The following is a 288,358-nucleotide window of genomic DNA, read 5'->3' as shown; positions in this document are numbered from 1 at the left end:
ACTTCCCATGCCCTCTAACTCCAATGATTTCTTTATGAGTTTTTTCATGGAGGCCCGGGGCTTTTTCTTTTTCCTGGGGAACCAACGGAAGTATGAAACTCAATGCTATAAACTCACACAGATCATTTGGCCATTGTTCAGAAGTATAGACAAGAGCCACTCTTTCTATACAGCAAAGTGTACATAAAGTATCTCAAACTATTTTATTGTTAAAAACACCAAATATGTTTAAAACATAATCCATTATAAGTAACCCCTGAGGTGTAAATGTAACTGTTCTATGAAAGCATATGGAAGCTGCCTGATTTAAGGCATTTAGCACTTTCCACATATATAAATATGAGACATCTGCATAGAGAGAATAGAAATACCCTTATAACAGTTTTTTTTTTTTTTATCTAATTTGAGGCGTACGTACTTTTTAGGAGTTCTGGGCAATGTCTTCTGTTCCTTCTCTTGTGGCAATGTCTTCTGTTCATTCTCTTGTGGCAATTTCATCTGTTCCATTACTTGCGGCATTTTCTTCTGCTCGATCACTTGTGGCAAGAGCTCCTTCATTGGTGGCAATGTCTTCTGTTCTGCTGTTTGTGCTTCTATGTCAAAAACCCATTTAGCCTTTTTCTGCTTGGCAAAGAGATACCTGCAAAATAACAAAACAAAAGTAAAATTCTGCAAATGTGCTAAGGCCTAAGTCTGGAAACTTGAGACAGCCTGAATAGTGGCAATTGTAAATGTTTCTGTCCATAAAAAGAACATAGTTGCAGAAATGACTTACCATCCAAGCCCTCCCATCAGTACAACTGGGAGCAAAACACCCATTGCAATGATATATATAATGTATCCACTGTCATTTTCTTCCAATGTCATTATGTCCGTATCGTTTGTTTTCACATCTGCAAAAAAAAAAATACATTGTTATGTAACTTTGTGCAACAATCATATGGAAGAGCTGTAACGCTGTCATAAACAGATGCACTGGGGGCCCATACGGTCACAAAATGTGTTTATGTGACGAATTATATTATACTCATTCTGCGGGGCAATATAGAAAGGAGAGAAGGCAAACATACTGATGGCAATACAGCAACATTCCATTATATCGTATGATATTTACACTTCAGGCCTGATTTATTAAGCCACAACTTTTTTGAATCTGGTGTTTTGACGCCCAAAATCCAAAATAAGTTGTGGGAGGAGAAAAGTGCGACTTTGTTGGAATTTTTTACTGTGACAATTCCAAATTTATAAATACTCCAGCTGTTGAAAACATGTAGAAGTCAAAGGCATATATCCCTTTTACAACTGGAAGATCTTTCTTTGATACGTGGTTTTAGAGGTTTTCAGGTGTTTTTGACACTGACTTTTGTGTGACAATACAAAAAGGTTGTTTGTTTTCGCAACTTTTCCAGTTTGGATTTTTTAATACATTTTATGACATCCGTGCTTTTAGAGAGAGTGAGTTTTTAGTCGTGGTTTCAAAAACATCTAAACCACAAATCATAAATATGCCTACAAATTTTCTTTATAAAGTATTTACTGTAAGTGCCTTAAACGTTGAAATAGGAATGAAGGCATTCTCCGTGCAGAGTGATTGCCAAAAAAAAATAACATATTGGTCTTATCTCTGCAGCAAAAAAAAGAAAACATGATTTCCCAACTAAAATAAAATTACTAGTCAGTTAACCATTGTTTTATATTTACCTGATATGGCATCTGTATAAATAATAATTCCAAATACTATCCATAAAATATAACTGAAATACATTCTTTTCATGTTCAAAATTGTTTTCTGTCAAAAGAAAAGAGAGAATGTTAGAATATTCGTTAAAATAATTGTACTTTTATAATTATCAACCTATCTAGTACTATTGTTATATAAAGCAAAATGCAGTATTGCAATCCTTATCTAGAAACCCATGATGATGGATCCTATAACTGTACTATTTAGTCATGACGAAATTAAACAAGACATGATGCAAGACAAATGAATAAATAACATGTTGCAAGCAGCAAGAGCTGTGGTGCCTTTGAATTGGACATACAATTCTCCTAGCAAAGTGGGAATGGATACAATCGATGGAATATGAAAAATGGAGGAATTAATTTAAAACAAAAATATGGTCTGTGTGGTTTAAACATCTTACTAAAGTCATAATCATCACCTATTTCCATCCAATGATATCACAATCTCCTGCTAAAAAGCTGAGATAGCATATTTCCTAACAGCCCAGGACTGTGTATGATATCATTGCAACTGTCCACTCACATATTTATCAAAAAACAAGAAAAATAAAATATTAAATGCCATATGCATTGCTAGCCAGAAGTTTAGAGGAACATACACGTTTCCTTACCGTTACTATTAATCGAATTGAAGTTTTTATGTAAGATTGTTTTGTTTAGGAGATGTTAACTGAAGCCAGTGTAACACCTCAAATAAACAAACTCTAGATGTGCTGCCTGTATGTACCAATTTGAACCGGTTTGTGCCAGTTAAGTCTGATGGCCTAATGACATCATAATGATCACTTCCCATTTCTATCCAATGATGTCACAGTGCCCAAACAACTAGCCATAAAGACAGATCTTCATATGATCGCAACACCATTTTCCAACTATCCCCTCTCATTTTCATAAAAACAACAAATATTTTGCATATAACAAAATATATTCATTATCTAATTGAGATTTTTGAAATGGTGAAATCTTTCACTCGTTGATAAATCTATTTTTAAAAATCCCATAAGAATGAATGGAAAGTGGGAGTTTTTCTCTGGTGAACTCTTAGGGGCCTATTTATCAAAAGTCAGATTGTAGTGGTTTTAGAGTTTTGTAAAACCACGACTAACCTCGCAAACTCTAAAACCACGAATGTCATGACATGATAAAAATCCTGATAAAAATTACAAACATTAAATTACACTGAACGATGCCCTAAAAAACACGAATACCTTAACCTCTAAAAACTCTAGTTTTTCTGACCATTCCTAGCAGGAAAGAAAATTATAAAACCTTTTAAAAGTCCGAATTGATTTAAAATTGCCCAATAAGATCAGCGCAGTTCCCATTGACTTTTTTACAAGACCTCAACAATATTTACCTGGCAAAGTGTTGTATTAGAGGTTTTCAAGGTTTTTACACTTAATTCCTCTCAAATTTTTTTTTTTTTTTTTTTTTTTTAAAGAGAAAAACACAAATTTTAGATATTCGTGGAAAAAATGAAAATTCGATTGTTAATAAATGGGCCTCTAGGTCTCACATTTTGATAAATCTGCCCCAACTGTTAACTCACATATTTATAAATAAAAATAAACTACATTTCTCAGCCCAAGATAAATGCTGCAAATTGTATTCCATCTCCAGAAATATTCCCAAATAAAATATTAAATGCCAAATGCATTACTAGCATTGAATTTATAAGCATATAAAAGTTTCCTTACCGTTACTATTAATGTAATTTAAGTTTTATGTAAGATTGTTGTTTTCTTTGGTTTAGTAGATGTTAACTGAAGCCAGTGTAACACCTGCAATGAACAAACTCTAGAAGTGCTAGCAGTTTATACCAGTTAATTGTGATGTCATAATGACATCATAATAACCTCCCTTTTCTATCCAACCAGTAAACCCCCGATTCTCTAAAGAATCGTTAATGAAAGAATGGTAACAACAGTGAGGCAGCAAAATGCGATGGGTGCTGATTCACTCGGCATCCCCAGGCAGCAACTGGCGACGCTAATTTGTGGGGATGTAGAGTGAATCTGTGCCTATTGCTTGTTATTACCTATCTGCTATTAGAATTCTTAAATTTTGAGTTTATTGGTAGTAAAGTGTTACTGAAAAATTTCTTTATAAACAACATTTTTTGTGAAAATGTTCTCCTGTCCTTGAATGAGTTCTCCCTGGTGAGCTGTACTTAAAATCTTGACTTTAACATCAGATGAACGCTGCACTCTTGAAAATGCAACATAAAGTTGACCATGACCAAACACAGGCTCAGATAGGTAAATGCCGACTTTATCCAATGTTTGTCCTTGTGATTTGTTGATTGTCATGGCAAATGCAGCCTTAATGGGGAATTGTCGTTGTTTAAGTTTAAAAGGTAATTCCTGGTCAGAACTGGTAAGGTCAATTCTGGGAATCAAAACAGTATCACCGCTATGGGATCCTGTAAGCACTTCTGCCTTGATAACATTTTGTCTCATGCTCTTCACAACCAACCGTGTACCGTTACATAAACCTTGCTTAGTGTTGGGGTAGGGGCACACGGCGCGATTTCGCCGCGATTCTGCGCTGGGCGAGTTGTCGCTGCGTTTTTTAAGCCAAAATAGCTTTGCTAACTTTGGCGCTGGCGTCAATGCAAATCGCGGCGAAATCGCTGCGCTAATTCACACGCGGCGATTCTTTTTCTACTGTCGCCCGGAAACGCTCAGCGAGGCAACTTCGGACGACAATAGAAAACGAATCGCCGCGTGTGAATTAGCGCAGCGATTTCGCCGCGATTTGCATTGACGCCAGCGCCAAAGTTAGCAAAGCTATTTCGGCTTAAAAAACGCAGCGACAACTCGCTTAGCGCAGAATCGCGGCGAAATCGCGCCGTGTGCCCCTACCCTTAAGGTTTCTTAACAGCATGACTATTGTTCCTACTTTGAGTATAAGATTGTGTTGTGGTAATCCAGCATTGTTGATAGTGTTTAAATATTCTAATGGGAAGTTAAGTTTCTCACTTTCGTCTTCAGAATCAATACAGTCAGTACTCAGAAAGACACAGCTTTGTCCAGGAAGTAATGCAATCACTTGGTTGTTTATCATGTCAACATCAATATTTTTTGGAGATAATATAGCCCGTTTTGCTAAAAATGGCCACCCACGCAGGTACGCAACCGGTTCCCCTCCTAGAGTGACGCTAGCGCCGCCATTAGACAAACTTGCAAAGGAGTAGCAAGATGGCCGACGCTTATACAGACTTTAGTGGGCGGATGACAAACTCGCAGAGGAGTAGCAAGATGGCCGACGCTTATACAGACTTTAGTGGGCGGATTTGGCAGTGGGCGGATGACAAAGTCGCAGAGGAGTAGCAAGATGGCCGACGCTTATACAGACTTTCGTGCAGGTACGCAACCGGTTCCCCTCCTAGAGTGACGCTAGCGCCGCCATTAGACAAACTTGCAAAGGAGTAGCAAGATGGCCGATGCTTATACAGACTTTAGTGGGCGGATGACAAACTCGCAGAGAAGTAGCAAGATGGCCGACGCTTATACAGACTTTAGTGGGCGGATTTGGCAGTGGGCGGATGACAAAGTCGCAGAGGAGTAGCAAGATGGCCGACGCTTATACAGACTTTCGTGCAGGTACGCAACCGGTTCCCCTAGTGTGACGGTGAGCGCATCTGCCTCCCTAGATCCTAACCTTCCAGCGGTCGCCGCCTGAGTGAGCAGGAAAGAAGAGGCGGCGGGAGGCAGAAGGAGACGGTGAGCGCATCTGCCTCCCTAGATCCTAACCTTCCAGCGCATCTGCCTCCCCAATCCTAACCTGTTCTGATCCTAACCTTCCAGCACATCTGCTAATCGAAGGCCGCATCTATGTCTTTCGGCTGAAGTTGCGCGCGCATCTCATAGATCCTAACCGAAGTTGCGTGCGCATCTGCCTCCCCTCCACTCGGGACATAGATAGGCCTTCGGTTAGTATATAGGATAATGTCACAATGCCCTACCAACTAGCCATGAAAAAGTCTTAAAGGGACAGTAACACAAAAAATGAGCATTTTAAAGTAGGTCATTTATGAAGTACTACTGCACTGGTAAAAATTGTCTGCTTCAGAAAGACTACTATAGTTTATAGTCCCCTGTGCTTTTTTCAGACTGAATGGCTGCTCCCATGGATACACAGCAGCTTGTTTATATACACTATAGTAGAATTTCTGAAGCAAACACATTAGTTTTACCAGTCCAGAATATAATATTTTAATTATATGAAAAAAAATTAATTACTGTTAAGGTTACAGTTCCATTTTCATAAAACACTGAACGGTGCATACAAAAATATACAACTACCTCGATAACCTCTACAAAATTAGTTTACTTGTTTTTTCTAATATTTTTCCTGCTATGAATTGTCTGAAAAACTCAATATCTCAGGCCATGATAAATGTTGCAAATTGTATTCCATCTCCAAAAATATTCCCAAATAAAATATTAAATGCTATATGCATTACTAGCATAAAGTTTAGAGGCACATAAAAGTTTCCTTACCGTTACTGGTAATCTAATTGAAGTTTTATGTAAGTTTGTTGTTTTCTTTGGTTTTGTAGATGTTAACTGAAGCCAGTGTAACACCTGAATAAACAAACCAGTTAATTGTGATGTCATAATGACATCATAATGATAACCTCTCTTTTCTGTCCAATGATGTCACAATGCCCTAACTAGCCACAAACACATCTTAAAGGAACAGTAACACAAAAAAAGCATCGCACTGCACAGGTAAAAGTTGTGTGTCTGCTTCAGATAGACTACTATGGTTTATAGTCACCTGTGCCTTTTCTCCTTTTTTCAGACTGAATGTCTGCCTCTATATCAACAAAGCAGCTAGTTTATATAAACTATAGTAGAGTTTCTGAAGCAAACACATCAGTGTTACTAGTCTGGTACATCTTATTTCATTTGTTAAAATAAATTGGTGTTACTGTTCCATTTATAAAAAAATTATTGCAATTCCATTGGCCAACTGTCAACTCACATTTTCAGAAACATAAATAAACGCTCAAAATATATTGCATACTGCAAATTATTACCTTTTCTGATATACCAAAATACATTATTTAGTGGATTATTTACTAAAATTCACATGTATCACAAATATTAAAAAAAAAAAAAAAAGACCAAACACCCAATTTTAGCTAATTTTTTATTTAAAAAAAATTGCTTGAGAAGTTAAAATGTAGGGATGGGCGAATTTTTTTCGCCTAGTTTCGCCGAAAAAATGACGCCCATAGACTCGTATGGCAGCGTGCGTTCAAAAAAAAAGACGCGCGTCAAAACAGTTTCGCCGTGCGACAAAATTTTTTTGACGCCCATAGACTTTAATGGGCGTCTGCGACAATTCGCCGGCGGCGAATTTTTGGCGAAACGGGTCAAATTCGCCCATCCCTATTAAAATGCTTTTAAAAGTTTTTTCCTGAAACATTACACATTCTATGGAAGGGGTTAATTTAACAACAAAATTAGTATGATACAAAATGTCTCCCTTAAAATGAAAGAATGTTGTCTACAAAACGGTGGTCCTTAGTACACCATAAGGTCCCAAGCACCATAAATTGTATGGCATGTGGCTCTTCCCATTACAGAGGTGATTGTTTTCTCTTAGGGACAAATGAAGGGCATTATTTTTGTACCCCCAGCTGCGCCAGAAACACCATCGGTTGTGTAACTAAAAAAACACAGATCTGTTTACCTATAAATGTGCATGCAGTTTGATATGTGGTACTACATCCATATAAACTTAACCTTACAGAACCAAAATACTGTAGAGCCACGTCCGCTGACCTGTTATCCAGAAAGCTCTGAAATATGAAAACGCCATCTTCCCTAAAGTCCATTTTAAACAAATAATTCTAATTTAAAAAAAATAATTTTCTTTTTCTCTGTAATAATAATTTAGTATCTTGAAAATGAAGCTCAAATATGGCAGCCTCCTCATAGAGGAACATGGGGGGATGGGTAATGTAAATGCGTCTGCAAATACCTTTATGGCAAAATTAGAGATAGCATTCAATGTTATGATTATCTCAGGCCATGATAAATGTTGCAAATTGTATTCCCATCTCCAAACAAATAAAATATTAAATGCTAAATGCATTACTAGCATAAAACTTAGAGGCACATAAAAGTTTCCTTACCGTTACTGGTAATCTAATTGAAGTATTTATGTAAGTTTGTTGTTTTCTTTGGTTTTGTAGATGTTACACTGGTTTCAGTTAACACCTAACAAACCAGTTAATGTCATTATGACATCACAATGATAACCTCCCTTTTCTGTCCAATGATGTCATAATGCCCTAACCAGCCACAAACACATCTTAAAGGAACAGTAACACAAAAAAGCATCGCACTGCACAGGTAAAAATTGTGTCTGCTTCAGATAGACTACTATGGTTTATAGTCACCTGTGCCTTTTCTCCTTTTTCAGACTGAATGTCTGCCTCTATATCAACAAAGCAGCTAGTTTATATAAACTATAGGAGAGTTTCTGAAACAAACACTTCACTTTTACTAGTCTGGAACATCTTATTTCAATTGTTAAAAGAAATTGGTGTTACTGTTCCATTTATAATAAAGATTGCAATTCCATTGGCCAACTATCCACTCACATTTTCAGAAAAGTAAATAAACACTCAAAATATATTGCATACTGCAAATTATTACCTTTTCTGATATACCAAAATAAATTATTTAGTGGATTATTTACTAAAATACAAATTTATCACATTATTTAAATAAAAAAACGACCAAGCACCCAATTTTATCTTATTTTTTATTTTAAAAAAATCGCTTGAGAAGGTAAAATTCTTTTAAAACTTTTTTTATGAAACATTACACATTCTATGGAAGGGGTTAATTTTACAACAAAATTAGTATGATACAAAATGTCTCCCTTAAAATGAAATGTTGTCTACAAAACGGAGGTCCTAAGTACACCATTACGTCCCAAGTACCATAAATCGTATGGCATGTGGCTCTGCCCATTACAGAGGTGATTGTTTGCTCTTAGGGACAACTGAAGGGCATTATTTTTGTACCCCCCAGCTGCGCCAGATACACCATCGGCTGTGTAACTAAAGAAAAAACACAGATCTGTTTACCTATAAATGTGCATGCAGTTTGATATGTGGTACTACATCCATATAAATTAACCTTACAGAACCAAAATACTGCAGAGCCACATCCGCTGACCTGTTATCCAGAAAGCTCTGAAATATGAAAACGCCATCTTCCCTAAAGTCCATTTTAAACAAATAATTCTAATTTTATAAAATAATTTTCTTTTTCTCTGTAATAATAATTCAGTATCTTGAAAATGAAGCTCAAATATGGCAGCCTCCTCATAGAGGAACATGGGAGATGGGTAATGTAAATGCATCTGCAAATACCTTTATGGCAAAATTAGAGAGCGCATTCAATGTTATGATGTTACAAGTATTTCACTATATCAAATTGGAACTCCCTACATATTCGTCCTCCTTGTTTTCCATTTCCACAATAATAGCTCCCTGCACCCCCACAGCAGATGATTTGTCTGTAAGACCCCCATCCTGATTTATAACTGGCAGTGGACAGGGATAACTGAAATCTTATTGTTTGTAAGCATAGCTTTGCAGTTGGAGTAGAAAAATGTGTTTTTACATTGGCCCCTGTTATCCAGAATGCTCGGGACCTGGAGTTTTCCAGATAAACTGATCTTTCTGTAATTTGGATCTTCATTCTTTAAGTCTACCCAAATTGTTTTGCCTCCAATAAGGATTACTTCTATTTTTGTTTGGATCAAGTACAAGCCACTTTTTTTTATTATTATTATTACAGAGAAAAATAAACTTTTGAAAATTTCAATTATTTGGATAAAATAGAGTCTATTTCCTTAATTTGGAGCATTTTGGATAGCAGGTTTCCGGATAACAGATCCCATAGTGGTACTATGCAAAAAAAACAAAAAACAGTGGGAAGTATGTTGATTGCTACAAAAGGTGATGGAAAAGAGACCTGCAGGGAGAATAAAGTGCTATCAGATTATTGATAACAGCTGTAGAACTAGTTTAATAAAAATACACTTATTGGTTTTAATGTAAATATTTATTGGGAATTTAAACATATAAGTACACATACATATATACAAATTTTAAGGTTTTGCCTATAAATATATGTGGTCTGACTTATTGCTTGATTCCTTTCTTGCACTGTTCTCTACTCAGTGATTTGTCTTTCTTTTTAGTTTGCTTCCTTTCTCGGGGTCTTTTACTTGTTCATTCTCTTTACTTTCTTTCCAGCCTTTGCTTTCTTCTTTGAGCTTTCTTCCTCCGGGGCCTTTTCCTTTGCTGTTTCTGGGCATATTTTCTCTAAGGCCTCTGTCTGTTCCTTTTCTAAGCTTCTTTTTGCTTGTTTTGTTGACTTTTTCTTTTTAACAGGGCTAAGTATTCAAAACAGTAGTATGTTATACACCCTAAATGTTATTTTAAAATATAAAGTACAGCGGTACATCTACTAAAAAAAAATATTTTGACACAGACATGGATTTACTCTAGCTGTGTTACCATCACGTATTTAGTAAACTCACCTTTTATGTTTCACATGCGTTTCTTTTGATTCTTCATTATCATCAGGGACTTCATGTATCCACTGCATGTGCCTTACTCTGCATAATTGAAAATATATAGAGATCACACAAATTAATTAGATTGCTTTTTGTGTCAAATGTAACCTAATTTATACACTGAGCGTAGGATCAAAAAATTTAAGGAATTGAATTTAAAGCAAAACTAAATAAAGGAGAAGGGGAAATCAGTAGACCCAAAAAGCTTGAGATCACAGGAAAAAGTGCATCATGTACTCGTACTTGAATGGGTAATAAAATACAGGTATGAAACTGGTATGAAACCTGTTATCCAGAATGCTCACAACCTGGGTTTTTTTTTTTATTTAGTATGGGGTCTTTCTGTAATTTGGATATTCATACCTTAAGTCTACTAGAAAATCATTTAAACATTAAGTAAACCCAATTGGATTGTTTCGCCTCCAGTAAGGATTAATTATATCTTGGTTGGGGTGATGTACATAGTACAGAGAAAAAGGAAATAATGTTTAAAAATAAAAATGATTTGCTTAAAATGGAGTTTATGGGAGCTGACTTTCCCAGAATCTGTTGCTTTCTGGATAAGGGGTTGCCTTACCTGTAATTTCTTTAAATTGCATATCATGTATTGGTAGAAATGTATGTTTGTAAGAAGTACAATATTATTACAATGATATGTTAAGCAAACTTACATAGTATATGCCGGGCTCATATCATCCTTATCCTGCTCTGTGAAGCTTGCAGGAGGAGTTGGCTCTGTTCCAATCTCTTGTGCCCACTCATAAATTTCATACCTGCAAAATGAACACAAATATATACAGACCATCAAAAGCAGTTCATTATTTGAAGAAAATGTAATGCATGTAGAGAATGCTTGTATTCTGTGTCCCTCCCACAGAACACAAGAAAAGAGATGAATGATGCTTCATATCCGTATACTCACCTCCTATGCACAGGCCTATCTGGGGGGTTTCTATTTTTAATGTACTCGGTCAAAAATGGCAGGAAATAGTCTATGCCCAAGTCGTCTTGCTTATCTGAAAGCTGGTCTTCCTCTATACTGATATGACACCTGTAGAAAAAAAAAATCCCCACATATAAGGAAATATAATTTGAATCAATTTTAGATTTATGTGTATACATATCTGGTTTAAAAAGGAGAAAACAATAGAGGTTTTTTTTTTTTTTTGAAGCATTTTCTCATAGTTTTCTAGAACATGTAAATCTGCTCAGTGTAATGTGTTTTATATAGTCAAATACAAAATCTTAGCTGATAGGCTTACTCTGTCTTTTTAATAGCGGACTTGGGAGTTTTGTCGCTTTCTGATTCCTGATCTTCCACATCCTCTGGTTCTGCTTCTTTCACAGAGGCTTTAATTTTTTCTTTTTTCTTGTGCCTGCCAAAATTGGAAGGATAATGATTCTAAACATTTCTTTCATCTTTAATGGTGTGGAGTAAGTAATTAATTGAATAAAAAGCGTTGTTTAAGCTCAGAAACTCACCTTGCCTGTTTTTGACTAGGAATTATTCTTGACTCTGATTCCTGTTCCTCATCTTCTCCCATGCCCTCTTCCTCCAATGATTTCTTTATATTTGTTTTCATGGAGACCCGGGGCTTTTTCTTTTTCCTGGAGAACAAACGGAAGTATGAAAAACTCAATGCTATAAACTCACACAGATCATTTGGCCATTGGTGAGAAGTAAGTATAGACAAGAGCCACTCTTTCTATACAGCAAGGTGTACAGAAAGTATCTCAAAAAAGTATTTTATTGTTAAAAACACCATATATGTTTAAAACATAATCCATTATAAGTAACCCCTGAGGTGTAAATGTAACTGTTCTATGAAAGCGTATGGAAGCTGCCTGATTTAAGCCATTCAGCACTTTCCACATATACAAATATGAGACTTCTGCATAGAGAGAACAGAAATACCCATATAACAGATTTTTTTGTTTTTTTTTATCTAATTTGAGGCGTACGTACTTTTTAGGAGTACTGGGCAATGTCTTCTGTTCCTTCTCTTGTGGCAATATCTTCTGTTCATTCTCTTGTGGCAATTTCTTCTGTTCCATTACTTGTGGCATTTTCTTCTGCTCGATCACTTGTGGCAAAAGCTCCTTCATTGGTGGCAATGTCTTCTGTTCTGCTGTTTGTGCTTCTATGTCAAAAACCCATTTAGCCTTTTTCTGCTTGGCAAAGAGATACCTGCAAAATAACAAAACAAATGTAAAATTCTGCAAATGTGCTAAGGCCTAAGTCTGGAAACTTGAGACAGCCTGAATAGTGGCAATTGTAAATGTTTCTGTCCATAAAAAGAACATAGTTGCAGAAATGACTTACCATCCAAGCCCTCCCATCAGTACAACTGGGAGCAAAATACCCATTGCAATGATATATATAACATATCCACTGTCATTTTCTTCCAATGTTATTATGTTCGTGTCGTTTGTTTTCAGATCTGGAAAAAAAAATACATTGTTATGTAACTGTGCAACAATCATATGGAAGAGCTGTAATGCTGTCGTAAACAGATGCACTGGGGAACCCATACAGTCACAAAATGTGTTTATGTGATGAATTTTATTATATTCATTCTGCAGAGCAATATAGAAAGGAGAGAAGGCAAACATACTGATGGCAATACAGCAACATTCCATTGGATTGTATGATATTTACACTACAGGCCTGGTTTATTAAGCCACAACTTTTTTGGATCGGGTGTTTTGACACCCAAAATCCAAAATTAATTTATGGGAGGAGAAAAGTGCGACTTTGTTGGGATTTATTACTGTGACCATTCCAATTTTAAAAATATTCCAGCTGTTGAAAACATGTAGAACTGGAAGATCTTTCTTTGATTCGTGGTTTTAGAGGTTTTCAGGTGTTTTTGACACTGACTTTTGTGCGACAATCAAAAAAGTTGTTTGTTTTGGCGACTTTTCCCTTTCCTGCTTTTTCCAGTTTGGATTTTTTAATACATTTCATGACATTCGTGGTTTTAGAGAGAGTGAGTTTTTAGTCGTGGTTTCAAAAACATCTAAACCACAAATCATGAATATGTCTACAAATTTTCTTTATAAAATATTTACTGTAAGTGCCTTAAACGTTGAAATAGGAATGAAGGCATTCTCCGTGCAGAGTGATTGCCAAAAAAAAAATATATATTGGTTTTAGCTCTGCAGCAAAAAAAAAACATGATTTCCCAACTAAAATAAAATTACTAGTCAGTTAACCATGGTTTTATATTTACCTGATATGGCATCTGTATAAATAATAATTCCAAATACTATCCATAAAATATAACTGAAATACATTCTTTTCATGTTCAAAATTGTTTTCTGTCAAAAGAAAAGAGAGAATGTTAGAATATTTGTTAAAATAATTGTACTTTTATAATTATCAACCTATCTAGTACTATTGTTATATAAAGCAAAATGCAGTATGGCAATCCTTATCTAGAAACCCATGATGATAGATCCTATAACTGTACTATTTAGTTATGACGAAATTAAACAAGACATGATGCAAGACAAATGAATAAATAACATGTTGCAAGCAGCAAGAGCTCTGGTGCCTTAGAATTTGACATACAATTCACCTAGCAAAATGGGGATGGATACAATCGATGGAATATGAAAAATGGAGGAATGAATTTAAAAAATATGGTCTGTGTGGTTTAAACATCTTACTAAAGTCATGGTCATCATCTATTTCCATCCAATGATATCACAATCTCCTGCTAAATAACTGAAATAGCATATTTCCTAACAGCTAGGGACTGTGTACGATATCATTGCAACTATCCACTCACATATTTATCAAGAAACAAGTAAAATATTAAATGCCATATGCATTGCTAGCCAGAAGTTTAGAGGAACATACAAGTTTCCTTACCGTTACTATTAATCAAATTGAAGTTTTTATGTAAGATTGTTTTGTTTAGGAGATGTTCACTGAAGCCAGTGTAACACCTCAAATAAACAAACTCTAGATGTGCTGCCTGTATGTACCAATTTGAACCGGTTTGTGCCAGTTAAGTCTGATGGCCTGATGACATCATAATGATCACTTCCCATTTCTATCCAATGATGTCACAGTGCCCAAACAACTAGCCATGAAGACACGTCTTCATATGATTGCAACACCATTTTCATAAAAACAACAAATATTTTGCATATAGCAAATCATATTCCTTATCAAAGATATTCCAAAATAAATGTGTATGGCAGATTTATCAAAATGTGAGCGATTTTGAACTCATCCGCCAAAAAAACTCACCCACTTTCTATTCATTCCTATAGGATTTTTAAAAGTGGATTTATGAAATGGTGAAATCTTTCACTCGTTGATCAATACATTTTTAAAAATCACATAAGAATGAATAGAAAGTGGGAGTTTTTCCTCTGGTGAACTCTAAGGGGCCTATTTATCAAAAGTCAGATTGTAGTGGTTTTAGAGTTTTGTGAAACCGCGACTAAACTCAAACTCTAAGGGGCACATTTACTTAGCTCAAGTGAAGGAATAGAATAAAAAATACTTCGAATTTTGATGTATTTTTTTGGCTACTTCGAATCGAACTAAAAATCGTTCGACCATTCGATAGTCGAAGTACTGTCTCTTTAAAAAAAAACTTCGACACCTATTTCGCCACCTAAAACCTACCGAGTATCAATGTTAGCCTATGGGGAAGGCCCCATAGGCTTTCTAGCCAATTTGGGATCGAAGGAAAATCGTTCTATCGATGGAATAAAATCCTTCGAATCGTTCGATCACAGGAAATGCAGTTAAAGTCAAAGGATTTTACTTCGACGGTCGGCTATCGAGGGTTAAATAACTAGTAAATGTGCCCCTTAAACCACGAATGTTAATGTTGCAAACATTAAATTACACTGAACGATGCGCTAAAAAACACTAATACCTTAACAACCTCTAAAAACTCGAGTTTTTCTGACCATTCCTAGCAGGAAAAAAAAAAAAAAACCTTTTAAAAGTCCGAATTGATTTAAAATTGCCCTATAAGACCAGCGCAGCTCCCATTGACTTTTTTTGTTTATAAGATCTCAACAGTATTTACCTGGCAAAGTGTTGTTTTAGAGGTTTTCGTGGTTTTTACACTTAATAAAAAAAGTTGTTTTGTTTTTAAAGAGAAAACCACAAATTTTTTAGATATTCGTGGAAAAAATGTAAATTTGAGTTTTTCAGACAATTCATAGCAGGAAAAATATTAGAAAAAACAAGTAAACTAATTATCTCAGGCCATGATAAATGTTGCAAATTGTATTCCATCTCCAAACATATTCCCAAATAAAATACTAAATGCTATATACATTATTAGCATAAAGCTTAGAGGCACATAAAAGTTTCCTTACCGTTACTGGTAATCTAATTGAAGTATTTAAGTTTGTTGTTTTCTGTTTTCTTTGGTTTTGTAGATGTAAGTTTGTTGTTTTCTTTGGTTTTGTAGTTGTTACACTGGTTTCAGTTAACACCTAACAAACCAGTTAATGTCATTATGACATCACAATGATAACCTCCCTTTTCTGTCCAATGATGTCATAATGCCCTAACCAGCCACAAACACATCTTAAAGGAACAGTAACACAAAAAAGCATCGCACTGCACAGGTAAAAATTGTGTGTCTGCTTCAGATAGACTACTATGGTTTATAGTCACCTGTGCCTTTTCTCCTTTTTTTCAGACTGAATGTCTGCCTCCATATCAACAAAGCAGCTAGTTTATATAAACTATAGTAGAGTTTCTGAAGCAAACACATCAGTTTTACCAGTCTAGTGCATCGTATTTGAATTGTTAAAAAAAATTGGTGTTACTGTTCCATTTATAAAAAAGTTATTGCAATTCCATTGGCCAACTATCCAATCACATTTTCATAAAAGCAAATAAACGCTCAAAATATTTTGCATACTGCAAATTATTACCTTTTGTAATTTACCAAAATAAATTATTTAGTGTATTGTTTACTAAAATACAAATTTATCACATTATTTAAATTAAAAAAACGACCAAACACCCAATTTTACCTATTTTTTATCAAAAAAATCGCTTGAAAAGGTATCATACTTTTAAAACTTTTTTCCTGGAACATTACACATTCTATGGAAGTGGTTAAATTTACAACAAAATTATTATGATACAAAATGTTTCCCTTAAAATGAAAGAATGTTGTCTACAAAACGGAGGTCCTAAGTGCACCATATTAGGTCACAAGCACCATAAATTGTATGGCATGTGGCTTTGCCCATTACAGAGGTGATTGTTTGCTCTTAGGGACAAATGAAGGGCATTATTTTTGTACCCCCAGCTGCCCTAGATACCCCATCAGTTGCGTAACTAAAAAAAACACCGATCTGTTTACCTATAAATGTGCATGCAGTTTGATATGTGGTACTATATCCATATAAACTTAATCTTACAGAACCAAAATACTGCAGAGCCACATCCGCTGACCTGTTATCCAGAAAGCTCTGAAATATGAAAAGGCCATCTTCCCTAAAGTCCATTTTAAACAAATAATTCTAATTTTAAAAAAATTTCTTTTTCTCTGTGATAATAAATCAGTATCTTTAAATTGATGGTTACTAAACTGCATGGATCTGTATTAGTTGCAAAATAATCCCTTTGGGATTATTTCATGTTAAAATGATTTTTAATAGCCTTAAATTTGGTGATTCAAATTATGGAAAGATCCTGTATCCCAAAAACTCCAGGTCCGCCAGGATTCTGGATATAGATTCCATACCGGCATTACAAAGAAAGAAAAAACATATAGCAATACAGGCAGTCCTTGAGTTATATACTTTTGAACAATATAACAGGATGACTGGGGAACTGGCAGCTATGCTCTCAATCTCAGCGAAGCACCCCCGCTCCAGGTGTAGGATATATGCAAATCACAGAGAGAGCTGAGAGAAAGCAAACGAAGAGGCAGAACTTGCTGCTAAGTGCTCTTTATTGCACACAACATGTTTCGGGCCCAAAGCCCTTTATCAAGTGTACAAATCATTATGTGAACAGACTTTTTAAGGTGTAAAACAGGAAGTGAGATCATCAAACATCATATGTCAATCAAAAGTGGCATGGTATTCATGTCGTCATAATTTATGTTAATAAAAATATATAAAATACCTTTGTTATAGTTCAACCGTGATACAGTGCTTATGTCATCACAATACGTGCTCATAAAATCGATAAAATATAAAAATAGTACAAAAATAGTCCAAATGGTCTTTTGACTTCATTCCAAGGTTACGAAATTTATATAAGTATTGCACAAAGGTTGTATCTACATAGTGTTTCACTAAAGTGCTGGTATGCTAATGAACACAAAAGGAACTGCCCATTTCTAGGCCTACCACTAATACAACAAGATCACATGTCTATTTTACATAGAAGGATTACCCAATATTCTTACCACTAGTGTAACTATCTTGGGCTCAGTAATTCTGTTATCTGCAAGGAAAAATAGAATATAAGTTTTAAGGGAGAATACATTACAAATGTATCAAAAAGGACGTCTCAATGGGCTGTAAAAAAGTTAAAAAGTTATCAGTCATCGTATACACAAAATAGAGATAAGGGATGTTACAATGTAGTTATAAGAAACATTTGACACTCCAGCTATCATTCATGCCTTTTGGATAGAGAGTATCCAGTTTTTTAATCCAGTATGCCTCCCTCTGTGACAATTTTTTCCTCTGATTGCCTCCTCTTTGCATTGGGTTAACAACTTCAAGTATAGCCCATCTTAGCTGGGACTGATTATGGTTGGCAGTATTAAAATGTCTAGATACTGTTGTGTCGGTGGCTGCTCCTTTTTTAAAATTCCTTATATTCCCTTTATGTTCCTTTATGCGTGTCTTAACTGCTCTTATGGTTTGACCAATGTATGCAAGCCCACAGGGACATTTTAGCATATAGATCACATAGCTTGTGTCACATGTGGCAAAGTGATTTAGCTTAACAGGAGTGCCGTTTGCTGGATGTCGCAAGGTTTCTCCTTTAATGATAGCGGAGCAACAATTGCAATTTAGACAGGCAAATGTTCCCACTTTAGGCTGACCCAGAAACCTCTGGGTACCCAGTATACGGGGCGGGTTAACTTCCGATGGGCATAATATATCTCGAAGACACCTTCCTTTGTTGTAGCTAAATATTGGGGGTTTTGTCAGGGAACTCCTTAATGTTTTTTCCTGTAATACCAATGGCCAGTATTTGTGGATTATACGTTCTATATCTTTGCTTTTGGTACTGTATTGGCTTACAAATGGGAAGACATCCCTTCTGTCTCTAACTTTATATGTAAGAAGTTCTTTCCTAGGTATTGTGCCTACTTCCCTGGCGCAGTTCTCAATATTTTTAGGTTTATAACCACGTTCAATAAATCTATGTTTAAGAGTATTTACTGCAAGGGAATAGTTGGTCTCTTCAGAAGTGATCCTACGTGCCCTTATAAACTGGCCCTTAGGGATTGCTCTCATTACTTTAGGGGCATGGAAACTAGAAGCATGTAAGATATTATTTTTCTCAGTGGGTTTACGGTACAGATTTGTACTGATGTTACCCTCATTTACAGTTATGGTAACATCAAGGAAGTTAATGCTCTGCCCCCCCTGCTCAGTGGTGAATTTTATGGTAGGGTGTGCCTCATTTGCTTTGTTAACCATTTCCATAAAGGCAGAGTCTGAACCTTCCCACAATATGAGGATATCATCCACAAATCTATAATATCCCAGTATGTACTTTAGATATGGTGCTGTCAGGAATAATTGCTTCTCGATTCTGTGGACAAAAATATTGGCAAATGATGGAGCGACGGCTGCACCCATCGACGTCCCCTGTCTTTGCCAATAGAATTCCCCAGAGAATCTAAAATAATTCCTCTTTAAGACAACCGACAAACAATCAATGATAAAATACACTAGTTGATGGGAGACATTTGTTTCTAATAAAGCTTCCTCTACATATCGTATACCCTCTTCTTGCGGGATAGATGTGTAGAGGCTCTGTATGTCAATACTATACAGTTTAACATTGGTACTCATTTTCCCAAGATCCCTTAATTTACAAAGTAAATCTGTGGTGTCAGTGAGGCAGGTAGGAATATTGGCAACCAAGGGCTGTAGAAACTTATCCACAAACTTGGAAAGAGGTTCTAGTACAGAATCTATTCCAGAAACTATAGGCCTGCCTGGCGGATTCTCTAAGGACTTGTGGATCTTAGGTAGCAGGTATAGCACAGGTATGCGCGGATGTTCTTTACAAAGGAAATCTTTTACATGGTTTGGAATAAGGCCATTCTCGGCTGCTTGCGAGACCATCAATTCAACCTCTTTTTTTATATTGAGAGTGGGATCAATCTCTATTTTCTCATAATGGCCTGGCATATTGAGTTGTTTATAGGCCTCCTGTAGGTAAGAGTCCTTATTCAATAATACAATTGCCCCACCTTTATCAGCTTTACGTATAACAATTGACTCATTCGTTTTGAGTTTTTGAAGTGCCGATTTCTCCTTATAAGTAAGATTTGTCCTGCACCCCTTGGTTGCATTCTTTTCCCAAACCTGTTTCACCTCATGTGTAACGATTTTTTCAAAGGCAGACAAAAATTCATTATTTACTTCAGGTACAAAAGTGCTAGTATTTTTTAACCCATTAAACACTTCAACTGGGTTAGTAGTTTTAATACTACTAGCAGCCCCAGGTGTGCCAAAATGTAATTTTAATTTAATATTCCTTAGAAACTTTTGAAAGTCAATTTCCCAGGTCACAAATTCAGGGTTATGTGTTGGTACAAAGCCTAGACCCTTATTAAGTACTTGTATTTCATACTTGTCTAGTTCATAGGAGGATAAGTTCACCACAAGGTGATTTACCTTGTTGCCTTGCGATTCCTCGTTGGGTATTGCTCCCTGGTGTTCTGTGGCTTTTGATTGCGTGGTATACCCATCGTGTCCTGGGGTGCCGCAGCTCCTAAAAAAGGCACAGAGGATTGGGAAGATGAGGCAGAGCATTCTTCGCTGCTGGATGTTAGCTCCGTCGGTGCGCGTGATGTGCCCTGTCGTGGGGTTCTATAACGCTGTTTGCGCCGATACTGGGGCTGTGCGGTGTCAGTTGAAGCCCAAGGTCTTCTTTCCGCTCGATCCGTTCGTCTGTAGCGCGGACTATACTGGCCTGGCTGTGTACGCTGGCTGTTCCTGTCTTCTCGCCACGTGTATTCGCGGCCCTCTCTGTAGTCACGCGCGTCTCTTTCGAACTTGTTGCGCTTTCGGAGGATGATAGTCTCGCGTAATTTGGCCAGTGCACGCTCCTGTTCGCTGATCACTTTCTCCGCTTGATCCTTGCCTTTCTCTAATAGTAGCTGTTCTTTGTATTTCTGGACTTCAGTGCGGATATCCACCAGTTTTTCAGTAAGTGTTTCAACGGTTAAAAGCATCAAATCCTGGCTACATTTATTGCATATTTCATGCCAGCGTTGTTGCAGGAGATTATTTTCTGCACATAAATTAGGTTTGATGTCAAGTCTTAGACCTCGGGGAATTCTTTTAACTTTGATATATTCAGCCAGAGAACTTACATGCAGACTGGTGTGTATTTCCTTTCGTCGTAGGTTGAACAGATCCTTCTCTGTATCTGTAGTAACGATGTCTTGCGTTGAAAGCAGATTTACTGCATCAATTTTACTTAAAATCCTTCCAATATCTGCTTCATCATATGCAAACGTAGTCGCAGTTGAAGGGATAGAATCCTCAGACATATTAAACTGCTGTCCTTCACCCACAGTCTAGCGGTACTCACTTTTGAACAATATAACAGGATGACTGGGGAACTGGCAGCTATGCTCTCAATCTCAGCGAAGCACCCCCGCTCCAGGTGTAGGATATATGCAAATCACAGAGAGAGCTGAGAGAAGGCAAACGAAGAGGCAGAACTTGCTGCTAAGTGCTCTTTATTGCACACAACATGTTTCGGGCCCAAAGCCCTTTATCAAGTGTACAAATCATTATGTGAACAGACTTTTTAAGGTGTAAAACAGGAAGTGAGATCATCAAACATCATATGTCAATCAAAAGTGGCATGGTATTCATGTCGTCATAATATTGTGATGACATAAGCACTGTATCACGGTTGAACTATAACAAAGGTATTTTATATATTTTAATTATGACGACATGAATACCATGCCACTTTTGATTGACATATGATGTTTGATGATCTCACTTCCTGTTTTACACCTTAAAAAGTCTGTTCACATAATGATTTGTACACTTGATAAAGGGCTTTGGGCCCGAAACATGTTGTGTGCAATAAAGAGCACTTAGCAGCAAGTTCTGCCTCTTCGTTTGCTTTCTCTCAGCTCTCTCTGTGATTTGCATATATCCTACACCTGGAGCGGGGGTGCTTCGCTGAGATTGAGAGCATAGCTGCCAGTTCCCCAGTCATCCTGTTATATTGTTCAAAAGTGAGTACCGCTAGACTGTGGGTGAAGGACAGCAGTTTAATATGTCTGAGGATTCTATCCCTTCAACTGCGACTACGTTTGCATATGATGAAGCAGATATTGGAAGGATTTTAAGTAAAATTGATGCAGTAAATCTGCTTTCAACGCAAGACATCGTTACTACAGATACAGAGAAGGATCTGTTCAACCTACGACGAAAGGAAATACACACCAGTCTGCATGTAAGTTCTCTGGCTGAATATATCAAAGTTAAAAGAATTCCCCGAGGTCTAAGACTTGACATCAAACCTAATTTATGTGCAGAAAATAATCTCCTGCAACAACGCTGGCATGAAATATGCAATAAATGTAGCCAGGATTTGATGCTTTTAACCGTTGAAACACTTACTGAAAAACTGGTGGATATCCGCACTGAAGTCCAGAAATACAAAGAACAGCTACTATTAGAGAAAGGCAAGGATCAAGCGGAGAAAGTGATCAGCGAACAGGAGCGTGCACTGGCCAAATTACGCGAGACTATCATCCTCCGAAAGCGCAACAAGTTCGAAAGAGACGCGCGTGACTACAGAGAGGGCCGCGAATACACGTGGCGAGAAGACAGGAACAGCCAGCGTACACAGCCAGGCCAGTATAGTCCGCGCTACAGACGAACGGATCGAGCGGAAAGAAGACCTTGGGCTTCAACTGACACCGCACAGCCCCAGTATCGGCGCAAACAGCGTTATAGAACCCCACGACAGGGCACATCACGCGCACCGACGGAGCTAACATCCAGCAGCGAAGAATGCTCTGCCTCATCTTCCCAATCCTCTGTGCCTTTTTTAGGAGCTGCGGCACCCCAGGACACGATGGGTATACCACGCAATCAAAAGCCACAGAACACCAGGGAGCAATACCCAACGAGGAATCGCAAGGCAACAAGGTAAATCACCTTGTGGTGAACTTATCCTCCTATGAACTAGACAAGTATGAAATACAAGTACTTAATAAGGGTCTAGGCTTTGTACCAACACATAACCCTGAATTTGTGACCTGGGAAATTGACTTTCAAAAGTTTCTAAGGAATATTAAATTAAAATTACATTTTGGCACACCTGGGGCTGCTAGTAGTATTAAAACTACTAACCCAGTTGAAGTGTTTAATGGGTTAAAAAATACTAGCACTTTTGTACCTGAAGTAAATAATGAATTTTTGTCTGCCTTTGAAAAAATCGTTACACATGAGGTGAAACAGGTTTGGGAAAAGAATGCAACCAAGGGGTGCAGGACAAATCTTACTTATAAGGAGAAATCGGCACTTCAAAAACTCAAAACGAATGAGTCAATTGTTATACGTAAAGCTGATAAAGGTGGGGCAATTGTATTATTGAATAAGGACTCTTACCTACAGGAGGCCTATAAACAACTCAATATGCCAGGCCATTATGAGAAAATAGAGATTGATCCCACTCTCAATATAAAAAAAGAGGTTGAATTGATGGTCTCGCAAGCAGCCGAGAATGGCCTTATTCCAAACCATGTAAAAGATTTCCTTTGTAAAGAACATCCGCGCATACCTGTGCTATACCTGCTACCTAAGATCCACAAGTCCTTAGAGAATCCGCCAGGCAGGCCTATAGTTTCTGGAATAGATTCTGTACTAGAACCTCTTTCCAAGTTTGTGGATAAGTTTCTACAGCCCTTGGTTGCCAATATTCCTACCTGCCTCACTGACACCACAGATTTACTTTGTAAATTAAGGGATCTTGGGAAAATGAGTACCAATGTTAAACTGTATAGTATTGACATACAGAGCCTCTACACATCTATCCCGCAAGAAGAGGGTATACGATATGTAGAGGAAGCTTTATTAGAAACAAATGTCTCCCATCAACTAGTGTATTTTATCATTGATTGTTTGTCGGTTGTCTTAAAGAGGAATTATTTTAGATTCTCTGGGGAATTCTATTGGCAAAGACAGGGGACGTCGATGGGTGCAGCCGTCGCTCCATCATTTGCCAATATTTTTGTCCACAGAATCGAGAAGCAATTATTCCTGACAGCACCATATCTAAAGTACATACTGGGATATTATAGATTTGTGGATGATATCCTCATATTGTGGGAAGGTTCAGACTCTGCCTTTATGGAAATGGTTAACAAAGCAAATGAGGCACACCCTACCATAAAATTCACCACTGAGCAGGGGGGGCAGAGCATTAACTTCCTTGATGTTACCATAACTGTAAATGAGGGTAACATCAGTACAAATCTGTACCGTAAACCCACTGAGAAAAATAATATCTTACATGCTTCTAGTTTCCATGCCCCTAAAGTAATGAGAGCAATCCCTAAGGGCCAGTTTATAAGGGCACGTAGGATCACTTCTGAAGAGACCAACTATTCCCTTGCAGTAAATACTCTTAAACATAGATTTATTGAACGTGGTTATAAACCTAAAAATATTGAGAACTGCGCCAGGGAAGTAGGCACAATACCTAGGAAAGAACTTCTTACATATAAAGTTAGAGACAGAAGGGATGTCTTCCCATTTGTAAGCCAATACAGTACCAAAAGCAAAGATATAGAACGTATAATCCACAAATACTGGCCATTGGTATTACAGGAAAAAACATTAAGGAGTTCCCTGACAAAACCCCCAATATTTAGCTACAACAAAGGAAGGTGTCTTCGAGATATATTATGCCCATCGGAAGTTAACCCGCCCCGTATACTGGGTACCCAGAGGTTTCTGGGTCAGCCTAAAGTGGGAACATTTGCCTGTCTAAATTGCAATTGTTGCTCCGCTATCATTAAAGGAGAAACCTTGCGACATCCAGCAAACGGCACTCCTGTTAAGCTAAATCACTTTGCCACATGTGACACAAGCTATGTGATCTATATGCTAAAATGTCCCTGTGGGCTTGCATACATTGGTCAAACCATAAGAGCAGTTAAGACACGCATAAAGGAACATAAAGGGAATATAAGGAATTTTAAAAAAGGAGCAGCCACCGACACAACAGTATCTAGACATTTTAATACTGCCAACCATAATCAGTCCCAGCTAAGATGGGCTATACTTGAAGTTGTTAACCCAATGCAAAGAGGAGGCAATCAGAGGAAAAAATTGTCACAGAGGGAGGCATACTGGATTAAAAAACTGGATACTCTCTATCCAAAAGGCATGAATGATAGCTGGAGTGTCAAATGTTTCTTATAACTACATTGTAACATCCCTTATCTCTATTTTGTGTATACGATGACTGATAACTTTTTAACTTTTTTACAGCCCATTGAGACGTCCTTTTTGATACATTTGTAATGTATTCTCCCTTAAAACTTATATTCTATTTTTCCTTGCAGATAACAGAATTACTGAGCCCAAGATAGTTACACTAGTGGTAAGAATATTGGGTAATCCTTCTATGTAAAATAGACATGTGATCTTGTTGTATTAGTGGTAGGCCTAGAAATGGGCAGTTCCTTTTGTGTTCATTAGCATACCAGCACTTTAGTGAAACACTATGTAGATACAACCTTTGTGCAATACTTATATAAATTTCGTAACCTTGGAATGAAGTCAAAAGACCATTTGGACTATTTTTGTACTATTTTTATATTTTATCGATTTTATGAGCACGTATTGTGATGACATAAGCACTGTATCACGGTTGAACTATAACAAAGGTATTTTATATATTTTTATTAACATAAATTATGACGACATGAATACCATGCCACTTTTGATTGACATATGATGTTTGATGATCTCACTTCCTGTTTTACACCTTAAAAAGTCTGTTCACATAATGATTTGTACACTTGATAAAGGGCTTTGGGCCCGAAACATGTTGTGTGCAATAAAGAGCACTTAGCAGCAAGTTCTGCCTCTTCGTTTGCTTTCTCTCAGCTCTCTCTGTGACTTGAGTTATATACACCTGATTTACATACAACTCGCACTTATACACTTACAGTAACATACTATGGTTTGCTTGACTTTTATTAGCATTTAGCTTTAATAAACAATCTGTCCCAATCCCCTCAGGTGTGTGTTGTCTACTGCAGAGCCCAGAAAGGTAAAAATAAATTCTATGTTAAGACAGACCTATATGGAAGTTGAATTTAATAAGTACGGTAAATGCATATGTTTCAACATACATACAAATTCAACTAAAAGGAGTGGTTCACCTTTAGTTTAACTTGTAATATGTTATAGAATGGCCAATTCTAAGCAACTTTTCAATTTGGCTTCATTTTTTCTTTTTTGTATAGTTTTGGTGTCTTCTGACTCTATCCAGCTTTCAAATGGGGGTCACTGACCCCATCTAACACAAAAGCTCTGTAAGGCTACAAATGTATTGTTATTGGTACTTTTTATTACTCATCTTTCTATTCAGCCCTCTCCTATTCATATTCCAGTTTCTTATTCAAATCAATGCATGGTTGCTAGGGTATTTTTGGCCCTACCAACCAGATTGCTAAAATTGCAAACTGGAAAGCTGCTGAATAAAAAGCTCAAAATCCACAAAAAATAAAAAATTAAAACCAATGGCAAATTATCTTGTAATACCACTCTTAATATCATACTAAAAGTTAGTACTCTTTACTCTAATAGACTCTATCTTGTATGTAACCTGGTGACTGCCCGTATACCTATTGAAAAAAACATGCTACAATACTGTAGCAAATTATCCATGCCATTCGAGTTAGCCTGGTAAGGTATGGGTTCCCAGCAGCCTGGTACAAAATAAAAGATGCCACACTTTCTGTATTTATAATGAGTGAATGCAGAGCTCTCTGTTATACTAAAATGTGTAAATCAGAATCATAAACAGCAATTAAAAAGAATTTCCGTAAAGAACAACAGTGAACTATTCATTAACCCTATGGTGCACCACATATAACAGAGTTCAGGCCTGCTTGTTGTGTACACTGCGTTGGTACGAACTTATCTGTATCTTATCTATATTGAAAAGATGCATCTAGATAACTGAACACAATCGTCTGAATGTGTCACTTGGGTGCCTTTCTCTGGGTGCATTTCTCATAGCGGCAGGCATGCACGAAAAGCAACTCTAATCAGGGGAGCAGGTATAGGCCGGAGGGAGCCCACTGCGTTTTTTCCCGTTGTCACGCTGGCCTAGTCTGACCCTGGGACTGGGTCCTTACCTGATTGACACTTACTGGCACACTAAGGGAGTTATTAACTAGACTCCGAATGCAAAAATCACGAAAAACCCAAGCGGATTTGATCCGAGTTTGTAACAGAAAATGTTGAGATAAATCCGGACATTGATAAATAACCCCCTAAGTGGAACCTGCAGTTGCTGCAGCCTCTCCTGCAGTTTACCAACTTTAAATCACAGGGGATCTCTTTCTCCCTGTTGCTGCGAGATCTGTGCATGCTCTGTTCTGCCCTTGTTGCCTTGAATTCCTCTTTCCCAGCATCCCTTACATCCCGTCGCATGCATCAGCCTTGCTGTTTCTGGATCGCTTTTAACACTGCCATTTGCAGGCTGGAGGTGACCTTTGCATATTCTTTATTTATCTGCCTAATACTATAAGTGGATAAAAGTGGTTGGATTAAAAAACTGGTAGTCAGGGACATATGGATTCAGGCTTTCGTCAGGGCCTATAGGCTTCTAGCTGTGACACTGATATCTCTATACCGTATCAAGACGTATTGTAAAGGTTGTTATTCCTATTAAATCCCATTCTATTGTCCTGCTCAGCAATTCATTTTTTTTCTACCTGCAGCCAGGACTTCTGACAGTATTATTTTTATATGGACACTTTATTTGTCATATATATAATCAGTCAGTGCTGCCTTTGCCTAGATTACAGCTCTTTGTATGCAGCTGCAATGCAAAGCAGCACCAAGTGCAACTATGCGGAAGTTCAATTCCTGAAGTAGCACAATGTAGCCCTCACCATGTCAGAAGCCCTGCTACAGTGACAATAACCCACTCCCGAATAACCCACTCCCGTCTGTATAAATTACTTTTCAGTAATATAATAGTAATGGGTATTGGACAATGGGGGTTTTTGAATAATGAATCTTTCCGTAATTCGGATCTTCATACCTTAAGTCTACTAGAAAATCATGTAAACATTAAATAAACCCACTAGGCTGGTTTTGCATCCAATAAGGATTAATTATATCTTAGTTTGGATCAAGTACAATGTACTGTTTTATTATTACAGAGAATAAGGAAACCATTTTTAAAAATTTGGATTATTTGGAAAAAATGGAGTCTATGGGAGATGACCTTTCCGTAATTCTGAGCTTTTTGCATAATGGGTTTCCATATAACGGATCCCATACTTGTATGTAATTTATTAGATGGGCTTGACCAAAAAATAATGTATTCACTTTATTCCAATGCTATAGCTCATATAAAGTAAGAGCACGGTATCTTTAATTTAAATGGGTTGTTCACATTTAAAGTAACTTTAAATGTGATATTCTGAGACAATTAGCAATTGGGTGTCTTTTTGAATTTTTGTGGTGCTTGAGTAATTTAGCTTTTTATTCAACAGCTCTTCGGTTTCCAATTTCAGCAGCAATAGTTGTTAGGGTGCAAATTACCCTAGCAACCATGCATTGATTTAAATAAGAGCCTGGAATATTAATAGGAGAGGACCTGAATTGAAAGATCAAATAACATTACATGTGCAGCCTTACAGAGCATTTGTTTGTTAGATGAAGTCAGTGACCCCCATTTTGAAAGAGTCAAAAGAAGGCATATAATTAAAAAAAATATAAAAAATAAATAATGAAGACCAATAGAAAAGTTGCCATTCTGTAACATACTAAAAGTTAACTTGAAGGTGAACCACCCATTTAGTGTACTGTGGTTTTTCTTTCTTTTGGTTACAATGGAATATTGTCTCTGCTTATGAAGCCTACTTTGCATGGGGCAGGTATCCTTGGAATGGATAATCTGTAACTTTTAGTTTTGTCCGCATTTTAAACAGAGATATGAGTTCGTAAGAGAATGGTTCCTTGGGTCTTGCTGCCTTGACTTCATTGACTGAGGCAAAGACATCTTGCAATATTAATAGTTGGGGATTCTCGTAAATTACAGACAGTACGTTCAGACCAGTTCCTCTTCTTTGAACGTGGCATTACAGAATTTCCATTTAAAACAATACATTTGTAAATAATCATAAACACTTTCTGTAAGGGGGGGCATGTATGATTTGGGTGCTGCCTGATACCTAAGCACATTTACTCATGCACTCGAGCAGTTCCATTCTCACAGCAATGCGAACATGCCATCCCAGTGGGAGGAGTCGGATGTAACGGGCGACAATTGGAGGACGCAAGAAATTTTGCACTGTAGACGATCTGTCAGAATTTCCATAAAATACCTACAAGAATAGAGAGAATTTAATTTGTTATTTAAATAGTTAGACTCTGAGGGAACAACAAGCTTAAAAGGTTTGTCTTTTTTTCAGCCTTAAGCTGGCCATAGACACAAAGATCCAATTGTACGAATCGAGGATTCTATCAGGGGCAGAACATCTGAATGGTTAGTGGCAGGTCGGGAGATGGGGAAGTCCAATTGTTCGGGGATTTGAACAATCGGATCTTTGCATCTATGGCCAGCTTTACTTACTATGTCCCATCTTTAGCTCTACAACAAGCCTGTAAAACAGTTATGTCTCAGCCAGTTATTTGCATATTTTTTTTTTATCAATCATTTTTTTAAACATTGGGCCTGTTCCTATTTTAGCAAAAGTTTTGAATTTGAGGAAATTCAGGTATCCAGAATGGTCCGGACCTGGGGTTTTCCAGATAACAGATCTTTCTGTAATTTGGATCTTCATACCTGTAATCCACTAGAAAATCATTATCCAGAAAATCCCAGGTCATGAGCATTCTGGATAACAGGTCCCATACGTGTAATAAAATTAAAGTTTTATCTGGTATTTTAGGCTATATGTATAGTGTGAGTACTCGTATATTAAAATCTCTTCTCTCTAGAATGTTAGAGAGGTATAGTAAGTAGAGGTATTTGCTGCTCAGTTCCAGTTTAGTATAAAATGGCAAGTGAGGTTCTATGTTGATAAAGCCAAGGTTAAGCACTTTGGTAGAAATAACATATATGTGAGTTATACACTAAATTGACATCTGTTGGGGTATCCTTTATTGAGAATGATTTGAGTATATTTGTGGATAACAGTGCCTTCTCAAGTGAATAAGGTACTCACTTGCCTAAAGAAGGCATTAACTTGAGGGAAGGAAAACACATTATACAATGGACATATATATGTATGTGCTATGGATCATTTGGAGAGGATAAACTCGATAGACTATTTTCTTTTTTCAACTCAAGTTAACTGTAAATATCTTCTTTCCATAAAACAGAGTGACTGTAAGAAATAGGGGAACTCTTATGCCAGCATTAGCATATCCCTTATCCACCCTAACTACACCCAGGTCCATACAAGCCCTGTCCACAATCAGCCCAAACCCTGCCCCTATGGTAAGAAGCCTCGGCTCTTAGAGGGCATTTTGGTTCCAGGATTACTGTTGGTCCTTACCCTGATGGGAGCCCTGAAATAATCTATAACCTAAAACAGGTGTCCCCAACCTTTTTTACCAGTGAGACACATTTAAATATAAAAAAAAGTTGGGGAGCAACACAAGCATGCCAAAAGTTCCTAGGGGTGCTCAATAAGGGGTTTAATTGGTAATTTGGTAGCCCCTATGTGGACTGGCAGCCTACAGGTGGGTCTGTTTGGGAGTACACATGGTTTTATGCAACCAAACCTTGCCTCCAAGCCAGAAATCCAAAAACAAATCACCTGCTTTGAGGCCACTGGGAGCAACAACTAAGTCCTTGGCAAGCAACATATTGCTCATGAATTACTGGTTGGGGACCACTAATCAGTGCAATATCACATATAGCAAACAAGACTAAGGAATGTACAAAACAGAAATGCCTTATGTCATCATGTTTTGAATTTTTATTGCTACTGACCCGATTGTTTCCTGTTTGATCCTTGTAGTAGACCCAATTTAAGGTATCATCAGTTTTATACTGAACACTGTATTTAGTCATCCACTCGTCTATGTCACACCTTCCCTGTGTCATTATGCCCGAAATCACCTTGATTTCCTTAAAATCAATCTGAAGCCACTGCCCATTATCTTGGAATTTTGACAGCCATGCACAACTGTGAAGACATGAAAATAGGCATTATCAGCTATAAACGCTTGTATATTTAATACATATCAAGTGTGGGTAATAAACTCCATCTGGCTTTTAAACTCAATGAATAGACTGTCTCACATTTCAATTTTAGTTTGTTGTTTAGAATTTAATGGCATACGTACAGTTCTAATTGTGTAGAATTGTGCCAAGTATTTTTTTTTTCTTTTTATTACCAAGAAAAGTCAATAGGAATTACTGGCAAGACAGACCAGCTATAATGAGTGTGATTTTATTAGATTGCTCAAAATGTGGCAGAAAACAGCACACATGCACATTTTTACCATAAATGTTAACAATAGATTATTATCAGTCTTCAAACTAATTTCTGGCTTTTTTCAAAGAAAGATTTGTGTTTTCAATATTATTTTGCTTAATGCTACTGAGACTTTTCAGTTGTGTGAACCACTATTTGTACTTGACTTGCCAGACTCGTTAAAGGGGTTGTTCGCCTTTGAGTTAACTTTTAGTGTGATGTAGAGAGTGATATTCTAAGACCATTTGCAATTGGTTTTATTTTTTTTATTATTTGTGATTTTTGAGTTATCTTTTTATTTATCAGCTCTCCGGTTTGCAATTTTAGCAATTTGGTTGCTAGTAACCATGCACTATTTGAATAACAGACTAGACTATGAATAGGAGAGGGACTGAATAGAAACATGATTAATAAATAGTAGCAATTACAGAGCATTTGTTTTTAGATGGGGTCAGCGACCCTCCCCCCCCATTTGAAAGCTGGAAAGAGTCAGAAAAAGAAGGTAAATCATTTAAAAACTCTAAAAAAAAAATAAGTAAAGAAGAACAGTTGGAACGTTGCTTAGAATTGGCCATTCTATACCATACTAAAAGTTAACTTAAAGGTGAAACCCATTTAAAGGTATCTAAGTAATGTAAAGTCAGTATTTTGTTGAATATTAATTTCTCCAGTGGTTTATGTTGAAATTAACTTGGCATCGCCTACTGCAATACATACTCTAAAATAACTAGAATTCCAAAGTAGAAAGAGAATAACAAGATAATGAAATCTACACAATATAATCATTTCCCCAATCCTCCTCTTAAAATGGTTTAAACCCTCTTGTTAGACCTTCTACAAGCTGCCAATCTTCTCTAATTTATAAAGTGTTGGTGTTGGGAAGTAACAAGCCCTTCTCTACCCAATAACCTTGATGCATGAACCATGTTTGCTCATGATTGGACATCCAAAATGCTACTTTGTGATATAGAGACTAGCCAGGTTAATAGGTACAGATGCATAGTAGGAACACTTGAGAGATCAGTGAACGTTGAATTCTAGAGCAGGTAACGCTTAGAAAAAATGAGTACATAACTAAAAAGTCTGGTAATGAAAATGTTACGTCTGACAAGAATCAGTCATTTAAAGGCCTACTACAGTATATTTCACTATTGAGCATATACAGGGCATTCATGCTAAACAAATGCGTGTAGCGCATACATTGAATTAATTGCCTTACCCAAATCCTTGGCCATTAAGTCTTGCCTTGTTGGCAGTCCATGACGAGTACCATCCTGTGTACTGATCCTGATTGGAACAGCTCATCTGATCTGAAATCACGGCCCCTGATTCAAATCCTAAAGGTTTATGATATGGACATTCTGTGAAGCGAGATGCAAAAATGGGATATATATCTGTAGCTCTCTGTGCCATAATAATACTGAAACAAGTAGAATCACTCAATGATAAGCACAAATATACCCCCCCCCCCCCCCAGAGTTAATCCTATTAGGCCCTTGAAAAAACAATCCTGCACATACAGTAGTTGCATCTACTGTATAAAATGGGGAAAAACCCCTAATATGACCAGCCAACTGCTGTGACTGATATTACCAGAATTGGAACTACTTACCAGACCATACGATTTTGATGGGCAGATTTTAGGGCAGAATTAGACATAGTACAGTTCACTGCCAATTTAAACCTCTCCAGCACACCTACAGTCTTTAATACCACATATCAAATAATTATAGACGCAAGCTGGAGAGGTGCTTAAGAAGCTTCTTTCACAGTAGTCCTTTAACTCTATAATCATGTGCTAAGTGCATTATTTACAAAGATATGTATATTACAAATGGTGTTACTATGAATTACTTAAAGTAATGGTTGTAGTTCAATGCATAAAATATATCCAAAAAGCCCCAAATAGAAGACTGTATCCCAGAGAGTCCACTTCAAGCTAATAATTTTTATTTTCTTTACTCTCCAATAATAAAACAGTACCTTTTACTTGATTCTGGTTTTCTTGAATTAGATCTCCGTACTTTGTTATGGTTGTAACCATTAGGACTTCTTTATTTTATTTTTTTAATGGATATAAAAAGAGTTATGTTTTGACCACGTTGGATCTAAATAAAGTCAGTGTTTTTTCAATTGGCAAAGGCACTGCTGTTTAATGAATTTAAAGGGACAGTATCACCTGAAAATGAAAATGTAATGATTGCCCTGCACCGGTACAACTGATGCTTTGCTTCAGAAACACTACTAAATAGTTTATATAAATGAGCTGCTGTGTAACCAAGGGGGCAGCCATTGAGTCTAAAAAAGGAGAAAAGGCACAGGTTACACAGATAATGGACACATTCTGTAGGATCCCATTGTATAGAGCTGCTATGTAACCTGTGTCTCCTTTTCAGCTTTGAATGACTGCCCTCATGGCTGGCTACGCAGCAGCTTGTTTATATACACTAAAGTAGTCTTTCTGAAGCAAACACACCAGTTGTACCAATGCAGAGCAACAGTACATTATAACTTATTAATTTTTTTGTGTTACTATTCCTTTAATGAAAGTCACTCTAGAAGTCTCGGGGTAATTTCAGCCCCCATGTACATGTTTCTATCACAACATTATCAAATATTGGTTCTGGGGGAAAAAACCCAGATAATCGTGATATGAAAATTACAATGCAGGCTCCACTAGGCTACAGACTGACGTGAATGATTAAATGAAATCATTCACACTTATTGAATGATTGAATGATTTCCTTTTTCTCTATAATACAGTACAGTACAATGTACTTGACCCCAGTTAAGATATAATTAATCCTTATGGGAGGCAACACAATCCTATTGGGTTTAATTAACTTTTTAGTAATTTTTTAATAGACTGAAGGTATGGAGATCCAAATTATGGAAAGGTCCCATATTCAGAAAACCCCAGGTCCCAAGCATTCTGGATAATAGGTCCCATATCTTTAAACTTTAAATAATAATGTCTGTTTGTTCGTCCCCTAGTGTCATGCTTGTTTTCTTCATAGTCCACGTGTATTTGTTTAGAAGTAATTCTCACCATAAGGGAAGATGTGTCATGAATTACGGAGGGATTCTCCAAGCCAGCATAATAAGAATGTATTAGCTTAACCCCGGATCAGCTCACTAATTAAAGGCTTTCCCTAATCTTCTTACAGGTAATTCCATGAGTTGCTTTACTAAGAACTCTTTAACTTTTGTTGTTGCAATATTAAGACCAATGCAAATATCCCTCTAAAATGTATTTTAAGATTTTGCTTTGATTCATATATTTCAAACAAAAACTAGTTTACAACTTTTATTTAACTTGCGCATATTAACAATAAAAAATTGCATTTGTGGTTCACCTTTAACTTAACTTTTAGTATGTTATAGAATGGCCAATTCTAAGCAACTTTTTAATTGGTCTTCATTATTTATTGTGTATTTTTTTTTTTTTAATTGTTTGCCTTCTGACTCCTGTTTTTAGATGGGGTCAGTGACCTCCATTTGAAAGCTGATTTAAGGCTACAAATGTATTATTATCTACACTATGATTTATATCCTTTGCTTGCGCCATAATGGACACATTGCATTTTTAGTTAAGTGTTAAGATTCAGTTTTAAATTGAATAAGTATATTATGGCTCTGCTACCAATTGCAATAAAACATAAGTCAGGCACAGTCTATATATTAAACAATAGGAAGAGAATCCTACATAGATAATCGAGTAAATATGTTATCAGGATAAGTGCAAGTACTGTGAATATAATACATGGATGTTGTGATTTGATCACAAGTACAGTTCAATATAAAGAAGAAGTTCCTATTCCAAGTCAGTGAAATATGTCTGGTATAATTAGAGCAAGTTAATCCTCCAAATGTGAAGCCATGCAATAAATTCAAAGTTCTTTTTTGCAAGTTAGACAGATGTAAAATGGGTGTAGAACCAACAAACCATGAAGTTTCTTTATTGTACTAAGTCCAGTAATAAATAAGTGGATACCATCTATGCATCTATCTACAGTTATAGGACTTGTTATAGGACCTGGAGTTTTCCTGATAAATTATATTTCTGTATTTTGGATCTTTATACCTTAATTCTACTATAATATAATTTAAATATTAAATAAACCCAACAGGCTGGTTTTGCTTCTAATAAAAATGATATCTTAGTTTGGATCAAGTACAAGCTAATGTTTTATTATTACAGAGAAAAGGGGAGTCATTTTTACAAATTTGGATTATTTGGATAAAATAAAGTCTATGGGAGACGGCCTTCCGATAATTCAGAGCTTTCTGGATAATGGGGTTCCAGATAACAGTTCACATACCGGTATCAATCTATCTCTATCTTTCTATCAATCTATCTAAAATCCTATTTATACAGTCTCAGGAGACAGTTTGATAAAAATTAACCTAAAAAGAAGTAACTAGACTAATGAAATCAAATATCTGGCTCTAGGTTACTGCACTCCTGAATATTTCTTACTCTTATATCTACATGACATCAGCACCAAGTTGATTAGCAAGAGTGTAAACCAATCACTGATTGAACATCCAATGCTCCAACATGCAATAACCAGATGTGCAGATATTAAGCAGGTCACCTATGGGAAGATATTGCCATTTTCAACCGTTTGCTTCACTTTAGTTGGTAAGGCCTACAAAGCTGTTTATACTGCAGAATAATACAACAGGCTTTTATAAGTGGATATCTTCTATATAAGGTGTTTACTTAATAAGCTTGGAAAAACACAGCTTTACTTAAAAACTACCCTCAAATATTCTTACCTGGCATACAGTCTGATGCAATTACACGGCTAATCAGAGAGGATCCAGAGCCGCCCTGGCCCTCAAACTTGCCACTTATACTTTGCCACTGTGAAAACCATATGTAATTAAATATAAAGGCACTTTGACATGTTTTTATTTTACATTTTTGTAAAATGGTGAGTGAAATTATTAATGAATACAGGTATGGGATCTGTTATCTGGAAACCCGTTGTCCAGAAAGCTCAGAATTACGGAAAGGCTGTCTCCCATATAATCATTATGATCAAATAATCCAAATTTTTAAAAATGATTTCCTTATTCCTCTGTAATAATAAACCGATTGCTTGTACTTGATCCCAACTAAGATATAAGTGATCCTTATTGGAAGCAAAACCAGCCTATTGGTATTATTTAATGTTTACATGATTTTTTGTAGTCTTAAGAAATGAAGATCCAAATTACGGAAAGCTCCCAACCCTTCTGGATAATAGATCCCATACCTGTAATAGGTACAGGTATGGTACATGTTATCCAGAATGCTCAGGGCCTGGAGTTTTCTGGATAACAGATCATATTGTAAATCTTCATACCTTAAGTCTACTAAAAAACATTTAAACATTTAATAACCCCAATAGGATTGTTTTGACTTCAATACAGATTATTTATATCGTAGTTTGGATCAAGTACATGGTACTGTTTTATTATTATTTAAAAAATTTGAATTATTCCTGTAATTTGAAGCTTTCTTGATAATGGGTTTTCGGATAATGGATACCATACCTGAATAATCAAAATAAAAAAAGGATTGATTTGTCAATAAAATGGCTGAAATCCCTGCCTGATTTGTTTGCACAAGAAAAGTGAGGAATGATTAAGCAAAAACTGAATGCACTCTCGGCATGACAATGTAATGTATGAAGTGAGCTCCATACAAAACTGGTTTGCTAAAAAATTTGACTGTCATGCATCAAGCCCTAACCCAGCTGAAAATCTATGGGATGAACCATTAACTTCGGGCCATGCCTGGTCACCATCAGTACCCAATCAATAAAACTGTTGTTGCCAAACTGAACAAATCCCACAATGTTCCTATCTAGTAAAAAGCCTTTGTGGAAAAGTAGCAAATGTTAGGAGATGACTAATGGTGGCCATACACAGGCAGATAAAGCTGCTGATATGGGTCCAGCTTATCTGCCTGTATATGGGGGCTTCCGACGGGTCTTCCCGATCGATATCTGGCCACGATATCGATGGAGAAAGTTTAATTTTTCGTGCGATCGACCCATCTGAGCCCATTGCTTCTCGTTGTAATCTGATCGTTCGGCCTTATGAAGCTTAACTTTATAATAATGATATTGTTTTTCTAATGATTTTGAACAGGTAGACAAATTAGAAGGATAGATGGAAATACAGATAACTATTACTGTGTCCTTTAAACATAAAAATCATACTTACTTCATTTGGCATCACTGCTTAATTAGGAGCAAAATATAAAAGAAGACAACATTAATATTTATCATACAGCTTTTCTTGTTAACAGTAACATATTCTCATTACTGTCAGTCATTTGAGTTCTTTATTAAGAACCCCCTGCAGTAAAATCATTCATTTTGACACATAGTAGATATAAACAAATACAGTATGATATATATAATATCCAGATATTCCTAGAATCTTATCAAGGATTTATTGTGGCTCAATTAACAATATAAGTAAAGTGGTCCATACATGCTAAGATGAAAAAAAAAAGAGCTCCCCAAACAAGTATGTCTCTGCTCATTTGGCTCATGCCAAATAATGATCATTTATAGGAACCAAGACTAGCTGTATGCAATACACGATTTCCAGGTTTGTGAGGTGATGTGGTGTTAGTTCACACGTAAATATGCTTTATGAGTTTAAAAAATATGCCATTTATATGGCCTTAGACATCATATTTTTATATGGCTGTGGAACTCTTCTGTAACTTATAATATCCTTATATTTTACAAGAAGGGGTACTTTATTCACGATATCTATCTATATATATATATATATATATATATATATATATATATATATATATATATATATATATAGATATATATATATATAGATATATATATCTATATATATATATATATATATATATAGATATATATCTATTTATATATATGAAAAAGTTTGGGAACCCCTCTCAGCACAATAATTTACTCCATTTTCAACAAAAAAAGATAACCGTGGTATGTCTTTCATTTCCCAGATACATCAGTACTGGGGTGTTTCCTGAACAAAAATTTTTAGTGAAGCAGTATTCAGCTGTATGAAATTAAATCAAATGTGAAAAACTGGTTGTGCAAAAAATGTGGGTACCCTTGTTATTTTGCTAATTTGAATGCATGTAACTGCTCAATACAGATCAGTGGCAACACCAAATTGGTTGGATTAGCTTGTTAAGCCTTGAACTTGATAGGCAGGTGTGTCCAATCATGAGAAAAGGTATTTAAGGTGGCCAATTACAAGTTGTGTTTCTGTTTGACTCTCCTCTGAAGAATGACAGCATGGGATCCTCAAAGCAACTCTAAAAAGATCTGAAAACAAAGATTGTTCAGTATCATGGTTTAGGGGAAGGCTATAAAAAGCGATCTCAGAGGTTTCAGCTGTAAGGAATGTAATCAGGAAATGGAAGGCCACAGGCACAGTTGCTGTAAAATCCAGGTCTGGCAGGACAAGAAAATTACAGGATCGGCATATGCAGAGGATTGTGAGACAACCCAAAGATCATCTCCAAAGACCTGCAAGAACTCTCTGTAGATGGTGTATTTGTACATCGTTCTACAATTCAGAGCAATTTGCACAAAGAACATCTGTATGGCAGGGTGATGAGAAAGAAGCCGTTCTGCACTCACGCCACAAACAGAGTCACTTGTTGTATGCAAAAGCTCATTTAGACAAGCCACAGTCGTTTTGGAACAAAGTGCTTTGGACTGATGAGACAGAAATTTAGTTATTTGGCCATAACAAAAAGCACTTTGCATGGAGGATGAAGAACGTATTCCAAGAAAAACACCTGCTACCTACTGTCAAATTTGGTGAAGGTTCCATCATGCTGTGGGCTGTGTGGCTAGTTATATATTATACATCAAGTGAATTGTAGGTTACAATGAAGCAAAATGATTACAGGCATTTGTATTGCCAATACCAGAGCTTTTGTGGATGTCTCATTATCAACATAAGCTGCTGATGTATCATCTCCAGGTTTGCCACATTTTCCAGCTGCAGTAGAAAAATAAATATTAGCTGAATTATTTCCAGGACATATTGTTTACACAACTCTACAAAAAAAAAAGCTTAATGGGCCCTACCTTGCCTGCTTAAATAATCTCTTGCCCAATGTGAAGCCAATAGCATTAGACTGTGTGCCCTCCCCAAACAGATGGCATTTATGTCTTTACTACTAATCACATCTCCCAGTTAAGCAAGGGTGCTTTATACATCACATGATGCCCATGTATAGCTATAGAAAAAGAGCAGGAGGAAAGAGAGATCAATATCTTATACAGCAGTGAGTTTGACAGCTGCAATGATCATTTTCATTGCCCAGCTCCCTGGGGGCTGCCAGATGTGTTCATTCTTGTTTTCTATTGTCCGTTATATACTGGTGTTATCCATTCTTGTTTCATTGTGTAAGAATAACAGGTTCCCTCTGTTTGATTTGTATCAGTCTAATTTCCTACTTATAATGTGTTTTGTGATCAATGGTATCAATAAAATAAACGTACGTAGAGAGTACAATTTACTGTTGTAAAATACTAACTAAACTATATTCAGAGTCAGTTTGTAGTCGCACAAGTATGGCACCTGTTATCCAGAATGCTTGGGACCTGGGGTTTTCTGGATAAGGGATCTTTCCATAATTTGGATCTTCCTACCTTAGGTCTACTAGAAAATCATGTAAACATTAAGTAAACCCAATAGGCTAGTTTAGCTTCCAATAAGGATCAATTGTATGTTAGTTTGGATCAAGTACAAGGTACTGTCTCATTACAGAGAAAAAGGAAATAAGTTTTAGAAATTTGGATTATTTGGATAAAATCAAGTCTATGGGAGAGTACTTCGGAGCTTTCTGGATAGTGGGTTTCCGGATCACAGATCCCAAAACTGCATCTGCTTCCAGTGCAGACCCATAGCAAAAATGCACCTTTACTCTTTTAAGGGCCATGGTTGCCAGTGACTTATTATAAAGGAAGAATTTGCTTCTCCTTTATTCATAGAATAAAGATTGAGGGAATCAAAAGTACTATGAGGACATTTAGGTTCAATAAGCTACTACTTTGGCTTATACTTTAAGTAGATAGGAAATTTTAATTCCTTTACCAGCATATGCAGCTGGTAAAGGTATGGGATTCTTTTTCCGGAAACCCGTTATCCAGAAAGCTCGGGATGGCCATCTCCCATATACTCCTTTTCAGCCAGATAATCCAAATTTTTAAAGATTTCCTTTTTCTCTTTAATAATAAAACAGTAGCTTGTACTTGATCCACAACTAAGATATAATTAATCCTTATTGAAGGAAAACCAGCACATTGGGTTTATTTCATGTTTAAATGAATTTCTAGTAGACTTAAGATATGAAGATCCACATTACAGAAAGATCTGTTATCCGGAAAACCCCAGGTCCCAAGCATTCTGGATAACAGGTCCCATACCTATAAATATATGTACACTGAGCAGGGTATGTGCAGAAATCCTATACGTGCTGGTTTGTAACGCATTTCAAGGACGTTTATTCATGATGCCACATAGAACAGGCAGAACCTGTATATAAGGAAATAAGTGCTTTGCACACTCTACAAGGAATCCCTATACAAGTGCATCCAGTGGTGCATTTACTATAGGAATTAATTCATCTGTAATGGAACAGCAGAATTCTTTGTGCAAGTGCTCCCAACCATCAGCATCGCAGATTGTGATTTTAATTTTTTATATTTTCAAGATACAGTATGTTAAAGGCCCCCAGTATTTATTATAGGAAATGGTGTTGCTTAGCTAAATATGAGGCATTTTAAGAACTGCCAGTAACCAGATTTTCAAGCTCTTGGAGAGCCATGTAGACCCCAGCACCCATACAGTGGAATATCACTCTTGATTTTAACCAAATATAATCCCAGGGTAGTAATTGGGGCTGTGTCTGTCCACTCTGGTTTACTCCAAAATCATGAATCATTTTGCCTTGTCAAAGCACAACCAGTACAGCAGCAGAAAGGCACACTATGGGGAGTATTTATTAACACTGGAGACAAACATCACCAGCGATGTTGCCCACAGCAACCAATCAGCAATTAGCTTTGAACAGTCACCTACACATTAGACAAAAGCAAATATCTGATTGGTTGCTATGGGCAACATCACCGGTGAGACTGAGTCTCTCAGCCAGAGAAGTCACACCTATTAATTTATCTCCGCTCCAAATGATCTAAACATGTGGATCATGAATAAGCAAAGGAATTTATTGAGCCAGTCATAAATTGGAGATTTATAACAGCGAGAGTACTTGCAGCCCATAGATAATAAAGAGATACTATAGAATATTTCCCCTAACCCTTATTTATAGCTGCCATCCAGCTGCACCCATTTAACATGGAATATACAGAATAAGTAAATTAATCTTAGATACTGTGAGCACGTGTATTCAGTTGTAAAGAGTTGAAGTGGCAGCTGTAGGCTGGGCATACACAAACAGCAGACTGGTTGCAAACTGAAATTCATTACTAAATATTTTATAAGATTTGACTACAATGTCAATTTCTTATAACTAAAATAGTAGATTAAAAATGTTTACATTTTTTCTTAAAAAATTTAAAATATTTTACCTTCAAGCAGAAAAAGTAGACCCAGTACATTGTTCCAGTGGAGCTCCATCTCTGCTGCCTTTTCATTCAACAATATTCATATGATGGCCGAGCACAAGAGCAATTTAAGCCTTCCCTAATTAAGCACTTTAAGCTGATTTTATTAGTCTTTCCTTTAGGGTCACCCTATCCCATACCTGTGACACTGCTCATAAATCTCTAGCTTACACTTCTATTCCATACCCTTATCCCACGTCACTCCTCACAGGCACATTTTATACACTCTCCTCATATACACACTTAATCATGTTACTTTCAATTCAAGGAGAAGAAACTTCATGTTACAGTTCCAGTCCCATACTCCAGGGCCTGCAGGAGAAGCATATGTATGCTGTAGTTTACCCTCTACACCACAGTTAAAATTAGGGATGCACCAAATCCACTATTTTGGATTCGGCCGAAACCCCCAAATCCTTCGCGAAAGGTTCAGCCGAATACTGAACAGAAACTTAATTTGCATATGCAAATTAGGGGTAGGAAGGGGAAAATATTATTTACTTTCTTCGCCCGAATCCTGCTGAAAAAGGCAGAATCCTGGATTCCGTGCATCCCTAGTTAAAATACAGAAAGATTGGGGGGGGGGTATTTATTAACAAAATTGTTTCCACAAATTTCTAAAAATGTATGCATTTTCTATATTTCTGTAACTCTACAAATTCAACATTTATTAAGTGTAAAAACCAAGACAAACTCTAATGAAAAATTCACCAGGTTAACGTTGTCATGGTCCTATAGAAGTCAATGGGAGCTGCGCAGATCCTATTGGACCATTTTTAATCAATTAGGACTTTGATGTTTTCGGATTTTTTTTTTTTTTTTGCTAGGAATTGTCCAAAAAAATTAAAAATTTTCAAGGTTTTTTTTTGGGGATTGTTATTTGTTAAGCACTTTTTTACCATTCGTGCTTTTTAAATTGGATCTTTTAATAAATGTTATGACAATTAAAGAGAAAGCGAGTTTAGTCATGATTTCAAAAACCTTTAAAACTGCTAAAATGAGACTGTTGATAAATAGGCCTCGAAGTGTCAGTGTGGTAATTCAGACAGGACTGCTCAAATTGTGTAGCAGACAATCCTATTTATAGATCTGTACAGAATGGCATGGTCACAATGTGTACGAGGACTTCTGGATAAAAACTCCAGCATAAATCTGTAGGCACATGCAACACCTACACAAGTGAGTAAATGAGTGCCTTCTAAATGATCTGAGCTGTCCAATGCACATTATAGCATAGATGTGTAGAGTAAGCTAGGATATTATATCACAAAATAATGCTTAGTCAAAAAAATATATTGAAATATACACTTTGAATTTCTTGATTTCCTTTGAAAAACATTATATATTGTACATGGAATATAAATCTACTCTAAGGACCAACCGTAGTACACAGGGATAGATTTATTGCCTCCCAAGGCAGCATTTTAGCGACACATGTTTTTACACCGGTGTTTTCGGGGGCAACTAATCTTCCCATGTGCCATCAGCCTTAGGGAACAGCACACACAAGGCAGCAAACACGTGGCTTTTCACTAGCCTTTGCAGTGTGCTACCTTTCATTTCAATTTTTTTATTTCGAGGTAAAAGGAAAATGTGCTTAAGGCCTTTTTCTTTCACCCTACATGACATTTTCGTCAGTAATGGAATAGATAAATTGTATCTGACTCAGTGACAACTACAAAAAGAAGACAATACACAGTTGTAGATGATGCCAAAAGTTACAGAAAAGGTAGGTGTGTGTGTATATATAGAGAGAGAGAGAGAAATACAAGAGTCCTCTGCACTCAACCCATTATCAATATATTTAAGACAGCGACATTTTGTGCATACTGCTACTAAAAAATGCCTTACCCTTTAAACAAAACAGGGATTGTTTGTCCATATATTGCAATATATTTAAGCTGGCCAACTACGTCAAAGTCATCCCATATCTGGCCAGTCCTATGCTCAATTTTCATCTGATTCATTAAGAATTCTATTGCTTGATTATATATTTTATATAGTTTTACCTGCAACTTACTAGCTGCTTTCAAAGTAAAACTCCCAAACTTGGCTGTATATACACACACAAGAATGCAGTTTAATATTATTTCTCTATTAATGTTAGTTTTAATACGCATTAGTGAACATACTGCCTGCACTTTCTGTTTAGCCAGTGCAGCTGCATTAGGTTTTTCTTGGGTTTCCCTGCACTCCCCCAGGAGGGCAAACTCTATATTACAGGGGTAGATTACCTTTAAATTAACCTTTCATACGATGAAAACAAAAGTAAGACAATTTTAGCTGTTTTTGAACAACACATGTTTATTTTCTGCAGCTCTCCAATCTGGAATTTCAACAGCTGTCATGTCTGGTTGCTATTTATCCTATGATCCAGACAGAGGTTTGTAGTAAGAATGGGAGACAAATAGGGGCAGGTCCCTATATTTAATAACTATATATAATAATAATAATAATAACCTAAGCTAAATCAGGGATCCCCAACCACAAGGGCCGTGGGCTGTGCTAATTGTTTGGACAGTTCTTTTGGTAAGTTTAAAATGCACCCATGTATCTGCATCCCTCCCCCCGGTCCTCTTTCTTGAAACTGGTCCGTGGTGCAAAAAAGGTTGGGGGCCGCTGAACTAAATGATGAAAAACAGGCTTCAAATCTTTAGTTTTCCGGACAGATTTAGCTGGAGTCATTTAGTACTCCACATTTATAAAATGGTGTCCAAAACAATAATTTCCCACCAAACTGTATAGAAAATCCTCTATTTGTGAAATAGCATGCCATTTTAAAAACAATTGAACCCCTTTATATCTATCTATCTATCTCTCTCTATATCTATCTATCTATATATATATATATATATATATCAGTCTTCGCCCAGAAGTGAATGCAATGGTTTCCTTAAACTTGTGGAAAAGAACCTACAAACTAAAAGCAGCTGAAATGAATATAAATCAATTCCAATGACGTTGTGATGGTTTTGCTAGTTATTTGTTCTCTAAAAATAACAGCTTGTTCTGTTCATATAATCACACAGACAACAACATAGTATTAACAAAATTCATAGAATTTTATTTGCAAGCAGTGTAAACAAATACCGATCGATTCATATTAAAAAAAAACAGAAATGTCAGTGTTGTTTATCAAAATATTTCAGTTTTCCGGCTGGGTCAGGAATGATCTAAAATACAAAAAAGGAAAATAACTTTAATTGCATTCCTGTTGACTTTATCATAATTACAGCAAATCAAATGTTTAGCATTTTTTAAGATCATCTTAAAATCCCCATTAGCCCTAATAATACTATGTAATATAGAACTGGGACGTTTTCAATACAGATACAATCCTGTACAAGAGAAAGAGAAAGCCTTGAACGACAGGAGGAATTACTAATTATACTAATTAAATACACAAGCAATTCATACTTCCTATCATCACATTATTATGTTGCACGTTATTCCATTCTGATTGATAGTAAACTGACATTTAGGGGCACATTTACCTAGGGTCGAATATCAAGGGTTAATTAACCCTCGATATTCGACCGTCGAAGTAAAATCCTTCGAATTTCGAAGTCGAAGGATTTTGCGATATTCCTACGATTGAACGATCAAAGGAATAATCGTTTGAACGATTCAAAGGATTTTAATCCATCGATCTAAGGATATTCCTTTGATCAGGAAATTGTTAGGAAGCCTATGGGGACCTTCCCCATAGGCTAACATTGGCCTCGGTAGGTAGGTGGCAAACTAGGGGGTCGAAGAAATTTTTAAAGAGACAGTACTACGACTATCAAATAGTCGAAAGCTTTTTAGTTCGATTCGAAGGTCGAAGTAGCCCATTCGATGGACGAAGTAGCCATATTCGACCATTCGAAAGTCAAACTTTTTTTCCTCTATTCCTTCACTCGAACTAAGTAAATGGGCCCCTTAGTGTGCATGAGGATTTATTGGACCTTTATGCACTATTTACATTAAGTTCATACTCTAGACTCTTTTTTTAATATTTGGTTTCAACTAAACAATTTAATTTTATTCTACAGTTTCAAATGCTCCTCTGATCTGGCCTGATTTTAGAGTGTGAACAGCATGTTCTTAATTACTAAGGGTATACTATGCAATATGTTCATGGAAAACAGTATACTGTATTATATACTTACAGTTTCACTCCCAGGTTTCCAACCAGCAGGACAAACTAATACATAAAGGGAAAGAATTAAATGGAGAATTTAGTGTATCGCCTTATAAAAGGGCTACAACAGTGGAAAACTAGAAACCAGATATCCATAAAGTTCTCAATTAAGTGATTTCCCTTTTCTCTGTAATAAAATTGTCCCTTGTACTTGATCCTAAAGCAGATATTTTTTTTTTTTTTTTATTTCAGCAGACTTAAGGTATGGTGAACGAAATGACAGAAAACACCATTATCTGGAAAACTCTGGATAACATTCTGGATAATAGACCTCATACTTGTAGATCTTTATAAATCTGTACATAAACAACTATAATTTCTAAATAAATTCTCCAGATTAAAAAAAAAATACTCTTAAAGGAGAACTAAACCCTAAAATGAGTGAGGCTTAAAAAAATGCCATATTTTATACACTGAACTTGCACCAGTCTAAAGTTTCAGCTTCTCAATAGCAGCAATGATCCAGGACTTCAAACTTGTCACAGGGGGTCACCATCTTGGAAAGTGTCTGTGACACTCACATGCTCAGTGGGCTCTGAGCAGCTGTTGAGAAGCTAATCTTAGGGGTCGTTGCAAATTCTCAAGCAGAAAATAAGATTGGCATGTAATATAAACAGATGCTACAAGACTGATTATTAAATTCTGATGCTAATTGCACTGGTTTCTGTGCTGCCATGTAGTAATTATCTGTATTAATCAGCCTTATATTGTGACATTTATATTCTATGTGTACTGTATATTGTGAGTCAGTCCCTAAACTCAGTAAGTGACAGCAGCACAGAGCATATAAGTAAATCAGCAGAAAAGAAGATGGGGAGCTACTGGGGCATCTTTGGAGACACAGATCTTTACTGCTAAAGGGCTGTGGTTGCCTTGGGCTGGTACTGAAGCCCAAAACATAATGTACAACATTTCTAGTTTCTTCTTTAGTTACGCTTTAGTTCTCCTTTAAATTTCTGATGAAATTACAGTGGCTGCAAATATACAGCTCAAAGCATATTCTCCATGTTTCTCTGTAAAATGTAATCTACCACTGTGGGGTGTGTGAATATCCTTTCAAACCCCCCAGTAATAGAAGTAAGTGAGACATTTAACAGTTCCAATCCTCACTTCCCTATTCATTGACTGTTTTTGTCCCTAGACCCAAATAAATACCACATGCATTAAATAAGAGAACATTGTGCTCACATATGTGCATTTAAGATAGATAAACTCAATATAAACGAACTAGTGCCACAACATTAGCACTCCCTTTGGCTTCCTTCTCCAGTAAGAATGGGTGTGTGGCTGCAACTCCTCCATCACATTATTGATTATGGAAAATAATGGCTGTTCTATCAGGGAGGATTTCCAACCTTCTTCCCTTAACAAATAATGGAGAATATACAAGTGGAAGTCGTTTTCATTTAATGATTCGATTTCTACATGCGAATGTATTTCTATAAAAGAACTGAGGTACATGTGACATATGCACACTAGATTGATTTTTGAAGTTGCCTTTTATACGACTGTTCAATTATATTCACACACCGAATGCAAATGTAGACCTGGGAATAGGCACTCTGTTTAGTTAAGATATCCATGCATTATGTATAATATAATGAATAAAGTAACCCCTCTTGTAAAATATAAGGATATAAGTTACCAAGGAGATTCATGACCATATAAAAACACGAGGCCGAAGGCCGAGTGCTTTTATACAGGTCATGGAACTCCAAGGTAACTTCTAATATCCTCATATTTTGCAACTGCGAGTACTTTATTTATTATAATACACAAGTTTCAGTGAGTCATGTGACAGAAATGACATCAGAACTCACTGTTTTATAAGTATATAATTTACAAGATATTCATAGCTTTTGTGTATTATATGGCTGTATCAGTTGGCTGCATGAGTTTCTAAGAGTGTTGACATTGGTTCACAATTTTCAATTTGGACTATTTATTCTAAACTCCTCAATCTCAGTTTGAATGATCAATTCAACGATTTGTCAATGATAAACATAGATTTATATAAGTCAATACAGAGCTGGGGTAAAATGTTTAAAAAGCAGTACACAATCCAGTTATATTTTATTCTGTAGCTGACAAGAGCCAGGCCAACTAATATTTCCAGTTAATGGTAGCAAAACCGAAGACCATCACTAGATCGGGCCAATTGAAACATCACTTATTGTGGATTGTGTTAACAGATTATATTATAGGTGAGCAACCTAGATGAAAAGCCCTGCAGGAGCCTTGCAAGTCAAAATGTTCCATAATACAGATTCTTCTTACTTCCTGTCATTTGTAATCAAGTCATGTTATAGGCATAAGTCCTGTGTGACTAAATTCTCACATATTACACAGTGTAAGAACTTCTAGGGTCTTTTTTTTTTTTAGGGCAGAGACACACGCTCAGATTTGCATTCTAGCTGGCTGAGGCAGTTCGGGGAGATTAGTCGCCCGGAAGATGAGATTTGTCGCCGGGCGACTAATCTCCCCGAACTGCCTCAGCCAGCTAGAATGCAAATCGCCGGCGGGATGGCACTCGGAGTGCTTCGTTTTCCGTAGTCGCCCGAAGTTTCCTTGTGAGGCAACTGCGGAACACGTAGTGCACTGATTGCTATCTCACCACGATTTACATTCTAACCGGCAGGAGGCAGTTCGGAGAGATTAGTCGTAAGGCGACTTCGGAAAACGAAGTGCACCGATTGCCATCGATTTACATTCTAGCCGGCAGGAGGCAGCTCGGGGAGATATTTCGTTGGGCGACTAATCTCCCGAATCTGAGCGTGTCTCTGCCCTTAACCAGGTGGTGGCGAACAATCCAGAGATCGGATTTTGAGCAATTTCACCAAACAGCCTAATTACATGTTTGCAGTCATTTGCAGTGTAGGATGTGACAAAGAACTTTTACATCTGTGTGACAGAAGACACGTTATAAACACTGATCAATTAGATCTTTCGTTTTTAGACACTGGCTTACAACACTCACCTTCTCCGTGTTTGTCTGTATACTGGAATGCCTGAACTAGACGTAGTGTTTCATCTACAGACCTCCCAACAGGAAGATCATTCATTGTAATCTGACGAAGGACTCCTTTGTCATCAATAATGAAAAGTCCTCTGCAGATATTAAAATAATGTTTAATAATGGATTCACACAAAACTTTGTCATTGCTTAGAAGTTTTAACATTGCATTTCTTGAGGTCTTTTGAGGGTAAGAACTGTGCTCTATATACATATCTATGACAGTGTAAATTTGTCTAAAAACCTCTGAAGGTGGCAGAAAATTACCAGGGAAAAAGAGCTCAAGAAGTTTGGGCAGGAATTGTGACAAAGTAATTTTTGCAAGGAAGAAGGTCTGAAACCTGCAGCAATATAGCCTTAAAGAAGCTAAAACCTCCTAGGCGCAAAATCCCTCGCCCTCCCCTGTATTGCCACTCCTCCCCCCTGGCCTACCTGTCCCCCCTGAGCAAATGCCCCTAACTTGTTACTCACCCCTCTGCGCAGAGGCGTTTTTTTGGCGCATGCGCAGTAGGAGCATACTGTAAATGCTCCTACTGCGCATGCACCAAAAAACCCCAGTCAAAGCAGGAAGAAGACCGCTCGGGAAAAGATGGTGCCTGTGAACTCCATGGACAGGACCTGCGCAGAGGGGTGAGTAACAAGTTAGGGCCATTTGCTCGGGGGGACAGGTAGGCCAGGAGGGAGGGGGGGCAACACAAGGGAGGGATTTTTGCACCTAGGGGGTTTCCTTCTCCTTTAAAGGAGAAGTAAAGTTCCAATTCAAAGGCGGATGCCAAATGTTAGGGCTCCCCCAAGGATTGTAATGACGTACCTAATACCCTGGGCTGGTGATACTTTTAGCAGAAAACTGCACCGAGTGTTTGATCTTCTTCCCGTCTTCAAAATTCAAAGTCCAGCCTTTAACGCTACTGCTCATGAACGCCCACGTGAAAAGAGAAGAACGGAAGAGGGTAGCTCGCAAGTGCCTCAAGCTGGTGCAATTTTCTGCCAAAAGGAGCACCGGCTCAATCCTTTGGGGTGCCCTAACATTTGGCAACTCCTTATATAACAACTTTCATTCTTTTTTAATTCCCTGTGTAAAAAAGTACTACTGATTTAGACTGCACGCAAACCCCGGCACGTTCCTTTAAAGGAACTGGCCTTCTCCAAGATGAGAGCTGCACACACAAGACTGCACTATATAAATTTGAGAAACCAGAGAGCCACAACATACAAAATTATGCTATTCAATAAATAAATAAAATAAAGACAAATAAAGTCTGCAAATAAATATTAATAGATTAGAAACCTTAGTGTGTGGCCTTGGTCTTCTAAATATACTCCATAATCCTTTGAAATCTGATGTGTCAAATCAGAGAGCAGAGGAATTTTCATGGGCCCAAGCCCTCCTTGTTTGCGTGGTGTATTTATCCTAATAAAACAAAGATATATTTAGACTATACTGCATGGTAGAAATACAAACGAATATGCGCAGCAACCAAATATTAAATCACAGCCAACAACATTTTGACCTTCTTTATCCATTTATTTTATTATTTTTCTCTTAATAGATAGTCTGGCAGTGCAGAATGTCTGCTCTAAATTACATCTTTAATCGAATAATACCAGGGTGTCAAACAGAGTCGTTCTCACAACAGCCCTTAAAACAGCACTGGGCTATTGTCCCATGATGCACTGACTATTCCGATTATCTACACCAATTAACAACTGGCTGCTTATGCAAATAAATGGTACTAACCATGCCAAGTGTGTGAACTGAGAATCCACAGAGCAGGCGACAACTTCGGTGTTTATGGATCTAAATTCTTCAATTCTGTCTCCAAACGCGATGATTTCAGTTGGGCAGACAAATGTACTGGAAAGATAAAGGATATTTTGTTTAAGTGTTGTACTGCACTGCAACTGTGCAGATAGATATATATATAGATATATAACTGATATAATAAGAAAACTGCAAAAATATAGCTCCGAATTTAATTTTAAAGGGGAAGTAAAGTCTAAAATAGAATAAGGCTATAAATGCTGTATTTTGTATACTAAACATAAACATGAACTTACTGCACCACAAGCCTAATAAATGATTTTGGTTTTCAAAGTTGGCCGCAGGGGGCACCATCTTGTAACTTTGTTAAACATCTTTGCAAGACCAAGACTGTGCACATGCTCAGTGTGGTCTGGGCTGCTTATAAAAACAGCACAAGTCAAATAATATCTGCCAGAAGCCGATACAGCAAGACTGGTTAATAAACAGACAAGGGAAAGTTGTGCTCACCACTATTTTTTAAAACCATTAGGCGGGGGTGCAATGAGGGTGTGACCACAAAAAAGACTTTGACGTAGTTGGCCAGCTTAAATATATTGCAATATATGGACAAACAATCCCTGTGTTGTTTAAAGGGTAAGGCATTTTTTAGTAGCAGTATGCACAAAATGTCTCTGTCTTAAATATATTGATAATGGGTTGAGTGCAGAGGACCTCTTGTAGTTGGTTAATAAACAGAACATGCAGACTGCACTGGGTCTTGTGTTGTAATATAATCTAATGTGGATTTTATAGTTTTTGTATTGTTTAATACAAACTTTCTCCAACTCTGCAATCTTTCTCCAACCTCTATGATCTTTGTCCCTGCAGCTGGAGCTGGAAACAGTAAAGGGGGTGGTGTAAAGGCAAAAATAAAATCCAATACAAATCTCTACACAGTCGCCGAATGCTCTACAGGGAAATAAACAAAGCTGCTTGAGTTCTGCATGGTTGGGAAGTAAGGTGGGGACTCCCTGCAGTTCATAAGTATGATTGTTTCCCTACAGAGCAGTTAGGGACCGTATGACAATTCCTATCCACAGCAGTAAATGAAGGGAGAATTTCACTGCATACAGTCAGGTTTCTTATAAAAACAGCAATAGAAAATCTTGCTTTCAAAAGGCACTGTACTGCAAATCCACAAAGGGACACCCACTGCTATGCACTGTACCACTAAATGCGCCCATTAAAGCTGAAGTTTTGAGAAGATGTAGTCAGTGTCCCTTTGTGGATTTGCAGTACAGCGCCTTCGAGAGTGGGATTTTCTGTTGCTGATAAGCTGTACCGGCAAGGAGATGCCAGCGTCCTGCAAGACGCAGCGTCTGGACGGACACAATCACTGGGTGAGCTCTGATGCGGCCCACATTATTTTCTTTATTTCTTATAAAAACAGTACACATTTTTTAATTAAAGTATATTGGGTTTCTTTTTCATTTAAGAAAGTAAAAATTGGATTTTATTTTTTACATGCCCTTTAAACAATAGTTTTAACTTGCAATGACCATAAAGAATGTGCCTCGCTAGGAAATGTTACCTAAATGCATAATGGTTTCCATCTGTCTTTTCCTTTGTCTATTTGCTGTTAATTGCTGTTTCAGAGAACTGGCAGGCAAAAGCATGCACCAGAGCCAAATATACAATTCACATATATTTATATATTTAGCGCAATAACATGCAGCTGTGTCTAACATCCCAGTGGCCAAAAAGTTACACTGAGGAATGACAGAAAAAATTTTGGGAATGAGCTAAAGGGAAATATATGGTGGGTCACGTTTAAGTTAACTTTTAATATGTTATTGGATGGCCAATTCTAAGCAACTTCTCAACTGGTAGTCATTATTTTATAGTTTTAGAATTACATCAGAAAAGCTAAAATATTTAAATGTCACAGTTCCCTAGAACTAGACAGTACTACCTCTTTAACTAAATACACGCCAGCTTCTAACTGTAAATGATTAACAGGTTTATGTAGAAATATTGTTTAAAGCACAGCTGTATTTATTCACACACACACCTAAATATAAGGCAGTAAGGTCTTAGTTTTATTTATGTAAAACATAGGTTACATTTTGTTTGCTGTAATAGTTTTATTTCAAAGCACTTAAACTCAAAATAATATTTTCAAAGTGCAAATGTTTTGTTTTACATAAGTCAGTGTAGTGTATTTTTGAAAGAAATTGTCTATAGGGTGCTTGATATGGGTGAAAAAGTGAAGGAATATGTGCACTGGGTGCTGTGTAATTATTTACCTACACTCAGGACAGATTTATTAAGGGTCAAAGTGAAAATTCGAATTTTCTAGTATTTTTATAGAGATTTTGGAATTAGATTTGAGTTTGCTGGCCGATCCTATTCACCCGAGTTTCGATAATTATTTTTTTTTTTTTTGCAATTGGTCGAATTTTAAATAACTCCCATGAACTCGAAATTCGACCCTTGATAAATCTGCTCCTCAATTTCATAAACACCATATTTCTTTTTTATAAATGTCTTTGCACCAAGCAGATCCATGTTAATCACTCAAATCGAAGTAAGATTGTATTACAATCAACTTTGATTCAAAGTATTTTCAAAAAAAAAACTTCCAAAATCTACCAATTGACTCGAAATAGGTTCTAGGAGGTCCCCCATAGGCTAAAACAGCAATGTGTCAGGTTTTACATGGCGAATGGTTGAAGTCAAGGCTTTAAAGAGGCAGTGCATGATAACGTTCGATATTCTAATTTTTTTCAAATTCGATTTGAATTCGGAATATTCCCTAGGCGAAGTACACAAAAATAGCTTGAATTTCTAATTTTTTTACTTAGACCCTTGATTAATCTGCCCCTATGCATTGCACATAAAAGTGCTTTTCATAGATAACCCTGGACAGAAAAACATGCCAAATTTAGTGCTTTTTCATTCTTCAGTGTTAAGACTCCTTTTCATTACTGCTAGAAAAGGGCATGATGAGCAAACTCTGTAAAGCACTACATGACATATTGGTGCAGTACTTTATAGTGTAAAAAAAAATCAGGACATACAGATACTGTAAATAACACAGTGAAACTTCAATTTTACATCACCGGATTTTATGTTTCCCCTCAATAAATAATGCATACAGCATTTCCCTGTTTTTATGTTTTCCTGGATTATACATCATTTTTTCTGGTCCCCCAAAAAGCTCAAAATGAGGGTGCCTGCTGGTTCTGTGGGGCAGAGGGAGTGGTTCATTCACAGGTGGGCCCCCATTACTCCAGTCCGACCCTGCCTGGATACCCAGTCTGATACTGGTGGAGCCCTACTTCATACGGCAACCCTGATACGTCAAAAAAGATTAGAACTGAGAAGCAACTTTTGGATGTGGTTACCCAGAGAACATTTGCAAAACACATACAATAATACCAGGAGCAGAAGAACAGCATACTCACAAATCAAGAGGATAAAAGAAGAACACCAGGTATTTCCCTTTATAATCTGTAAGTTTCAACTCTTTGAACTCTCCATTTATTACTGCTGTTCCTTCCCAGTATGGAGCCGGCTTGGAAACTATAGAAATGCAAAGAAAAAAAACATTTAATTAAGGAGGAACTACAACAAACATTTAAAGGGGCTGGTCATCTTTAAGTATGATGTAGAGAGCGATATTCTGAGACAATTCACAATTAGTTTTCATTTTTATTATTTGTGGTTTTTGAGTTATTTAGCTTTTTATTTGGCAGTTTGTAATTTCAGCAATCTGGTTGCTAGGGTCCCAATCACCCTAGCAACCGTGCATTGAATTCAATAAGAGACTGGAGTATGAATAAGGAGAGGACCTGAATAGAAAGGTGAGTAATAAAAAGTAGCAAGAGATGTGCAGCCTTGGAGAGCATTTGTTTTTTTAGATGGGGTCAGTGACCCGCATTGGAAAGAGTCAGAAGAAGAGTGCAAATATTTTGAAAACTTTAAAATTGAGAAAATGAAGGCCAATTGAAAAGTTGCATATAATTAGACATTCTATAACCCACTAAAAGTTAACTTAAAGGTGAACCACCCACTGCATGGAACTTTGAGATGCTATTCACTATCAGGCTCTGTCTGTACCTCCACATGCAGTACTGTGTCAAGTCTTTTTCTTTATTGGCAGCTCAGATATATCAGTGGCCCATACTCCTTTTGCTTATTACTTTCCCAGCTCAAAGGCATATGGAGATGTCCCACTTTGTGAACATAAATAGAGGCCATGATGCAAGAGATGATGCCTAGGGCGAGATTTTTAAAAACATGCAGCTGAGCGTAACTATGCACAAAATAAAAGCCTTACTGAAAATAATGGAATACACACTATAAAGCAATTCCCAAGGGGCACTTGAAAGCCAACATCTGCCACTATTTGTGTTTTTCAGCAGAAACAGCAATATACCAAGGAAACACCATATTAATGAACTCTATGGGATCTGCAGGTTTGGAAATACACTTTGCTGAAATACGCTGCATATTTTCAATATGGCGAGCAAACTCTCGTGAGTTGCATAGCGCATATGCCTATTTGCACTGTTGTATGCTGGTGACATAATTACATTGCTTATTGATCAGTCTGGCTACATTTTCCACTTAGATTTTTTCACAAGAGTTAAATAAAACTGTGGGGAATGGGAAAAAACAGATGCATTTTGGGAAAATAAAACTACAGGCTGAAAAACACACATATCATGTGGGTGTGGTTTCATTTGCGTATTTACGCTCGACCACGTGTTTTTAAACACGCAACGTAAAAACGTCCTGTGTGACCTCGCCCTTAGCCTGAATTGTTAGGGACAGAGTTAGAGTGACTGAGATGAGGAAAGATTGATAATTCATGTGTACATGGGATACGCAAATGCAGACCCCTTATACAGTGGCGCATACCCCTACACCAAACGCACACACATCACATCATGTGATTCCAAAGCAACATGTCCAGTAACAGAGGTAGAGAAGAGAGGGCCTCTGGCAATGAGGCAATGATGGAACCATTCAGCTTGTGTGGGATGGGAAATAACATAAATGAAGGGTGTCTGCAGTACTACTACAACTCCCATCATCCCTCGACAACCAGTGCCAGTCAGTTGTGTAGTCAGAAGCTGTAGCTAGCTAAGTAACAGCTGGAGGTCATATAATCAGTGGCAGATATAACATTTTCCAATTCTCACCAGGGGGATGCAGGACATTTACACTTTGGGGTAGATTTACTAAAGGGTGAATTGTCGCCAGCGACTGCTTCGCACCCATCGCGTCACTTCCCCAGGCGCAAATGCACTCAAACTACACTAACTCACTAGCGTTATTTCGGCAATGTGAGAATTTGACAACGAAGATGCACCAGCGTTCATTTCTGTCTAGCGAAACTTCGCTAGGGATCTTGCATGCAGGTCAATTTGCATAGGGCGGGGAAATTTAAAGTTGTATGGACGTCTATGTTAAATATTGGTGCATATACTTACAAATTACACTTAAACACATGTCTAGGAAACCTTAATAAAGACAATAAGAGTTATTCTAATGCCCCATACATGTGCCCATTGTAAAATGAATGTTCCATATGGTCACAAATGTATGGTGAAAACCGGTTACCTAAAAAAAAGTTAGTTAGGACTTTTGCAGGCAATCAGGTTGAAAAAAGGAAAAGTCGCCAGCGGTTTTTGGACTTTGATTCATTTTCGGCTCACAGAATATAATGTAAGTGACAGAAGCTTGAGCTACTTAAATGCACTTCGCCTGGTCTGAGGTGGCGAAGGCGACTCTGGCGAAAGAGGTAACGTTCAGTAAAATGTGCATTTTAGTGAATTTGTGGAGTAGCATCCGTTTGCAAGAGCGAAAAGTCGCCTGGAGATACAGTGCAAATGAGCACTGGCGCCAGTCTCTTTCACTAGTGAATTGGCACCTGCGCCCGTTAGTAAATCAGCAATGTCCCTACGGATGGCGGAAAGCCTCTAGCGTTAGCCACTTTGCCCCTTTAGTAAATTTGCCCCTTTCTTCCTTCTCCTGCCAATTGTAACAGATCCGCACTGCTGGACGTGACACAATGCACAGCTAATCCTATCTCTTGTAGTGCTCGTGCGACCAATAGGATTTCACTTACGTGTCCTTAGCCAATGGTATGGGCCATGCAAAGCACACAGACTTTAGAGGGAAAAGAAAAGCAGTGCACCCCTTCTGTGGGCAATACCAACTAATAAAAAGCACAGGATTGCCTACAGCCAAGTGACCCCAGCCTCGGGTGTATGAGTGGGAGCAAGACTCATATACAGAGGGCTAAGCAGCATCAGGACAATAAATACCCACTTTTAGCTTTGCTGAGATGCAGAGAATGATCGGACACTGGCACACGACTCGCCTCCCCGGGGTACACCTGCCCCCCTGCGTAGAAGTGACATTCTCCATCCGGGGCAGTGCGGCCAGGCCGGGCTTGAGACTGCTCTTCCTCACACGTGACAGCGGCGGCTGACAGCAAGAGGAGACAGAGGGTGACAGCTGGGCTGCCCCTGAGATAACGCCGGAGCTGAAGAGCCATGATTAGCAGTGGCACGTCGTACAGCAAGCTGCAGCCACAGCACATCCGGGAAGACAAACGTGCAGGGAAATGTAGGCGGAGCAAGCTTACGGACCCGCCCACAAGGCGTGCCTCCTTACAGTCACTTTTCTATTGTAAAAAAAAAAGTCATTGAAAGAAAGAAACTCGTCTTTCAGTACATTTACACTAAATCCCTGCACGAGAAACCACCGTCTTCCCTTTCATCTATGTACAAAATGACGGGATTTAGCCTTCTCTCGCGAGATTATCCCCCCTCAGCTTGTATGAACGGGGGAAGAGAGAATGATGTGGGGAGAGACTGCAGATGCTATAGAATTAGCTGCAGCAATAATCAATGGAGCCGGTAAAGCTGCTGCTTTCTGCAAACTGCCATTACATTTCTGAGCTCCTTCTTGCTTTGTTAGCTACATCTTTAACCCTGTGTCCATGGGCAGCAGCAGTGTGCTCTTCTTTTATTTATACAGGCTCTCTGCCCTCTCTGCACATGCAGCAGTCTCTCAAGTCGATCTCAATCTGTTACTGGGATAGAAAATGCCTGAAGGGAGGAGGTAGAAATTTAGGACAGGAAAGAAAATCAGAAAGGAAAGACTGACATAAAAAAAAAAGATGCCAAAGGGAGGGAGGATGCAGAAATCAATAAAGGAGGGAGCTAGGGTTGTCTGAAAAAAATTCTGGCCTTCCTATATATTTATCTTTTTTCCCTAGTAACATTGGGATCTGCCATCATTTTTATCGTCCAGGCTGATAAAATACCAGCCAGGTGGCAACGCTAAAGGGAGCACAACGGCAAACATTCAAACGTTTGAGAGGTTTCTCCTTCATTTGAGGATTACTGCTGATTCACTTGAGTTAGATTTTGTTAGTATGTCCACTAATATCTATCTCCTGGCTAGGGCTAGGTATCACATCTCAATCTCCTCTCTATCTAAGTGGCCAACTGCATAGAAGTATATCTGTAGGCTGGTTCTTACAAAACCTCTCACTGCTGCATATCTACAATTTTATTCTTGGAGACCAACTCTATACACTGAATTACAGGGGTTCAACAGCCAAACAATCTCATTGTCAAGTATATACTCATCAGGGTTTCCTTTTCTTTGTGTTTTTCTCATTTTACTGAGCACTAGTATGCAAAGTAAATCATTTGGGACACTGCACAAAGGTGTAACCATATTGTTAAATTATACTACACTGTATTTTAGAAATTGTGTTGCATGTATCCCATAGCGTTCGGCACTGGAGTTCTTGCACCTGTCTACACCGATTTTGAAGGATTGTTTGGCAGCCCAATTAACTTCAGCAGGGATAGTTTTAAATTTATGCTCACTTATTGCTTGTTAATTACAGGTAAACGACCAGTTATGCAGAATGCTCAGGACCTGGGGTTTTCCAAATAAGGGGTCTTTTCATAATTTGGATCACCATGCCTTAAATCTACTAGGAAATCATGTAAACATTAAATAAACCCAATAGGATTGTTTTTCCTCCAATAAGGATTAATGATATCTTAGTTGGAATCAAGTACAAGGTACTGTTTTATTATTACAGAGGAAAAGGAAACTATGTTTTAAAATTTTAATTATTTGATTAAAATGAAGTCTATGGGAAGTGGCCATCCTGTAATTCAGTGCTTTCCGCAAAATGGGTTTCCAGATAACGAAGAAAATTAGGCAAAGTAACAAAGGTAAGATTAAAATAAGAGATTTAAAATAAAATCTAGAAGAAACATAATCAAAAAAAGGGTGAGGGAGAGTACAGAAATCAGTTAAAATAGAGTACTATGACAAAAATAGAAAACTGAACAGAATGGGCAAGAGAAGAGATAAATATGGGAGAGGACACGAGAAAGAAGAGCAGAGTGAGGGAAAGTGGGTGATCCACAGACAGGAAAGAGTAATGGAAAATAAGAATGGAAAATATTTGAATTGTGAAGAAAAGTAGGGAGGAGAAGCACACAAGAACAAAAAATAATGGAAAGAAAAACAAATAGTGCAGTTAAGCAGGAGGAGAAATATAGAAACAAATAAAGGTGAAAGAGAATAGCAGAGACCATGGATCTACAACAGAGAAGGCACATTGGGTATTTTATGTCCGTTTGGGATGTACATGGTTGTGGGCCTGTGATCTGGTGGTAGTGGTAGGGCAGTGCTACATTAGTGGAACTGTACCCCCATTATCACTACAGTCACAGGATGGTCCCCCCCGCTAGAGAGATGCTGCTATAGCTCCATATACCTTGCTCTTAGGGAGGAGGAGTGAGGAATGTGTGGGCTAAATGCTCATACAGGTTTGGGATCCGTTATCTGTAAACCCGCTATCCAGACTGGTGAATTGCATAGGTCAGAATAGTATTAATGCATTTAAACACGTTCTGATGATCTGACACAGGGAGGAGTTCATTAGAAACAAAAAAATATCCCTGGCAGTCCGGAAAGTTACAGTATCACTGTGAGGATTCCTTCAGGATTTCTTGGTTCGGTATTTGATAAAATTAGCCAGTTAGCTCACGATTTTTATAGAAGATTGTATCTTCATTTTCCTTCTTATTTTATACAGGTTTTGTTTCCAGCATCTCTCCTGATTCTATCTGTTCAGGGCCAGTTACCCTTTATTCCACCTGCCTCTTCATGTAGTTTGTGTAGCTAGAGGCCTGTGTGCCCTTTCTTCCTTAGGTACTCTGAGAGAGAGAGAGTGATATTTGCTCTTGTAGAGAAGTAAAGTATTGCTGCACTTGTGGGATTACTGATTAAGATATTTTAGGAAATTCAGTCATTTCTCAGGCCATAAAGCACTTAAGAGGTGCTCCCTCATTTTTGAATTTTCAAATGTGCAGCTGGAATTTCCATTGCTTAGGATCTTTATGCCAAATCAATTGCACATAAGACACATTCATTACAACCCTTAGGTTGTGTTTTGACACCATCAATATATACAGTGTTATTCACTGGGTCTGGAACCACATTTTTATAAATGTCTTTGATCTGCTTTAGAGCTGACTGTGAAACTATAAGTGGGACAGAATGTACAAGCTCTACTCACCCACTTCTGTAACAAGAAGTAAAGCAGTGTCCCTCATTCTCATCTGCATGAATCTGTACAGCTGGTCCAGACACAGGGTGTAAAACAAACAAGGGGTGTTTGAAGGCTGGAGCCCTTCAGCTATAAACTGCAGTTTTAGAAGGTTTTATGCAGCTTCAGCTACTCTGTAATTCAGAGTATATGGGGAATCTTCAGCAATGCATAATGATATAGTGTTAGGCCCAGTTCAGAGATCCAATGAGATGTTTGATCGTAGATAAAAGTTTGCAATGCAGACTCGGTAGTAGCAGAAACATTGCCAGGGCTGGTTTTCCTCTTCCTTAAAGGAGAAGGAAAGTCCTTTTTACTTGCATGACGTGAATTTTTGTTTTTTAAAGCACAATTAGCCAGTGTGCATGTGTCTATGGAGAAGTTCTGCCTACCGCATTTTGCATAAGATTTTTACTGAAATGTTTTTTCTGGTTATCCTTCAATACAATTAGGGATGAGATGAATTTCTGGTGACAGCCCCATGGTTCCTTTGTCCATGCCAATGTTGTGAATAATCCATATTATTCAGTTTAGAATGACTTTCTTGTGGGTGTTTTGTAGTTGGTAAGATCTATTTGCTGGCTGCAGGGTAATCATATATAGGGCCAGATTCAATTCAGAGAGAAAAAGTTATCTTATGGTTTATCACGAGAAAACTCAAGTACAAGATTCAATTCAAGGAGAAAAAACTTTCCTCCTAATTCAGTTCCACGTGATAAACAGTGAGATATTTTTTTCTGAACTGAATTGCATCTTAAATTGAATCTCTTCCATAAGTTTTTACTTGTTAAACCTTTTTTTCACTGAATTGAATCTGGGCCATAATGTGTGTATTACAGTATAATTGAAAGTCTAAGTAGATGAGTATGTGCCATCTTGTGGCCTTAACGTATATTGTATGTCCTGCAAAAGCACAATGTATTTTTAGGAAGCATACAAAGATTAAAAATCTAAAGGCCAAAGGTATCCAAACATAATTGTGGGAGGTTGCAAAGGCCTTGTAGAGATGAGAGAACTGGTGGCAAGGGGAGAAGATAGAATAGAGAGAAATAAGTACGGAGAAGGGAAAAAGGTGTATTGAAGAAACACAGGAAGAGGGGGAGCGCAGAAGGAAAAAGAAAACAAAGCAGAGAGCAAATATATCATGTACAATATTATTTGAAATGAATATTTAGGTGTCGGTTTGCCTTTTAAATATATATAGCTTTAGTGGAATGTTAGATGAATGCCATGAATCTTTAATAGTCAGATCTGAGCAGTCTGTAAGGTTACAGCTTTCTGCATGAAAAAGGAATATTTTGACCATAACCTGGTAACTAAAAACATTTTTGCAACTATGCCCTTGCACATAATTAATTGTCAATTAAACACACGTGGCGGGGGAATGTGCAATGATTTGAAGTAAATTCAGTTATGACCAGGTGTGTCTCACTTCCATTATACTTGTACATTTGTGGACTTTGGAGTGTTTCCCTTGTATTAAAGGGAACATTTATCACTGTACCTTCATTTTATTAAACACTTTGTGTAAAAGAAATAGTAAGAACTGAATGGATATTTTGCTTTTGATTTATCCTTTCTAGCTTCTATGAAGTGTCACTCGCTCAGCTTTTAATTGTAGTCATAAACTGACTGCACACAAGCCTCCTGCTGTGTCATAATTCCCTTCCAAGAAGTCAGAATGGGTGTAGCCTAGAAACTTTGAACGATGGTATGATCAAGATAGTAGGGTATGATGTGTGCATGTGCACTAGTGGTTAGCGAAACAAATCTTTATGTAGCACTCTTCACTGCAGGGATGATTGTCAAGGTTTCTCATTGCCTATACAGAGAGAGATCCTTAAGGGTAGAGACACACGCTCAGATTCTGGGAGATTTAGTCGCCCGTCGATAAATTACCTCTTCTTCGGGATGACTAATCTCCCCGAACTGTCCTGCCAGCTAGAATGTAAATAGCCGGCGGGACGGCACTCGGAGCGATTTGTTTTTCTAAAGTTGTCTGAAGTTTCCACCTGAGGCTACTTCGGGCGACTTCGGAAAACGAAGTGCACAGATTGCCATCCTGCAGGCGATTTACATTCTAGCAGTTCGGGGAGATTAGTCACCTCGAAGAAGAGGAGATTTATCGCTGGGCGACTAATCTCCCAGAATCTGAGCGTATGTCTCTGCCCTAAAGGGTGCTGATCATAGCAAAATTGTAGTTTATGACTAATAAAGCCCTTGTTACAGGGAAACAATAGTGCTATTGTCAGATATATTGGTGCACACACACATGACCATGGGGAATTCGGGCTGGTGTTATTGCAGTATTTCTTTAAAAATATGACACTGTTCTTTCTTAATTACAGCTCCCAACATGCTGTTAGATTTTACAATATTTTAAAATATTCAGAAAGTTGTAGTCTAGCAAGAACTGAGTAAAAGCTTTGCTTAGCTCTCCTTTGAAAGGGCACCGGTTGGGGTTAACTCTCCTTTCCAAAATAGCAGCAAATTATCATTTTTGTTATGTTGTACACCTTTGGGTTAACATTAAGGGGCCCATTTACTTAGTTCGAGTGAAGGAATAGAGGAAAAATAGTTTGAATTTCGAATTGTCGATTATGGCTACTTCGACCATCGAATAGGCTACTTCGGCCTTCGACTACGACCTTCGACTTCGAATTGATCGATTCAAACTAAAAATCGTGCGACCATTTGATAGTCGAAGTACTGTCTCTTTAAAAAATCATTCGACCCCCTAGTTCGCCACCTAAAACCTACCGAGGCCAATATTAGCCTATGGGGAAGGTCCCCATAGGCTTCCTAACAATTTTCTGATCGAAGGAATATCCTTCGATCGATGGATTAAAATCCTTCGAATCGTTCGTTTTAACGATTATTCCTTCGATCGTAGGAATAGCGGTAAATCCTTCAACTTCGATATTCGAAGTCGAAGGATTTTACTTGGACGGTCGAATATCAAAGGTTAATTAACTAACCCTCGATATTCGACCCTAGGTAAATGTGCCCCTAAGTATGATGTGAGAGTGATAATCTGAGACAATTTACAATTGGTGTAATTTTTTTTTATTATTTGTGATTTTTAAGTTATTTAGCTTTTTTATTCAGCAGCTCTCCAGTTTGCAATTTCAACAATCTGATTGCTAGGGCCCAAATAACCCTAGCAACTATGCACTGATTTGAATAAGAGACTAGAATATGAATAGGAGAGGCCTGAATAAAAAGATGAGTAATAAAAAGATTAGCAATAACAATAAATTTGTAGTCTTACAGAGCATTTGTTTTTTAGAAGGGGTCAGTGATCCTCATTTAAAAGCTGCAAAGAGTCAGAAGAAAAAGTCAAATAAAAAACAAAAATTAAAAAAAATAAACAATGAAGACCAGTTGAAACGTTGCTTAGAATTGGCCATTCTATAACATACTAAAAGGTAACTTAAAGGCGAACCACCCCTTTAACATCGATATAAATTCATTTGTACAGTGTATATTGATATGAATTCTTTCAGCAATCACATTTGGAAAGGACAATGGAATACAAGCTGTCTTTACTGGTTGACAATTTGTTATTAATAAAATAGGAATTGCGCATGCACAATATGGTGAAAAGCCAAAATTTAATGAAGAAGTGGGCAATATCCTTCTACTGTGCGTGCGTCTACCCTGGGAAATTTGAAGAAAGAAGAAGGAAGCCAATTGCTACGTGGTGCTCGCTGGAAGAACCCCCAGACCGGTGCAGTTTTCTCCTGATAGGAGCACCTGCCACAGGGGTGAGGTACATATATATAATCACTTGGTGGTGCCTAACTTTTGGCACCCCCAATTAAATATACCTTTCCTTTAAAGGGATGGTTCACCTTTAAGTTAACTTTTAGTTATAGAATGACCCATTCTAAGCCCTTTTTTTTTTAGACAATCATTTTAAAACAACCATTCTAAGCCCTTTTTGAACACAATCACTTTCAGGGGCTCAAAAGCAATTGGACAAATTTAAAAACTGAAAATAAAATGTTCATTTCTAATACTTGGCTGAAAAACCTTTGTTGGCAATGACAGCCTGAAGTCTTGAACTCATGGACATCACCAGATTCTGGGTTTCCTCTTTAATAACTTCTCTGCCAGGCCTTTACTGCAGCGGCTTTCTGTTTGTTTGTGGGTTTTTCTGTTCGAAGTTTAGTCTTCAACAAGTGAAATGCAGCTCAATTGGGTTCAGATCAGGTTACTGACTTGGCACATTCAAGAATATTCGACTTCTTTACTTTAATAAACTCCTGAGTTGCTTTGGCTGTATGTTTTGGGTCATTATGAAATGCCTCCCAATCAATTGGACTGGATTTAGCTGGATTTGAGCAGACAGTATGTCTCTGAACACATCAGAATTAATTCGGCTGCTTCTGTCCTGTGTCACATCATGGATAAACACTAGTGTCCCAGTGCCACTGGCAGCCATGCACGCCCAAGCCATCACACTGCCTCCGCCATGTTTTATAGATGATGTGGTATGCTTTGGATCATGAGCAGTTCCACGCCTTCTCCATACTTTTTTCTTGTCATCATTCTGGTAGAAGTCTATCTTGTCTCTGTCCAAAGAATGTTTTTCCAGAACTGTGTTGGCTTTTTTAGATGTGTTTTAGCAAAGTCCAATCTAGCCTTTGAATTCTTGATACTTATGAGTATGCAGTGCACCCTCTGTATTTACTTTCATGCAGTCTTCTCTTTATGGTAGACTTGGATATCGATACACCTACCTCCTGGAGAGTGTTGTTCACTTGTTTGGCTGTTGTGAAGGGGTTTCTCTTCACCATGGAAATGATTCTGCGATCATCCACCACTGAATCTTCCGTGGACGTCGAGTGCTTTCTTACTTTCTCAGGATTTACCAAACTAGATATTGCCACTCCTAAAATTGTAGCAATTTCTCGGATGAGTTTTTCTGTTTATGCAGCTTAAGGATGGCTTGTTTCACCTGCATGGAGAGTTTCTTTGACCGCATGTTGTCTAAAATCTTCCACATACAAGCCCTCCCCTTCAAATTTACTGCAGGGCTTTTATCTGCTTCATTGATAATGACATAACAAATGGATTGCCCACACCTGCCCATGAAATAGCCTTTGAGTCAATTGTCCAATTGAAATGAAGTGATTGTGTTAAAAGAAGGCTTTAGTTTCTCACATTTTTGTGCAATCTTTTTGTTCAACCCACTGAATTAAAGCTGAAAGTCTGCAGTTCAACTGCATCTGAGTTGTTTCATTTAAAATTCATTGTGGTAATGTACAGAACCAAAATTAGAAAAAAGTTGTCTCTGTCCAAAGATTTATGGACCTAACTGTATGTATAGAAACTATTTTTATGTGGGTTTTTCATTGTGCACAAAAAAAGGGAATAGTTAGGAAATATGTATAATGTGCAGTACATTTCACCTACTTCCTAACTATACAGTAATGTACTACCACTGGGGGGCATTAAAATAGGATGTATGGAGGCTGCACAGTACTGGAGCACTTTAGGAGGAGTGAATATGCTGTGTGTACAGTGCTGAGACAAGGTATTTATATATGAATGACCATATTTACAGTATAAAGTGCTACTAGGATAAAGGATACTAGGATAAAGGACCACCATCAGGGGAGCACAGGGGGTATTGCTGTAAGGGGCGTAGTGGCAGAGGGGGAGCCTAAGAGATGTAACAGTGTAATTTGTGGGTCATAAATGGGTGGGGGTTGTGGAAGGTGGGACATATAATCTCTATAAAGAGCTGCATAAACGTGTCTGTGCTATACAATTAGCAGATAAGAACATATTTCATATAATGCATAGTTTTTAGTACTGTAACATGGAGGGCCTGAATAGAATTCAGTGATATGTAGGAATGTTGTTATGAATCTGTGACTACTTCCTGTACATCCTGTGCACTTCCTGGAATACAGCAATATCAGTGAGGACTGAGGCCTCAGACACAGCGACGTTACCCACATTTACTCTCACCTGCCCGGAAACTCCAACGGCTCTGCGTAAAGAAATTCATTCTCAGCATATTTGGATTCAAATCAGAGATCACGCTCGCTGCTGCAGAATATCCTCTTCTCACTTGAGATCACTAGATGGTGCTGCTTCTCCTAACACACTATAACCTGACTATTGCTGCCTTATACAAGCCCATCGGTTTGATTGTACAGGTATGGGACCTGTTATCTAGAATGCTCGGGACCTGTGGTTTTCCCAATAGGGGATCTTTCCGTAATTTGGATCTCCATACTTTAAGGCTACTAAAAAAAAATAATTTAAACAATATTCTTCTGTATACAGTGAAAACTCAATTTTAAGATGGGTGAATTTTTTCGCCTCGGAAATGACGCCCATATACTTGTATGGCGTTGTGCGTCATTTCGCCGCCGGCAAATTTTTGACGAAACGGGTCAAATTCGCCCATCCCTAACCTTGACTTTAAGTTTTCCCGTATTATACATTTTTTCATTTGTGGTCCCACCAATTTATAATGCATTTCCCTGATTTTAATTAATGTTTCCCCAGATTGTATGACAAAATGTTGTCCTGGTGTTCCCAAAAACTGCTTTTTTTTCTGCTATGAATGTTATTATTTGTGAAATAAATAGGTTTAAAATATTAACCAGATATATAATTTGCCATGGTTCTGCCTGTAAATGGTGAATTCCAATAAGTCTGCCCTTATACAGTCCTGCACCAATCACTTATTGCTTTAGGTTGTGTATGTGACTGACAGAGAGTCTTGCACATGCCACCCTTGTTATTAACACAGTAAATATTGTATCTCAAAGTAAAACAGACTCATTTGCTTATATCCTTTCAGTACTTGAAGAAAACGTTACTTTAACACATTTCTGATTTTACATTTTTTCCTGGTCCCCTGAAAAACATAAAATGGGGTTCTACTGTATATCTCATCACAGATAACCCACTAATTGTTATAAACAATTGCATTACATAATGTTTTTATCTAATTATAACAGTGCAAATATACAGGTATGGGACCTGTTATCCAGAATGCTCGGGACCTGGGGTTTTCTGGATAACGGATCTTTGCGTAATTTGGGTCTTCATGCCTTAAGTCTACTAGAAATGTGTTTAAACATGAAATAAACCCAATAGGCTGGTTTTGCTTCCAATAAGGATTAATTATATCTTAGTTGGGATCAAGTACAAGGTACTGTTTTATTATTAAAAAATTTGGATTATTTGAATAAAATGGAGTCTATGGGAGATGAGCTTTGTGTAATTCAGAGCTTTCTGGATAACGGATCCAATACCTCTACAGCATTACATTTTTATTTCCTATATTATTTAGTATTTTTTTTAGTAAAGTATACCTTGTATAATTGTATTTGTACCATTAAACTTTGCCCTATTTATAGAACTTCATTTTATGGGGGAGATTTCACACTATGTGGGCACATGCCACAAAATGATCTGATATCCATGGACATTAAGCAGTTTGGACCCATTACTTGTGCCTGGGTTTGACAGATGGATTTACTATGGGTTGTGCAGGCCCTTTGTATTCAAGGTTTGCTTCTATCCCAATGCACATTTTGATGTGGGGGATTGGCTGGCCAAGTTTTCCAGGTTGGATGGTCCATTCTGCTGTGCACAAGAGTTTGATCATTAAAAATACTTGTTTTTCTGCCTTCCGCTCACATAATTATCATAGAACAGCAGATTATAAAGTCATGTAACAGTTGTTCTTTTCTTACTAATAAACCTTTCTTTTTAATGTGCACCGTTGGAGTCCATACAGCCCTGACATTCTAGAAGAATATTGTTCATTACTGCCATCCCAGTGCATTGATTGATAGCTCTGCTGCCAGGTCTTTGACAGATCCAGAGCAGCCCCTGCAAATCTGGCTCTTCAGCAATTCCCACCTGAGGAAGGCAAGTGCTGAAAAGTAGGCTACGAAACCAAGAGAAATGGTCAATGCAGTTCATTAATCCTTAAGGATACTTTCCAAGGACATATATTTCTTTTAATAACCAGCAAAATAATAAATAATAATAATAAAACAGTACCTTGTACTTGATCCAAACTAAGATATAATTAATCCTTATTGGAAGAAGAACCAGTTCATTGAGTTTATTTAATATTTAAATGACTTTTAAGTAGACTTAAGATATAGAGATACAAATTATATAAATACTCTTTATTCCAGGAAAAACCTGAGCATTCTGGATAACACGTTCCATACTTGTATGAATAAAACCGAAACCTCACACAAGGAAAGTGACCCCAATAGCATTTTCAGTGGCAGGACAGAAAAACAAGAAGAACAAAAAGGCTAAAAATAGAAGCATAATGAAGATCAAATAAAGAGTTGCTTAGAATATGTTCATCTCAGTGTTGTGACAGATATTGCTCAGAAAATGTATAGTACATGATAACTCCTATTGGCTAATTTATACTATACTATTGAAGTATAAAATATGAGCTTTCAGTTGCTGATTAGTTCTCTGCTTCAGCCATAGTACAGGGAACCAGAAAGTTTACTAGAAAATCATGTAAACATTAAATAAACCCAATAGGCTGATTTATATATATATATATATATGTGTGTGTGTGTATATATATATATATGTATATATATATATATATATACTTCCAGAGTCTGGGAGGGTAGAGGGAAGTGTCATTACCAAGGGACATCAGTGTGCACAAGAATAGGAGCAGTAACAACTCATGGAATTATACAGAAATCCATAATAAACATAGTGGGACAGGTTAAGTCACCAAAAATATACACTTGTATAATAAAAAAAATAATTTTGCATCAAAGTTGGAAAAAACTCCAAAAAGCTTCCACTTATTATTATAAAACTTCCATTTACAAGGGAAATTTCACATTCTCTCTCACTCTCTTCTCTCTATATATATTTCTTTAACCAAAATATAGCTGAAATGAACGTCACCATCTCAAATACAGTTATTTTCTATGGGAAGAGGAAGTATGTCTGGCTGGCTGGCAAAATGAAGAAGAAATCATTGATATATTAATATTTTAACGGGATGTTATTGACATTTTACTGCTATAATGACATTGCTTTGCCGTTCCTTTACTTCTCCAGAAAGATTTGGATGATTTAGAAAGAGAAGTGTGAAAGTAGCAAACGTAACGTAACTTCTATACAGGTCTGAAATACTCCTATACTCATTTAGCTTATATTCACAGTGGAGGTCCTTATCACAGCTGTAATATTATGAGACAGGTATGGATCCATTATCCGTAAAACCTGCTATCCAAATTACAGGTAGACCATCTCCTATACACTCCGTTATTCAAATAATCAGATTTTTTTTAAAAAACAATTTTCTTTTTCTCTGTAATAATAAAATAGTGCAATGTACATCATCCCAACTAAGATAAAATAATCCTTATTGGAAGCAAAACCAGCCTATTGGGTTTATTTAATGTTTAAATGATTTTCTAGTAGACAAGGTATGAAGATCCAAATTACAGAAAGAACCCTTACTGAAAAAAACCCCAGGTCCCGAGCTTCTGGATACCTGTAATAATGTTGCCTGATGCAATTGTCAGAATTTGTTTACAAAATGTTATATATACAAATATACCTATATTAACAAGTTATTTCCCAGTTATATGCGAGGGCATTGCTAAATATGATATGTATTATAATATTAAGCAATTCCAATTGGCCTGATTATGTGCCGGTAGATTCAAATGAGTTTTACTAATGTATATCTGATAGAGAAGCTTGACAAGAGTGTGACTATTAAACACTGAAATGCAATTATAATAAAACCAGACTCCAGGAACCCGAGGAACTTGCTGGACCTCAAATGGCATCGCTTTCGCTTTAATATTGTAGGAAGCAAAAATGGATGCAAACATATTTTTTGAAAGCCTACAACTGACTGACCTTGATTTCATTGAAAAACATTGAAATAAGTGATGCATGATAGTGCTGATGATCATTTGCACACCTAGGTCACTTGTTTTGTGTTTTCTACAGAGCTTTATTAATGATTCGTAGCTATTTTTACCCACAATACATCATTCCCCCAATAATTCCACTGTCATTGCGGCATGTGCAACTGCACTTGTCATAAATGTCCATGAATGTTATTCATAAGATTCTCAAGTCTAATTCAGGCCTGTGCGTTTTTAGGTTGTCTGATTTCTGATATTCTGGTTATTTGACTCTTGATCCGATTCTGATTATTTTGCTGATCAATGACCTGTGCCGAACCTTCACATTAGGACTGTTCCTGAATCCCCAGAACCTACTTCTTCCTAAGACCCTTCTTCCTGTTCCTGACAGCTGGGGGGTAGAAATGCTTATTTAAAGATGAAGTTGTTTTCTCATTCCACATTCAACAATATTTTATGGGCAATAAAACCACTAAATGGACCATTATGTATTCATATGAATTGGAATAATATTAAAACATTAATCACTTAAAGGAGAAACAAACCCTTAACAAAAAAAACCCCTACCCTACATAAACCCCCTCCCTCCTCCCCCCAGCCTAGCTGCCCCCCCCCGGCAAATGCCCCTAACTCTTTACTTACCCCTCCTTGCAGATTCTGTCCCGCAGAGTTCACAGGCACCATCTTCTTCTCCTCGTAATCTTCAGAATAAGACCAGAAATGCATGCATAGTTGGAGCAATTTTCAGTTTCACGACAACTGCGCATGTGCCGATACTCACAAAAATTGTCAAAGTGCCGGTCTCATTCCGAAGATTACTGAGGCGGCACCTGTGAACTCCATTGGACAGAATCTGCAGAGGGGTAAGTAAAGAGTTAGGGGCATTTGCCTGGGGTAACACTTAGGGGTAGAAAATAAGCTAGCGACGCCTTCGCCAGGGCGCCGCTAATTCACTAAAATCCGAAGTTGCGCTCAGGGAGGTGAAAAGTTGCGCTACCATTAATTCGTCAGGCAAAGAAAAGTTATGCTAGCGATGCCTAATTCGCATTCAGCGCCAAGTTAAAGTACAATGGACGTATATGTTGCAACAAATACATTACACTACACAAGCCTGGGAAAGCTTCATAAAATAGAGTTGTTATATTGCCCAGTGTATAGTTTATGTGCCATATGTTAGGAAATGTAGGGGGGAAGGAGGGTACTCCCAAAAAAAAATTACGATCTTTTTGAGCCTATCACCCTTAAAAAAGGAAAAGACGCCAGTGTTTTTTGGGACTTAGAAAAAATTTAAACTTTTTTTGAAGCAAGCCCTATCTACTCTATTGCACTTCACCTGGTCTGAGGTGGCGAAGGCAAGTCTGGCGCAAAAGGTAACGTTCAGGAAAATGTGCAAGTTAGTGAATTAGCGTAGTTACGTCCCTTCGCAACTTAGCCTGGTGTAAGGGTGCGAAGTAGCGCTAGAGTAGGTCCACTTCACTAGCGAATTTACGCCAGCACCCATTAGTAAATCGGCAAAGTAACGAAATGACGTCACGCTGGCAAATTTGCACTAGCATTAGCCACTTTGCTCTTTAGTGAATTTGCCCCTTAGAGGGTTGTTTATCAAAGTCCGAATATCTCAATATTTTCTGAAAAAAACTCAGACCAAATCTGCACGGGATTTTTGGGCTTATTTATTAATACACTTTCCCGAAAATTTGGTTTTGTGGGAAAAAAATCCTAAAAAATCGGGGAAAAAATAATCCGATTTTTTCGGATTCTTCACCCGAAAACTCAGAATTTTGCCCTAAAACTTCGGGGTATTGCCAAAAACCCAGCACACATCAAAAATTCATTGGGACTTCTCCCATTGACTTATATGCAACCTCGACAGATCTGAATGTCGGATTTTCAGATTCTGACTTTTCCATCCTCAGGGTTTAATAAATTCCGAATTTTTTTTTGGTGATTTATTTCATTCGGAGTTTAGTAAATAACCCCCCTTAGTCTGGGAGGGAGGGGGTTAGGGTTTTTTATATTAAAGGAAAACTATACCCCCCAAACAATGTAGGTCTCTATTAAAAGATATACTGAGTAAAACAGCTCATATGTAAAACCCTGCTTCATGTAAATGAACCATTTATTATAATAATATACTTTTTTAGTAGTATGTGCCATTGGGTAATCATAAATAGAAAATTGCCATTTTAAAAAAGAAGGGCCTCCCCCTGAGATCGTAAGATTCACTGTGCACACATACAAACCACATGTAAGGTCACATGAGCCAATTAACAGACAGAGTTCTGTCTTTTGCTTCCTCACTTCTTCCTGTTACAGTTAGTGTTGTAGTATTTCTGGTCAGGTGATCTCTGAGGCAGCACAGATAGAGTCACAAAATGGTGGTTCAAGGCAAGAGATGTAAAAGGGCAATAATTATGTAAATATATATTCCAGTTTGGTAAGATTCTTTAATATGTCATTCAATTTGATATAAACTATCTGTTGCTTAAGTATTCATTTTGGGGGTATAGTTTTCCTTTAAGGTTTTTTTTCCCTTGATGATATTTCTATATGTCCATTTGCACCTTTTTTCCAACTATTCAAGTTCTAATAAATGTTAAATGTCTTTGCACAGTAGAATAGGAAAACTTAGCCACTAGCTAAAACTGTATAAGAGCTTTATAACCCATTTCCACTTTATTTTATCCGCAGTCACAGCAACATTCAGTTTTCAGACTTTAAAGTCCTTCTTGTAAGGTTTTGGACTACAGTGAGGAAGGCATAAAAGATGTTTTACAATTTTAAATTCTAAATTAGCTTAATTAGCTTGTGTGATCTTGCCTTAACTACCATTACTTTTTTCCTAATGTTGCTCATGTGATGAACAAAACGTCTTTGAAGTACACAGGGGTTGGTAACATTTAGTATGATATAGAGAGTGATATTCTGAGACAGAACATCATTTGTTGTTATTTAGCTTTTTATTCAGCAGCTCTCCCGCTTGCAGGTTCAGCAATCAGGTTATTCCCCTAGCAACTATGCATTGATTTGAATAAGAGACTGGAATATGAATAGGAGAGGGCCTGAATAGAAAGATGAGAAATCAAACTAGCAATAACAATACATTTGTAGCCTTATAGGATATTTGTTTTAGATGGAGTCAGTGGGGGCATTTGAAAGCTGGAAAAAGTTAAAAGGTATATAATTAAAAAATGATAATCAATAAATAATAAGGACCAATTGAAAAGTTGCTTAGATATGGCCAATCTATAACATATGAAAAGTTAACTTAAAGGTGAACCACCCATTTAACTTTATACACTTGTATTACAGCAAGGAACCATATTAAAGGGTCTAAAGTTTGCCCATATCTAGTAACTCTAGCAACCAATCATATGTGTGTTTTCAGACATCTTCCCAGTAATTGCTACCTGCTCATCAGTTGCTATGCACTACTAAACAAGAAGCAATCTTTTATCACATTCATTAATAAGAATTCATTAATAAGATGCTGCAGATTCCTTGAAATGATTTTGTTGTGTTTGGGAGACATGACGAAGTCTGAATACTGTTTGAAAGGGAACATCTATATTGTGTCTTACTGAATCAGGCAATGTGCCTATACAAGTGTATATGTGATGTGCGTGATGACCCAAGACTCGTCGTGATCCATGGTTTGACCACCAGTTGGTCGGGTTCGGATTAAAATTTGGCCAACCATTGTGGGTTAGGGTTGGGTGTGGGTCAGACTGGGGAAGTACACTCCTCTACTGCTCCTGAAGTTTCCTTCGCTTTGAGTCTTTCCTGACCCGCACATCACTAGTATGTAGGTAAAGAACACAGTATAAAGTTCTGCAGTTCTATGCACTCTCTTAGCAGTCTTCTAAAAGACTTTCGCCAGAAATCCCATCCGCGGGGACATCGCCAATTTACTTACAGGTGTAGGGAACAATTCGCTAGAGAAAGAGACCATCTCTATTGCCAGGCGAATTTTCACTCAGGTGAACTATCTTTACTCCGCAAATACACTAAAGGGCGAATTTTACAGAATATTATCTCTTTCGCCAGAGTTTCCTTCGCCAGCTTAGACCAAGCGAACTGATAAGATGAAGCTGCATCCTCCTCAATCTTATGTCAGTGACATCATATCCTGTATGCCGAAAAGTCATACAAATTCTAAAAAAAAACGCTGGCGGGATTGCCTTCAAAAGTCCTAATTATTAAAAATTTTTGTGTTAACATTTTTTTTTCCAACCATTTGAGGGGCATCCCACATTTGTTTTAGGGTGGGCTCATGTCTAGGACATTAGATCTCTTTTGTCTTTATTTTGCTTCCTTGGACATTTGTAATAATAAGTGGCCTCTTCAAGCATTTCCACCAACATCTCATTCCTCTGAAGAAGCCAGTTGATTGGTCGAAACATGTAAGGCAGGAAGTGACATCACATCAGATTCACAGGAAGAGCCACAGGGGAGCTACATACGCCGGCAGGACCCTCCATAGAAGCTGCAATAGCCTGTGCAACACAGATGCTGATATGTGATTTTACTTCAAAACAAACGTGAGTGCAAACTTGTTTTTAAAGTATATTTTTAATAAATGGCGTTATACTATTTTGGATTTATGTCTTTCTATATTGGGATTAGTCGAAATGAGCTAAAAGGAGAGGACGGATCTGCTAATACTACAGGCAATATAACTTAATTTTGGCCACATGATGGATACAACTACTTGGATATAAAGGGATCTTTCTTTTGCATGTTTTCAACAGCAGTGAAAGATTTAAAGGGGAAGCACACCTCATAAAGAGATTTTTAAACAGCGGGTGCCTTCCAAATATCCAAACATACTGCACTATTTTGGTTTTCTGTTTTTCATTTCTCTGTTGCCATAGGCGCTGATCTATTTACAAATTTTGGATTTGTAAAATTTTTTGGATACAGCTGAGAGACTGTGTGAAGATGGGCAGGAGAAAGTTTCAAGACTTTTTCCTTGTCATTTTTTGTTTTTTATCTCTAATAAAGACGTCCATACGACCTATATGTACCCGCCCTATTCAAATTGACCTAAGCATAAGAGTACTAACGAAGGCAGAAATGAACGCTAGCAAAATTCGCCCTTTAGTGAATTTGCCCCATTGGCTTTTAGTAGTATATATATATATATATATATAATACTAATAATTCTTAACTGTATTTGCTCTTATAACTGAGCCAGATGCACTCCATCGCAGTCACACTGACATCCATAGTTTTACTACTCCCCTTTATTAGAAGTATAATACTGCACAAATGTATAAAAATATGGCAGAAGTGTCATAACAATACTTTTTTTTCCCTAAATGTTCATAATTATAAAAATGACAGTTATTTAACATATTCACATGTTACACACACCCATGTGTGAGTGTGTAAGCATATATATCATATATATAGAGAGAGAGATCTATATAATATTGAATATAATACTCTTAATGCAATGTATAAATGTTATATTGTAAGATTTTATATAAACTACTTTTAGCTGTGGTACGGCTTCACAATGTTCGGAACAGCTCAAAATAACTTGACATTGTAACAATGATATGAATTTATGGAAATAATTCATCATAAATAAATATTACAAAAAATATCAAATATGGAAGTTTTTTTTTTTCCTAGAAAAAAACCCCCAGACAGGGATAAACTTGTATCATACAAAGTCCACTTTTTAGTACTTCGGCAATGTGAATGGACAGGTGTCGGCATTTATGTTCACACTCAGGAATATGATCAAGGCTAAGGTTCTTTGTTGTCCACCTTTAGGTGCTCTATGTAAATCAGATTTAAACTTTAAAGAGTAATATTGTTGATCGCGTGGCTCTACAGACTCAATTTACGAAAGTTTGTCAGGACAGCCCCCGTTTATGCTGCCTTGACACAACCATATTATTTTTATCCTAAAAAAAACGGCCTCTCTGCACGGGTATCAACCAGAAGAAAATGTTTTAACCTTATAGAGGGACCAATAGTTTAGCAGTATCTTCTGTTAATGCCACAAGGAATATTGATAGGAGATAACCTAAGAATTAATAGAAGTAGTTGGGGTGGTTTGCTGCATATTGCACATATCAATAGCTATAAGTACTTGATTACATTTTAGTTTGAAGCCTCTTCTCCAAATCAACCTTAACTTTCATGTATACCGTAGCAACTAAAGAGCTGTCTCTTTTAAGTCATTCAGGTTTGGCAATCGTGTTCTTTTTGTCCGGTTAAAAGGGAGCCCGTTTTGTCCAGTCTTTGAAGCTAGCGGGTCAGGAAAAGGAGCTCCTTCTTTGGTCCCTCTGTTTAAGGGTGAAACGTGCCAAACGGGTTCCGCTTGCCCAGGGATTTGAAGACCTTGTCTGCTTTTTGGCTGCGGATCCTGCCGATGGATGACTCCTCCACTACTTGAAGTTTGACCCACAGGATGAATCCTAGCTTCAGGGAAGGATGGGGTTTTAGGGGGCTGATTTGGTAAAGGCTGAAAACGAGGATCTGGCGGCATTGGGTGGTTTGAAGAGGACGATGGATGCAGAAGCTTCCAAAGAGATTTTAGTGGTTGACTCTATAAAGAAGGAAAAATAATGAAAAAAAACGAAATTCACACTGGAAAAATATAATCAAAAAATTTGAATTTTTTTTTTTTTTTTTTACAGATTATGTCAGCTATCTGATATTCTCAGTAAGGGACTGAATTACTAAAATTCGGATTTATATTTTTTTACTAATCATATTTTTTTTCTAAAAATCTATTTTTTTTATTTCTCTAAAAATCTGAGATTTATTAAGGGGCCCATTTACTTAGTTCGAGTGAAGGAATAGAGGAAAAAAAGTATGAATTTCGAATGGTCGAATAAGGCTACTTCGACTACGACCTTCGAATGGAACGATTCGAACTAAAAATCGTTCGACTATTCGACCATTCTATAGTCGAAGTACTGTCTCTTTAAAAATTTCTTCGACCCCCTAATTCGCCACCTAAAACCTACCAAGGCCAATGTTAGCCGATAGGCTTCCTAACAATTTACTGATCGAAGGAATATCCTTCGATCGATGAATTAAAATCCTTCAAATCGTTCGATTCTAAGGATTTAATCGTTCGATCAAACGATTATTCCTTCGATCATTCGATCATAGGAATAGCGCAAAATCATTTGACTTCGATATTCGAAGTCGAAGGATTTTACTTTGACGGTCGAATATCGAGGGTTAATTAACCCTTGATATTCGACCCTAGGGACATGTGCCCCTAAGTGTAAAAGACTTTTAGAGGTTTTCAGATTTTCTTTTCACTAGTCATTCCCAAAAATGTTTTTTAATTTTTACAGGTTTTAGAGGTTTTTTGTATTTTTTAGCACATCGTTCAGTATTTTTTTCTGTTCATTCTTTTTATATTCAGATTTTTCAATAACGTTCATGGCATTCGTGATTTTAGAAAAAAAGAGTTTACTTGTGGTTTTAAAAACCTTTATAAACATTAAAGTTTGATCATTAAACGAGAAGTAAAGTCTAAAATAGAATAAGGCTAGAAATGCTGTATTTTGTATACTAAACAGAAACCTGAACTTACTGTACCACAAGCTTAATGAAACAAATGATTTATGCTTTCAAAGTTGGCCACAGGGGGTCACCATCTTTTAACTTTGTAAAACATCTTTGCAAGACTAAGACTGTGCACATGCTCAGTGTGGTCTGGGCTGCTTAGGGGTCATCATAAAATATCAAAACAGCACAAGTCACATAATATCTGCCAGAAGCCGATACAGCAAGATTAATAATCAGAATATGCAGACAGCACTGGGTCCTGTGTTGTCATGTGATCTAATGTGGATTTTTATAGTTTTTGTATTGTTTAGTACAAACTTTCTCCAGCTCTGCAGGACCAGTGGCTGCAGCAAAATAATCCTACAAATAGAATCCCAGTTTATCTGTTTAAATCTGGCTCCATGATCTTTGTCCCTGCAGCTGGAAACAGTAAAGGGGATGTAAAGGCAAAAATAAAATCCAATACAAATCTCTACACAGTCGCTGACTGCTCTACAGGGAAACAAACAAAGCTGCTTGAATTCTGCATGGCTGGAAAGTAAGGCAGGGGATCCCCCTGCTGTTCATGCGTATGATTGTTTCCCTGCTCAGCAGTTAGGGACCATCTGACAATTCCTATCCACAGCAGTAAATGAAGGGAGAATTTCACTGCATACAGTCAGGTTTCTTATAAAAATGGTACACATTTTTTTAATTAAAGTATATTGGAGATAGGTTTCTTTTTCCTTAAAGAAAGTAAAAATGGGATTTAATTTTTTTTGCCTTTACATCCCCTTTAATTTTTCTTTGTGATCAAGGACCGCGTCGGCTACTTGATGCCGTTCTTGTCCTGTTGGCCAATATCGTCCAGCCTTTCGTGGGCATATCGGGTTAAGATCCGCTTGTTTGCCAAACGAGAGGATATTTAAGTGTATAAAAAGACAGGTCTGTTAATTAGCTGCCTTCTCTTACATTGTATCAACAGCCTGAGCCACCAGGGCAGAGAATAGACAGGGACGGACACTGTTTTTAATAGCAATACATATACAAATAACTTAAAAAACATAGAAAGTTTCTAATGAATGTATATTACAAAGTTGTTTAGAATTATGTTTTCTTTTATTAGGCAAACACTTTCTTTTTGGGTTGACATTCCCTTTAATAAATGTGCCTCGCCGAGACTTTGATCTAATACTTAATTTTTTTAATGAGTGATGAGTACATTTCAGATTGTTGCCATTGTTATTGTAGTTGGCTACCAGGAATTATTTAAAGCTGTGCTTGAGAAATGTGCTTCCTCCCATTACAGGTGTACAGTAAGCAGTTATCAAGCCAATGACCAGTGTAAGTCATTAGTATTGGAATATTTGAAAACTGTCTTCAGCCTTTTAATTAAAAAAAAAAAAAATTAGCAAGGAGGTCTTATTTAATGGCACACGCATGGCAGATTTGACTTTAACATTTCTTACACTAGCTGGTACTTTTGAAGCATATTAATTTATTCAGAAAGAGTGTTCAATTGCTCTGAGACGAGTAAATCGTGATTAAGTAAAAACTTTCCCAAACTGTTCAGGAGAGCTCCATGTTTTTATATCCCAATAATAAAGTAGGTATGGAGTGATATATATACATCTTTCCAAAGCCTTTGGTGCACCGTCATCCCTCCTACCCAACGAATAACTATATGTTGTGTAGGACATCTATTAATTTCATGAAACTTGCAAAATTCTAAATCTCAAAATTCAGGTTCCTTAAAATTTTAATATAGTATCTGGCACATATTATGGCACAGAAGTGGTAATTTTATTATTGAAGCTGTTGGGGGGTGCACCTCACCTTTGCTGATACATCCCATTGCTATGTGCTTTGGCTACACTATGCTGCTAGTAGAGCTGCATTTTTTAAAATGCCATGTGATGGAAGATGAAAGTAGGTATCTTCTGTATCTGGGATAGAACGTTATCCATTTGCTCTACCATTTTTTTTAAAAAGTCCACGCAAGGTGGCCCTTCTGAACTGCTACTCATTAAGGCCCAGTAGAAATTCAGTTAATGCTATCATTTTGAATTAAAAATGTTGAAAACAAGAATGTAATTTTTAAAAAAAATACACCGATTTTTGTACACTTTAACTGAAAAAAGAAAATATGTCCCTTCTTTTGAAATGAGTCACAGTGCTGTTAGGACACAAATAGGTAACACAATGGCATATTCATTTCATTAATCCCAAGAAATAGCAGTTCTTTAAATTTAGTGTTTTTATTGTAATAAGCTACAGTACAGGGGAATCGACAGGTTTCATCTGATTTCAAACCATACAAAAAAAATCCCTGAAAAGAATTAGTTGAATAAAAAAATATTTAGGCTGGGGGTGGCACCCCAAATAACCCCAGCCTCCATCAATCACACAATTCCTTAAAACCAGGGCACCTAAAACAATCAATGTTAAGGTTTGATACTCACATGGGAATGTATTTCCGCCATCTTGTCTGGGCGCCATTCTTTTTGCCGACTACTTTTGTGACTTGAAGTGTGCACACCTTTCTGAACAGGGAGATGATCTTGGCCGTCAGAACTAGGCATCTGATAAACAGTAACCAGTAAAAAGATCAGTATAATTATGCTGGAGAGGGAAGCAGTCACTTTGTGGATCAGTGCAAGTTACAGGCAGCACATGTAGTTTTTCTGTAGCAGTTAAATCAGCAAAGGCTATTTATTATATACTGTATATCTCATAGGTCCAGATTCAATCCAGTGAGAAAATAGGTTTTATCACATGAAATCTCATGGACGAGATTCAATTTGAAATGCAAATCAATACAGATAAACGTATCTCACTATTTATCACGTGAAAATTCTATTGTAGAGAGAAGTTTTTTTATTTTTCAGTTCCTGCCTTGGAGGCAAGATTTGGTTGCATAAAAACCAGGTTTAGTGCCAAAAAGAGCCTCAATAGGCTAGCATTCTATATAGAGGCTACCAAATAGCCAATCACAGCCCTTAATTGGCACCCCAGGAACATTTTTCAAGCTTGTGTTGCTCCCCTACTCTTTTTACATTTCAATGTGGCTCAGGGGTAAAAAAAAGGTTGGGGACCACTGCTCTAGCCTGTCCCATTACTGACCAGTGCTTGGTACAGTCATGCTGGAGCCAGGCCCAGGCTCCTAGATAAGAAGCTGAGTGCAGTGACTACAAGTGAAGCCCAATAAGGGCTGTGTGTAGTCACATGCCAGATGACACCAGTCTGAGTGGTTTTGTGGAAACAATGGGCTGCTGGAAAAGGCAATGAAATCAGTCTGGGGGTCTCTTGTTTTAATGGGCTGGCTGCTGGGAAAGGTGGTGAGACCAGTCTGGGGGTTTTCTGTTGGAAAACAATAGGCTGAGGGGTGGTACTAGGATAACAAGGGTACTTAGAGGGATAGTAAACAGAGGCATCATTAAAATCCCTCCCTCCCTAAGTTTTTTTCTAGGATTGACAAGCCAGTACAAGTATTAAAACTGAGAATATGTGGAGAGTAGCGGCAATGCTGGTCCTATGTGGGGGTTGGCAGGCCCTGGAACTTTGTGGGGTCAACTACAGGGAATCCACCTGGCACTGATCCTGCTTTCTGGCCTTGTGGGTAAACCAGGCAAAGCCCATTCTAATGGCAACCACTGAGGTGCTCACTGGTACTGGGTTTGCTTTTGGGTCAAGGAGTACACATACAGGAGAAGCCCTTAAATGTCTACTATGGTAACTGGTGGTGGGCCTGGCCATTTGCAACTGTGCAAAGTATGTTGTCCCTGAAACAGGAATGCCGACCTATTTCGCAATGGTGCAACGGCAATGTGGGCCCAATGTGGTGCTTGGCAGGCCCTAGAACTGTGTTCGGCAACCACTGGGAATGCACCTCGCACTGAATTTTGCTTTAGGGTCTTGGGGGTAAACCAGGTGAAACCCATTTTAATGGCAACCACTGAGGGGCTCACTGGCACTGGTTTTTGCCAGTATTTTGATTACTGTCTTATGGCATTTGGTCATTTGGTTTTAACTTTAAGTCAAAGGTGGCAGATTACACACTACAGACCTTATATAGGGAAAGAGCTGTACTCACAGGTCATTAGTTGTGTAAGTTATCTATGGGCTAGGACAGGGGTACCTGTGAGCCACATTCAAATGTAAAAAGAGTTGGGGAGCAACACAAGCATGGAAATGTTCCTGGGTGCCAAATAAGGGCTGTGATTGGCTATTTGGTAGGCTGGCAGCCTACAGGAGTTTCCCATTGACAGTAGACCATTTATACAACCAAAACTTGCCTCTGAACAAGGAATTCAAAAATAAGCCCCTGCTTTGAGGCCACTGGGAGCAACATCCAAGGGGTTGGGGAGCAACATGTTGCTTATGAGCCACTGGTTGGAGATAATTGAGCTAGGAGGTGGTGAAGCAGCTCAAATTTACAGAAAAACCAGAGGAGAGTTTAAACTACACTGAAGCAATTACAAAGTTAAAATTATTCCTATTTAACTCTATCTTTGCAGACATTTTATTTTTACATGATTCACAATATTATCTTTTTTTGATTAAATTCTCATAGTTACATGGAAGGAAAAATATGGAAGCCAGGCAATCTTTTTTTTTAAATTTCCTTGACATGGTTGAAAATATACAGTATGTGTACTAGAAATGAAACTGTATACATTCCTCCTTCTTTTAATAGCACTGTCTTGGGTAAATTATTTGCAGTGCAAACAGAGGAGTCTGAAGGTGCTGCGAGTGAACTGGAGCACAGAGGTGATTTATTTGTGGATGCCGCACTTCTGTCCTGTTCTTCCGCTGTTCATATCTATTAATATATCTACTAGGCTCCCAGGTGAATTCTGTGTCAGGAATGGAAGCATTGTAACAGCTCAGATTGGCTTTGCCAGTTCAGCCCCAAGAGATTGTGCCGGCCTGAAATAACTGACATATAAAGACTTCAGGAGTCAAGGTAATTTAGAGAAAAAAATGTAAAAGATAATTGGGCCGGCGGAATAACAAATTCTCCACCAATCCTTCTGACTGCCCAATGGTTGTGTCAAGACTGCTACTCCCAAAATTCCCACTTCCTATGTGCAGAATACTGAACATGATTCTGTGATTTGTAGTTTGAATTATTAATAAATGAAACTCTAAGTGATGCCGCTCTTCGGCCTATGCTTTGATCATCACTTGGAGGTAAAGTGACAGTGGATAAGGGTTAAGTCAACACAGTACAGAGATAATTGTCTATTGCTTTATTAGCTGCCTGGGACCTTGAGCTAGTCATGGAATCTGTATGTGCATATTGGAAATATTGGGCAGGGATATACAATGCATGAACATATAGGCGTACAGCACTATGAGATTTAGGGATTATTTACTAAACCTCAAATTTATCTGGTCAAGGCTTTTGGGGCAAAAACTAGAATTTTTTGTGAAAAAAAAAAAAACCTTGAAATTTTTCAAGATTTTTTTAAACTCCGATGCTGCAAAAAGCCTGAATCGGAAATCCCACCATCTCAGACCTGTCGAGGTTGTGTATAAGTCAATGGGAGATGTCCCTATCCCAACTGGAAGATATCGTGGTTTGCGGTGGGTTTAGCTTGATAATCCAATAAACTCGTGGGTTTTCGGGGAAAAAACACAAAAAAATTGAGCGATTTGGGAGAAAAGTCAGAAAAAATATTATGATTCAGGTTTTTGGTCGATTTTATCAAGTTTTTTTACTGGTCTGATTTATTCGAGTTATTTTATTAATAAAGAAGACAAAACAGGCATGAGAGTTGGGTTGAGCATTTTTTTTATTAAATTATGAGATAAATTCGGATTTTAGTAAATAACCCCTTAAGAGTGTGATTTCTGCAGACATAGAGTAAGCCTATAGATGCACACACATCTATATACATCTTGTCTTGTACTGCTGATTTATATTTCCATATATTATAAGAAAGTAAGACTATTCTCCTGAGAGAGGCAGGAGTATTTATAGCCAAGGATTTAACTGCATCAGAAAGACTCGATGAATACATTCACAAAAGAATGCCCTTATTATTCATCCATGTGCTGCGGCCACCTTCAGGAAGAAGAGATGATCATGCAGGGGTGGCCCCTTACTGAAGCATTGCATGCAGTTAGTTCTGCTGCTGAAAGGAAAGGAATCCAAGTGATTATAATGAAGCAGTGCAATGATAACATTGAGCCTTTTGTAGGATAGGATAGAATTATCGATAGAAACGAAACACCTGACATTGTTCTACCTATATCCAAATTAGTTGTCCTCTCCAAATTGCTACCTGCGCCCGCCTACCGGCTTCTTTTTTAGACCTGCGCCACTCCACCGATGATGTCACAAAAGGGGCAGGGTGAGCAGGAGCGCGGTTATAAAGCCGGAAGACAGAAGTCGGAAGCTGGCAGTTGAAGGTGGACAGCAGGAGAAGAGCTCAACCCTCACCCGCCCGCCACCCGCTAAGAGGAGAGCGAGGTTGGCCCAAGCCTGCGGGTCCCGTGGGTATCGGGCCAGACCACACATCACTACCAACCTAGACTTGATCTCCCCTTATCTACTTTGTTTTTATTTCTATAGACACATTTTACATACATTGTTTATGATTCACATTAGTCCCTGCCCCAGTGAAGCTTACAATCAAAGGTCCATTTTACACAAGCAAAAGGGTAAATTTTATCAAGAGCCAATTAGCCTGCATGGATATTTCGGACATACAAACTTCTAATAGATAGTGCCTAGGCTGAGCTCAAACGCGGACCCCCAATGTTACAAGGCAGAAGTGCTACCCACTGAGCTACCTTGCAGCCTAATCCTGAGAAAGCAAACCATGCAGTTTAATAGACGTATACATTTCAGGTTTGGAAAATGACAAATATTCCAAAGTTATTGAAACAGTCATTCTAACCAATCAAATGTTTGCTTTTACTATTCCTACTGCTCTAGGCCCACAACATGTTAATGTTCTGAGATAGCAGTTGTCAGAGCATAGTGTTTTTGGCTATGCAGATAGCTATTCATAATGCCATTTTTAGTGCAGCATTTTAAGGTTGAAGTGGGTGTTTTTGTGAAGATGAGAGGGAAGTTCATTGTCTGTGGAAAGCAGCAGAGCAGATTTGAACAGCAAACTGTGTCCAAGAGTGCGAAGCGAGTGAGTTGGCTTTTCTTTCGCTTATTTCATAATATGTGATATTTGCAGATGTATGTTAGATTTATCAAACTAGTGATAGAGAAGGAAAGCGCTGCCAGAGTTAAAGACCATGCGGTTCCCTTCATGGCAAAAAAAAAAAGAGCTTTCAGTTGCCCACTTAGATAAATGAAATACCATTGGAGGACTGACTACAGGCAGCTTTTTCAGAGAAGAGCTGCGCTTTAAATGGTTCTTTGAACTAAACAGCGGGAAGAGGCTTTTCTTGAGTCTCGGTTTCTCAGAGTCATTGGAGTCTGTCTGCAATATAAGATACAAATAAACTAATTGTACAGTTACAGTGTCATAGGGTAGAGACAGTCAGGGACTGCTGACTTGCAGATACAAACCACTTATAATACAGATATCTATCTATCTATCTATATCTCTATATATCTCTAAATCAATCTATCATCTATCTATCTATCAAGCCATCCATCTATCTATCTATCTATCTATCTATCTATCTATCAATCAATCTATCTATCATCTATCTATCTATCTATCTATCTATCTATCTATCTATCTATCTCTATATATTTCTAAATCAATCCATCTAGCATCTATCCATCTATCTATCTATCTATCTATCTATCTATCTATCTATCTATCTATCTATCTATCTCTCTATCTCTCTATCTATCTATCTATCTATCTATCTATCTATCTACCTATCAATCACTTTCTATCTATCTGTCTAGCTATCTAGCAATCACAGATGTCTAAATCGAGGCCCTTTAGTTCATCAAGGACTTGATGTACAAGGTCTTGAACAAATAACTATAGGGCCTCAGGTTGGACATTACTGTGTATATTGAAGTCTTTATACAAAGATAATTATAAAGCAGCATCATATCTATCACCCCAGAAGAGCAGAGTATACAGGCATGAGCTAAAAACATAAAAAATGAACATTAATTTATGCATTAAAAGGAATAACAAGTAATTATAAAATAAAAACAGATGGACTGTCAGACAGGACTGCATTAAATAAAGCACGAATAAACCCAAATTTTAAGTTATCCCGAATTTAGCATTTTCTATTTGTGGTCCCACCAATTTATAATGCATTTCAACGGGTGTATTTCCCTGATAAGTAATGTTTTCCTGGATTTTACATCATAATTTGGTCCTGATGTACCCAAAAACAGTTTTTTCCCCTCTTTGAATTTTATTATTTGTGAAATAAAGAGGTTTAAAATACTAACCAGATGTATATTTTGCCATGGTTCTGCCTGTAAATAGTCAATTCCAATTAGTCTGCCCCTTTTACAGTCCTGCACCAATCACTTCTTTAGTTCAAAATGTTTTTATTGTTTTCCACGTTAAACAAGCAGAATCACTTCTTTAGGTTGTGTATGAGAGTTTCGCACATGCCCCCCCATAGTGTAACATTAACACTGCAATGCTCGACCCTTGTTATTAATACAGTAAATATTGCATCTCAAAGTAAAACTGACTCCTGTGCTTATATCCTTTCACTACTTGAAGAAAAAGTTACTTTAACACATTTCCCTGATTTAACATCTTCCCGGATTTTAAAAAGTAAAATGGGGGTTATAGTAACTGTAATAGTAACTGTAAGTACTGAACTATAGAGCGTTTTCTATGCAGGTCTGTGCTTTTCTTCCGAGCTGTTGGATACTCAGAAACCCATTGCAACATCCACGTAGTGAGCACCAGGGCAGCCTTAGAGTTAACGATCCTTGTGCAAAATAATTCATACAATTTGGAATAACGGAAAATATTCCAATGCTTACTCACAGGCTGGTGTTTATATATTAGTATTTATAAAATTAGTATTTAGTTACATTGGACTATTTTTTCTGTCTTTCTCCAGCATGAAGCTTAAAATAATTTCTGGTTGCCAGGGTCCGTGACCCCAAAACTTAAAACAAAGGCTAATCACAATGCTAGTTTTGTATTGTTTATGCATTATGCATTCTCTTTCTATTAAGGCAAGCCCTATTCATATTGCCATCGGTTATCAAAACCCCTACCTGTTTGTTTGTGTAGGTGGGACAATAATACCTAAATAACGTATTCAATTCCATGATGGAAAGGGGTGGAGGTACATGAAAAACAACAAAAATACACACATTATAATTAATATCTATCAATTATAATTATAGTCTCAGCCATACGAAAAAGTAAATATCTCCCTGCCTATAGATGACGGTTAAAGAAATAAATAAATGAATGAGTCAGGCACTCACACCACTCCCATATGAGGCAGCCACACAGATTAAACACACAAAACCCTTGATGTGTAAAAGAAGATGTTTGTAATGAGTTCCAATAGGTTTCCAGTGAAGGATAGAATTGACTCTGTTTATTTGTGGCACTCCCCTCTGTGATATATATATATATATTCGTCCTCGGACTGGAGCACTACAAACAGAGGCCAACTGCCTGGGTGCAGGTTTAAGAAAAATGTGTACAAGGATTGGAAAAACCGCACACACAGGACTTGTATTGAATGAAAGAAAGCAAAATTTTATTGCGACGTTTCGGCTCTGATCCTATGGCCTTCCTCAGCTGAGGAAGGCTCTAGTATCAGAGCCGAAACGTCGCAATAAAATTTTGCTTTCTTTCATTCAATACAAGTCCTGTGTGTGCGGTTTTTCCAATCCTTTATATATATATATATATATATATATATATATATATATATATATATACGACAAAAAAGCTGAAGCACACCAGGATTTTCTTCAAGAAATGTAAAACTGTTTATTCCATCAACGTTTCGGCTCTCGAGTGGAGCCTTTATCAAGATAAAGATTACAACAAAGTGAAAACTATTTAAAGACTCACCCAGCTCACTCCCACCTCCCAGTGACGCCCCCTTTCAGGTGTGAGGGATAATTAGAAAATTCATTAGTGTGACTGGTTCTTCCAATAGATACATTCTGTAGAAGCAAATACATATAAAACACAGAATGTGAAATACAGTGTATAACGTGCTATATATAAATATTAAACATCAAAATAGAATTTATATATAAAAAACACTTAAAAATCCACAAAAAGGATTACCAGTATCAAAACCTAAAAACAAACTGTTTGCAGAGATCGCTATATTATACTTGACAATCATTTTACAGAATCTACCCCTTTTATCTTTTATCCAAAAAAGGAGAAAAAGAGCAATATTCATTGAGACCGCGAGGGGCCACGGTGTCCAAAGTTTTAATCCAATAAACTTCTTTTTGCAAAAGTAACCGGTCCCAGTCACCCCCCCTATTAGGTTCAGGTACCAAGTCAATCCCCATGAATCTCAAAGTGGGTAACCCATGTCCCTTTGCTAAAAAATGTTTGGGTAGTGGTAAATCCGATTTTCCCGATTCAAGTGCCCGTTTAATTGAAGATCTATGATTGCCCATTCTCTCCCGTAGATTGTTTTGAGTTTTCCCAACATATGTTAACCCACACGGACAAGTTATAATATAGATGACATGTGTTGTCGTGCAGGTAATACGATGTTTGATGGGTATTTCTTTCCCAGAATGGGGGTGTCTAAAAGAATTACCTGTCGTCATCTGTCTACAAGTAATGCACCCCGCACATTTAAAACACCCTTTCTTAAGTTTACTTGAGATGGCACTGCATGTATCATAACATTGAACAGGATCTGTTTTCATCAGTAAACTTCTCAGATTAGGGCCCCTTTTGAATCCCCATAGTGGTTTTTCCTTCACTTTATGGGCCAAACTTTTATCGCTTAATATGATGGGCCAGTGATTGTCTACAATATTTCTAATTGCTGGGGAACCTGTGGTATAAGTAGATGTTACAATGAAGCGGTTTCCTTCATTAGGTGTCTTCTTGCCCTGTCTCGCCCTCTCTTGTGCTATGTGTGCTCGTGCCTTAGTCAAGGCAGCCGATAAAGTATTCTGGTCATAGCCCCTTTGTACAAACCGGTCAAAAGTTTCTTGTAATTGTAACTCACAAATATCTTGTTCAGAATTGTTCCGCATAGTGCGTAAAAATTGAGAGAAGGGAACTGCATTTTTGGAACTTGGGGGATGAAAACTTGTGGCGTACAATAAAGTGTTCCTATCTGTGGGTTTACGATATAATTTGTACCCCAAGCTATTATCCCTTCTAAAAATTTCCACATCTAAAAATTGAATTTGTTGCGGATGTATTGTAGCAGTAAACCTAACTGGACTATCCAGCTTGTTAAGGTCTTCGACCATCGCATTCAATGTTGCTTCGCTGCCTCGCCATACAATTAAAATATCGTCAATATAACGTAAATACAGTAACAGGGAATCACCGTATAAAGGGACAATATTATGCTGTTCGTACATGGCCATATAACAGTTGGCGTAGGCACTTGAATCGGGAAAATCGGATTTACCACTACCCAAACATTTTTTAGCAAAGGGACATGGGTTACCCACTTTGAGATTCATGGGGATTGACTTGGTACCTGAACCTAATAGGGGGGGTGACTGGGACCGGTTACTTTTGCAAAAAGAAGTTTATTGGATTAAAACTTTGGACACCGTGGCCCCTCGCGGTCTCAATGAATATTGCTCTTTTTCTCCTTTTTTGGATAAAAGATAAAAGGGGTAGATTCTGTAAAATGATTGTCAAGTATAATATAGCGATCTCTGCAAACAGTTTGTTTTTAGGTTTTGATACTGGTAATCCTTTTTGTGGATTTTTAAGTGTTTTTTATATATAAATTCTATTTTGATGTTTAATATTTAATATTTATATATAGCACGTTATACACTGTATTTCACATTCTGTGTTTTATATGTATTTGCTTCTACAGAATGTATCTATTGGAAGAACCAGTCACACTAATGAATTTTCTAATTATCCCTCACACCTGAAAGGGGGCGTCACTGGGAGGTGGGAGTGAGCTGGGTGAGTCTTTAAATAGTTTTCACTTTGTTGTAATCTTTATCTTGATAAAGGCTCCACTCGAGAGCCGAAACGTTGATGGAATAAACAGTTTTACATTTCTTGAAGAAAATCCTGGTGTGCTTCAGCTTTTTTGTCGTGGATATTTTACTTCTGGATTGCACCCAGGTCCCTAACTCCTGAAGTGTGTGCTAAAGCCTTCTACACTGTATATATATATATATATATATATATATATATATAAATAGTGCATAACATATCAATATCTCCATAGATTGGGCTAGAGCAGCAGTCTTGGTAGTCATAATTAACAATGCATTGGGTTTTTTTCCACCTCCCTCTCTATAGATTTTCTACTCCCCTTTTACTTGTCTTGCTTGTATGTGGAGTAAAACTCTGTAGCACAAATCTAAATTGGCATGCTGACCATTGTATTGAAAAAGCCAAGAGCTGGCAATCTAATCTGGAATACTAACCACACACATTGTACAAAGCCAAAGCTGCAATATAATTTGGCATTCAGGCCAACTAATCTTTATGAGCAAAGGGCACAGAGCCATAGTAATTTGGCACTGCAGCAAACTGCAATGTATAAATAATCAGTTTTCAGACCAGGGGCCGAGAGCCTCAGACCAATAGAGAAAATTATTTTTGTCACGTCTCAATGCTCTGGCAGTTTATCCCCACTTCACCTTCCCATCTCATTCTACAGTACTACTTCTACATATTCTCTCTCCCCCACAGCTCCAAGTTACTTCTAAATAGGAAGAGAAATTTATGCCCAAAGGCTACTTGATTCTGCATAATTTTTTATTACCTTTACAAGCAATTTCTGGCACCCTGGGATAAAAGAGCTAAGCCTTAGATCAAGGGCCCCACTCAACAATATTCTCTCATGTCTCACCTATTTACTCAATCCCTGCTCTCATTTCTAATCCTCTGTTTTTGGGGTTATTCCCACCATCTTTAAGAACGACACATGTTTTAAATAATACACATGCTCTGCTGTAAACAACTATAACTTACTGTTTGAGATTTCTTCTTTTTCTTTTTAATAACTCGGAAAAATCCCTGCTTCTCCTTCTCCTTAATTTGTTCGGAATGGCTTTTTTCCGCCCCTGTCCTGCAAAGCACAAGGAAAAAAGGAGAGTCTTATTAATTGAGTTTCATCAGTCAACTGGAAAAACATGGGCCACAGACCAACAGCTACACCTTTACATTTCATATGGGAACCCCATGGCCAGCCAGACCCTGGTATTTGGCTGCAATGCATCTGCATGGTTTACAATACAGGTATGAGACCTTTTTTCCAGAATGCTCGTGACCTGGATAAGGGATCTTTCCTTAATTTGGATCACCATACCTTAAGTCTACTAGAAAATCATTTAAATATTAAATAATCCCAAAAGGATTGTTTTGCCACTATTAAGATATGTATTAATGTGTGTGCTCTTATACAGTATCATAGTAATCTGATACTAACACTGTGTCATGTAAAGGCCCCCATAGACGGGCCAATAAAATCTGCAGGCAGAGTCGGGAGCTTATTGGCCTGAGTGTGGGGCTTCCTCGATCGATATCTGGCCAGAAGTCGGGCAGATATCGATCAGGCAGGTTAAAAAATACCTCTGTGTGTCCCTCGGTCTGACCGCAAGTATCGGATCCATTATGATCCAATTGTTGGGCCCTAGGGCCCACGATCGGTTCAGCCCAATATCACCCACTTCAACGAGCGCCAAACGAGCGGATCTCTACGTCTATGGCCACCTAAACATGATCTTTGTCTGCTAATGCAGAAGTGTTAATAAAGTTATCTTGAAGCAAGAGAAGCATGGTGTCTGTGTGCAGTTACTCCTCTGTCTCACATGAGATTGAGCTGACCGTTATCTCATCTCTTAAGCAGAATGGCAACAGCCACTAATAATGATTAGTGATATCATAGTTGGGATCAAATATAAGGAACTGTTTTATTATAAGTTAGAAAAATTAAATCATTTTTAAAAATGGGTCTATGGGAGATAGCCATCCTGTAATTCAGAGCTTTTTGGATAATGGGTTTCCGGATAACGGATCCTATACCTGTAAAAGCAAGTTCACTTTTAACAAAGTATGCATGCATTAACATGGCACATTGAATCAGTCTATAGAAAAAGCATAGGCAGCGTTTTGTCTGCATGGGATTTAAACCCCAGGTATTTGTAAGGATCCCTTCCCATTATATTTAATGTGAGTCAAGCTAAGTATACTGTTCTCTGTTTCATTCAGAATAATCAGATCTGTTTGCAATAAGCAGCAGGATTGTTGGGTAGCAATGTGCCTGGCTGTGTCTTGCATTAGCGGATTACTGTCTCCTGCAAATAAAGGAGAAGCGTAAACAGACATGACGTCCCGTAGCTTGCAGAAATCAGAAAATACAAGAATTCTCTGACAAGGTATACACATACTGTATCTGGGAATATAAGTGTGTTAGTGAAATATAAGGGCCATTGTGCCGCATCTACAGCTCAGATCCTGCATGTCTGTGAGACGGGGGAGCTGCTTCATCAGGCTGCAGCCATGTTATATGGTGTAACACGGCTGGTCTCTTTTTTTTTTTCATGGGAGCTGCAGAAATGATAGCATGGTAAATTATTAACAGCGTTAACTCAGCAGATATGTATGACTGGAATCCCAGGAGGAATGAATGCTAAGAGACACAGTCAGCGACCTCATTTTACAGCTTCCCAGGAGCAAAACACACTTATTATGTTCGCTGGACTTGTAAATTCATCCGACAAATGCTGTGAGCCGGGGGGAAACTGTAGAAACCCACCTAAGACCTTGCAGAATAGCTGGAACAGTGTTGGCAAATCCCACATAGTGTTGTGGCTCTTATATAGATATATTCACCTGTAATAGAACTGCATAATACACACATTTACATGCCATGTAATATCCATCTAATATTATTGCCTAAAATGTTCTTGTTTATTAATTACTGATCTTATTTACATCATTTTATGTTTAATATTCCTCTGATACCAGTGATTCCTCTCCTGTTCTTCTCACACAGGATCTTTTTTGTGTTCAGAGTTCAGTATTAATGGGGCTGTTCACCTTTAAATTATTAGTATGTTGTGGGATAGATAATGCTATTCTTAAACAATTTGCAATTGGTCTTCGTTTTTTATTACTTGTTGCTTCTGATTTACTATGCTTTTTGTGCAGCATCTCTCCAGTTTGGAATTCCAGCAGCTATCTGGTTGATAGGGTCCTATTTAACTTAGCAACCACACAGTGGCTTAAAGGAGAGACAGGAATATGAATGGAGACAGTAACAATAATTTTTTGGCGGCAGGTGACCCCCATTTGACATCTGAAAAAAAAAGACGAAGTCAAATAATTAAAAAACAATATAAAATTAAAAAACAAAGACCAATTGAAAAGTTGCTAAGAATAAGCCATTCTATAAAAGATGAAAAGAATTCTTGATAGTAACTAAGCTAGAAAATTTCCATGTTGATGCCAAAACAATGGGCCACATTCAATTCGGTGAGAAAAAGTTATGTGAAAACTCATGGACGAGATTCAATTCAAGGAAAAAAAACTCCAAATTCAGTTCCAATATTTTTCCCATAGACTCCAATGGAGTTTTCACGTGATACACCAAGATACGTTTTTCTGAATTGAATTACATCTCGAATTGAATCTCGTCCATGAGTTTTCACGTGATAAACCTTTTTCTCACTGAATTGAACCTGGCCCAATGTTTGGATATTTTTACTAGCCTTGGGTATGGTCATACAAATAACAGAAAGATCCCTTATCTGAAAAAATCCCAGGTCCCAAGATAACAGATCCCAAAATAACAGATCCTATACTTGCACTAGAGAACATTTCCCAGGCCATATTTTATGGTTTGTGTGAGCAATACAGTATATTTCCTTCTATATTACCTTTAGTACAGTGTTATAGAATGGCCAGTTCTAAGCAACCTTTCAATTTATCTTCATTATTAATTTTTATAGCTTTTTTTATTTTGACTTTTTATTCTGACTCTTTCATATTCCAAGCTCTTGTTCAGATCAGTGCAATAGTTGCAGAGAAAGGCCAAGCTGACCGGGAGCCCTAGGCCTCCCCCTGTGAGTGCACGTGAATGACATCACATGAATGAGTTCACGTCTGAGCTATGATGTCACGCACAGGGGTTGGGGAGCAGGTTACTGGGCACGATGACTGTTTAAAAGGTACATGCCCCGCGACCCCCCATCGTTGCACCCTAGGCAGGTGCCTATGCCTGGTACATACCCCTAGTTCTGGCTCTGCATGGTTGTTGAGTAATTTGGACCGTAGCAGCCAGATTGCTGAAATGCCAAACTAGAGAGCTGCTAAATAACTCAAAAACCACAAATAATAAAAAATGAAAACCAATTGCAAATTGTCTCAGAAGATCACTCTCTACATCATACTAAAAGTTAACTCAAAGGTGAACAACCCCTTTAATACTCTGTCTATAATATATATTTATTCTATTTATCTCCATATAGCTCCATCTACGGGGTATATTTATCAAAGAGTGAAGTTAATAGTGAAGTTCCGCCACTAGAGTGAAATTCCACCACTCTCCATTCATTTCTATGGGATTTTTATAGGCGTATTTATCAAAGGGTGAACTTTCACTTTCACCCATTGATAAATACGCCTTTCAAAATCCCATAGAAATGAATTGTGAGCTGCGGAATTTCACTCTAGTGGTGGAACTTAACTCTTTGATAAATTTACCCCTACATTTGATACAGAGTCTACTATTTTCATGATCTGAAGCTCTGGATATTGCTAGACACAGCAGACTCTCATGTATATTCCCACACAGTCCTTCTATTTAGGGTTCAAGCACACAGGCAGATTCAGGGATATTTAGTCGCCTGGCGACTAATCGCCTCTTCTGCGGGGCGACAATCTCCCCGAACTGCCTTCCCCCTGCTATAATGACAAAACGCCAGCGCCAATGCACTCGCGACGCTTCGAATTTCCGAAGTTGCCTCACGAGGAAACTTCGGGTGAGTGCATTGGCGCTGGCGTTTTCACATTATAGCAGGCAGGGGGAAGGCAGTTCGGGGATATTGTCACCCCGCAGAAGAGGCGTTTAGTCACTAGGCGACTAAATCTCCCTGTGTGCTTAAACCCTTATACAAAGAGCAATAAACTGAATCTTTGCACAGGACAGTTTCTACCCTTATTGTGCTTGGCAGATTTGCATTTAGCCATAGAAACCAGAGCTGCATTATTGCTTCCACCATTCCTACAAATATAAGTAGCCACTGACCAGTGATCAAATGTAGTCTGCCTCTTGGAGTGGTTTGTTACCCCGCTGCTATCAACTGGGTGAGAAGTGCCACGGCTTGATACAGTGTTTTCATGAAACGTACCCTCTGGGCGCGGCGATGGAACTGGGTAGATTAAATAGATGAAAATGTTGTTAGTGATCCATAAATATCTAGAAAGCTTTCAAAGTCAGACATACTAAACTCTTTTTTGTCAAACTTTGCACCACTGGAAAATGAGCCGAACTAGTAGTGGGCCACATTTATCAACACTGGGCAATAATCCATAGCAGCCAATCAGTGCTTGGCTTTTTTTTTCCAGCCATCTACAGGTAGATCAAGGAATGCAACCATTTGATTGGTTTCCATGGTATACTGCCCTCAGGCAAATTTGCCCTGTGTTGATAAATGACCCTCAGTCATTATATGACTTACAGTATATGTTCTGAACAATACAATTATTATTGGTTACATACATCACCTGCTCAGGGCAACATGTAACGTCCCCCAGTCTTACCTCTGTAGAAGCTGCCAACACGTCTGGGAACTGTGTCACTGTATATGTGCCGGTTTTCTTTAGATGCAGCTCCATCATCAGGGTGAGAATCATGGTATGGACCTCCCTAACCAAATATTTAACAAAAAAAAAAACATTAATTGTTAGGCTATTGTATTTTTTAATACACTTTTTGGTGGGCTGATGCCACCAGTTTCCATGTATACAGGAAAAGAAAAGAGTAAACTCAAAGCACTTTGAAGTAGGTTGGCTGAAAAAATATTAATTCTGGAGTGGCTATTAACAGCTGTAGATACACAGCCATTGTTGGGAAGGAACCTGGTGTCCTGGGTCCACTCTCAAAGCAATTAGATATAAATAGTGCCAAGTTCTATAGGTTTTTATATAGGCCCATGGTGAAAATGAGGATGGGCTGATGAGCATTGATACTCTGGTAGGACAGGCCTACAGGTATTAAAAAAAACAATTAAAACGACAGTCAGTGCTTTGATAATGTTCTGTAGACTTTTGCAAGGAACTGTATATAATATTATGAAACATGCAGACTTATAATGCAACATGGGTCTCATTTACCTCGCAGGCAGCTGGTCAAATGAGTGGGGTTTCTGTGCATCTACCGTATACACCACTATTACTCCACAAAAACCATAAATATGTCTGCTTTTGGTACTGACATTTTGTCTGTTTGGCATGTTTCTGGTAATGTTTGCCTGTTTGACACATTATGACTGAATGCGACAAAACTTAGAGACCATATTTGATGCAGGAGAAGAAGGCCAACAAAAAAAAACAGCAGGATCCCATGTGCAATGAATGGCCTTATGTATCTCTGCTGTGCTATGTTGTGATACCGCATGCCGTTCATTTGAAGATGGAATGGAACTTCAGGAAGTTTTCTATTGCTTGGGAGGAGGACAACAATGATTTTATGTTGATAAAACAAGGTCCCACCAATCTAATATATTTAGCATTCCATAATGCAGTGATCCCCAACCAGTGGCTCTTAAACAACATGTTACTCACCAAGCCCTTGGATGTTACTCCCAGTAACCTTAAAGCAGGAGCTTATTTTTGAATTCCTTGGAGGCAAGTTTTGGTTGTATAAAAACCAGGCGTACTGCCAAACTGAGCCTCCTGTAGGTTGCCAGTTCACATAGGGGTTACCAAATAGCCAATAACAGGCTTTATTGATACCCCCAGGGGTTTTGTTCATGTTTGTGTTGCTCCCCTACATTTGAATGTGGCTCATGGGTAAAAAAAAAGCTGGGGACACCTGCCATAAGGTATAAGCAAATGCTTAATGTTCTACCCTAGAGCCTAGATATTGAACTTGGTTATGTGATCAATTAGCCTGCAAACCTAACTGGATTCCTGGGTAATGCGAGTAAAGTAAAAAAAAACAACAAAGACCAAAAGATCCAAATTTTTAGCTCAAATCTGGCTCTTTGTTGTTTTCTAGTCTGTTGTTTATGTTGGTTAGGTTGCACCAGCATCCTGACAAATGGTTGTGGTTTGGACCTATACATTTTTTATATCAATACAAGGTACAGGTATGGGGTCCGATATCTGTAAAGTGGAAACCCGTTATCCGAATTACAGAAGGGGCGTCTCCCATAGACTCCATTTTATCCAAATAATCCAATTTTAAAAAAATAATTTCCTTTTTCTCTGTAATAATAAAACAGAAGATTGTACTTGATCCCAACTAAGATATAATTAACCCTTATTGGAAGCAAAACCAGCCTATTGGGTTTATTTAATGTTTACATTATTTTCTAGTAGACTTAGCGGCACATTTACTTAGCTCGAGTGAAGGAATAGAAAAATTTTTTTATGTTTTTTTGGCTACTTCGACCATCGAATTGGCTATTTCGACTACGACTTCGAATCGAACTAAAAATCGTTTGACTATTCGATCATTCGATAGTCGAAGTACTGTCTCTTTAAAAAAACCTTCGACCCCCTACTTCGCCAACTAAAACCTACCGAACATCAATGTTAGCCTATGGGGAAGGTCCACATAGGCTTTCTAGCAATTTTCTGATCGAAGGAATTTCGTTCGATCGATGGATTAAAATCCTTCGAATCATTCGATTCAAAGGATTTAATTGTTCGATCGACCGATTATTCCTTCGATCGTTCAAATAGCGGTAAATCCTTCGACTTCAATATTCGAAGTCGAAGGATTTAACTTCGATAGTCGAATATCGAGGGTTAATTAACTCTCGATATTCGACCATTAGTAAATGTGCCCCTTAAGCTATGAAGATCCAAATTACGTACAGATACGTTATCTGGAAAACCCCAGGTACCAAGCATTCTGTATAGTCATGCCTGTCTACCTATCTGAATAATGACATTGCGGAATTCTATAATACTCAGCAGGGAAAAATATTTGCAATTTTAATTCTATTATTTTAAAGCTATAACATCAAAATTGGCAGGACAATGCTGGGTACCTCAATTACTTATTATTTTGTTTGTTTAAAAGTGAATTAGTGTTGAAGATCACATGGTCAGATGGCGTGTTTTATTTACACAGTCTTTAGTATAGAATTTTCCACTGGCAGAAATAAAAAGCTGGATTAAAGTACATAGCTGGATATATTGCTTTATATTACACTTAAAGCACAACAAGTGGGTTGCAGAGGCAACATATACCTTATGCAGCAAGCTACAGCACATATAGAAACATAGCAATGCACATGTGCTCTTGTTGGTAAGCAAAACATTTACCCACAATATCTAGGGAGTGGGTTTAAGGACTATATTATATTGCTTCCCCTTATTACCCATGTCTGGGCCTGATTATGGATAAAATATAACTGAAGATGAAGTGGAGGTAGCTATCAATCATGTTTTTAGGAACGTCAATGAATGTGGCCTGTATATCCTCTGATGTGCATGAAACACCTACAATAGTTAATAGAGATGGTGATGACAAATTCGTAGACAATTCCCATTTCGGAGAAATATAATAGGTTGTGTAAGACACTAGAATATATGTATTTACTTACAATTTTAGTTTTTCCATTATATATATATATATATGCAACTATGTTCATTTATATTACTCTTTACTTGATTCAGACCTCAGTCTTTTGTCGCGTGTGAAATGAAGCTGCACCATCTCTGTTGGGGTCTTTAGCTAATGTTCTTGAGTGGGTCACCTCAGATGCAACCTGGTCACCCTGCTAACAGCAAAAAAAAATAAATAAAAGGTTTCACGTGGATTTGGGGAGCAAGACGTTACACGTATATTGACTGACAGGGCAGACACAGCATTGTAAAGCAAAAATAAAGCAGAAATACATCAAAGAGGCACAAAGAGACACAGTTCAGCTCAGATTCAATAGACTGGAATCTGGCCAACAAATATTTTGCCTTTGTAGTTTTTCTAGACATAACTATAGACACAAAAACCATCTTATAATGAGGTAGCTATGTATCCCTTAGAAAAATGTTAAATAGTGATGGGCGAATTGCTCCCGTTTTGCTGAAAAATTTGCGAATTTTGACATATTGTCAATTTCCCAACTGCCCCAAGTCATGTAAACTTCAATCAGTCTTTACTGCTGTACTGCAAGTTGGAGTGATATCACCCCCTCCCTTTTCCCCCCAGCAGCCAAACAAAAGAACAATGGGAAGGTAACCAGATAACAGCTCCCTAACACAAGAAAACAGCTGCCTGGTAGATCTGAGAACAACACTCTATAGTAAAAACCCATGTCTCACTGGGACACATTCAGTTACATTGAGAAGGAAAAACAGCAGCATGCCAGAAAGCATTTCTCTCCTAAAGTGCAGGCACAAGTCACATGACCAGGGGCAGCTGGGAAATTGACAATATGTCTAGCCCCATGTCAGATTTCAAAACTGAATATAAAAAAATCTGTTTGCTCTTTTGAGAAATGGATTTCAGTGCAGAATTCTGCTGGAGTAGCACTATTAACTGATGTGTTTTGAAAAAAACATTTTTTCTGATGACAGGATCCCTTTAATGGTATGATGGGAGGTACCATATGAACAATTTAGTAAAGCCAATGGCTTTTTGTCTAAATACGTTTTATCGGGACATAATAAAAGAGAAGACGGGAAGACGCCTTAAGACACACAAGCAAAACTCATCTAGCATGCCCTCTGAACGTAGAACAATGTATTTTTATGGAAAGGGTTTACACTATATTCTTTATACACCGAATACAGCCGAGTACACTTTTTCTTAAACTGTTTTCTATAAAGTATTTCTACCCAAGATACATAGACCTGACATCTGTCGAATATTCTGTGTGACATGTATAATGTATTTGTCTGTTTAAACCAAACCATATTCACAAGCTGCAGGACTGATGAGCAGCGTACAACTGTATTGAAACAAGCGCAGCAGACTGTATTCATTGGAGCAGAAATTAATAACAAGCCCAAAGACATGGGGATATTGGTCATAAAATAGTTGAGACAAAAAACCCCAACTAGAACCTTTCATGTTAGCAGATTTTGTGGCATAAAGAATCCTGATGTAAATTATGTACAATCTAACCATCTACAGTAAAAACATAATTAATGTAACCAATTGCATGTCTAGAGGCAGTCAATAATCAGAAAGTATTGTTTTTCAGGCAAAACATTTTATTTCTGCAACACTAGAGAGTAGATTTATGGACACATTTCCTACCTGGCCTTGTCCTTATGTCCATAGCCACAAATATTTAGCCTGTTTCTTCAGTGAGCACATTGCATGTTGCATAGGAAGAGGTTGGATAGAGCAGGATCTTTTCCAGCACAAAAATAATAATTTAAATCTTGATAAACTTTCCCCTACAGTCTGTTTTTTTTGCAAGTGGAATATCTCAGATTTTTTGCATAAATGTTTTAGATGCAGTATTACAGGTATAGGATCCATTATCCGGAAACTCAATATCCAGAAAGTTCCAAATTACGGAAAGGGTGTCTCCCATAGACTCCATTTTATCTCAGGTTCAGGATTCTGCCATTTTGAGCAGGATTCGAATCCTTCTGCCCGGCCGAATCAAATCCGAATCCTAATTTCCCTAGGGGCGGGTAGGGAATCACATGACTTTTTGTCACAAAATAAGGAAGTAAAAAATGTTTTCTCCTTCCCACCCCTAATTTGCATATAAAAATTAGGATTCGGATTCAGTATTTGGCCGAATCTTTTGCGAAGGAGGTTCAGCCAAATCCAAAATAGTGCATTCGGTGCATCCTAATCCAAATTTTTTAAAAATGATTTCCTTTTTCTCTGTAATAATAATAATAAAACAGTAGCTTGTACTTAATCCCAACTAAAATCAAATTAATCCTTCTTGGAAGCAAAACCAGGCTATTGGGTTTACTGTATTTAATGTTTACATGATTTTCTAGTAGACTTAAAATCTGAAGACCCAAATTAGGGAAAGATCCGTTATCCAGAAAACCCCAGGTCCCAAGCATTCTGGATAACAGGTCCTATACCTGTACTGCCATTATATTTAGATACCCTGTCCCAATAATTGACCTTATTGTAGACATGTACTTCTATTATACTAATGGGGGAATGTAATAAAAGTCGCAAAGAGCAAAACAATTAGCAGAAATAAGAATAAAAAGTCTCATTTCGCAATGTAATAACCTTCCTTAAACTGTCATTACATTGAGAATTTTCATTGCACATTGCCCACTTTTAAGGGCAAGGCCAGACGTGGCGTTTTTAAAAAAGAAATGCCGGGCGTAAATACGCCACTAAAACCACATGCATTTTTCAACACGTAGGTTTCTTTTCCCAACATGCACTTCTCATTGCTCTCATTGAGAATTTGGATGCCATATTTAAAATATGCTGCGTATTTACACAAAGTGTGGTTTCAAACGTGCAGAGTCCTCCATAGAGTCTTTTGATTTGGTAGTTTCTTGACACATTGGCGTTTCTGCTGAAAAACACCAATACTGACGTCCTGCGGCGGATTTTGGCTTGCAAGAGCCCTGTGTGAATTGCCATAGTGCGCTTTCCATTAGTTTCAGTGGTAGTGCAGTTTATGCGTATTTACGCCTGGCGGAGCTTCTTTAAAAATGCAGCCTAAAAACGCCACGTCTGGCCTTGCCCTAAGAAGTGCTTGAAGGTGTTATAATCTTTTGGAGCAAACATAACAATCTTTTCAGTAAGAAGTTTTATTACATTCACTGCGCAATGGCGCTAACTATAAAATTCGCAAACCTTCTTCCACTGTTGGAAGTGGTCGCTAAACAGTTTCTGGATTTGCAAAAGCTTTTCATTGCCAATATTTTTTCCGTTGCAGGCTTTTATTACATTTCCCCATACAAGTTATACATCTTTGATTTAAAGACAGATTGCACTACAATGGATAAGCCATACAAGCTGGATATTATATATATATATAGATCTATAGATATTTTTGTTCAGGGCCTCAGTTTACTAAACACTGGTAAACATCAGGCTAATTAGTGTTAGATTATCATTAAGCAAAAGTGACATTTCGTTTGGATACGAATTAAGCAATGAATCATGAGATCATATTTGCAGAACAGCCTGTAATCTTTGGACGCCATTTAGAGCTAAAAAAATGTTTACTTTCTTTATAAGGTCTAGTAATTCACAGCATCCAATCAGCGGGTTTCTTTTGTTTGGCATCTGACTGGCTGCTATAGACTACTTGTCCTGGGCAAACATTGTACCTTTTATTAAATGACCCTATTTGATGTTTCAGTTGCACAAAATAAATAAATAGATCTTAAAATGACAGTAAATACAAAGTTCTGAAGAGATGAAATAACTTTGTAGATGTAAACTCACCCTAGTAGTGTCTTCTGTACAATCTTCTCGTGAAGATCCAACAGACCTTGTTAAAGTTCGATGCTGTACCTGAGGTGATAATAGCTGGAGACTACTGGCTCTCGATGCCATGCCCTGACCAACATTAAGTCCTGCATCTGTACCCTTAACCCGCACTCTATCCCGGGTTACATACATAGAGTGTCTGTGAGGGCGTTGCTGCGAGGAGAAAGGACTAGTATAACCAAGGCCATAGGAAAAAGACTCATGTGGAGCTGACAGAGAATGTGAATGACTATTGTCCATTTGATCGGGAGGTTTCAACTCTTCCATTGCTCTTGAGTGTTTTGTAGTGGGTCTTCGAGACTCCAAAGTTCCCTCTTTTCTATTTGTTCTCCCAGAGGGGCTTAGCATGCCTCTACTGTCCACGTGCCTAGGGGCTGCTGGGCTTGTTGGAGAGTTTAAGTCATGACAACTAGACGGAAAATATCTACTGTTAGGTTCTAATATTTGGCCTCTAGCTTCACTAAGATTGCCAACTGATTTAGAGTCTGTCAGGACACCATGACTTTTGGAATAGTTCATGTAGGAACTGCTCTTCTTTGATGACTGAGGAATGGTATCAATATAGCTGTGACGAGTATGCTTTTCACCTGGCTGCCAGCTCCCTGTTTTCCCTTCCATGAATGAATGCCGATTATGTTGAGAACGTGAACTTGATTTCATGTATTTGGTCCCTGGTACATCTGAAGTCTTTTGCTCCGGACTGAAATCAAACTCATTCTTTGACTTTGCTTCCTTTGGACTAAGCAGGTGCGGTAAGTTGTTACTGGCAGAATCCTTGTTGCCCGACCCACTCTGACTGGTTTTTTTTTGGTGGACTTGCGGACTATGGGATCCTGCAGGATGGGCTCCATTTATAAAGGTTTCATTTGGAGGATGAGATTCTTCACTTCGTTTTGGTCCAACTGAAAGAGTCTGTGTATCTTTGCTGTTTGATCGATGGTGTGGCTGACCCGAAGAGCTTTTGCTAGACTGTTTTCTGTAAAAGACAGTTGGAAATTACCTAAAATGATGATGATATTGGTATTTGATATGAAAAATGTATATGTATAAGGAATATTAATAAATATCAGAATACATTCTACCTGCTGATCGGTTGCTATGGGTTACTGCAACTGCTGAAACTTAGGGGGGCATATACTAAAATGTATCAATTTTTTTTTTTATTAAAACATAGTCAACCCAACTCCTATCCACGAATTTAACTCATTCATCAATAATTATTCTCGAAAAAGTCAGTGCAAAAAACATTGAGACAAAATCATGCGTCAATTCGAATGGTACGACTTTTTCCGAATTGTTGTTCCGAAAACGAGCGCAGCTATCTGCAGCAGATCTCTTCCTGTTCATGGCATATCTGTGATGAATTTCAAAAAGGGGGGAAGCACACAATATATTCAGTAATGCCTTTAAAACATTTATTCACCAGAATGAATGCACCCGGATGAAGGAAGTGGTTTGCCAAAGATTTACTATATATGTGTGTGTGTGTGTGTGTGTGTGTGTGTGTGTGTGTGTGTGTGTGTGTGTGTGTGTGTGTGTGTGTGTGTGTGTGTGTGTGTGTGTGTGTGTGTGTGTGTGTGTGTGTGTGTGTGTGTGTGTGTGTGTGTGTGTGTGTGTGTGTGTGTGTGTGTGTGTGTGTGTGTGTGTGTGTGTGTGTGTGTGTGTGTGTAATATATTTATATATATATATATATATATATATATATATATATATATAAATGCTGCTGTGATTGATACATTTTGGGGGTTATGTATTAAAATCAGAATGCCAAAAACCCCAAACTGTGTGTTTTTTTACTATAACATCCAAATTTTTAGTGGAAAAAAAACCTCAAATTTTTCTGGATTTATTATACCCCGAGGATGGAAAAATTCTGAATCTGAAAATCCAGCATCTCAGACCTGCCGAGGTTGCATATAAGTCAATGGGAGAAGTCCCAACGATATCCTGATCTGTGCCTGGTTTCGTGCAATAATCTGAAGATTTTGTGGTTTTAGGCAAAAATATGAAAAAATCATAGTTTTCTGGTGGAAAAACTTGAAAAACTAATACGATTGTTTTTTTTCACAATTTTTTCAGGTTTTTTCCCGCACAGGAAATTATCGGGAAAATGTATTGATAAATAAGGTAGTCGTTTTCAGAGAATAATGAGAAAAATGTGGACTTTGATAAATGGGCCTCCCCAGGTTAAAGTACAGCATTTCCCTACCAGCCTTGGAGACTTGTCATTTTGCCAATACCATAATATAAGCTTTGCAATTTCATCTATATATTAGTCCCAAGGGAAGCCTATGATGTTGGAGGTCCAGCTGGAGGAGAATCGATGCCCTAATAGAAAACCAGCCCTGCATGATAAAGTATAAAGTGGGTACCCGTACAAGCAGCTTACTATCGGACTTATAATGGATCTGTAAAATTCAATTACCTGCTAGCAGAGTTACTGTCAGAATGGTGAGTTTTCCTCTTAGATGACCTAGGAGAGGTTCCACCACGATCCAAGAGCCTCTGGGTTTGGAATGCTGGATGGTTCAAGCTCTGTTCAGTCAGGTATCTATCAGATGGATTCAGCTTCAGTAAATTCTAGCCAAAGAGAAACACGCATTTAGATTTATTGTTTCCATTCTAAAAATTGAATGTTTATGTTCAAATAATTATCCTACCTTCATTAGGTCAAGCAAAACGCTGCTGATTATTCCCAGATATCGTCTCTCCAGTGACTGAGGATGATTAACTGCGGGAAACTTAAAAAAGATAATAGATAAAACATTACTATGAGAGACTTGTGTACCAATCAGCAATAACAATACATTTGTAGCCTTGAAGAACATTTGTTTTTAGATGGGGTCAATGACCCCCATTTGAAAGCTGGAAAGAAGGTAAATAATTGAAAAAATATAAAAAAAAAATCAAACTAAGGCCAATTGAAAAGTTGCATAGAATTAGCCATTCTATAACATACTAAAAGTCAACGTAAGGATGGTGGCAGACGAGGCTACTGGGGGAGATTAGTCGCCCATGATGGGGTCAATATGCGATCATTTGTGAAACAAGTTTGGTTATAATAGGACTAGTTGAAAGGGGTGGTTCACCTTTAGGGTGGTGGTAGACGAAGCTACTAGGCGAGATTAGTCGCCCATCAACAAACCGCCTCTTCTTCAGGCGCCTAATCGCCTCTAAATGCCTTCCCGCTGGCTAGAATGTAAATCTCCGGCTGGATGGCACTTGGATAGCTTCAGCTTTCCAAAGTCGCGCAAAGTTTCCACGTGAAAATTAAGTTATTATCCAAGTGCCATCCCACCGGCGATTTACATTCTAGCCAGTGGGAAGTCATTTAGAGGAGATTAGTCGCCTGAAGAAGAGGCGATTTGTCGATGGGCGACTAATCTCCCCTAGTAGCCTCGTCTGCCACCACCCTAAAGGTGAACCACCCCTTTTAACTAGTCCTATTATAACCAAACTTGTTTCACAAATGATCGCATATTGACCCCATCCATTTCCGTGTAGTTTTTCCATTTTGTATATATAGTGAATAAAGGACCCCCTATTGCAAAATATAAGGATATTGTAAGTCACCAAGTAGTTTCATGATCATATAAAAGGCTACACTTAAACGCAAGTGAGTCAATGTGGCTGAAATAATATCACTGAACACAGATTATAACTAATGACATCACTAAGTGATGTTTATAAATAAATATAAATATTTATATATGTTATAACATTTATAATATTTTATCCCAGTGCATAACCCCCATAAGATAAACCCCCTGACAACTAAAATAGGATTAATGCACCTTTAAATAGCATACATTCTCTAAAATAAACTAGAGTTATATTTATTTTTAATATTTTACAAAAAAAAAAAGTATTTTTTTCAAAGCTCCACGAAGGCACAGTAATGTTAATGCTCCATGAATGAATGCACTTTGATCATTTAACTTAGGCACAATTCAAAGGAAAGAGATTCTCCCAAAATCTGACTGGAAGGTAATGGTCAATAACTGCTGAAGAATTACTTAGAAATCGCTATTAGCAAGCCGCTGGCTTTACATGGCTCAGCGTTGCCCCGAGGAAACCTGCAGGCGTATGTAGATGTTAGTTAAGGTACTAACACTAGGTGGTCTTTCAGATCTGGATTCATTTGTACTTACGGGTGTATATGTCTGCTACAAAATGAGATGATTCCTTACAGCATAAAAATGGAACAGGCTGCTCCACACGTGGTATTTCTTAATCGGTTTAAAGGCATAATGTCGTGGGAATACGTTTTTTTAAAAACACATCAGTTAATGGTGCTGTTAAATTCTGTTTTTCAAAAAAGCAAATATTTTTTTTTTAGATTTAATTTAGAAATCTGACATGGGGCCAGGCATGGGGGGTTATTTACTAAAATCAAATTTTTTGGATCAAGCTTTTTTGGGCAAACAAAATTTTTCGTGGAATTTTTTTTTTCAAAATGTATTATACCCCGATGCTGCAAAAAGCCAGAATCCAAAAATCTGCCAACTCAGACCTATGGAGATCCTGTATAAGTCAATAAGAGAAGCACCTATAGTAATTTAAAGTTATTGTGGTCTGCTCTGAGTTTAGCCTGAAAAATCTTACTTTTCCTGGAGCTGCGTGCAAAAAAAAGCCTGAAAAATATGTGCAATTCAGGTTTTTGCTCCATTTTATTTTTTTCACGATCCAATTAAATCGAGTTTTTCTTATTAATAAGTAAGCTAAAATCAGGCATGGGAGTTTGATCGAGTTTTTTATTAATATTATGAGATAAATTCAGATTTTAGTAAATAAACTCATGTTGTCCATTTCCCAGGTGCCCCCAACCATGTGACTTGTGCTTTGATAAACTTCAATTACTCTTTCCTGCTACACTGAAAGTTGGTATGATATCACTCCCTCCCTTCCCATCCCCCAGCAGCCTTTCAACAGAACAGTGGGAAGGTAACCAGATATCAGCTGCCTGACACCTCTACTGAGGGATTTGTTTGCATTGCTAAAACCCTTTTCTTTTGCTTGGGTGCAATTCTCTTGTCTACCAATAGGGGCTAGGGAGAATGACTTGGGCCGTGTTAAAGTACAATGGGAAGGAGAGAAACAATAGCTGTCTCAATGCGGTTCCATCCGGAAGTGCTGGCTCCTTCTCAAAGCTCAGAACTAGACATAATGATCTGAGATGGCTGCATCCACATCAATATTACAGCTAGAAAATAATACATTTATTGGTTCATGAATAAAAGTTTAAATGATAGAGTGAATTATTTGCAGTGTAAACAGTGTAATTTAGGAATAAAAAGTAAACCATAAAAATAATGACAGAATCCTTTTAAGTACCAATATAACAATGTATTAACTGATATAGACTAACAAGCTGACCAATGTAAAAAAAACTGAATCTGAGAGAAAATATTAAGGGCCTTGCAAGTCTTTTACTGTGTAATAAAAATGTTAAATAAATCCTGCACGACTGTTCCGCTGTGGTTGTACCACTGTATATTATTAACGGCTCACCCTAAAATAATGGGCTTGTTAGAAAACAAGGGAATAAAAACCCAGATGCCATTTTCGGTTTCTGCTATAAACCAAGAACCCGGCACAACTTAAAAATTATATTTAAAACTTTTCCTTTCAGCTTTGTACATTTATGCAGTAGAAAGTAGAATTGCAAAAATGTAAGAAGCATTGTAGAAAATCTGCTAGCAATGTACTAGTTGTATTTTACAGCTATATGGCAATTCATGCTTTAATAGCTCCTTTTGGGATAAGAATATAATGTGAATTGGGGACAGCAGCAGAATGCAAATTCATTAAGTGTTCTTAGAGTAAATGTAAAATGCTATGTTTCCTCATATGCCTTCCAGCTAAAGAAATGTATTTTTCCCCGCACTCTTCCCAGAGGAATCTGCCAGACGACGACTGGATGGCAGCTACTGTGGGTCGCTTATTGTTCCAAGACTGAGTACAGACTTCACTGCGGGACGCACGGGACTCAGAAAATATGTAATGTTATTGCCTCATTGTCTTGGTATCACAGAGAAGACATTACTCAAGATATGGCACGATACACTCAAACTGCAGACAGGTCCCAAAGTAGCGAGCACTGTATAATGTACCAAAAGATGTATCTCCTTTCCCTGCTGCTCAGCAATAAACTCGATAAAATGCCTCATGTGGCAGAAGGGAGGAAGGAATCCATTTCTTAAATAAGTCCGCATTTGTACTTACATAGGGATAAAGCCTCCTTCCTTCTCTCACAAAGCAGTAGTGCTGTCATGCTTTATGGCTGAGAGTATACAGGGATTTGGACCGCAGTCACTATTGTTTACACCACTTTCCTGTTTTTATCCTAAGGTTCTTATACTACAGGTATGGGATCTGTTTAAAAAAAAGCTCTGAATTAGGGAAGGCCATCTCCCATAGACTCCATTTTAATCCTATTTAAATTCTTAAGAAATGATTTCCTTTTTCTCTAATAATTAAACAGTACCTCGTACTTGATCCCAACTAAGATATAATGAATCCTCATTGGAAGCAAAACCAGCTTATTGGGTTTATTTAATGTTTAAATAATTTCTTAGTAGAATAGAAGGTATGGAGATTCAAATTATGGAAAGATCCCTTATCCGGAAAACCAGAAAACATTGAGATAAATTGGGACTTTGATAAATAACCCCCTTTGAGTGTGCAACAGAGACTCTCCTGTGTGCTGGACTATATGTATTCTCAGTGGGCTGTGTTGCACCCATACTAACTTATCCATGAAAGGCATCAGCATGTTTTAAAGAAGACCATTTTAATTGCAAAATGAATGGCCAACAATGTGTGACTAAGCAAGAAACAGGCACAAACATGACAAAGGCTAATTAACCCTTATAGGCCTGTAATAGGATTCAGCACCAAAAATATGTGACACTTTGCAGGCACATAGGGCTATATCAGTGCTAAGAGTAATTTCAAAGAAGCGGAAATGTATTATAATGAAAACACAGATATTACTATATGGCATTTTCTCACCCACCCGCATTCCATGGAAACGAGGGTTGCTGTAAAAGAGTTTCATCTGCTCTGCTGGAAGGGGTCCTAAGACTTTTTGGATAGTGAACAGCTGGTCGATTTCACTTTCTCCAGGAAAAAGGGGTTGCCCGTCACTGAGCTCTCCTAGAATACAGCCCACAGACCACATGTCAACTGCCTTTCCATATGGAGCCCTAAAATAAAGCAGAATAATATGGGTAGTCGTTAATGAAAATGTATTAGCGTTTGTATCAGATAGTCAAGAACTTTCTTGCAAATGGAATGACAGAGACTTCACCGGCCCTTTTAGATTTTACTGAGTAACAAACAAATCACAATTATTTATAGGATAACCCTGCATATCATACACATCTAAGTTATAGTGTAGTTTGTGTTGTCATGCCAATGATAAATCATTGCGGTGCACTATAAATAAGTTATCATTTCTGCAAGCACAACCCCCAAGGCAGACAATTCCATAGTTTGAAGGATTTCACGGTTTCCCTTAACACTAAGGGGCAGATTTACCAACAAATTAATTTTTAGTGTACATGGACTAGGGAATAGGGACTAGGGAATAGTCCAAATTCGATTCAAATTTGAGAAAAATTAGAAAATTCGAATATCGAAATTTATCATGTACTGTCTCTTTAAAAATTCAACCATCTAAAACCTGCTGAATTGCTGTTTTAGAACTTATTTGGAGTCAATTGATGGATATACTTTGAATCAAATTCGATTGAATATGATCTTAATTCGATTCAACGTTTGAATACAGCCTATTCACCCAAAGTTAAAAAATTCGATTTTTTTTTTTTTTTTAATACATTTCGGTTGGTCTTTTTTAATTTGAATTTTGAGGTGATGGGAGTTTAAAATAACTCCCATGAACTCGAAATTCGACCCTTGATAAAACTGCCCCTAAGCCTAAGGATGGCCAGTTGCTCACTACAACTAAATATTTGAATAAACACAACTAAAATTTTGAAGTTATCGTGGTCTGTGCTGGGTTTAGCCCGAAAATCCCAGCGATTCAGGATAAAGCCGAAATTTTTTTTTTATGATTTGTGTTTTTGCTTGATTTTATCAAGTTTTTTCACAAACCGATTAAATCTAGTTTTTTTTTTAAATACATAAGCTAAAATGGGGCAAGGGAGTTTGGATGAGCTTTTTAAATTAATATTATGAGATAAAATCGGATTTTAGTAAATAACCCCCTCAGTGTTGAGGTACCCAGAAACGCTACATGTATGTGTGTAGTTGGCTTCTGGAAATTACATTTCTGCCTTAGGAATAAGCTTTATAAGGTTATATTGGAAATATGTAATTTACTGTGGGCGTCAGTATTTATCTCAATATGAGCTCTACAAACTTCAGCCAGTGCTATTAGAGGTCAATAAGGGGCAGGTCTATTACAGGTCGAGTTGTGTTTTCCACAAACAATTTACATTTTCGAGTTGATTTTTCGGGTAAAAAAAACTACAATTTTTCTCAATTTATTATACCCTGACCCTGGAAATAGCTAGAATCCAAAAATAAACCATCTAAAACCTGTCGGGTCATGTAGGAGTCAATGGAAGAGGTCCCTTGAACCATTTGAAGATGTTAATAGCCTTCATGGTGTTTGAGTTTTTTCAGAGGGTTCCATTTGAAAACTCGAATAATTCGAGCCATTCAAGTTTTTTTCTGCAGAAAACGCAATAAATTTGAGTTTTTGGGTTGTTAAGCCAAACTCGCTGATTTGGGTTTTTTTCCAAGTTTTTTCTTAAATAAAAAACCATTCAAAAATAAAATCTATCATGTACTGTCTCTTTAAAAATTCGAATTTGACCATTCGCCATCTAAAACCTGCTGAATTACTGGGGGACCTCCTAGAACCTATTTGGAGTCAATTGGTGGACATTTTTGTGGGAAAAACTTAGAATCGGATTTAATCGAATGCACTATTACTTCGATTCGTACGATTCGAAAATAGGCCTAATACGGACCTATTAGATCGAAAACGGACCTATTTGACCAAAAAAACTTAGACTTCATTTTGGTTGGTCTTTTTGAATGTCGACGTTTTTTCAATCGAAATTTGACCCTTGATAAATATGCCCCTAAAATTCAACGTTTGATAAATATGCCCCTATGTGTAAAGGATAATCGGTGGGCCAATACTATTGGGCTGCCTGTATAAGGGTAAGGGTACATGCTGCTATTTTTGGAGATTAGTCGCCCAGCGACAAATCGCTTCTTCTTTAGGCAACTTATCTCCCCGAACTGCCCTCCTGCCGGCTAGAATCTAAATAGCCAACAGGATGGCACTCGGATCGCTTCGTTTTCCGAAGACGTCCGAAGTTGCCTCACGAGGAAACTTCGGGCGACTTCAGAAAGCCGAAGCGATCTGACTGCCATCCTGCCGGTGATTTACATTCTAGCTGGCGGGAAGGCAGTTCGGGGAGATTAGTCGCCCGAAGAAGAAGCAGTTTGTTGCTGAGCGACTAATCTCCTGAAATATCAGCATGTGCCCTGGCCCTTACACACCAAGATGGAGAATGCATAGATACCAGCACTTTTTCTTGTCTGCTATCCATGTCACTGTGCCTTTAAAGTCTTTCTAAACCTCTCTAAATCATTTTATATCCCTATCTAGTGTGTTTTTCATACGTGACACGACTAAAGCACGTTTACAGTAAGAACAAATTATATGGTTTTTGCCTAGACAACAATAGATTGAAAATTATGGAAATAAATCTTGAGAAAAAAAGTCAATATTTTTTAGAACACTAAAAATCATTCATTCCAATATTGTTCCAGTGCATAAATATAAGACTAACGACATAAACATTAATTAGATTGGAGAAAAAAAAAGAAAGGTACTTTTCAAACAGCCTTCATGTTTTAGAAAATGATTTGATATTGCATTACTAAAGTACTAATTATTTCGCTATCCTTTGGAAGAATTCCCAGACTGAGATGGAATAATCCTGGCAGGATTTCTTGCACTTATGGACACTTCAATTAATCCTTAACATCAACGGAAACAGTTCTTTACACATGGGCTTTTCACAAATCACAACCCGGAGTCACATATTCCAAAACTTTCCCACCTCTGCTAATTGCCACATGGCTGTAACCGTTAAAGCTTACTATATATATATTGGGTTGCTAGAGCCCGGGCCAGTATAACAAATTTACCAGCAAATATATATATATATATATTTAGCCCTCAGTGAAAAAACAGCGTTCAATGGACATTGATTACAGGTAATGCTAAAATGCACATAAAAAATAAAACAAGTTAGGGACCGCCATTCGGGGTTTACCTTGACGTGGTATATTGTATATATATATACATGTAACTGTCTGTCTTTTCCTCCCCTCCCTTAATTTTTCACTACCAGACCCTGCCCTTTAAAGTAATACTGATACTAAGGGGCAGATTTATCAAGGGTCGAAGTAAAAATTTTAATTTTCGAGTTTTTTTTAAGTAGAATTTGACTAGGGAATAGTTAAAATTCTATTCGAGTTTTTAAAAAAATTTTGAACTGGCCCTTTAAGAATTCGAATTCGACTATTCGCCACCTTATCCTGCAGAATTGCTGTTTTAGTCTATGGGAGACGTCCTGGGATCAATTTGGAGTTCTTTGCAGCCTTCCTGAAAACCAAGTGAATTCGAGTTCACCCGAGTTTGAAAAATTCAAATTTTTTGATAAATTTCGAGTTTATGGGAGTTTTTACAAACTCCCATGAACTCTCAATTTGACCCTTGCTAAATCTGCCCCTAAAAAACTACTCTTCGAAATATATTAATCTCCATGGGGAGGCCCATTTATCAAAGGTCAAATTGTGAATTCATGTGAATTTTTTTTTTTCTCTAATAAATTCGAATATACTCGAAAATCGATTGGGAGGTTATTTTATAAAATATTTGAACGTCTAAAAAATATTAACGACTCGAAAACTCAAATCGAGTTGAATTCGACTAAACTTGAATCAAGTTTTTTCTCCGAAAAAAACTTGAATGTCAGGAAGGCTATTAAATAGATTTATACATGAACTCGGCAGGTTCTAGGTGGCAAATAGTCGAATTTGAATTATTCCCAGGGTAAAGGTTTGATAAATCTTTAATTTGAAATTTGAATCGAGTTTGGATTATTCCAAATTTGAATTTGTAAATTTTGACCTAAAAAAAAAAAATCGGAAAATTCCAATTCAAATTTACTATTTGACCCTTGATAAATCTGCCCCTAAAAGTCACCTTTAGGCCATGTTGATTGTTTCTGGCTGATAGGGCTGTTTTGTAAGTAAATGTTACTTGACATTCCTAAACCTAGAAAGGTAATGTAAAAGCATCGGGCAAATTCTTTTATGGCAAAATTATAAACAGCAAAGATAATTTTATTATAGATCTCTTCCATCCCTCTTCCACTACTTTCTTTGACCCTCCCCTGACTAGTTCATTCCCCACCCCCATAACAATAACAGCCTGCCTTTCCGCACAACATCACAAAGCCACCCATTCACCTCCCCCAACAAATAATGTCCTAATTAGCACCTCCCCCTGCAGGCTGTTAAAAGAAATCATCAGAAATTTGGCAACCCTAATATATATATATATATATATATGAGGTTAATTGCGAAACACGCTTCAGGTGGCAGCACCCCACAAGTTACCAGGGGCAGCAAAATGCCACTCCAGATTTCAAACCAGAAATTCGGCTTTTGTAGCAGTGCCGCAACTAGAGTGAGCCCAGCAGTTGAAATTTTCACTTCGACCCTTGATAAATCTGCCTTTAAGCATGCAGCATAAATAGACAGAAATGAAGATCTGAGACAAATGATCCGGATATACTGTATATGGTTATAGATACAATGTTGTGTTATTAATACAGGTTTGCGGGGCTGTTCCCGGTAAATATACATTCGCCCAGTAACGCAATTAAGAGGCAGAAAACTCACCCAAGAAGCAACTCTGGAGAGCGGTACCACCGTGTAGCCACATACTCTGTATAGTTGGCATTGCTGCCTTCTGACAGGTTCCGTGCAAACCCTGAAACAGAGATACCATAATCTTGAATAGACTCACATAAAGTAGCAGTATACCCCTCCCCCGTTCCATTTCAGTTCAATGAACAGGGCATATGCTGATGATACTATTTTCCTATTATTTTAAAAGGGGAACTCCACAAAAACATTTGAAAAGTAAATTTCAAGCAACTTTGCAATATATAGCAATTAATTAATTAATTAATTTAATGGTTTCTGACAGTTCCCTAAGCCTAGCCCCCTGCTCTCCTGCTGATCTGTCTGACTACTTTTCTGAGCTGGCTGACTACTGTTACTTTGTATCAACAGCCAGCTGTCCTCAGCCTGCATCCTCCAAACCCCACAATTCCCTGCACATGTGATTTCAATAAGGAACAGAACATCACAGTGCAATGCATTGTGGGTTATGTAGTTCCTGCATGCTGTCTGTAAGCTGTGGAGAAGTTGTTACAATTTGTAACATCAGTGTTTAGTCCCTCCTTCCCTGCCAGGATTTCAAATGATCCAGAAAGAGAAGAAGAGAAAAAAAAAGATAAATTACATTTATTCATACTTTTTGAAGAAACCGATAACTGTGATGGGTATATTAGGGGTTTCTGTGTTATGTTATCAAATTTTGGTTTGGAAGCCAGAGATCCCCTTTAATCATGAAAAATGTTTTTTGTTGTGCTGAACAGGGAAATTGGAGCTACTCCATGTTTGGTTCTTGCGAGGCAAATAATTAGATTTCCAGTATACAATCCCCTTCCCCTCCATGCTTTATTGGGACCACTTTGGCCTACAGATAAGCAGAAGTCCATTATTTATACTCAAACTATGTTAAATCAAATTTGCAAGGGAAAAAAAACCTCAACCTTCTACCACTGAAGCGTTTGCATGCGAAGAAATTTAAAACACTGAAGCTTTTGCATGGGAAAAAATCAAAACAATCATGGATGTTCTCAGTGTGTAACTAAATATTACTGGGCCCCACAGCAAATTCTTTTTCAGGCCCCCAAAATGTCTGGAGATTGACCCGTTTTACCAATATTTATTGAAATTGTATATAAATTAGGGCGTCATGGGGTCCATTTACATCCTGGGCCCCCCTGCAGCCGCAGGGTCTACTTCCTCTATAGTTCCACCCCTGGATGTTCTCGACAAGCATAGCATTTTTTAAAATAGTATTCAATCTGAAGTCATGTTTTTATTTGTACTATATAAAGATATAAAATATTTCTCTCTGAACTTACCAAAGTCACACAGCTTTAGGACATCATTATAGCTAATTAAAAGATTTTCTGGCTTGATGTCTACAAGGAACAGGCAAAACATGACAAATTAGGAATCACAAACGAACATGCCAACGTTGGAAATGCGATTTTATTGCTCTTTCTGCTTTAACAAGGCAAGCTCAGATATATATTGGGAATGCAGATTTAGCACTTAAAATATATTGGAATATATGATGAACTTTGAATTACACTGCACTGATTTAAATGCAAAGAGGACTGTGCACTATCATAGAAATACCCCAGTGCACTAATAGCAACAGTGCACCACAATTACCAACCAGTAATTAGCTTTGGATATAAATACTGTTTGGATTCTATGGCTGCTGTTACTTTGAAGCCCTGAAACTGATTTATGCAACAGATCTACAAGAAACATTTGAGTATTTCTAAAGCTTTTTTGAAATTAAGGGGCAGATTAATCAAGGGTCGAATTTCCAGGTGATTCAAGTTTTTTTTTTATAAACTCCCATCATATCGAAATTCGAATAAAAAAAGACCAAACGAAATTTATTTAAAAAATAAATAAATAAAAAATTGTAACTTTGGGTGAATAGGCTGTATTCGATCGTTTGATTTGAATTCGGGTCGAAGTCCACCAAATGACTCCAAATAAGTTCTAGGAGGTCCCCCATAGGCTAAAGCGGCAATTCGGCAGGTTTTAGATGGTGAATAGTCGAAGTTGAAAGAGACAGTACATAATAAATGTTGATATTCGAATTTTCTATTTTTTTTTTCAAATTTGAATCGAATTTGGACTATTTCCTAGTCGAAGTACGCTATGGGGCAGATTTACATATGGTCGAATATCGAGGGTTAATTAACCCTCGATATTCGACTGCCGAAGGTAAATCCTTCTTCTTCGAATATCGAAGTCAAAGGATTTACCTCAATTCGTTCAATTGAACGAAAAATCGTTCGATCGAGCGATTAAATCCTTGGAATCGTTCGATTCGAAGGATTTTAATCCATCGATCGAACGATTTTTCTTCGACCAAAAAAAGCTTGCAAAGCCTATGGGGACCTTCCCCATAGGCTAACATTGAGGTTCGGTAGGTTTTAGATGGCGAAGTACTTGGTCAAAGTTTTTTTTAAAGAGACAGTACTTCGACTATTGAATGGTCGAATAGTCAAACGATTTTTAGTCGAAGGTCGAAGTAGCCAATTCGATGGTCGAAGTAGCCAAAAAAACCATCGAAATTCGAAGTTTTTTTTTATTCTATTCCTTCACTCCAACTGAGTAAATTTGTCCCTAAAATTATCTTGAATTTGGAATTCAATATTTTCACTTCGACCCTTGATAAATCTGCAGATTAATTCATGGATATGGCCATTTTATCTATGCAAATCTAACTTCCAAGCACAAAGCTACTGAAGGACACTACAGAAAGTCTCAGAGCTTAAAATAACTGATCACCGAAGACAACATCTTGCAGTAAAGAAGATGACAAGGTTATATGCTACATTATGTCAAAGCATCTAATGTCTTTCAAGGTTAGGGAAAGTGAGACTATGGATACACAGGCTAGTATGCAACTCAGTGTTTCCCTATAACATGCAATTACTTTAGCTCTGCATAGGAGCGAGTTACATCTACACTAGGGGGGTTATTTATCAAAGTCCGAATTTATCTCAATATTTTCAGCTACAAACTTCATTCAAATCTGCTCGTGTTTTTTCGGGGTATTGCACTCAGAAAACTTCCGGGTATTGCACGAAACCCAGCGCACATTAAAAAATCATTGCCACTTCTCCCATTGACTTATATGCAACATCAAAAGGTCTATGGTCAGAGTCAGACTTTTTCATTCTCGGGATTTAATAAATTCCGAAAAATTCATGATTTTTTTAAAAGTCCAATTTTATTTAAAAAAAAATCACAAAGTTTTCATGATTTTTGCATTTAGAGTTTAGTAAATAACCCCCTAACAGTAATTAGCTGCATTGCCAAGTGTCCTGCAAAGAGTAGGATACTCATGGGATGGAGACCCGCAGTGCAGGGATGTTTGAAAGGAATTCCATATGGAATTACCAAGAGTATTCCTTTACTTCTTTTTCCTAAAGATTCATCCTTTTGAGTTGTGAACACAATACAGAACTTGCAGAGTTGAGATGCACCTTTTTTTGACAATTAACTCATGAGGATTACAAGGCTAATGACACTCGAGGCATTTTGACCATCTCTGTGCTGAAGGTAGAAAATATTGTTAACCAAAACCAAAAATGTTATTGAGAAAAGTCGTGTGCTCTGCTCAAGTCTAAAAACAGATGTAAAGAGATGAGGCATGACATCACAGAACAAAACTATGTAGATTCTGCACACTCCTTTGTGATTCCATTTCTCAGAAAAGTCCTTATGATCAAGAAGAAGACGTTTGTATATCTTTGCTTTTGAAGCTGTTGATGGCTGCCTCATGATCACATACAAGCTAGCTGTAATAAACTGTTCCATTCAACTAAAAATATCACTGCCAAGTCACGCTGCCCCCTATTCGCTAGTGCTCGGAATTGAAAAGACTACAACGGTGAGCGGGTAAATAATTGGTGACAGTGACAACAGGATAATTAATTCCTAAGACAAGAGCCGTAGAATTTTTATAGATAATGTAGCAAGAATTAAAAAACCAACAGCTAAAGCTTCATGTATAATTTCATTTTTTCAAAGCAATAGTACAACGAAGACCTTTCTATTTCTCTATTATTTAAGGAAAAATAAAACAACAATGTATTAGAACTGTTGTGAACATTTATCCTGTTCATATTAATTCTATATTGACCACCAACATATGACAAAGTGCTTTTTAGACCCGGGAAATACATACACTCACTCGTTTGAATCAAGCCCAGGGATCCACTATCACAAGGCAGTAATGCTGCCCACTCCACCCCTATGAGACCTCCTATAATTAATATAATGATGCCACCAAAACATCACCAAGGAGTTTAGCCCTGAGAACCACATACAGTAGGTTAAGTAATGAAAGTAGGATTTTTTAATCTTCATATAATACACAAGAGCCATGAATATCCTTTAAATTACATCCTGTAAATTATATCCTAATATAATTATATATATCCTCATTTCCAAAAGGTGAAAAAATTTGGCCATCCATATATAAATATTTTACAAGAGGGGGTACTTTATTCACTATTATTTTGCCAGTCTTCCACTTTATGTCCTTTGGAAGAAGCAGTGGAAGTATCTGATTACCTCACTAAGCCCAGTTCATAAGGAAGTCACAGGTAAGAACAAGGTGTTGGCTCAAAGACCACAGACCATTTCATCTATAGAGGGACAATAAGCTTAAAATGGTTGTTCTCCTTTAAGCTATCAGTATAATATAAAGTATATACAGTATAATGTAGAGAGTGATGTTCTCTGCAGCGCTGATTCTACTTACTGCCCCGCCTGAAGCGGCTCCTTCAATGCCGCCCTCCCTCGCCGGCAGGAACACTAATTCGAAGAGCGCAATTGCGCTCTCTCGCAATAGTAAAGCTGAATTTCCGGTTTAAAAAACGGAAATTCGGCTCTTAAAGGTACCAGGAGCGGCTTTTTGCCGCCCCTGGAAACCTCTCCTGCGTTGCCGCCTGAGGCGAGTTTCTCAACTCGCCTCATTGGCGGCAGTTCTGCAGTTTGCAATGTCAGCAATGTAGGGTTCAAATTCCCCTAGCAACCATGCACTCATTTGAATAAGAGACTGATATATAAATAGGAGAGGCCTGAATAGAAAGATGAGTAATAAAAAGTAGCCATAATGATATATTTGTAGCCTTACAGCGTAATTTTGTTTTTATATGGGGTCAGTGACCCCCATTGGAAATCTGGAAACAGTCAAAACAAGAAGACTATAATTAAAAAACAATAACAAATAATTAATGAAGATCAATTGAAAAGTTGCTTAGAACTGGCCATTCTATAACATACGAAAAGTTATTTTGAAGGTGAACTACCCCTTTAAATTTGCCAAAATATGGTTTGAGTTAACTGTTAGTATGATCTAGAGAGTGATATTCTGAGACAATTTGCAATTGGTTTTCATTTTTTATTATTTAAAGTTTTCAAGCAGCTCTTCAATTTGCATTATAAAAAATCTGGTTGCTTGGGTCAAAATTATCTAGCAACCATACATTGATTTGAATAAGAGACTGGACTATGAATAGGAGAGGTCTGAATCAAAAGATGAGCAATAAAAAGTAGCATTAATAATAAGGGGCAGATTTATCAAGGGTCGAATTTCGAAGTAATGGGAGTTTTTCTAAACTCCCATAACTTGGAAATTTGAATAAAAAAAAGACCTTCTAAACTTATTCTAAAAATAGAAGTTTTTTACTTCGGGTGAATAGGCTGTAATCGAATCAAAGTTTTAGTGCATTCATAACAAAGTATTTGCCCCAAAAAACTTAGATTTTTCAAAGTCCACCAAATGACTAGGAGGTCCCCCGTAGGCTAAAATAGAAATTTGCCAAGTTTTAGATGGGGAATGATCGAAGTCGAAGTTTAAAGAGACAGTACATGATAGATTTCGAATAGTCTAATTTTTTCCAAATTCAAATCAAATTTTGGCCAATTCGATAGTCAAAGTACATTAAATTAGCTTGAAATTCTAATTTTTTACTTCGAATTTTCACTTGATAAATCTGCCCCTAAGTGTGTATCCTTACAGAGCATTTGCTCTTAGATGGGGTCAGCGACGCCCATCTGAAAGCTGGAAAGAGTTAGAAGTAAAAGGAAATAATTATAAAATGATAAAAAATACATAATGAAAACCAATGGAAAAGTTGCTTAGAATGGGCCATTCTATTACAAACTAAACGTTTGCGTAAAGGTGAACCACCCCTTTAATACAATTCTATCACTTTTAAGTGTCAGCAGTTACATTTGTACAATCAGAACTATCTGTATAGAGAAATAGAGAATGTTCTTTGAACACACACATATATATATATATTCCTATATTCAGACTGGCAAATCATGTGACTGCCAAAAAGTTGTTAGAAGTTCGCCCGCTGGGAGGCAATTCAATTGAGCAAGAGTTTCTTAGGATAAAAGTGTGCCTGCTCCGCTTGGAAGCACAGCTTCATAAACTGCCTGAGGAAATTAATTGCCTAGATTGATTATCTGTATTTACTGCATGATAAAAGGACGCCGGGATGCAACTAAAGAGAAATGTATTTTGGTGCATTACATTAACCAAGGGTGTGCTCTATAAAAGGGAGCTTTTTTATCATGTATTTTAAAGGCGTTCTAACGAAAAAAAAATGATCCTGTACCTACCAAAACAGAGGAAAAACTTGAATAAACGAGGGATACAAATGATACTAATGCATCAGTGTATGAACTGAATGGCCAGTAACACCAAGAAATGCAAAAGTTACAAATAGGATGTTATTAACTTAAAGAGTTCAAAGAGTTTAAAGAAAAGTGTGCCATTCATGTTTTTACCCACAATGCAATATCACTCCCCAGAATTCCACCATAACTGCGCCACAATCAGCCATTAAACACCTTTCTGGTATGGGAATGTTTTATCAGACATGCAGAAGGTTTTGAAATAAAACTCTTGAACATATTTTTTGATCTAAATGTTGACCATATTATTTCGGGATGTACCTAATGCAGAATGTTTACTTTTGGCAAATACCAAACTGAAACTGAGGGGGTTATTCTCTAAACTTCGACTTTTTATGGTCAAGATTTTTTGGGCAAAAACGCCACTTTTTAGAGGAAAAAAAAAACCTAAAATTTTTAGCGATTTATTATACCTGAAGCTACTAAAAGTCAGAATCCAAAAATCCACCATCATAAACCTGCTAAGATCATGTAGACGTCATATATATGTAGACGCTAGATGTCCCTTTTACAATTTGAAGATATTGTGACCTGCAATGAGTTTCATCTGATCATCTAAAAAATTCGGGGTTTTCACCCAAAAAAAATCGAGAGACTTGGGCATCAATTCCGAAAAATTCTTATGATTCCAGTTTTCGCTTTATCTTATCGAGTCTTTTATCGATCCAACTTTTTTGAGTTATTTTATTGATAAATAAGATAAAATAAAAAGACAAGATAAATTTGAGTTTTAGTAAATAACCCCAATAGTTTTATTTTACATTCAAATTTCAGAAAACCTCATCACGCTTAAACAACAAATTGTCATTTTCAGTTGTCCAGAGCTTTAAAGTTCCATGCTTTTACGGGTTCAGATTCAGTTTTGCTAATTCATTTTGAAAGATTTGTCTAAATCCTTACAAAAAAAAAATGGGTATCCAGCCAAATCCTGGATTTGGTAAATCCCTAAACTCATTGCATTCCAAGCACCAGCAAACATATTAGATATTTATGATAATTAACACATCACCACCTACCAGCCTTGCCTAATTAAAATAGACCATGGAATTCCTTTTACCCCTACATGATACACACAAAACTATACTCAGCTAACCATTGTAGATGTTCCCTGTTCTGGACCAACAGCAGATGGATGACCCTTTCCTGTTCTGGTAAATCATGGTTTTATGTGAAATTGGAAGACTAAATAGGTCAATCAATAAAAAGATTCCTCACCTCTATGAACAATATCATTCTTGTGACACCAGTGAATTGCTTTGATTAGCTGATAAATGTAGTTTGTGACCTTTTCTGGAGACACTCCATTCGGCATTTCTTCCAGCAACTCGAGCATGTTCTGATTAAAGAAAAGCACAACAGTTCAGGGATGACCCAGCGGCAGTGTAATCATTTACATTCAGAAACAAATGCATGTAGAACGTTTAGTTGAACATTTGAGGGCTGGTGACTCAAGAAACAACTGCCCAGTGAGCATTAACATGTTTTAGCTACCTTATATTCCAAAACGTCTACAAATAATATTTTATTCCCAATGTTAGATCTATAAGTAGGAAAGACAGATCCTTGACATACCGTAAACAATTTGTATACAGAGCTGGCACCTCATTGAGCAGAAGATGCATCTCTAAATTCTTTCCCTGGGTCTAGTCACCCACTATACTCTATAGCAGTGATCTCCAACCAGTAGCTCGTAAGCAACATGTTTCTCACCAAGCCCTTGGATGTTGCTCCCAGTGGTCTAAAAGCAGGTGCTTATTTTGGAATTCCTGGCTTGGAGGTACGTTTTGATTGCATAAAATCCAGATGTACTGCCAAACAGAGCCTCCTGTAGGCTGCCAGTCCACATAGGGGCTACCAATAGCCAATCACAGCCCTTATTTGGCACCCCAGGAACATTTGTCATGCTTGCTTGTTTGTGTTGCTCCCTAACTCTTTTTACATCTGAATGTTGCTCACGGGTGAAAAAGGTTGGGGACCCCTGCTCTATAGATTGCAGGCACTATGTAATTGCCACCAGTCTATGGCTTAAATAGAGCGCAGCGCTCCCCTGTAATCAGCCCTACTAGCAGCTGGGATATTGAAAATGAAGCAAGAAGTTGTTATGGCTGCAAATACTTGTCTGTGTATGTCCTCCTACTTGTGTCTCCATCAAAATATTATTAGGCCAACTGCAACTGTTTGTAATTAGCCAGGAAAAGTGAAGGGGCTCTAAGACCCTTAAGTGGTCAATAACTGAAGACTTGAGCCTGGGGCAAAGCTGCACTCAGCACCTCACATAAAATCTGCAGGGAAATGTCTATGAGAAATGCTCCTATGGGTTCTCAAGGCAGAGCAGCACAAAAAGTGCAAAAACATGGGGATTGGGTTTGATTATTGCTCTTTGCACCATGCCACACCACTTGCAAATGAGCCATACAATGCTTTTTCTTTTGTTTCTTTTTTTTCAAATGCTTTAAGTACATTTTTAAAAGGCCCCCTATGCCCCGAGAGGCCCTTCATTTCTCATATTGTGCAAAGGCTAGCCCTCTACAGTCCCAGCATAGATAGAAATTGATGACTGGGAGGTAAATAGAAGGGTCAGGTGAATAAAATACTGTGTGCCTGAAAAGGATTCTCTTAGGTATTACGAGCAATAATCAACGACCGAAATGTTAAGTGTTTTTAAGGGCATTATCCCACACCATGCCAAAATTGTAGGTATGACGATTGTTTTGTGATTTATATGTGGACAGTTTTAACAGCAGGTAAAATAAAAAATTCTGTTTTAATGTCAGCAAAAAGATAAAAGAAAGATGAGATTTCTTCACTTTCTTATCCCACCTGACTGCAACGCTATGATTCAAAGCCCTCTGGAGCTGTAAACCATCATGCCTTATATGAGTCTAGACAACAAGCATAAGAAAGAAGATGCCACTGGCCCTGAAACCCCTCCTCCGGGCCAATAGTCATAGGATGATTGAGGCTTATCAGATGCACTCAGACAGTGATTCATTTACAAGTAAATCTTCCATAGAATTGCTACCTTGGTTAATGTATCTAATTCAATCTAGTTTGAAGCTCAGCAGGTTCTTCTGTTATAGTAGCAATTCCACACTTTATGGCTTTATCAAAATGTGAGATTAGAGCTCACCAAGGAACACTCACCCACATTCCTATTTTTAGAAGTGTATTTATCAATGGGTGAGTTGACCATTTGATAAATATGATAGATATGATATTAAAATCCCATAGGAATGAATGTAACCTGGGTGAATTTTTATTGTGGTGTGCTCTAATCTTACAATTTGATAAATCCGCCCCTATATGTCTCTCTATCTAAACGTAGGGCACAAAGAAGGGTATACAGTATACAAAGATATATGTATTCATAAAGAGCATTAGAGACATCAGTAAGAAATAACGAGGAGCAAATTTTTCAACAGCCATTGAATTATGCATTTTGCCATCTCCTCGTTTTTTTGTGAAATTTGTTGTTGAAAAATTTACAGCGACAAAAAAGTCGCCATAAGAAAAATTGCCCATTGGCTTTAATGCATTTGGACAAAAAGTCGCAGAGACAGAAAAAGTTTCCACAAGAAAAAACATCCATTGACTTTAAAGGAGAAGGAAAGGCTAAAATCAAGTAAGCTTAATCAGAAAGGTCTTTATAAATACACCTGTAAACCCTCAAAGTAATGCAGAGTCCTGTCAAAAGAAACACCATATTTCTTTCCTTCTATTGTGTCCTCATGGGCTTCTGTATCAGACTTCCTGTTTTCATCTTAAACCTCCAGGGCAGGGCTTGAGCATTCTCAGTTTGCTCCTCTCCCCCTCCCTCCTCCCCTCCCTACTGTAATCTGAGCCCAGAGCTATGAGTGAGCAGGGAGAGACTCAGGCCGGATGTGATGTCACACCAAGTGAATATGGCAGCTGCTATCCTAAACAAACAGAGAGCTTCTAGAGCTGTTTACTCAGGTATGGTAAAGCATTCTATGGAATAAATTGTGTTATAGCTTGCACTATTGTGGCTAATCTATTGACAATAAACTGCTTCAGTACCTTTCCTTCTCCTTTAATGCATTTGGACAAAAAGTCGCCATAAGAAAAACACCCATTGACTTTAATGCATTTAGATAAAATGTTGCAGAGACAAAAAAAGTTTCCACAAGAAAAAACGCCCATTGACTTTAATGCATCTGGACCGTGAAAAATTGTCGAGCATTTACATTTTTGACACTCATTGACTTCAATGCGTTTCGCTAATTTTCCACAGTTTCCACAGTTTTTTTGGCCCGCTTGCAAAGTTTCCGGTGAAGCGAAACAGGACAGATTCGCTCATCACTAGTAATAAAGCAATCCAGCCTTCTTTTTGCCAAACCATTAATTGGGACTTGTTTAGTCATTTGCACCAGAGCCACTGCCCATGGCAGCCAATCATCAACTAGTTTGAGACTAGTACAACCCTTGTAAATTTTCCAGAAGGCCAATGATTTTCTTGCTGCATATTAAAATTATGGACTATAAGAAACACAACGCAAATCAGATCTCTATAAAACTCCATTAAAATAAAGTATATTTTCATCAAGTGGGGGATACAAGGGTTAGGGAAAACCTAAATCCAATTCATCAGAAGCCGGTTTGTCCATAATTCTGGGAAATCTGTATCTAAATAGCTCACCAAAAATATACAAAATTTCTTGAAAACTGATAAGAGACTCCAAAAGGTTCCAAAGTACTAGTCCTTTGTTTTGGATTCAGAGTACCTAACTATACCTTACCTTATGAAATAATAGCATTGCACTTTACAGGTCCAAAACAAGGGAGTTTATTAAGGAAATATAGTCCAATGTTTTGATCACTAATTTGTGACCTTTCTCAGGCACAGCAAACTGGTTTATGTTGTTATGAGACCTCTTTGGACATTTTAAAATATATAAATCATCACTCCAAATCTGTGGAAATCTGCAGAAAAATACTTAGCAAGACTCGATGAATAAAATATAGAAACCACCCAAGACTAATGAGGATCCTTCCTAACTTTAGTTTCTACATAACAAGTAGATGAAATGGCACATATTAGCCACGTTCACAAAAAGACAATGCTCTATATTCAGGTATATTGTCCCAAATGACTTTGCCATCCACCTACTTTTTCAACATATTCAAATACTAGGTATAATTTTCCTCGTCGTCTAAATGCTTCCTTCAGCTCCACTATATTTTCTTGCTTCAGGGTGCGAAGCATTTTAAGTTCTCGGAGTGTCGTCTCCTTGACTTCTTCATTTTCTGAGAAAAGAGGAAAAGAAAGATCAAATTATAAGTGTGATATCCATTACTGCTCCAGTGTGGCACCTTGTTTGAATGTCATGCTAGCGTTCCCTCAGCGCTCTGCTGAGTTCAATCATCCCTCAATTTCACTCTCTTAGGAAACAAGATGTACGTGTAAAGAATGCACAGCAATTCATTGTACAGGTATGAGATTTCTTATCCGGAAACCCAATATAAAAAAAAACTCAGAATTACTGGAAAGCAATCTCCTGTAAGTCAATTTTAAGTAAATCATTTTTAAAAATCAATTTTCTCTGTAATAATACAATAGTACCTTGTACTTGATGGTAACTGAGCTGCATGAATCCATTTTGGTGGTTTAATTAATCCTATTGGGTTTAATTCATAATTAAATACAGGAATGGGGCCTATTATCCAGAATGCTCGGATCTAGGGTTTTCCGGATAACGGATCTTTCCGTAATTTGAATCTTCATACCTTAAGTCTACTAGATAATCATGTAAACAATAAATAAACCCAATAGACTTTTTTCGATTCCCATAAGAATTAATTATATTTTAATTTGAATCAAGTACAAGCTACTGTTTTATTATTCGAGAGAAAAAGGAAATCATTTTTAAAAATGTGGATTATTTCATTATAATATGACTATGAAGATTTTCATTCATCCAGGTCATAGTATATCTAGTATAGGTCAATCTAAAAACAACTGGACTTCTATTTTGTACACATGGGCTTCCGTATCAGACTTGCTGTTTTCATCTTAAACCTCCAGGGCTTACTCAGCAAGTCCAGTTGTTTTTAGATTGACCTATACTAGATATTCCATTATAATGGAGTCTGTAGGAGATGGCCTTTCCATAATTCTGAGCTCTCTGAATAACGGGTTTCTGGATAATGGATCCAATACCTGTATTTGTTTAGCAATCCTAAGGTTCAATTAAGAAGGGGCAATCCCTTATTTAGGAAACCCCAGGCCAATGCATCCTGTATAATAGATCCCATATATGTACCATTTGTATGTTGCATTAAAATGTATTATTTGAAGCCAGTATCATTCATAAAGATATTTTTATATGCATAAAAAGTGCAGCAAAATGGCCAATTTTTTTTTTGCACTTTGAACCCGGCCCTATGGATTGTACTTTTGCACTCCAAGAATGGAATGCACAGAGTTGTGCCTTTCTGAATGCAGTGCCGTCTGCATATTTATATGGGGTAGGTGGTGTCCATATCCCCTAGCATGGACACATAGGGGCAGATTTATCAAGGGTCGAATTTCGAAGTACAAAAAACTTCGAAATTCGACCATCGAATTGAAAAACTTCCAATTCAAATATCGAATTAGAAGTTTTTTCACCGAATTTGGCAATCCTACGATCGAATAAAAATAGTTTTAATCGATCGATTCGAAATGATTTTAGCGTACGATCAAACGATTTTTATTCGATGTGTAAAGACTTAGAAAAAGTTTGTAGAAGGTCCCCATAGGCTAACATAGCAATTCGGCAGGTTTCATTATGCGAAGTATTGAAGTCTACGTTTTTTAAAAAGACAGTACTACGATTATCGAATGGTCGAATATTCGAACAATTTTTACTTCGAATCGAAGTCGAAGTAAATTCGAAGTAGTAGCATCCTATTCGATGGTCGAAGTATCCAAAAAATGACTTTGAAATTCGAACTTTTTGTACTTTTTGTACGAAAATTCACTCGAACCTTAGTAAATCTGCCCCATAGTGACTTCACCTGGTGCCAGATTTTCAATGTAATTTATAAGCTCATTTGTAACACTGTAAACATTAAATAATCTATGAATTCATTACTGTATAATCTTGTTTTTCGGGTAATATATTGTATATTTTTACATTATATATGCATGTGCAATAAATCAGTAAAAAAGAGCATCTTCAGATGCGCAGATCTTCACTGTTAAAGGGCTGTAGTGGTCTTGGGCTTGTACAGAAAGGCCTTGGGCTAGTACAGAAGCCTAATGGGGCATATTTATTAAAACTGGACAGAAACATCACCGGTGCTGTTGCCCATAGTAACCAATCATCAATTAGATTTGAACAGTCATCTACAAGTTAGAAAGGCAAAGATCTGATCGGTTTCTATGGGCAACATCACCGGTGATACAGTATTTGTCGCCAATGTTAATAAATATGCCCCATGGTGTCTACACTAATTTTTGTTGATCTTTAGTTCTCCTTTCAATGGCTATTAACGTCTTGCTGTTAACATCTTGCTTCAGAAAAGGGGCTTTGATAAATGAGAGTAAATATTTCATATTTTTTCCTTCCTGGCATTCAGAAAAACACAGTACAGAGTCCATCAATAACATGGAATGTAGGTTTGTTAAACTAATTGGCTCCCTAGTTGGCAATGCAGTACTTTCAACAACGGCACTTTATTTTTAAATATTAGATTTGGCTGAGGCAGATGTATATCTGCAACTTGAAAAGCTGCGGGAGATTTATAATGGCAACAAATGGATGGATGCAAGCTGCCTTACCTCCCGTTCCCAACCTGGAATAGGAGATCATAGGGGTAGGACTTTCAATTATATTGCTTAGACAGAGATAATTATTGTCTGATCAAAGACCGACTAAATTAGTTGGGGGATTAAAGGCGTGGTTCACCTTCAAACAACTAGTCTGAACACCAGAAATAACGACTTTTTCCAATGACTTTCTACTTTTTATGTGTGACTGTTTTTCTAATATTGAAGTATAAAGTGCAATTTTTCACCTTCTGAAGCCACTCTGAGAGGGGGGGGTCGCCGACCCTGTAAACTGTTCTAAATGGATACATTTAGTTGCAGGGCTGATCCTATCAAATGTGGGGCCCAATTGGGACCATGTTGGCGGGGCCCCTAGACAAAGTGTTGCTGGCTACTGACACACCAAGTATTTAGGAAAATAAGGGCATACAGGCACAAAATAGAAAGGAAAGGGGCAGACAAGGTAAGAGAGTGAGAGGGATGAAATAGGGGCACATAATAGGGGCACACAGGGTAAGAGAGAGAGGGAGGAAATAGGAGAGTGGACTGGGCCAATTAGTTTGGGGCAGGCTGGGCCGATTCAGCTTGGGAGCAGGCTTGGTTGGATTGGGGGCAGGCAGGGCCTATCAAGGTTGGAGGAAAGCTGGGCCTATGAGAGTTGGGGGCAGGCTAGACCTATGGAGTTGGGGGATAGGCTGGCTTATCAGAGTTGGGGGTGGGCTGGACCTATGGATTTGGGGTTGGGCTTGACTCTCAAAGTTGGGGGCAGGCCAGGCAGCATCATGTGCTGAGGGAAATATTATCTTTGCTGCCCTGTGGTGCGGGGCCCCCAGAGGTGTGGGGCCCTATTGGGCCCAATTGGTCCAATAGGCCTAAGGCCGGCCCTGTTTAGTTGAAACATTTCTTATCTTTGTCCCTGCTGAGCAGGATCTCTACGTCTCATTAAAGCAGCTGCTAGAATTGATACAATAGTTCAGTGATACCCAACCAGTAGCTCAAGCGCAACATGTTGCTCTCCAACCCCTTGGATGTTGCTCCCAGTGGCCTCAAAGCAGGTGCTTATTTTTGCATTCCAGGCTTGCAAGCAAGTTTTAATTGCACAAAAACTAAGTATAGTGCAAAGTAAATCCTCCTGTAGGCTGCCAGTCCACATAGGGGCTACCAAATATCCAATCACAGCCCTTATTTGGCACCCCAAGCGACTTTCATGCTTGTGTTGCTCCCAAACTCTTTTTACATTTGAATGTGGCTCACGGGTAAAAAAAGGTTGGGGACCCCTGCAATAGTTGCTAATACTCCAGAGATGCTGCTGAGAAATGTATCGACTAATTGTTGCAAAATTGTAACAGTTTAGCATGTGTGCCTGAATTACTGAGCTGCCAGACTCAAAAACCAGAGACACAAACATTCTACTTTAAACTTAGATTTTGGAAAAAACAGTAAAAAATAAATAATGGAAAGTAAGTGAAAAAAAGTCTATTCGGCAGGTTTTAGATGGCGAATGGTCGACTTCGAATTTTTAAATTGCTTAGATTTTCGAATTTTTTTCAAATTCGAATCGAATTTGGACAATTCCCTTATCGAAGTACACAAAAAATAGCTCGAAATTCGTATTTTTTTGAATTTGAAAATTCACCTCGACCTTTGATAAATCTGCCCCTGAATGTAAACCCTCTTTTAAACTTTCTTAATGTTATAAAATCCTTAATAAACTTGAATTTGAAAAAAAAATATATCCTTTTTACGCAGCATTATTCCTAGATGCCAATGTGCAAACACAGCTAAACATGCTTGGTGCAGGAGGGGGACAGACCATTCAGCTTATCAAGTCAAATGTACTAAGGAATAATTCATACAGTTCTCACTTCCAGATTTAGTAAATAGCCAGATTAGGATTAGTAGGGGCTACAATGTGAGACAGGACCCCATCAGCAGGAACACCCCCAATGGCACCTTGACAAAGGCACTGCTGCTAGTGTAAGCTTTGGGGAATGTGCAAAATACTGCCAAACTGGCGTCCCAAGGACCAGATCAAGTAGCAAAATTCTTATTTTTAATTTGGGAAGAAAAGTTAAAAATGAAAAATAATGTGAGCTCCAATTGTATTGAAGTTAAAAGCATTACAGATTTCCTAATCTATGCTCTTAAATTACAAACCCAAACATTTTTTGACAGCTGAATGTTAGGAGTTTTTAGTTGAACTATGCTTGGGCAACCAGCTGATGAACAATGGCAACACTCAATAATACAAGGTTAGGGCGAGCATGCAAAAACAGTGGGGGTTTCTCAGGGATGTCGCAGACGAGCTTGAAGAGTATACTCATGCATGGATAATACTCTATTTCAATAATTCAGTTAACATGGGCTTGGGTAAAAATTCCACCTAACAACCGTTACTGATATGCAGAGGCAGGAGAATAACAAACAGTTTTTTACTAAGAGACTAAACTATGAAACATTGCATAGTCTATTGGGGACAAAGCTTTCCCTGGGTACAGGCAGTTGTACAATAACAAGCACCAAAATATAAATGGTTGGCTTAAATAAATGTATATAGAAACAAATGTATTAAAAAAATAAATAAATGCAAGTTAAAAGAATAGATGAAAAGCCTCAGGTGCAGAATATATTTCAAAATCATCTGTAGTTACACTGAGGTGGTGGTGAAAGCAAATAGAAATCCACTTCCACGAATAAGTATCTGTTGTGGTTAGAGTTTTAATTTCAGACCAATGAAGAGAAAGAAAATAAAAGGAAACATCCCATTACATACTGTATATTTTCTATGTTTCTAGACTTTTTTTTGTTGTTTTTTTATATAGGTATGGGACCTGTTATCCAGAATGCTCAGGACCTGGGGTTTTCCAAATAATGGATCTTTCCGTAATTTGGATTGTCATTCCTTAAGACTACTAGACAATTATGTAAACAATAAATAAACCCAATAGACTGGTTTTGCTTCCAATAAAGATTAATTACATCTTAGTTTGGATCAAGTACATGGTACTGTTGTATTATTACAAAGAAAAGGGACATTTTTAAAAAGTGGGATTATTTGGATAAAATGTAGTCTATGGGAGACAGCCTTTCCGTAATTCAGAGTTTTCTGGTTTAACGGGTTTCTGGATAATGGGTCCCATACCTGTACAAAGAATAGAGCACTTTGTACAGGTATGGGACCCATTACAAGAAAAAGATTATTCACTTACAAGTACTGCTTGAAGGGATAGTTTACCATTATGTTAACATTTAGGGGGTTATTCACTAAAACTCAATTTTTTCTGGTCTGGCTATTTGGGGCAAAAACTTGAATATTTTGGAAAGAAAATTCAAATTTGCTGAGGTTTATTATACCCTGATGCTGTAAACAGCCTGAATCCAAAAATCCGCCATCTCAAACCTGTCGAAGTTATGTATAAGTCAATGGGAGATGTTTAGCCCGATAGTCCAAAAAATTCATGCAAAAACTCCAAAAAAAATGGGGTAAAGGTCTTGAAAAATCGCACGATTCGGGTTTTTGCATGATTTTATCGAGTTTTTTCCCGATCCAATTAATTCCAGTTATTTTAATGATAAAATAAGACAAAATCGGGAATGGGACTTTGGTCAAGCTTTTTTTCAATTAAAATAATGAGATAAAATCAGATTTTAGTAAATAACCCCCTTATTATGTTATATAACTTACAATTCTTAGGATCTTTTCATTTGGTCTTCATTTTTATTTTGAATAGTTTTTGAATTAGTTGAATTTGAATTAGTTCATATTCTTTCCAATTTTCACATGTGTGTCACTGACAACCAAAAAAACAATTGTTTTGTGAGGCTACGATTTTATTGCTTTTGTTACTTTTATTACTCATCTTTCTATTCAGGCCCTCTCCTATTCATCCTCCAGCCTCTCATTCAACCCAATGTCTGGTTGCTTGGGTAATTTGGACCCTAGAAACCAGAGAGCTGCTGAAATGCCAAAATGAAGAGCTGCTGAACAAAAACTGAAATAATTCAAATACCAAAAATATCAGAAAATGAAGACCAATTGCATATTGTCTCAAAATACTCTACATCATACTAAAAGTTCATTCTAAGAAGAGCAACCCCTTCAAAGCTTAGGTTAAGTTAATGGCAAACTTGCATGATTTAATGTTTGCAATTAAGATGCATAACGGCAAACAGAGATAATACCCTGAGTCCAGAACTGACGTGAAATATAAAAACATAACTGGGAGTTAGGTCTGGACAAATATAGAGGAAGAGTGGATTCACACATGGGATAAGTTCAATGCTTACTAAGGCATAATCACCTAAAATAGTAGTACCTTGTATATTCTACAAGAGATAAATATATAGTCTACATAACAGATAAAATACAAGTACAGTAGAACACAGCACTGGACTCTGTTAAATAATAAAATGGAAAATCTCTACCGTAATATTTATGCAGTTTTGCATGTATTTGCACAGCAGTTTTCCATAGCAACTAGCTTCAGCTGCAATAACCTTTTAATTATTAAATAAGCCCCGATCCTCATATGGCTGAAAGTGTTTCTAAGCTATTCCATACAGTTAAATGTATCTTCAGTTAATGCAAAAATCCTTTTAACACTACAAACCTTTAGGGGCATTGGGTCCAACAGTAAAACAGACTTCTGGGCCCTGGGTGTTGAGTTATGAAGTGCTTGTTGGTTGGGTAATTAGCACACTAAATCATTAATGCATTTCTGTGGAAAATGTCATTTTTATAGTTAGGACTGCCAACTCCAAACCTGTTTTTATAATAAACAGCGGTAAGAAGGATACTTTTGCACTTTTGTGCCTTTATGTGCCCCATGAGTGCACTGATGAGCATTAAAAGCCCAACGTGTGACACTAGCCTTAATATTCATACAAGCAACACTTGAGCTACAAGGCACAAGACAATTACAGTAAGGTTTAAGGCTAGGGCCACACGGGAAGATTGGTCGCCTGGCGACTAATCGGTGCGTCTTTGAGGCCTCACGAGGCAATTTCGAGCGACTTTGGAAAACGTGTTGCCGCGTGTGAATAGGCGCAGGCGACTTTAGCGCTAGCTACCAGCAAGCCATTCAGGGAGATTAGACGCTGCGATTAGTCGCCAGACAACTAATCTCCCTGAAATCTTCCCGTGTGGCCTAGCCCTAAGACCAGTCTCTAAGTTGCAGTCCATTGTATAACAAAGAGGGGCAAAAAGATCTGGCATGTGAAGTGCGGCACATATTTAAACACGCCCATTTTGTGGCCACACCCCTTAAATACCATGTCCATTTTCCAAAATTTGTCAGGTTATGGAAAGTTTGAACAAATTACAGTTTTCTAATGTAGGTGACATTGCCCTTTAAAGGGCACCGGTTGAGTAAAAACATTATCCCCGCCTCGGGCGGCAAATTGGGCAGGATCGCCCCTGCTCCCGGTGTGGGTAGCCTAGCGCTGGCGGGGGACCTTATTTTTTAAAAAACCTACTGTTATCCCCAACCGGAATGTGGGCTCTATTAGCCTGCACCTTCGGTTGGGGATAACATTTTTATCCAACAGGTGCACTTTAACCTTGCCTCAGGCGGCAGTGAATGGCCAGTTACAAGGGGTGGCAAAAAGCCGCCTCCTGTAACTTTACGATTCGGTTTTTTAAACAGCAACCCCGATGCCGTCTCCTGCTCCGCGCTTAAAAGTTTAGCGTCGGAGCGGGTCAAAAGGGGCGGTATCGCTAGTGCAATGAGCGCGTACTGTGATTTCTGCACCAGCGATACCGCCCCTTTTGACCCGCTCTGACGCTAAACTTTTAAGCGCGGAGCAGGAGACGGCATCGGGGTTGCTGCCTCAGACGGGAGCAGCCCACGGATCGCCCCTGGTAAAGGGTTGTCAAATTCAATAACTACATGAAGTAGAATCCTGCAGTCACAAAATGCTGTTCAGAAGCTACCTGTACTGACCCTCCTGTTATGGATAGCAAGTTACATACTCATACATACAGAATCCTCAGCAGCTCACTGCACCCTGTCTATGCCCAGGTTACGCAGCAACCCCACACAGTTACACTATGTTATAATATTACTAATTCTAAGCACTATTTCAATTGGCCTTCATTTTTTTCTTTTTATAATATTTGAGTTATTTGACTTCTGACTTTTTCAGGGTCACTAAAAAAACCAAATACTTTATAAGGCTACAAATGTATTGTTATTGCTCCTTTTTATTACTCATCTTTATATTCAGGCCCTCTCCTTTTCATATTTTTCATCTTTCTTATTCAAATCAATGCATGGTTACTAGGGTAGAACTCAACCCCCACCCCACTAATAAAAACCCCTACCCAGTCCCCTACATAGTCCCCCTCCCTGCTACCCCCCGCATAGGTGATAACATCTATAAGTGCCCCTAATCCTTTAATCGGTGCCGATTAAGCACAGCAGAGCTCATGGGCACCATCTTCCGGTAGGGGTTTTTATTAGTGGGTTTTTAAAGTTCTCCTTTAGACGGCATTTCCAAAGCACTGGATCCCTTTTGATCTTTGTCTAATCTTTGAAAGTTTCCAGCAGGGCCAGATCTAGGGGTAGGCAGAAGAAGCCCATGCCTAGGGTGCAACACTACGTCTTTTGCCTGTATTTCTCTAGTTTCAGGCCATCTGAAGTTAGTTGTTTATCTTTTATTTATATATTTTATTTATTTATAAAAAAAATCGTACAATTTTTTTTCAGATTTGAAAAATTTCGAATTGGAAAAGGGACATCTGCAGGACCTCGACAGGTTTGAGACGGCAGATTTTCTGATTCATACTTTTAGCAAATTTGGGGTATAATCAATCTTGAAAAATGTAAGGGGTTTTTTTCCTCTAAAAATTCTAGTTTTTGTTGAATAAACCTTGACCAGAAAAAAAATTAAGTTTAGTAAATAACCCCTTAAGTGTCTCTAAGACATGAAATGAGTAAGGCTTTTTTGTGGTACCCATTTTTCCTGTTTCAAATAATGTTTGTTGGCTGAGGCACCTGGACCACTGTGTTAACTTGGTGCGTTTTCTATTTTGGATTGTGTATCTGGTGCCCATACAATATTTATTCCATCCCTGACCATAGGCACAGCACTAGTTCCCGGCATTTTCAGACATCTCAATACACAACCTTAAAGGGGTTATTCACCTTAGAGTTAACTTTTATTATTATGTAGGGTGATATTCAGAGAAAATTTCCTATTGGTTTGATTTTTTTTTTTATTGTGGTTTTTGAGTTAATTAGCTTTTTATTCAGCAGCTCTCCAGTTTGCAATTTCAGCAATCTTGTTGCTAGGGCAATTTGATTTGAATAATAGACTGGAATATGAATAGGAGAGGGCCTGAATAGAAAGATGAGTAATACAAAGTAACAATAACAATTTCGGAGTTCTAAAGTTAGTCCTTTAATGGTGCCAGACCGTGTTTCCTTTTTTATTTCTGCCATAAAAAAAGCTATTTTTATATTAAATAATCTGTCTTTTTTTTAATCTGTCAGTGATGTAGCAAGTCATTTTCAACATATTCAACCTCAAATAAAAAAGAACCTAACAACAAACCTACCAATTTCAAAAGTGAAAAGGAACAAACAGGGTTTCAGCACTACAAACTAAATATAGGTTTTATATATTTGCTTTTTATTTTCTTTTGTATATGACTGCGAATGGGTCTGCAAACAAAAGGTTTAATAATGCCCGTGTCTTGATCACAAATTTAGGAAAGCTGAAAGGAAATAAGTGCACTGTTGTAGGAATATGGAGGTGGCCAGCGAATGGAGGGAATTGAAAAGCTTGAAAGGCAACAATTGGTTTTTTTTTCTAAAATTTTTGGAAGAGGTGGAAATGCAAGTTCTATGTTTGCATCTTACAAAAGAAGAAATTGTGCACTGAAACCTTACAATAAAAGTCAAATTAATTTTCTTTAGCCAGAATACCAACTAGGAATAAACAGCTGATTCTGTTGCAAATGCACATTATATGATATTACCAGTTACTAGAGGTAAATTAATCCCCCCCCATAGGACTTATCTAATGGAAATATTAAGTTCTGCGTGTTTATATATATTGCTCCTTTATTTTCCCAAGCTTCTATGAAGGTATCTGACTTTTTGCAGTTTGGCCTCACATAAGAACCCACCACAATGTCTACTTTGTTACCCCCTACTGCAGAAAGCCAGAAGGCATGGTATAACAGCATACCTCCCAACATATTGGAAACGGAAAAAGGGACAAAAAAAAAATTGGCGCAAGGAGTGCAGCGATTTTTTTGACCCCGTTTTGCAGCCACACCCCCTAATTACCATGCCAGTTTTACAAAATGTGCCAGGTTATGAAAGTTTAAACACATTTCTGTAGTTTTTATGTTTTATTACAGTTTTACTAATGAAGGTGAATTGCCCTTTAAATAGATAGATAGATAGATAGATAGATAGATAGATAGATAGATAATAGATAGCAGGGATGCACTGAATTGTTTATTTGGGATTTGGTCGAATCCCCGAATCCTTGGTGAAAGATTTGACCGAACACCGAACCGAATCCTAATTTGAATATGCAAATTAGGGGCAGGAAAGGAAAAAGTGGGAAAAATTCTTCTTTTGCAACAAAAAGTCACATGATTTCGCAACCCGCCCCTAATTTACATATGCAAATTAGGTTTTGGATCGGTTCGGCCAGGCAGATGGATTTGGCCGAATCTGAATCCTGCTGAAAAAGCCAGAATCCCGAAACGAATCCTAGATTCGGTGCATCCCTAATAGATAGATAGATAGATAGATAGATAATACATAGATTGATAGATGATAGTTTAGATAGATAGATATAGATTCGGTGCATCCCTAATACATAGATAGATAAGATAGATAGATAGACAGATGATAGATAGATAGATAAGAGGATTTGTTATCAGACTTACCGATAAATCTCTTTCTCGAAGTCCCGTAAAGGCAGCACAGGGCACTAATGGGTTAATATCAGCGTTCCCTCTAGGAGGCAGGATGGATCCAAAACTTTGACCCCTGTTAGGGGGCTTCCTCTTCCTGTATTAACCCCACCTACTTCAGTTTCGACTAGCACAGCTTATGAAGAGGATAGTATAGTAAAAGCATAGGGTGGGAAACTTCCTGTGCTGCCTTTACGGGACTTCGAGAAAGAGATTTATCGGTAAGTCTGATAACAAATCCTCTTTTCTCGATCGTCCCTAGGCAGCACAGGGCACTAATGGGTTAGTCCCAAAGCTAGAGAAAGGGTGGGAAGAAGAAAAATAGTTTAACAAAAAAAGGTAGTAGTAAGGACAAAGAATGAACGGCTCTAACATGAGCGGCAGACCCTTAACTACTTAACAACTGATTGAAGAACTTTTCTTCCAAAACTGGCCTCTGCAGATGCAAAGACATTGAATTTATAGAACTTTGTAAACGTATGTAGCGAGGACCAAGTGGCGGCCTTACAGATCTGTTCCATGGATGCTTGATTATATAGTGCCCATGAAGCACTCAGGCCTCTAGTGGAGTGAGCCGTCACTTTTAGTGGTGTAGGTAATCCCTTGAGTTTGTAAATGAATACTATGAGATTTTTGATCCATCTTGCGATGGATATCTTTGATGCTTTGTTACCTTTGCAATTGGTTCCATATAGTACGAAAAGAGAATCTGATTTTCTAATTTTGTCTGTTCTATGAAGATAGGATTTTAGTGCTCGTACTACATCTAAATTGTGTAGACGTCTTTCTGCTTCCGTGTTAGGCTTAGGACAAAGCGAAGGTAGTACAATCTCCTGGTGAAGATGGAATTCGGATGACACTTTTGGCAGAAAAGTTGGGATTGTTCGTAGAACTACTTTATCTTCGTGGAAGATACAGAATGGAGGCTTGTGAGTTAAAGCTCCCAACTCGGATACGCGTCTAGCGGAAGCTATCGCTACTAAAAAAGCCGTCTTCCAAGTAAGGAATTTGAGGTCTATTGTTGCTAGGGGTTCAAATGGTCGCCCCTGTAATACTTGGAGTATGAGATTTAAGTTCCATGGTGGAAGTGGATTTTTATATGGAGGCTTAATGTGGCCTACTGCTTGGATGAAAGTTCTTATGTCTGGCAGTGACGCTATTTGTGTTTGGAAGAGCACTGACAGCGCCGAAATCTGAACCTTAAGTGAATTGACACCCAAACCCTTCTCCATACCGTCTTGCAAGAATTCCAAAATGTGTGGAATCGAGTACGTTTGATCGTTTATCCGTTTAACTCTGCACCAAGAAATGTAAGCGGACCATATACGGTGGTATGTTGAGTTTGTTGAAGGTTTGCGGGCTTTCAACATGGTATCAGTCACTCTTTCCGAAAACCCTTTGTTCCTCCAAATGGATGTCTCAATAGCCAAGCCGTCAGGGCTAGTCTTTCTAATGCGGGGTGCTGGCAGGGACCCTGCATCAATAGATCCGGTCTGCTTGGGAGTGGCCAGGGCGGGGCAATTGACAATTTTCGTAGGTCCGAGAACCAAGCCCTCCTGGGCCAAAATGGGGCTATCACTATTGCTGTTGTCTGGAAAAGACGCAGTCGCCGTATGATAGGGTGTATCATTGGAATGGGTGGAAAAAAGTAAATCAGTGGAAAGTTCCATTCTGTTGTCATCGCGTCTATGGACCATGCTGCTGGATCGTGGTACCTGGAGCAATACCGTGTCACTTGGTAGTTGAACTTGCTGGCCATCAGGTCTATCTGCGGTGTGCCCCACCTGGTTGTGATTTGATGGAACACTTCCTTGTGTAGGTTCCACTCTCCCGGATCGAGAGTCGTCCGACTTAGGAAGTCTGCTTCCCAATTTAGTTGACCAGGGATATAAACGGCTTTCAATCTGCATGACTTTCTTTCTGCCCACTGAAGGATACGGAACGTTTCTCGCCAAGCTGCCTTGCTGTGTGTGCCCCCCTGGTGGTTTATATAAGCCACAGCCGTGGCGTTGTCCGATCTGACTTTTATCGGATGCCCCTCCAATAGATCCGACCAGTGTGTTAGTGATAGAAAAATTGCCCGTATCTCCAGTATGTTGATGTGTAGGGAGGATTCTTCCAAAGACCATCGACCTTGTACCGATCTGTGACCGAAAACTCCTCCCCAACCTGTGAGACTGGCATCTGTGGTTACCAGTGACCAGTTTGCAATGGAGCAAATCTTCCCTCTCATGAGCTTTTCTTTCCGAAGCCACCACTGGAGTGAGTGCTTTGTGTCCTTTGAGAGGTAAATGGGGGAGTCGAGTTTGCTGTGATCTCCTCTCCATTTGTGGAGGAACTCTAGTTGGAAAGGCCTCATGTGAGCTTGTGCGAATGGGACGACTTCTATGGCTGACGTCATGAGCCCTAGCAGTCGCATGCAACTTCTGGCTGACAGTGTCTGTCGAGATATTGCCTGTTTTGCTGCTGTATGAATGACTGCTTGTTTTTGAGGGGTGAGAAACACCTTGTGTTGTACTGAATTGAATTTTACTCCCAAAAAGATGATGGATTGTGTTGGAGTCAATGTACTTTTTTCGGTGTGAATCTTCCAGCCATGTTCTTCTAGGATTTGTTTGCATAGGTTGGTCTGATATGCCGCTATTGAGTAAGAAGGTGCCCTTATTAGCAGGTCGTCTAGATATGGTAGTACACATATATCTTGTTGCCGCATGTGTGCTACTAGCGCTGCCATGATTTTTGTAAATACCCTGGGGGCTGTTGCTAGACCGAAGGGTAACGCCCGGAATTGAAAATGTTCTCTTTGAATGGCAAAGCGTAGAAATTGTTGAAAGTCTACATGTATAGGGACGTGTAAATAAGCGTCCTTCAAATCTATGGCTGTGAAAAAATCCCCTCTTTCTACATTTGCAATCACTGATCGTAGAGATTCCATTTTGAATGATGGGACGTGTAGAAATTTGTTTAGGAATTTTAGATCCAGCACAGGCCGTAGTGATCCATAGTGATCAGAAACAGGTTTGAGTAAAACCCTTGATGCCGCTGTTCCGTTGGTACTGGAACTATGGTATTGGCTTTTAGCATGTCTTGTATAGCTGTATGTAAGGCTCGCTTTTTTGCCGGTAAAGTTGGAATGGAGGAAAAACGGAACCGTTGAGGGGGGTTGGATTTGAAATCTAGCTTGTAGCCGACAGATATTATGTTGTGGACCCATGTGTCCGGTGTGGTTGTGAGCCAGACCTCCCTGAACTTGAGAAGACGCCCCCCTACCGCTTCCACAAGTTCGGAAGAGGTCGTCTCTTCATGCATCCTGTGGTTTGTCTGACGTACCCCTAGGGGTGCGTCTTTGAAAATTCCAAGAGGGTTTCTTGGCTTGGCGAAAATTGCCTCTACTTTGATTAGAGTATGGTTGATGTTGTTGTTGTTGTCCAGATCCTTGCGGAAAACGCCGAGTGAAATTCGATGACCTAAATGGTCTTCTTTGTTGTGGGTTTTGTGGTCTGGGTTTCTTGTCTTGGGGAAGGAAGTTACTTTTACCCCCAGTGATCTTGTTGATCAACACATCTAGCTCTGGACCAAATAATGACGTCCCTGTAAAAGGTAGGGTTACCAAATTTTTCTTGGAAGCCAAGTCTGCGCTCCAAGATTTGAGCCATAGCGCTCTTCTGGCTCCTACTGAAAGAGCTGATGCTCTGGCTTGTAACTGAAGCATATCAGTAGAAGCGTCGCAGATAAAATGTGCTGCATTTAGCAGTTTTGAGAGGTGTCCATGCATATCGAATGACTCATCTGTCACCGCTGCTAGTGCTTCTTCTAGCCATAAGACCATGGTACGAGACACAGATGCTGCCGCAATTGCTGGTTTGAAAGCGGCTGTAGAGGATGAGAAAGAACCCTTTAATAGATTTTCTGCCTTCCTGTCCATGGGGTCTCTAAAAGCGGTACCGTCTTCTAATGGTATAGTTGTACGTTTAGCCAATCGTGCAATGGGGGCATCCACCTTGGGGATTGTTTCCCACTTATCTTTATGAGTTTGGTCGAAAGGGTACACTATGTTCATTCTTTTATCCTTGACAGGTCTACGGTCAGGAGTTTTCCACTCTTTATTTATAACTTGTTGTACTGTGTCATGGACTGGAAAAAACTTTTGTTTCTTTTGTGTTGGACCAAAAAGCTTGTCTAAAGTATTGGACTCCTTTTGTTCCTCCTGTATGCCTAGTGTGTGAAACATATCTGTTAGTAACGAATGAATCGCTTCAGCTTGTGATTTGTGTGAACTGTCTGAATGAATATTTAATTGATCAGTATCTTCCCAATCTGAATCTTCCTCTGGGATAGCTCCTTCTTCCTCTGATGAAGAGGAAATATCCTCTATCTGAGAGGAGCGTTGTGTAGGTTTAGAAGTGGAAGGTTGTTGGGGTGACTGGTTAGCTGCCAGTTTTTCCATAGCGGATGACATAGTTAAAAGTGATGTTTGAAATGGTAGAAACCAATCTGGAATCTGAGGTGCAGAGGCAGACTGTGAGTCCGATATGGGGATAGAGTCTGACCTGGTCTCTGTGTGAGTTTTGTGTTTTTTATGGTGATGCTGCACCTCTTTCTCCTTGCGCCTCTTAGTTATTTTACTAGAGGCTGTGTCTGAGCCTGATTGAATGTCTTGCTTTTCCAGCATATGTTTTGATGGGTCAGACGCCATGTTAGGCTAAAGACTAAGGAGGTATAGTAATAGAATAAATTGAGAAAACAACACAGAGAAATTAGGAAATAATAAGCTGTACCAGCCGTAACTAGCCTGAGAAGTGGTTCTCCAAACGTGTAGCCGTCTTAAATCGTGACCGCTACTATCCGCTCGTTCCCCCTGCTGTGCTGAGCACTGCGCGTCTTGCTGCGCACCTAAATGGCGGCCGGAAGCTTCCGTGTGGCGCGAAAGTCACGCTGATGGAGTGACTGGGGGATGGCAGCGGGAAGGCTCTATGGCAGCGCTGAAGCATGCCTTTGACCTCTCCCGTACGGGTAGCGCTGAAGCGTGCCCTGGTAATAGGTAGCACTCTCGCTTACCTTAAACCGATAGCCGTGTTGAAGCTATTTCCACGAGTTGGCAGCGCTGCAGCTTGCCTGAGAAATATAGCGGTGTTAATGCTATTTGTCTGAGTTGGCAGCGCTGAAGCTTGCCTTGGGAAGAAAACCAGCAGTGTTATTTTCAATAACCTGGCAGCGCTGAAGCTTGCCTTGTAAAAATGAAAATATATATTTAATTATTCCTTGAATGTATGGGAGCCACGCTCCCTAGACATCCTACCTCCTGCAGGATGGAAAAAAACTGAAGTAGGTGGGGTTAATACAGGAAGAGGAAGCCCCCTAACAGGGGTCAAAGTTTTGGATCCATCCTGCCTCCTAGAGGGAACGCTGATATTAACCCATTAGTGCCCTGTGCTGCCTAGGGACGATCGAGAAAGATAGATAGATAGATAGATAGATAGATATAGATAAATGACAGATAGATGATAGATAGATAGAGAGATAGAGAGATAGAGAGATAGAGAGATAGATAGATAGATAGATAGATAGATAGATAGATAGATAGATAGATAGATAGATAGATAGATAGTTTAGATAGATAGAAAGATAGATAGATGATAGATAGATAGATAGATAGATAGATAGATAGATAGATAGATAGATAGATAGATAGATAGATAGATAGATATAGATAGATAGATCAATAGATAGATAGTGATAGATAGATAGATAGATAGATAGATAGATCTAGATAGATAGATAGATAGATAGATAGATAGATAGATAGATAGATAGAGATCAATAGATAGATAGATAGATAGATAGATAGATGATAGATAGATAGATAGATAGATAGATAGATAGATAGATAGATAGATAGATAGATATAGATAGATAGTTAGAGATATGGGTAGCATATACTGGCCTGCAGCTCAGTGTTCTGTCAGTTTTTATAGGATATAACCCTGTTTATTAGAGCAAGAATCATGTACTGACTCGTTACAATATGGGGTCGCATAAAGTGGAGTTCATATTAGAATTATGTTTTAGTGTTCTTTTGTTAACCATTTTAACCATACATTTTTTTTGTTCCGCAACTCTTTTGGTTGCTATCGTTACTGACAACAAGATACCATTTTTTGCCACAGGCTAGAAAAAGGAACAATAGGAAGGTGAATAATCAAAAAAAGAGCAAGTGAAAAACTTGCTTTCAATATGCCCATCTATTAGATAACGATTTTTTATATAAAGGTGTGCTTCCTCCTACAAAATAAATTAAACTAACATTTGATATGCTAAAGCACACTGACAGCATTGAAATGCTTGTCTTTCTTTTTATACTTTGTACTTACAAATACTCAACAAATACAGTTAATGAAAAAAGCTATTCATGTCTTAAATAATCATGTAGAAATGTACAGAATATAGTAGTACAGGCATGGGATCCGTTAAACGGAAATCCGTTATCCAGAAAGTGCCGAATTACAGAAGGCCCTTCTTCCATAGACTCCATTTTATCTAAATAATTCAAATTTTCAAAAACAATTTCCTTTTTCTCTGTAATAATAAAACAGTACCTTGAACTTGATCTTACCTAAGATATAATTAATCCTTATCGGAAGCAAAACCAGACTGTTGGGTTTATTTTATGTTTATATGATTTTACTTAAGGTATGAGGATCCAAATTACAGAAAGATCCGTTATGTGGAAACCCTCAGGTCCCAAGCATTCTGGATAACAGGTCCCATACATGTACCATCATTAGGGGGCACATTTACTTAGCTCGAGTGAAGGATTAGAATGAAAAATACTTTGAATTTCGAAGGTTTTTTTTGGCTACTTCGACCTTCAACTATGACTTTGAATCGAAAAAATCGTTCAACTATTCGATAGTCGAAGTACTGTCTCTTTAAAAAAAAACTTTGACTACCTACTTCGCCACCTAAAACCTACCGAGCACCAATGTTGGCCTATGGGGACCTTCCCCATAGGCTTTCTAAGCTTTTTGTTGATCGAAGGAAAATCGTTCGATTGATGGATTAAAATCCTTCGAATCGCTCTATTCGAAGGATTTCATCGTTCAATCAAACGATTTTTCCTTCGATCGTTCGATCAAACTAATTGCGGTAAATCCTTCGACTTCGATATTCGAAGGATTTAACTTCGATGGTCGAATATCGAGGGTTGATTAACCCTTGATATTCGACCCATAGTAAATGTGCCCCTAGGTGTAGAGCAAATTAATTTTATGCTGAAACCTTGAATGATAAAAAATAAGCACATACAATATCACATCACAGATACACACTTACCTTCACTATCTTTAAATTTCTTGATGGCCACAATTTCTTTTGTTTCCTACAATAAAAACAAATACCATTAGCTATTTAAATTAACAATACATTTTTGACAGCAATTCACTTGCACCCGGTTGCAAACTAGATACAGGGGGGGGGGAGCTAGATCGTCTACCAGTCCCATCAAACAGACCTCAGGGGTTAAGACTGACCAGGTACAAATTTGACCACAGTTACAAATGAGACTGACAAAGTGAAGCTAGAAAGTTATAAATCAGATATATAACTAGAACAGCCATGCAAGGTTTTACTGGTCTTACTCAACTTTACACTCTACTATTAATATATGATTAATATACGAACATAACAAAATGGTTCTGCTTTTGAAACAGAATCTGAATACTGAAATTTCCAGGCAGGAAAGATGAGTTTAACATTAAGAACATGTCAAAATGTGTATGAATATATATATATATATATATATATATATATATATATATATATATATATTCATACACATTTTGACATGTTCTTAATGTTAAACTCATCTTATATATATATAACTCATATATATATATATATATATCTATATATATATATATATATATATTCAAGTTATAAAAGGGATTGTTGTGTGATGTAAGTGATTGTTTACATACATAACACTTAAGAAATCCCATCAGCACAGCAAATTAAAAGTCAGTACAGTGTGCAGTGATTGTCATCAGAAGATAGCATTTGCTGGTTACCTGTCTAAAACATCTTATTGGTTGCTATGGGTTACTGCTCCTGGGCAAACTTAGAGCCTTTTATTACATATGGGGGTTAGTCTATTGGGAAACATCCATGTCTTTAGGATATTTGTTATTTATTTGTTGTTGTCTTTTTTTTTGCAAGATAATTGGTGCCAAAGAAATATGATTGGCTACTTTGAGAAGTAAAGTAACATTGATCAGGGAAGGCGTCTGTTTATATTGCACTCGGTTCTGACTCATGAAACAAAGTATCCGAAGCCATCTGATTTATAGACATGGAGAACTGGCTACAACTACATTGCTTCTTAAGAGTAAGTGCAGCGGTAAACACATACTGTGTTCAATTGTATTACAAATGAAAACACTGACATTTTGTTATTAATATACATTTGGAATTTCTGCAAAAAAATAAACTGTTTTTGGTTGAAGATTGGATGTGGGTTTGTTATTCACTGCCGTGACCTGTAGATGGATTAGAAAAGGCTAAACTTGACAGACACCTCTTTGTTCAATTAAACCCAATAACTAATTAATGAATCCCTTTCATTATTTATTATTTCCGGTTCCTTAACATGACTCCATTCAATATAATCCTGTTTCATAGTCTCAGGGCTAAATGGCCCATACCTGTAAGGCTCTATAGTCACCTCAACAAAAGATGAGTCGAAAATGTACATGTATAATATATCTTCAATTCTACTTGGAGTTAAGGGAACACTAAGCTCACATTAAAGCCTAAGACGTATGCTGATGTGAATGGAAGGCTTCTTTAACTGTGTGTTTTTCAGTGCAGAACAGTTTTATCTTTATGGCATATTTGTCCTAGACAACCCTTATAGATGACATTGATGCACACAGGGATCTTTGAGGATGTCTAAGGGATAAATTATATTTTTGTATAAAGTTAGTATATGTATTTGTCCTGTTATCTAGAATGCTCGGGACCTGGAGTTTTTTCCGGATGAGGGCTCATTCCGTAATATGAATCTACATACATTAAGTCAGCAAATAATCTTCAAAACATGTAGGGGCCGATTCACTAACTTCGAGTGAAGGATTCGAAGGTAAAAAACTTCGAATTTCTAAGTTTTTTTTGGCTACTTCGACCTTCGACTACGACTTCGAATCGAAGGATTTGAAGTAAAAATCGTTCGACTATTCGACCATTCGATAGTCGAAGTACTGTCTCTTTAAAAAAAACTTCGACCCCCTAGTTCGCCATATAAAAGCTACTGAAGTCAATGTTAGCCTATGGGGAAGGTCCTCATAGGCTTGGCTAACTTTTTTTGATCAAAGATATATCATTCAACCGTTGGATTAAAATCCTTCGAATCGTTCGATCGTACTATTTGCGCTAAATCCTTCGACTTCGATATTCGAAGTCGAAGGATTTTATTTCCTAGTCGAATATCGAGGGTTAATTAACCCTCGATATTCGACCCTTAGTGAATCGGCCCCTCAATAAACCCAATAGTCTTGTTTTGCCACCAGTAAGGGTGAATTAGTTGGGATCAAGTACAAGGTACGGTTTTATTATTGCAGAGAAAAGAGAAATATGTATTAAAATCTTAAATGATTTAATTAAAATGGAGTCTATGCTAGATTACTGTACTATAAGTCAGAGCTTTCTGTATAACGGGTTTCCAGTTAACGGATCCCATACCTGTATAATTAATTTTCAGATAATAGACTGCATGGTTAAGGACCCTCTGAAAAGTTTTTGGAGAGATGTAAGTCCTAGGCCCAGCAAACATTATAAGAGTTGTTGGTAGTAGTATAACTCAAGAAGAGCAAGGGGGCCCATGGGCAGTGTCCCTGAATTTTATTTTTTGCAGAGAGGGGCTGAAGTTATGCCCTGGGAATTTGGAAAAGAAAAAGCTGTTTTGGCCTAAGTAAAATCATATAGACATCACAGACCATTGACGTAGGTGCTGTGCAAGTCCCAGTGGAGCTGATGTGCATAGGACTAAGCTAGTAGCAGGTATTTGTGGCGCTCACCTGGAGCTATAAGAACATAGTACATACAGTTAAAGCCACATATAGGGATAAAGAGTGGTAAGGCCCAGGAACCTGACAGGTGCAGGAGGAGCAGCTGGGAGCTGTGTGGCATACTCCAAAACAGTAGCGACAGCACATGGAAATAGCGTCTCTCTAGAGCAGCCTCTGCATCTGTTGTGAGCAGGGGTAAAGGTGGCCATACACAGGCATATTAAAGCTGCCGATATCAATGCTTAGGATCGATTCAGCAGCTTTCCTGCCCATGTAGGGGGTTTGATTTTCTTGCGATAGAGGACCACATTGGCTAGTTGATACAGTCCTCATCCCGTAATCCCATAGTCGGATCGTTTGGTTCTAGGGCTGAACGATCGGATTAGCCCGAACATCGTCCTGCCTTCAGTGGGCATATCGGGTTAAAACATGTTCATTTAAACCAAGCTGTGTTTACTGATAATCCAGTTGCACAGGTAGAAGAACATTCATTCCAGGACAATTAACTTTAAAAGCACATTTTCCAGGCTGAAAGGAAAACAGATTAATGTTAAGAAAATAAAGTTATTTTGGAGTGAATATCCAACTAAAGTATTCACACTTATCAGTGAGCCACAGGTGCAACTGTTGTTTTTCATGCAACAACCATATCCTCATAAAGATTCTTTCAGGACACGACACCCACACAGGCTTTTCTTGGACACATTTCTGCCCCATCTCCTCCTGCATTCTATCTTAGATGTACAAACTACCGTGTTGTCTTGTACCCAAAGATATTGTTACACATTTTAGTGTAAACAATATCAGTTTTTTACTATGTGAAGATAACATCTTACATCTGACCAAGAGTCCCCCACACACAGCTCAAACCAAATATTTCTAGAGTGTCCCCTAAGATTAGCCTGTTCATAAGTTGTTATGACTATGGACAGTGCATCTTATTCCACAGCCACCTTGAGATCATTCCCAAATAGACAAGTTTCCTTGCAATTCTTTGCCAATGCATAAGAGTAACTCACTTACAACCTGATGGTAATTCTGTGGTTTTCTTACTAGGTTTTCTAGCTAAAACTGACTTTCATGAAATGCACTGAACAATATTGGCATCAAAAGCAACCCATTAAAACACAAATGCTGGAAAAAAAATGGTGTGGTTTAATTTGTGCATGTTTTACAAAAACATACTGCTGCATCACTTGAGGCAATTTACATTTTTAGGACAAACCTCTACACTATTAGTAAAACCCATGGCAATTTGTATTTAAATGTAGTACTTCACATTGCATTATAAATTAGTCCATTAACTCAGAGCCATGAAAGAGCCCTAAGTGGTGCAAAATCACACCCTATTGTGTCATTTAGTGGGCACTAATATCAGAGGCCTGACTCGGTCTGCACACCACCCTGGAATTATTAGTGTAGAGCACAGTGTCAGCAGGAACAAAGCAGCCTTTGTGTGGTGTGCACTTGCAGGCACATACTAACTTGCACATCTGAATGGCACACAATTTAGGGGACAAATAGGGAGTGAAATAGGGAGATGAAATAATAAATATCTCCCAACTCCTACCTGTCCCTTTGTTTTGCTCTTTGCACCCTGTCCTGCAAGCAGTCAGTAATCCCTCTTCTGTCTTGAATGTCATGATAGTTCATCTTACAATTAATCAGTGGTCCATAACAGTGGCTCACAAGCAACATGTTGCTCACTAACCACTTGGATGTTGCTCTCAGTGGCCTCAAAGCAAGTGCTTATTTTAGAATTTCTGTCTTGGAGGCAAGTTTTGGTTGCATAAAAACCAGGTGTGCTTTCAAACAGAGCCTCCTGTAAGATGCCAGTCCATATAGGGGATAATAAATAATCAATCACAGACCTTATTTGGCACCCCCAAAGACTTTTTCATTCTAGTGATGCTCCCCAACTCTTTTTACATTTGAATGTAGCTCACAAGTTAAAAAGGTTGGGGACACTTGCAACAGATGCTAATTTGCCAATAGCAACCAATCAGCAAGTCGTTTTGAACAGTCTAATGCAAGTCAGAAAATGAATGCATACAGCTGATTGGTTGATATGGGTAACCAATGAGAAATAAGAGGTATGGGGAGCATACGGTGGTGCTATTCCTTAGACGTACGGCCACGTTCACATTCAGCAAAATTTCACAGGACAGGCAAGCGCTTCACCACTTCTTGCTGTGCAAATAATCCTTTATTTTAGGCAGTTTTACCACTCCAAGTACAGAACAGGTTAACAAAGGGAGGTGCAACCCCCCCCCCCCCCGAGACGTTGTACTTTTTTTTTTTGCTTGATTTGGGTAACTGCAAAGGTGCAATTTAGCACCTATGCTCATTAACCCAATGATGCTATTTAGACATATGCAATGCAAAAATGGAAATAATATGCATTTGTAAAATCACACCATAATATTTTTGTAATGTACTCAATGTACTTATCGAACAAATGCATCCGTTTTTGAACACACAAAAGAAGAATCAATCACAGAAAAGTGCTACCTCTGCTACTTTGCAAAAAGCTATACATTCTATATACATAGTGAATAATAGTAATAGTGAAAGCACTAGTGTGCAATAAACCATATTCCCAAAATAATGTTTCTATCTTTTGCAGACAGACTGATTAGTGGAAAGAATGATTTAATACAAGGCTGGCAAAAAGAGACCATATGAATCATGTTTTTACTTCATTATGCAACTGCCAGTTATTGGAAATGCCAGCACTATTTAATCCATAAAATAACATTATACAGAGCTTAAGATATGAATAGTTGTAAAGGCCCGAACAATGTTCCTGCTGCCTTACAGACTTAAGCTGGCCATAGATGTTGAGATTTTTAAAAGATCAGATCCTGATCTTCTCGGAAAGAGAAGAAAGATCTCGGAAAGATCGTACGATCGTACGAATTTAACATCAACTAAAAAGACCAATTTGCCAGGAAAACAAAGGGGAGCTGCCTGCTTGGCCCTGCAAACATAGATAGATTGCACTGGGACCCACAAAGACTTTTTTTACCTGGCCGATCAATTTCCTGACAGATGTCGGCCGAAAAATCGTTAAATGTACGATCGTTCGAATCCCACTAACCGCACGATAATTTCGAAGGATTGGTCGGACTTCCCTAAAATCGGTCGTTCAGCAAGAAGAATCGTCGCGTCTATGGGGAGCTTTAGATGTGCCATAACAATCAAAACAAACTTAAATGGACAAATCAGAGAAAGATTATTGGTCTCCATGTCCTGTGAAACTGTTAATTTGCTAGAGAGTTCTTTATTTTCAGACTGCATTTATCTACCCTTTTGCTTCACTTGTCTTCTCTTCTTAACATTAATTTTAGAAATGAAGTATATATTTTGGGAGTAAAATCTGTTTATACCAGTAATGTACTCTCTTGTGAGCCATGGAGGTGTGATTATCTATTTATAATGATGATTATATATATATATAAAATATATATATTATATATTAGATTTCACCCCAGCATTTATCAAAGCCATTGGCAGTTGGACTGGAACAGTTGAAAATAGGACATTCAAGTTTTCTGTTGATAGGGTATGGACGGGACACCATAATTTAGGCAGAAACTAATGGTTGTGTATCTTAAAGGAGTGGTTCACCTTTAAGTTTTCTTTTAATATGTTATAGAAAGGCCAGTTCTAAGCAACTTTCCAATTGGTTGTCATTATTTATTTTTTATAGTTTTAAAATGATTTACCTTTTTCTTGTGACTGTTTCCAGCTTGGAGGCCAATGACCCCCATCTTTCTGTTCAGGTCCTCTCCTATTCATTATTCAGTCTATTATTCAAATCAGTGCATGTTGCTAGTATAATTTCGAGCCTAGCAACCAAATTGCAAACTGGAGAGCTGCTGAATAAAAATCTAAATAACTCAAAAACCGCAAATAATACAAAAGCTGCAAATTGTCTCAGAATATCAATCTCTACACCATACTAAAAGTTCACTCAAAGGTGAACAATCCCTTTAAATTCCGTGTTTCTTATCCCAAAAACATGGAGATATTTCTCATGTTCCCACTATTACATATGTCATTAAAATAAAATGTTTGAAACATTATGGGCTTATGATCCCAGGGTCATGTTTGTGAAGTAGCAAGAGGTTATATAAATACGAATTCAGCATTAATATTTATGGAGGCTCAATGGTTTTTTGCATTAAAGGAACAGTTCAGTATAAAAATAAAGCTAACTGGATGACTGAGCTTATAAACTACAGATATATAGCATTGTCTGTCAGTTACACCAGGAACAATCATTCTTGATGAAGGGTGATGAGTTCAGATAAGGACCTGATTTGGCATCTTAACCTTTTAGCAAAAACAGTTCCAAAACAAAAAGACTGCACTCTATGAACTCAAGTGCTTACTGAGCTCCAGACAAAAGGCCCAGATCCATATCCCAGAATAAAGTTTGTATTCATTCAATCCTTTCTTGTCTACATGGTCACAAAAACTTTGATAAATTAAAATGTTACAGAGCTTTCAGTAGCATTTTAACAACAATGGCCAAACATAGAGTACTCGTAAGTACATTGGTGGTGCAGGGAATAATAGGAATTTGCAAGGTATCATTCAGTGCCCCAGTGCCTGGTGTAATAGCTAGCTGTTATTATTTGCATTATTCTTATCATAGTCAAAGCCATAACTGTTGTTAACGTACCACTTGGATAGCCATACTACTATACAAAGTATCACTTATTGCTCAATAAGTATTTACGTTAATTTGCAGTAGGTTTTCGAATGGCTAATTCTGATTAATTTTCTGATAGTTTTTGAATTATTTGCCTTCTTCTTCTGACTCCTTCCAGCTTTCAAATGGGGGTCACTGACCCCCATCTAAAAAACAAATGCTTTGTAAGTCTACACATTTATTGTTATTTCTTATTTTTATTACTCATCTTTCTGCCTGGGCCTCTCCTATTCATATTCCAGTCTCTTCTCCAAATCAATGCACAGTTACTTACCTGGGTAATTTGGACCCCAGCAACCAGATTGCTGAAATTGCAAACAGGAGAGCTGCTGAATAAAGAGCTAAATAACTCAAAAACTCAACAGATACAAAATGAAAACCAATTGCAAAGTGTGTCAGAATATCACTCTCTACATCATACTAAAAGTTAATTTAGTATTTAATGGCTCCATTAGCCATGACGTGCGGCCCTATTCCTTCTGTTCCTAAATCCTAAACTAAACACCAGCACTGTAATCTGACTCAAAAAGGGGGAAAGCTGTGTTTAATATAATCACACAAACCTTGTGTCTTAAGCTGGCCATAGACGCAAAGATTTGTACGATCGGACTTTCCCATCTCCCGACCTGCCACTAACCATTCCGATCAGCAATTGTACAAAAGTATGTCCGACCAAAGCTAGTGACAGTCTCCCTCTGAAAATCGTACGATCGGCAACACACGCAGAGATACTACCCGCAGCCAACAGAAATCTTTTAACCTATCTGATCGACCAAACGACCAATCTCCACCGGACGAAAAATGTCGGGACTCTCCACACACGGTCGGAAAATCGTATGAATCCTCGATACGTACGATCAGATCTTTGCGTCTATGGCCAGCTTAAGTTTCAGGTCTGGCCTCAGCATTTATACTCTTTGAACACAGCAGATTGCACGGATAAAGGACAAAGCATTGTGTACATTCATAGAGAAGTAAAACAAGATGACACTGAAGTACAGACAATAACGGGCTTTTATAAATAGATTGTATCTGGTACAATATGCCATAATGGTTTCTTTGTTTGTGCACAATAAAACATTGTCCCTATTCGGTATAAGGGACTATAGACAGAAAAAGCACAGCATAATCTGGAGAAAATTACAAAGGAGAGAAAGAAAAGGACTTGTCTAATAATAACAAACACTTGAAATTAAGATAATTGCAGAGCTTTCCGAGATGGCTATTTTTGAAACATTCCAAAGGCAAGAAACACATCCAAAGTGACTGACTAACACCGTATTAATACAGTGTGTCAGTGATATTATGTACAGTACTTAAAGCATATACTGTACTTGTACATAAAATCATGGTGCTGCCCTATCAATGGAGAGCTATATAAAAAATCTGCACAAGGCACTCTATTTCCAAGTAACTATCCTTGATAAATTATAAAGCACTGCAAGATATTAACGCCATTGCACTTTTTTCAAATAACACACAAATGAATTGGTCTACAGCAAAATAACTTTGAAGTTGTCAAAACCAGGTTTTTCTATTAAAGGCTTTGTTCACCTTTATCTTTTAGTATAATGTAGAGAGTGGTATTCTGAGGCAATTTGCAATTGGTTTTCATTTTTTATTTGTGGTTTTTGAGTTATCTAGCTTTTTATTCAGCAGCTTTCCAGTTTGCAATTTCAGCTATCTGGTTGCTAAGATCCAAATTATCCTAGCAACCATGCATCGATTTGATTAAGAGACTGGAACATGAATAGGAGAGGGAATGGATAGAAAGATGAGCAATAAAAAGTAGCAATAACAATACAGTTGTAGCCTTACAGAGCTTTTGTTTTTTGATGGGGTCACTGACCCCCATTTGAAAGCTGGAAAGAGTCAGAAGAAGAAAGCAAATAATTCAAAAACTATAAAAAAATATTTTTTTTTTTTTTAAAATCCTTTCTGGGGGGAAAAATGATTGCTGTCAGACTCATTCTGTGACACAGATACAGCTATCTAGATGTTCTAAGATTTCTTATAACTTATAAAAGCCACTCGTATTTAGGATTCCTGTGTAAAATAAAATACGATTTTGTAATTTTTTTTCACAGCTGTTTGTGGTGTTCCACTGCAAATACATAAAATCCATATGGATTCCATAGCATTATTTTCAACAGTTTGGAAAAGGTAATGACATGGTGCCAACATTTTTGGCCAGGGTTTTGTGCAACCAATAATTTTATTACACAATGATTTATGTAGATCAGATAAAGTTTAGGAATCTCCAGCTCCTCTGGGACAATTTACCAACTGAAAGGGTATAGAGCCTAAAATACTGGAACCCTGCCAGTTCCAAATAAACCCTTTACCCAACAACTTGAAAAGTACACATTTTTCACGTACAATTAAATTTCTATGCATTTAATCATTTTTCAGTTAAAGTGTGGAATAACAAAGAAAAATAAAGTCATTTATGGTACTGGCTCCCACCTAACGGCTACTATATGTGACTACGTTTGTATTGGGTTTCTCCCTGTCTATCATTTCTAATTTAGAGACAAACTCTGGCAGCCAAACAGTGTCAGATTTGATTGCCAGGGGCCTACCAGAAAATCTTAGAATGCAGGCTCTTTCCTTACTCTCACTTCTCCTTACATACTATTCTCCTTCCATTCTATTCGTCCATACATTTCTCCCCTTTGTTTTTTTGGGGAATGTCCATGGTATAGCAAATGCTTGTTAAGAAAGTTAGGGTTCCGTTTACTAAACCACGGTAAATTTGACGATATGTTTCCGCATGTTAACGCTGCGAATATTTTTCTGACCAGACTATTCGCAGCGACTATGTTTACTATACAGCGATGCGCTCAGAAGTAATTGCGATCACTTGTGGTAACTACGTTGATAAACCAACTTACTTTAGCGGTGGTTTTATCGAGTTGCGAATTTCTGGTGACAAATTAAGTTTGTGAATAATTATGCTATAAAATAGTCTTTTTTTTTTTTTATGGCGTTTATTATGGCATGATTCATGGCCAGATATGTATCTTCAAAACTGCTAAACTTAACTATATAGGTATTATCAACAACACAGTAAACAGATTTCACCCAATCAAACATGTACGCTTCATATAAATCCACATTTCAGTACATCCAGTCACAAGACTTACCCCTGCCAATAGAATCCTATAAATAAAATTCATAAACAAGTTTTACCAATAAATCATATAAATGTAGTTTAATCTAGGCTGACGAAACCTTTGGTCTCGCCTAGCCATAATAAATCATCTTTCATCTGAAAAAGCTGCTGTAGCAACAGACAAAAGAATAATCGAAAACATCTTTGATTATCCTGTCACTTCTCTCTTCTCCTGTCAGGAATGGCAACAGGAACAGAACCATGGGTAAAACAAGGTGTTATGGGATATTTCCTGTCCCCTTGAGAATCTTCTCGCGAAAAAATTAATTACTGCCACTATATAGATGGCGGTAAAATTTAGCGAATATTCTTGTGTTCATTTTGTCTTTTGTTCATTTCGCTGTTTAGTAAACCAGGCATTAATGTGTACATAGCGCCATTTTCAGCAAATGCGATAACTGGCGAAAACATATTCTCGCGCAAGAAAATTCGCAAATTTTTATTTACCGCAGGTTAGTAAACTGGTGAAAACATATCTGGCGACAAATTTGTCTATATTTTGTGCGCATATTTTTACCGCACTTTACAGTCTCTCCACTGCTCAGAGAAGTCTCCAAATGCAAAAAATTAGATCAGCGCTGATCCCATTTTTTGCATTTGGAGATGTTCATGGTAGAGGCATACACGGCAAATAGTTGGGTAAGCAACATCAGGGTCCTCCACCAGCTCTCCTGATATCCCAGTAGGCCAGTCTGACACTGTAGCCAAATTGGCCAATACATTCTGAATGTTTATATCAATCGGGTCAGACATGTAATTTATTTGCAGATAATTGTGTGCACAAGACAAACAAACAGCAGCAGCAAAATCAATTAACCAACATGTCTCATTTGAATCTTTTTTCACTTTTATCGGATGCTTATCAGAAATGGCATTGTTTAAACCAAAACACAAAGGGAAATGTTGTCTAATTGACATTAGCCCAGTTGTTGGACTTTCCGTCTCTTTTCTCTTCCCAAGAATCCCAAGAGCAGCCAGTAGCTGAGACTGCTACATACATCCCCACTAACTACACCCCTTTTCAATGTATACTCCCTTGCCCTTTATTTTTATGTGTGTACACCTAATTCAATGGAAGAAAAACATGCCTATACACAAGACCCATCTACTATCCTCCATAAATTAAACACAACAATCTTTGATCTGCCTACACAAGAGCATTAGGACATTATATTTGAAATATTTAGCGCACTTTACTGGTGCAATTAGACACTGTGCAGATACAACTGACAAAATGCATGCATGTGTGCTTCTGATGTTCTATCCATGAAAAGCTGTGAATAATCAGCTTAAAGTCAGACTTTACTGTAAGTACTACAACCTCACTGTATCAACAACTTTGATGCTTTTACTTTTCACAAAGAAGTGAAATACATCTAAAAACTGAAAAATCTCCCGTCTCATTTGAAAGCTGCTAGATGAAGTTGTCCATGCTTCCTGCTTCAGAAATCATTGAGCACCTTTCCAGTAATACCATAATACCCAACTCATTTATTTTGTCATTCCCCAGTTCTGTTCAGTGAAGCTTAACTGACTCGTGTTTTGTACAGTAATAACTTCAGTACTAGAAACCGACTGAATCACAGTCCTCCACTTCCTCGACTTACCATTCACACAGTCTTTCAATTCATTACAACATATTCTATTAGAAAACCTAATGTGATACAGAGGTTTTGACATTCGTTACGGTTTTTGTCACACATCTGACGATAACCCTGCCCCTTTTCCAAAGGAGTCGCTTACAGCTAAATACGGCACAATTCATCATGCAGCATTTTTCCTACTAATCCATTACCATTGAGTGTAGCATCGTATTCACAGCAATTGCGCCCAATACATCAAAACGAAAGCAATTGAGCAATCGTTCATTCATCGTTGGTGGGGATGGTGTCACTTTTGCCTCCCATCATGAAAATGTCATCAGCATGTGATTCTTTAAGTGCAAGTCTGGTGGGCCTTTTGATGCAACGCTGAGGGAACCCTGGATCTACTACCACAGGTGGTGCATCACTTGCAGGTCATTCCTTGTAAGGGAGAGGACAGACCAATGGACTCTTAACTAAGATGAAGTACAAGGAGCTGCATTAAGCCCAAGGACTTGTAATGAATGGTGGCAATTTATGCAACTGTAGCCATCTTTTTGTGATTGCAACCGCCCTCTGTAAATGAGCCATCTAATGTGGAGTCTTTAAACATTGATGTTGGAAAAACAAATGTGTTTAGAAATGTAAATGCTGAAAGTAAATCTACATTATCTGAATTAATTGTTCTTTTAACTTTTCAGATCTATCTATACACTGTATATTATGCTTATTAATTATGAATACTTTAACACTTTGGACTTATCTTTTTATTCCATAACCCCATCTTCTTCAGTTCTTGTTGTGATCTAGACCAGCTCGCTGATTGACACACTTCCTTCTTCTTCTTCTTCATCATCCCCAGTGCCAATAGTGAAACCCCTCCAACCTGGATTGGGTCTGTGCACTGCTTACATTCATTACATACATCTCAACAACAATTCGCAAAATCCAACAAATATGCATCTCGGACACATCGGCATGATAAGATTTTTGTATCCGTAGCAATACAATATTACAAATATGCTCCCACCCTTATAATAACTGATTCAATCTTTATTCACACCACAAACATTCACTGTCCACTGTTATAATCTCGGCAAGTTTTCTCACTCTTATCAACCGCATCCTGATTCAGCTTCCACCTCTGCCTCCTACTCATGCGGAGGCTGAGAGAATATATTTATTGCTGATATCCACTATATATTGAAGGTGCATTCACTTACTGGGGTTTGGAGCACACATTTTTGGAATTTAATCAGATAACTGTCATTTTCTACTGATACAGTGTTCCATTCAGCATGCTGTTTGCAGCCTTATTAGATTTAGGCATTATTATCTGCAGCGCTATCTGCAGTGACCACATACATTTGTTTTTGTTAATCCAAAGTCTGCATCCGGGAAAAAACGCATTCTGAATAAGATATTCACGGTATATAATCAGACATAACTAGTATTAGTGTTAGTTGTTTGCAGTAACACAGCACTGCCTGCTTTGGGTGACACAAATCCTAAATGCTTTATTCCCTTTATATTGTGCTAACATAGGCCTCTATACAACACATTTTGCTTAACTTGGGCCTAAACAGCAACTCTTTTGTATTCCTGATGCTTCTACATAAACATCACTGAATACGGCAGCACCATGGTACTGGAAGTACAGCCTGCATAATGGTTACATGTGCAGCACAATCAAATTCTTGTGTTTCTCTTACACAAAAACATTGTGCGGAATAACAATTCTTCAATACAAATCCTTCATTAAGTCTATTTGTGTCATTTTGCATCCTCTGTTTTCATCTGATAAATAATCATTAAGAGGAATAGCATTAGACTTCATTTTCTGGGCATAAGAAGAGAAGAAAAAGTGTCATATTTATCAAAAAGAGAAAGAACAGTTTGCCAGAACAAAGAATCCTAAAAGTGCATAAAGAACCGTGGAGTCCTCCTGGCTTAACCGTGCTGAAGTGCCATTACGTTCCTTTCATGCCTAGGGTCGGACTAGGCCAGCGGGTCACCAGGAAAAAACCCAGTGGGCCCTGCTAGCCAAGACCCCAAATAATTTTGACACGCAAGCCACAATTTTTATACATGCGACTATTTTGTCCAAATGCATTCAGGTCAGTGGGTGTCCGTCCACTGACTTTAACGCATTTGGAGAAAAAAAGTCGCCATAAGGAAAAAACGCCCAATGACTTTAATGCATTTGGAGAAAAAAGTCACCATAAGAAAAACCGCCCGTTGACTTTAATACATTTGGAGAAAAAAAGGTTGCTGTGTTTTGTGAAATTTTGCTGTTTTCCAAATTTTTCGGCAAAGCCAGAAAGATTTGCTTATCACTAGTAATGCACCGAATCAAGGATTCGGTTCAGGATTCTACCTTTTTTCGGCAGGATTGGGATTAGGCAGAATCCTTCTGCCCAGCCAAACCAAATCATAATTTGCATATACAAATTAGTGTCCGGGAGGGAAATCACGTGACTTTTTGATTATACTTATTAATCCATGCCTGCCGAATTTATTTGCCCATCACTATAAATGAGACTTTTTATAGAGTATAAAACCCAGAAACAAGGCAATTATACAGTGGCAATACAAGTATGGGACCCATTATCCGAAAACCCATTATCCATTATCCAACCCATTATCCAAAGCTCCGAATTACGGAAATCCCGCCTCCCATATACAAATAATCCACATTTTTAAAAATAATTTCCTTTTTCTCTGTAATAATAAACTAAGATCCAAACTAAGATATAATCCTTATTGGAAGCAAAACCAGCCTATTGGGTTTATTTAATTTTGACATGATTTTCTAGTAGACAAGGTTTGAAGATCCAAATTACAGAAAGATATGTTTTCTTGAAAACCCCAGATCCTGAGCATTCTGGTTAACAGGTCCCATACCTGTATATCTTTCATATACGTATATTCATCCTAATAGCAATGAAAACATGTAACCAGCAGAATGATTGCTTTAAACAGTACAGTATTTCTTAGTAGATGTATTAAAATAAGGTCACGGTGACATGAGGAACAGTACAAGCTTCTCTGGCTACTTCCAGCTGTAGAGCTGCCATCAGCCTTGCTTTACTATCACGCTGTCCTGTTCACAGCCAATGTTGATGTAGCCGAGCATTGTCAGATGAAATCAGCCGGTGAGACACAAGATTCTTTGCGGTGTACTAGTTGGTTGCCTGCCAAGGAACAGCTGTCATATCTTTAGCATCTGTCTTCTTCCCACATAAGGAGAAAATTCTAATCAGGATGTATAAAGCACTGGTATACCTCCATGACAGAAATCTAAAACTAAAGGTGCCCATACACTGAGAGATCCGCTCGTTTGGCAATGTCGCCAAACGATCGGATCTCCCTCCGATATGCCCACCTTGAGGTGGGCAATATCGGGCTGATCTGATCGTGGGCCCTAGGGCCCAATGATCAGATCCTAACGATGCCTAACGGGCAGTCGGATCGCGGGACCGCATCATCGAATAGATGCGGCCGCGATCCGACGGGATTTTTTGTCCCATCCGATCGAGATCTGCCCGACTTTCGGCCAGATCTCGATCGGTGAATCGGGCCAATAAGCTGCCGACACGGTCTGTCTGCAGCTTTTATCGGCAAGTTGTATGGCCACCTAAGCCTTTCACTGTTCAACTATGGGCTACCTGCTCAAGTTCAGCTTTCAGCATTCCACCTACAGCCAACATCTAGAAAGCTTATATTGTCTGCACTTATTAATGGTCATTTTTGACCAGAAAAACAAGCATTTTAACGAACAGCAATAAGGGCATTATTATGCCCCATTAGAAATTCTGTAGGGTATATGCCCTATTCTCATTGATTGCTTTCAGACAGTTCTCATACAGGACATGGAAATGTCATTGGCCTAACAGGAAAATAGGAGAACCTAGCAAGAAGAAAATAAGAACGTACACATGGGTGCGGCCAGGCCCGGACTGGCAATCTGTGGGTTCTGGCAAATGCCAGAGGGGCTGTTATAAGGTGCCATATAAAGCCAGTATTTAGTGGGCTGGTGGGGGCTGTTTGGGCCTCTGTGTGGGCTCTATGTACCTAAAATGCCAGGAATTATTTTAATTCTCAGTCCGGACCTGGGTGCAGCCTTCAGTTTGCAACCTCTCCCCAAAACTACACCCCCACTAACCTTTCACTCTCACTGATTAGATGAAAAAACAGGGTTGGAATGAGAAAAGCTGAGTTATTTATTAACAATAATCAATTAACATCAGTGTAAAATTAGCAATTTATCTTTGTAACATTGTCATATGTCTCATGACCAACTTGCCTACTCAAGTGACCTTGAGTAAATCTTGATTCCTGCTGATCAGAAGGCATACAGTATTGCTTAATATATGGTGATCCCAAGTCTAAAAGACTAATCAGAAAGGCTTCCAAATATGAGGGTATATTTATCAGAAGTGAAGTTAGAGATCACCACGGTCCACTAGTGTGAAATTCTGCCACGCTCCATTTAGCATGGAGAGGGTTCAACCGGCCTGTGCATGGAGAAAATACAATCTTGTGCTCTTAGTGAATTGGAGAATTTTCATTAGAGAAAGTTCAACCAGAGAAAGCACTGAGAATTTTCACCATTGTGAAGTTAATTCTCCAAAACTTGGGGGCAGATTAATTAAGGTTTAAACATTAAATTCGTATTTGAATTTTTTACTTGGATTTTTGGTCAAAACTCACAAATTTGAGATGGGAATCCAAACTCAAATTCAAGGTTTATTATACATCAACCCTGGGAACAATACGAATCCGATAGTACGCCACTTAAAACTAGCCAAGTTCATGTAGAAGTCAATGACAGAGGTCCAGTGACCCGTTTGAAGATGTTAAAAGCCTTCCTGACATTCAAATTCGATTCAAGTTTTTGGGTCGGTAATATTTGTTCGAGTTTTGGACGTTCAAGTTTCTTCTTAAATAAGATACTATTCGAGTTTCGAGGTCATTCGAGTTCATACAAAGTAAACTCGACCTTTGATAAATATGCCCCTGAGTGTATTCACCTTTTAGTAAATTGGTGATGTTGAGGGAAATCTTCATTTTTGTGAAACAACACCAGATTTTCACTTTCACCCTTTAGTAAATGTTCCCCACTGGGTGAATTTTTCTGTGCTGAGCTCTAATTCTACACTTTGATATCTCTGTCCCTAAATGTAGTTCAACTGCTGCTTGTGCTGCTGGAGATACTTTTACCCATTAAAAATCTCGTTTATAGTGGTATGAAGCAGTGATCAGAATACCCCAGTATAACATAACCTGGGGTTCTTAATACCTACTTCAAGTTACATTTTAAAGGCATAAATCAACATATATTTTTAATAAGTATAATAGCATAGGGCTCCTGGGTTCGCAGCCACCTCCTGGGCAGCTCTGACTTGCCTTCATCAGCAATGACTATACCCCAATTTTACTTCTCTAGATAAACAGGAGTGGAAGGGGATCTTCCAGTGGAACTTGAAGATAAGTTTGGGCTGCATAGGGGTATATACCGTTGTCGCATTGGCCTGCTGGCTCTGGGAAGCCATAAGCTGTTAATGAACATTCATTGATCAGTAGTGCACAACACACAGCAGAACTATTGTGCAAGAGCCCAGTCCCTAGCAAGTAGTTATTGGAAAAATCTGTAAAAAATGATTGTTTGGTCTCAAGCCTCTATGCAGCATTGTTTATAATGAAAAGACAGTCCTAGCTATACAGTATTTCCAAAATGATTGTTTCCTAAAAAAAAAAGTATCAACAAAGAGACAGGGGACTAGAGAATTATAATCTCAATACTGCGAGGAGCTTCTTCTCTATAATAGAGCAATATGGTTCTCTTAGTGCTTAGAGGGGAAAAGACATTCATCTTGCAAAATCCTTTAATATTTCTTCCTACTACAGCATTGTATTGCAGTCAGTTAGTCCTCAGATTAAAAGCTCAAGCATTCTATCCTCAGCTAACATTTCTATCAGCAGGATAACAGGAGTACAAAATGTTGATTCGCAAATAAATATATTTTTTTCATTTTCAGAAGACCAGCATGTGCAATGCTGTTTATCTAAATGCTGTTTTTCCACCTTATAGAGTACAGGTATTAGATGTAAGAGTATATTGCTTTTTGCTATGTTTTCTTTACATTTTCCATTGAGTCAACTAAATAGGAAGACAGCAACATAACAATAAGAGTAGTGATACGAGTCTTGTCAGCATTCTGAATTTGCCTAAGGCTTATGACAGATACTTCTTACAGTGACAGCTCTTCTATTTTTCAACGGAAAAAGAAAGCAGACATACAGTATATTATTTGGGATTAACAATGTGACAGCTGATTGGCATTAGAGATTTTACGATATGATTCATAGTGTACAGTATATATTTGAACTTTTTAAGAAGGGTGCTTCTGGGTCTGCTGAGGAAGCTCACCTGATGCTGATGCTCCTCTCCATCCTTAATTCCTCTACATCTGGGTGTGTAGATGAATCAGTTGTACCCACTAAAAAAAGACACCATTTCAGAAAACTTCATCTGTGGCTTTTTGCCACCCCTGGTAACTTGCCTGGCAAGCTTTGCCCTATGCTTTGCGTCAAAAAAAAAGAAAATTCTTCTTTTTTCTTATTTTCATTTGAATTCTCTCGTCTTCTTATTGAGACGCTGGGAATTTTCTATTGACCCTTTATACAGATTTTGAATCCTGTAAAAATTTGAAATCCGTCAAGTTTTGCATCAGTCCAGAAAACCCAGAGCAAACAATCAGGTACTTGCAGTGTACTTAACCAATACAAAGTGACTACTGATCACTATGGATGTCCTGATGGGACATATTCTGCCATATAATGAGTGCTATAGGCAAAAAGTGCTATATATTATGGATTAATCCATATTCCCTAAATATAAGGATATAATTCAAAGAGGGAGCTAAATGACTAGGTTTGCCAACCTAAAAAAAATGGCTTCCTATCTCTTTTATCTTCATTCCCTATTATTGAATCTGGTATCCAGAAACAATATTATCCCATAGACTCATTTTTAATGAAATAATAAAATGTTTCTCATTTTCTTTCTTTTTCGCTGTACTAATAAAACAGTACCTTGTACTTGATCCCATTTATGATACAGGTATGGGATCCCTTATCCAGAAACCCATTATCCAGAAAGCTCTGAATTACGGAATATATACTCCATTTTATCCAAATAATCCAAAGTTTTAAAAAATATTTACCTTTTCTCTTTTATAATAAAACAGCAACTTCTACTTGATCCAAACTAAGATATAATTAATCCTTAAGGTCCCCATAGACACAAAGATTTCTCTTGCCGAACGACTTATTTTAGCGAAGTCCGACCAATCATTCGAAAATATTGTGCAGTTAGTGGGATTCGAACGATCGAACATCTTATGATTTTTCAGCCGACATCTGTCAGGAAATTGATCGGCCAGGTTAAAAAATCTTTGTCGGTCCCAGTGCAATCTATCTATGTTTGCAGGGCCAAGCAGGCAGCTCCCTTTGTTTTCCTGGCAAATTGGTCTTTTTAGTTGATGGACAATTCGTGCGATCGTTCCGAGATAATCGTGGTCTTACGATGATGATCGGATCTTTCAAAAATCTCAACATCTTTGGCCAGCTTAATTCGAAGCAAAACCAGCCTATTGGGTTTATTTAATGTTTAAGGGATTTTCTAGTAGACTTAAGGTATGAAGATCCAAATTACAGAGAGATCCGTTATACGGAAGACCCCAGGTCCCGAGCATTCTGGATAACAGGTTCCATACCTGTATAAATAATTATTATTGGCGGCCAGACAATTTTATTGGGTTTAACCAATATGTGTTGACAGAAGACATTTATTAATAGATTTCTTCGTTAACAAAATAAAATAAAATATGCCCTTGACAAATCAAGGAACTTCGCTCATGAGTAGCGGTTATTTTCTTTTGAGCTTCTTTGGGGTGCCAGATGGTTCCAAGAGTATATTTTTTCAGCCATACAGATAGGTCTCTTTAAATACTGTGGTATAAGATTATTAGCAGTGCACTTCTTACAAACCAGACGCAAGTACAAGTTAGTAAGATAGAGCGAGTGATTGTCAGGGAAGGGTGGAGTAATAAATAAAACACATTGTTAGAATACAACTGTGGCATTTCAGTATGCAGAATATAGACGTACAGAAAAGGTGAATTCTTTTTTTTTTTGAGAAATAATTCTAAATTGTAGAACATTTAAAGGAAAAAGAAAACGAAAAGTTCATATTAAACTTTCATGACTGATAGATGGATGACTAATAGTACTGGATAAAATTAGTAATGCTTGTGACAAAGACTAGAATGACAAACATTACCAAAATGCCATATTGATCAAGAATTCCTGTCTTAAATAATAGCCCTCTCCTCTTGGGAAGGCTGTCAGCCAGGGAAATTAAATTTCCCAACGCTGGTAATAGAAACTGCTTGCACAAAAAGTGCCTTCATTTTTGTACTTGCCCAAAAAGCCTGATACAACAATAAGGAGTGCCAAAACCTTCATTGTATAGTATCACTGACCACAAGCATGCCTCTCAAATGTGGGCAACATTCGCCCCCAAACCTCAATACATTTTATATGGCTTTCAAGGTCTAAGATTGGCTCCCAGGCAGTTGGCAAGAAAATATGCTTTGGATGCTGGTACCAAGGCTTATTTTATGTAAAAGAAGAAAATGTGAATGTTTCATTTTTTCTGATTAAGCAGCAAATATACACACTTTTGGAATGTTACTGATACCCCCACTTACCTAACTTTCAAGAGGTGCTCAAACATGTTTCCATGAGTATGGAGTAACAAAATTACCTGGACAAATGCAAAACTTCCCCCCAGCCTCTACCCCTAACTATCCCTATAGCGAGGAGGCTAACTGAACTCGTTGACTAACACATTAGGAGGTTTATGTAATAAAAGGCACTAAGTTTGCCCAGGGGCAGTAACCCATAGAAACCAATCAGCAGGTAGCATTTACTGGTCATCTGTTTAAAATCATACATCTTATTGGTTGCTATGGGTTACTGCTCCTGGGCAAACTTTGTGCCTTTATTACATATGGGGGAAAGTGCACAAATTCATTATGCATAGACCAGACAATAATAGTACTCCAATAACGCTGAACTTTCTTTCACGTAGACCTAATGTAAATAGGAAAATGCTTCCTTTGAGCTATGTTTGTAAAGATCTGTTTACTACCAATGGTTATACATCACCAATTATACATCAAATTTTACATAGCTAGTTACTGCCTTTTATTTCCTCTTAATAACTCTGTACATAGAGAGCTAGTACAAAGGTCCCTTGAATTTTATTTGCTATGCACATGGATAAAGCACTGCGTATCTTGACAGCGCTATATAAATAAATGATGATGATGATGATGATGATGATGGATACAGTTGGGGTTGGGAACCTGTATGGTGGGACTGTTGTTCAGAAGTGAAATCAGGATATAGATTATTGTATTCCCTGTTATAAATATAAGGACTATGTTCAGCGGTTCATTTACCAAGATGAGTCACGGATACCTAGGAATGCTTGTTCACTAATAACACTGATATCTTTAGCAATGATTTGTGACCACTGCCTGACATCTGGGCCAGCAAGTAAATATTTGTTGCAGACTGAAATGCTTTACTGTCTTTTTTTTCCCCTGGCAGAAAACACAGAGATACAAATGATGAACTGTGAAGGTTACAGTTTGATTTAATTATTCATCCATGTACAGGCAAGATCTGAAAAACTCTATTTAGAACATAAATTCACTGAAACGTCAAGGAACAGATGGCACTTATTCATACCGAGTAATGATTAAAAAATATCTTTCTATGATCCAGTAAGGCAAAGATCTGTAAGGACACAATACTACAACAATCCCAATATATGGAAATGCATTGATACTGATGCCCCATTGTTTCTAAATCCCACATGAACGTTTTCTTTTGTATTCTTAAAATCTAATCGCAAAAATCTAAGATTTAGAAGATCAATATTTATTTTAGATTAAAAGACAGCTAAGGTCTCCCTTCTCTCTCACACTATTTTTCAAGGGTTTTACAAGAGTTTCACTATGTCATTCTTATAATTGTTAAATGCATTTTTCTCTCACCGTACCAATAGTTTTCCAGAGAGCTAAACCATGTGCCCTCATGCAAAAAGGCAAAAGGGCATTTTTAGGCATTTATTGTGACAGTTTCAAAGCAAAACAGTCCAAATTATGAGTAGAGGTCAGACATCTGGTAGGAATGCTTGGGGGTTGGCATCCAACCATGGTTTCCATATTTTCTCAAATTTCCAGTGTGTTCCCCGGGCATTGTAGATCAGCTTGATTAGAGGCAATGTACCATTTATAAAATCAATCCATTGTTGTAGGGGGATTAGGGCTCATCTATTTCATAATTACTAACTTTTTTGCAACAAAATGGATCGTAGTAGTATTCTGGATTTTGTGTAGGGGCACTAATTCATCTACTTTACCTAGTAAAAAGATATTTGAGTGTCCCCCCAAAAATATATATAAACAAATAAGGTATTTAAAGTATAAAAGCATTTATTAGGACATGAGACACCTGTTTTTTGCCTGCTGGGCCACTTACTCCCTGTGAGTGCCCAATCAGGCATGAAACGCATTAGGCCCTTGTCTCTCATGTCCTAATAAATGTTTTTTTCCTTGTACAGGTATAGGATCCGTTATCCCGAAACCCGTTATCCAGAAAACTCCAAATTACTGAATGCCCATCTCCCATAGACTCCATTTTATCCAAATAATCCAAATTTTTAAAAATGATTTCTCTGTAATAATAAAACAGTACCTTGTGCTTGATCCAAACTAAGATATATTTAATCCTTATTGGAAGCAAAACCAGTATATTGCGTTTATTAAATGTTTACATGATTTTCTAGTAGACTTAAGTTATGGAGATCCAAATTATGGAAAGATCCATTATCCGGAAACCCCCCAGGTTCCAAGCATTCTGGATAACAAGTTTCATACCATAATACCTTATTTGTTAATATATATTTTTTGGGGAGACACTCACTATTTCTGCACCCTCAGACTGGGGTGAACTGTGAGCTTCTCCCCTTCTCTTATTTTGATTCATAATAATTATGATTAGATTTTGATATTTGGGCAGTGCTTATACATTATTTTTGGCATATTTGCACCAATTTTTGTATCCCTTATTATACCCAGTAAGCAGGTCTCAAGGGTCCAAATTCCAGGGAAGGATTGGAACTCAGCCTACCCACTTATATACCTGTTGCTGCCAGGTGCAATTCCTCTTTGTACTTGCCATGTGTTAACCATTATGTTGTAGTGTAGGGTATAAAAGAAACTACCACCAACAAAATGAAATATTCCAAAAAGTGAGCAGGTAACTCTTGACACTGAGCCATAGCAACCTTTAAAGAAGAGATATGAAAGTGTAAAAAAAGTATTTTCCTTAGAAAGGTTAGAATGCCTTGTATTATTGGCAGGGCTTACAGGAGCGAGGGTGCCAGTGTTATGCAATGCGGGGACCACTGCCCTACAAGCAATGCAAAGAGCCATACAAGAGTTATTTGAACATTTCAATTCCACTGGCAGATGGTTTGTAATATGTCAAACAAGCAGTCATCTGTTCTTTGTGCTGATCTCATGCTGTGGGTGAAATGATTTTAAGGACTTGCTGGAGATCACCCAATTTTGGTGAAAATACCCAAATATATTTTTTTTTCAGGTTTAAATGTGTGTAGTGTCAGTTACCATGCCCTATGGCACAATCTTTTTTAGGTAGCCCATGCCATAGGGATGCAGAGCTGCTCCACACACAGCTAATGACATTGTTTATTAGGAAATATTCTTTGGAACCCCTGCCACACTGCCTAATTTCACCCGTCTCTGAAAACACTTCTAGTTTGTTAGTAAGATAGTAGCTGCGTTACTGTATCTTGTAGTTTACAATGATTGGAGACAGTTGGAGACAGAGAGATAACAAGAAGTTACTGATCCCCACAGCAAAAAAATGTTAGGGCCACCCATAATCTCAGGAAGATAACTTGTCTTACAAACACTTCAAGCACATCCTTCAGGCACACTAGACCCACTCAGATGGCATCAAACTGGGGGTCTGGGGCCCTCTGAGGCTACCACTTCAGGGGCCCACACCCCCCCAATGGCCCCTTACTCCAGCCAGAATCCCCTCTGCTAAACCTGCATCTTCATCAGAGACAGACTTTTAGTGGTTATAAACACCGACCTGTGTTAAAGGAACAGTAACACTGAAAAATGAAAATGTTTTTAAGTAATGAAACAATAATGCCCTGTTGCCCTGCACTGGTAAAACTGATGTGCTTGCTTTTGAATTACAGCTATAGTTTATATAAACAAGCTGTTGTGTAGCCATGGGGGCAGCCATTCAAACCTGAAAAAGGAGAAAAGGCACAGGATACACTGCAGATAACAGATAAGTGCTGTACCGTACAATGGAATTCTTCAGAACGTATCTGTTATCTATTGTGTATCCTGTGCTTGAATGGCCTCCCCCATGACTACACAGCAGTTTATTTATATAATCTATAGCTGTTTTTCCTGAAGCAAACACAGCAGTTTTACCAGTGAAGGGCAACAGTACATTATATTGTCATTCATTTACAACACTTTCATTAATGGTGTTACTGTTCCATTAAAAAAGTTCCAGATACTTTCTAATTGGTTTAACTCAAACAGTGACCTTCTTCTTTAAACCTAATATGAGGCAATTAATGGCTGTATTACAAAGCGGTGGTTCAATAGATACTACATGTTCGTTTACCATCTGTAGCCACTGATTACATTTCCCATCACATCCAATTTACAGCATCGCTGCAGATCATGTGGGAACAAGCAGCAAGGGGATGTATGCCCATTCTAGAAATAAATCAATTACTGGCCCAAAGCATAATAGATATCCTAACAACGCCGCCGACCCGTAACAGAAACACTATCAACGTTTCCAGGTTAACCTGCCCTTTAAATGAATATGTGCCTCCAGCAAGCCTATTAACCTAATGTTACAAATTGCAGGCAAATAAACAGGGGTGCCCGCAGCTGGAAAGCTGCATTTGTGGGGCTGCTACAACAGAGGCAAGCGCCGGTTCTTTTAGCAAAATGTCAATTTAGATGTGCATGTTAATGAAGGGCATGCTGGGTCAGGGAGAATGCGCCGGTGCATTGATGTAAAACGCCTTGCCGTCTCAGCAGGAATGTTCCCCGCTCTGTAAGTTGTGTCAATATTGGGACTGTGCTATTAACAAACGTTCTCTACGCCCCCATCGATATCCTGAATAAAATATGTGCAGGTTCCTACTTGTGCTTATAACCACATACAGAATGGAGAGAGAGGTGTGGCTGCAGCTAAATTAGCACAGGTCTGAGCAAGTAATTAACCTAGCTGGATTAATGGAATTACAAAGTTTACATTCACAGAAATTCATGCTCACAGACACAAATACACAGCTGATCGGGGTGTGTTAGGGCTCTTACTCACGAGCGGTTGTATTCCGTTTTTCTGCGTTCAGCCGCAGGGGAGCGCAGGAATAGATGCATTACATTTTTTCCAATGGGGCTGTACTCACACAGGCGCCTGTAGGCGCCGAACGCAGGAAAAATGCAGCATGTTGCGTCTCAACCTGCGTTTGGCACCTACACGCGCCTGTGTGAGTACAGCCCCCATTGGAAAAAATGTAATGCGCTCCCCTGCGGCTGAACGCAGGGGAGCGCAGCTACAACCGCTCGTGAGTAAGAGTCCTGAGTGAGTGAGCAAATAGTGGAAATCTTCATTCATCTGGCTGACAAAGCAATAGCAAATGAATGTAAAAGTATTTACAGTTTAAAGTCCAATACCCAATACTCTGAAGCCTCCAATACCAAATACATGTTAATAATACATAGCACAGCTGTTTGCCCATTCTTTATCCCTCCAACTTTCTATAGATGGTAAATGCAAGCAGATAGTGAGCCAGATGAGGGATTATTAAACTAAAAAAATACCCCCTACCCTGAAGTGTTTTAAGTTATTAGTTTCTTGTTAAGCAGCTCTCCAGTTTGCAATTGCAGCAATCTGGTTGCTAGTGTCCCCTATTACCCTAGTAACCATACATTGATTTGAATAAGAGACTGGAGTATGAATAGGAGATGAATAATAAAAAGTAGCAATAACAATACATTTGTAACCTTACAGGTCATTTGTTTTTTAGAAGGGGTCAGCGACCCCCATTTGAAAGTTGGAAAGAGACAGAAGTAAAAGGAAAATTATTAAAAAATCATAAATAAAGTAGAATATTTGGAAAGTTGCTTAGAATTGGCCAATCTACTAAAAGTAAACTTAAAATTGACCACCCCTTTAAAGAATGAATGTATGAATCTGATTAAGGCTTGTAATACAGCAATACAAGTTTTGTTTTTAGCTATTTTTCTATGTCAAGAGTTAATGATTTCATGGGAAGCGTTTGCCAAATACAGGTGTGCATTGGTCTGGATATCCAGATAGTGATATACTACTTTAGGAAGCAGAGATATGTTTGGAATGTGCAAGGGAATATCACAGTCTCCCAGCCAGGAAATCAGTAAATGAGTACAGAAGTAAACTTGGAAACAGAAGTGTGTGTCTATATATATATATATATATATATATATATATATATATATATATATATATATATATATATATATATATATATATAGTAAAGAATGGACCCGCACTCCAATGTTCTTAGTGAAGAAAATGATGTGTTTTATTCACAATGCATATGTGAATAAAACACATCATTTTCTTCACTAAGAACATTGGAGTGCGGGTCCATTCTTTACTACATATGCAAAAAACTTGACCAACGCACCCATCATCTAAAAAATCCGGTAAGAGTGCGCTCACCACAATTGACTTTATATATATATATATATATATATATATATATATATATATATATATATATATATATATATATATATATATATATATACACAATACCACATTTCTCACCCACTTAATTCGATCTTGCCCACTCCCACACCTTGTGTATTACTCCCTTCCCTTTAGACTGGATGCCTATGCATAGGGCCTTCCTCACCTTTTTGTACCTTTATTGATTATGATGTTTGTTACTCCATATGTTCTATGTATGTAATTCATGTGATGTAGTTGTATAATCAGATTTACTTTACAGTGCTACGCAATATGTTGGCGCTATATAAATACATATTAATAATAATAATAATAATAATAATAATAATTATATAAGGTATAGAGCATTTGATCTGAAATGTGAGGCAACTGCTAATATTACTGGGCCCCATAGCAAATTCTTCCCCAAAGTGTATAACTTGAATTAGGGTCTCATGGGGCCACTATATTTCCTGCCCCCCCCCTGCAGCCACAGTGTCTGTAGTTACGCCCCTGCCTCTTTGTGGATCCAAGACAGGGTCTGGAAGCCTCAGCCTGAAAACCACTGATGTGTCAATTGATGCTCTGTAGCTTGTCCTTCTGAATGAGAATGCTGATAGCACTGTATCACACCTCCCAACATTTGAGGGACAAAAGGTTCTGCCGCGCATAACGCAGAAAACTTTGTTTGACCATGTCCATTTTGTGACCACACGCCCTAAATACTATGTCCATTTTACAAAATTTGGCAGGTAATGGAAAGTCTAACACATTTCTGTGGGTTTTAGGGTCATGTTTTATGTGTTATTACAGTTTTGCTAATGAAAGTGAAATTGCCCATTAAGCTGCAGCTCTCAGTTCTCCCAACAGATCTGCTTATCTTAAATAGTTACAACAGAAAGAGATGATAGTGATGTACCCATGTGCCGTACGTGGTGTGATTATAAGTACAGGTATGGGACCTGTTATCCAGAATGCTCGGGACCTGGGGTTTTCCAGATAATGGATCTTTCCGTAATTTGGATCTTCATACTTTGTCTACTAGAAAATCATGTAAACATTAAATAAACCCAATAGGCTGGTTTTGCTTCCAATAAGGATTTATTATATCTTAGTTGGTATCAATTACAGGTTATCCAAAATGCTCAGGACCTGAGGTTTTCCAAATAATGGATCTTTCTATAATTTGGATCTTCATACCTTAAGTTTACTAGAGAATCATGTTAACATTAAATAAACTAATAGGCTGGTTTTGCTTCCAATAAGGATTAATTATATCTTAGTTGGGACCAAGTACAAGGGACTGTTTTATTATTAGAGAAAAAAGGAAATCATTTTTAAAACTCTGGATTATTTAGATAAAACAGAGTCTATGTAAGATGGCCTTTCCATAATTCAGAGCTTTCTGGATAATGGGTTTTTGGAAAATGGACCCCATACCTGTATTTTGGTGTATAAAATAGAGATGAAGGTGAAAAGTTAGAGGAAAGCAGGTTTGTTGATTGCAAAACAGCGTGATACTAAAATGATAATAAATAATAACAGTAATCAATAATAATATACCAATGATAATAGAATAAGAACAGAAAGAGATGATAGTGATGTATCCATGTTCTTTACTTGGTGTGATTAGAAGTAATTAATATATACTGTATAAATAGAATACATGTTGGAAATCCTGGAGTTTACATTTAGACACATTGAAATGTGCTGTGTGACATTTCCACTGAGAGATTTAGAGATTTTCACTTTGACTGGTACAATTCTGTGCCTTCCTATTTAGATACTTAGCCCCATAAATGGAAAGGTTACATTTGCATGGAACACATAAAATGTCTGGGAAATTCAGAGAAAAACAAATGAAATGCTCTTAACCTAACGTTTGCTCCATACTAATAGCTCTATTAATGGCACTAGCGAATATAACCAGATGTAAAATGTATAACGACAGGAAGAGAGAACAATAGAAAGGTCAAAGTGGCATATTCAGGGCAGTGATTTCATATATCTTTGTTGTTAAATCTATTAGTATTTGTTCTATGGCCAGGAGTACAGTATATACAGAAAACAGCTTCCATGTTTGGCACATGCAAAAATAAAGAGCAGGGATAAGTTTCACTGCATCGTAAACCAGAACATTTCCATGTCTTAACCACAGTCTTATTCAATGTGCTGCCAATATCATTAGTGGAAATATGAAATAAGGTTTGCTGTGCAAGTTTGGATTTGTCTGTACAGTATATAGCATCATCTCATGGCAGCGATTGGTTGCTGCTGAACCATATGACCATTTTTTTATTGAAAAGCCACTCCCTATTAGAATGCAATAAGCTATTTTAACAGTTCTCAAACTATCTTAATTTACTTTAAAAGGGTTGTTTGCCTTTACATGAACTTCTAGTATGATGTAGAGGGAGATATTCTGAGACAATTTGCAATTGGTTTACACTTTTTGTGGTTTTGGAGGTATTTAGATCTTTATTCCGCATCTCTCCAGTTTGCAATTTCAGTGATCCTGTTCAAATTACCCTTGCAACCCATGCATTGATCTGAATAAGAAACGTTTAGCAAAATTAAGTTACAATTGCACTTTTCCTGGATGGCAAGATGGCATCTATCAAATCTGAGAATCCATCAGCCTTTGCAAATTGCTTGTCAGAGATCATCTCAAGAGAGGCATCTCAATTCACAAGCTTCTGCTGTTAGTGAATACTCAACCATGAAGGAAAACTCATGCCTGAACATGCACAGATATTTATGTTTTCTAATCAGAAAGTGTCTCGATATTCTGATGAAACATTCCCAGACAATAATGATATTGTGCTCATTATTATGCTTCTGACTGACCATAAAATTGCGAAATTGTATAGAAATCTCATCCTTAGGCCGTCTCTATTAATGTGACTAATAGATTCCTTGACCTAAGGTCCTGTGTCTTTATGTGGAACCTAAACTTCTTGGAATGTGTTTTTGTTGAACATTGTTTTTATATGCACCCTAGTGATGTGCAGGTCGGGTGGGTTTTGGGTCGACCTCAGCACTTCCTTACACTGCCGGCTCCCTGCTTCTATTTTTTTAGGGGTGCGCTTGCCCCGACCCTTTTGTAACGTCATCGGCTGGGCAGGCATATAAATAGATGGAAGAAGGGTGCGGGTAGGCTCGGGCTCAGGCTCGAGCCAAGTATTCGTTGCAGAAAAAAAATAAGAGAAGGTGTAGTGCCAAACAGAGCTGTCTGTAGGCTGCAAGTCCACATAGGGGCAAATTTAATAAAGGGTGAAGTGACTAATGCTGGTGTAAATTCGATATCGAAGGAGATAGACTGCAGTGATACTTCGCACTCTAACGCCAGGCGAATTTTTGCTCTGGCGAATGGACATAACTACACAAATTCACTAAGATGCGGATTTTACTGAACGTTACCTCTTGCGGCAGACTTGCCTTCGCCACCTCAGACCAGGCGAAGTGCAATAAAGTAGATAGGAGTTCATCAAAAAAACTTTGAACCTTTTTGTAGGTCAAAAAAACGCTGGCGACTTTTCAGTTTTTTAGGGTGATAGGCTGCAAAAGATTGTGAATTTTGGTTTCGCAATAACGAAAAGATCTTTACACCTATGGCCAGCTTTAGACAAGTTGTTGACAGAGATCTACTGATCACCAGCTAAAGGTCTACTGGTCGATCCAGATCCAAATTACAGAAAGAACTATTATCCGGAAAACCCCATTCGAGCATTCTGGATAATATATCCCATACCTGCATATGGCAGATTCTGTATAAATATCAAACAAAGGCTAATACATTTCCATTAACTAAGTAATACATAAAAGCTGGTCACAACATAACATGTAAAAGGAAAATACATATGGGCATTTTTGCCAATGATTGCCCCTTACAGGCAGAATATTATTTGAGGCTAAATTACTGTGTGCCCAGAACATTTCCATCCACCCCTCATTTTATATGCATGTTTGTATGAATGGGTGTTAGTTTATTACTCAAATTAAGCACTGTCCCTATACCTCCATAAAAATAATGTAAAATATTTATAATGTGCATTTGTTATAATGACATTGCTTAGACTATTGCCACACCAGACTATTTCTGGCTTAATTAGCCCCTATGCTTTCCTCAGGCTACCCTTGTGACTTCACTCAGATTCAAGGACATATAAAGCGATTCTTATAGTCCGTTCAATTCAGCATAATGGTATATTTTAGATTTAGAGGGAGACCATCAGCTGTTGTCTTCCATGTTTGTTTTTAGGAAACTATCCCACTGCAGCCAAATGTTGTGAACTTTACTATCAGTTCTAGTTAATATATAATATATTCTTTTTTGATTTCATGTATTATACAGTATTGAGAATGTTCTGATTTCTGGCTGTTAATGTTCTCCTAGGTAATGGAATGTGTATGAGAGCTTTTTGTTTAAATTTCTAGTGCTCTTAAAGGTATGATTGGAGCAATGATGCCATTGTTTCCAGGGTGTTGTCTTGCAATGAATTAGCAAGATATGGCTTTCGTACAGAGAATACCCTGCAGATGATGAGAATTGACATTATTTTCAACAAGTATCCAATTTTTGTATTATACAAGTACATGCCAGTTTGCAGCTTGAAGTATGATGGCTTTATAGAAGTTTTGAAAATTAGGACAGGCCATTGAGGCCAAGCTTCCTTATTTTCTGTTTTATATATTCCATTTTTGAATTCCCATTTTTGGTATTTTATTTTGCCAATAAAGTTCATTACCAGCTGTTTGAGAAAGAATGTTTTAAAATGTAGATAGATATAACCTGAAGCTTCTATAGGATTTAAGGAAGGATTAACATTTTGCCTATGTTTATAGGCGGCAAAGGTAGTTATCCAGTGCCTGAGTTTCTTTCTGAGTTGAGCAAGGTTCATTCCTAGATATTTAACATGAGAATCTTGCCAGTCCAGTGTATATTGCTTTTACGTGGCATAGAGTATGCTGTTCTATTGCAACTACAGGCTATCTTTATTATACTGATTTACCGCTTTGTAGCTGGGCAAGTTGCATTAGTAGGTTGGTCTCATCTGTTCTTTTTTTTGTGTGTGTGCTGCTCTGCTTATTATCCAACCTCTTATAACTGCCTTATGGACACAACATGTGTTAAGTGGGTCGATTTCTTGCGTACCATTTAACGGAAAGTAGTCTTTTAAAGGAATTGTTCAGTGTAAAAATAAAAACTGTGTAAATAGATAGGCTGAGCAAAATAAAAAAATGTTTCTAATATAGTTAGTTACCCAAAAATGTAATGTATAAAGGCTGGAGTGACTGGATGTCTACTTCCTGCATTTCAACTCTCTTCACTTTCACTGATTGGTTACCAGGCAGTAACCAATTAGTGACTTGAGGGGGCCCCATGGGTCATAACTGTTGCTTTTGAATCTGAGCTGAATGCTGAGGATCAATTGCAAACTCACTGAACAGTTATGTCCCATGTGGCCCCCCTTAAAGTCGCTGACTAACTCAGAGTTAGAGAGCTGAAAAGCAGGAAGTAGTGTTCTGGCTATTATGTTATACATCCAATCACTCCAGCCTTAATACATTACATTTTTGCCTGACTATATTAGAAACTTTTTTAATTTTGCACAGACTAACTATTAATCCAATTTTTATTTTTACACTAATCTTTACCTTTTATGTACTATTACTGGATCTACAATAAGTATGTTGTATAGTCACCACTAAAGTCTTACCATGAAACTGATGCTGCTCCTTAATGTTGTTGGAAATTGAAGCATTGTCTGACCTGGCTCTTTGTCTTGTGATTGTGCTGTGTCAGCAGTGTATAGGGGTCAGTTAAAAACAAAATCTATTCATGTGTCTATGGGGGACGATTTACTAACAATCGAATTTCTATTTTTTCCACGAATCTCTAAGTGTGGTTTTCCTATTTTTCTTAAAAGCTGGAAAAATTCAAGATTTATTGTGTAATAAATACGAAAAACTCTGATATAAAAATTTGCCAGGTAAATGTTGTCGAGGTCCTATAGAAGTCAATCGGAGCTGCATGGATCCTGTTAGAGGTCTTCGGATGTTTTTGAGCTAGGAATTGTCTGAAAATTTCAGAGGTTTTTTTTTTCAGCACTTCTTTTAATTCGTGCTTTTGGAACTTTTAATAAATTTCATGACAATCATGGTTTTATAAAAAGTGAATTTAGTTGTGGTTTCAAAAACCTCTAAGACCACTAAAATGAGACTGTTGATACATAGGCCTCCAAGTCTGTGGTTTGTTTGGATCTTGGATCTAATCTATCTAAATGTTAAGGTATCTCTTTAATGTAGTTCCTTTTTGTCTAAGATTTGCTTAATAAAGTAAACTTGATTGCAGTTTGGAGCATATTACTTGACCAAGGGATACAGTTCCTGGTTAATAGTGCATGATATTACTAAAGAACACCCTCTCGGGTCTGCCAGTCGCCATACACAATTTATGTGTAATTTGTTATTAACCACAAATGCAACTCCTCCCTGTTGTGGTTGCAGATGAACAAGCTATTGTTTCATATTTAGAGTAGTGGGGCCAGAGTTTTGAAAGGGAGTCTCTTTAACTCATACCATATCTGATTGATGTTATGTTCTAAATTCCGTCAATGCAAGGGTTTTCTTTTTTTTTTTTAGGGATATTCAACCCCTTTACATTTAATGATAAAATATTTGATGGGGTTTAGAAAGTTTGCCTCTGGCTCCTCGCAGAGAAGTATATGTACAGCGGTTACAAGCATGTACTATATAATAACTTCTATGCATTGCATTTTAGGTGTGAGTCACTATGCTGAGAACAAAGAAAGATGGGAAAATAAATTAGCAAAGCATAGTTTAATTAACATCAAACAGTCCAAAAAGTTTAAAACCTTTTACCCAATTAAAGGGGTGGTTCACCTTTCAGTTAACTTATAGTATGTTCTAGAATGGCTACTTTTCAATGGGTCTTCATTGTTTATTTTTTATCGTTTTTTTTATTATTTGCCTGTTTATTCTGACTCTTTCTAGGTTTTAAACGGGGGTCACATCTAAAAACAAATGTTCTATAAAGCTACAAATGTGTTGTTATTGCTACTTTTTATTACTCATCTTTCTATTCAGGCCTCTCCAATTCATATTCCAGTCTCTTAGTAAAACAAAGGCATGGTTGCTAGGGCAATTTGGACCCTATTAATCACACAGCTGAAATTGCAAACAAATATACAGACAAATTCAGGTGTTGATTTTTGCATGTTGTGACTAGTCCAACGTAAAGTGATCTTTGCTTTGTTATATTTGTATGAATAGTATGGTGGTGGAAGTTTTCTTCTTCCTCTGTGTTCTTAGTAGATTGTTTAATATGGTAAAAATGGGCATGTAGTATAGCATCTCTGGGGGTGCTTTTTTGGGGTCCCTTTGCCTTTGGGTAGTCTATAATTTCTATGAATCGTCAACTGATCTGTTGGGGTCTTAGAAAGGAATTCCAAGATAACAGTTTGTGTGAATTAATTGAATTGCTTTGTTTGGATCTCCTGATATTCCCCTGTAGGACTCACTGTGTGTGTCAGTCAGGCTGTTAAGTGCACTCAGACATAGTAAAATGATCAGTAGTTTATTAGGTATATAAGGATACAACCTTGCACGGTTCATATCTTACAGACACTTAGGGGCCCATTTACTTAGCTCGAGTGAAGGAATAGAAGAAAAAAAACTTCGAATTAGCTACTTCGACCATCGAATTGGCTACTTCGACCTTCGAATCAAATGATTCGAACTATAAATCATTTGACTATTCGACCATTCGATAGTCGAAGTACTGTCTCTTTAAAAAAAAACTTCGACCCCCTTCTTCGACACCTAAAACCGACCGCAGTGCAAAGTTAGCCTATGGGGAAGGCCCCATAGGCTATCTAATGTTTTTTTGATCGAAGGAAAATTGTTCGATCGATGGATTAAAATCCTTCGAACAAACGATTTTTCATTCGATCGAACTATTTGCGCTAAATCCTTCGACTTCGATATTCCAAGTCGAAGGATTTAACTTCGATGGTCGAATATCGAGGGTTAATTAACCCTCGATATTCGACCCTATGTAAATCTGCCCCTTGGTCAGCCTATGATTAAGTGTCTGTAAGATACGAAATGTGTAAGGCTCTATCCTTATGTACCTAATAAACTACTGATCATTTTACTATGTCTGTCTGGAGGATTGGTCTTTGAAGTGCCTGCTCAACACTGTTATCTGATACCTCAGCTGAAGGTTCAGGGTGGTGCACCCGGACCCATCCCTATATTTGATGAGTTTTATTTTTTTTGAGACCAGAGACCTCTAATTTATTGGCTTGTGATCATTATTTCTTTTGTAAAGTGCACTCACCAGCGCAGACATTTTACTTTGGTGCAGTCTCCAAACTCCTGTATATCTGCTCTGATGTCCTCAAAAGCTTGATTTCTGTCTGTATTTATGCCTGTCCTTAATCGTGTCAATAGAGCCTTTGAAGCAATAGTTTTAATGCGACTACTGTACTTATCTATGTGATGTTCTCTGTCAGGATTGACATGCAGAGGTGAGGAACTTGCAGAAGAACATGAGGAGCCACTAACACCTTGGATTTTTTTCTGGATCAGCCCTTCTGAGCTGAGATCAATAGAAGGCAGTAAGCTGGAGTGGGGACGTTGTCTCATCTTCCCTTTTGATTTTATGGCTTTTTTTTACTTTTTTACTTTTTAATTCTAAATTACACCGTTTACATTGCAAATAATTTACTCTACCATTTAAAATTTTATTCTTGAACCAACAAATGTATTTTTTAGCTGTAATATTGGTTTAAAGGCAGCCATCTCAGTGCATTGCATCTGATTCTGAGCTTCGAGAAGGGAGCAGGCACTTCAGGATGGATCTGCTTTGAGACAGCTATTGTTTCTCCCCTTCTCATTGCATTTCACCACAACCCAACTCGTGCTCCATAGTGGTAGACATAAGAATAGCACCCAAGCAGGGAGCACTTTTAGCAATGCAAACAAATCCTTCAGCAGAGGTGTCAGGTAGCTGCTGTCTGGTTAGCTGCCCATTGTTCTGTTGATAGGGGGTGATATCACTCCAACTTGCAGTGTAGCAGTAAAGAACGACTGAAGTTTATCAGAGCACAAGTCACATGACTGGTGCCACCTGGGAAATGGACATCATGTCTAGCCCCATGCCAGATTTCAAAATTAAATATAAAAATATATATTTCCACTTTTAAAAAACGGATTTCACTGCAAAATTCTGCTGGAATAGCACTATTAACTGATGTGTAGAGAAAACATGTTTTCCCACAACAGTATCCCTTTAAGACAGCAGTATCCCAGAGCACACTGGACTTTATTCACATACGACAAAGGCTCCTTCCTCAAAAAAATAATAAATTTGCCAATTGTGTCTCTGCTTGCACCCAGTCACTAAATACCGGTGACAGATACAACCCCACAGAAGCAATAAATAACAGAAGCAATAAAATCGCTCAGAATAAATTGCTCTGAATAAAAATGGAGGACCACGTAAAGTAATTCTGTGATGAAAATTGTTGCTCTTACCTTGTGTCGACATTTAAGCACCACTCCATACGCTCCTAAGGAGAATTACAGTGATGGATATGGTTAGTATTGTGCATTTCAGAAAGAAAACAAAGTACTCCCATGCATAAATACACAATTATACATACTTATAGCAACCTCACTGTAGGATTGGTAATTATAGATGTTTTCAACCACTTCTACTATTGTGTGGCACATATAATTTACAGTTAAAATACAGTATAAGGGAAAAATACATCATCAGAAATCTAATCAAAGCAGAGTAAATGTAAAAAGAACCAAGGCTCTAACAGTAGTTTTTCCATGTTCGCTATTTTCTAGCAGCATACAACACAATCAGTCTTCAGCAGTCTAAGGGAATCATTTAAAACCTTGGAGATAGTGACATTATTTTTTGTGGATGATTGATACAAACACCAACATTTTTTCCCCTAGATTTTTCAGTGGGTGCAGCATTAATATATAGTGAATAAAGTACCCCCTCTTGTAAAATATAAGGATATTATAAGTTACCGAGGAGTTTCATGACCATATAAAAACACGAGGCCGAAGGCCGAGTGTTTTTATACAGGTCATGGAACTCCGAGGTAACTTCTAATATCCTCATATTTTGCAACTGGGGTACTTTATTTATTATAATACACAAATTTCAGTGAGTCATGTGACAGAAATGACATCAGAACTCACCGTTTATAACTGATGACATCAGAACTCACCGTTTATAAGGATATAATTTACAGGATATTCATGACTTTTGTGTATTATATATATATATATAGGTCAGTTAATGCACTTGTACTGTTGTTGTTGTACTGTTAAAAGCACAGAATAATTGGAAATCATCTGCGATATGTCTGACAGCTGGCTTAATGACAAAAGGGGAAAGGCCGAACAAGGGTGATCCATGGTAATAACATTGAATTTAGGTGAATGCACAGATAACACTAATCTAAATAAGATACAGGTATGGGACCTGTTATTCAGAACCTGGGGTTTTCCGGATAATGGATCTTTCTGTAATTTGGATCATCATCAGTGACAGGTGAATAAATTTGCCTGGCGCGAATTCGCAACGAATTACCGCGGTTCACTGCCGGCCAATAAATTAGCAAAACTCCTGTGAAAATTCGCCCGCGTCCAAAAAAAAGTGGACGCGTGTCTGAAAAGTCCCTCGCGGCAAATTGACTCAAAGTCAACACTAGTCGGGACGCACATTGACTTTAACACATTTTTCGCCGTTTTGAGAATTTCACAGGAAATTTGCAAATAGCCGCCTCTGGTAACTTTAAGAGCCAAATTTCCGTTTTTTAAAACAGAAATTCGGTTCCTTTAGTGCAGCGAGCGCAATAGCGCTCACTGCAGTAGCAATTCAATGCTACAAGTTAGAAGCGCGGAGCAGGAGGGGGGCTGCTGCCGCCTGAAACGCGCCTGTCCTTAAGTCTACTAGAAAATCATGTAAACATTAAACAAACCCAATAGACTGTTTTTGCTTCCAATAAATATTAATGATATCTTAGTTTGGATCAAGTACAAGCTACTGTTTTATTATTACAGAGAAAAAGGAAATAATTTTATAAAATTTGGATTATTTGGATAAAATGGAGTCTATGGGAGACAGCCTTTCCGTAATTCAGAGCTTTCTGGATAACGGGTTTCCAGATATGGGTCCTGTTCCTGTACATTATTTCCCATCTGTGGGAATTCAGTATATAATAAATATAGTATAATAAAAGAACGGTTCTGGGAACATTCTTATGGGTTTTAATGTTAGGTCCATAAAGATTTGCTGTCGGTGGACACAAGCCAGTGTCTTTAAATTTTCAGAATAAAGTCAGAAATTTGATTTCATGTATATTACCATGGGATCAAATATCTTGGTATATACATATCATTATGGTATTACAATCATGACAGGGATAAACATGTTTAAAGCTGTTAAAATAAATCCACAAAATAAATAAATAAACTGTATTTTTGTAACTATTGGCAGGATACAATAAATCGAAGCATAGTGCATCTGTTTGCATCCCCAGTGATAACACAGCATGATGTGCATGTTCTGTATTCAGAGGAATCACAAAATTTTGGTATTTTGCTTATAAACAGTTGGGTAGGGAACGAAAAACTTAATAGATTCAAGCACCAGGTGCAATATGACTGGTGTAAAAAGAATCCAAATATGTTGATTCTTATTATTTTGCCTTCCTCTTAGCTGGTATGGTTGTGTATGCATTGTATACTGTATGTTTATTTTAACATACCATCTGTTTACAAAGAGTTTCATAGAAAGAGCTAAGTACATATGCAGCACTTGAAATCGTAAATATTGGCTAGAACAATAGCTGCCTTAAATTATGTTCTATATTTATGAACAGAAATCAAAATCCCCATACAGGCCAATAGAAATAAATGACTTTATCATTGTTGTGTCTGCATTTCAAGAGCCAAGTAATCTTCCTGAATGGTTTTTTTCGTAAAGTGAAATAAAACTCAAGTACCTGGAGAAATCCCTCATACAATCACCCACCCACCCTAGAGTCATGGTAAATCTAGAGTAAACTTACCTTCACCTACAACCCCAAGGACCTCAAATTTATTCATCACATTACCAAGATTGGGAATCTTCATGAAGACAAACCCTCCTTGTGTTGAGAGCCACAGAACATGGCAGAAGGGAAGGCAGGTGCAGAACGTCTTTACATGTGACTGGGCTTGAATCCCTTCATGAGAAACTGTATTTCAGGGTGTAGCGTGTTATCTAGAGATAGAAAAAGGAGTTTATATTGTATTGTTTGATATTAAAATAGGTTATGGAATGGATGAAGCAAGAACAGAACACAAAATAATCAAAATTAAAGTGCATTAGGGTAATGTCACAATGGGTATTTTTAAGCACTTTCAGCTTCTAGAATTGCCCCAACAAACGTAAACTTTAATTGCTTAAAAGTGCATCTGCAAGGCAATTAAATTTTTTTTTAAAGTACCCCCTGTGGTATTACCCATTACCCAAGTCATGTATGTAAACATGTAGGTTTAATATAAAGCACAAACACAGCAAAAGCTTTAAGGCAACACTTGCTGGCTTGATCTACATTGCTATACAGGTATAGTATCCATTATCCGGAAACCAGTTATCCAGAAAGCTCCAAATTAAGGGAAGTCCGTCTCCCATAGACTCCATTTTAACGAAATATTAATCATTTTAAAACATGTTTCCTTTTTCTCTGCAATAACAAAACATGGCATTCTACTTGATCCCAATTAAGATATTATTAATCTTTATTGATAGAAAAACAACCGTACTGGATTTATTTAATGTTTAAATGATTTTAGTAGACTTAAAGGGGACCCTTGATCCAAAAAAAATATTCAAAATCCTATGTTATCACATTAATCAAGCAAAATGAACTTTAATTACACTATATCAATTATTTGAATCTTGTTTCCTGCAGTCTGGGAATTCATAATTTAAGCAAGCAGGCAGGAGCCATTTTGTGGACACTGTTATTAAGACAAGCCTTGCATCATCCCAGAATCTTGTTTGTGCAACAGAATGGGGGACCTGATGCCCACCCCATGCCCTGGCTACATAATTAACGGTGAAGAGAACTGGGGGAATGTGGGGAGAGCAGTGACATCTATGAAGTGCTGAATGGAAAGTGAAAGTAATTGTCTGCCCTGTCTCTTTGCCTAAGGCATAGAGGAGGGACAGACAATATTTGATTTACAGTTGAGATTTTTAAATGAGCTTACAACGGCTATGAATGCTTTAATAAAAAATAGAAATTGGATTTGATGTTTAATTTGAAAAGGACATTTATTATACAGATTTTTGTGTCTGGGTGACAGGTCCACTTTAAGGTATGACGTTCTAAATTGGAGAAAGACCCCTTATCTGGAAAACCTCAGGTCCCAAGCATTCTGAATAACAGGTCCCATACCTGTACAATTTTGTGCAGCTACTGATGGTGCTGTTTTGAAATTTAAAAATTTTTTGTTGACCATACACAGTATGACTATATGCCGCGCTACCTCATCTTTACTTTGTGCAGAGCCACATTGGATAATGCAAAAACGCCCTGGATCATTTGGAAGGTCCAGACAGAAAATCCAGTCTGCCAGTGTAATTGCAGATGTAGGAGGTAATCCACTAAACTAAATATAACAATGATTTCCAAGTCATCCACTGAGCTCTTACATGTGGCCTTGGATCAACAAGCTTCTCACCTGCATTATATACAAAGCTCCCCTACTACCCCATGATGCCTCATAGCTACTGCTTCCACATAGACCCTAGAAATTAAGCAGGATTTTAAGAATTGCAAATTAAGGGACATATTTATAAAACAAGTTATTTACTGTCTATGACAGTCTCTTCACAAATTTACTAGAATTGTTCATCTCAAACACTTCGTCAGACTTTTTCTATATAAATTTTGGTGTAACTTTGTACTTACTTTAAAATATAACCCACACAGAGCCATTACTTAAAATAAAATAGGAATATTTTACACCAAATATAATTTTTTTGGGGGTGCAGATTTAAAATATGTCATAATATAAATATGAGCCAGGCATTTTTTAAATATGCAACATATTGACACTTTAAAGTGGACCTGTCACCCAGACATAAAAAGCTGTATAATAAAAGTCCTTTTCAAATTAAACATGAAATCCAAATTCTTTTTTTTATTAAAGCATTCATAGCTTTTGTAAACTCGTTTAAAAATCTCAGCTGTCAATCAAATATTGCCTGCCCCTCCTCTATGCCTAGGCATAGAGGCGGGGCAAGCAATTACTTTCACTTTCCATTCAGCACTTCCTAGATGTCACTGCTTTCCCCATATTCCCCCAGTTCTCTTAAACATTTGATTGTGCAGCCAGGGCATGGGGATGGACATCAGGTCCCCCATTCTGGTGCACAAACAAGATTATGAGATGATACAAGGCTTGTCTTTATAACAGTGTCCGCAAAATGGCTCCTGCCTGCTTGCTATAATTATGAGTTCCCACACTGATGGAAACAAGTTTTAAATAATATATACAATGTAATTAAAGTTCATTTTGCTTGACTGACATGATAAAATAGGATTTGGAATACTTTTTTTGGGTGACGGGTCCACTTTAAAGAAGTTGATAATGACTTTGGGTTAAATGGTTTTCACAAATCTGCCTATGGGAGACGGCCTTTTTGTAATTCAGAGCTTATTGGATAAAGGGTTTCTGCATTACTTATTTAATACCTATAGTAGAAACCTTTCTATTATCACTTAAAGGGGTTGTTCACCTTTGTGTTAACTTTTAGTATGATGCAGAGAGTGATATTCTGAGACACTTTGCAACTGGTTTTAATTTTTTGTTATTTGTGGTTTTTGAATTATTTAGCTTTTTATTCAGCAGCTCTCCAGTTTGCAATTTCAACAATATGATTGCTTGAGTCCAAGTTACCCTAGGAACCATGCATTGATTTAAACAAGCGACTGGAATATGAATAGGAGACGGCCTGAACAGAAAGATGAGTAATAAAAAGTAGCAATGTGTACAGCAAAGAGAAAGGGCTATCAAGCACTACGCATTTTGAACCTCCAAGGTACTTAACCATGATTAAGTACGAAACACGTAGGGCCTATGGAGATGTATTTATACTTTTAATTATGATCAATAAAGACTTGTTTTTTTAACTTATACTTTTGGCCCTGTGGATAGCCCTTTCTCTTTCCTGTACACATCCGTTTGCTGCTCCTTAAAGCTGGGGGTCTGGGGCTGGTGTACCTGGACCACATGATCAACCCGGTGAGCTATTTACTTTATCATTCTAGAGCACCAACCGATCTCTCTGTTTTGTAATAAAAAGTAGCAATAACAATAAATTTGCAGCCTTACATAAGGTCAGTGACCTCCATTTGAAAAGTTGCTTAGAATTGGTCATTCTATAACAATAAGTGGGGCTCATTTACTGTAGAAACACTGTATCAACAATTTGGGGGGGAATCCTCCCTTCATCCTGATGAAGGGAGAGTTTCCCCCCAGAAACGTTGATATACTTTTGGTAGCAACATAAAAGGGGTAAGCTCCCCGACTGCAAACTATTGGGTGTGTGCAGATCCGTTTGAATACGTTTGATGTTGCTAAGGGACCCGGTCCGGGTCAATGGAGGTCCAGCACCAGTGAACAACAGGTGTGCGGTTGAATTATTACATGAATCCAAAATTGCTGCAGGGCAGTAACCCATAGTATTGTTTTTTTTTCAGTCAGCTGCAGGGTGAACACTGAAAGCAAACATCTGATTGGTCGCTATGGATTACTGCCCATAAGTTAACTTAAAGGTGAACCAACCCTTTAAAGTATGCAAAACTCAGCTCACCTACCTCCACAATGTCCCTACACTCTGCTACCAGCCCTAACCCTACTATAACTGTGTTGCATTGTCAAATACACTCCAGCTACAGACAATAGATTCTCTCAACACCTCCAAGCACTCCCACCTGTATAAGAATTGTTATGGGACACACCCTGGAATCTCCAGTAGCAACACAGAACCACCACTTTTCCCCAACAGTCTTATATGTCATTTGTTCTCATTCCCAAACCTTTAGGCTGTAAGCTTTTGCAAAATAATATTGTGAAGGGCTGTGTAATTATAATACAGGCATGAGATCCCTTATCCCTTATATAGATATGTTTTTATCCACAAAGCTCTGAATTAGAAAACTCTGAATTACAGCATACAGCCTGTTTTAAGCAAATAATTCTAATTTTTAAAAATGATTTCCTTTTTCGCCGTAGTAATAAAACAGTACAGGGTCTGTTATGCTCGGGACTGGGGGTTTTACAGACAACAGATCTTTCCGTTTTTTGGATCTTCATGTAAACATTATATAAACATAATAGGCTAGTTTTGCTTCCAATAAGGATTAATTATATCTTAGTTGGAAGTACAAGGTACTGTTTTATTACAGTGAAAAGGGTAATCATTTTTAAAAATTTGGATTATTTGGATAAAATGGAGTCTATGGGAGATGACCTTTCTATAATTTAGAGCTTTCTGGATAACGGGTTCCGTATAATGGATCCCATACTTGTCCCTTGTGCTTGATCCTAACTAAGATATAATTAATCCTTATTGGAAGGAAAAACAATCCTATTTTATTTCATTTTTAGTAGAAATGTTCTAAGATTCAAATGAAGAAGAAAAAAAAACTCTTATCAAGAAAACCCCAGATGCAAAGAATTCTAAATAACAGAAACCATACCTTTATAAATGTATTCCTTTCACATGAGACATAGAAAAGCTACCTGCTGATTATTGGAAAGATAATTGTTGCCTAAGTTAATTCATAACCCTTCTCAGGTTTTCCTTAAAGAGCATAATTTATGTGCAGAGCTACAATATTGTCTTTGACTACTTTTATGTAGTGTCATGGCACTTGCTTTGTATTTTAAGGTTCCACTGTAATAGAATGGAATTCAGCAGCATGTGATTATATTATACAGAAGGTACATTATTCTATGTATATTTTCAATCATTGTGAATGTTAGTTTAGCAATAGCTGCACAGTTATTTCTTGATATTAAGTTAAATAGTTATTTTACAAAAAGGACTGCTTACTAAACAGAACCACCAGCACTTGCTAAATATGTATAATAACCACTATACTGATGTAATATAAAGTGTCTACTTTCATCTGATAAAAACAAGTACAATTGCTTGGCTAACAGATGGCGGTGGCCATGCAAAATCTCGGCTGTTGGATTGCACAGCAGTATTTTAGAAATCATAAGCACGCCATCAGCTTACAAAACTTTATTTTCCTATTCTGATGAGCCAACAATGGCATTTCTTTACTGGCAGAAACAGAACTTTAAACACTGTTTGGTAAATGGAAATTTACAGCCAAGAGCTAAATATAATCTTGTCAAAACAGAGCAATTCTGGAACAGATAAGGTAGTAGGATATGTTTCAAAGCAGAATAAGTAACACATAAATTTATTTATGTAAAGCAAGCTTTGGGGTATACCATTGCAGTCAATGCTGGGTAGGGCACGAGGTAGGTATGCCTCTCTAAAGTGGTATTGGGCTTCTACATAGATTCTTGCACATACTCTTCACAGCTCTCAATAACAGGAGTGCCAGTGAATTTTAAAATCATATACCTGTACATTATGAATGTCTTATTTAAGGACAATAAAGGCAATTCCACTTAGTACACAGTATAGTGTACCTTAGTAGATACTGTTAAGACTAAACTACATCACGGGTAATATTCCCACCAGTTGTCCAGGCACAGTGTAAAAGGCCTCACATTGGTGTCTCCAAAGGACTGTCCTCCGCCATGAGCCTACTCTCTAAGGCAGAGATCCCCAACCAGTAGCTCAAGCGCAACATGTTGCTCACCAACCTTTTGGATGTTGCTCCCAGTGGCCTCAAAGCAGGTGCTTATTTTTGAATTCCTGGCTTGGAGGCAAGTTTTAATTGCATAAAAACCAAGTGTACTGCCAAACAGATCCTCACATAATCTGTCAGTCCACATAGGGGCTACCAAACAGCCAATCAGTGCACTTTTTGCCATTCTTTTTACATTTGAATTTGGCTCACAGGTATAAAACGTTGGGGACACCTGCTCTAAGGCTAGTGCCACATGGATGCAGATTTCAGTCTTCAGAGGCTGAGAATCCGATACTCCACTGCACATTTTTGGTAAACATTGCCTCCACTCAGGTGCAGGCAGACGTGGTGGATTTAGGAGTGAAAGTAAAAATCTTTTGTTTCAGCACCGCCGCATCTGTCTGCGCCTGAGCGCAATCAATGTTTCCAAATGCAATCAGAGCAGCAGTAGAGGAGCGGCTTTTCAGCCTGCAGAGAAAATCCACATCCGTGTGGCTCTAGTACAGTGATCCCCAACCAGTAGCTCGTGAGCAACATGTTGCTCTTTGACCCCTTGGATGTTGCTCCCAGTGGCCTCCAAGCAGGTGCTTCTTTTTAGAATTCCTGGCTTAAAGGCAAGGTTTAGTTGCATAAAAAATATGTATACTGCCTAACAGAGCCTCCTGTTTGCTGCAAGTCCACATAGGTGCTACCAATACCCAATCATAGGCCTTATTTGGAATCTGCAGGAACTTTTTGCATGCTTGTGTTGCTCTCCAACATTATTTTATACTTGAGTGTGGCCCATGGGTAAAAAAGGTTGGGGACCTCTGCTCTAGTATAAACTTTTTACACTTCTATGGACCACCTGGAGTCCTAATCCCTACTTTCCTCATCAGAGCCAGGGTCCACCCTTGCTAGATTCCATACACTCCTAAAGCTATAGTTGGGGTCATGTCTCCTTTAATCGGTCGCTTCTCCTAAATTCCCGAGGTTCTCTCTTCCTCAGACTCTGTCTTCCTACTGAGGGCTCAGGCTCCCTGGCACTAACCACCCTCCTCCACTGAGTGACTTAAAACAGATCCAAACCTGGAATCCACTCCCCATGCTACAAAACTGAATACCACATGACACCACTGGGCCAATAGAAAACCCCTGCCTCAACGGGCATGTCTAACCTAGATGTGGACTTCCCACAGAATATAGCTGACTACCTACATACCCTACATACATTTATTCATACAGGAACATTATACTTAAGAAGAAGCATACCATATTCCTTTCTAGAGGAAATCATACAGGTTGAATATCATACTACCTGTATATTTAGTTTTATTTGTACAGCTGTGTCCTTGTGTACAAACAGCCCTAAAGATACAGATCATGGTAAAAGTCTGCCCTACAATCTACCCTAGTAAATTTTTGTCAGTAAGATTTAGTACAGACTCACCTGCTGATATGGAGGAAGGAGAGGGTTGCTTGAGACACAACTGTGGACAAGTTTGATTGTTGATGAAAGAAAAGGTGAATACAATTGATGAAAAATGACTCAGGCCCATAAAAGATTAAGAGAGTCACTGAACCACAATATATAGGCTGCTGAAATCCATGATCAGGACAACTGTGCAGGCAGCATGGCTAAGTAATGGCCTTAGCAACAGAAGTGACAAGTCCCTAACAAGCTTTGTAGAGAATGCATCAGATACCTCCTGAGCACATTCCAGCCTGTCATACTACTGTGACCATTGCTTTAAAACAAGATTTACAAGCCTGGGCTGTTTTCGCATTGCCACCTGATTTGACTACTGGATGGAAGCCAGAAAGCAGCCCCCCACTGCTAAGCCAGAGCAACAAACCTCACCGCCAATTCAGAATAACTCTTTTTGTGTTTTTGTTGCACCGAAATCTCCCCTGTGCCCGCCTACACATTGTTTGGGGAAAAGAGAACAGGAAAACCTAAAAACAATTGCTGAGAGGTCTCATTCGTTTATAGCAGGGATGCCCCGCCTGCTCAGCTATAGAAACATATCCATACATGTCCCTGACTACCTATATCTATGTATCAATCAATGAATCAATCAATCTATCATCTATCTATGTTATATCTACCTTTATCATCTACAGTATAACATCTGTTTATCAGTCTACTGCTAGTATCTGTCTATCATCTTTCTCTGTCATCTATCTATCTATCAACTATCTATCATCTATCTATCGATTTATCTGTATAGCTATCTATCTATCTATCTATCTATCTATCTATCTATCTATCACTATGTATTGATCTATCAATCTATCTATCTATCTATCTATCTATCTATCTATCTATCTATCTATCTATCTATCTATCTATCTATCTATCTATCTATCTGTCTCTCTCATCTATCTATCTATCTATCTATCTATCTATCAGGGATTCCCCACCCGCTCAGCTACAGAAACATATCCATAAATGTCCCTGTCTATCTATCTATATACCTGTCAGTCTTTTAGTCCCTGTAATCTATTGCTCCATTTATCTAATATATCTATCTATCTATCTATCTATCTATCGCTCCATCTGTCTGTCTATCTATCTATCTATCTATCTATCTATCTCTCTATCGCTCCATCTATCACTCTATCTATCGCTCTATCTATCTATATCTCTATCTCTCTCTATCTGTTATCTATATCTTATCTATCTATCTATCTATCTATCTATCTAACTATCTATCGTTCTCTCTGTCTGTCTATATTTATCTATCTATCTTTCTATCTATCATTTTATCTATTGTCAGTCTATCTATATTATTTATATAATGTAGATAATGTACCATCTGTGCAATACAAAGACATTATTACTTTTGCATTTAAGGAAAAAAAGAACTCGCTTTCTTTGCGATACCCTGCTTTCATTTGTATTACCCCCTCCTCAGCAGAAACTTTACTGCGAGGCCTATGGAAACACCAGTCACTGTAATTAAAGTATGAATCAGTGCCTATGATTCATGCACCATATTCTAATTACATTGCTTTTTAAAACTACAGGTCATTGCGTATTCAAAATGTGAAGGCTTTAGTACATGTGCAAGAAAAGAATAATTACAGGAGAACCGTTCTTGTGCCATGTGACGACAACACTTTGAAAAAAGATTCTGCTGAGATGGCGGATGGATTTTTAGCAGGAAGGTAGTTATTGGGCTGGCTGTTCTTGGGACCTAGCCCAAAACCATCTTAGCAAAGCCACATTTTTATTCTTACTATTATTACACTTTTACACTTAGCCCCCAGTCAGACTAGTAAAAGCTAACTGCTGATTGGTTGATATACGGTAATGCATTGGGGAAATCTTTGCATTCCTGCATATGTTTTTTATACAGTAACATGCACATTCCAAATGTTCTTGACAGAATGGACTAAGGCACCTGTTAGAACATCTCAATATGTTGGATGGTTATCAAGATGGATGCTATCACTGCAGGAGAGTGGGAGGGTGGTTTAATAACAAGTCATGTTCATATCAACATTATAATTATATCAGTCCTTCTGACCCATAATATACTGTATCATCCATTCAGACTGGTTATTATATTATATCACTAACTTCTTTAGATTTTTGACAATAACAGGGTCCACAATTACATTTTCTCCACCAGGGTTGTTACATACACTTGCCAACCTGGAAATATCATGCATTATATCATGCATTATGTGTTCAGAACCCCAGAATAATGAATAGGCAAGTGTGCTAGCAAACTGAAGAGAACTGGTACTTGGCTTAGCAAAAGTCAGGACACACACCAACCAGTGAAGTTGGCATCCAGGCCAACGATCAGGACAGGGAGAAAACCAGGTCATGGGTCTTACAGCCATCAAGTGGAGCCAAAGTAAAGAGACACCCAGTGGAGACACCCAAGTTTCAGCAAAGCCAAAGATGAAGGAAGATAATTAACATTAAGTGAATTTTTAGAACTTAATTTCCTAAGGCCATACAACTGCCTGTGCAGCAGTATTAAAGTTGAATGGATAATTACAGCGCTGTTGTCAATGAGTGATACGTGTCTCCTTATAAAGCCTAATTGTTCTTTTGATATTAAATTATCCCTCCAAGGGCAACTTTTCCTCTTCAGTTCAACAAGTGCAAACAGCACAGGCTGAAACGCAGTCCTGAATAAAGCCTTTAATTGAAGGCCACCACTCACAGTGTTAAGACAGCTGAAAGCGCTTTACTAATTAGCACTTATTGTAGTAAGGCAAAGCGGATGAGCTGTTCCCATCACATAATCAGTGAGCTCATATATTTCATAGAAAGTGTTCTAAGGTCACTCACTGGTTATAGTCACGCATGTACAAAGTCTTCTGCCAGCTGGACAATTTCCAAATGTTGCACCTACTGGACCATTTTCCCACAGCAGAATGATATATGGGCAGAAAGTGGCAATGAGATAACAGTGAGTTGTCTTAAAAAGACCTATTTATCAAAATTCTAATTTGTGAGTCCAAAAAACTTGAAAACACACCCAATTCGAATGTAAGCTTGTTTATGAAAGAACTCGGATCTCACGACAAGTTTTTAAAGGGGAAAACCCACATTTTTAGGGGAAAGAAAATCTTTAGAGATTTATTATACCCCAAAGCTGCTATAAATCGAAATCCTCCATCTCCATCCTGTCTAGGTCATGTAGAAGTCAATGGCAGATGTCCCTGAAGATGTTTCCTGACATCGATCTGTGCTTGTTTTCATCCAATAATCTGATAAAGTCGAGTTTTTGTGGGGACAATTCGATAAAGTCGAGTTTTCGGAGCATCAATCATACGTGATGCTCGATTTTCTTGCAACGTTTTTCCCTTCTGAAGCAAAACATATCAGTTTTACCAGTACAGGGCAACACTACATGATATTTTCATTACTTTAAAACACTTTCATTTTTTGGTGTTACTGTTCCTTTAAATCAATAGCAGAAGTTTGCAGAAATGCATGAGGACATACTCCACTGCAATCTTTAGTTCCACCAATTAGAACTTTCAATGTACATAAATAAAGCTGAAGTTATCATAATCATACATTCCCTTTGTTTCAGTGGAATGCGCATATCACTATGAATGCTAGTTATTTATTAAGCATCAAGTGTCACTTGTTTAAACATAGCAATGTCCTTAGGTTGGTGTTTAAATATCAGGCCTTTCTGACAACTGAACAAAAAATGTGGATACGATACAATTCTTTCAGATGCCACTAACAATGATTCTAAATTATTTTCACGTCAGTTCAACACAATACACTGAAAAGCTGTCTTTTGTACTTTTACCTGCAAAAAATCCAAAATGTTTCACTTGAGTTGATGTAGGGTTTGACAGAGTGTAGGAGGGAATTTACTTTTTTCTAAAGGGGACGCATGATAAGAAACGTTGTATAAATCTTCCCATCAGTGTGAAAAGGCAGGAACTGGGATATATCTGAACCTTCATTGTCAAATATTTGTGTGTCTTCAACCACCATTTTAATTTTTTTACTGAAATGGGAAGAATTTCTATCAAGGTGCTTTAAATGGGTGGTTAACTTTTATTATGTTATTCAAAGCAACTTTTTAATTGGTTCATTATTTACTTTTTTCATTATTTGCCTTCTTCTTCTGACTCCTTCCAGCTTTGGAATAGGGGTCACTGACCCTATCTAGAAAATAAATATTTCTGATTGCTAAGCTTTTTATTCAGGTCCACTCCTATTTATTTTCCAGTCTCTTATTCAAATAAATGCATGGTTGCTATGGTATTTTGGACCCTAGCAACCAGATTGCGGAACACCAATTGCAAATGGTCTTAGAATATCACTCTCGCAAATCTATTTGTCCTTTCCAATTAGAAAGTATGACTGAGTATCATGAATTCGCTCTGGAAAAGGCAAACTGTGAATCTCCGCTGGGGCAGGGACTGATGTGAATGACATCTAATCTCTGAAAAGTGCTTTGGAAAATTTGCTCTGTCAATAAAGTATATTGATAGTAATACAGCAAACCTATACCCCTGAACATTTCAATCCTTTTAAAAAATATATACAGTGCCTTGCAAAGGCATTCATCACCTTGACCAGATCTCTCAGTGCACTGATTCACTATGATGTCTGTATTTAATAGCATTGAAACTCACATTTATTTAAAGGGATACTGTCATGGGAAAACATGTTTTTTTCAAAATGTATCAGTTAATAGTGCTGCTCCAGGAGACTTTTGGACTGAAATCCGTTTTTCAAAAGAGCAAACTGATTTTTTTTACATTTAATTTTGAAATCTGACATGGGGCTAGACATATTGTCAGTTTCCCAGCAGACCCCAGTCATGTGACTTGTGCTCTGATAAACTTCAGCCACTCTTTACTGGTGCACTGCAAGTTGGAGTGATTTCACCTCCCTCCCCCCCCCCCAGCAGCCCACCAGGAAGAATAGCACTCAATAGTAAAAAAAAACAGGTCCCACTACGACGCCTTCAGTTACATTGGGTAGGAGGAACAATAACCTGCCTGAAAGCAGTTCCATAATGAAGTGTTGGCTCTTTCTGAAAGCACATGATAGAATCCCTTTAATATTTAGTGATATTATATTAGGTGAAAAATAATAAAATTGAATATATGTTTGTATTCAGCTCCAATATTTTAATATATTTAGAGCAACTCTTTTGCATTCATAACAGTTTATAGTAGAGAATTGCATGAAAACATATATTCTCCCCAAGCTTTCTTCTCCAGTTCTTAATAAACATGAACGTGAGCTGCTGAGAAAAATGTAATATTCCTGCTATAGTGTTACTATCCAATGCCCCAGCAAAATACAATCTGCTTATATAATAGATATACATATTTGTTCTTATGTGTACCAGTGGGCCCAGTCTGCTGATTTAAAGCTTATAGTAGTTTTCCATACCTCCCAACATTTTGGAAATAGAAAGAGGGTCAAAAATATTTGCTGCGCGTAGCGTGGCAATTTTTTGACCACGATCATTTTTGTGGCCACACCCCCTAATTACCATGTTCATTTAAAAAAAATGTGGCAGGCTATGAAAGTTTGAACACATTTCTGTGGTTTTTATGTGTTATTACAGTTTTGCTAATGAAGGTGAATTGCCCTTTATACTGCAAGTCACAGTTTCCCCAAGAGACTTGCTTATCTTAAATTGTTACAGTTGCTTTTTTGCTTATCTTAAATGGTTCCAAAAGTATCTGGGCTCTCTGCCAAAAGCCAATCAAGTTAGAAATGTTCTATCTTTTTTCTGGCCGTTCAGTGCAGGAGATCAAAGAGAAAGTTGGGACATTTCAGTAACAATCCGGGACTGCAGGTTGAGCTGTTAAAATCGGGACTGTCCCACGAAAAACGGGACAGTTGGGAGGTTTGATTTTACCTGCATCCTTATCAAAAATTTTTGCAAAAAAAAATCTATGCAAAAAAGACCCATTATTGGAAAAGTCCCAAACATTCTGGATAAAAAGATATGCAAGACAAAAAGAGTTAAACTGCATTTAAGAGCTAGTATAATACTTATTCCAAATGGAACAGAAGAGTTCTACAGCTCCATTGCTGGTCCAGTAAAGTCTCTCATTATTACTTGGAGACTAATGCTTTCAATGGAGCCAGAGTAAGATAAACAACTTTAACTCAAGATTTTGTTATGACAAGCCACCCAAGTAAATACAGAAAACTGTTTTCCAAAAAGTGCATTCTAAAAAAAAAATGCCACCCAGTAAAACTTTCTCAGTTAGCTTAATTATTGTGCAAAGGGCTAAATGTAAACTAAAGGACACAAGGAGAAGAGGAGAGTTAAGGCATGAGCTGATATACAGCCTGAAACAATAGTGATATCCGGGGGTTAGTACACTGCCAAATTCAGGAGTATTCCATGAAAGTCTGGCAGGACTCTCATATTTTTCTGCTTCCCCTGGGGATGGTACAGAACCATCTGTTATGATAGCACAGTATTTGCCAGAAGTATTCATGGAAACCTCAGCTTAAACTACCTAAAATCATTTATTCAATTTTTCCAAAAAGACAAAGTAAAACAAATACAGAAAAAAAACAGAAAAATCTAGTAATTTTAACTATAGAATTATTATTTATTTAAATATATTTTGTACTACAAAGTTTTAGCTTCTACAGAGCACTCTGTGTTGATTGTAATTGATTTACTTTTCTGTACTAATAGTGACTTTTCTATTCAAAATACTATACAGATGAATTCAATATTTATACAGCTGTTATACGGATTAAGTCAATATTTACTAATAAGGGCTCATTTACTATGGTATGGATTCACTGCAATGCTATTCACATAGGTACTATACGTGAATGCTAAAATGCCAGTTGCTCTGCTCATCCTTAGGTGCAGGGCAGGGCATTTTTATGGTCTAAACTGTCAAATTCAACTAGTGAATTATCCAAACGCGATTCAATTTTTTTTTTTTGAAAAAATTCAAATTAGATTTTTGAGATTTATCAAACACTGGCCATTTAAGAATTCAAATTTGACTATTCGCCACCTAAAACCTGCCGAATTCATGTATAAGTCCTGTGACCAATTTGAAGATGTTAGTGGCCTTCCTGACATTCGAGTTTTTTTCGGAGAAAAAACTCGATTCGAGTTTGGTTTTGAATTAGATTAGAGTTTTCGGGTTGGTAAAATTTGTCCGAGTTTTAAATATTAGATTTTTTTTAATAAATAACCACCCAATTGAATTTAAAATAAAATCAAATCTATTAGAGTTTAAAAAAAACTCATGAATTCGAAATTCGACCCTTGATAAATCTGCCTCCCAATGTGCAATCTTTTATACTTTTATTATGTCATCCCAGGATACTAAACACATTTTACAAAAGGTACTTCTGTAAAATGTGTGCATAATAAAATCGCTGAATCATATAGGGAGTGTTGGTCTTGGAACTGATGATTCCATATTTGGTGTATGCAAGAACTGACCGTGCACCCCTGCTATTCGTTTCTATTAGAGTGCAGGCACTTAGACAGATACAGTATATACCCTGATACGGGTTTAAGAGCAGATTTTTATTCCTGATTATAATAAATACATAACAAATAAGGGAAATAAAACAAACTATCCTATGAGAAAGTTATCATAGAAATTAGCAAGATGCCTAACTTTATCTTGTTTTGTTAACTGACAACTATTGATGTGTTTTCTCAATAATGATTTTTTCTGTTTCAAACTGAAGGAAACAGGCAAATACAACTTACCCTCTGTTCATCTTACAAATCATTCTGTTAAACCTTTTTGGTGCAGAGACATTTATGCTGCTGTTGAATCAGCGGTGTCTGCTGCAGTAAAAAAGTTTGATTACTCTGGCAGGTACTAGTTAAAGTTTATTTCAAGTTATTTGAACGTTGTAGGAAAAGGAATGTAAAGGATAGATAAGAGGTCGGTTGCTATAAATACTACCAGTTCACTGTAATATTTACTCTCAGAAAACTCTACAGTAAATTGTTTTATAAAGAAAATTAGACTCTTGTTTGGAAACTGTAAACTTGTCAAATATTATTATGGTACTTGGCACTCAAAATTAAACACTCTTTGGGGGGAATTCACAAAAGTGTCGGTAAAATAAGTAACCCAGAAGTGGCGGTCGACAAATTTGTAAAATGTCCGACAATTTTCTAAAATCTCATATATCTTTTCATCGTACAAACGACATTTACCAAGACTTTTCAAAAGACAATTTGACCGACATTTTCATTTTGGAGAGCCTAATGTGTCTGAAAAATTGTCGGTAAAAAAATGAGTTTACAAGTAATTCATAAAAATGTCGCGAAAAGTGGCTCCGAAAAAAAACACATGCCCACTTTTAACGACACTACATGTCGGAAAATTGTCGGAGAAATGCTCTGTGAATTTGTCGGCTGTTGCTACAACACTTTCTACGACATTTTAAAGACATTTTTTTGTTCCTGACACTTTTGTGAATTCCCCCTTTGTGTTTGCAGACACTAAAGTAAAAACACAGCCAATGGTAAATAATAATTATAGCTGCAAATATTATTTAGAACATTCTCCAAACCAGCAAGAGAACTCAAATATTAACACATTTCAATGGCATTTTTCGACCAGTAAACCAAAAGCATAGGATTATTGCATATGTACAAAATATGTACAATAAATGGACAGGAATTATTCATTATTATTATTAGCCAGAGAACTACTGGACTAGCTATACAGAAACAGTCACATCAAGCAACCCAAAGGTAGTGTCTCATTTAGGCCAAGGGGGGCCACAGTTGCCTTTGGGTTGTTTCATGTGACTGGTCCAGTAGTTCTCCGGCTAATTGAATAATTCCTGTTCATTTCCCTTTTCTTGTACATTTTGGATAACATGTTACAATGAAGTATCTTGTGTGCATTAACCCCACTGTGTGTAGCTGATAACAGTCCACTTTTCTATTATCGCTATATCCTCTCTGATAATGCTTGTCATCCTTAATTTATTGCTGGCAGTAATAGTACCCTGATATAATAACCCACCGTAAGATCATGACTGGTTTTTATTCAGTCCCCAGTACCTATATGTGGACATTTTGCAGTAAGCGAAGTAGCGCAAATTTCGGGCACTAATAAGTCCCAAATACCCGCAGTCCGATCGTAAGGGTGCACACAAGGTCAGCAAGGGACATGGTCCGCTTTAACTAGTGGATTGTGCTTCCTCTAAGACCAGTGCATTCCCTTGTCTAAGAAGCGTCAGTCCGGTTGGGCATAATGTAGTAGCCTTCGTAGCAGGCTAATTTGAAGCGCATAGACACGGACTTCCAAATGGGTTGCTAGGCAATGCATCAAAGCATCTGCTCGCTAGTCTGCTCGGTTCCGGCTGGAGTTCCAGTCCACCTCTATAGTATGTAGGACGGGTCACACATTCCATATTGTGGGTTTAGGTTCCTCTTGAATTACCACTCGCTTCCAAGCTCTAGATGACTTTCTGAGGTTTGACAAGCTTGGACTATTATACAGTATTAGTTTTATCTTTTTTCCTGACCACACTGGTTGCTAGGGTGTCCTAGCAACTACTTTTGGCGCCAAATTTTGTATGTTTAAATCGCCACTCTGTGCACTGTTATTATTCCTTTCCCTGATGAAGGTTCTAATATAAAACTGAAACGTTGCAGTCAATAAACCTGCTTTAGTTTATTCTTTTTTTGTTGTTTTTATTACTTTCCTTGGAGTACTGTCACCTGTGGATTCACATATTGTTTATAAATGGACTGGCACCCAGGCATTATTTGGACTTTTGGTTGTGCGATTCATTGAGCACTAATATATATATATATATATATATATATATATATATATATATATATGCGTCCTGTGGGTATCAGCACTCGATACTTGGATGAGTTTGAGGTGCAGGATCAAATTAATGATACAGGTAATGTAAGGATCAGCACACTCATTTGTAGAAAAGCAAAGTGTATTTTATTTCAACACAGCATTGTGTCCAACGTTTCGGTTCCTCCTGGGAACCTTTATCATTTTATATTATCCTTGATAAAGGTTCCCAGGAGGAACCGAAACGTTGGACACAATGCTGTGTTGAAATAAAATACACTTTGCTTTTCTACAAATGAGTGTGCTGATCCTTACATTACCTATATATATATATATATATATATATATATATATATATATATATATATATATAGTGAATAAAGTACCTCCTCTTGTAAAATATAAGGATATTATAAGTTGCCGAGAAGTTTTATGACCATATACATGATACAGGTCATGGAACTCCCAGGTAACTTCTAATATCCTCATATTTCACAACTGGGAGGTACTTTATTTATTATAATACACAAGTTTCAGTGAGTCATGTGATAGAAATGACATAAGAACTCACCTTTTATAACTGATGACATCAGAACTCACCGTTCATAAGGATATAATTTACAAGATATTCATGGCTTTTGTGTATTATATATACTGTATATATATATATATATATATATATATATATATATATATATATATATATACACATACATATAATAAATTTTATAAGCATTCCAATCATGATTGGCACACCACTGGTAGACATAGTAAATGATCAGCCAATTGATATAAACAAGAGAGAACGCTCAATCATAAATCCTCTTTGACCTCCTTGGGGTGTTTGAAATATAGACCAAGACATTTTAGTACACCTAAAGCAATACTGTTATCTTCCATGTACATTACTCAACTGGTTCAAGTCTTTCTTGGCAGGCAGATACCAAATAGTCTCATCACTTTGCTGAGTTTAATTTAGCTGTAGAGAGTCTTAGCAAAAGAAAAGAACTGGAGGCTAGACTGTGGGAAGGAGAAGACTACAAGGGAAGCCATAGTTATACCTTATTTCGTTCTACGGCAAAGAAAACAAGGCGAAAATGCAATATGGACAATTAAAAGTAGAATATAGAGCTGTACCTCATAACAGGACTAAGGACGAGATGTAGAAGTTGGCGAAGATCTCAAGGTCACAGAATGGAGTAATTAATGATTAATTGGTTAACTATGTTAATGAAATACAATATATTAGCCTACATGTCTACTTGCTGTGCTTGAGGACTTGACTCGTGTAAACCCTAAATAAACATGTCACTGTAATAGATCTTAATCCTAGGGAAAAGTCAGGCTTTGTTTAGAAGTAATTATATTTTAAAAGGCCACTGATTGCTTCTATTTGTTACAGACAGGCTTCGTCTCCTAAATATTACAGTACCTCACGGTGCGGTGACAGTCTCAGTGGTAAAACTTGGCAGAAAAGAAATAGTGGAAACGTTATTAGTTCATGATTAGAAATCTCCTCACTATCAGAAAAATAATCTGTCACAATATTACCGACTCAGTACAATACTCCCCTAAACACTTTAATCTACTGCCCCAAAAGGAAAATATCCCCCCCCTTTTTAAATGGTTTTCATTCAGCTTGGCTTATGTAGGAAACATGCATATCTCAACCTCTATATATGAATATAAATGTACAGTCCACAGACTGAAAGAAAACCATGACACTCAAAATCACTTAGAAACACTGGCGTAACTAGAGTGTGCCAGGCCCCCCTGCAAAAAAATCTTCAAAGGGGCACGGCGCACTCTGATCCCCATCCTCCAGTCCAGGCTTCGCCCCACCCACTCCTGACCCCGAGTCCGCCCACTCCCGCCCAACTTGTATCCCCCTTCCTAGAAGCAGGTAAGAGTGCGGCTGGGGAGGAGCTCCGCCATTACTGAATCGGTAGTTGATGTCTCTATGAGGTGTAAACAGTCCAGGGCTGTGAACAATAGAGCCATTTTCATCTTTAATAGTTTTGCACCTTGGTTTGTCAGTCCCCTAGCTGGCTACTACATTAGCCTCTCAGGAGAAAATTAAAGGTGAGCAGACTAATGAAATATTGAACTTTTATACAATTATAATAATCCTGCACTGTTATAATCATTGTTGAAACACAAATGAAGGCTATTAAAAAAGTGTACAATGTCAAAATTCTGCTGTAAGATCTAAGAAACATAACTAGTTTATTAGAATCTAAGCAGATCCTTAGTTTGCACCATATGTTACAAGGTCTGACTATGCAGCCATCTGAATATAGAAATCAGGAGAAACAAGAAACTGAACACATTGTATTCAGTGTGGGAGGCAGAAGGCAGAAGAAATGATCGAGAGATCAGCCATAGGAGAAAAATGCACTAAATATTTCAAGACACAGACTTAATTTCCCAATGAGCATGAAAAAAATGTATTTATAAATATTGGAATTAATCGTTTATAAGGGGTCACCAGGGAATTGTCGTCTGATATCCTAAATATTTCCAAGAGGTAGTAAGCTATCTGTCAGTTAATCTACCTCGTAAAAATCAAACATAGAGGAGCAAATAAAACTGCCTGTTTGTTTATGGAGTGTGGGAGGAAACCAAAGTACCTCAAGTAAACAAATACATGAGGCGACCATATGATTTCTTTTAAGACCGAACTGAATGAACCGACTGTGCTACCCCGTATTATTTCAGAACTGCATTTTTATAAAACACAGGACTGGGTGCATTTCCAAATATTGCAGATTCTGCAAGTGTTTGTCCATGGCAGGCAACCAGTCACAAATTAAAAAATGTACAGGTATGAGACCTGTTATGCAGAATGTTTGTGACCTGGGGTTGCCTGAATAAGGTTTTTTTTCTATAATTCAAATCTCCATACCTCACGTCTACTAAAAAAATGAAAATAGATTTGTAGCTTTACAGAACATTTGTTTTTTAGATGGGGTCAGTGACCCCCTTTTGAAAGCTGGAAAAAGTCAGAAGATGATGGCAAATAATAAAACAACTAAATAAAAAATAAATAATGAGAATAATTGAAAAGTTACTTAGAATTGGCCATTCTATGACATACTAACTTTAACCTATAGGCGAATCACCCCATAACATTTCCATCTATAAATCATGTTGGTGGTCACAGGCTGCTCATATTAATGATGTTTGCCCAGTACATAAATAAAAAGAATATTGAATTAATTTAAAATGTATGTTTGCTCACAAGATGTGAAAAAATTAATCCTTGCTGTAATGCCCTTGGTCCAATAAAGGCCGTTTTATTCTAAACAGTGGGTGCTGGACTAATTTTTTCGCCAGTATTGTCAGTGGGAGGTGGCCATTGGAGGACGTGCACCCAGCCAAAGAAGAGAGTTACAGTTGTGCTGACTACTAATCTGCTATTGCTCACAAGATGTGTACACTTACGCTGCAATTACAGTTAGTAAAACCAACAAAAATAACTGGGACAATAACCTGGACAAACCTGAAACCTTCACTCTTTTATTCTGGTATGCTTGACGAGAAGAGCCTTCAAAAATCTGATACGTCGCTCTCTGCTACTACTGGTTTCCAAGAGCCGGTATGAGTCACCATCTTTTCAAATAAAACTGATTAAAATGATGTTTCACATTATTTCTGAGTGTCGAATTGCACCTCCAGCTCTGTTAGATGATTGGAATTGAAGTCAAAGCAGAAGGCAATGAGGAATTGTGGTAAAAGGTTTGTTGATGAACATACCTATTATATAATTCCATACAAGAATGAAGTTTAGTAACATTACTGCCTACTGTTCTGCTCCCCCTTAGAAACCTGCCTCAGTTGTCAGAGCTCAGGAGTCCTACCTCCATGTTCAGTCTTCCTCCATAAGCTGTCTCCCCTCCTGCATATGCTATCACTTCCAAACCAAGGAAGAACAAGAGATATGAAGGGACAGAGATGGAAATTCTTGTCTTTTTTTAGTTTCATTTATCGGCCACATAACTCTTTACTTCACACAGGAGCCTATTTAAGTTCCTCAGGGCAGGGTAGTACTTCAAGAGTTAATATGATGCAAACATTTTCAGATGAATCATGCTTTTTTTACGGTGCAGTTTTTATTTCATAATTCACTTTACCATATAAAATTATATTCCTGAACCAAAACATTTATTTTTTTTAGTTGTAATAGTTACATAGTTAAATTGGGTTGAAAAAAGACAAGGTCCATCAAGTTCAACCCTTCCAAATGAAAACCCAGCATCCATACACACACTCCTCCCACTTTTAATTAAATTCTATATACCCATACCTATACCTATACTAACTATAGAGCTTAGTATCACAATAGCCTTTGATATTATGTCTGTCCAAAAAATCATCCAAGCCATTCTTAAAGGCATTAACTGAATCAGCATCACAACATCACCCGCAGTGCATTCCACAACCTCACTGTCCTGACTGTGAAGAACCCCCTACGTTGCTTCAAATGAAAGTTCTTTTTTTCTAGTCTAAAGGGGTGGCCTCTGGTACGATGATCCACTTTATGGGTAAAAAGGTCCCCTGCTATTTGTCTATAATGTCCTCTAATGAACTTGTAAAGTGTAATCATGTCGCCTCGCAAGCGCCTTTTTTCCAGAGAAAATAACCCCAACCTTGACAGTCTACCCTCATAATTTAAGTCTTCCATCCCTCTAACCAATTTAGTTGCATGTCTCTGCACTCTCTCCAGCTCATGTATATCCCTCTTAAGGACTGGAGTCCAAAACTGAACTGCATACTCCAGATGAGGCCTTACCAGGGACCTATAAAGAGGCATAATTATGTTTTCATCCCTTGAGTTAATGCCCTTTTTTATGCAAGACAGAACTTTATTTGCTTTAGTAGCCACAGAATGACACTGCCCAGAATTAGACAACGTGTTATCTACAAAGACCCCTAGATCCTTCTCATTTAAGGAAACTCCCAACACACTGCCATTTAGTGTATAACTTGCATTTATATTATTTTTGCCAAAGTGCATAACCTGCATTTATCAACATTGAACCTCATTTTCCAGTTTGCTGCCCAGTTTTCCAGTTTAGACAAATCACTCTGCAAAGTGGCAGCATCCTGCATGGAACCTATAGTTCTGCACAATTTAGTATCATCTGCAAAAATAGAAACAGTACTTTCAATGCCCACCTCCAGGTCATTAATAAACAAGTACAGAGTAGTAGTAGTACAGAGCCCTGCGGTACTCCACTAACAACACTGGTCAAATTAGAAAATGTTCCATTTACCACCACTCTTTGTAGTCTATCTTTTAGCCAGTTCTCTATCCAGGTACAAATACTATGTTCCAGGCCAACATTTCTTAATTTAACCAGTAACCTTTTGTGTGGCACTGTATCAAATGCTTTAGCAAAGTCTAAGTAAATCACATCCACTGCCATCCCAGAATCGAGGACTCTACTTACCCTCTCATAAAAAGAAATTAAGTTATTCTGGCAAGATCTATTACGCATAAAACCATGCTGGCACAAACTCATAGTATTATGATTTTCTATGAAGTCCAGTATCTTATCCTTTATTAACCCTTCGAAAGGCTTTCCTTCCACTGACTTCAGACTAACTGCCTATAGTTTTGAGGCTGAGAACGGGATCCTTTTTTGAATAGAGGCACCACATTAGCAATTCGCCAGTCTCTCGGCACTATGCCAGATCTCAATAAATCCTGAAAAATTAAGTAAAGAGGTTTGGCAATCACAGAGCTAAGCTCGCTACTTACCCTGGGATGAATACCATCTGGCCCCAGAACTTTGTTAATCTTAACATGTTCTAGTCTCTTTTGAATTTCTTCATGTGTGAACCATGCACCATTAGTTGTATTACTAGAATTGGGACTGTTAAGAAGGAAACCTTCACTTACTGGCTCCTCATATTGGTGTGTAGGCAGCCATCTCAAGTCATTTTGCCTGGTCTTGTGCTTTCAGAAAAGCCAGTGCTGCTTTCTGGCAGGCTGTTTCTCCTACTCAATGTAACTGAATGTGTCGCAGTGGGACCTGGATTTTACTGCTGTTCTTAGATCTACCAGGCAGCTGTTATCTTGTGTTTGGGAGCTGCTATCTGGTTACCTTCCCATTGTTCTGTTGTTAGGCTGCTGGGGGGGGGGGGGAGGGGAGGGGGTGATATCACTGAAATTTGCAGTACAGCAGTAAAGAGTGACTAAAGTTTATCAGAGCACAAGTCACATGACTGGGGGCTCCTGGGAAACTGACAATATGTCTAGCCTATGTCAGATTTCAAAATTAAATATAAAAAAAAAAAAAAATCAGTTTGCTCTTTTAAAAACCGGATTTCAGTGCAGCAGTCTGCTAGAGCAGCACTATTAAGGGTAGGACTACACGGATGATTTTGGAGTCATACGACGCAACACGACTGCCGCGCCCACCATCAGGAAGGGTGGGTGTTCCCCCCCGAAACGTTGATGTTTGGTGGCTGAATAAAAGGGGATAATCCCCGACTGCACTAATCGGTGTGTGTGCGGATCCGTTTCTTTTACACATTGGTTGCTAAGGGACCCGGCCGGGTCAACGGAAGGAACGCACCACCAGCTTGCAGGATTGGTGAACTACAGGTGTGCGGTAGGATAATTACATTGAGTTATCAAACACCATTCGTTTGGCTATGATGGACGTACTAAGCACTGTCGCCTATACCATACAATGACATGTGGGGAGAACAATTAATGAATTCCGTCACAGAAAATAAATTTGTAATTCTAAAAGACTCAATAATGGTAAAATGTACTGTGCAGCAGTCTGCTAGAGCAGCACTATTAAGGGTAGGACTACACGGATGATTTTGGAGTCATACGACGCAACACGACTGCCGCGCCCACCATCAGGAAGGGTGGGTGTTCCCCCCCGAAACGATGATGTTTGGTGGCTGAATAAAAGGGGATAATCCCCGACTGCACTAATCGGTGTGTGTGCGGATCCGTTTCTTTTACACATTGGTTGCTAAGGGACCCGGCCGGGTCAACGGAAGGAACGCACCACCAGCTTGCAGGATTGGTGAACTAGTAGGTTTGTAAATATGCTGAATGACAACTTTTTATTCCAGCTCGTTCAAGAACCTACTAGGAATAACTCTCTTTTGGACCTTGTAATAACTAACAATACTGAACTCATCTCTAACATTTGTGTGGGTGAGCATTTAGGGAATAGTGATCATAACATGGTCTCCTTTGAGATTCTGTTGCAGAAGCAATTCTATAAGGGAGTAACTAAAACACTAAATTTCAGACGTGCAAACTTTGACAGTATAAGGGCATCTCTGCAACATATTAAGTGGGAAATGCTTTTCACAGGGTTAAACACAGAACAAAAATGGGAAGTCTTTAAAATGCTGCTTAATAAATATACTTGTCAGTATATTCCACTTGTAAGCAAGGAACGTCGTTGCAAAGCAAAACCTTTTTGGTTCAATAGAAGCGTTGGTGTTGAGGTGGGTAAGAAAAGACGTGCTTTTAAGGCTTTCAAGTTAGCTGGTACAGCCGAAACATTTATAAGGTACAAGGAGGCCAATAAATCATGCAAAGAAGCTATAAGGCAAGCTAAAATTGCTATAGAAAAGGATATTGCAGCAAGCAGTAAAAAAAATCCAAAATTATTTTTTAAATATGTCAATAGTAAAAAAATGAAGCAGGAAGGGGTGGGACCCTTACTATCAGAGGGGGGTCAGCTGGTTGATGAAAACAAAATAAAAGCGCAGATTCTGAACTCGTATTTTTCATCTGTGTACACAAATGAAGAACCAGTAAGTGAAGGTTTCCTTCTTAACACTCCCAATTCTAGTAATACAACTAATGATGCATGGTTCACACATGAAGAAATTCAAAAGAGACTTGAACATGTTAAGATTAACAAAGGTCCAGGGCCAGATGGTATTCATCCCAGGGTAATTAGCGAGCTTAGCTCTGTGATTGCCAAACCTCTTTACTTAATTTTTCAGGATTCATTGAGATCTGGCATTGTGCCGAGAGACTGGCGAATTGCTAATGTGGTGCCTCTATTCAAAAAAGGATCCCGTTCTCAGCCTCAAAACTATAGGCCAGTTAGTCTGACGTCAGTATTAGGAAAGCTTTTCGAAGGGTTAATAAAGGATAAGATACTGGACTTCATAGCAAATCATAATACTATGAGTTTGTGCTAGCATGGTTTTATGCGTAATAGATCTTGCCAGACTAACTTAATTTCTTTTTACGAAAATGTAAGTAGAGACCTCGATTCTGGGATGGCAGTGGATGTGATTTACTTAGACTTTGCTAAATCATTTGATACAGTGCCACACAAAAGGTTACTGGTTAAATTAAGGAATGTTGGCCTGGAACATAGTATTTGTACCTGGATAGAGAACTGGCTAAAAGATAGACTACAAAGAGTGGTGGTAAATGGAACATTTTCTAATTGGACCAGTGTTGTTAGTGGAGTACCGCAGGGCTCTGTACTAGGTCCCTTGCTTTTCAACTTGTTTATTAATGACCTGGAGGTGGGCATTGAAAGTACTGTTTCTATTTTTGCAGATGATACTAAATTGTGCAGAACTATAGGTTCCATGCAGGATGCTGCCACTTTGCAAAGTGATCTGTCTAAACTGGAAAACTGGGCAGCAAACTGGAAAATGAGGTTCAACGTTGATAAATGCAAGGTTATGCACTTTGGCAAAAATAATATAAATGCAAGTTATACACTAAATGGCAGTGTGTTGGGAGTTTCCTTAAATGAAAAGGATCTAGGGGTCTTTGTAGATAACATGTTGTCTAATTCTGGGCAGTGTCATTCTGTGACTACTAAAGCAAATAAAGTTCTGTCTTGCATAAAAAAGGGCATTAACTCAAGGGATGAAAACATAATTATGCCTCTTTATAGGTCCTTGGTGAGGCCTCATCTGGAGTATGCAGTTCAGTTTTGGACTCCAGTCCTTAAGAGGGATATAAATGAGCTGGAGAGAGTGCAGAGACGTGCAACTAAATTGGTTAGAGGGACGGAAGACTTAAATTATGAGGGTAGACTGTCAAGGTTGGGGTTGTTTTCTCTGGAAAAAAGGCGCTTGCGAGGGGACATGATTACACTTTACAAGTACATTAGAGGACATTATAGACAAATGGCAGGGGACCTTTTTACCCATAAAGTGGATCACCGTACCAGAGGCCACCCCTTTAGACTAGAAGAAAAGAACTTTCATTTGAAGCAACGTAGAGGGTTCTTCACAGTCAGGACAGTGAGGTTGTGGAATGCACTGCCGGGTGATGTTGTGATGGCTGATTCAGTTAATGCCTTTAAGAATGGCTTGGATGATTTTTTGGACAGACATAATATCCAAGGCTATTGTGATACTAAACTCTATAGTTAGTATAGGTATGGGTATATAGAATTTTAATTAAAAGTAGGGAGGGGTGTGTGTATGGATGATGGGTTTTCATTTGGAGGGGTTGAACTTGATGGACTTTGTCTTTTTTCAACCCAATTTAACTATGTAACTATGTAACTATGTAACTACAGGTGTGCGGTAGGATAATTACATTGAGTTATCAAACACCATTCGTTTGGCTATGATGGACGTACTAAGCACTGTCGCCTATACCATACAATGACATGTGGGGAGAACAATTAATGAATTCCGTCACAGAAAATAAATTTGTAATTCTAAAAGACTCAATAATGGTAAAATGTACTGTACCCCTTGGAGTGATGATTTTGTTATGTGCATAGAGTTTTCTGTCACTGTCCATTTTACCCTATTAATATCTTCAAAGACAGACCATAACCCCCCCCCCTTTTAAAATTCTAACAGTAAGGCCAATCGCACATTGGTTGTGAATACGCAAGAAGCAGACCTGTGAGCCGTTGGGTAAGTTAACAACAAAGGTTGTGACTGCACCATCTAAGGTCTAAAACTGCAAATTGAGCCAGTAAGATTGTCATGTAAGCTAAGCGAGAATAACCATTTAAAACTTAAAGTGATGCCAACAAGTTCTAGGGTTTTACAGAAATGTGTCAGTATCAATTTCACACATTCCTGTTAAAACTAGGTTGAACAATGCAAAATAAAAAAAAGAACGTATTTTGACCTTCTTTATGACTTAAGATTCAAGTGAATGCTGATATGGTTTGTACGTCTGTACAAGAATAACAATAGCAGTGACCAAAGAAAATGTTTATTTTACTTAATAAAGGTAAATGAAATTGTTATAAGGCAAACAACCATTTCATATTGGGTATATAACATAATTTATTCAACGTTATATACTGCCCTTTAACCTTGGCCAAGCCTTCTTCCCCAAGGCACACAGGCCACTGTACCCACCACCATTTATTCATTTGCCTGAAACCAAGCCTATGGCCCTTCATGATAACTGGACAACAATGTCCAGTTTTATAGCTACATTAGGTATCTACCTGGAGACCTGAAAGGATTTTGGGAAAAAGATATGGTGCACTGAGCACAGGCACATTTAGATTTACTGTGCACGACTTTCCCTGTTTATTCATACACAAATTACATGGTCACTGATGAGTGAAAATAAACCCTGAGATTCTAGAATGAATTAAAAACTCAATGCATTGAGCCAATTTTTAGGCTCAAACTGAGCCAAGGGAATATGTAAATTCTAACTATATACTGTATGTATTAGCATGTGATTTTTATACAAATTCCTATGTGATTTGCCCTAGAAACACATGAAAATGCATAGCTGATAAGGAAATTAAATTTCATATATGTTCTAAAAATGAACCAGAGTTCTGAAATCTGTGATTATATTAATTCTACTTCCTATAAATCTAACCCCAAAGCTCAGATGGCTATGAGTGGGCACATGGGATACGCATACATATAGGTATGTAATTGACTTAATTCCCAATGAAAATATGTATGGCAGGATTTAGGGCATGGTTATACTGACTAATAACATGGCTGCAGCACCAGCTAAAATTTCACACCTTAATAATCAAGGGTTACTAAGGGGCTGATTTATTAAACCAAATCTTAGCTCATTAAAGTGCCCCTCTTCCTTACCAATCCTAGCGGTTAGGGGGCTTAATGTAGTTATGCAATAAATATGCAAAGTTTGCTTATTGGTTGCTACTGGTGACTGCACCTAGGCAAACATAATGCCTTTGATTACATATAGGAGTGGATTGACTCACCAATATATGACAACAACATTCTATGATATATTTGGCATATCTACATTGGAAGTCATCGAAGGCCTTTAAAGCACAAGGGAATATGGAAAGGAAAGGTCTAGGGTCAAGAGCAAGCATGACTTATGTTAAGATGTACAGAATATGATAAAAGGGGTAGACCTAATGGGGCAAATTTACTAAAGGGCGAAGTGGCCGTCACTAGTAATAATTCAACAAAACAACACTTTGCAGGGTCATCACCAATTTACTAACAGACGTAGAGGGCAATCCGCTAGCAAAAGAGGTCAGTGCTAACGATGTTCCGCACCCTTTCGCCAGGCTAATTTTCGCTCAGGCAAACGATCGTTACTCCGCAAATTCATCAAAATGTGAAAATTCTCCCTTTACTAAATATCCCCCAATGACTTGAAAAAGAGGATGATTGTAATAAGTAGAACAGGGGAAGTAAGAAAACGGTAAAGAGGGATGTGGATCAACCTTGTGGGAACTGAATGTGGGTGATTCTTGGCCACGCTCCATGATCTGATATGCCCCAACCACTCCTCTTCTGAACTGGTCAACTGTATTTTTATCTCTGTTCTGGGAGTAACCTACATTCACAAACAAACCAATGTATAGCAATATAAACTTTGTCAAGATCCAGATTCTGGAAATAGACTGCATATGCAGATGTGTCACTGTAATGTGCATCAATGTATGATTTAATAATTAACGGGACACACAAAACATGTGTATTAATTATAAGGTCTGCATACTAGTTTAGGACTTTATATAGGCTGTATAATGTAGCAGCTATACTATCATGCACGCTAATGGGATTCTTACGCTTGGGTTCTTACAGTTCCTTTTTTAGCCGTATTGTCAGTCCTCTGGTTTATCCAGAGGTGTGGAAAGAAGGACGCAACTACAGGATTCCTGCTAATGTGCTATTTATTAGCCACACAACATGTTTCGGACAGCATGTGTCCTTTCTCACTTGAGAAAGGACACATGCTGTCCGAAACATGTTGTGTGGCTAATAAATAGCACATTAGCAGGAATCCTGTAGTTGCTTCCTTCTTTCCACACCTCTGGATAAACTATATCGTTGTTTGCGGTGCTAAGACGGAGCACCTGTGGAATATTGTAAGGACTTTGATTTACTTCACATTGTGTATATATCTTTACTTTGTCAGTCCTCTGGTGCTAATGTCTGCCCTCGCGAGAGGTCGCGTCATTTTCGCGCATCGGCGCGTCGAGTTGGTCGCGCGCGCGGGCGAAGGTTCGCGGGCGCGCGCCCGTTTTTGACGCATGCGCACAGCGCGTAAAAGGACGCCGAGGCCTGCAAATCACTGCAAAGTGATCATACCCTGACACTAAGCGTTCCTGAACTTTTGACTGTCTGATCTATTGGTTTCCTGAATATTTTGGCCTGTTTATCGACTCTTCTTTCGGATTCTCCCTCGGTACCGCAGATCCTGTTTCCTGACCTTGCCTGGCTTGACTTCGTTCTCGTTTAACCCTATTCGGCTACTTCGACTCAGTTTCTACACAAGTGCTGCTGAACACCTATTACCGGCACCTCTGTTACTCTCTACCTGGACTTATTCCTGTCTCCATTCGGGCTCTAAGTTCCAGTAAGAGGCATAGGGGAGGCTATTAATTCGTCAGACCTACCACAGCGCCTGATACGTATATTTGTACAAGTTCCTTGACATGTTCATAAGGCAGGTTGGTCTGTCATTTACAATAGGTTGCTAATTATGAAAACTGGCTCTGCGTAAATAAATACCTTACACGCTAAGTGACATCTCAATCCACTGAAAATCACAGGGCAGCAAGGCCAGATCATCAGTGTATTTGTATTAGATCCATTTAGTGGTATTTTGCTTCAGGCCACACAAAACTAAGAGGACAGACCAGTGCAAAAAAACAACATTTGCTCTGCCCTATTCAATTGTGAACAGAGGCCCCATGCACCATAATAGCTTGTACATATATTTTTTCTACCTATGTAGGGTATCAATTTTTAAATGCTTAGGCTTATGTCACAGAATGCAACAGAAAAACACAGGGCAGAGAAAATGTCAATGCTCCCGTGATCATGTGTGTGCCAATGCATTGTATGATGTTAGTCTTAGATTTTAAAATATTTATTGCTATCTAACTGTACTTCTTGAGGCTTGCAATGTGTCCCTGGAACAGCTAAATAAAGCTGACAGTCACATTGAATCTATGACCGCAATGTCCATCTGTTTCTTTTGGTTGCACCAGAATATTGATAATAAAATAAATAATACTTATCTTAAAAGAACAACAACAGAACCTTTGCTTTTTGATGTCATTCAAGGAAAGGCAGAGTATCCTTCCTTCTATTTTAAGCTCTCAGGACCCATCCCAACAGTTTCCTACTCCACCAACAAACATTTCACAATAAAACAGAAGGGATCTGAAAGCAGCTTTTTATTCTAACACGTCAAATCCGATGTGAAGGGGAACATTTCATATATCTATGTTATATTTGGTACTTTTATTTACTTTGCAATTATGCAATCAAGATGGGGGGAAAGGTGCATTGTGGAAAAGAAACACTGCATATTGTCCATTGTTGTCTCTTCGACTCTCATCAGTAAACCAGTCCCCTGTATTCCATATAATAATGCTTTTAGTGTTCATTAGCCTTACATATAAGGATGATGGCAGATGGGATGTTTTATCGTTCACTCTAAATCTCCTCCAGTATGGGTGATAAAATGTCCAAAAATACTTTTGCATTGGTGTCAGTGTGCAGGCTCATCAAAGGCCTGGGCCTAGGGCAGCAAAAATTTGGGAGCAGCATGGATGGAGATTTGACAGCGCTTTGAATCTCCCGGGATTCTGCTCAGCAGGGACAAATAAGAAATGTATCAACTAAATGTATCCATTTAGAACAGTTTACAGGGTCGGCGACCCCCCCTACCCAGGGCTGCTTCAGAAGGTGAAAAAAGATACTTGACACTTCAATATTAGAAAAATGGTCACACACAGAAAATAGAAAGTCATTAGAAAAAGTCATTATTTCTGGTGTTCTATCTGAAAACAACTAGTTGTTTGAAGGCGAACCACCCCTTAAAGGCATGTTTCATCTTGCTTTGTCATGTGGGACACCAACTCTTAAGATGGCCATACATAGGAAGACCCATATGACAGTCTGACTGTTCTGCATATAGACTAAACATACAGATACCATACACATGAAAGGCCAAATTATTCCGATTTGGTCTGTTTCCCCTTGCACATTAATGCATATGGTGAACAGTACATTTTCAGATCATTACCCATTAACGCAGACATTTTTCTAGCTCAAAATGAACACATCTGCCTTGTTTATGAATTGTCTTCTAATAACTGGGATTATTAATGAATGATACATTATGGGCCAGATTCAGTTACATGCATTGACTAATAATATATGTATATACAGGTATGGGACCTGTTATTCAGAATGCACGGGACCTGGGGGTTTCCGGATAACGGATCTTTCCGTAATTTGGGTCTTCATGCCTTAAGTCTACTAGAAAATCATTTAAACATTTAATAACCCCAATAGGCTGGTTTTGCTTCCAATAAGGATTAATTATATCTTAGTTTGGATCAAGTAGAAGCTACTGTTTTATCATTAGGGAGAAAAAGGAAATCATTTTAAAAAATTTGGATTATTTGGATAAAATGGAGTCTATGGGAGACAGCCATTCCGTAATTCGGAGCTTTCTGGATATCGGGTTTCCGGAAAGGGATCCTATACCTGTACTTCATTCTTCCCCAATTTGACTCACTGTTTGCTGTAATCATTTTGGCAACTGACTTTAGTAAACTTTGCATAATGGTTTACATAGGGATTACAGCTAAATGTAGTTGCTGATTGGTTGCTGCGAATAATAATAAGGAGGGCATCTATGTTAGGACTGGGAAAAAACCCAGTGGCCCTGGGATGGGGCAGCCACGGTGGGCCCTGGACCCCCCCCCAGTCCGACGATGTTACTAAATGAGCAGTAGTTTATACACAGGTTTCAAAGCAAACCTTTAAACACACAGAAATAATGGAAACATTTAAATTCTTGCTGATGGCCAAAGTCAGAGTGTTAGTCACACGTTCCTGTGAATTTAGAAAACAAGTAGGAATTTGGAGCTATTTCAGTGATGTATTTGCCAGCTGCTCATGATGTTTCCTGGAAATGTGATCCCACTTGCAGCAGTTTTGTTGCACCTAAATAACTCGCCTGCTGTGCAGGAGCATTGCTGATTGCTTTTCCAAAAGACAAAGACCCAAAGCACCTAAGTATATATGCAACTTTACCAGCATACTGCTTCTGATTAACTACGTGCTCCTGCAAAGAATAAGCACAAGGCTAACAATTTTTCTTGACTATTAATTAAAGCCTCCAGATACTTCAAGTTGTTATAATAATGAAGAACTAAAGCCTATAAAATAATATGGCTACAAATGCCATGCTTTATATACCAAACTTAAAGTACCAGCCTCATAAAGTGTCCCTAACAGCTCCTCAACTTCAGACCCTGTTTGAGTGTCAGTGGCACTGCTCATGCTCAGTGTGCTCTGGACTGCTGCTGAAGAAATAGGGGTTGTTGCAAATCATGACAAAATGTTAGGCACCCCCTAATGAACACAATTGCAAGATTTGTTTCCTGGGCTCCTGTTATGAAAAAAACTGTAGCGGCCTGGGAGATTTGCTTCACAGGACTACTGGCTCTAGCACCAGGGCTGTATTCTGATATTCTGTATCCCTCTTCACACCTATCGGCGCATGTGCAAATAATGTAGGTGACATCATGACGGACCACACACACATGCTTGTGACATCATTCTGCCATGACCCGCACCCAATACCCCCACCTCTGCTGCAGTATTTCAGTAATCTATTTAGAAAGTGACGAGATATAAGATTTTACTAGAACTATTTTTTGAGGTGTTGGTTCTTACATTCCATTTTAACAAGGGCCACATTTAGGAAGAATACAGATTTACTGTCTTTCAAGCAAGTTTATATTTTAAGAATATCAGTGAGTCACATGGAAAAGCACAGTTTTTCTTGGTGGCTGAATTTCTATGTCTCCATGGAAACACCAATTAGATTCCTGTAAGGCAGATTGTTGCGCCAGTGGAAAGGCTCCTAATTTGCAAACACAGTACTTTGCAGCCGAGAATTCTCCACAGAAGACAGAGGTGTGCGTTCATATTCTGGCTGGATATTCCCCTCTCGCTCTATAGTTATAGTCTATAGTTATAACCTGGTTCCCCAAAATAACGTTCATGTTAAGCATATCACAGAGCTCACAAGGGTAACATTAGACATGTGATTCGGACATGTCCATCTGCACTTTTTTGTTAATCAGCAATGATTCATTGCCCTACAATCTGTCACAAGCTACAAATATCAACACCTTCCACAAGCCATTAAGGGTAGAGACACGCTGCGATTCGAGGAGATTATTTGCCCGGCGACAAATCTCCTCTTCTCTGGAGCGACTAATCTCCCCAAACTGCCTCCCCTGCCTTTCCGCCGGGTGGAATGGAAATCGACGGCGAAATGGCACTCAAAACGATTCGTTTCCCGAAGTCGCCTCATGAGGAAACTTTGGGCGACTTCAAAAAACAAAGCGCTCCGAGTGCCATCCCACCGCGATTTCCATTCTAGCTGGCGGGAAGGCAGTTCGGGGAGATTAGTTGCCCCAAAGAAGAGGAGATTTGTCACCGGGCGACTAATCTCCCCGAATCGCAGCGTGTCTCTTCCCTAATGGTTCACCAAATGTTTCACAGGTCTTATGCAAATACTTGACGTGTCCAACTTGGGGTTCTCCAGTTCACTAGATATTACTGGGCACCACAGCAAATTATTTTTCAGGGACCTAAAAATGTTGTTTTAACTTGTTTTACCAATATTTATTGAAACTGTATATGGATTAGGGCCTCATGGGGCCCCTATACCTCCTGGGCCCCCCTCCAGCAGGAGCAGGAACCTTGTAAGAGGCCCAGAATATAAGTGGCTTATATAAGCACAATTTAATATTTAGACTGTCTGGAGTTTAGATCGCTGTATGCTGGTCTGGCGAGGTTAAAGAAGCTTAAAGTAATACACTACTTGATTGCCTGGGGGGGTTGAAAAAGGCTCAAAATACTAATATACTTAAGGGTAAGGGCACACTGGGCGATTCGGGGAGACTAATCGCCTTGACTTTGCGGCGACCAATCTCCCCGAATGCCTTCCCTCACCCTGCGCTGGCTGATCACACGCGTCGATTTGTTTTCCAAAGTCGCCCGAATATAAAACTTTAAGCGACTTCGGAAAACTAATCGCCGTGTGTGATTAGCGCCGGCGATTTTTCATTTTAGCCAGAGCAGAGTGAGGGAAGGCGTTCGGGGAGATTGGTCACCACAAAGTCGAGGCAATTAGTCACCAGGCAATTAAATCTCCCCAAAATCGCCCAGTGTGTCCTGTAACATCAAAAAATTTAATTGTTTTGAAATAATAAAAATATAATGCCGTGTTGCCCTGTTTGCTTCAGAAACACTACTATTGTTTATATAAATAAGCTGCTGAGTAGCAATGGGGGCAGCCATTCAAAGGGGAAACAGCTCAGGTTACACAGCAGATAGCAGATAAGCTCTGTAGAACATAATGATGTTATCTGTTATCCACTATTTAACCTGTGCCATATAGCCTTTTTTCAATTCCTGCCATTGCTACTCAGCAGCTCGTTTATATGAACTATAGTAGTTTTTCTGAAGCACACACATCAGTTTTACCAGTGCAGGGCAACATTACATGATATTTTCACTACTTTAAAACACTTTAATTTTTTGGAGTTACTGTTCCTGTCAAGGGGTTGCTCATCTTTAACTTAACCTTTCGTATGATGTAGAGAGTGATATTCTGAGGCAATTTGCAATTGGTTTTGATTTTTTATTATTTGTGTTTTTTGAGTTATTTAGCTTTTTATTCAGCAGTTCTTCAATTTGCACTTTTAGCAATCTAATTGCAAGGGTCTAAGTTACCCCAGCAACCATGCACTGATTTGAACAAGAGACTGGATTATGAATATGAGAGGACCTGAATAGAAAGGTGAGTAATAAAAAGTACCAATAACAATACGTTTGTAGCTTTACAAGAGCGTTCATTTAGATTTGAACGCTGCAAAGTAAGAAGAAGACAGCAAATAATTAAAAAACTATAAAAAAAATAAAATGAAGGCCAATTGAAAAGTTGCTTACATGTGGCTATTTTATAAAATACTATGCTAGAAGCACAGTAGATGGGGGATAGACAATCACATCTCTGTATTCACACAAGCAAAGACAGACAGTCAGGTCAGCCTAGCTGCTGATTGGTTCCTACCCTTCAGTGCAGTGTGCTGAGTGATGCTGGATCCGTTGCACAGCCTGGAAAAGGAGGCAGCAGGAAGTGGAACAGATGGGTGGGACTAAAAGGGTTTTTGAGACATTTTCAATAAATTAAACAGAAACACTTTTTTAAGCACATTCCTTCTACAGTTAAAAGAGTATAATGCACTGACATACTGTTTTGTTACATATGTTTCTTTTAAGATACAGAGCACATGCACAATATCAAAAACATTTGAAATTGTGCAAATATTAATCATAGAATAGGCTTGAGGACTCATTTACAAAGGTGGGTGCAAAATGCAAAAAAAGGGCATGGAGCCTTTCTCTTGAATAGTTATGTTTTCATATTAGATAAGCAGCCAGTGGACGTGTGAGACAGAGAAGATACACTGTACACGAAAACCAAGGGTTACCATTTTGCATCCCTTAGTCCACTTGCACTTGCATTGCTGCATATTAAATGACCCCTCTGTTCTTCGAAAGGCTGGTGAATTAATAATAGTATTATTTGAATAACAGATTTGTGCAGCTAAACTAAAAGCCATCCAAATGTGAGCTCATACTCAGAAGGCTGGTGCTGGATCAAGAAGACCACGTTCCCCTTCCCACGCTTCTGTTGTTATACAGGCAATGCAAAGTGCACATTTCAATAGAACATATAATGCCAAAAACTGTATGGTGAAAATTTTTCTTCACATTAATAGAAAATGCTTTTTAAAGTGAACCCCCCCCCTGTTTAGTTGATTACCCATTCATTCATGACCTGCCGTCAAATGAAAGGACATGCATTTTTAATAAATATAATAATACTCTTTAAAAATGACACATAACTTTACAAAGCGTGGACTAATTCAACATTATTGGGCAAATTTAACATGTCCTATAATTTTTTACCAAGCAATAAAAATGGGGAAGCTGCATAGCTTGGGTGATATATTAAATACAGCTCAGAAGCCCCCTGGCATTCATATTCATAAAGTTTTTCTTGGTTAGTAAAGAAAAGAATGTACTGTAAAGTTCAAACTTTACAGGAGATTTTATAAAACCTGCTGAATTTAGCTTTGCAGTTATGAGCTATATGATATATTTACTAATTACAGATTTATCAGAATGTGTCCTTTGCAAGAATATATGGTTTTCTGGGTCAACCTACTTTATAGTGGCTTTTACCACATGGTCAATAAAATGCAGACAAGGTGTTTGTTTTGCAGAGTGTCAGCTATGAAAATACTGTACATATGCACTGTTTACATTTTGGGCTCTCTACATGCCACAAACTTTGGCAACACCCAAGGATGTTGGGCAATAAACTTGCATTCATATTATGTTTTATCTTAGTACCGAAGGACATAGAGGAGATAAGATGCAGTGGAATTGAAGTCCATTTTCAGAAATGTGATAGAAAACACAATTGTTTTCCCCAGGCTTTGCAGTTTTGTAGTGTAGGGACCCATAAGGTTAATTGGCCTATGGTTTTAAATCCCTACACTTCCTCATCTTTCTAGTTGCTGGGCAGATGCTTATGTGTCTTGTTGTTTAATTTCCATATCTCTATTATTGGGCCTTAGGTTTAGGACCAGTTCCTGACACACTTTAATATAGTGTTTGTTTAGGGGTGGATCTTCCTGTTTGGCATGCATCTGTTGAAGCAAGTGGGTGTTCCACTAAGCCTGGGATCGACAAGGCCCCTGTAAAGCTGTGCTGCCCTAGAGGTACAACCCTTCTAGGGAAATTGGGGCACAGGAACACTGTGAATGAGGCTTTAGTCAGTGACTGGTAAATTATTGTTATAGCAATTTATATTAAAGTGAGATAGATAGATGTAACTAGTAATGAAGGGGTTAAATGTACCTAGCTCAGTGGATTAAAAAAAAACATACATAGGTAAGCTCTTCACATTTTTCAAAAATCCCTTTTCAAAGGCTTAAAATAATAATTCAGGTTTTTGCCTGACCCTAGATAAACAGGTTTGGTATTCAGCTAAACCCCAGGCCTACATGCATGATTCAGTACCTTCACATATACCTGAAGCTATCAGCAGGAGGAGGAGGTGACATTTTTAACTACTGAGAATAATATTTTCGGGGTGTACCTTTCTATTTGTAGACTATGCATCCCTGGAACATATCCTGTAACGTTGGTTAAAAAAGGCTACTTGTAGGATACAGAAGTAAAGTGATTTTCTTCACTTAAAATACATGCTTACTCAGATGCTTTTATGTGACTTAGATCTACTTTTTTTCTGTGTATTTTTCCTTTTATCGTGGGTTTAGAGAAGAAAAACAATTATGTGTTGTTGTTTGGAACAGCTTTTACATTGCCCAGGTAATGGCATCCTAGGGATAAACACTGGCATCCCTGGGTATTTTCAGAGCCATATGTTGCTGTCCTAGCTGATGCTGAAATTAGAGGCCTGATTAACTCACTTGTGGTTAGGGAGAAATATTTGTGAAAGGAAACAATCATTATCACACTGTATTTATATTATTTGCTAGTTAGTGCTTAATGAAGACCTCTAATGTAGCTGAAGGCAAACAAATCATGGTTATTAAAAAAATACAATTGGCACAGGTAGTACAGATGCTCGTGTTGCACACTGCCACCCCCCTGCTTGACCTGTATGGTAGCTGTCCAAAACCCTGCCACCCAAATCCATCTGCTACTCTCTCTACACTGACACCCCAACTGTTGTGCCCAAGGCACATGACTCTTCCGCCTACCCATTTTCCAGCCTTGATAAAAAGTCTAATGCGAGATGGCTTGCAGCAGTGTGAATGTGTCCAGAGTTTGTTACCATCAATAGATCTGGTATAAGAATTTCTGTTAAACACTTAAATTCAATATATAAATTTCATTAGCCGTAGATGAAGATTTAAGGGGACTTTAAGGGGATCCTTTCATTATTTTATTTTTAGTGCTAAATGATTTCAAATATCCCCAATATGAACTTCCTATTATCATCAAGCTGTTATATTTATTCAAACAGTACTCATTCTCACTCAGAGTGTTAGTTATTTAAATCCTCTGAATGTAATTTCAAGAGAAAGGGGCCATGTAAAGACTGACAATTAAACACTTACAAATAAGAGAAGGAAATAACATGGCTGAATCAACTTTGGAGATACATTAATGCAGTGTTAGTTATAGTGAGATCTGCGTAAGGAAGGAGGAAAAGAGAGGAGACAGCAAGAGACCCTTAGGACGGAAGAAGGGGAATAAGGATTCAGACTGATGAACTGCATTGGTCATAATAGTAGGAATGCATTCAAACACTGATCTGATGATCTGATGCAGTTCATTAAAAACAAAAAAATGTCCCTGACGGTCAGGTTTTGTTTAGTTGGGACAGTATCAAACTGTATGGATTCCTTCAGGATTTCTTGGTTCGATGTTTGATAAATGTGCCAGTTAGCTCATGATTTTTTTAGAAGATTGTATCACAACTGATACTATAAGAACAGTTTATTGCACTATTCCAGTTTTCACCCTCAGTCTCTCAAAATGTCTGGTAACTGGCCGCTCAGTGCCGCCTGAGGCAAGATTCTCACTTTGCCCCATGGCCGGGGCACCAGCACATTTCCACCAAGCTAAACACTCGATCAACTCAAATCTCAAATTATTGATACTGTTGAAGTCCCCAGAAAAGAGGGGGGGATAGACTTCACCAATTGAAACATAATGTTTTGGATTCATAAATTAGACACAATTTGGCCTGGGGGTCTCAATAGGATTGAGACGGCATCTTTATTCATACCTATGAAAGTCGTCAGTTTTTGCAATCACTTAAGATTGTCTTTTATTATTATTTTTTCTACATTATCACACACACACATATATATATATATATATATATATATATATATATATATATATATATACTTTAACCTGTGTTTCTATTCTATTTTAAGGATACTAATAGATCGACAGTGGACACGATTTATGGACGTATGAAAAGCATCTCAGGAAATGTGCTGAGTGCCATATGCGGAATATGTCAACTATACGTCTCAGGTATGTCGGGTTTGAAAATAGTAAAAGTACCTGATATTTAAACATATATGTACAATGAATTGAAGTCTTGATTTTTGGTCACCGGTATTTCATTGTAGGTTTTTTTACCTCAGACTTATCATCTATGGACCTTTTACACAGACTTTTATGGATTTCTTTCAGAGACGTGTGCAGGACCGCCATCAGAAATCGCAGAGCCCCATACGACAAAATTTCCTGGGCCCCCTGGGCTGCGCCCACCGCAGGCCCCACCTACAGGTCCACCCTCCCCACCCCACAGGTCCGCCCCCCACCACACAATAAAAAACAAAAAAATATTGGTGGCTAGGGTTCCCACATGTTAATAAACAACCCCCTTTAAACAGGAAAAAGATAATCAGTCAAAAATGAGGAATTGTGTGTTCAGACAGCACACCAAACTGTCTTGCTTCTCCAGTTTCCTCATGGTCTAACCATTCTCCTTTATATAGGGAACAATGTATTCCCTGTTGTAAAATATAAGCATATTATAAGTCACAGAGCAGCACTATGAGCATATTAAGGCACAAGAACAAAGGTCGGTGGTTATATACAGGTTGTTAAACTATGATTATATATCACCCATATAGCAGACTAGGGTAAGAGAGAAGCTCAGATAGCCGGAATTAGCAGCTGCGTGTGGCAATTTAAAGATAAATAGTTATTGCCAGAGACATTTTATTTAGGTATGGGCCTAAGGCGGCAAAAATTTGGGGGCAGCATGCTGCTTGCTGTGAACTGGGGACTAGACTAAATAATTTGAAACTCCCGCCTAGTCCCAGAGACTGTTAGCAGCAGAGAACAGGTGAGGCAGTAGGTGTGCCAGTGGGGGGACGAGTGCAGTGGTAGAGGTGGTAGTGTGTGTGCAGGGGTGCTTCGCCAATGAGGCGAGTTGAGGCTGTCGCCTCAGGCGGCATCGCCCCACTAGGTGCCAGGGGCGGCAAAAATGCTGCTCCTGGTACTTTAATAGCGAATTTCTGGGGGAGGGGGGCAGCAGCAACTGCTGCTGCTTAGGCAGCGGAGGGGCCAGGATCGGCCCTGTGTGTGAGCGATGGGGGCAGAACAGCATGCGGTGGAGGGGTGTTGCCTTGTCTGTGAGTGCTGCTCCCCCCCAAAAAAAACTAACATGGGACTATAAGGTCGGAATTATTTATGTGTACAAATACACATTTCAATTTATATCTGGCTGCAGTACTATTGCTACTTTAGAATTTAATGCTGTGCTTATAGTCATTTCGCTTGCCCTGTCCTAAGTGTGGACTGTTACAGGAATAAGATATCCTGCTTTACAGATTGATTCTTTGCCTCAGTGCAGTAACTCATGCTTGCTTTTTACCAGGCAGCCAGTAATTTTTTCATTTTAAATCTCACGTAAAGCTTGGCATACATTGCAAGATCTATTTGTTTGATAAAGTCACCAAAGAAGCTGACCCAATCTACACAATTTGCCCATAAACTCGCTGGGCCAACAACTGAATCATTTTGGGTGACTAAGAAGAACCACTGGGGCAGGACCACATCAACATACCATCTCCTGAGGATCCACCCAACAGATGGACAATTTGAGTCATATGGAAGTCGGATGTCAAGAGGGCCCAGTACAAGGAACAATACGTTGCCTAATAGATCTGGAGGAGCAGTCAGCATATTTTATTGCCCTTTTTACAGTTACCTTAAAGGATAAGTAAGTCTTTAAAATAAGTTAATTTAAAATTGATGAGGGTGCTATTCTAAGCACTTTTGTTATTTACATTCATTATTTATTTTCCTTTTATTCCAAGATATTAAGGGATACATGTAGTTGTCAGGAGAAAGAAAGAGTCTGCTCTGATGTTCTACTGCTTAGGAAACATTTGAGAAAGGTTTCTAATTTCTTTCCTAAGCAGAAGAACATCAGAGCAGCCTCTTTTTTTCTCCTGACAACTTCCTTGACTACTTGGTGGTCAGACTGGTGGAAAATGAGCAGCAGGTGGCACTGTTGTAACAAAATTCATTCATATTAACAGTATCTGTATCCCTTAATATCTCGGAATTAAAAATAAATAAATAATGAATGTACATTGCAAACGTGCTTAGAATAGCACCCTCATCAATTTTACATTCACTTATTTTTAAGGTTTACTTATCCTTTAAGATACTGCAGCACAACACAATTACATACAGTACATTGTTTTGCTATAACTTTACAAAAATGTAATTGTATGGGAATAGGATCGGTTATCCAGAGAGCCATTATCCAGAAATCTCCAAATTACTGGAAGGTCATCTCTTAAGACTTCCTTTTAATCAAATTATTCAAAATTTTAAAAACATATTTCCTTCTTTTCTTTAATAACAAAATAATAAATTTTACTTGAACTGTTATAAGATATAATTAATCCTTATTGGTGGGAAAACAATCCTACAGAGTTTATTTAATGTTTAAATTATTTTTTTTAGAAGACTTAAAGGAACAGTTCAGTGTACAAGTAAAAACAGGGTAAATAGATAGTATGTGCAAAATAAAAAATGTTTCTTATATAGTTAGTTAGCCAAAAATATAATGTATAAAGGCTGGAGCATCACTGATGAAGGGCCATGCGGTCGCGAAACATTTGGTCTGTTGAACTGTGTCAAGGGTACCTTGGAATAAAACTTGGGATCACCCCGTTTGTTGCATAAAAAGGTATCGTCTTTTTGTTTATTATTGGATTCACTGCTGGCATGTGGCTAGGCCAGTGCCAATACCTGCATCCCCTCCTGCCTGACTTCTGTGTAAAGGCTGGAGTAACTGGATGTCTAACATAATAGCTAGATCACTACTTCCTGTTTTTCAGCTCTATAATTTTGAGTTAGTCAGCGACTTGAAGGGGGGCCACATGGTACATATCTGTTAAGTGAGTTTGCAATTGATCCTCAGCATTCAGCTATTATGTTAGACATCCAGTCACTCCAGCCTTTATACATTAAGGGGCCCCTTCATTAAGTTCGAGTGAAGGAATAGAAGAAAAAATGCTTCGAATTTCGAAGTGTTTTTTTGGCTACTTCGACCATCGAATGGGCTACTTCGACCTTCAACTACGACTTCGAATCGTACGATTCAAACTAAAAATCGTTCGACTATTCGACCATTCGATAGTCGAAGTACTGTCTCTTTAAGAAAAAACTTCGACCCCCTAGTTCACCACCTAAAAGCTACCGAACTCAATGTTAGCCTATGGGGAAGGTCCCCATAGGCTTGGCTAACTTTTTTTGGTCGAAGGATAATCCTTCGATTGTTGGATTAAAATCCTTCAAATCGTTTGATTCGAAGGGTTTAATCGTTCGAACGAGTATTCCTTCGATCGAAGTATTTGAGCAAAATCCTTCGACTTCGATATTCGAAGTCAAAGGATTTTCATTCCCCAGTCGAATATCGAGGGTTAATTAACCCTCGATATTTGACCCTTGATGAATTTGCCCCTAAATGTTTTCCTATTTAACTATATTAGAAACATTTTTTTATTTTGCACAGCCTATCTATTTACCCAGTTTTTATTTTTAAACTGAACAATTCCTTTAATGTATGGAGATCCAAATTATGGAAAGAGCCCTTATCTGGAAAGGTTCCAAGTATTCTGTATAACAGGTCCCATACCTGTACTTGGCACATAATAAGCAGTTAATATAGAGCTAGGGCAAGGGGCAAAAACTGTTTAGGGAATGTATAATTCAGCCCCTGTTCAGACTACCCAACTGCTCTGCACACTTTTAAGGAGAACAAAATGTTATTATTAAGGGTGCCAATATCTTGGGCACCTCCCAGTGAGGTTGATCACCAGGGGCGTAACTACAGAGGACGCAGACCCTACAGGGGGGCCTAGGATGTATAGGTGCCCCGTGAGGCCCTAATTCATATACAATTTCAAATAAAACAGGCCAACCCCTAGATATTTTTGGGGCCTAAAAATAATTTGCAGTGGGGCCCAGTAATATCTAGTTAAGCCACTGCTAATCACTAAGGAAAAAAATTCTCCAAAGCCTGCCAATAAAAGGATACGGAAGTACCTAGTAACTATTCTGCACAATTATTACATTCCCCCTATGTTTTATGATGGTAAAAGCCTGTCTGGTAGCAGTAAGCATGCCACCTGGAAATGTAATTTGGTGCTAGGTGCCCATGTGTCACACACTGACTTCTCATCTGCGTCTGTTGCTTAGAGAGAAATGCGACTTGCTAGTATCATTCATTGGACGTCAGATGTTGGAACAGAGGCGTTTACTTGCCGCAGCCAAACTAGCATCTGCTTGCAAATTACATGTCACACAATTAAAGCTTAGCAGCCTTTGCCTTGTCTATGTGCCAGAGCATTTTGTTTGTGGGTTTTTATCCTGATTTGGTCATGACACTCAGTTAAGTAACAGGAATCGTGAGCCTAAAAGAGGATTCATTGTGGGCAATGTTATTAATAGGGTTTGTGCAGTAACAGGGAACTTCAGCCTGGAGCTCTCTCCGGTTGTTACTATTGTCACGCTCACAGCAACTAACTACAAGCCTGTCCTTTATCACGGGCATTTATCTAAGGCCACTGCTTTTTTTTCTAAATCACAAAATATAAAAACTACGCTGAGCTAGCAGTTCAGGAGAACAAGCAAAATGCAACAGATGCTTAAAAATTAATAATAACAATAAAAACCTGCTAAATTAATTTTTGTGCACCACTGAGAACTGATCCAGGACGTATCTCTTTTTGATATGTGCATATAAACTGTTCTCATATGCAAACTACTTGCCATTGTCTATGGGACCTATAAGGAATGATGGAAACTATGATTGCTGTTTATATCAAATTAATTAGTTTATTCGTTTTAGGAGACAGCAAGTTTCCACTGGACTTCAGAGGTTCCATTTTTAATGCACTTAGGGGCAGATTTGTTAAGGTGTGAATTGTAAATTTGAATTTTCAAATTGGATTTTTGGTCAAAACTAACAAATTCAAGTTGGGAATAATCCAAACTTGAATTCGAGATTTATCATACCTTGAGAACAACTCAAATTCGATAGTACGCCGCCTAAAACCTGCCGTGTTCATGTAGAAGTCAATGGCAGAGGTCCAGTGACCCATTTGAAGAAGTTAACAGCCTTCCTCACATTCAAGTTTCTTTTTGGAGAAAAAAACTCGATTCAAGTTTAGTCGAAATTCGATTTGAGTCAAATTGATATTAGTTCGATTTTAAGATGTTTGAGTTTTTTCTTAAATAATATACTATTTGAGTTTGGAGGTCATTCAAGTTCATTCCAGTTAAAAAAAAACGCTATAACTTAAACACTATAGTGTTAAAGATTGGCCAGTTCTAAGCAACTTTTTCATTTTGTCTTCATTATTTATTTTATTTTAATAGTTTTTTTTTTAATTATTTGCCGTCTTCTTTGGACACTCTGTAATGCTACAATTTTATTTTATTGCTACTTTTTATTACTCATCTTTCTAGTCAGGACCTCTCCTATTCATATCGCAGTCTATTATTCAAATCAATGCATGGTTGCTAGGGTAATTGGGCTCCTAGCAACCAGACTGATGAAAATGCAAACTAGAGAATAAAAAGCTAAATAACTCAAAAACCACAAATAAAAAATGAAAACCAATTACAAAATGTCTCAGAATATCAATCTTTACAGCATACTAAAAGTTAACTCAAAAGTCAACAACCCCTTTAAGCTAAGAAATAACGCAAGGAGGCACAATATCATAAGGAGTATTATAAACACTTCAGAACACCTTCCTGCAACACGTAGGGTATGGGGCTAATAGAGTAACTGTTATTATTTGGAAACATACAAAATTCATTCAAACAAAATATCAATTTCAGTGGGGCAGACCAGATGGGACAAATGTTCCTTTTTCACTAAGAATCCGTTCAAGGAAAGAAGAAATCGTGCAGTATGACCTTTATGGAAAAAGAAGGGGCCCCTGGCAATGCAGGAAGGATGGGACCTCCCATAAGCCATACATCAAGGGTGTTTATCCCCTGTTAAAAAGGTGGTTCACCTTTAAGTCAACTTTTAGTATGTTATAGAATCACCAATTCTAAGAAATCTTTAACTGGTCATTATTTTTCTTTGTTTATAGTTTTTTAATTATTTGCCTTCTTTTTCTGACTTTTTCCACCTTTCAAAATGGGGGTCTTTGACCCCCATCTAAAATGCAAATGCTCTGTAACGCTACAAATTTATTGTTATTGCTACCTTTTTTACTATGGTGCCTAGGATAATTTGGGCCCTAGCAACCATATTGCTGACATTGCAAACTAGAGAGCTGCTGAATAAAAAGTTAAATAACTAAAAAAACATAAATAATAAAAAAACAAAAACCAATTGCAAATTGTTTCAGAATATCACACTCTACATCATACTAAAAGTTAATTTAAATGTGAACAACCCCTTTTAAAGGGTTTCTAAACCCAAAAAATACAAAGGCAATACTTTATATAAGTAAGTTTGCAATGTTGTTCACTTTATGTTATTACATGTTGACCAAAGTGTTTGGTTCTGTGTATTTTTATTTATGTATACAATTAGGGGCCGATTCATCAATAGTCGAATATCGAGGGTTAATTAACCCTCGATATTCGACTGGGAACTAAAATCGTTCGACTTCGAATATCGAAGTCGAACGATTTTGCGCAAATCCTGCGATCGAACGATTAAATCCTTCGAATCGAACGATTCGAAGGATTTGAATCCAACGATCGAAGCAAAATCCTTCGAACAAAAAATCACAGGCAAGCCTATGGGGACCTTCCCCATAGGCTAACATTGACTTCGGTAGGTTTTATCTACCGAAGTAGGTGGTCGAAGTATTTTTTAAAGAGACAGTACTTCGATTATCGAATGGTCGAATAGTCGAACGATTTTTACTTCGAATCGTTCGAATTCGAACGAATTTAACCAATTCGATGGTCGAAGTACCCAAAAAATACTTCGAAATTCGAAGTTTTTTACATTCGAATTCTTCACTCGAATTTTGTAAATCTGCCCCTTAGTGTTTTATAGATATACATACATATATTGTTTTCCAGGGGTCCCTCTACTGATTCCTCTGCCCAGCTCTAAAAACAGCCTTTTGCACTCAAAATCTCATTCCTGGATCACTTCCTGTGGGCTGATTTAATAAATAATATTAATGCATTAAAATAAATATGCCTAATCAGACTTGATGGCCTTGGGCAGCAGTGTGACAAAAGCCATTAAGCAAGTGGCAAGAACAGTGTACCAGACAGCAATTTAATTTGCAATGCACGTTTCTCCTTTCAAATGGAATTTATTCTAATAGTTTGTAAATCACAGTGCTAAGCACAGCCAGCTTGCCTAGGGATGCAATATACATTTCTCTTGAAAGAATTGAAAGGAGATTAAAAAAAAAAGGTACGGTGTAACGAATATGTACGCTGCAAAATTCCTGCATTTTTAGTATAATACTAATGGAAAATGCTACAGAATTATAACCTTGCGAGTTACAAGCTTACTGTATAGTTAGTGATATGCAGATTGACCTAAAACCAGCAGTGACCCACAGGTTGACCACCGGTTGGGAGGGTTTGGGTTGAAATTTGGCTAACCATTGCAGGTTAGAGCTGGGTGAGGGTCAGACTGGGGAAGTGCACTCCTCTGCTCCAGAAGATTCTCTGACTTGGAATCAGAGGCATGCACAGAACTAGCATAAAGAGCGAATGCAGGTTCCACAATGGCAACATTTTGCAGGTTAGGGTCGGGTGCAGGTTAAGGTTTCCTGACTTGCACATTACTATTGTACAGTGCGCCCTCTTTATAGCACTTCCACCGCTTACTACCATGTAAATTCTCTATGCAAATATATGTATGTATATCTATATGGCACTAATTGTATACATATCGGTGAAAAAAAAACTCGAATTGCTCGAATTAATCATGTTTTCGAGCAAAACCCAATGAAAAAAAAAAAGGAACTTCATGAGGGCTAATGGTTCAAGCGACCTCTGCCATTGACTTCTAAGTAACCTCAACAGGTTTTAGCTGGAATATTTTTGGATTCGAGCCATTTCCAGCTTTGGGGTATCATAAATGTAATATTTAATAACATATAATAAAAATTGAGGTTTTTTTTTATAAAAAACGGAAAAATTTGCTTTTTTTAGCTCGAAAAAGTGTTTTTTTACTGAAAAATACCCTTGAAAACTTAAGTTTTCGGGTAAAAAAGAACTTGACCTTTAATAAGTAACTATAATAAATAAAGGAATATATATATATATATAAGTCCTTGTGTTTTCTCCGCACTCCAAACAGCAGTAAGTGACCCAGGTGCTACCCGTAATAGAATAGATAAATATGTTGTAGATGGGTGCACACCAGGAACGTTTAAAGCCAAATTACTTAAAGGTTAAAACATACTTTATTGAAAAATTTTTTAAAAACAGGCCAACGTTTCGGTCTCCTTCTCAGACCATTATCAAGACCCCTTGATAATGGTCTGAGAAGGAGACCGAAACGTTGGCCTGTTTTTAAAAATTTTTTCAATAAAGTATGTTTTAACCTTTAAGTAATTTGGCTTTAAACGTTCACACACACATATATATGGGTTAAATGTTACCATCATTATGACAGCACATTCTTCAGTCTGTATTTGTTGCAGTGGTGCACCCACAATAAACATAATCTACACAGTATACTAAATAATGAACATGCATGTAGAAATAAAACTGTACATTATGCTACTGCCAGACACACATATTGATTTTATAATACAACATACAGGCATCAACATGAAATTGACATGCACTTGAACAGAACCATACCCTAAGGCAGATCAATAACTACACTGATCAAAGTGAATATGAGCAGATGAAAAGGCCATTGCGTTAAGAAACTGTCAAGGTAAATGAGTTGAGTGCTTCCTAGAATTATGGAATTATGGCTTGAACCAGAAACGGATCAAACGTCTGGGTGAAGCAAATTTGCACATGCCCGCACTGCAACTACAATTTGCTTTTGCATGCTTGTGTGTTCACTACTTTTATATTAGTAGAGCTAAATAACCTAGGTCTGGAAAAATACTATTCAACACACCTGTGCAGGAATCATGAAGGATCACTTTGCTAATGATGTGAATCAGAGCAAATATCCGTAGCTTTCATGACTACAACACAGCTAGAAGCACAAGGGGCCCAGATCCGAGAAAGAGGGCTTATAACAAAAAGAATACTGGCAAGCGTTTTCTCTATATCCTAGGTACTAGTCATATCCTAGGAATTTACAGTTTTGGCAAGATTGAAGAGGTGAAACGTGGAAAGAGTTTTGGAGTTGTGTTTGTCTGGCTGCCCTATCACAAAGGTACATTGCTGGCTAACTTGGGTCACAAATTTGATCAATTTAATGCCATATACAGTATGTAACAATGGTATACCACTGAGGCTGACCAAAATGGACAACTATATTATATGTACATAGTATAGACAAGATACCATGAGCTCAGAGCCAGGTTCAATCTCTATTTTCTGTGTTTCTTGCAGCCTCAACCTAGTCTCTGATCATTGCCATTACAATGCAATAGTAAATCACACACCACAGTTTTTCTGTTCCGTTCATGATTTTGAAAAATGACCCATTTTTCAGAAGCTAGAACAGGGTAATGGTTATAAAAATTTAATTATTTTTCTTCCTAAATCCAAACATTGATTCATTCATTGTCTGCTGTCCCTCATCTTCCTGATTTCAAATTACAGAAAGATCCCTTATCCTTAAAACCCCAAGTCCAGAGCATTTTGGCTAACAGGTCCCATACCTGTATTGCATCCTATCAACTGGCCTTAGTTCTGTTTCTTTTTAGCATTTAAAAGAGACTTATCACTAGCAATGACAAATTTCAGGAACACGGTAATTATAAACTACAGCAACTTCTGAATGTCTCAACTCACTTGACTGCCAGACCCCTTCATTTTATTCCATGGGCAAGATAAGTACTTTCATAATGAGTGGTACTTCCCCTTTAAATCATTTTCATCTATATTCAGAGATTCAGACAGCTTTATACGATAAGTAAAATTAACTAATTATAATACAAATGCAACCATTTAAAAACAATTCAACACACTTACTTGCAACTAAGAGGCATCCCCTAAAAATATCATTTTTAACATTATTTTCTAAATGTAATTGATATTGATTGATTGGTATCTGCCTGTTTCTTTCTATTCTCTGCTCTGCTGGTTCTGACTTTTAAAAATGTAAAAGAAGCCTGCTGGACAGACCTGTGAAGCATGCAAGGCGTTGTGGGAAATGAACACTTGACTGGAGTAGAGTTGACTTTCACTACATTATCTCAAAAGTCAGAACCAACAGGGCTGAAAGAGTTGTGCAAATACTGGTCTCCAATGCAATAGCATTTACAAATACACTTTAAAACATTGCAAATGTTTAATTAATGCATATTGCAAAGTTACTTTGAATTACATTTTTTTCATTATGGAGGAAATATAAACCAGGGTGGAGTTTGACTTATTTAAGGAGCAAGTTGTAAATGCCAAAAAAGTGCAGAGTTTTGCACAAAAGTGCATTTATTTGCTTCTCATAAAAGATATAAAATAGAACCAAATTGTAACAAAAAAAAAAAACACATTTTGCTCAGTTCTCGGCAATTGGCCAGAGCCTTATTCTCTCTACAAGCACTCGAAAGCTGGTATTTATGGAGCTTTACGGGTGTCCCTAATGTGCCTGCCAACAATACTGCCCACCAGCACATCACAGGGCACTTTTGAATAAATCTGGCACTGAGCTTTTTTTGGAGAGTCAGAGCTGTGCTACATATACAGCACTGAAAACTTATATTTATGATAACTACGATTACATTTCTCCAAAATTCACTTTAAATGCTTCTTACAGTTACTATAATCCATCATCAGCAATATCAATTTCATTCCGATTACATGCTGAATGAAGAAACAATGATGATGTGTATATTCTCAGCCGTTGAGAAAATACAGAGGATATAAAGATTACAAAAGCATGACTGTACAAGTTTTACAAACAACATAATAAACTGGAAATACACAAAACAAGGCAAATAATTTGAGATGTATGACATACTGAAACAGAGCCACATAATTAATAGCTACAACCCAGATTTGATTATGTCTTGGTCACGCCCACTTTGCCCCTGGCCATGCCTCTATTCTGCCCATTCATTGGCAGGGATATGTCCAATTCAAGTGCAAATTTCTGATGGTGAATGACAGACCTGTTATGACGGATGACAAACCTGTTATTGCATGTGATCAGACAGGAGGGTGGGAGGGGAGAAGGAATCTGGGCGATTCCAAAAATATCTACGTTGAGCCGAAATGTCTGTAAATACTGACTTCACCATATAAAAGAGACTCAATCAATACACAAAAACCAAGAATAAAACAATATCAGAAATGTCTAGATTTACACATTTTGGTAAATATTTTGCAAAGAAAACAGCACATGCTTAAACATGAAAGGAATTGTCTTACCGAGGCAGCAACATGAACCGTGTATCACACGAACACCAGAGAGGTCTCCAAAGCAATGAGCAAACCTATGTGTTTAAAAAATGAAACGAAACATATTAGGACAACATGTGATATACTGAATACGCACATTAAAGGGGACCCGTCACCAAAGAAAATGATTCCAAATCCTATTTTATTACATTAGTCAAGCAAAATTAACTTTTATTACAATATATACATTATTTTAATCTTGTTTCCTTTGGTCTGGGAATTCATAATTATAGCAAGCAGGCAGGAGCCATTTTGTGGACACTGTTATGAAAGCAAGCCTTGCATCATCTTAAAATCTTGTTTGTGCACCAGAATGGGGGACCCAATCTCGATCCCCATGCCCTGGCTGCACAATTAAATGGTAAAGAGAGAGGGGGAATGTGGGAAGAGCAGTGACATCTAGTAAGTGTTGAATGGAAAGTAATTGTCTGCGATGCCCCTCTATGCCCGAGGCATAGAGGAGGGGCAGGCAATATTTGATTGACAGCTGAGATATTTAAATGAGTTTACAACAGCTATGAATGCTTTAATAAAAAAAGAGTTAGGGTTTCATGTTTAATTTGAAATGGACTTTTATTATACAGCTTTTTATGTCTGGGTGACAGGTCCTCTTTAAATGATGTATACTGGGCTGTACCTCTTTTTACAAAGGGGTAGCTTACATTTAAATTTTGCGTTGAAGTATTATACAGTGATATTCTGAGTACCACTGGACTTTATTTTTGTGATTTTCAATTATTTCACTTTTTTTTTCAGTAGCTCTCCAGTTTGAAATTCCAACAGCTATTTGATTGGGGGCAATTTACCCTAGCATCCAGGCAGAGATTTGACAGATAGACTGTAAGAGGTATAGGAGCGGGACTGTAAGGCAGTGAAAAATAACAATAACAACAGAATTGTAGCCTAGAGTCCTGTGAAGAACTAATTTCTGAAACCTAGACCTGCGACCCACACTTGGACCTGCTTCCCTCATTTTTACCCACTTCGACCTGCTATCCGACCAGTAGTGATGTGCTGCTCCTGCGCAAAATCTTCGGGTCCCAGGACCTAAATTTATAGACTTGCGCCCACCCCCGCCCCTTTTGTGACATCACTGAATGGCAGGCGCTGGTCTATAAATAGAGGGGGAACGACAGGCCAGGCCGGATATGGGTTGGGAGGGGGCGTGTTATGGTCGGGTGTGGCCTCGACCCACACAGCACTACTGACCTGACCCGCAACTGCCTTATCTTTAACCTGATCTGCGATCAGCTAACCACCAAGAAACAGGGAGTGCTTTTGATATAAGTGACATCATCAGAAGTGGGCAGGGCAGGAAAAAAAAACCTTTGAAAAATGGGTAAAGGAGTAAAACTTGCTATAGATAAGACCTGCGACCCACAAACCCGCCAACCCTCATCTATACCTGCAACCTGTGGGTTACCTGCTTTTTTTTTTGCAGGTAACCCGTGGGTATATTATATTTTAAAATTGCAAGATGGAAAGAAGCAAAAGAGAAAGGCAAATCATTTTTTAAAAACTATAAAAATGATCACCACTTAAAAAGCAGCTAAGAACAGGAATTTCTATAACATAAAGGTGAACTACCCCTTTGAAGACACAAAGAAATTATACACTTTCATCTGAATACAGAACAATAAGGATTTAAGAAAATGCTTTAGAAATACAGTTTGAACAGAAGCGTATGTATCCGGTGACATTGCGAGCCAATTATGGCATTTATTTCAGTGCAGATATTAACTGCAGTCGATCTCTTGGAAATGAAAATGAGCCTTGACCTCCTTCAATGAATCTGCAATAATCAGAGAAAATTCAGTTTTTTCTCTAAGACTGTAAATGTAATGAGATAATAAATGATTCAGGATGAGTCTGCGGCTTAATAAGCTGCGCCCATAGATCTAGCAAAATTTAGTATTTGTAGTTATTTGTAGTTATTACCAAATATCAATACATATATATGGGGATACTACAGATTAACAATAGTGGTTGTAATCTGGTTGCAGTCATTATGACTGTCCTTACCTTCTTTATTCTACAACTTGCAACAGATCACACAAAAATGTGATCATAAAAGGTAGTCTGGATGAGGCCATAGTGAGGTTCAAAAAGACTTTTAATAACCCTGACAGCTATAACTCTGCAACACTGAATACAGGTATGGGATCTGTCATCCAGAAAACCATTATCCAGTAAACCAGGGGCGGCACTCTTGAACTGGACCGCTGACCCTAGCGACCAATTAACACAGCGCGCCAAATTGGAGGCTGGCATGCCAGAATTGGACACCGACCCCCCCTGATGTAATTAGATCTATCATATTCTATCCAGGCCCTTTCCTATTCATATTCCAGTCTCTCATTCAAATCATTTCATAGTTGCTAGGGTAATTTGGACCATAACAACCAGATTGATATTACAAACTGGGATATGGGAAGATTTCTTGACTATTGCAGAAAACAGAAAATATGTAATCTAAAAAGTAAATGTAGATCTAATAAGCTATCATTTTTCAGCGAATCTACATAAGCAAAGTTTCCAAGCCATGTATAGTCATTAGAAAAAATTCTAGTATAATTCACCAAACACTTGACCAGTTCTGAAGAGCAAAAACAATGGATATATCTCAACAACATTCTTTTTCAAATACTTCCCCAAATCTGGAATCAACCCATAATTTGCATATTTAAATTTGAGAAAAAGAATTAAGAATTCCAATTATGCAAACCAAATCCTAGATTCAGTAAATTCCGATAACAAAATGGATCAATAAAAGCTTTAGCTTCAGTGGTTTTGTAGCTTTAACAATACATTACATATTCCAGTTCTGTAACATAGACTTACAGTCCATACTATAGTTTCAAAAACCAATTAAATAAATCACTTTAACTATGTCATTCATTCCTAGAGGGAACAGAGGGGAGGGTAAATTGTCCAATAATCTCAAACAAATATGCAAGCCTTTCATTTCCAATTTGTTGGATTGGTATGAACTGGCTGTCCTTCCTGTATTCAAGGTTACATGCCATTCAGCGTGAAGAAAATCAATTCCGTTACAAATGAAAGTGAAAGTCCCAATCGTCTAAATTAATAATGTTTTAATATTAGGCACAAGTTCAGTTGTCCATCCAAAAACTTTGTAAATGGTTTTAATATTATTTGTGAAAGTCATTGTAATTAAGATAAGTACTTTTTTATCCATTTATGAACTTAGTTCTCTTCTAAGTTTAATAAGCTGCTCTCTTGTTTAAGGAGTGAGAACCAGAGTTTTTAAAGAATATAAGAAATGAGACAAATAGTGATCTTAAAAGCAATAACAAGTATGGATCCCATTGTTCAGAATGCTCTGGGCCTGGGATTTTTCGGTTAAAGGAACAGTAAGTTTTAAAGTGCTTTAAAGTAATGAGAATATAATGCACTGTGTAACTGCACTGGTAAAACTGGCGTCTTTCCTTCAGAAAATTTACTATAGTTTATATAAACAAGCTGCTGTGTTTCATGGGGACAGCCATTCAATGATCAGGTTACATAGCTGATAACAGATGTATTTTGCAGAATTCCATTGTTTTCTATTACACTGTTATCTGCTAAGTAACATGTGCCTTTTCTCCTTTTTCAGCCTAAATGGATGCCCAAATGGCAGCCTATTTATATAAACTACATAGTAAGTTAGGTTGAAAAAAGACACACGACCATCAAGTTCAACCTTTCAACTTTTTCCCTAACTGCCAGTTGATCCAGAGGAAGTCAGAAAACCCCATCTGAAGCCTCTCCAATTTGCCTCAGAAGGGGAAAAAAATCCTTCCTGGCTGCAAAATCGGACCAGTCCCTGGATAAACTTGTACTATGAGCTATCTTCCATAACCTTGTATTCCTCACTTGCTAAAAAGCCATCCAACCCCTTCTTAAAGCTATCTAATGTATCAGCCTGTACGACTGATTCAGGGAGAGAATTCCACATCTTCACAGCTCTCACTGTAAAAAACCCCTTCTGAATATTTAGGCAGAACCTCTTTTCTTCTAATCGGAATGGGTGACCTTGTGTCAGCTGGAAAGACCTACTGGTAAATAAAGTATTAGAGAGATTATTATATGATCCCCTTATATATTTATACATAGTTATCACATCACCCCTTATGCGCCTCTTCTCCAGTGTGAACATCCCCAATTTGGCCAGTCTTTCCTCATAGCTAAGATTTTCCATACCTTTTACCAGCTTAGTTGCCTTTCTCTGTACCCTCTCTAATACAATAATGTCCTGTTTGAGTGATGGAGACCAAAACTGTACGGCATATTCTAAATGGGGCCTTACAAGTGCTCTATAAAGTGGAAGAATGAGCTTCCTGCCGTGAATCAATGCCCCTTTTAATACAGCTCAATACCGTATTTGCCCTTGATGCTGCTGACTGACATTGCTTGCTACAGCCAAGTTTATAGTATAGTACTATAGAAGTGTTTCTAAAGCAAATGCATAACTTTTACTATTGCAGGGCAACAGTCTATTATATTTTAATTACTTTAAAATGCTTTTGTATTTTGGTGTTACTGTTCCTTTAAGGGATCCTTTCTTAATTTGGATCACTATACTGTGCCTACTAAAAACTCACTAAACATTGAATAAACACAATAGGCTTGTTTGCCTTCAATAAAGATAATGTATTTCTTAGTAAGTACAAGGTACTCCTTAATTATTACAAAAACAGAAAACCATTCTTAAAAATGTGAAATATTTGGTTAAAGTTGAGTCTAAGGGAGATGGCCTTCCTGTAATTTGGAGCTTTCTGGATAATGGGTTCTTATACCTGTGCAAATTATAAAAATCTTTAACATACAACCAAACCCATCCATATTCTAACGAATTACAATGGGAGCATTTCCTGGATTTTTAGTATGATTTCCTTAAAAAAAAACAACAGTTTCCCCCTGTGAGAGAGTGACTTTCCCCCTATTTCACTTTGTTTTTTTTACAGAAAATCCCCTATTTTCTGGATTCCCAGATTTCACTTTTTACCTTTATGGAAAACATAAAATCTGTGTTTAACTATAATTATGAAATAAACATACTGTACTTCATAAAATACAAATACAAGACCTTCTTAGATATATACTATATACTATGTAGAAGTCAAAATACATAATTTCCACCAAATGCAAAGCACTGGGCACATGGGAAATCAGTGTTATAGGATATCTATCAACCTATCTATCTATTTATCTATCATCTATCCTATCGCTCTCTCTCTCTCTCTAAATAATTATAAGCTACCATATTCTCTATTGGATGTTCTGGAGATTCCTCTTCTCCGTGGGGGTTTTAAATATTTTGTCTTGTATCAATGTCAGTGTGTTATCTGTTTCATTTTATAGCCAGGTTTCATCCCTGTCAATAATGGAAGCATATTTGCAAACATCTGGAAAGTATTTCCAGGAACATTATGCTGCTGAGTTAATGTGCCCTAGGAGGATTTCTACCCAACGGGTGTGATTATTGCAGCTCTTCTACAACATTTCAATAACTGCAGACAAAATGCCAACAGTGCCCATTGTGTTCTAGAAATAGGAATATTTTAATTGGAGTTTGAATCTCACCTTGAAAAGAACATTTCCTGGAAATTAGGGCCATACAACAACTACATATTAAGCATGAACATACTTGTTTATTGAAATGGGAGTAGCTTTAGCAACATGGATGATCTCAGTAACTAACCAGTTTTGTTAAAGACTGTATCCAATTCAAAGGTGTGTCAGAGTGCTAATAAACTGTTTCCCACGGATTTCCAGGTGCATTTACTACCCCCTGGGCAAGTGCCTATATAGTACAAAAAGGGAAATTAGCACATCATGGTATAAAATTATTCATATGTTGTTAGTATAAATGTATGTATTACAGGCATGAGATCCAGAAAGCACCGAATTACAAAGAGAACACTTCTCATAGACTTCATTTTAATGAAATAATTGAAATTTTTGAAATGTATTTTCTTTTTCTCTGTAATAATAAAACCTTGTATTTGATCCCAGCTAAGAAATCATTAATCCTTATTGGAGTCAATAGACAATCCTATTGGGTTTAGCCATTTATTGTACTGCTCCGTTACTAATATTCTATGCTGGCGTTTGGCCTACATAAGCAATGACAGTAACCATTCTAGAGTTTCCTTCACATAACATTTGAATTTTAGTTTCTGTTGACCTCAACTACATTTTAGAAGAGAAAATGAAAACAAAAACACATCTTTCAGCACCCCAGATTTCTACAAGTCAGTTATGAAGTTATGAATGTAGAAGCTGGGGGGTATACAAAAGCTACACTAAGGGCCAGATTTATCAAGGGTCGAATTTCGAAGTGATAAATACTTGGAAATTCGACCCTCGAATTGAAATACTTCGACTTCGAATATTGCAGTCGAAGTATTTTTCACCGAATATAGCCATCGAACGATTGAAATAAAATCGTTCGATCGAACGATTAAATCGGTCGAATCGAACGATTTGAACAATTTTAGCATACGATTGAACAATTTTACTTCGATGTGTGAAGACTTAGAAAAATGGTCTAGAAGGTCCCCATAGGCTAACATAGCACTTTGGCAGGTTTAATTTGTCGAAGTATTGAAGTCGAAGTTTTTTTAAAGAGACAGTACTTCGATTATCGAATGGTCGAATATTCAAATGATTTTACTTTGAATCTTCTTCATATACAATTTTATAAAGTTATTTTGAATTATTTTCAATAAGGGTGCTTCTCAGTGGTGTAGATGTTATTGGGCCCCACGGAAAATTTATTTTAGGGCCCCCAGCTGTCAAATTGTTCCCAGAAAAACTATAACAGTACCAAATCATAGGTAGATTGAAAATCAACGTTTAGTAAACAGCTTAGGTTATTAGCATCCAAAGAAAGACCAGGTAGGCCTTAAATGTTCTGTTCTTCAGAAGAACAGTATTTCAAGCTAATGACATGTTGGATGGAAAAGCATTTGCACTTAAGGTTGGCACCTTTCTAAAAGAATCTTACCAGTCAAGATGTGCTGGGAGGTGGGCTGCTGAATTAGGGGCAAGCTGATAATGTAACTGGTTGGAGCAATGATGTCACAAGTCATTTTGATGAGTGCCTATTAAAATCACCAGAAATCCTGTCTCTCTACATGCAGAATTTGTGCAAAAGGCAGTTATTTTGTTAGACTTTGTTTGTACTGGAATCATTTGAATGAGCTATAATACATCTGCTAGGAAAGGAAGCCCCTATAAGATATATTGGATCTAACTGTCAATGACTAACTGACACCCAACTGCTGCAAGAAGACAGAATGAAGAGAAACACGTGCTGAGAGAGGGATAATGAACATATTTAATTGATTATATTTACAAAGTTTCTTATTTCAGTATGGTGAAGTTTATATCAAATTTAGATTTTCGCGATAGTTCCCCTTTAATATCCCTAGCAGGCAACGACAGAAAAGGGGGTTATTTACATCTTCTGGGTTCCGGTCTTTAACACTGGCCAGCAAGTTTTAACCAAAATGTTTCTTGCCTGGCACCAGGGAATATTAATTTACAGAGGCTGCCGAGTACAGGAGAGATTGAACAACATTTGCACTTACAAGGGAATGCATCCTTACTAGGGATGCACCAAATCCACTTTTTTGGATTCGGCCAAACCCCTGAATCCTTGGCGAAAGATTCGGCTGAATACCGAACCAAATCCTAATTTGCATATGCAAATTAGGGGTGGGAAGGGGAAAACATTTTTTACTTCCTTGTTTTGTGACAAAAAGTCACACAATTTACCTCCCTGCCCCTAATTTGCATATGCAAATTAGGATTCGGTCGGCCTGGCAGAAGGATTTGCCCAAATCCTGGCTGAATCCCGAACCGAATCCTGGATTCGGTGCATCCCTAATCCTTACATTTGAACTTGTTAGGGAGCTGTAAAATAACATTGTGTATTTCTGACTTCACAGGCCTTGTGGAAAGTATATAATATGTGAACATGGATTCGCTATACTAGTCACTTACTTTTATGCCCTGTTCTTAATATCCAGACTCATTTGCACATCATATATTGTCTGTGTGCAGGCATGCATTTCAGCTTGCAATATACACCCAGGGCATCCTGCTAAAGAAAATGAATATAATGGGGTCATATAATACAAAGAAAAAAACATGGTAATTGTGCGGTTAAGAGAAATCACAAAACCAGATAACTCAGAGGCACATTAGCTCTATCCGAAGCCCTCCAGCTGAAAACCCTCTGCAAATTTAATGGAATTTTGTGAGCTCCATCCCTTTCCGCTTATTTGCCTAACAGCACTCATCCACAATGGAAAAGCAGCCAAGGTTCAGCAAGGTGACTAATAGCGTCTTTGAAAAAAAAGGCTGTTTATGTTGATGCAATTTATTCCAGTGTATACTTGGATGTGTGTCCTTGTATGAAACCGGACAGCCATGCAATTCCCACTCAGTTTGTAGAAATGATGAATAGGTATGTATGTGGTTTCTTATGTGCCTGGTCAGACTGGGCTTGCTAGCTAGAGTCCTGCATCAGGTCAGGCACTAGAATGTATCCACAGAATACTCACAATGTGGTCAGGTTTTAAAGGAAAACTATACCCCCAAAATGAATACTTAAGCAACAGATAGTTTATAACAAATTGAATGACATATTAAAGAATCTTACCAAACTGGAATATATATTTACATAATTATTGCCCTTTTACATCTCTTGCCTTGAACCACCATTTTGTGACTCTATCTGTGCTGCCTCAGAGATCACCTGACCAGAAATACTACAACATTAACTGTATCAGGAAGAAGTGAGGAAGCAAAAGGCAGAACTCTGTCTGTTAATTGGCTCATGTGACCTTACATGTGGTTTGTATGTGTGCACAGTGAATCTTACGATCTCTGGGGGCGGCCCTTATTTTTTAAAATGGCAATTTTCTATTTATGATTACCCAATGGCACATACTACTAAAAAAGTATATTATTATGATAATGTTTCATTTACATGAAGCAGGGTTTTACACATGAGCTGTTTTAATAGAGACCTACATTGTTTGGGGGGTATAGTTTTACTCAGTATCTTTTAATAGAGACCTACATTGTTTGGGTGGTATAGTTGACCTACATTGTTTGGGGGGTATAGTTTTCCTTTAAGGCAGAAAGACTCCATGTTCTCTGAACCCAGGCCAATTGCAGGGTCGCATCCCCCCCCCCAGAGTTAAAAGTAATTTTTTCTCCCCCTGACTTAAGTGATGCTACTTCTGCCCAGCGGTGACTTCATGTTCGGTTTTGGGGTAGATTAAAGATTTGTGGAGCTGATAGTGGGTCGGATAGCAGGAACGCTTGATAGATGGTTAGTGGGTATGACCTGGGCATGGGTCTGCCTAAATGGACCCACGCAGGACTCTATTGCACACTTTACCTTTGACATAACACTCTGTGCGTAGTTCTAACATCCCAAGCAGATTGAAACAGTGATTTTCCTTTAAGGGTTATGACAGTGTTGTCATTGTATGGAGATTTTTCGCCTATGAGAAACCTGCACTATCCGTAGGTGACAATTTTACAAAAAATGCTTTTCCCTTCTCTAACATGTGGATTTCTAAATGCAAAACACTTTCCACTGTACATCTTCCCTTCTGCAATGGGGCAGATATTGCCAAAGCACAATTTATAACTGCATTGTGCATGGTGATTTAGAAGCGCATTAACAATACCACTGCACCAGGCCAGCAATCTAAGAACAGACAGAATTCTGAAACCAGCCCATTTGTCCAGCACAGAAACACTATTAAAGCTATTATGAAATATCCAGCTTCAATGGCATCCGTTATTGTTAGAGCTGTGGGAAAAAAATAGCATTTCCATTCAGGCAATGAATTCCTTGAAAATTTTTAAAAAAATTGTCAAAAATTTGAGTTTCTTATTTTTAACCCGAAAATTCACGGTTTGACTGAAAAATACCCTTAAAAACTCTACCGTTAATAAATCTTCCCCTAATTATATAAGTGTCTCATGAATGAACTTTTCAGCAGTGGAATGACTGGTTATTGGGCCCCACAGCAACATAATTGAGCACTTACGTTTACACAATTTACGCAAAAACATACTTTCAAGAAAACTTATGAAACATATGTATCAAGCTGATTGTAAGGGGCAGATAGGTGTGTAGAATTTAGACTTTGGGAACAAAACCTTTTCCATAAGCATTTATTGCAGTTTGTTATCAGCTTTGTAGAGCCCCATGCATAGGTTGCTTAAAATATAACAGACAGGTAACAAAATCACCTTTTCAGGCCTGTAGTTTCTCTTTTTAAAAGGAAAATAAACTGTTTTTCTGTTGCTTTTGTGAAGTAGACGTATGGGACCCATTATCAGGAAACTTGTTATCCGGTAAGCTCAGAATTACGGGAAGGCTGTCTCCCATAGAGTCCATTTTAATTAAATAATTAAAACATTTTTTAAATGACTTCCTTTTTATGTGTCTCAATTAAGATATACTGTAAATTAATCCTTATTGGAGGCAAAGTCATCCTATTGGGCTTAATTAATGGTTTTTTTGTTTAATCTGTTTTTATTTCAAGAAAAGGCATTATAAGTTATGCTTGACATTTAAATACCAAGACAAGGTCATCAATAAAGTAACATAAAAGCTTACATCCGATACAGATTGTTGCTTACAATTTTCGTGTTAGCGGTTACAAAGCCATGAAACAGTAATCTCAACAAATATGCATACAGACGTAAGAGTATGTCTCCAGTAAGAGGAAAAAAGAAAAATCAAAGACAATCTATATGCAGCATAACTACCAAATCATTGAATAGGTAACCTTGTATACTAACACCTTTCCCTTTATATAAAGAAATTTAAGCTAGAGAAAAATAGGGGGAAAGTCATGAAAAAAGAGTAAATTGAGAAATAGAGTAGCATAGCTGCCAATTGTGTGGCAGAAAAAGAAAAGAGGTGAAGGTGCTCAGTCATTCCCAATACATATGACGGACAACAATCAAATCAGCATCAGAGAATAAGAGAAGAGCTGCTCGTCCATTTGTTAATGAGGATGAGCCTCAGTTTCCAAAAGCAATACCCAGGGGGACCATGTCTTAACAAATAGATCTTGTGATCCGTGAGCAAAACTTAATAACTCCTCCATACGCATGACCGACCCCATTTCTGCCCACCATTCTGCACTCGTAGGAGGGGAAGTAGAACGCCAGTGGCGGGGAATCACTGCTCTAGCCACACTGAGACAGAAACCAATGAGTGATTTTTTATATTTGGAAGGAGATCCAGGTAGCATGGATAAAAGGCCTATCGCACATAGATCTGCACCTGTAAGGTTATTAATAGTTTGAAAAATAGTTGTCCAGAAGGGTTGGAGAGCTTGACAGTACCACCAGATATGTGATGGAGACCCAATCTCAGTACCACATCTCCAACATAAATTTGTTACAGATGGATAGATTCTATGCAAAATTTCAGGACACTTATACCACCTGGACAGAATCTTAAAGTTAGTTTCTTGTGATTTGCATGCAATGGAAAAATTATGGGTTAAGGTAAAACAAGTGTTCCATTGTTCTGCCGTAAATTCAGATTGTAATTCCCTCTCCCATTTAACTGTATATTTAGGTAAAAACTGTGCTTCCTTCTGATCTTTAAGATAATGTCTCAATGTCTTCCTTTGAGGAGCCATTAGCCAATGGCGAAGCTGATTATACCTAAACCTGATCAAAAAAAGAGTCTGGCACGGCTTAATTAAAGGGATACTGTCATGGGAAAAAACATTTTTTCAAAATGAATCGGTTAATAGTGCTGCTCCAGCAGAATTTTGCACTGAAATCCATTTCTCAAAAGAGCAAACAGATTTTTTTGTATTCGATCTTGAAATCTGACATGGGGCTAGACATATTGTCAATTTCCCAGCTGCCCCAAGTCATGTGACTTGTGCTCTGATAAACTTCAATCACTCTTTACTGCTGTACTGCAAGTTGGAGTGATATCACCCCCTCCCTTCCCCCCCCCCTCCAGCAGCCAAACAAAAGAACAATGGGAAGGTAACCAGATAACAGCTCCCTAACACAAGATAACAGCTGCCTGGTAGATCTAAGAACAACACTCAATAGTAAAAACCCATGTCTCACTGAGACACATTCAGTTACATTGAGAAGGAAGAACAGCAGCCTGCCAGAAAGCATTTCTCTCCTAAAGTGCAGGCACAAGTCACATGACCAGGGGCAGCTGGGAAACTGACAAAATGTCTAGCCCCATGTCAGATTTCAAAATTGAATATAAAAAAATCTGTTTGCTCTTTTGAGAAATGGATTTCAGTGCAGAATTCTGCTGGAGTAGCACTATTAACTGATGCGTTTTGAAGAAAACATGTTTTTCCATGACAGTATCCCTTTAATGTTTAAATAATTCTTTAGTATATTTAAGGTATGGAGATCCAAATTATGAAAAGATCCCTTATCTGAAAACCCCCAGATCCCTAGCATTCTGGATAATAGGTCCCATACCTGTAGTGAGTTTTTACATTTTCAAAGTCGTTGCCAAAGCTGTCAGGCTGCTGTCTAGCAGGGACCTGGAAATGTTGCAATTTCCTGACTTTCCAGCATCAGAGAAGGACAGCAGGTAAAAAATGTGAGACAAAACATATCACAAGGCTCAAAAACTAGAATTGTCATGCTGCTCTTCTTAGTATCCACATGCACACCAACAAGATATACTGTAGGTTCTACTACCTCTCTTCAATGAATACAAAAAAACTCTTTACTCTGTTTACTAATTTATCCCATTGGTGCTGAATGGCCAGGTCCTCTTTCTGGAGAAGGCCCTGTCTCCAGGTGGACACCAAAGTTCTTAATATGCTTGAGCCCTGGTTTTGTACTAGAACAGTTCCGCCCTCCGGTGAGATTAGAGCACTCATCTAACCAACCTAAACTGAGGTACTAACTTACACCCCAGAAAAATGACTGCAGGATGTGATTTACCTTCTGAAAAGGTTCAGTTTTCAAGAACTGGCGTTCAGCCATGTCTAGCCCTTAACTTTAATGTGGGGGAATTCTGGCACCATCATAGGAGAGGTGTAGGAATATGATGGAGTCTAAGCTCCAAACACCAACAAGAACTTGGCAGCTTTCACCTTCTACATGGTGTAATGGAATTCATTATCTTTCCAATATGCCATTGCACATAGGCTACAGTGTGACTGTGATTGTAGTGCCAATGCATTGGAACACTGGGCATACATTCAATATTGTCGTTGTGTCATTGAATTCTATATGACCTTGACGGGTTTTAGATGGTGTATTTTTGGATTCAAGCTATTCTCAGGGTTGGGGGTAAAATAAACCTGGAAAAATTCTAGTTTAAAAAAAAAAACTCAAACAATTTGAGTTTATATTTAACCCAGAAAATAACCTTAAAAACTCAAATTTTTCATGGAAAACGCAACTTGAACCTTAATAAATTTGCCCCAAAATCTTGCCATTTTTCATTTACATTTGCCCCAAAGAGTATACATGATCAAAGCAATTAAAAAGAAAAGTCCTTCAAGAACAGTTGATCAACCACATTAATGACAAAAATTCTAATTTAAGGCACAGTTGACAGCTTTCTACTGTAAATACAAGCCAAAAAGTCTTAAAAGAAATGAGTCATAGCAAATGAAGGCATATGCATGTAATGTGGTTTTTCTTTGCCAAGAACATATGAAACAGAGACAAATGATGAAGCCATACTAATGGAATGAGTTTTGAAAAATTCTGTTCTGTCGATTAAAATGCATTTAAAAAGACCTTTAAATTGTCTACAAGGTAAAATGAAAGTTCAGAAAACCTAAACTTGATAAGGAACTAGACGATATGCGTGAAATAATTTACTAACCAGTTCATGTGTAAAGGGTCAGCAAGGCTGTTTTAAAAACTAGCATGAAGTCTTTAAGTCTTAGGGGCATATTTATCAAGGTTCGAATTTCGACCAACAAAAAGTCGAGTTTTTTTTTTTTTGTCGAATATGTCCGTTTTCAATCGAATAGGTCTGTATTCGGGCGAATTTGAATTTTACGAATCAAGGAATAGCGCATTCAATCAAATTTGATTCAAACTTTGATTTTTCAAAGTCCACCAAAATAGGTTTGACTCCAAATAGGTTCTAGGAGGTCCCCCCCATAGGCTAAAATAGCAATTCGGCAGGTTTTAGATGGCGAATGGTTGAAGTCAAATTTTTAAAGAGACAGCACGATACAGTTCGATATTCGAATTTGGACTATTCTCTAGTCGAAGTACACAAAAAATAGCTCAAAATTCAAATTTTTTTCATTCGAAAATTCACCTCGACCTTTGATAAATCTGCCCCACTGGTAGGCTGCCCGAAACCTTTCTTATAACCCTCTGTAGGGCCTGATAATGTATTATAACCCTATAACAAGAAACCAAAAGGGGAGAGGTCTATCAGCCCAGGTGTTATGGGTATAAGACACTGGAGGGCATGGTCAGGACACAGGACTATTTCTTTAATTTTCAATAACTCCCTCATTTGTATCATTATTCCTATATAGAGAGAACATAATACTATGCTGTTACAGCCAGTATAGTGTACTAGCACATTGCTGCAGGAAAATCTGACTTTGTCTTTTAAAGGAGAATTTTCAGAATACCCCAAAATTCATTAAACTGCGGTAGATGTCTGATAAATCGGTTTTACAAATGGAATTGATTTTTTCTTTTCTAAAGCCATTTTTTTTACTGCTGCAAGCCATTCACAGACTAACTGCATCTTATCTAACAAGCGGATGACTTCATGATTTTATATGCCCAATGGCAAAAGTGAATTGGTTACCACAGGAAAAGGAAGAAAATTTTAGTTTAACATAAGAAAGTATATTTTAAAAGTTACAAGGAAAACAATGAAGCACATCTATTAAACATTTGCTACGCTCCATGTGCAAGTTTATAGCTAAAGACAAGTCTTTAAAGTCGCAGTAACATCAGCATTTTATATGTACTTATAGATGATGTACTTATAGCTATCTGAACAAAAAGTAACTCCAGCACACGTAACATGCTCAAGAGATTGCTCCCGTGTTTAATGTCAATCCAACAAATACAACGTTTCGGGGGTGTACCCCTTCGTACGCCCCCGAAACGTTGTATTTGTTGGATTGACATTAAACACGGGAGCAATCCCTTGAGCATGTTACGTGTGCTGGAGTTACTTTTTGTTCATTAATTGTGGAGGGGCCTTCCTCCTATACCCCAGGCACTGTACGCAACTAATTGGAGAGGCCAGGTATTCGTGTGCAAATTCTTGCCTAATCGTGACTTATAGCTATCTTTCCAGCAACTACAAATAAATATTTCTTGCCAGTGACAGTCCTAAAGGGTCATTTACAAATGCAGACACAAGTCAAGTTTTGCTATAGTGGCCACAAATGTTGCCCTTTATTGGCGCCATTCATTAGAAGATACTTGTGTCCAAATATGCTGCTTGCACTTCCCTATAGTTGCACTACCTGCCATAGTGTCAGTCCTTACTCTTCTATTGACTGGTGCACAAATGCACCTATCATTGCTAGGGAAACTGGGAACTATAGGCTATAGACTGAGATTGTTGGTGCTTTTTATCTGGTTGAAAAGATGCCTGTATGGAGCATTAGCCTAATCAGCGTCAGACTGGGCCAACGGGATGCAGAGAAAAAACCCAGTGGGCCCCAGTCTACATAGGTCTCACTGGCCCAGACCTGCACAGGTGGGTGGTCGGGCCTGGGAGCCTGACAGTCATGCTCCTGATGGGCCCTGGTCTGGGCCTGAACCTAATGATAAAAATAAATATGACCCTTTTTTAACTAGGGATGCACTGAATCCATTATCTGGGGGTTCTGCAGAATCCTGAAACTTTCATTAAGGATTCCTGAACTGAACCCAAACCATAATTTGTATATGCAAATACAAAGGGTAAAAAAATAATCCCAATTTCCTTGTTCATGTGACACTTCACAAGAGGCACTTGAATCTTCCGAAACTGAATTCTGATGAAAAAAGCCAAATCCCAAATCAAATACTGGATTTGGTGCCTCCCTAACATCATATTCTGAATATTTCTTGCTTTCTACTTTGCTTTAGATCATAGAAGAATAACACTATGCTTCCTTACTAAAAGGAAAGTGCCTCAAGGTGATTTCCTAATTGCATTCTGGCTCATAAAGCACCATTAATTTGCTATAACCTAAAGCCAAGCCCAGAGCCAGCAGCAGGCAGTTAAAAGGAAGGACCAGCAGTATTTTCTATACCTTTGCTTTTGCTTCTCTGTCCTACTGGCCCTACTGCTCTTCTGATCCAGGAGATTCTAGAGCAAGCATTCCCTCTTCCTGGAAGCAATGGATGAGAGGCCATATTTAGGAAATCTGAAAAAGTGGTGGGTCAAAAAGAGCAACAGGGGAAGAGCAGGGTTGCAACATCAAGTGGAGAATGAGTGGAACATGGTAGGACCGACAAAGAGTGGAGGAATGTGTGCATGTTTCTGATACAATGTAGTAATTAGACAATAATGTAGGTCCGTGCCAAGGTGGAATAAATAATGTGATAAATGTGAATGAGGGGAGGAGGTATTATAAAGATGGGTAGATTTTTTACACTTAATTGTCTATTGTACCTAAAGCAACCCACAGAATAGTGTACTTTTGGGACATTGTAGACAGTAGGAGAAGGATTGAAGAAAATAAGTAATAATCTCCATGAAGCAACTTCCAGAAGCATAGATTATCACTGCCATATGGCTACTGGGGTAAACAAAACACGATTGTCTATATACTTAGTAGCCTAGACTATTATTGTTTGGTTGCCCAGGATGTGTACTTTATTTTCATCTAAGGATACAAGATTAACATATAGAAAATATTAAATCATCTAACACTCCAGAATACAATCCTCACACCTGCTCTTCAAATGGCTATACTGCCCCATACACCTCCACAGTAGAGGCTTGCTGTTCCTTTTACCCATGTAACACATCAAAGCCATTTGACATTCCACTGCCAATAAAGATCAGTTGGACATTCCATATCATGTGACATACTGTATACAGCTGATCTTTGCATGACTCCCATTATGTTATATAAGCTCACATCTCATTTTCCATTACTATTTGAATTATTTATAAACATGTTACCCTTTGTTTGCTAAATTGAAGCCAGAAAGCCTGTATAGTTTGTAATAAAGTTTTGGCTTTTTGTAAAGCAAATAGTTGGAGATACAGAACAGAACGTTACCTTCGTCTTTATAATGGTACACTTTAAAACTACAGCGGTAATGAAAATTGTATAGAAGCTTAATTTCATGGAAATATGAAACATTCTTAATGCAATGAATTATACAATCTGTACTGTTTCTGAAATAATCAACCTCAGTATCCCCCCTCTCAACATCTGTCTCTCTACATGCAGGTTTGTGTCGGAACTGGCTATTTTTAAAAAGACAGTTAGATCTAATACAGTACATAGGCAAAAGAAGCACACACAATTGCACTTGGCCTAAATGTCCATCAAAAACTGGCTCCAGCTCCTAAATGAAGGAAGACAAATTGTTGAGATGGGGATACAGAAAAGTAACTTGTTTCTTTCAGATGAGGTATAGCAGTGGATCCCCAGTCCCAAAAGTTTCAGGTGAATGTGCAGGAAGCCAAACATTGCTACTATGCCTGTCCATTTTCATTTGCTTAAATCATGTTGGTCAATAGTATTCATAATATGTAAATGAGGTTGAATGGAAGGGACATGGTGGTACCTTGGTCCTCAATGGATCTGGCAAAGAATTAACAGTCAGATGAGGCTGCAAAAACTTTCAGGATGAGCAATGCACTGCTACAGTGGGATTCTATCTCGAAAACAGATTATTTAAAAAAAAATAAAGTCAATTTGGATAATTGTTTTCACTGACACCGGCTCCTCAATTTCACACAATTGTCCAAAGACGAACATTCCCTTTATAAAGGGGATGTATTATGAGATGAAGTTCATAATACATTTTCATTTTCGCATTAGTTCCCCTTTAACAAGAGGCTATTTATAATGCATGGAAATATCCGCATCTACAAACCTAGTACATCTATATGCATGGTAAGTCCCAATTTTGGGAAGCACACGGTCATGACTAGTTTTGTATGTAATATGTAACTGGGCCAGGGAACTTCATAGTTGAGAATTCCTGACCTATAAAAGTGTGACATTGCAGAACAGAGCTGCTCTGCTAAGGGCATTACTGTTCCACAGAATTCCTAGCATTATCTTTAGCTTAAATAATCAATCATCAAGTCGTGCTACTGTGTCATGCCCTTCCATACTATGTATAAAAATGACATACCGGTAGATAAAGTAATAATGAGTGATATTTTTCACCATGGAAATGATACCCATAAACTCCAATGCGTGAAAAAATTGTTGCACTTCAAAAACATTTTGTCACTCATAGACATCAACGCAACGGCAAATTTTAGCCGTTTCTCAAACTTTTGGCAGATCAAAACGGGTCAGATTCACCCATCACTAGAAATAAGCACAAGGTCCTATCTTATTATCTCTTATGTACCTTGTTCACACGTTTTCTTTTGGGTTTTGGGTTTCTCTTTTAAACTTTTGTATAAGTTAGATCAGTTAGTAAAAGTGGTAAAGCAAGTAAATTCACTTTAATAATCAGGTGTAACGGACTATACCGGTGTGGAATGTAGATGCATGAGGAAAACTTTACCCCAAAATGAATATATTTTTTTAAAGGTTTTTATTTGTAAACAAACAAAACAGTCAATTCAAATCAGAATATTTGATTTGATGCATGTTTGAGCTACAACAGTAATACAGATCACCTAGTAGTAACATTGTGGGTATTGACAAGCCACATATTTAGCCTGGTAGGAAAATTGTGAAATCAAAAGGGCTGATCTGGAGTCAGAAAAGTATATCATTATAGGTACCTGGGCTTGGGTCTAAGTTCATTCTGGCTCATCCATTAGGTTCTGCCTCGGGCAGTCCTCAAGCCATGAGCCCCACACTGCCTCTAGTTTTTGGGGCATTGTCTAGCAATGTATGTCAGTTTTATCATGGGGAGTCTGCTTTTCACCAAGGTGATCCGTGCCTTTACTGTAGGAGGGGCAGGGTTCATAAATTGAATTGCTATCTGTTTATTCCCATAGAAAAATAAAGATTTTAGGAGTATTCTAGTTTTGATGTGGGGGGCTAACTCGTCCACCAATCCCATAGACAGACCTCAGAGGTTAGGGCTCCTGGTAAAAGTACCTGATTTGTTACTTATTTGACCAAATTGGTCCAATACTTATAGATTACCGGACATGCCCATAGCAAGTGAAAGGGCTTCGCAAAATGAATATTTAAGCAACAGATATTTTATATCATATTAAGTGACATATTAAAGAATCTTACCAAACTGGTAGTATATTTATTTAAGTAAATATTGCCCTTTACATCTCTTGCCTTGAACCACCATTTAGTGATGGTCTGTGAGCTGCCTCAGAGATCACCTGACCAGAAATACTGCAGCTCTAACTGGAAGCAAAGGACAGAACTCTGTCTCTTAATTGGCTCATGTGACCTATTATGTATGGTTTGTTTGTGTGCACCATGAATCCTACGATCCCAGGGGACGGCCCTTATTCTTTAAATTGCCAATTTTCTATTTATGATTACCCAAAGGCAGATTCTACTTGAAAAGTATATTATTATGAAAATGGTTTATTTACATGAAGCAGGGTTTTACATATGACCTGTTTTATGCAATATCTTTTTTATAGAGACCTACATTGTTCGGGGAGTATAGTTTTCCTTTAACGGTACAAAGGTCATCTATGGTAGAGGGCCTTCTTTTTAACCAGCCGACACCCTACGAGGGTCCCAAGAGTTTAATTGACCACTGAACTCTGAGATGCAACTTCGCCGCACTTTACCAGGCGTAGTTTCGCCAGCGCTTCGCAAATTCACTAAAATCCGAAGTTGCGCATAGGGGTAGCGTAAGGTTGCGGAGTTGCGCTAGCGTTGTTTCGCTATATAAAGCGAAGTTGCGCTAGCAAAGGCTAATTTGCATACGGCGCGAAATTCAAATTTCAATGGAGGAACACGTATCTGCACTACAAATGCCTAGAAAACCTTCAAATCTGCAAATAAAATTTTTATTTTGCCCTACACATGTGCCAACTGTCTAGGTAAGTTGCCATGAGTCAGGAAATGTAGGGGGGAGGAAGGGGAGCCCCAAAAATTTTTCGATCTTTTTCAGCCTATCAGCCATCATGTAGAAAACACGCCAGCGTTTTTTGGGACTTAGAAAAAATTTTGACTTTTTTTTTAAACAATCCCTATCTACTCTATTGCGCTTCGCCAGGTCTGAGGTGGCGAAGGAAGTCTAGCGTAAAAGGTAGCGTTCGCTACACTGCGCAAGTTAGTGAATTTGCGTAGTTTCGTCGCTAGCGAAGATTCGCCTGGCGTAAGGTTGTGAAGTAACACTATCGAAACTACGCCAGCGTTCGTTAGTGAATTTGTGCAGTAGCGAAAATGCCCAACGCTAGCGAATTAACGCTAGCGAATTAACGCTAGCGTTCGGCACTTCGCGCGTTAGTGAATTTGCCCCATTATGTCTTGATTTTAAAGGCTTGATTTTGTATTGATAATAATTTGTATTATTTATCTTTCAATTGAATTGTGTTCCTACTCATGTTTCACCCTGTCAATCAAACCATTTTATGGTTGCTAGAATAAAGCTGGCCATACATAGTGAGATCCGCAGATCTCTCACTGATATGTGTACTTTGAGGTGGGCGATATTGGTCTGATCCAATCTTAATCTGTCGGCAGATTATATCTGCCCATGTATGGGGGCCTTAAGTAACCTTAAAGGGGGCCTGTCAACCTAAGAAATAATTTGAAATCCTTTTCTTTCACATTAGTTGGGTATAGGGTTGCCACCTTTTCTGAAAAATTTTACTGGCTGGTGGGGGGGGCAGGAACAAAAGGGGCGGCCTAGACACAAAAGGGGTAGAGCCACGCACCGTGATGCAAAATGGGGTGAAGCCACACACTGTGATGCAAAAGGGGGCGGAGCAACATCGCACAATGGCCAGAAGGCTGAAAAAAAGTTCTGAGCAAATTCGGGGCAGGCCAAGGTCATTTTTTTTAAGGGTATTACAAATTACCGGCAAATACATTGCTGGTAAATTTGTAATACCGGTCCCGGCCCCATGCCTCAGGCATAGAGGTGGGGCAGGCAATATATTAGATTGACAGCTCAGATATTTAAACATCTTTATAACAGGTATGGATGTTTTAATGAAAAAAATTATTTGGGTTCCATGTTTGATTTGCAAAGGACTTTCATTATACAGCTTTTTATGTATTGGTGACAGGTCCACTTTAACAATAAAATGGAAGCTAAACCGGAGAGCTTCAGAACTCAAATTTTAACTAATTGAAAGCAAAAACAAAAAATCAGAAAATGATCGTAGAACAGTAACGTCTACATCAGGGTGCCTAAAAATACATATTAATCTACAAGTGTTGCTCATTTGACCTCAGAATTCATGAGGTTGTCTGTTCTCTCCATGTTTGCTTGAGTTTCCTTTAGCTTTTCAGGGGTTCCCCTCATACTCCAAATACAGAGAGACAGGTAAACAGGCTCCTAATGAAAATTGTTGTGTTAGTCATGAATGTAATGATACGCTCTTTTGGTGACGTTGCCAAACGAGTGGATCTTACACCAATGTTCCCACTTTGAGATAGATGATATTGGCTGATCTGATTGTTTGTCCCTTGGGCCAAACAATCTCTACCAATATGGTAGGGAGTGAATCGGCAGCTTAAATCTGCCTGTGTATGATCTGGAGTCTGGACTGATGAACAGTCTCTGCAAACCCTGAGTAACATGTTGACACTTCAATCAATGATAATAAATATAATAATGTAAGTATTGTCTCATGGCATTAAGGTAAACATTCCACATATTTATCTTTGGATTAATTTAGTGTTGATAAGGTTTATCATGAATTCTGTGTGATATCAATTTGATATCACACAGAATTCATGCAAAACCACTGTATTACAGTAGAGATACCTAATGTGAGGCTGATAATATTAGAGAGTATACAATATAATAGATTATAGAACCATTATTTTCAGCACGCGTTAAAATGACGTGTACAGGTATAGGACCTTTTATCCAGAATGCTAGGGATCTGGGGTTTTACGGATAACGGATCTTTCCGTCATTTGGATCTTTATACCTTAAGTCGACTAGAAAATGATGTAAACATTAAATAAACCCAACAAGATGGTTTTGCTTCCAATAAGGAACACAAATCTTAGTTTGGATGAAATATAAAGTACTGTTTTATTATTACAAAGAAAAAGGAAATTATTTTTAAAATCTTAGATTTTTTGGATAAAATGCATATCTCCCAACTGTCCCGTTTTTTGCGGGACAGTCACGATTTTGACAGCTCAATCCGCAGTCCCCAGTTACAGAAATGTCCCGACTTTCTCTTTGATTTCCTGCACTGAACAGCCAGAAAAAGATACAAAGTTTCTAAAACGGAGGCTTTTGGCAGAAAGCCCAGAATGGCTGGTGCACTTATATACATTTGTAACAATTTAAGATAAGCAAAGAAACAATTGTAACTATTTAAGGTAAACAGGTCTCTTGGGGAAACTGTGACTTGCAGCAATTCACCTTGATTCGCAAAACTGTAATAACACATACTGTAAAACCTGACCCTAAACCCCCCAGAAATGTGTTGAAATTTTCCAAAACCTGTCAAATTTTGTAAAAAGGATGTGGTATTTAGGGGGTGTGGCCATAAAACAGTTGGTCCAAAAAAAATTTCAGAGCTACATGCACCAAATGTTTTTGTCCCACTTTCTCTTTTCCAAATGTTGAGAGGTATGAAAACGGAGTCTATGGGAGATGTCCTTTCTGTAATTTGGAGCTTTCTGGATAATGGGTTTCCGGGTAACAGATCCCAAACATGTACTTCAATAATCATGTATCATATCCCTCATCTTTAGTTCTAGTCTGTCAGATACAAAGTATGTACTATAACTTAATCTTTGGACTTGCTACTGTATATAGGGCATATGGTATAGTGATTTATAATGCATCATTTTCACTCCCATCAATTACAAGGCAGCTGTGTGAAGGATACCTGGATAGCTTTCCCTATAGTGAAAACAAAATACCAATGGGGTGTGTAAATTTCCCAGCCCACAGAGCTGCTGACAAGCAGAAACAAATACAGATTACTTATGGAACTAAACATGTCACATATCAAATACACAACATTGTTAAACAATATTTCAGCAATGAAACATGCATAAATCCAATATACGGTGATTTATTGAATAAAATCTAGGATTCCGTTCGCAGGAACAAAATGGAGCAGAGGGAAAATAGCTAAAAAATAATAATAAGCCCAAAACGAAAAATCAATCAATTTCAATCAATGTCATTTGTAGCCACAACCAGCCCATCTACTACTAGATTTCGTTTTTGTAGATCACTAGCCCTGGCATAGTAGGTAAACTCATCTTAAAACTATATCAGGTGGCTTAAAAACTGCCGAAAATAACTGCATGTACAAGAAACAGAAACAACAGATGAAACATGTATCTAACGTATAATAGGCATCATAGAAAAGAATGGTTTATTCCCTAGGCTTCTTTTTTATTCTTAGGAAATTGCTGTTCTTTACTCCATCCCCTGATAAAAGCGCCTCACATGCTGCTAAAGCGCAATGACGGGGAAGAAAACCCCCTATTATAAACAGTATAGACATAAGGACTTAATAGTGCTGCCCACCTAATGTACAATATGTCCTAACTGCAAGATGCCATCCAGCATTACTCATGCTACCCACCAGCGAGAGAGAAAGAAACAGCATCTTCCATGGTGTAAAAATAGGACACATCTCCAGCAACAGCCAGGTTGGCAAAATGGCAGTTTTTAGCTACCCTCACATTCCTGCACAATACAATAGAAATGCCTCTAAACTAAAAGCTTGTTGATATAAAGCAGTCAGATCAATAGAAATTATTAGTGAAGCCCCGTCTACCTTACCTATGGTATAGATGAATGGGGAGGGATGGTCTGAGGGAGACTAAGCCTTGTGCTCGCTATTAAATGCCAGTGTGTTTCAGATACAGCTGATAAGAAGGGCAGGGATACATAGGCAGCAGTGATTAGCATGGCAGCTTCATGATCTGATAGAGAATATGCAGAGGGATGCTCCCAGGTGCTCTGACTGCAGTAATACAGGGAAGGTAGAACTGGGGTTGGCAAGCTAGGGTGCAGGTTGGAGAATGAGGGGTCAATAGGCTTGGGTGCAGCTTGGAGAATGAGGGGTCAATAGGCTTGGGTGCAGCTTGGAGGATGGGGTGTCAATAGGCTTGGGTGCAGCTTGGAGAATGAGGGGTCAATAGGCTTGGGTGCAGCTTGGAGGATGAGGGGTCAATAGGCTTGGGTGCAGCTTGGAGGATGAGGGGTCAATAGGCTTGGGTGCAGCTTGGAGGATGAGGGGTCAATAGGCTTGGGTGCAGCTTGGAGGATGAGGGGTCAATAGGCTTGGTTGCAGCTTGGAGGATGAGGGGTCAATAGGCTTGGGTGAAGAGATAGTGTGTTTATAGGTTAGTGACCGGTGCTGCTTGTAAAGACCGGGTGTTAGTGGTCTGGGTGCTTCTCGGTGGTGGGCTCTAACAATTTTTGCAGCAATAAATAAGCAGGTGTTGGACAGGATCATTGGGGATGGAAGGGACAGGGCTGTCAGCTGATCTCTATAGACATCACCCTGTGGATGCTTTGGAAGTGCTGTTGGCTGGAGGGCTCTGCAGGAGGGCTGAGTATATATGACCAGGCTTCTGGCAATACAAGAAAGATGTGATGAGCTTCATTGGGTTCTACAGGGTGGGTGCTGATGGCAGAGCCAAGCTGCAGGGAAGAGAACAGTGGGTGAGTTGGAGAGGGGCACTGACATGCAACATGTATAGGGGGGGATCCTCAGGCCCAGGGGGCAGGGAAGCCCCACTCCTGTTGACTATACTGTCACTCACCTCCTCTCCTCCCTGCTCTGCCCGAGGATCTTCTCCCCACCTCCTCCTTCGCTTGCCTGATGCTGCTGCTGCTACTGCTGCTTTCCCTATCAGGCAGCAACTCAATACCAAAGGCAGGAGAGAAATAAAAAAACAGACCCATGCCCACTTCTGTCTTAACTCCGCCCTATCCATTGGCCCGCCCACAGTTTATGACAGCCCTCTGCACCAATACCTTCCCACTCCTTCCGCAACAGCCAGGTATCCACAGCAACAGAATGCCGGACCGCCGTGATTCCCAGCCACCAGTGATGACGCTCGCTCCGTGAGTGAACGCTTTGAGAGCCAATAGACAGGTTGGATTCTGAAGTGGTAAGGTGTGTTGCGCGTATGCGGAGAGATGGAAACAGCAGCCTTTCCCTGTCAGGCAGCAACGCAATAACAAAGGACGGAGAGATAGATAAAAAGAGAGAAGCACTGACATAATGTGTGCAGCAGCCTAGCTCTGTGTAAGGAGATGTGAGGCCACATATGACGGGAATGGATGCAGTTTGCAAACCCCGCCTCACAGCTACTTGACTGGCAGAGGGAGGAGGCGGGGCCAGAACATGTGCGCAAATTCACCAGCGTCGTTTCATTACTGCGCCGATTTACTAACGGAGGCAGGCGTAAATTCGCTAGCGAAGTGGACCTACTCTAGCGCTACTTCTCACCCTTACGCCAGACGAAGTTGTGCTCTGGCCAAACGGACGTACAGATGCAGCCACTTTGGTTTGTCTGTTTGACACAGAATAACTAAACACAGATATCCCATTTATCTCATTTAACACAGAAAACTGTGTCACAACAACCCATCTAATTAAAGCATTCACCATTGTGAACAATGGAGCTTTGGTATGCTAATGAAAAGGTTAAATGCATTAAATGAGTTAAGATGACTTAAGATAACACAGTTTCTTCAATTACCCCTGAGTCATGACGCATTTAACTCACAAATCCAAGTGGCTTCATCTGTAATTACGCTAATTCACTAAGTTGCGCATTTTACTGAACGTTACCTCTTGCGCCAGACTTGCCTTCGCCACCTCAGACCAGTAGGTAGGAGGTAGAGTAGATAGGGATTGCTTCAAAAAAAAGTTGACATTTTTACTATGTCCAAAAAAACACTGGCGTCTTTTACTTTTTTAAGGGTGATAGGCTGAAAAAGATCGTAAATTTTTTTGGGTGTACCCTCCTTCCCCCCTACATTTCCTAACATATGGCACCTAAACTATACAGTGGGCACATGTGTAGGGCAAAATAACAACTCTATTTTATCTTATGAAGATTTCTCTGGCTTGTGTAGTGTAATGTATTTGCTGCTACAATATACGTCCATTGTACTTTAACTTGGCGCTGTATGCAAATTAGGCATCGCTAGCGTAACTTCGCTTTGCTTGACAAATTAACTTCGCTACCGTTCGCCTCCCTGAGTGCAACTTTGCATTTTAGTGAATTTGTGTAGCGCTGGCGAAACTACGCCTGGCGAAGTGCGGAGAAGCTGTCGCTGGCGCAACTTCGGATCTTAGTGAATTTGCCCCTGAGTGTTCCTGACAGGTTGGGCTGAAATGTACAGCCCATCTGACTTGCCCCCTTAACACATAGCAGCCGTATAACAGCCGTATAACAGCCTGCAGCTTCATGTGAGGCAGCAAAGAGAGAGAGAGTAGCTGCTGGGTCTCCGCTCCTCCTGCTCCCTTCAGCAACAATTTAGTAAAGAGAGGAGGAGCAGCATGAACAGTCCGGTGCTTCAGCAGCCACAGAGCTCAAGAAGGGAGAGAACTGACAGAGGGAAAGCTCAGGCAGGGAGAGCTCAGGGAAGGAGAACACAGGCAGACACTGCAGCAAGCAGGGTCTTCAAACTCTCCACAGGAAAAGTGTTTTTTTCAGAGAGGTGATGAATTCACTTTAAGGTGGCCATAGATGTGCAGATTTACCTTCACATCAGACGAACGATCGTTCGGTGGCATCTCCCGACCTGCCACTAACCATTCAGATCAAATAAAGTAGTAAAAGAACAGATCAGCCAATGTTCTGCCCCTGACAGCAATCGTACGAAAGTTATGATATGATATGTTACGATATCGTCAGATCGGCAAAACATGCAGAGATATTATCGGTACTCTCCACACATGGCCTGAAAATCGTACGAAACGGAGATTCATGTGATCGGATCTTTGTGTCTATGGCCAGCTTTAGGCAGAAGCCAGACTTAAGATGGCCATAGATGTAAAGATTTTTAAAAGATCTTTTCATTATCGTGAGACCACGATTATCTCGAAACAATCGTTTAAATGTACTATTTGTCCATCAACTAAAAAGACCATTTCAAGTGATATTGCCAGGAAAACTGAGGGTAGCTGCCTGTTTGGCCCAGCAAACAAAGATTGCACTGGGACCGAATAATTTTTTTTAACCTGGCCGATCAATTCTCTGACAGATGTCGGCCGAAAATTGTAAGATGCACGATCGTTCGATTCCCACTAACCTCGGATCGGTTGGATTGCACTGAAATCGATCGTTCACCAACAAAAGATCTTTGCGTCTATGGGGACCTTTAAAGTGGGGACAGAAGGTTGCGAACTTGTGAATGTGAATAACAACCCCAGCACCCACAGGTTGCACAACTCCAGAAAAACCTAACACCTGCTTTGCCTATAATGACAATGTATATGTCAGGGTGCGTGTCACTTTAAACGCAAATGCTCCCATTGCACAGGAAACCACCCTGCTGTTTGTCGCACTAAAACATTTAACACAAACAGCAAAGGGTGGAAAAAAGACAAGAATGACAGTGAAGTTGTCAAAAATGCTGCCCTAGATGAACTTATATCCAAACAAGCTGACGGTGGAGCTAGTTATTCCAGCTTCCAGGTCCTATTTCAGTTGAATGTGTCAAACCTTCATTACTTGTCTCTGATAATCTAATTAACACCAGCAAGTAGTCATGGGTAACATTTACTGAGTTCCATATGAATAGTTTAAAGCAGTGATCCCCAACCAGTAGCTCGTGAGCAACATGTTGCTCTCCAACCCCTTGGATGTTGCTCCCAGTGGCCTCAAAGCAGGAGCTTATTTTTGAATTTCTGTGTTGGGAGAAAGTTTTAGTTGCATAAAAACAAGGTACACTGCCAAACATAGCCTTAATGTAGGTTGACAATCCACATAGGGGCTACTAAATGGCCAATCACAGTCCTTATTTGGCACCCCATGAACATTTTTCATGCTAGTGTTGCTCCCCAACTCTTTTTACTTTTGAATGTTGCTCACAGGTTCTAAAGGTTGGGTATCCCTGGTTTAAAGTATCCCCTCTAGGAGTAATCCCTAAAAAAGACCCAGGATCCTAGGCTATCCATCATTTATCATATCCAAGTGGGATCTCAGTAACGAGAATCATTGATATTCAGCTATTAACGGTATTACATAACTCCTTTGATCAAGCGGTAGTAAGTTATTGTACACTTGTGTTATGGGTGCTTTAATGGCAAAATGTGATAAACAATCTGAATTTAGTCTTTTACCGATCTATCTGCAATATTTTCATCTCCTGAGCTTTCATTTCGATCGTATGTTCTGCATGCATAGGTGTTTGCCCATGGGCAGTAAAAGCGGTTCGGACTTTCCAACTCACTCATCTGAATGATTTTTCAGTTTTGTGGCCCTCAGAGGATGAAACACCTGTAAGCTTCTTTTGAACATGTTCTTATGGTTATTAGGGAGTTTGGTGTACCACTGGAGAATGAAAAGACAAGGCGAAGAGCAAAAAAGCAACCTTATGGACTAAGTATAAAAATGCCTGATTGGGCTAAGGTGGGACAACCTTTTAATTTTAATCGATTTAGGGGGCAAGGATATAGCTCCATTGAGAGGCCTACCATTAGCCTGTGTGGGGCTACATGGAACAGATATTGATGTGATACTTTTGTGATTCCGCACAGATATACATTCTGGGTTATATTTATTATGCTGTGAGAAAAACAGCAGGATAATACACACACACCGCATTTGCTGTGTAAAAAATGGCGTACATTTATTACATATCGCTGTGCACTCTCTCTGCTAGTGGATGTAATGTTCTAGCTTCATTTTCTGTTTGAGCTCTATGGTTTTGATATATTTTCTTCTTGAAATGCATGTGCATGGTTAGCCATGTTGGAGCTCTAAAAAAACAGTTGTTTAAACATAACCAGTGAGTCCTGCACAACTTCCACAGTGAACCCAAAACATTTCCTTTAACATAATCACGTTTTCCATTGGCTCCAGAATGGATTTGTTTTCCAGATCAGGATATATAAAAAATAAATAAAGAGCTTGCCAGGTTTTAGATGAGTTTAAAAAACACTTTCAAGTTCTGAGTTCCTAATTTAAAACTAAAGCATATAAAATCCACATGACATCCAACATAAAAACTGGAACATCCTGCAGCCATTTATTAAAGGGGTGGATCACCTTGAGGTCAAAAAGTAACAATAACATTGTCGCCTATCAGAGCTTTAGTTTTTTGGCTGCTGGGGTGAGTGACCCCCATTTGAAAGCTGGAAAGAGTCAGAAGAAAAAGGCAAATAATTCAAAAACTATTTTAAAAAAACAAAGACCTAAACACAAAAATGACATTACTCATAAAAGCAAGTTTTAAGAAATGTTTATTGTTATTTGTTATATGGTTCAGGTAAACAAATGTACGATTTCTGTGCCTATGTATCCTGCAAGCTGGGCATTGTCCAAATCTTGCAGTCCCAGGACCATGTTTGTATGTACTTTTTTTTTGTTGTTTTTTTTACAAATAACAAAATAAAAAAAATAAAAAAAGACTGATCTTGCTAAGAATAGGCCATTCTATAATATTATTGGCTTCTTGGAATGTAAATTATGTATTTATTCTGTATGTAACGCCATGTCTTTGTTTTCGGGAGACAACCAGAATACTTTGAAACAACTGAAGATAGTGCCCTGGCTAGAACTGAACCTAGGACCCAACATTGTTCATATAGGTAATGTTCCAAAATCTTACCTAACTGACCTTCAGTCTGGCCCCTACTAGGGTTAGTAACCTATGTAGAGAGAGGAGCATTCAAAATTGTGCTGCGCCTGCACTGAAAAGAATTCGATTTTTATTGCTCTAAACCATTTTAAAGAAAAAAATAAAGTTGTTGCACTAGGGAAAAGGAGGGGACACTAATGAGAATACAGGCTTCATGGAAACATCAAAATGTAGGAAACCTAGAAAAGAGTCCTTATAAAAGCAAAATATCCCCTTGGTTGACATACAGGGGTATTATAGATCTTTCAACAGATGGGCAACTCCACTGAAAGCCCTCAAAGCCACTATATCTAGTGAACTGGTATACACTCCCCCAGGAGAACACAACGGAATTAGAGCACAAGCCAATTAATTATGCAACATAACAGAAGTATGTTTGTTTACTGTTTTCTTTACTACTTTTTTTCTTCCCTTGTTATATTCTCTTTTCCTTCTACCTACTGTTGTTTTATCTTGTTGCACAAATCTGCGAGATGTAATACTGTGAAATTTGATGTGACTAATTGCTATATATCCATAAACAAGTCTTTGAAACAAGTAACAAGTGCACAAAACAAAAGACACAGACTGACATGGATGATATCCGATCAATGTAGCATCGGTATTAATTCCAAAATATTTCAATAATGTCCACATAAAAATAGACCATCTGTAAAGCTGATATTTTCATTAAAATACAGTAACATTTTAGGTGAGCTTCTCCTTTATTTCTGCTCCATTTATGGTTGCTTTTTGTAGCTCTTGTGTGCCTTTAATAATGTCGCTGAAAAACAAGGTACAGTAGTGCCATCTAGTGTATTCTGTGCTAAAAAGAAAACACGAGTAATGATTGTAAGATACTGTACCTCCCAACTGCCCCATTTCGCAGAACAGTCCAGATTTTGTTACTGAAATGTCTCGACTTTCTCTTTGATCTCCTGCACTGAACAGTGAAAAAATAACAGAACAGAAAAAATACAAGGTTTCTAACTTAATTGGCTTTTAGCAGAGAGCCCAGAACAGCCACCAGGTACACTTGGATACTTTTGTAAAAATTTAAGATAAGCAAAGAAACAATTGTAACAATTTAAGATAAGCAGGTCTCTGGGAAATTGTGACTAGCAGCTTAAAGGAGAAGGAAAGTTTTCTTGCACTTGGGGGTGCCAAATATTAGGCACCCACAATTGAATGTATTTACTTACCTAAAACCCTGGGCCGGTGCTCCTATCAGCAGAAAACAGCACCAGCCAGGGATATTCCAGTGGGCACCACTGAGTGCTGAGCCAGTGGCATAACTAGACCCCTAAGGGCCCCCGGTAAAGAAATTTACAACTGGGCCCCCCTTAAGGGATTGTTCACCTATGAGTTAACTTTTAGTATGTTTTAGAGAGTGATATTCTGAGAGAATTTTCAATTGGTTTTCAGTTTTTATTATTTGTGTTTTTTTTGCGTTATTTACAGTAGCTTTTTAGTCAGAAGCTCTCCAGTTTGCAATTTCAGCAGTCTGGTTGCTAAGTTCTAAATTCCCCTAGCAACCATGCACTGATTTGAATAAGAGACTGAAATATGAATAGAAGAGGGTCTAAATGCATAAATGAGTCATTAAAAATAGCAACAATAAATTGGAGGAAAGAGGAAAATAATTTAAAAACAATAAAAAATAAATAATGAAGACCGGTTGAAAAGTTGCTTAGAAAGTAGCCATTATATAACATACTAAAAGTTAATGTCACAGTTACATGTAAAAAGGATATGTAAAATTGAGGTTTCACTGTATTATAATGACATATGGGATAGTGTACACCTACTGTAAATGATAAGGATATCAGAAGTCACTGAGGGGTTGTTCTGTGACCATATAAAGACACAAGGCTGCAGGCTAAGTTATACGGGAACTCTGAGTATCACTCATGTATTATAAGGGATAATGTACCCCCTTCTGTAAATTATAAGGATATTAGAAGTCACTGAGGGGTGGTTCTTTGACCATATAAAGGCACAAGGCTGCAGGCTGAGTTATACAGGGAACTCTGAGTATTACTCATGTATTATAAGGCATAATGTACCCCCTACTGTAAATGATAAGGATATTAGAAGTCACTGAGGGGTTGTTCTGTGACTATATAAAGACACAAGGCTGCAGGCTGAGTTATGCAGGGAACTCTGAGTATCACTCGTATTATAAGGCATAATGTACCCCCTACTGTAAATGATAAGGATATTAGAAGTCACTGATGGGTTGTTATGTGACCATATAAAGGCACAAAGCTGCAGGCTGAGTTATACAGGGAACTCTGAGTATCACTCATGCATTATAAGGGATAATGTACCCCCTACTGTAAATGAGCCGTGACGTGTCATGGTGTCTCTTTTGATAATTTCTTTGCTGGGACACGGCGGGCCCCACAAAGGGTGCCACGGTTGGGGACCCCGGTGCAGCCGCACCTGCTGCGCCCCTGGTAGTTCCGCCACTGCACTGAGCGATCCTCTTCCTGCTTCTCTCTTCACGAGGCTACGCATGCGCAGTAGAGTGAAAAGCCCAACTTTAACTAAAAAGTCGGAAAGAAGAAGACGGAAGAGGATCGCTCCATGGTGCTGGCTGGAATAACCCCGGGCCGGTGCAGTTTTCTGCTGATAGGAGCACCGGCCCTGGGTTTCAGGTAAGTATATACAATCACTTGGGGGTGCAATTCACCTTCAAAACTGTAATAACACATAAAAACCACAGAAATGTGTTCAAACTTAAATAACCTACCAATTTTTATAAAATGAACATGGTAATTAGGGGGTGTGCCTTTCTATTTAAAAAATGTTGGGAGGGATGTTGGAGGGTTACTGCCCTTTAACAGCGTAACAGGGTTGGGGCACACAACTGGTGCAGGGGTGCAGCAATTAATAGGAAGCTATTCTTGCAAAAATACTACTGTTCCCATCATCCAATGTGGACTCTGTTAGCCTGCACCTCCAGTGGGGAAAACTTTTTTGTGTATGTGTGTGTTAGTTGCCCTTTGCACAGCAAATGCTGGTTCTGTGCTTCTGTCCTGATAAGATTGCAGGTGCCTCTGCTTCCTTTACAGATAAGACAATATTCTGGCCATTACTGGACAGACAACAATCGTACGAAAGTTATGTCCCGGAAATAGTTATGAGATTTGGAAACTTTCATTCCTCAAATGACATTATATGACGCATAAGACATGTTTATAGTTGGAGCAACTTTCCAAAAACCAAGCCTTGAATAACTACAAAGAGGGAGGTGGTTGGGAAATCTATTGGCGTCGGAGTGGGGAGAATATACATTTTCATGCAATTCTCTGCTACAAACTGCTGCAAAAGGGTTGCTCTATATATATTAAAATGTTGGGGGTGAATACTTTTGCAAACATCACATTCCAGTTTATTATTTTTCTCCTACTATAATGTCACTAAATATTAAATAAATGTGAGCAGCTGTATATTACGCAAAAGCCATAAATATCCTGTAAATGATATCCTTACAAATGGCTCTTTGATGTCATCAGTTATAAACGGAGCTTAGTGATGTCATATGACTTATAAAACTTGTATTCTAATAAATAAAGTACCCCCTGTTGGAAAATATAAGGATATTAGAAGTAACTTTCGGCCTCATGCTTTTATATGGTCATATATCCTGATATTTTACAATAGGGGGTACTTTATATACTATATATTCCACAGCACTTTACAGGGATTACAGGTAGATGTCATTTACATCAGTCCCTGCCCCAGTGGAGCTTTGCCCTTTCTAGAGACAAAGACACTGAGTAAGTGAGAGAGTCTGTGTGTGAATGCATGTGCCATTAACCAATATAGAGGACTTTGACCTTTATATTGACCTTCATATTAGTTCCATCTGGGGGTTTCAACTGAGACCTTAAAGTTTGAGTTAACTTTAAGTATGATGTAGATCCCCAACCCTTTGAATCCGTGAGCAACATTTTAAAGGAGTTAGGGAGCAACGCTAGCATGAAAAATGTTCTTGGGATGCCAAATAAGTGCTGTGATTGGCCATTTGGTAGCCTCTATGTGGACTGTCAACCTAATTGAGGCTCTGTCTGGAATAAGTGTTTTTATGCTCTAAAAACTAGCCTCCAAGTCAATAATTCAGTGCTTGGTTTGAGGCCAAGGGGTTGGAGAGCAACATGAAGCTCACTAGCTACTGGTTGAGGATCACTGATGTAGAGAGTGATATACTGAGACAATTTGCAATTGGTTTTCATGTTTTATTATTTGTGGTTTTTGGGTTATTTAGCTTTTTATTCAGTGACCCTCCATTTGAAAGCTGGAAAGAATCATAAGAACAAGGCAAATAATTAAAAAACTATAAAAAAGAAAAAGTGAAGACCAATTGAAAACTTGATTAGAATTAGCCATTCTATAACAAGTTTGTGGTTATGTGAATGTAGTTGTTATGGAAGTGGGTAGAGTAAACAATGGAAGGTACGGTAAGAGTTGGTGGTTTAGCGGTATATGTGACTTTCCACCCACTAAGTTTTATAACAGAGAGCAGGTACTTGTCTGACAGCATAGCAATAAAGGTCAAAAGAGATTCCATTTGTGACCATAAATCTAATGATAGATTAGATTATTATTTAGATAGATTTTTATTTAGATTATTGGATTAGAGAAGAAAATCCCCATATATTACATGCAGTTAGATATATAATCACTCTATGGACATGGTGGATTAGAATCTAATCACATTATTTGTATTATTTAGCACCTACAGTTTGCAAATGAAAATATTATGGGTGGGATGCATTAGATATTAGATATACAGGTATGGGACCTGTTATCCAGAATGCTCAGGACCTGGTTTTCCAGGTAATGGATCTTTCTGTAATTTGGATCTTCATACCTTAAATCTAATAGAAAATCATTTAAACATTAAATAAACCCAATAGGCTGGTTCTGCTTCCAATAAGGATCCATTCTATCTTAGTTGGGATCAATTACAAGCTACTGTTTTATTATTACAGAAAAAAAGGAAATCATTTTTAAAATTTTTGAATTATTTGATTATTATGGAGTCTATGTGAGACAGCCTTTCCGTAATTCAGAACTTGAATAATGGGTTTCCGGATAACGGACGGTGAATGGAAAGAGGGCTGTCGATTAGTCACATATATTTAGTCAAATACAGCGGAACCTCTATTCTAGATCCCCTGCTTTTAAGTTTTCCCTCATTCTACATTGTTGTTTTGTTGTTTTATGGTCCCACCTATATATTATGCATAATACATTTCCCTGATTTTACATTTTCCTGGATTTTACACCATCTTTTTCTGGTCCCCTGAAAAATGTAAAATGGGGGTTCTACTAGAAGTAGAATTTGCAGACTGTCACCAAACAACCCTATTTTATACAAAGCATGATGTGATGCATTTGACCCTGTAACATGCTAAGGTTCAAGAGCATCTGTTGAAAACAATGAACAAAGTCTATGTATTTGTACCAGAAATTGGCCATAAGATGTCAGTATGGAGCTACACAATGAATCACTTTGGGACCTTGTTGTGATGAATAGAAGTGTCTCAAAGTTCTGTACAGATTAAACAACTAACTTTATGGAACTTTTCTTTGCACACTCTGATAAATATGGCCGTGGGGTGGGATTTCTTCTCTCTCCCAAATGCAGGTTTCAAAATCTAACTACACCGTCTTCTCTCTCCTTCACTTCTTTTGAAGTCCACAGCATACGTTTGTTTTCTCCAATCTCTCTGCGTGTTGCTGTCATATATCGCCCCCCAGGTCCCTATTCCACCTTCTTGGATCACTTTGCTGCCTGGCTTCCATACTTTCTCTCCAGTGAGACACCTGCTCTCATTTTAGGGGACTTCAACATCCCCATTGACAACTCTGCTTCTGCTGCCACCTCTAAACTTCTCTCTCTAACAGCTTCATTTGGTCTCTCTCAGTGGACCGACTCACCTACCCACATCGAGGGTCATGCTCTTGACCTTATATTCTGCCACTCATGCTGCCCATCCAACTTAATAAACTCTCCCTACCCTCTGTCAGACCATCATCTACTCTCCTTTCAGATACTGCTTTCACCTGCACCTTCACAACTATCTCTCTCTACCCATACGTACAGAAACCTTAATGCCTTTGAACCACAACAATTATCAACAGTATCAGCACAATCCATATCTCATATTAATACTCTCTCCTGTCCCAATATGGCAGCTTCTCTCTACAATGATGCCCTTTCAACAGCACTTGACTCCCTTGCACCTTCTACCACCCGTCACAGCCGGCCAGCTAAACCCCAACCCTGGCACACTAGTGTAACACGGTACCTCAGAAGATGTAGTAGATCAGCTGAGCGACGGTGGAGAAAGTCACGAACTGATCCTGATTTCATCCACTTCAAATTCATGCTCTCTTGCTATAACCGAGCTCTATCATTAGCCAAAGAACATTACTTCTCTTATCTAATATCTACTATGTCCTCCAAACCACAGCAGCTGTTTGCCACATTTAACTCACTCCTATGCCCCCCTCCACCTCCTCCACCTATTAATGTTACTGCCCAAGACCTTGCTCATTTCTTTAATGAAAAAATCGATCTCATTAGGCTGAGCATACCGTCCGACAACAATCTCAGACCAACGTGCAGTCCACTCACATCTACTTTGCACTCCTTCACCCCTGCAACTCTAGATGAAGTCAGCAAACTTCTAGCCAGCTCAAAACCCACCACCTGCTCCCTTGACCCCATACCCTCTCGCCTTCTCCACCCAATCTCTGATACACTCTCTCCTGCACTTACCCACCTATTCAATCTTTCACTCTCTACTGGTACCTTTCCATCCTTATACAAACAAGCACTAATCACTCCTATCCTCAAAAAACCTTCCCTTGATCCCAGCTCTCCCACTAACTATCGACCGGTCTCCCTTCTTCCATTCGCCTCCAAATTACTAGAAAGGCTTGTTTATAAACGCCTGATCCAGCATCTCACTCACAACTCCCTCCTCGACCCCTTGCAATCTGGCTTCCGCCCATCACACTCGACTGAAACTGCCCTCACCAAAGTAACCAATGATCTTCTATTGGCAAAGTCTAAAGGTCATTATTCCATTCTAATCCTTCTAGATCTCTCTGCAGCCTTTGACACAGTTGACCACACACTCCTCCTTGACATTCTACACTCATCTGGCATTCGGGACACTGCTCTTTCATGGTTTACATCTTATCTGTCTGACCGTTCCTTTAAAGTTTCCTTCTCTGACTCTACTTCTACTACTTTCCCACTCTCTGTTGGAGTTCCTCAAGGCTCTGTTCTTGGCCCCCTGCTGTTCTCGCTCTATACAACTTCACTAGGAAAACTCATTCAGTCATTTGGACTTCAGTATCACCTTTATGCTGATGACACCCAACTCTACTTGTCTACTCCTGATCTTTCTAATTCTGTCCTTTCCCAAGTCACAGACTGTCTCTCTGCTGTCTCCTCCTGGATGTCACAGCGCCACCTGAAACTGAACCTTTCTAAAACAGAACTCATCATATTTCCTCCAAGATCTTCCCCTGTCCCTCAGATATCACTCACCGTAAACAACACCACCTTTCATTCCACCACACAGGCACGCTGCCTAGGAGTCATCTTAGACTCTCATCTGTCTTTTTCACCACACATTCAAACACTTGCAAAATCTTGCCGTATTCAACTGCGCAACATTGCCTGAATACGACCATATCTCAGTTCAGAATCAACTAAAACACTGATTCAGTCTCTCATCATCTCCCGCCTTGATTACTGCAACTTACTCCTCACAGGTATTCCAACAAGTCACCTTTCACAACTCCAATCTGTTCTAAACGCGGCCGCTAGACTCATTCATCTAGCTCGCCGCTCAACATCAGCTGCTCCCATATGTATGTCCCTTCACTGGCTCCCAATCTCTTCTAGAATCAAATTCAAATTACTTACACTCACATTCAAGGCCCTTAATAATGAAACCCCTCCCTATATTTCATCTCTAATCTCCAAATACTCTCCTTCACGAAACCTACGCTCTGCTTCTGATCTTCGCCTCACTTCTCCTCTGGTCACTTCTGCCCATTCTCGTCTACAAGACTTCTCTCGGGCTTCTGCTTTTCTCTGGAACTCTCTGCCACAAGCTGTCAGACTTTCTCCTTCCTTCCAAATTTTCAAGCGCTCCTTAAAGACCCATCTGTTTAAAGAGGCCTATTCGTTGTACCTTAATTAATCATTGCTGTATCAAAAATGACAATGTGTTTATATAATCCTAATGTCTCAATTGTACCCTAACCTTTTAGTTTGTAAACCCTATTGTACTCTGTAATCCTTGTCTGTTAGCCACCATTTATTCCCTGTTTGCTATAACTGCAGTAAAGCACTGCGTATCTTGACAGCGCTATATAAATAAATGATGATGATGATGATGATGATATGGCCGGTTATCTTTTGCTGAAGTGCAAAATGTACCAGTCCAGTGCTGCGGGTTGGGCACCTGCGGGTTACCCACAAAAAAGCGGAATAAGGGTAGGATTTTCAGGTGTGTGTATAGATGCAGGTCACGGGTTGGGTTGTGGGTCTCATCTAAATGTAATATTGTAATGTAATGTAATATGTGTCTATATTTTACTCCTTTTAAAGTTTTACAAAACTTGTTTCTGTCCCGCCGACTTTTGATGACATCACTTCCGGTTTGCAGCACCATCACTTCCTGTTTGAGAGTGGTCGGCGGGTTGCAGATAAGGCAGTTGTGGGTCCAGGTAGCGGATCAAAGTGGGTATATATGCGGGTTGCGGTTTGGGTCGTGAGCTGCGGGTTCGGGTCAGGGTCTTAGAAATTGGTTCCGCGCAGGACTCTAGTCCAGTGTTAAATAAGGGTGGTTGATAAGTGACTAAGTACTAGGTTAAGCCTAAGATGATAGCATGTACAGAAACTGAGCCAGGTTTGTCAGTCACTAGTAATAAAACTTAATGGAGCACAGGGGTCTCGCTGGATATGTAAAAAAAAAGAAACATTTTTATTTACCTTTAAAAATGCATGGATAAATATGAAGTGTAGCAGAACCCAAACTTTACGAGTAGAATCTCTCCACTTCCTCTGAAATCAGACGCTAGTGCTACCTATATCTACTGCTTTTCAGCTGGTCTATATGCTCAAAGTCAGATTTATGTGCACAAATTTATGGGAAATTGCCTTTTCTACTATGATGAATACCTTTTATTTATCAAACATTGACTTTAGGATGAAATTATGATGTCATGCACAACTTATTTTCTCAGAAGAGCAAGTTTAACTATTATTTACTGAACAACTTTTTTTCCATGTAGCTAAAATAAAACATGTATTTTAGGAAATTTGATTTTAACTACATGAAATAAAATTTTAAGTTTTAATCCCAAGGGTGTGGAAGAAGGAGTGAGTGCCTTTCTTCGTTCTTCCTTAGAACCTCAGGTGGCAGAGGGGTCAAGATCACCCCTGAAAAAAAGAATAGGCGGAGGGCGGTTGTCAATACTTCATTCTCTGGTTAGAGTAGGGTTCTTAGTAGGGTTCCACAGTTTCATTAATTATTATAATCATTATAATCATTATATTTATTAATGCCTTGGGAGAGGGCATTGTAATCATTGTGTTTGTGTTTCATTCCATCCAGGATGTGTCATTCGTGCAGAGGAATCTCAACAAACTGTCAGTCGAGGCAGTCAAGTGAAACATTACATTCAATCTTGAGAAATGTAAGGTTATATAATATAGATTTCAACATATGTAAACCATGTATACCCCCTGATGGTGCTAGGTTAGGCACAGGGTTGGACTGGGGCCCAACGTAGCTGCAATCCAGGGCCCCCCTCCGACCCCTCTAGTGTGCCGCCGATCATGTCACTGCGTGTGTGTGCACCGCCCACGACGCAGAGTGTGTGTGCGGAGGCGCTGGCGCCCATGCACACTTCATTTTACAGGCGGTGCAGCAGAAAGCAGCGTAAAAATCGTGGATCTGGGTTGGCGGGGCCCACCGGCCCGGTCCTACACTAGTTAGGCAAATCCTTGATAGAAAAGAACCTGGGGGAACTTGTGGATAATAATGCAATGCAGTTTTGGTCTCCAGTGCTCAAAGGAGAAGGAAAGGCTAAAATGAAGTAAGCTTTATTAGAAAGATCTATATAACTACACCAGTAAACCCTCAAAGTAATGCTGCTCTGAGTCCTCTGTCAAAAGAAACACAGCATTTCTTTCCTTCTATTGTGTACACATGGACTTCTGTATCAGACTTCCTGTTTTCAGCTTAAACCTCCAGGGCTAGGGCTTGAGCATGCTCAGTTTGCTCCTCTCCCCCTTCCTCCCTGCTGTAATAGATCAGAAAGGTTTTTTTTGAGTGAGAGCTGTGGAATTCTCTTCCTCCATTTGTACATATACATTAGATAGCTATAGAAAAAAGACAACTCCCTTATGCTATCAAAGAATAAATAATGAAACTATGGCACCCCACTAGAGTCTACAAAGTTATACTATCATTGTGCCTTATCACAGGCTGTGACCAGTGCATAAATAATTTCAAATTCATTCCTTACATTTAATTTCATGTAATGATAATCAAAATGGAAATTCATTAAATAAAGTGAGAGTAGTCCAGTGATTGTGGCATGTGATACAATAAATCAATAGGACTGATCCATTAATTAATCAATAATTCATCAACTAATGCAGTCAAAGGATAAAACGCATCAAGAAAATGAATATTATAGATATTACAAAGAAACTGATAACTCAATTACATCTGCCTAGTCCCCAAGGATACCACCCAGTGGGAGAAGTCAGGTCTCACAGGGCTGTGGTCTCAATTATACCCTACCCTATGGGATTTGTTCTTTAAAGTGGTTGCTTACTCTTAAATTAAATTTTAGAGGCCTATTTTTTAAAGGTCACATTTTAGAGGTTTTAGGGGTTTTTGAAAAAATCAGAACTGAAAAAAAATGAATGAGAAAAGTCATGAAAACGGCAACTCTTTCGTATTGGCACACAAAAGGCAGCATTAAAAATATCCCAAAACTTAGAATCAGTTGTAAAAGGGACATCTGCTATTGACTTCTATATGTTTTCGACAGGTTTTAGCTGGAGTATTTTCGTATTCAGAATTGTTTAAATTTTGTTGCATAATCTTGAAAAAGTCGCTCTTTTTTTTCCTGCAACTTTTCCGGATTTTTGTTGTCAAACAGCCAGATTTAAAAATCTTGCAGCTTAGAACAATGCTCTGTATTGTTCTACGTTATTCTGAGTTGGTTTTCTTTCTTATATATTTGTGGATTTTGAGTTATTTAGCTTTTAATTCAGCAGCTCTCCAGTCTGCAGTTTCAGCAATCAGGTTGCTAAGGTCCAAATTACCCTAGCAGCCATGCATTTATTTGAATAAGAGACTGGAATATGAATAGGAGAGGCCTGAGTAGAAAGACAAGTAATAAAAAGTGGCAATAACAATACATTTGTAGCTTTACAGAACATTTGTTTTTTAGATGGGGTCAGTGACCCCCCCCCCATTTGAAAGCTGAAAAGAGTCAGAAGGAAAAGGAGAGCCTCAAGGTGCTACAATGCTTGAGCCTCCAGGGAGAATGAATCTCCACCCTCAATCACAATATTATTTTTGTTTGTGCAAAATGTTTTATCAACAGTAATTTTCCTGCAAATAAGTTGAAATCTTCAACTCTGTCAAAAATATCTGATTGATAAGTAGGTGACAAAGAAAGGCCCTTTTTGAATACAGTTATTTGATATTCAGTTCTGTGATATTGATAACGTTTACTCTTCCTTTTGTAGGTAATAGTATTAAGTCTTACTTTATTCCTTAGATTGGAAACCTCTTTATTCCCTCACATCTACCTGATTTGTTATTATTTTCCCTTGTTCTCTTCTCATCCCTTAAAAAATGGGGTGATTGGTGTTTAATACCCTTTTTTTTTACATTCCTCTCTGTTTTTGCTTATTTCCTTATCTGGGCTGAGATCAAATTTGAGAGTATATAAACTCTATGCAAATCGTGCCCTGGCTGGAATCAAACTCAGCTGAAACCCATGCTATTAATCCTCCATGTTGGATGTTTCAAATTTCTTCTCCAGGTGATTCATTAGGCACAAGTTTGCTGCGTCAACTAATGTAGGGAGCTCTAGGAACTCTGGACCTACCACCTCATTTGAAATGGCGGTAGCACAATGCGCAGCAGGAGGTGGGACAGCTCAGCATTGCTCTGCCTACGGAGAAAAAATACTGCAAAAATATCCACACAAATTCCTCATGTTCTGTACGAGCCTGTATCTAATGTGTTAACATCTGGAATTATAGGGCTCATGTACAAAGTGCAATTTTGTACACATTAAGGTGCAGATTTATCAAGGGTTGTATTTCGAATTCATGTGAGTTTTTTTAAAACTCCCATTAACTCGAAATTCCACCAATCAAAATTTATTATTAAAACAGAATTTTTTAAATTCGGGTGAATATCAACACGAAAACTCGATTCGAGTTTTTTCTCCAAAAAAACCCTCGAATGTCAGGAAGGCTGCAAACAAGTCAGAATTGATCCCCGGACGTCTCCCGTTGACTTAAACAGCTATTCGGCAGGTTTTAGGTGGCGAATAGTCTAATTCGAGTTATTAAAGGGCCAGAGTATGATAAATCTCGAATATCGAATTGAAATATTTTGAAAAACTCAAATCGAATATGGATAACTCCCTAGTCGAATTTGCCAGTTTTGACCATTAAATAACTTGAAAATTTTAATTTTCAATTCGACCCTTGATAAATCTGCCCCTTAGTCAAGTTGTTTCCTAAGAATGCAGCATTTTTCCCACAATTCCAGTATAATTGCAGACAGTGGATTAGCACTCAGAGCAATGTGGCCAATTGGTTTAAGTATATTTTTTTAAGTTGTACATCAGTATTGCCTTTCTGTTTGTCTCATCAAAATTGTCGCCACCATTTGAAGCATTGGCCAATCAGTTGCATAGAGGCCTCTCCTCCATATATTCCCTTACGCCTTGTATGAAAACGGTGTGTACAGTATTCCAGAGGGCAGTGGTGTCCCCATATAGGAAAAAGAGCTAGTGGTCAAGGTGGTCCCCCCTATGTGGCAATAAAGATCTCCCTCAACTCAGATTGCTACCTGATGCGGCCACCTGGGCAGCGGCAGGGATCAAAGTCCTTGGAGATATTGTTAGGCTTGGGGAGTTTAAGCAGTTTCCACTACTGCAGGAGGATTTTGGCTTGCCAAACCGTATGCTCTTTAGTTTTCTCAGACTACGCCATGCACTCCTGACTCAGTTCCCCGAAACGGCCCCAGAGGTGACAGAGACCTCGCTTGAAAGGTATCTAAGACGCCCGGAGCTTCAGAAAGCGCTTAGTTGGTTTTATACCCTTCTTGCACAAGATGCCTTTGACCCACTACAGCACTTTTGCCAGAAATGGCAGCCTGACTTCCCCCAACTAGATGAAGGCTCATGGAAAGATATTCTCAGCCAAATACCTGAGGTAAATATTTCCATCAGAGATAGGTACATTCACATCAAGTTTCTCAATTGACACCTCACAGACTGGCCCGGATCTACCCTGATCTCCCAGATGTATGCCCCAAATGTAATCTTGATCAGGGAAACTACATGCATGTGTTTTGGGACTGTCCTCATATTCAGAGATTCTGGACAGAGGTTTTGGCATATGGTGCACTTAAGCTTGGACTTCCTAATGTTCGCTCTCCTGAGCTCTGTTTGTTGGGTATTACTGAAGGACTATCGCTAACCCACTATGAACGGATGAGTCTGCTGCAACTGCTACACTTTGCCAAGAAAGCCATCCTGATGACCTGGAAAGCAACAGCTCCTCCGACAATAGGCTTCTGGAAAAAGCTTGTAAATGATGTTCTCCCTAGTCAAAAACTTACTTACTTAGTCAGAGGCTGCCCAGATAAATTTGGGAAGATATGGGGTGGCTGGCTAGAAAGAGACATGGATACCTAGATGCTCTTCTCATCGTAGGGCTGGAAGGCAGTGTGATATAGTTACACTATCCGAACCCGTGTCTAGGATGGTACTGACATCCGCTTTGATTAAAGTTCTGTACAGGGGAGCCCATCCCCCCCTTTTTCTATACAATCTTTTTCTTCCTTATACCTTTTCCTACTTTCAATCTCTATCTAATCTGTTATGATTGTAAAAAATCAATAAAGAAAATCTTGCAAAAAAAATAAATAAAATTGTCGCCACCATCTTCGATCAGCTCTTCCTCACCAGTGAATTAAGTACTAGTTCTTTTTTTACTAGTTTAACACAAGACTGTGTTTTTTTTTCTTTGGCTTAACAAAAAGCATGGGGAAATGGGGAGAACGTTTTTGCTGCCGTGAATCTACAGTATATCGGGTGAAAAAGTATGGCACAATCTTACCTTGAGAAATATGTAAATAAAATGTCTCTGGAAATAGCTATTTACCTTTAAATTGCAACACACAGTTTCTAATCCCGGGGTATCTGAGCTGCTATTAGAACTCATACCCTAGTCTGCTGTGATATATACTTGGATATGTACTAACTGTGGGTTATAATTTGGACACCTCTTTGTTCAGACACATTTGACTGATGCATTTGTACACTAGATGGCAGAGCAAGCTAAGAATGATGAAAATACTGTACTGCATTATAAAACTGGCCAGGCAGGTAGATACAATTACTTATATCAAGTTCAGCTTTTGAGATTCAGAGTCAGGCAATGGTAATTCAATGGTAATTCAATGGTACCCTAAACTATATGTGACACTACTTGTGGCAGTTGTGTATCTTTGTGCTGTAGATCTCCTCCATTTGTGGAACTTGAAGCACTGAAAATCACCATGCATTGCTGGAAAATGCATCTTGCATGGTGTCAAACATTATTCACAGGTACCAGATAACCTGAGGTGCTTCCCACTCAAACTACGTGTGTATAATAGCTAGGGATGCACTGAATCCAGGATTCGGTTCGGAATTTAGCCAGGATTCTGCCTTTTTCAGCAGGATTCGAATTCAGCCGAATCCTTGTGTCTAGCCGAACCAAATCTGAATTTGCATATGTAAATCAGGGGTGGGGAGGGAAATCACATGACTTTTCAACACAAAACATGGAAGCGGAAAAAAATGTTCACACTTTTTCCGTTCCTGCCCCATAGCCCCTAATTTGCATATGCAAATTAGGATTAGGATTTGGTTCGGTATTCGGCTGAATCTTTTACAAAGGATTTAGTGGATAGTGGATTTGGTGCATCCCTAATAATAGCTGTGTTTTAATTTTTAACTCTTATCGTCAGTTCTGTATTTCCTGTATGCTTGCATAAGTATGAGATCTCTGTTCCATGACCATGTGCTTTACTTCAACGTACTACAGGCAGAAAAAATGGCTGACACAGAGTTGCTGCTGCCTGACAGCAAAGTCTTGGGATGTATTTCACGATCATAGCTTTGCAGATTTTTGGGAGATACTCTTGGTAAAACATAAATCGTGTATTTTTTTTTTAACACTGAAATGTTTTATTGGTTTTCCGAAAATTTTTCAAGTAATCTTGCTTGAGTAAATCGTGTATTTTTTAAGTTCATCATCAGTTATGATAAGGTTATAAAGCTTGCTTGGGCCGCCAATCCCACTGATAGCAAGCTACAGTACCTAGGATGATAATGTTTGGCTTGAATGGATCAGTGTAGCACCACTATGTGAGATTCTGTGTAGGATGCCCTGTTGCGCGACATAGGAGTTCCATGGGACATGAAGGATTAGGTGGGAATACTAGAGAAGACAAAGGCAGACAACAGTTTTCAGTAAGAGAAAACTAGCTAATGCAGGGTTAAATCCCAATTAAAGGTGCGCTACCAGAACAATATAGTCAAGCGGAAGAGCAACCCAAATCTCCAGTGAGGAGTGATAGTGGGGTTAGTATCTCCATGTTCATATTTCAAGCTGGTTGCCCCAAAACTTATCATATGATTTAGTTTCTGTTCCCAGGTCTGTAATATACAGAACAGTAATTGTAGCTCTCAAATTGGCCTCTTTCTTCCCCCCCCTTCACTGTATCCATTGAATATAATTATAAGACCAGTATTCTATCGCAAACCAGTGATGAGTAAAAATGGCAATACAAGCTGCTGACTCCAGACTGTGTTGGCAGCTTATCAGCCTGTATCGAGTATTAATAAACTGCCGAATGGAAATCCTTCGACTTCGAATATCGAAGTCGAAGGATTTACCGCAATTCGTTCGATCGAACAAAAAATCTATTAAATCCTTCGAATCGTTCGATTCGAAGGATTTTAATCCATCGATCAAACGATTTTTCTTCGACCCAAAAAAGCTTAGAAAGCCCATGGGGACCTTCCCCATAGGCTAACATTGACTTCGGTAGGCTTTAGGTGGCGAACTAGGGGGTCGAAGTTTTTTTTTAAAGAGACAGTACTTCGACTATCGAATGGTCGAATAGTCGAACGATATATAAGTTCGAATTGTTCGAATTGAAGTCGTAGTCGAAGGTCGAAGTAGCCAATTCGATGGTTGAAGTAGCCGAAAAAACATTCGAAATTCGAAGATTTTTTTATTCTATTCCTTCACTCTAACTAAGTAAATGGGCCCCGTAATATTCTCATGGGTCCGAATCATCCAACCCAGTTTAGTAGACCTAGAAATGTTTAAAATCCCTAGGAGCACTTTTGGGGCAGATTGAGTTTTTTTTGTTTGTCTTTATGACAAAAAGTAAGAGCCTTAAAGGCAAGTAAAAACAGGGTAATGGCACCCAGGATCACTGGAGCCTTTCAGGGAGAACTACACCAACAGGGGGCAATTTCCCATTTTACTGAATGAATATTCCATACCCTATTTGCTTTTTTAGCTTTAAAGTCATCTTTTCTGTAAGAGTTTCTGGGAATTTAAATTTTAACATGCCTAAATGTTAATTTAACACAATGAAAATCCAGTCAATATCCTCATTAGTGGCTTAGTAAAAATTTAATTTAATGTCATAGTGGAGTTTTTCTGGCAACCCCCTAGGTCTTGATGTTTTTTTCTTTTTCTTGAAAGTTGATATCAAGATCTTGAGTGAAAACGATTCTGAAATCCTGTGCACTCAGAATGAGGCCAATGAACTAATTGTGTGACTTGTCAAAGTAATTATGTGCACCTGGACTCATTCAGGCTCGCTCGAGGAAAAGCCTTTTTCCATTTCTAATTACTGTATTTATTTACCGTTGTTTGTTGTTTCCCTTTTGAAAGCAGAAAGAATGTTGTGTTGATCAACCTTATTAATTTCTAGTTAAAAGAGCCCTAATTCTAAGGCAACTCCGAGGCAACACATATCCTTTGGAGCTCATTTACTAACACTGGGCAAATTCGCTCTAGTGCAGATACCCCTGGCAACCAATCAAATGGTTTCCTGTAGCTGTTGGAACAAAGCTAATCACTGACTGGTTGCTATGGAATACCTGCCCAAGTGCAAAGTGCTGATTGTTTGTAAAAGACACAGAAACAGAAACAAATACTTTTACAGGACAAATATTTCAGAGTTGGATCACTAGCATACCCTTCTTTTTTATGGGCTATTACAAACTGAGTTTTTAGAATATTCCTACTTGTAGAGCAGATCAGAAAACCCACTACTTGCTGCAATAACAGTCTATGCCAAACTACTCACTCTGACATTAGAAGTTAATGTACGTTTGTTCTTAGCACTGCCATACACAAGCCCAGGTTCATATTATCCAACAGAAGGAGGAGGTAGGTGTGGTGTTTATACAAATGGCCTGTAGATGTCACTGTGCTCATACTTATACTGTGCATACTTCCTGGTAGCTTAAAAGTGAAAGTTACTGTTGTGTAATGGCTGCATGAGTCTCTGCTAATAAAGCACTGTTATACTCTACTCATCCTCGGCTACCCAAAACATAACAGTAGGTTTTTCTTCAAAGCTTTGAGGTGCCCATATAATTCTGCTGTAGACAATAAGAAGACAGAGAAGAACCTACCCAAACATGTCTTTGAGGATAAGGCTACTTTAAAGGGATTATGTCATGATTTTTATGGTGTCGTTTTACAGACACAGTTGTGCTTCCGCAATCTATCCTGCAGTCAGCTGCATGTGAAACCACATTGTTTAAAGGTATTTGCTTCAAAATGTGCTCCTTGCACTTCCATACAGTTGCGCTAGAGCTACTCAGTCCCTCTTGTCTATCATTCCAAGCACTGCTGCGTCCTGCGTCAATAGACGCAGTGCAATTTAATCTAAGCGATCAGATGCACAGGTCACTTGCATGCCAAATATTGGAAATTACGCCAGACAAGCTTCTGCACAATTGCATCTGATATGCAGCGAAATGTGCAAACAGATGCAGATGACAATTTGGACACAATTGTATCTGTACAAACACAGCAAATCTTGGCAAATTGCATAACTGTAACAAAATAAGACCGTACCTCAGCTTAGATCCAATAAAAACATTTATTCAGTCTCTTCTATTTCTGCCTTGACTACTGCAACTTATTCCTTGCAGGTGTTCCCACATATTGCCTTTCCCAACTCAGATCTGTTCTACTCTCATTAATCCCCTTTACACATCCTTTTATTGGGCCAAAACTCCTTTCAAATCAAATTCAATTTATCAACACTCACATTCAAGGCCCTTAACAATGAAGACTTCTTATGGGCTTCTGTCTGTCTCTGGACTCTATGGGGCAGATTTACTAAGGAGCGAAGTGGCTAATGCTAGTGACATTTCGATAGGAGGGGCACCCGCAGGGACATCGGCAATTTATTAACAGGCATAGGTGCCAATTCGCTAGAGAAACAGACCATTGCTAGCGGTCATTCTTTATCTCCAGGTGACTTTTTGCTCTGGCGAACGGAAGTTACTCCACAAATTCACTAAAATGCGGATCTTACTGAACGTTACCTCTTTCGCCAGAGTTGCCTTCGCCACCTCAGACCAGGTGAAGTGCTATAAAACAGCTAGATCTTCCTCAATCTTCTGTCACTTACATCATATCCTGTGTGCTGAAAATGCATTAAAGTTCCAAAAACGCGGGCAACTTTTCCTTTTTTGAAGCGGAGAAAATTACTTTTTTTGGCTGACAAACTTTTTTCTCCGGTTTTCTCCAGACATTTCAGAACATATGGAACATTAACTTTACAGTGGGCTCATGTGTAGGGCATTATATTAACTCTCTTGTCTTTATTAAGGTTCCCTGGACATGTGTAATAAAAAGTGGTAACTTCAAGCATTTGCACCGACATTTATAATAAAGACCTCCATACAACTTTAAATTACCCACCATATGCAAATTGACCTAAGTGCAAGATCACTAGCGTATTTTCACTAGGCACAAATAAACGCTAGCACATCTTCGCTCTGAAATGCTCGCACAGCCGAAGTAACTCTAGTAAAAAGTCGCCAGCATTCATCGCCCAGGACAAAACTTCGCATATTAGTGAATTAGCATATTTGTAGCGCATTTGAGCCTGGCGAAGTAATGCGAGTGATGCACTGGCGAAAATTCACCCGTTAGTGATTCTACCCCTTTGCCTTAAAGTATTCTCCTTGTCTAAGTTCACTTCATTTCACCAGGTGTATTTTCACAACGCAACCTCATATTTACTAAAAAGTACACATTCTTTTTTTTTTTTTTTTGTTAAAAAAAACATATTTTATTTAAAGTATAAAGATACAAAGCATAGGTATTCCTTCAAAAGATGTTGTACAAAATGGTGTTAATAAACTGTAGAATAATACCAGCTAATATTATAGCCCATGTCTTTTTATTGGGGGGGGTAAAATAAGAGGGGGGAGGACAGGGAGGGAGGAAAATGCAACATTATAAGTCAGGGCTCCTTCTTTTCTGTGAAAACTCACCAGTATATTTTCACTTATTTTCACTGGAGAAATCTCACCTGGAGAAGAGATTGGAATTGATGCCAATTGCAAAGAGAATTTTCACCACTTCAAAATTAATTCTCCAAAACTTGTCAACTTATCATAAGTCAGCAATTGTTTTTATAGTCATTATGTTTCACATGTACCCTAACCCGGACCACATGAGGTACTGACAACCTGGAAGGTGTATACTTTCATCTCCCCCTGCTATTCCTTCAGTGGTGTCATTAATGCTGTGTCTACTACACCTGTGATTGTACCTGCCATTATTCTGACTTCTATAGAAGAGGGTTTTACACTGATTAGCGTTTATATCTCGCTTCTTGTGATGGTTCCCTGGATGCTCCATCTCTGGCACCCTATATAGATCCAATGTATTGTGAAATGTGGGAATCACTCAGAACGGCAGGTTATCTGCAATTCAGCTGTTTATTGTGTAACCACTGTGGTTACACAATAAACAACTGAATTGCAGGTAACCTGCCGTTCTGAGTGATTCCCGCATTTCACAATACATTATTCTGACTTCCTCATGTGCTGTGAATATTGCAACCCTGTTGTGCTTTAGGAGTTGTTGTCTGCAAAGAACCCCTGGTATCCATTTTAATTTATTTTTATTTTACATCTTTGGCACTATAGAGGTGTAGTTCAACAACAACCACAAGTGCTCCTTTGCCTTAGTGAAGGCCCATCCTGCTGAAAGAGGGTCCAATGTCGCCCATGTTGTACTCCACTAGTTATTTGTCATGTAAATGATGCCTTTAGTGTGACATTAGCTTTAGGTTTATAGCAAACATGGCATCTTTTTTTCACCATTTCATGCCAGTAGAGAAGCATCCAATTGTGGCTCTCCCTGCTCGGCAACTTACTCCATCACCAGCTCCCTCAGCCCTCTCCCACCTTTCTGATTAAACAGCAGGGCCGGAGATAGAGGCAGAAGGGGCATAGGCCTCAGGGTCCCAGCGTCCCACCACTGTTGCACCCTAGACACGTGCCTCATCTGCCTGCCCTTAGTAACAACTGTCACCCCCTTGTTCCATATCTACAGTATTTACTCCCACAGCCCCATGATTTAGCATCCCCTCCAATTTGCATATCTTAATGTCCTTAGTGCTGCCCTATGGCTCTGAATGCTTACTATGCCTGGAGGAATAGTAAATAATAAATATATATAATGTAGTCCCAATATGCCAGCGCTCAGTCCAAAAAGTACTTGCATGATGCAAGTTGCCACCATTCGGCCCATCTAACTCCAGGCAGGGGACGGGCCGTGAGATAATGGGAGCGGGTGGTGCCGCAACAGGGGCAGAGTCGTGGTATCAGGGGTGGGGATGTTGCGACAGGGAATCCTGCCTGGTTTTCCTAATTTAGAAAAATGGGCAGGCAGTTTTGACCTGGACAGCCTTTCAAAAAACTGGGCAGGTGGCAACCCTAATGTTGAGATCCAACATTTCGTCCCTTTTCATAAGGTCCCCAGGTGAGACGGAAATGGTGGATTGTAATGTGTCTCACCATGAATAATAATATTTAATGATTCACGTTGAGAGAGTGCTGATCCATCTCCACAGTTTATATATATATACAGTATACAGGAGCAAAGAGGAGCACTACCCTTAACTGTAAGCCAAATGTCCCGGGTAAAGAGTAACATATAAAAAGGGAAAAGTACTGAACTCACAGGAGCTGCTCAAACACAAAAAATTTTATTCACAGTCCCAATATTTTGAGCACAAGCTGGGCTCTTCCTCAGGTTTGCCCATGCAGTGATATCAACAATGAGTTTCAGATATACTCTAATATAATAACGAATACTCTGTCCATTTTGCTATATATCTTTGGATATTTTATTTTCCCATGGGAACTCTTTATATTTTTGTCCTGTCCCAGTTTTTGTTTTCACTTTTACTTTTAAGTTTTTGTTAAACTCATGTTCAGCTGTTGGGTCTCAGGTGGGAAGAGGCAGTTTTGGGGCAGATTTACTAAAGGACGAAGTGACTAACGCTGGCGAATCTTCACCATCGTTACCGTTTTCAGAGACTTTGCCGTTTTACGGGTGCAGTTGTCACTTTGTTGTGAAGGAGATAGACGCTAGCAGGTGAATTTTGGCTCTGGCGAATGGACGTTACTCAACAAATTCACTAAGATGCGGATTTTTCTGAACGTTACTTTCGCCAGACTTGCCTTCGCCAGCTCAGACCAGGCAAAATGCATTGGATTGCATAGATCTTCCTCATTCTTCTGTTACTTACATTACATTAGTGGAAAAAGATTGCAAGTCCAAAAAACTCTGGCGTCTTTTCCTTTTTTCAGAGTGGTAGGCTGCAAAAGTCCTTAAATTTTTTTTTTGGGTAACCGGGTTCCCCCATACATTTTCTAACATATGAAACGTTAACTATACAGTGGGCTCATGTGTAGG

The 288,358-nt window shown here is 38.1% G+C and overlaps 3 protein-coding genes across 11 annotated transcripts; all 3 read right to left on the bottom strand.

Moving 5' to 3' along the window:
* Positions 1–28,875: 28,875 nt before the first annotated feature.
* On the bottom strand, positions 28,876–42,896 carry rs1.L (retinoschisin 1 L homeolog). Of its 2 annotated transcripts, XM_018245456.2 has the most exons (7): positions 41,894–41,968; positions 39,202–39,296; positions 38,850–38,855; positions 36,060–36,147; positions 32,497–32,638; positions 30,791–30,986; positions 28,876–29,174 (listed from the first exon to the last, which is right to left on the bottom strand). In XM_018245456.2, exons 1-7 carry the CDS (start codon positions 41,940–41,942, stop codon positions 29,022–29,024), a joined length of 729 nt encoding a protein of 242 aa, XP_018100945.2. In that variant the 5' UTR covers positions 41,943–41,968; the 3' UTR covers positions 28,876–29,021. The 2 variants fall into 2 exon arrangements, with proteins under 2 accessions (XP_018100945.2, XP_041437692.1); XM_041581758.1 differs by lacking the exons at positions 38,850–38,855; positions 39,202–39,296 and adding an exon at positions 37,497–37,510 and having other exon boundaries at positions 41,894–42,896.
* A 2,071-nt stretch (positions 42,897–44,967) lies between these two features.
* On the bottom strand, positions 44,968–57,469 carry prdx4.L (peroxiredoxin 4 L homeolog; the record flags this gene model as incomplete). The annotated part of the gene is given in 7 exon segments (NM_001092449.1): positions 44,968–45,102; positions 46,081–46,115; positions 49,090–49,220; positions 50,414–50,536; positions 50,864–50,980; positions 54,337–54,454; positions 57,212–57,469. Coding segments are annotated over 7 exon segments (804 nt in total). The 3' UTR covers positions 44,968–45,051.
* Positions 57,470–75,672: 18,203 nt separating this feature from the next.
* On the bottom strand, positions 75,673–261,196 carry cdkl5.L (cyclin dependent kinase like 5 L homeolog). 8 transcript variants are annotated; one of them, XM_018246175.2, is made up of 20 exons: positions 260,985–261,150; positions 235,861–235,925; positions 184,681–184,874; positions 182,117–182,151; positions 145,418–145,463; positions 126,508–126,644; positions 122,595–122,715; positions 115,991–116,050; positions 114,672–114,762; positions 109,729–109,918; positions 105,371–105,451; positions 105,136–105,290; positions 102,665–103,685; positions 98,949–99,050; positions 95,857–95,962; positions 95,342–95,465; positions 91,063–91,159; positions 85,294–85,416; positions 80,431–80,550; positions 75,673–77,009 (listed from the first exon to the last, which is right to left on the bottom strand). In XM_018246175.2, the coding sequence occupies exons 3-20, from the start codon at positions 184,742–184,744 to the stop codon at positions 76,617–76,619; spliced, it is 3,066 nt and encodes a 1,021-aa protein (XP_018101664.1). In that variant the 5' UTR covers positions 184,745–184,874; positions 235,861–235,925; positions 260,985–261,150; the 3' UTR covers positions 75,673–76,616. The 8 variants fall into 8 exon arrangements, 7 of the variants coding, with proteins under 7 accessions (XP_018101664.1, XP_018101667.1, XP_041437689.1 ...); XM_018246178.2 differs by having other exon boundaries at positions 98,949–99,047; positions 260,985–261,146; XM_041581755.1 differs by lacking the exon at positions 260,985–261,150 and adding an exon at positions 259,996–260,014.
* Positions 261,197–288,358: the final 27,162 nt, after the last annotated feature.

This window comes from Xenopus laevis, chromosome 2L (genome assembly GCF_017654675.1).
Source record: "Xenopus laevis strain J_2021 chromosome 2L, Xenopus_laevis_v10.1, whole genome shotgun sequence".
NCBI classification, from domain to species: Eukaryota; Metazoa; Chordata; class Amphibia; order Anura; family Pipidae; genus Xenopus; species Xenopus laevis.
The sequence above is the reverse complement of the archived record's forward strand: the minus strand, read 5'-3'. Positions and strand labels throughout refer to the sequence as shown.

What these genes read in the sequence shown, in the direction of transcription:
- cdkl5.L (XM_018246175.2), bottom strand. Translation starts at nt 184,744, where the DNA reads ATGAAGATTCCCAATCTTGGTAATGTGATGAATAAATTTGAGGTCCTT. An exon ending in GTACAGAAGACACTACTAGG is followed by an intron (nt 99,051 to 102,664) that starts GTGAGTTTACAT and finishes TTTTGCTGTTAG; the next exon opens with CAGGGTGACCAGGTTGCATC. An exon ending in TGGCGGAAATACATTCCCAT is followed by an intron (nt 77,010 to 80,430) that starts GTGAGTATCAAA and finishes CCTTCTTTATAG; the next exon opens with AGTCAACCACTAAAATCTCT.
- rs1.L (XM_018245456.2), bottom strand. Translation starts at nt 41,942, where the DNA reads ATGGAGCTCCACTGGAACAATGTACTGGGTCTACTTTTTCTGCTTGAA. An exon ending in TCTACTTTTTCTGCTTGAAG is followed by an intron (nt 39,297 to 41,893) that starts GTAAAATATTTT and finishes TTTCTACTGCAG; the next exon opens with CTGGAAAATGTGGCAAACCT. An exon ending in TGCATCAGACTGTATGCCAG is followed by an intron (nt 32,639 to 36,059) that starts GTAAGAATATTT and finishes CTCGCTTCACAG; the next exon opens with AATGTCCATATCATAAACCT.